The sequence below is a fragment of the Myotis yumanensis genome, unplaced genomic scaffold (genome assembly GCF_028538775.1).
Source record: "Myotis yumanensis isolate MYYU_CA2020_CCGP unplaced genomic scaffold, mMyoYum1.0.hap1 SCAF_16, whole genome shotgun sequence".
Lineage (NCBI taxonomy): Eukaryota > Metazoa > Chordata > Mammalia > Chiroptera > Vespertilionidae > Myotis > Myotis yumanensis.
In genome coordinates this window covers 35,699,083-35,956,360 of record NW_027223767.1, presented here as the reverse complement: position 1 = coordinate 35,956,360, position 257,278 = coordinate 35,699,083, and the positions used below count along the sequence as shown (strand labels likewise).

The 257,278-nt window shown below is 45.3% G+C and overlaps 3 protein-coding genes and 1 non-coding gene across 10 annotated transcripts; 2 read left to right on the top strand and 2 right to left on the bottom strand.

Moving 5' to 3' along the window:
• Positions 1-29,465: 29,465 nt before the first annotated feature.
• On the top strand, positions 29,466-81,967 carry CACNG4 (calcium voltage-gated channel auxiliary subunit gamma 4). Its single transcript, XM_070393178.1, has 4 exons — positions 29,466-29,685; positions 72,297-72,380; positions 76,257-76,397; positions 79,179-81,967. The coding sequence occupies exons 1-4, from the start codon at positions 29,466-29,468 to the stop codon at positions 79,715-79,717; spliced, it is 984 nt and encodes a 327-aa protein (XP_070249279.1). The 3' UTR covers positions 79,718-81,967.
• An 8,507-nt stretch (positions 81,968-90,474) lies between these two features.
• Positions 90,475-99,776, top strand: CACNG1 (calcium voltage-gated channel auxiliary subunit gamma 1). 2 transcript variants are annotated; one of them, XM_070393635.1, is made up of 4 exons: positions 90,475-90,829; positions 96,533-96,607; positions 98,446-98,583; positions 99,082-99,776. In XM_070393635.1, the coding sequence occupies exons 1-4, from the start codon at positions 90,595-90,597 to the stop codon at positions 99,285-99,287; spliced, it is 654 nt and encodes a 217-aa protein (XP_070249736.1). In that variant the 5' UTR covers positions 90,475-90,594; the 3' UTR covers positions 99,288-99,776. The 2 variants fall into 2 exon arrangements, with proteins under 2 accessions (XP_070249736.1, XP_070249735.1); XM_070393634.1 differs by having other exon boundaries at positions 99,061-99,776.
• Positions 99,777-107,566: 7,790 nt separating this feature from the next.
• HELZ (helicase with zinc finger) lies at positions 107,567-242,557 on the bottom strand. Of its 6 annotated transcripts, XM_070394938.1 has the most exons (34): positions 242,514-242,554; positions 241,184-241,239; positions 237,265-237,321; positions 222,137-222,364; positions 218,896-218,932; positions 213,672-213,796; positions 211,600-211,656; positions 207,687-207,738; positions 206,249-206,324; positions 204,070-204,268; positions 203,506-203,613; positions 202,160-202,457; positions 194,162-194,429; positions 191,350-191,683; positions 190,143-190,273; positions 182,345-182,524; positions 181,705-181,809; positions 176,713-176,891; positions 173,652-173,770; positions 172,196-172,341; positions 170,824-170,971; positions 164,832-165,015; positions 163,006-163,234; positions 154,141-154,345; positions 146,813-146,864; positions 145,639-145,829; positions 142,931-143,138; positions 137,539-137,618; positions 133,301-133,582; positions 133,015-133,177; positions 132,386-132,626; positions 131,024-131,540; positions 118,501-118,753; positions 107,567-115,064 (listed from the first exon to the last, which is right to left on the bottom strand). In XM_070394938.1, exons 4-34 carry the CDS (start codon positions 222,344-222,346, stop codon positions 114,730-114,732), a joined length of 5,712 nt encoding a protein of 1,903 aa, XP_070251039.1. In that variant the 5' UTR covers positions 222,347-222,364; positions 237,265-237,321; positions 241,184-241,239; positions 242,514-242,554; the 3' UTR covers positions 107,567-114,729. The 6 variants fall into 6 exon arrangements, with proteins under 6 accessions (XP_070251039.1, XP_070251033.1, XP_070251038.1 ...); XM_070394932.1 differs by having other exon boundaries at positions 133,015-133,582; XM_070394937.1 differs by having other exon boundaries at positions 133,015-133,582; positions 181,705-181,806.
• Positions 139,755-139,861, bottom strand: LOC138995303 (U6 spliceosomal RNA). The gene has a single exon (XR_011468612.1). It is a non-coding gene; the product is annotated as a U6 spliceosomal RNA (small nuclear RNA).
• Positions 242,558-257,278: the final 14,721 nt, after the last annotated feature.

The window sequence follows — 257,278 nt, the reverse complement described above, 5'->3', positions numbered from 1 at the left end:
GAAAATTATTATCAAGAGAATCTATGGAACATCGAATCGTGTCCTTGCCGTCCCGCTAGTTGCCGCTGTCGCCTGAGGGTTCTGGGCTGCAGGCCTTGCTCAGCTAAAGGTGGGACGCGGCCGTCAGAGACAGGAGCAGAGCTGGGGCTTGCCTTAGTCAGAAGGCACTGAGAGAACAGTTTCCGACGGGAGAGCGGCCCTGGCTGCGCTATGTGTATTTGCTGGTCCAGGACTGGAATCTTGATGACGACGTTGGAAAGGGCCCTGGTGACCACAAACCCAACTCCCACCCCACACAGGCCCCAGGAGGTTAGAGCAAGGTCACACAAGGTGCAGTGCGCCTGCCCCAGACACCAGGTCTCCTGCTCGCGATGCCTCTGCACCTGGGGAGGCCAGTGTCACCCATGACGTGTGACCTCCTCCTTTAATGACTGTCTGAGTTATCGAAATCTGCTTTAAAACAGATTGGAGTGAGAGGTCGGCTCCTCTGAGTGCTTTTTAGGAAGGTTTCTGCATTATGATGTAGTTAGTAGTCCAGGGAAAGTACAGAACAGATCGTTATCTCAATATAATTTTTTTGCATTTTAAAATGTTTTATTTTTTCATTGATAGGCTGTATTTTTTTAGAGCAGTTTTAGGAGTACAAACAAATGGTATACATTTTAAAGTAAAATTTTCAGAAAAGTCCTCAAGTGCAACTGTCCTTCCAGTTTTATTTCATGACCTCACTCCCGATCGGTCTGTAGAAGCAGGTATTTTTCTGACCTGCCTGGGGACCTGAGACAGGATTGCGGGGCGGGGCCTGGGAGCAGGGGAGGTCAGAGCAGGTGTCTGCAGTTCACCGACACGGGGCCGCGCTGTGCCAGATGTTCCTAATCAATCCCTTGCCAGTTCCCATTCGGGGCCCAGCCTGCGAGGTTGGGAAGCTGACTCTGCGATTCCGGAGGCTGAAGGAGGCCGGGCTGCGCGTCCGCCTCGGGGTCCCTTTTCTGAGCGTGGGGACCCCACAGGACCAGGAGGGACGCTTTCAGACCTTCCCTGGGCGCCCTGCACGGGAGACGGTGGGCCTCAGCGTGCTGGCAGCTTGGATAACAAGATTCCCACACCTCCCTGCCTCCGTCTGCCCCGGGCTGCCAGGCTCTGTGCTGGAAGCACGGGCTCTGCAAGGACCGGGGCCTGGAGGTCTGGGTGGAGGAGGAGAGCAGAGAGGCCTGGAAGGACTCCGTTCAGCAGCTTTTGGACCAGAGCTTCCTGGCTGGGGCGGTGCCGGCAATGTCTTCTCGGAGCCCACATACGTCCTGGCGGGTGCGTGGGTAGCGCCTGCTGGCGGAGAATGTACCAACCACCAAAAGTGGCTAGGGAGGCCGCAGCGCTTTGCAAGACGTCCATAGCTCATTTATCGCAGCAGCATTCACACAAGTTTGGAAACAGCCATCTCTATTCCCAGGAGACGTGGTATTGCCCGTGGGCGGAGCTGCCTCTCCACGTGGACTCTGACCTGACTAGCAGTCACTGTCCCTTCGGGGTCTGGGGTCGGCAGTTGGGAGCCTCTGCTTTAGGTCATGTACATTCTGGGGGACCCGGGAACAGGGGCTCTGCACCCCACCTTTACTTTGTCGTTAGATAGTCTCTGTTGAACCTCAGGGCTTGTGGCTCCAGAATTTTAGTCAAGCAATTGCTTTGGATTCATGGGACCTGAAGAGCTTCCCTCTGGTGACCTGGGACCCGGGGTCCATCCCTCTCCATCACCTCCGATGGAGCAAGTAGTTGAGGTGAGTGGGTCCGGGACACTGCTGTGGGCTAGGGGTATGCACCTCATGCCAAAGAGAGCGTGCCCTGGGTTGGCCCAGGGCCGGGCACAGTGAATGGTGACTTTGCCAGGTGAGACCTTTGCCTACATATTCTGATTTGAGTATTTAAGTGAATACTGTTTGTCCTTTTATTCTATCAAAAATACTGTCATTGCTTTTCTGCATAAACATTTTTCACTGTGTACATTCCGTGTATATCGGGGCAGAGGTGGGCGGGAATTTTGCACTTACTGAGCTCGGTCAATTATTTTCAAGGGTAATTTTTGCTTAAACTGTGTTTTCTCCTTAAGTGGTAACGTTAGAACCTGACCCCTAAGAAAGCGTGAGCTTTGCAGCGTGAGAGAGGGGGGTGCCTCGTGTCCTCCCGCCGAGGGTGACGGAAATGAAAGAGACAATCACTGTGCGGCCTTTCGGTGACACTGAGACGCTCTGTGGCGCTGGGTTCCATGGCAAACATCGCTCGCTCGTTCAGTGTGATGGAGACGACATGTTTATCCCTTCAAGGAGGGATTCTTCTTAACGTTTTCTATTCAAAACTGCTACAGGTGCAAGAGGTTCAAAAGCACCAGTGTGAGCTGTGACACTTTAAGGCCAGAAACCAGGTCATTCATTATTCATTCAGCAACCGCCGGTGACATTATTGCCCAGCTGCCGTGTGCCCGGCTCTTTGTTGGGGCTGGGACAGCCCACGGCACCCCTTTGCTAAATGTCAATGGCATGTTGTGCCAGATGCTTGGACCGGGCCTGGCACAAGCCAGCGGGCACAGGAGACTTCCCATCCCTCTCGGCCGGCAGTGGGCGCAGGACGGTCCTACTGGCCCAGACCTCAGTGAGGTGCCTGCCCTGGTCTCCTGCAAAGAAGTCGGGAGCCCTGGTTGCTCGTCTCAGCTCTGCCGGGAGCTCAGGGCCTTCCCCATCTTGGCACAGTTTAGAGTCCACGGTCCCGGCCTGGACTCCCTCCCGTGGGCCCACACGCTGCTTCCCTGTCGCCTCTCACTTCGCCACCCTGGCCTGGCAGAACTCAAACCCTGGTTCATCTCCCCTCACATTCATACCCAGGAGCCGCACTGGCCCTCAGCACAGCCGGCCATCGGACGGAGTGTCCTGAGCCTGGTCAGTCCCCACCCACCTGATGACTATGGCGGACTTGCCTCTCTGGCCTCAAATCCCAAGCACGCCCTCCATCCTCACCCTCAGTGCAGAGCCGTGCACAGTCCTGCCCCGAGGAGACCGAGCGGCCCTGTCTGAGCCGCCGGCATCTCCTGCCTGAGTCACTGCCGGAGCCTCCTGCTTCCCTGGTCTCATTTCCTGCTCCTCCCCACCCAGCAGCCGGGGACCTGGTCAGCCTGGAGCTTGCCACTCCTCTGCTCCGAGCCCCCACGGCTCTCATCTCACGCTGGGTCCTGGTGCCCTGTGACCTCAGGGCTGGTACCCCAGGCTGTCCCCAAGCACACGTCCAGGTCTAGATGCCCCCACCTGGAGGCAAAGACAAGGTCAGAGCCAGTCCTCAGTCTGCCCTGCACCTCCATGGTCTCCTGACCTCATCTCCTACTCCTTCCCCTCCTGCTCTTCCTCCATATCTCTGCCCCAGGCCCTTTGCTCCAGCTGCTTCCTCTCCCTGAAACTCCCTTCCTTCCCACCAACATCTGCCTGGCTTACCCTCTCCTCTCACCAGTCTTCCCTCAGCGCCTGGCCTGCCTTCTCTTATGGACCCATCGGGAACTGCATTTGCAGCCCCGACACTGCATACCTCTCCCACCTCGTCGCGTTTCCTCCGCCTCCTAGCACCCCACACACTTTGCTTTCTAATTTTCTATGTTGTGTGTTGCCCTGCACAATCTATAATAATAAAAGCATAATATGCAAATCGACCAAACGGCCGAACAGCAGAATGACCGTCCGGATGTCCTTCTGGAAGACCTTCCCGACGAAGCCGGGGCTGCGAAGGCCTACTCTTGCACGAATTTCGTGCATAGGGCCTCCAGTAGAATATAAGCTCACAAGGGTGGGGTCTTTGTCTGTTTTGCTCATTGACATATCCCCTGTCCTAGACCAGTGCCTGCCGGATAGTAAGCATTCATTCTGCGTGAATGAATGAAACCACAGGCAGGCTACCATGCCCCACTGTGCTTCCACTAGGCCTTCGGGAGCAGTGCTTTGTACCCTTAGCGAGAAACTCAATGTGCTCTGCATCTGTTGGCCACAGAGGACAGGACAGAACGGGGTCACCCCTGGGCGTCTCTCTGTATTCTGTGAGCGAGGGAGAGTCTGGCTTCTGGGGACACAGACTGTGACCACGCTTCTGAGGTCCTGCCGCCACGGGGGCACCTCCGAAAGCACAGGGCAGACAGGCGGGTGCCGCCGGCAGAGTCAGAAGCAGCACCTTCTCCCTGGAGGAGAAGTCACCAATTTTTTAAATAAATACAAAACCCAAAGCAAAGCCACATCCTCTGAGAGCAGCATCCTTGGAGGCAGTCTGTGTTCTGTTCTTAGAGATGAAAAGATCTGAAGCTCCTCGCCTCTCTCCCCCTCCCTCCCTCCTACCCTCCCTCCTTCACATTCCCTCCCGCCCCCCCTCACATGCACACTTTACCCAGCCTCCCCCTGCCCCCCCCCCCCCCCCACAGGCCGCCCCTCTCCCGAAAGCTTGTTAGTGAGCTCAGCCCAGCAAGGCCGTCTTCTAGAAGGTCCCTGCCTGTGTCAGTGGCAACATCAAAGAAATGTGTTCCTTTCATATGCCCGTCTGGTTGTGTCTAAACCCGGAGTAATGAATTTGTCCTAAATGCACGGATCTTCGCTTTCTTCTCTCCCCTCTAAAGTGGAGCAGCCGGCAGTTTGCTTGTACTGGATCAGGCTATGCCCCGTGACAAGGCAGCATCTTGTTTGTTCGTCTTAGAAGAAACCCTTCTTTGCTTTCACGTGAGTGGCGTCTGCACGATTTGCTGATGCCGGGTGGCCTATCACGCCGGGGAGTAACGGCGGAGCCTCTCCATGTGGTCGGTGGGAGGAGCTGGGGCTGTACCCGCTCTGCCCTCAGTCCACAGATAGTCCTTGGGCATCCACCCTGTGCTTGGTATTCAGGTGCGATGTATGTGTCTCTCCCCCTCTGAGAGCAGACAGTACCTAGCAGAGGACACGACCTAATTGTCCAGTAAACGGGCCCTCGGTATCACTGTGTCGTCAACGCAGGAAGCGTCGCAATACCCCGAAGTCTCATTCATAGGAAGTAGAGTCAAGTTCGCCACCCTTTGCACCCCGGCTGGCCTTGTCTGGCGCGGACCAATGGAACATAATGGGAGTAGCATGTGATTTCCAAACTTAAACTTCAGGAGGCCTGGCACCTTTACTCCTTCCACTCTTGCTGATCTCAGACGCCGAGCCACCGTGCGAAGGAACCCCAGAGCAGCCTGCTGGCTGAGAGACACGTCGCCCCGCTTCCCAGCCAACGGCCAGCTGGCTTCCCTCGGCAGCACGAACTGGCGGTCGCACATAGACACATGTCAGCCCAGCCGAGGCCTGACCCGGGCCCAGCAGAGATGGGCTGAGTTGGCCAGTGTGTCTGAGAACTGTTTATTTAGATCGGCCTAGTCCAGAAGGCCCACTCACAAAACTGTGGCCCAACGGAATCATTATGGCTTTTTAATCTTTAATAACACTTTCCCCAGCTTTTCAATTAAGAAGGCAATACGTGTTTTTATAGGACACTTTGAAAATACATAATACTACTGTTAATGTTCTATGCTCTTTGTTTTATGCCTATGTAGATAAACGACTTTTTTAAAAAAAAAATGGGGTCACCTCCTACTCACTGAATTGCACCCTATTTTTTTAACTTACTGAATTGTGAACGTTTTTTGTTAAAATGAAGTACTATTATTTACTATTGTTTTTTATTATCTGCATATACTCTATTGCATTGTGGTAACTTATTAAAACAATTCCCTATGGATGGACATTTGCATTGCTTTCACATTTTGCTGTCTTAAATAGTACGGAGATGAATCAACTTACAGAAACCTCTTGGGACGTATCACTGATATTTCCGAGGACAAGTTTACGTGAAAAGGGAAATTCTGGATTAAGGAAAAGCCCCATTTCCAAGGCTTTGGGTCACATTGTCACATTCTCCACAAAAGCACTTCTCAAACTTTCTGGTCTCAGGGCCCTTTTATGTTCTTGATGATGTCAAGGGCCCTAAAGAGCTTTTGTTGAAGAGGGGTTATTTTTATTAATATTAACCATTTCAGAAATTAAAGCAGAGAGACTTTTAAAACATTGATTCACTTAAATAATGAAAATAAACTCGTTACATGTTAACATAAATAATATATTTAATCAAAAATAGCTATTTTACAAACCAAAAAAAAAAAAAAAAACAGTGAGAAAACTGGCATTGTTTTACATTTTTGCAAATCTCATTCATAGCTGGCTTACTAAGAGATGCTGGGTCCTCCATCTGCTTCTGCGTCGGTATGTTGCAATAGTCCAGATCCTGGAAAACTCCATTGTATGCTAGTGGGAGAACAAGACTGAAAAGGGTGAGTAACATCTTAATATTATTATGAAAATAGCTGCAATTTTCCAGGTACTCTGAAAAAGCCCCAGGGAGCCCTAGAGATCCATGAAATATTATCTTTAAAAATAAGCAAACAAATAAAACAAAAAAATCAACCTTAGCTAAAAATGTTCATCAAAAAGCTAGATTTCTTTGTTGCTGTTTTTTTTTTTACACAAACACCTTCATTGAGATATAAATTACAATCTGTAAAGTTTACCCACTCGAAGTGTGTAAATCATTATTGTTTCAAGCCACTACGTTTTAGGGCTGTTTGTTACACAGCCAAAGCTAACTGATATAAATTACACATTCATATTGACAGTGGAAGAGAAGCCCTGAATAATGCATGAAATAAGCAGCTTCTGTACAGTCAAGACAGTTAAATCAATGCGCGGCATGACGACTGTTATTGTTACTATTTGTAACCGTCAAATAGTTATTGAGTTTCTGTTATGAGCATTTATTATTCTCTATCTCATTCAGATTGCTCAATAACCGACCTATAAAATGGGTTTTATGAGCTCAGTTTCTGTCCCCATAGATTTTAAGAAATTGTTATTGTCCATCACAGTGGTGCCGGGAGGACCCAAGGCGATTAGATGACACCACTTCTGCTCACAAAGACTTGATAAAATGTGCAAATGTCAAACATCTGAAGGACGCCGTCCGTCCCTTCTTTCACGCGTTTATTTCCTAAATATTGTTGGGTTCGCACTTTGCACAGCCTTCCTGAGGTTGGATCCTGGTTTCTCCACGTTCCAGGCCTGGGACCTGGTACAAGATATTTGCTCTCTCTTGCTCAGTTCCCGTGTCTGTAAAATAGGATCACTCGTGTTGCTAAGAGGCTTACACAGGATGACACAGTCAGAGCACTCAGAACAGCACCCAGCACATCACTGTTCTATCCAGTGCTCAGACTCTGGATTTCTTCATCTTTCTCCATCGTACAGTCAGCCAGGTCCCCCCTGGATTGAGATGAGAAAGTAGCGTTAGCAGAGGTGGGGGAGCGTGCGATGGTTAAAGCTTTGCTCTGTAGACAAGGACAGAGCCCATGACTACCTATGGTCTCTGGGGAGGAAAGGCCGTACAAACCATGGGGAGGAGGTAGCACCTTCCATCCCTGGCTCACAGTAGAGACACTCCTGCCACCAGCACATCTCGGCTCCTACACGCCCCCACCAGCACCCTGCTGCTGACAGCCCCGCCTCTCTCCACTGAGTGACAGGCGTCAGCAGTGCCTCTCAGTAGCCTTACTCATGCCCCAGGGTCACTGTGTCTGTCCCCCAGTCAGGCCCTGCTCCCAGGCCTCCTGGATTCCTGCTCAGTGTCCACACCAGAGCGGATTTAAGCCCGCAATGACTGGCACTTTCTTCCCTTCCCTTGTCATGGGAAACGTGTCACCACTGTTCCCGCAGCCCCCACTGCTCTCCGGCGAAAATAAATAGATAAGTAAATACTTTTTCACAAAACTAATTAGCAGAGAGGAAGATGCTAATGTGTTTTGCCAGCTGTGTCTCTCCCCAGCCCTGGCGTAGGGGAGGGGCTCGGGCTATTTGCTGCCGGTGCCTCCCGGGTGGCAGGGACTTCTCTCCACCCTCCGGCTGACCGGCCCCCCGCTAACCCCCCCACCCACCCATCCACTCCGCTATCCTTGTGTTGGTGGAAAGGCCTGTGATGAGACGGAGCCCGGGTTCAGACTCACACGGACCTGGGCTGGGTTTCTGCATCCACGGTTTCCCAGCCTCAGTGTTCGCATCTGCGAAAGGGGCTGCTGAAGATGCCCGTCTCCCGGGGTGGTTGTGAGGACTCAGGGAGGCGCTGCACGGAGGCACCTGGGAGCCAAGTGAAGGACCCTGAAGCCCCGGAGGTGAAGTGACCTGTCCCGGGTCACACCGTCTCCGTCTGCTAGTCCAGTTTTCACCACCGCACCTGTGCCGTCCTCCCGCTTGGCGGAGGCCAGAATGTCCTCTGGACCAGCTCTGGCCCTTGGGGCCATGACCGCGGACACCAGAGGAAAGGCCCATCCTCCGGAGAGCAGATCGCCGGCACCTAGAAGACAGCAGTGTCCCAGGTGCAGAGGGGCAAGATCAAGGCCCTCCAGGAGGGGGCGCCAGCGGCTGGTGAGGGCTTATTTCTAGGGAGAGGGGAGAGGCTCAGCTCTCACGGCTGGACTGGGGGGCGGGGGGGGGGGGGGGAGGCTCCCCCCTTCTCTCCTGGAATGGGGAAGAGGGGAGCTTCTCCAGGCATGTGGATTTGCAGGTGACAGAAAGGGAGTGAGGGGCTCCTTCCTCAGATGGTGAGGCAGTGAGAGCCGGGCTGAGGGCTTGGCAGTGAGGGGCCAGTGAGCAGGAGCCTCACAGAGGCCTCCGTGGGCGTGGGCGGCGAGTCCCTCCACTTGGGTAGAGCAGAGCCGGCACCAAGTGGTGGGTAAGCCTTCGCGGGGGCCTCCTCCGGGAACTGCTCTGTGGGACCTACCGATAGCACACCCCACAGGAGGGGCCGGACGCAGGGCGCCCCGAGGGCGAGGTCAGGGCCGCCCCCGGGCATCTTGTGGGGCTCTGTGAGGCGCCCAGGCCGGGATCCCCTGGGATGGGCACGATCTCCCGACCAGGATGGCAGGGAAGACACCCACACTCCGAGCGCTCAACCGGGTCCCAAGAAACAGCATTCCAGACAGAACCGTGGGGACCCCCGCCCCAGACCCGGAGGAAAAGGAAGGAAGGGAGGTGGGAAGGAAGGAACACAGAGGAGTCTTGTCGCCTGTCACCCATAGATTCAGTCGAGACCTGTGGCTGGAGCCTGTGCAGGCCCAGGAGCCCTGGGTTCCAGGCTGATATTGCCCCGGGGCGGGGGTGGGGGGGGCATGGTGGGAAGAAGAACACGTCTCGGGGCAGGGTGGGGGTTGGGGAGAGAGCTCAGGCTCAGACTGCCTGGACTCAGACGCCGGCCCGTCACTCCCAAGGCCCGTCACTCCCAAGCTGTGTGACTTGGGGAGCGTTGCTCAGGACTTTTGCGCTTGGCCGTCCTGTCTCTAACATGGGGTGCGAACCCTGGTCTGGGGCTGTTGAGTCCGGGGGGGGGGGGGGGGGGGGCGGGCGGGGAGAAGGGCTGAGGCACAGAAAGCATCGGCACTGCTGCTACGTGTCCACTCTCCAGACTGCAGTCTCCTCTTGGGCCCCGATTGTCTGCTCCAGGACGAACGGGCTGGATCGCAGGGCCGCCGAGCCGCCCTCCAGCTCTGGCATTAGTGACCGGCACGTCAGTGAGGTGATTCGGGTTGTCCAACTCGATGACTCGCAACTCAGGCTGAGCGTTGCAGAAAGGGGTTGATAGGGTGGGGAGGGGCGGTGCTCACAGGACTGGGGAGGGGACAAGAGCCGGGAGGGGTCCGAGGGCAGGGCAGCCCACACCCCAAACCCCTTCTCCAAAGAACCGGTGCCCGAGGGGTCACGGCCTTCACATCAGACTCTGGAGACCTCAAATCCTTGACCAGCAGAGGGCAGGGCGCCTGGGCCAGCAGGCCCACCAGGCTGCACTCAGGGGAGACCAGGTCCTCTGGGTTAGTGGGGTGCTGTGGTCCCCAGAAAGAGGAACCAATGCCCCAGGGGCAAAACCAGCTGCCACCACCACCCTGGGTCACGCGACAGAGGCCGGGAAGCCCTGACGTCTAAGGACGAGGAACTAGCCTGTGCTGGGGGGGCTCTGAGATGCTGTCTCTTCCTATTGCCACTCTCCTCGGGGTGGGGTTCCCTCATCGCCCAGAAGTTTGTCTTGGGGGACCCCACGTGCCCGGGCGTTCCTCCAGGGCCAAGGCCAGCTCCCACTCGGTGCCCTTGATGGAAGCCAACCGCGTGGGGACGGTCAAGTAACCCGCCCGCAGGTGACACTTGGCAGACTGAAGAAGGGAGGCAGCAGATCTGCCACCAGGGAGAGGAGAGGCGCGCCCAGACCTGGGGGCCGGTTTCTGAGTCCTGGTGTCCAGCTCTGGCGGCTCCACTTCTCTTTCTGGGCACCGTGGGCGCGATGGGTGCTGCATACGTTATAAACTCACTTTCCCAGCCTCCGGGTAGGGGTGGCCGTTGGCTTATAAAGGCAGGGGCCTCTGGGAAAGGTTTGTTTTTTCCTGGATTAACGGGGACAGACATGGCTGTGGCCCCCTCTTTCCCTTCCTTGCCTTGAACACCATGAAAATCTCTGGAGCTGCAGCAGCCATTTGCAACCATGAGGTTAAAAAAAAAAAAAAAAGCCAATACATGGGGAGAAGCAAGAAAGAAAAACCCTAAGTCTTTAATGACCCGATTGAGATGTCAAACCAGCCCTCCCTGGCTCACCTCCAGCCTTCTCAGAATGCGAGATAGTTAAATGCCTTCACTGATTACGTCCTGTTTCCATCCCTTGCTGCCAAAAGCATTCCTCTCCTGCTCCCAGAGCCAGGATCCCAGGAGTAAAACTCCCTCCCTCCTTCTCCCTCACCTTCAGTGTCTCTCTCCTAAGTCGCAAGTCCCGGAGATTTTATCTCCGTGGTGGCTCGCCTCCTCCTCCTCTGCTGGCCATGCCCACGGCCCACATCTTAGCTCAGGCTTCCAGGCTCCCGTCTCCCGCTCCAAAGCCTCTCTCCGCCGCAGCCCGAGGGATCTTTCCAAAATGCATACACTGCACATCGGGGAGTGTCTCTTTTTTGGCTTAAAATTTTGTGCTGGCTCCCCATTGCCTTCGGAATAAAACCGAAACTGCTTAGCAAGGCAGGCGTAGCCCTCGTGATTTGGCTCGACAAACCTCAGCCATGTCTCTCCTTGAACCTCTGCTAATAGTTCCCGAAGGTCGCCATCCCACAAGCCTTTGCAAACTCTGCCCACCCCATCCCCCCTCCCCCCAACTCCAGCTCCAGCTCCGAGAACGGCCCAGATTCAGGAGGGAGGGTTGCTCACACCCTCCTCTGTACCTGCTTCTTCCCTGGCTGGAACCACGATCCATTGGCTTGCTTTTCCCTTCCTCCCTGGCCAGAAAGTCCGTTTCTTGACAGCAGGGCCACGTGTGTGATTCATCTCCGTATCCCCAGTGCCTGCCACGCGGCCGGGACGTGATGAATGTGTGTGGAGTAAGGGAGTGAGTGAGTGAGTGAGTGAATGAGGCCGCGCATTCGGGACCCGTGCAGGCAGCTGCGGGAGGAGAGGACTGTGTATTTTTGCAGGAGGCGAGAACCGTCTTGGAAAACCTGCCTCATAACCTGGCTTCCTGGAGCCCTGCCCAGCCAGCTCTGGGGCGGGGAGCACCCTGCCCACGTGTAGACAGAGCTGGATCCTTTCTCCTTAAATAAATCTAGTCTCAGGCCACCTGCCATGGGGGAATCATCTTGAACCATGACTTCCCCCAGATGCTCCCATTATATTGGAATGCCGGGGGTGGGGGGCAGGGGGGCTGCGATTTCAGATGCATCTCTCAAAGTCCTTTGAGGTTTCCTGCTCCCTCCTTTCTCCTAGTTGGGGGGGGGGGGGGGTGGGGAGATGGCTTACTTAGCTCTGAGGCTGCCACACCTGTCGAATGGCAAGAGTGACGGGGTGAGAGCCGGGCATCCTCTTAATGACACAAAGCGCATTGGTCCCGCTGGTGAGTGAATGATGATCGTGTGATTACACAGCCACGCAGCGCCCAAGCCTCCCAAGTCACAAACGTGGGCGTCATCAAGAATTACGGGATCCAGCAAACGGAAAATTGGAATCAATTAGTTCCCTTCAGACGAGAGCTGCTCGTAGAACATTCATTAGCTCAGCCCCGCAGCGAGGGGCGGCCGGTACAGGGAACCTGTTTCCTTACAAGTGGCCGTTGTCACCCACGCAGCAAGCAGCTCATTGCGTTCTCTCGTGTCCGTGCCTCCCCCTGGGGCGGCACCAGAGAGACCAGATCTGAGGCGGGGTCACTCGCTCGGGCGACAGGCAGTGGTCCCTGGGGGCCTGGCGCCAGCCCAGGGCCTGCCTGTGGACTGAAGTCCCTCAGCTGCGCGGCAGTCAATGCAATTTCAGCTTTCATTCCGGAAGCAGCGGTTCCTCGGCTGATGTATTAAATCAATTAGACACCAGCGGCCTCGGAGGCCAGGCCAGCTCCCGAGCGCTGGTCCCAGGGTCCATGAATCACACAAGTGTCGGGGTGGTGACGTGTCCCAAAAGCGAGAGTCGGGGCATGAAGACAGACGCGGCAGCGTGTCCTGGGGACCAGGAGGGGTCAGGAGGGCGTCTGGCATTTAAATGGTTGTTGTACCTCTTCGGTTTCCCCCTGAGTTTAGTTTATGGAAATCTGCGTCTGAGAATTCCCAACACCATCTCCCATAAGCCCAAATCTCTCTCCATCCTGCGTCCCCACGGCCCCTGCCCAGCCCACGCCAGCACCTTCTCTTGCCCAGGTGCCCCCGTCCCATGGCCCCTGCCCAGCCCACGCCAGCACCTTCTCTTGCCCAGATGCCCCAGCCTCTGGCTCAGGGTCTCCCTCTGGGGCGATTCCTTCCCTGCAGACACTGCTTCCACCTCCCTGAAACGTTGGCCATGTTGCTCAGTCTCTTGATTCCACATTCCTTCATGACATCCGTGGCTTTCAAGACAAGGAGGCTCTGCTCCTCTCGTGATTTGGGGGGATTGTGTACGTGTCTGCTCCCCCAGCACCGTCCCCTGCTTCCCACACCTCTCAGTGAGCTCAGGAGAGAGCCCCTTCCCTGGAGCCCTCAGCCCCTGCCTTGCCCCTCCCAGCACTTGGCTTTAGTCCCCTGCTCGCTGGCCTGTCTCCCCTCCTGAGCTGGGGCTTCCTGGAGGCAGCCTGGGGTCTTGGACTTGCCTTTTTAGCTCCGCACCTCGTAAGTGGCAAATACCCAGTTGGGCCCGGGAGGAGGAGACTGTGTGTCTCCTGGGCCTGGTGCAGGTGAGAGGCATATGAGCCGGGAGGAGACGGGAGAGAAACCCAGGGTCGAGAGGGGCCAGGACCGGGAGCGATGCTGGTCCTTTCTTCTGCATTTTGCTGTTCACTTTAGCAGCCATGGGATGGCGTGGGAAGAGGGTCTGGTAGAGACATCCCGGCTCTGAGGACAGCCAGGAAGCGCTGCTCACGAAGGTGACCACACCAAACACCAGAAATCTCCACTCTCGCTGGAGCAATCCCAGCCCAGGGCGGTCTAAGGAGGACCCTCGGGGACCACGCCGCAGAGCTGGGACAGTGGCCAGCGGCACAGAGGGGACGCCGGCAGGACAGACCAGAGGTGGGGGTGTGACTCCCGCCCCTGCCACTAAGTCCACGTTGGTGGAAAATGGCTTCACCCTCTGAGCCTCAAACTTCTGATGCAAAAGGGGAACAACGCCCACCTGGTGGGATTGTTGAGGGGGTTAAATGCCATGTGTTTACCGAGCACGGGCCCGGAGGGCGAGGTGGGTTTTATGGCAAATGGTTCTGTCCTCATGAGGACCCAGGAACGAGGGGAACTGGGCAAGGAGTACAAGGCAGGACCCAGTCGCGAGGGCTGCACCGGACAGTAGGGGCTTATCCTAAGGACGAGAGCAAAAGTGGTCCCCGAGATCAGCCATGTCTGGCCTTGAACTTAGCCCCCCAGAGCCCAGATCCTGGCCCTCTCCAGACCTCCCACTGGCCCAACCAGCCCTTCTGGCTGCCATGCAGGTCCCGGCATGAATCAGAGCCCCCTGAGCGCCCAGCGCGGGCCCCCAGCCAGCACCAGGGCAGCTCCTTCCCTGTCTCGTGCTGCCCCCCGGGCCTCAGCCGCCAAGGAAGGGCCCACCCAGCCTGGCAGAGTTGGCTGCAGCTGGCGTGGCCTGAGGCAGCCCCCCGTGGAATTAATTACACGCCTCTCTTCATTCCGGCTCACAATCCATCACAGCCTTCATCCCTTTTTTTATTAGAAAATAATGGCAATTATGCCTTAAATAATCGATTTTTGCAGCTTACATTTAATTTTTGAAGGGATGGCAGACCCAGTGCTCCGTCTGTGACACGGCCTCGCTTCCATTTGCCTCTTCTCCTGGGTGCCCTGGCCAGTGGCGAGGAGGAAAGTGCTCGGAGGGAGGGCATGGCCTGTCTGCGGAGTTCTGGTCGTTTCTTTGCAGCAGATCGAGCAATACCGAGGGCTCCTGTCTCGGCTGGGATGGGAACTGAGGAAGCGGGTTGGATAGGGGAGGGGGGGGGAGGGGAGAAGAGGTGGAGCCCCAGAGAGAGGCTCGGTGTCTTTCCAGGAGGGAGACCCTTCTGGGCCCATGCCCTGCATTTCATCCACCTGATCCAGCTCCTGGCTGACTTCTCTCTGGGGAGGCTCACCCAGACACGTCCACCCCCTGCGCCTGACCCTTCGGAGGAGCTGTCCAGGCTGCTTGTCCCAGGGCACCCCCACCCCAGCTGGCCCCTCTCCTCCCTCTGTCCCGGATGTCTTTCCCCAGCCCCCTTTTCACTAACTTACCCTTCAAGTCCATCCCTCCAAAGTTGGCTCTGGAAAGCCAACTCTGAGCACAGCCCTCCAGCACCCCCAGCACCCTAAGTCCCCACGATCTACATCCTTGGGCCTCGACTGCTGATTTTCCTGGCTGCCCCGTCTCAGGGTGTTAACCAGGGCAGGGTAAGAGCCACACCTTCTATGACTCTGTCCCGCCCCGGAGTCTGGTGCAGGGCCCGGCACTTAGAGCGTATTAGTGTCCCAAGGCTGCTGTAACAAGTGAGCACAAGCTCAGGGGCTTCAAACAACACAGACGCATTACCCTCCAGGTCTGCAGGTCAGAGGTCTTCATGGTCTCGCGGAGTCACGTCCAGGTGGCGGCAGGAGGCTCCCGGGAGAGTCTGCTTCTTGTCCTTGCGGGCTCTGAAGGCCGCCTGCAGGCCCGGCTGGAGCCAGCGACAGCGGCCAAGCTGCTCTCCCCTCTGTCCCTCTGACCTCCTTGGGAGCCCCCCTTTTCCATTTTCAAGGCCCCTCGTGATTACATGGGGCCCCAGATTGTCCAACATAGCCTCCCTATCCCAAGGTCAGCTGATCAGCAACTTCAATTCCACCTGCGACCGTAATTGTCCCGTGATCAGGCAAGTAATTAATATAGTCACAGGTCCAAGGCTTAGGGGGGGGGCATCTTCGGGGATTCGATAAATGCAGGTTGAACAGAGATGAGTGAGTGAAATGAACCTACAAACTTCATGGCGGTGTACCTTCAACAGGAACAGTTCTGCACCTTCTTGCCACAATGGAACGCCTTAAAAGGGCATCCTTAGACTCACGTGCTCAACAGATAACCCGCTCAGAGAAAACCAGCGGAGGCCCGCCCTCCCACGGCCCTGCAGCTGGCATCCCACGGCTGCCCTTCTCCCCCACACGTGGGCTGTCCTTCCCCGTGGACCCCCAAGGCACCATCGAGCATCACCTGCGAGAGTTCACTCCCCGCTCTGATACCTTTGGTGAACTCCCTGGGCGCAGTGGGTGGATTCCACTCTCAAAATCTATATGTAGACTTTTTGTTTTTAATCTGAATTTCTAATAGAGACTTCTAGAAGGTGATGACTCATTACCGAAGGACCCAGCCCGGGGTCCTTTAAAGAGCAAGTTCCCGGGAGCCTTTCATACAGGAGCTGGTCGACAACCCTGAGAGGAGCAGGAGGCCTCGGTGGCGGTGGCGGTGGCGGGGTTCAAACATCTTGCCGCCCCAGGAGCCAGCCCGGAAGGCGTGGAAACGGGGAGTGAGTCTGGGGGGAAGGGAGCTCATTGCCCAAACCTGCAAAGGTCATGTTATGCTGGGAACATAAGACCTCTCACAACATGGACTGATAATTCTATTTGGACAGCTCCTCCTAACCAGAGTTAGCTGACTCCTCCCCCCACCCCCACCCCCCAATCCCTTTGTTTTTCTTCTGGGGGAGAACCAGGGCTGGTTGCTACAGCAACCAATTTATTTCTGCAAGTGCATTTTAACTTTTATCAGATCCTTCCTTTAGCAGGAAGTTTTTCCTTGGGGGGGGGAGGGCGGGGGCGGGGACGGGGACAGTCCTGACCTTTGCAAGCAGCTCTTTAAACACACCCTTCCCCTTCTGCTGTCCCTTTTATTTGGGGGGGGGGGGGGGGGGACGGGGACAGTCCTGACCTTTGCAAGCAGCTCTTTAAACACACCCTTCCCCTTTTGCTGTCCCTTTTACTGGTGGGGGGGGCGGGGAGAGCAAACTTTAGAAAATGAGGCTTTGGGAGGAGAGAGAAAAAACAAAGTGATTGCATGTCCAAGACTGTCGTCCTGCAAGAAGGAACATGTAGGATCTCGGGGTTTGCCACACCAGAGCCCCTTGACTCCCCTCCGCCCCCAAAGGCCTCGGGGAACCCACTCATCATCTTTTCACTCAACAAACACCGACTGAGCATCTCTGTGTCCTAGGCCCCACGTTAGGTGGTGGAGAGTTAGAACCGAATAAAGCAGAGGTGGCCGCTGCCCTGCTGGGGTTCGCCGTGTGTGGAGAAGACAGGCATGAAACATATCAACCCTCCGATCACCGTGTAACTGAGGGGACAGGAGCTGAGAAGAAAGGCACATACGGAAGAAGACAGAGGTACTCCATCCTAAATGGGCGGTGGGAAGGCCTCTCTGAGAAGGGGATGTTTAAGTTAAAACCAAGAGATTGAGACCAAGAGTTATAGGAAGAACTTTGTAGATAGCGAGCCATGTGTGTGTGGGTCCTGGGCTAGGAACGAGTGTGGGGAGGCTGAGGAAGGACGGTGGCCAGCGTGGCCAGCTCCTCAGGGGACAGAGTGGCAGGCAGGGGCCGGATCCCAGGGGCCAGCCACACTCGGGGGCTGGGGTTTGATCCTTGGGGCTTGGAACACTGACGTGGTTTCCAGGGTAGTGAAGTACAGATGTTGGTACAGACCCCTCAGCTGCCGAGGGCAGGATGCACTGGAGCAGACGTAGGTGGCGAGAGCCAATGAGGAGGGTAAATGAGTTAGAGGGGCTGACGCCATCCAGCGCAGGAGGATGGTGACTGGGTGGAGGAAGCCCTAAGACAAAGGAAGTGGGCAGAGTCCCAGGTGCTGTGGAGGCGAGAGCCGGGCAGACTCGGAGGTGGGTTGGCTGTGGGGTGGGGGGAAGGGTGGCTGGCAGCTTGTGGATGGAGCAAGGGGCCAATGGTGATACCATATGAAGATGAAGGCTCAGGTTTAGGAGAAAATAGGTCCCATGGCACCTGCAGTGTCCTCAGAACCCTCCCGTGTCCACTGTGTCGGTTCCCTAGGGCTGCCACAGGCAAGTACCACAGACCGAGTGGCCTCAAATATCACACATTTATTTTTCACACTCTGGAGGCTAGACATCTGCCAGGAAGGTGTCCACGGAGTTGGTTCCTTCTGGAAGCTCTGAGGGGGTGGTTATTCCATGCCTCTCCCCAGCTTCCCGTGGCTGCCAGAAAGCCTTAGCACCCCTGAGCTGTAGCGACATCACTCCATCCTCTGCCTCTGTCTTCACATCACCTGCCCTTCTGTGTGTCTCCCCATCTATATATATAAAAGGCTAAGCAACTGGCCGACTGGTCGACCCAGACAACCGACCAGTAGGTATGACGTGCAGTGACCACCAGGGGGCAGATGCTCAACACAGGAGCTGCCAAGCGACAGCAACTTTGCAGAGTGTCCTCTCGCACTCCAGGACCCCTCGGGAGATGTTGGACTGCTGGTTTCAGCCTGATCCCTGCAGTCCAGGCCGAGGGACCCCGCCTGCCAGAGGGACCCCAATCACTCTCCAGACGCCTTTCGAGCCCTGGTGCTGCCCCAGGTGCGCCGGCCAGGGAGGGACTGGGGGAGGTTGGCTCCATGGCGTGTCTAGCCCAGTCCCACCCCACAGGCCACCTTCTAATTAATTTCCTTTCAATGTGCACAAATCCGTGCACCAGGTCTCTAGTTCTCTTATAAAGACCCTTGTCATTGGACCTAGGGCCGACCCAGCTCAAGATGCTCTCATCTCAAGATCCATATCTTGATTACATCTGCAAAGGCCCTTTTCCCAACAAAGGTCACATTCTCAGGATCCAAGGGTTCAGACAAAGACATTTCTTTTGGGGACCACCGTTCAACCCACTACATCTGTCAGCTGAGTCAGTGGATGAGTGAATGGTATTTACTCTTCATAGTCACTCGTCAAAGAGAATGTGACCAGCCGGGGACCAGACAGGAGTAAGAACCTGACGAAAACTACCAGTTGATGCAGAATCAAGTGTAGCTCACACGTCTGTCAGGAAGCAAACTCTGCCTTTGAACTGGCGGACTATTTAGCCCAGCCTTAAAACGCCCTGTCTCCCTAGAGCCAGCCCCCCGGGTGAGGGGGGGGCGCCCCATCCGCTGGGCCTTCCAGCACCACTCTCTTCACGTGTGGGCCCCACTAACACTGCCCTGCAGCTCCTCGGCCCCCGGGGCCTCTTTACCCTTCTCCCCGGGACTCCCCTAAAAGCCATTTTAGCCTCTGCTCCGCTTGTAATAAAGTCCCAAGGCAGCTGAGTTTAAAGGCACAATTATGCATTATGGATAAAGGGCAGCCTGGCACCTGCGCAGGCGCCCTGGCTTCCGTCGAAGGCCGGGGCAGGGCCGTCCTCTCTCCCAGCCACGGGGCCAGCTCGGGGGCCCCTGGGTGCTGGCCGTGCCGGAGGAGGCCCAGCCCTGGGTGCTGTGCTGGGATTGCGCTGGCGATTGATGAACGTTAAAGACCTGCGCTCCCATCTGCTGGCAGTAATCATTAAGAACGCTGGGAGTTTGGGGGCAGTTCTTTTGTTCTTCTTCCTTTTGCCTTTTTTTCAAATATTTATGAAGAGACTTTCCATTTATCCTGACACATCTTCTCCACTGTGGGTGTCGGCTGGGAGGGCTCAGACAACAAACTCCAGAAGGTATTTCCCACAAAGCAGCATCTGGCTCCGTTGGCAAGTGCAGCGGGCGGCTTGCTGGGGATTGGCGGAGGCAGCCGGGGAAGGAGACAGCCGCTCGGCCCCCAGCCCGGGGACTCAGCCCTGGCGTGTCCCAGTGGGTAGGGCCCGGGCAGGGTGCATCCACCACTTGGCATCCTACAGCCCCAATTCCCGGTGTGAGCCAGGGCACAGGACCCGCCTCCCAGCCTTCAGGCCCTGTGGCCTGACGCCCAAGCTCCCTGACTGTCCCAGGGGAACCACCTGGGTGGTGACAGCTCCCCAGGGCAGGTTCCAACGATCAGTGGGCCAGGTGCTGGAGGGGAGATGCTGGCTCAGTCCAGGCCCCCAAGCTCTCCCATCCCAGGGGCCTGCTGGAGGCAGAGCCAGCCCTGCTGGGGGGGCCTTTCCCGCCTGCTCTGTTCGGTGGGGAGGCAGGCAAATGGCAAGGCGGCTGGGGCAGGGGAAGTCCGCCGGGTCGCAGGGCTACGGGTGACAAGGAGAGCCTCAGAGACTCCTCTCTGCTCCCCGGGAAGGGGTGGGGCACAGTCCAGCTGGGTTGACGCCAGGCACCCCCAGCCCACCATCCCGGTTAGGTACCACAGAGACTGGGCCAGGCGGAATGTGCTGTCGATGAATTCCGTTGGAAACCACTTTCCAGGAGAACAGGGATCCAAAGGCATCATGGACTTGTGCCCGGGTTCTTTCCCAGATTGCAAATTAGAAATCATTTGGGAGCTTTAAAAAATATCCATGCGCCCTGACCAGTTTGGCTCGGTGGATGGAGCGTTGGCCTGCGGACTGAAGGGTCCCAGGTTCGATTTCGGTCAAGGGCATGTGCCTTGGTTGCGGGCACATCCCCAGTGGGGGGTGTGCAGGAGGCAGCTGATCGATGTTTCTCTCTCATCGATGTTTCTGACTCTCTATCCCTCTCCCTTCCTCTCTGTAAAAAATTAATAAAATATATAAAAAAAATACCCCTGCCTTGGCCCCACTGCGGAGCGGTCAGAGCCTCCGGGAGGAGAGCATGCATCTCTCCAGTATCCCTGGGCTGTGGGCAAGGGCACTCCAGGGCTGGAATCGGTGGAGCTGTGGGAAGAATATGTTCTCAGGAGACAGGCCGAGCCTGGAATCTTAGCTCTTCTGTTCACTAGCTGCGGCCTTGAAAACGGTGCCCTCCCAACGCCTGTTTCATCCTCTAGAAAATGGGGATAATAACGTCCTCCTTGTTGTCAAGTGCCAGGCACATGGAGCTGCTGTTAGTCATGTTCCATCATGAACCCGTCTTCCGGGACAAGCCTGTTGAAGCCGGGCACACGGAGGAGCCAACAGGCAGCAGAGTCGGGAGCAGGGCCAGCAGCACCGGCTCCAGGAGGCACAGACCTGTGACCTGCAGGGCTGGCTGCCTCCGGGCCGCCCTCTGTACAGAGTCTGAGAGGGAGCAATTCAGGCACCCAGCCGGTGCCATCCTCCAGGTGACAACACTCTACAGAGACAGCATCAGCCGGGGCGTATTTTTCCTGGAATTTTAAAAGATCTAAAGCATTTAAAATATCTCCTCTAGGAAGTCAATTCATTTTCCATCCCCTGTTTATCTGGAAATGGTCTGTTATCAGATCCAGCTGAGCGTGAAGTCAGAGTGAGTGAGAATTTGCTCTGCCTGGTGCTGCCTCGGGCCAGGAAGGGGTGGGGTGAGGGTGGGAGTAGGGGTGGGGTGGGGTGGGGAAGGGGGTGGGGGCAGGCCCTGAGGTGTACAGTGCCCTTGCCAGGGAGCAGGTACTTCTGGGAAGACACCCCAGTGAGTCTGCAGACCACTTGAAGAGGGCCCTGGAATTCGGGGTACATCACTCATCCATATGATAAATATTATTTATGTCATACTAGAGGCCCGGTGCATGACATTCGTGCACTGGGGGTGGGGTCCCCTCAGCCCGGCCTGTGCCCTCTCCCAGTCAAGGACCACTTGGGGGATGTCTGCCTGCCGGCTTAGGACCGATCCCTGGCAGGCAGACACCTGGGGGGTCCTTAGCACTGCTGCAGAGGTGGGAGAGGCTCCTGCCCCCACCGCTGTGCTCACCAACCTCTCTGCTTCTGGCTGAGTGGTGCTCCCGCTGTGGGAGTGCACTGACCACCAGGGGGCAATTCCTGCATTGAGCATCTGCCCCCTGGTGGTCAGTGTGCATCATAGCGACCAGTCATTCCAGTTCAGTGGATTTGCATGTTAGCCTTTTATTATATAGGATTATGTGCCTCTTGCAGTGACATCTGCTGGTGCCAAACCACCTTGCCTGGGCCAGCTGGGGTCACACACACACACCCCTCACACATGGTTCTCAAATTTTGCAACAGCTCTGAGGGTGAGCTCTGCAAGGCCACATGGCAGCTGAGGAGGGGAGAGTCCCCTGCACCACTGGCTGCCACCAGCCCCCAGCTCTCCTGCCACGAGGATCTCAAAGGGCGTTTAGGCAATGGCAGCAATGGTTTCATTAAGGCTTTTCACCCAAACGATCCACATGTATAAGTTTCCAGGGGCCAAAATGCACCTACAGAGTGGGCCCCCCTGTGGTAGGCGGCAGGAACGGTACCAGGGTCAGACCAAACCTGGGTTCCGCTACCTTGGTACTCGAGTTCTCACTAGGAAAGAATCCAGAGCCAAGACCCAAACTGTAAGACAGTGGTTCTCAACCTTCCTAATGCCGCGACCCTTTAATATAGTTCCTCATGTTGTGGTGACCCCCAACCATAAAATTATTTTCGTTGCTACTTCATAACTGTAATTTTGCTACTGTTATGAATCGTAATGTAAATATCTGATATGCAGGATGTATTTTCATTGTTCACGACCCACAGGTTGAGAACCGCTGCTGTAAGAGGCTGTTTATTGAGTAAATTACAGAGGTAGGAAAAGTAATTCCTAGAAGAGAGGGGCTTAGGAAATGAGTTATGAAGGCAAAGAATGGGCCTTTGGAGCTTGGGAGGGAAGGGGAGAGAAAGGGGGAAGGAAAAGAGGAGGGAAAGGGAAGGGAAGGGAAGGGAAGGGAAGGGAAGGGAAGGGAAGGGAAGAGAAGGGAAGGACAAAGGCCTGCTCCCAGGAGGGAGAGCCCATTGGGTCGGAGATCTTAGGGGCGGTCCCAGGGGAAAATCTCAATAGAATATTCAGCAGTTTTCCAGGTGTGTCCTTTCAGGGTTGTGGTCTCCACTGATTGACTGACTGGTCAGCACCAGGCCAGGGGGTCATTATTCCATGCAGCTGTCCGGAGGTTTGCTGCTTACCTTGGCCTGGAACTGAAATACAACAGAGGCAGAGATGTTATCTCTAGGGAAGAGAGGTCAAGGGGTCGAAACCACAGGACAGCAATATGCCAGGGGAGGAGAAGTCCCCCTGGGGGGCAAGGCCCCGCCCTCCCATTGATTGTCCTTCCCACTTGGGGCTTTCCGACCTGGTGACCGGCACTGGCCCTGCTCTGCCCATGTCTGTCTAACTGCCTAGAGCACCATTGAGGAGAAGTTGATATTTCTGGTTTGGATAAGTTGATGGGTGGTGGTCTACGTTACAAAGGAAGCTTGGATCTGGTGGAGCTAGTGATTGTTGGTGGGTACAAAGTGAATTGTTAGGGAGCATTAATGAGCAAGATAATAGAAGCTACCATTTGTTTGGTGTGTATTTCAATCAAAATTATAAACATGGGTCTGCAGCCTGACCACTGAGGTTCAAAACCAGGTGTCCTACTCAGCAACCCTTGGCAAGTCCTTACCTTCTCCAGGCCTTCATGCCTCTTTGGCAAAATGAGACCCATTATAGTCCCTGGCTCAACGCATTTGGGCAAAATCAAGTGAGTTAATACATGGTAACGCATTTACAATGGACCCTGGCATTTATGAAGTGCTGAGTACACATCAGCTATGGGCAGCGTTGTGCCCATGCCTTGCCTGGGATTCTTCAACCTGGGGCACAACAGCCCCACGAGGCAGGTGCTTGGCTCCCCATTGTACCAGGGCCCAGAGAGGTGCAGCCACTAGTCCAAAGTCACACAGCTGTAAATGGCAAAGCAGGACTGGAAGCCTGGGGTCCACCTGACCCAATGACCTTCCTTTTCCTGTTCACAAGCAAAGAGCCAGCAGCTAGCTCTTCAGTAAAAAGCGAGCGACTAACAGAGGAGGCAGATGCAAACATTCAATTAATACCCCTGGTTCAAAAAGACACCTGCGGTATACAGCCCGTCCTCCCGCCCAGGAGCAAGCACAGCCCCAAGCAGGCCAGGCATAGCCACAGCCTCCAGCTAGCAGCAGGCAGCGGAGAGCCACGGGAGGCAGATGAATAGGAACGTGTATTTCAGACGTGGGAAGCAGCCAGACCTACCCTGAACCAAACCTTTCATTCAGCAGCCAGGCACTCTGCAGCAAAGTCCTGCCTGAAACGCTGCCTTTTTCTCCCAGCTCCTGCACAAGGCGGTTATATTTTAGGTATTAAAAGCTCCGCTTTGGTAATAGGCACCCGTTAGTTGCAGAATGCGTTGTCATGGACCGTCTTCCCCACCCCCATTTTCAAACGTCCCTGCCGGTGTCTCCCTTGGAGTGTTTTTCTCGGCCCTCTGAGCGTCGGCTCAGTTTTAGAGGCTGGCTGTGGACAAAGGAACACCGGGCCTATTTGTCCTGTTGAGTGTTTTGAAAAGAATGTTCTCAGAATAACCAGTTACCTATCCAGCGTGCTGGGCCGGAAGCTTTGGCCAAGCCAGGTCATTAATATCAGTACGCTCAACACCAGGCCGGTTCTAGAGCAAATTCTAGTGGGGAGCGTGCAGCCCGGCGCTGAGCGCAGCCCCTAATGCCGTGGTCGGCAAACTTCGGCTCACGAGCCACATGCGGCTCTTTGGCCCCTTGAGTGTGGCTCTTCCTAAGCCTTAGGAGTACCCTAATTAAGTTAATAACAATGTACCCACCTATATAGTTTAAGTTTAAAAAATTTGGCTCTCAAAAGAAATTTCAATCGTTGGACTGTTGATATTTGGCTCTGTTGGCTAATGAGTTTGCCGACCACTGCCCTAATGGGATCCATTTTGGAGACACACAGATCTTCCATAAGCCACACCGACTCCACACACAAGACAATGTGTGGTTCCCTGCTTGGAGGGCTGCGTTCTCCTCCGATCACCGTAAAACAGAAAAGGCCCAGAGAGGGTGGCAGCTGGAGGCCAGAGCTGTCTCCAAGAAGCCACCGGCCTGGGATCAGGGCTGGCCCTCTCTCTCCTCTCCCGCCAGCACCAGGACAGGCACTGAGGTGCCAGGAGGGAGAGGAAGATGACTCCTCAGGCTGATGGCTTCCAGCACCTGCCATCAGCCCGCCTCTCCCTACCTTCCCAGGAAACCTGCGTCACCCCACCTGGGTGGCAGGTGCAGCCTTTTGCTAACCTCTCCACCCCCGTGTGGCTTTGACAGTCATTTGAACCTGATTTCATCTGGGTAAGTACATGCAGGAGGACTGGGGGAGGAAGCAGATGTGGGAAGAGACTCGGAAGACCCTGAGCCTCTGCGCGCTCCAGGGAGTGAGGTGCAGCAGTGCAGCAGCTGACAGCGCCTGGGTTCAAACCCCAGCTCCTGCCCTTACTCTGTTCAGCTGCAGGTTTATCTCCTGCAGAGTGGGAGTAAAGGCGTCCACCTTGTATAGCTGTTGCCATGATTCAGAGACCCGGCACTCAGAAGACACTCATTAAATGCTGCCTCGTTTCCCTCTGCACTTCTAGGGCCTGGCCTGGCGTGGGGACCCCGGGAGAGCGCGCCACTGCTTTTTGGTGGCAGAGCTGAAAAAGAACGCTGCGTGTCCAGCTCCAATCACCTCGAATGGGAGTAAGTGATAAGCAAATGAGATGGAATAAACTTGGACACAGAAAGCTAAGCGGCATTTTCTGGTGTGCACGCTCCCTACGGAGATACTGGAGAGAGAGGCCGTCATTCCTGCAGTTCGAGGAATCCGATGGGGGAGGCAGTCAGCACCGGGTCCGAGGCATTCCTCTTGGACTCCGAGCAGCTCAGACGGGTCGCAGATAAGGCTCTACACTGAGCCGAGCCCTGGAACCATCTAAGACTCATCCCCAGCCCTTAGCTATCAAAACTCAAAATCACTCTTTATGTCTCTTCACACGCAATCTCTCCCAAGCTCCCCAAATCCCCCTACTAAGCTTCTGAAATCGGCAGAACCATCTGCCTCGGGCATGGAAATGAGAGATCACAGAAAGTGGCCACGCAGAGGCCATTGTTTCTGGAGGACAAAGGGGGGAACCGAGCTTTTCCTAAAGGCTTGCGGAGCCTCGGCAGAAAGCGAAGCGTTCCCTGGCTGGCGGAGGGGGGAGTGGGGAGGGCCTCTCCCTGCCTTCCCCCTGTGACTGCAAATGCAGCCTGCTCGCAGCATTGACATGCACGTTCCGCAGCGTGAGCAGCCTAATACTGTATTCCTCTCCCACCGCAGCTGCCTGGCCGCTTCACCCTGGAGTTGGGATGGTCGGAGGGTTTCTGAGCTCATTACAGCTCTGTCTTCACAGCCAAAGGAAAGGGAAGAATTGTGGTAATTACCCCAATGATCCCATGAGGGGGAAGAAACCACTTTGTGTTGGAAAAAAGACAGGCTTGGAGGACAGGTCCAAATATCCCCACCTCCTCAGCTGTCCAGAGAGGTAATAATATGTATGATGCCAACTCCCCCCCCCCCCCCAACAGTAAAACTTATACTGAGCAGATCCCTGGGGGAGGATGCCAAGTGTCCAGCCTCTCCAGAACAAGGCCAACCCAGAGCCGAGCCTCCCCCAGAGCAAGCAAAGGGCACATCCCTCACTCAGATCTGGAAATGTCACATGGGAGAAGCTCCAGGGACCTCAGGCAGCAGCTAAATACTGCCATTTAGAGTTCTCTAATCCGGCTGAGCAGAAATTTCCAGATTTAAATTGTGCTCACCCAGGCATGATGAATGGTCGCAGACAGTCCTGAGTTTGCTCCAGCTCCCTTCACCCGCGGTCAGGTCCTTATTTAACTCCACAGTCTGCACCCTCACAACCTCAGGACTCAGCATTGGTGCCAGTTGGGTGTCCACAGAAAGAAAGGCAAACCACCAAGCCCCCACGGGAGTCCCCACCCCCGGAATTAAGGGGTCATCATAACACTGCGGTCAACGCTACCAAGAGGCGGGTTCGTGTTTGGCCTTGAAGTCATCAAGCTGGGGTCTTGAGATGGAGGCATTGAATTGAGCAGGTTACTCGACTTCTCTGTGCCTTGGACTGTCCAGGTGTTGGAAGGGGGAGAATGGTGAGAATTAACAGAAAACTTAACAGCCATCCCCTATAACAGTGATGGCGAACCTTTTGAGCTCGGCTTGTCAGCATTTTGAAAAACCCTAACTCTGGTGCCGTGTCACATATAGAAATTTTTTGATATTTGCAACCATAGTAAAACAAAGATTTATATTTTTTATATTTATTTTATACATTTAAATGCCATTTAACAAAGAAAAATCAACCAAAAAAATGAATTCAAGTGTCACCTCTGACACGCGTGTCATAGGTTCGCCATCACTGCCCTATAAGGTGCCTGACGCATTGTCTCCAAGAGAAGGTAGAAAAAGGAGCATTTACTGCTCGTTCCACAACGGTCACTAAGTGTATGCACTGTGCAAAGCTACTTACTTATTTGACCCTCAGAACAACTCTGAATCGGGGACTGGGGAAGTGTCTTTCTCCTAAGCGGTTCTGGCTTGTCCAAGGTCACCCTGCTAGTTAGTCTTGGAGCCAGCATGACATGGCGACGGTCTTGGCTGCTAGTCCACTGCTCTCTCAACTCTCACACATGCTCCTTTGAGAGTGGCTAACAGGACTGATGCATGAGGATTTCTGGTGTCTCCCTGGGATTAACATGAGGATCTGTTGCTTGGAGGAGGGCCCTACCACCCCATGTCATCTCCAAGTGACCCAGGAGCTGTCTCAGAATGTCAGGGTTTTCACACCAAGTTTCATGGGACCCTGGGATCCACAGAGGTGCTTTGGGGCTGCCAGGGGTGATATGTGTGTGTGGGGGGGGGGGGGGCGGAGACAGGTACTCTGGGTTGCCCATTCGACCAGAGCAATGCCAGCTCTTACCTACAAGGCTAACTGTTGGGAGACCTGTTTAAGATTTAATATGAAGCAATGATTTGTTTCTTGAAGGAGGAGGAGGAGGAGGAGAGGAAGAAGGAAGGGGAGGGGAAGAGAAGGAAGAGGAGGAGAAAGAAAAAAACGAAAGAGAAAAGGAAAGAAGCTTGAGATGCACCCTCCTGGGAGCTTCTGAGAACAGATCCCAGAATCTACCCTGTGGATATCAGGGACAGAGGGGCAGCCTGCTCTGAGCCACTGCGAGCCCTCTCACGCCTGCTGCATGCCTGCAGGCACACACTGGGCGCCTGCTGTGTGCAGAACCCCGACCAGGCGGACCAGGCGATGGTGGGTGGAGGTACTTAGAGGTGATGACTCCTGCCCTTTGAGACTTTGAGGAAGCAGAACAGACATCCCAAAGGCAGAAGAAGGGGGCCAGCAAATGCTAATTAATGCGGCCAGTCTGGTCCTTGGGATTCCCCCCCCCCTTTTATTTATGTCCCCAAACCAGACTGTAATTTTCCAGGGGGCAAGAAACACGTCTCACTCATCAATAGTCCTTCTCATGTATGTCAGATATGAGAAAGGCTCACAATCTTGTGGCCGAGAGACCAGCAATTCCAGCTGGGGGGTCACTGATTTTCCTCCGGGTAGTGGGGCCCGGGAAGGTCCCACAAAGGATGAAATTTCAGCTGCATCTTGCAAGAAGAACCGCAGCGCTCCATATTCCTCTTCCACTTGCCTGGGGGTTCGCTGTCCAATCCCTCAGGAAAGCCATCAGGGATGCCAGCGTGAGCTTTGGGGGGGCGGGGGGGGAGTCCGATGGAAAGGCATGCTGGACTTCCAGGGGCTGGTCTCAGGGCCTCTGGAGGAGAGCTTGGAGCGAGCTTTCGAAGGAGGAGGAGCCTGAACTGGCTCCGAGGGGAAGGGAGCGCGTCCAGGTTGAGATCATGCCAGCAGCAAAGGCAATTAAGCGAAGCCAGCCGGGCTTGAGGCAGAGACTGGCAATAAAGGGGAGGCGGGGAGGGAGAGCCAGTTAAGCTCGAGTAGAGCGAAAGGCAAAAGGAAATAAAGGTGCTGAGAGTGAGCTGGGAAAGAAGAGGGAAACGGCTCAGGGCCAGTACCACCCAGGTGATCCTGGCTTCACAGTAACATGCCGTCAGAACTGTGGTCATGGGGGAGCACTCCGCCTCAATCACAGCGTCGCCAGCGCCCTACGAAGCAGGGAGCTCTTCCCAGGGGACCTCTGGCTGACCCCTCCCTTCTGCCTCAATCCCGAAGTCTGGGCGCTCCCAAGCCCCGCCAGGAGCCCCGGGAGGAGAGTGGCAGCGGCCTGGCTGGGCTGGCAATGCCTCCAGCTGTGACTGATGTCTGGGGTTTCTGGAAATCAGACCTGCACACTCCCACACGCGCTCCTCTACACTCATCGCCAGGTGAAGGCACTGATCCGTGCGCGAGGAAAGGAGGGACACACACACACTCACTCCGCACGTTAAAGGTCCCCAGGGCCGGCTAAGGACCGGCCGGCGTCCGGGGTTGGTGACCGAGGTAGCTGGAAACGTGGTTTGCGTCCGTGCTCCCAGGGAAGCGGCGCCGCGGCTTCCTGCGCGCAAATACTGTGAATGAACCCGCGGAGACGGAGCGAGGGAGAGAGAGCGCACGCGAGGGCGGGGCGGGGCGGGAAGGAGAGAAAACCCGGGCCGGCGCAGGTGGGGGAAGAGCAGGGAGCGCCAACCCAGGTGGGGGCCGAGGGGCGGCGCCGAGAGGAGCGGGGCGCGGGCCCGGAGCGTGGCGGCGGCGGGCGGAGGCGCGGAGGGCGCGGGAGGGCGGGCCGAGAGGGAGGAGCCCCCGGACGCCGCAGCCAGCGGGTCCGGCGGTCCGTGCAGCCCTCACTCGCCGCCGCGCCTCGGAGTTTGAGCCCCGCGCTGCGGAGCACAGGCACGCCCGGGGCGCGGGGTCGGAGCGCGGAGCGCGGCGCCGCCCCCCGGCCCGCGGCCCCCCAGCCCGGGCGCCCCCGGCGCGGCGCGCAGAGGAAAGAGGGCGGGCGGGCGCGGCGGGCCGGGCCGGCGGGCGGCGGACTATGAGGCGCCCACCATGGTGCGATGCGACCGCGGGCTGCAGTTGCTGCTGACCACGGCCGGAGCCTTCGCCGCCTTCTCGCTCATGGCCATCGCCATCGGCACCGACTACTGGCTCTACTCCAGCGCGCACATCTGCAACGGCAGCAACCTGACCATGGACGACGGGCCCCCGCCCCGCCGCGCCCGCGGGGACCTCACCCACTCGGGGCTGTGGCGGGTGTGCTGCATCGAAGGTAAGGCCGGCTCCGGCAACCCCCATCCCCAACACACACACAGACACACACACACACACACACACACCACCTCCTGTCCGGGGCGCCGGCCGGGAAGGGGGTGGGCGCGGCACTGGCTGGCTCCGCGCGAGACACAAAGGAGCCGGAGCTAGCGGGCGGGTCCCCTCGCGGCCAGCTGGGTACCAGCTCGGGGTCCCTCCCGGCTGGGGACCCCCCAACACACCGATCCCACAAACTCTCCACTAGCACACGCACACCCCCTCGCACACAGACAATGAAACACACCGAAACTCACGCGCGCGCGCAGCCGGACACCAAAACGATCCCAAGGGACCGCGCCGACGTCCCCGGGGGAGGGGAAGGCTAGCTGGGGGGGGGGCGGGAGGAGGCTGAGATGGGGGGAGCAGACACGAGAGGAGGGGAGGGCGGAGGGGGAGGGGTTGCTTGGCAACCAGTGTCTCTGCGATTGCTATGGGAACTGGTCATCCTGGGGCGGGGCCGGCCGGGGGTGGGGAGCGCCAGGACCGCTCAGATCCAGCTCCAGGCCCGGGTCCGAGGGGTGAGGGCTCCCAGCGGGTCTGGGGGAGCCCTGGTTGCCCGAACCTGACGCCGCCGAAACCTGCTCCATCCCCTATTCTTTCATGGGGCTACTCGTCCGCTCCTACCTGCTCGGTGGGAAGGGCAGGGGAGCGACACCCAGTCTCCCCTGACTGAGGCAGCGAGCCCTCCGTGGTGGTCCCCGGGCAAGGAGGCTGCGGGAGACCTCGATAGAGAACTGGGGCGCGCAGGGGCGACCCGCGGACCGGGAACGGCCTGGGAGGGGCGTGGCCGCCCATCAGAGGGCAGGAGAGGCGATGAGCCTCGACCTCCGAGGCACGAGAGGCCGAGTGGTGGTGTAAGGTGGGAATGCCTCTAGGGGCCGGAATTGGGTGCCCCGGGACTGTGGGGACCGCTCCCTCCGGGGGCGTCGGGGGCGGGGGGCGGAGAGGGGAGGCCCGGACGCCTCCAATGGCGAAGTGCGCCGGACCTCAGCGCCTCGGTGCCGCCCGCCCAGCTGCGGAGCTCGTGCCACAGGTGGTTGTGGAGGGGCCCTCGGCCCAGGCAGGTGGACGGTCTGCCTCTGGGGCTTGGCTTCCCCACTGGAGACGAGATGGGGGAAGTGGCAGAGCGTTCCTTCCAACCATCTTTCGATAGAGTTTCGTCGTCGTTTTTCTGTCACCTTTCCCGCGTGTGAACTCCGCCCCTTTGTTTTTCGGGGAAATTCTCCCCCACACCTAGCCTCCCCTGCAAACAGTGCGGCGTGGTTGGATCTCGGTGGAAGTTGGGGAGGAGCTCTTAAAAAGATGGCCCTTTTCCGGCCGCGTTTGGAGGCATCTATAAAGAGGCTCTGTGGAGCTGGGTAGCTCGGTGAGGCCCAACTTGTCCCCTTTCTCTCCTCCTAGAATCTCTAGGGCCTAGACCAAGCCTGTTCCTACCTGGAATCCTGCCCACCTCCGCCCCCCACATCCACTCCCAAACTAGGCTGCTTTGCCCTTTGCAGTTTGGAGCTTAATGCCAGGGGTGACTGTGCAATCAATAGTTTGGGAAACACAGCTGCACAAAGGAGGGGGGGGCGTGGGGGCCCACGATCACACCCTCCTCCTGCCTTTTGAAAAACGTCATTTTGGGTGTGCAGTTGCTCAGATCACAAACACCTACTCCTCTCATGTGGAGGACGTACCCACGTCACTCCCTGCCATGGCACCTGAGTTAGACACAGAGCAGGGGCTGGGGAGCCCGCCTCACAGGCTGCACGGGGCGCTGTCCACGTGGCACCGTAAGTCATGCTACTGTCACCACCCAGACAGAGCTTCCAGTTTCCCTGTGGAAATTGGAGCTGCTCCATGCCAGCAAGCCGGGTCTCTGCACAGCGGCTCCAATGCCTCCTTTATTAATTCCTCATCCTAATTAGGATGGATGTGTTCATCAAGAAAGCCCCAAGCTCCGGGCAGCTGGCAGAGGGAGGGTGGGGGACTGCCGTCGGGGGCCTTCACCAGCGCCTCAGCCATCCCCATGAGGCCTGGAGTTCCAAGGCCAAGCCAGGCCACCTCCCAGGGCCAGAGCTTCCTTGGACCAACCCAGGTCTGGGAAAGCTGGTTCCGAATTTCTTGTCTTGACTAGAATCCTCATGACAGTCCCCCAACCTGTGTGGAAACCACCAGCTTATCTCATCACAGCACATCACAGAGCCCAACAGGGGTGAATCTGACATCTACGATGCCACCACCTGCCAGCGAGTGTCTGGGCTGAGCTGCAGACAGCACATTAACCCCAGGCCACTCCCTGGGGGGGTGGGGGGGCGGGCTCAGGCACCTCAATATTGGTTTTTGTGTGTCAACTGCATTATCTCCACCTGTTCTCTAACAGAGTGCCCCAAAGCATTACGTGGGGAAAAAGAGAGAGAGATCCAAGCTCTGAGCGGAAACTGGAGAAATACTGCAGCAGGCAGCTAACAAAGCGCCGGTTGTGATGGCGGGACTCTGAAGGGTTCGCTGGCAACTCACAAACAGGGGATTCAGTTTCCTGGTGGTTCCCCATCAATGATGTTGCCAGCCCAGGAGAGCCCAGCTCTCAGTGTGTGTGAGGCAGCCATGCAGTTTGGCAGGGCTTCCTGCAAAAGGGCCCCTGGGTGCCGCCCTGAGCCCCCCTCCCCCCGCAGGGCTCGCATCCCACAGCCTCTTTCTGACACCTCCCCTCCCCCCCCCCCCCCGCCCCCAAAAAAGACCTGGTCTTCCCCTCTGCCCTTCTATTGGACAAGTGTCAGAATACTCCAGTGCCCAGAGCCTTGTGCAGGTTCCCGCATGGCATGATCACAGAGGCCCTGAGAGGGCGCTGTCTTCACCCCGTCTGCAGGCGGGAAGCAGGCTCAGAGAGGGCAAGGCACTTGCCCAGAGGCCCCCAGGAAGGAGGCTGCAGGGCCAGGTTTGACTCACTGTAGGGCTCTTCCCACCATGTCTTCCTGCCCCTTCCCGACAACTTCTGGGATGCGGTTAAAATGCAGCACATGGAACCAAGTACCTGACTATCCAGGAAGGCATTTAGAAGTGAGAAGGTACAAGTGATATACAGATATTGCATAATGCTCACGCTCTCTCGCTCTCTCTTTCTCTCTCTCACTCTCTCCCTCCCTCCCCCTCCCTTCCTCCCTCCCTCCCTCCCTCCTTCCACCATGTTCTGGACTAGCTTGTTCCAACCATAATCGGCCACCTGCGCCTTCCCTCCCCACGACCCCTATTTATTCTTTCTTTGTATCTTTGGTGACACTCAGCCCAAGTCTGGGGACATTGGAAAAGAGTAATAAATCTTTGCAGACTTTTCAATCACAGGAATCGCCAGCCGACATTCGTCCAATCTCTCCTGCATTTGGAATTAGGCGAGCTGTAGATAGAATGTCAACTAGCATTTCGGGGCCATTGCTGTGTGTGGGGACAGGAGACTTGTGAAAACAAGGAGAGGACCAGGAGACTCGGGGCCCAGACGACAGCAGCTCATGTCAAAGCCCACGTGCCCACTGTTAGCTCCGGAGCGGCCACGAGGGACCCAGTCCCTGTGCGGCCATCAGGAGAGCTCTGGCCCCTGAATAAACAGTCCTGGCAAAGTATAGCTTCGGCAGCACCCTGCCTCTCGCTCTGTCTGAGCCTTAAAATGGCAGCCTTGGTGCCAGGGGTGAGCCCTGTGCCTGCTGTGCCAGCTCCGGTCTGGGCACTAGCCTGGGAAGGTGTGGAAAGATTCTGGACCCCGAGAGTGACAGGGTCCTTTGCCCCAGTCACGCTCACCTTCCTACCTGGGCAGCATCTCTCACACCAGCGTCCCCACACTTTATTCACACCGTGGCACACAGAGAAAAAGAGAAGATTAACCCTGTTCCCTGGAGCCGGGGAGGAAGAGGACAGACATCCATGACTACCCAGGGCTCCAGCCCCTCTTCCCAGTCCTTCCAGGTGCTCGGAGGTGGAGGAGGGCTCACTGCTCCAGCACCAGGAAGCCTCTCACAGCAGGTCAGCTGGGAAGCTCTGCCTTAAGCCATGCTCCCCACATCACACCATTCAGAGAGGTTTAGATCCAAATGACATCCTTGCTCCACCTGCCCCAGGCCAGGCACTGGGCTGGGAACCATTCCTGTGTGTGTTTGCTTTCATTTTCTCTTGCAATAACACACGACAGCCTGTCAATCAGGCCCCAGGGCTTGACAGCAGCAGGCACAGGCCCCCTTCCCGCCAGCCCAGCCAGTCACCCCCCTCCGGTCCTCCTTTGCCCTCTGGCGTTAATACTAACAGCCTTCAGGCATTGAAGACCTCCTGCAGGACTTACATTAGCTGGTGTAATTGTCAACAACACCTCGAGGTAGATGTTAATTATCTGCCTTTTACAGGTGTAGACACTAGGCTCAGGGTGGCCAGCTGCGGAGAGCAGGATGCCTTCTGCTGTCCTGGTCTCTGGCTGCGGCTGCGCCTGAGCAGACAGGCCAGGCTTCCACCGGCCAGGGGGTGCCCTTTTTTCTTTTTTTTTTCAATCGCCCAGATTTGGGAAGGGTGTTGTAATAGTCAGCTCGGGCTGCCATAACAAAATATGATAGATTCAGTGGCTTAAACAGCAGACATTTCTTTTTTAAAAAAATATATTTTTATTGATTTCAGAGAGGATGGGAGAGGGAGAGAGAGAAACATCAATGATGAGAATCATTGATTGGCTGCCTCCTGCACGCCCCACCCTAAGGTGCGAGCCTGCAACCTGGCATGTGCCCTGACAGGGTTCAGGGAATTGAACCGTGACCTCCCAGTTCATAGGTCGATGCTCAACCACTGAGCCATGCCGGTTGGGCAGACACTTATTTCTCACAGTTCTGTAAGGATGGAAGTCCAAGATCAAGGTGCCAGCCATTTGGGTTCCTGGTGAGGGCTCTCTTCCTGGCTTGCAGACTACCACCTTCTCGCTATGTTCACGTGGTCTCTTCATATAAGGGCACTAAGCCCATCATGGGGACCCCACCCTTATGAGCTCATCCACACTGAGTCACCTCCCAAAAGCCCCACCTCCAAGCACTATTGGAATTAGAGTGTTCACCTATGGATTGTTCCTGCTTTATAACTGGTGCTCACGCTCCAGTCATCCGAGGAGGGGCCCTGGCAGTCCCCTCTTGTGTCTACCTTCCCTAATGCCCTGCACCGTCTCTTCACCTTCCTCTGTTCCTCACTCTTTTCTCCTGTCTCATGATAAAATACTAGCTCCCTTTAACTGGAGCCTCGTGACTGAGGAGAAGCTGGGGATCATGGTGGACCCCAGCCTGAGATCTGACTTAATGGCCCCACCACAGAGCTGGCTTTGGAGGAGCCCCGTGTCTAAGGCTTCAGAAAGTTTCAATAGGAAACTGGCAGTTCTTTAACAGAAGCATCCTGTGTGCGTCTCCTCAGAAGGCCAAGATCCTGGGTGTTTCAGGACAGAGTCATGGAAGTTCAGAGCAGGAGGGGCCTCGGGTCATCAGATCCAGGGTTCAAAGGTGAGGGGGGCAAGGAACAGGATAGCCCGAGTGGGGCTGTGGAAGAGAGCCTGGTGGGCCTCTCCAGTAGAACCAGGTTCACAGCGGCCTCGTGGCAGGCTCGTAGAAACAGGGAGCAGTTTCTCCAACTGGAAGAGCCTTTGAGGTTACTTAATTCAACGGCTCCCACCCTTTTTTCTGCTAAGACAGTCACCTGCCTGCCGGGCATGCTTCTGTTCATTCATTCACACATGCACGCATTCATTCATTCATTCATTCATTCAACGCATGCTCACTGAGCACCTGCTCTGTGTGGGACCTGGAGGCTCTGAGTCGCGGTGGTGGATGGGACAGAGCCGGTCCCTGCTCCCCTGGAGCTGGCATTCTAATGAGGTAGCTGGCACTTCCAGGTACTAATGAGCGCTGTGATGAAAACAGCAGGGGCTGTGCTGACGGAGGCTGGGAGGGATGCTGTCAGCAGAGGGGACAGGCAAGAGCTGTCAGAGAAGGGCTGGTGAAGACCTTCCAGGAAGGAAAGCCAAGGCCCCAGGAGGAAAGAAGCCGGTGAGGAGGGAGGAGAGTGATCAGGAGGAGGGCGGGGCAAGGCTCCTCCCTGCGTGGGGGTGGGGCAGAGGCTTGGAGGGCAGGGTCAGGAGCCTGCTTTATTTTATGTGGGATCCTGTAAAAAGCTTAAGGGGCCTTTAGGGCAGGGGAATGAAGGGATCTGATTTATGCTTTTGGAATATTGTGTGGCTGCATGTGGAGAAGATTCTGGGAAGCAAGGGAGGCCACCAGGAAATGAGTCTGGACACTGTTGCCAGATGGCTACTTGAAATATCAGGGGATCATTTTATAGAGTATATAGGTTTGTCTAAACACAGCGCTGTTCACCTGAAAGTAATATAAAATAATACCGAATGTCAACTGTAATTGGGGAAAATTATTCTTAAGTTAGAAAAAACAAAAAGAGTAAAGAGTTGCAGGTGACCCAGCTCCCCCTGCCTGTGACAGCCCAGCATGTGTCCACACTGGCATGCAAATTACTGATGTGGCCCAATCCTCACGCTCTGCAAGCAAAAGGGACTGAAGACCAGAGAGGTAGAGGGACTTACCCAAGGTCACGCAGCTCGTAGGTAAACGGAGCCGGTAGCAGAAGCGGGTGTGGGGGCTGCCTGGATAGGGCTCTGTCTGCACAGCCTCCCCTGGGGCCGGCACGTGGGTGAAGGTTGGGCCAGAAGCAGCCGCCATAGGGCAGGGTAAGAAGCAAGAAATGCAGAAAGGCAAGGAACTCACTCCCTGCGGGCCTTTCTGTGCCACAGCTCGGCACCTCCCTCACAGTTCACTGCAAACACACACTCTGCGAAGCAGCGCTGTCCTCCAACAAGGGCGGTCTCCCGTGAGTGTGTGCCTGTGCACGGGCTGGCTCTCCGGGGAACAGCTCCAGAAAGAGAACAGACCGGTTCTACCCCCCAGGGACGGGCCAGGCAGGACCTGCCTGGCTCTCCCCCGGAGCCCGCCTCCTGGCGCTCTGGGAAGTGCCATACAAGACCATCTCTTCTGAACTATAAGTCAGGACCTGGTACCAGACCAAGGGCCTTTTTTCCTAACGTGTCAATTTCTTCATATGAAAAAACTTTCCCAAGCTGTGAAAAGCACATCACATGGCTTTCCTCTGTTCTTTTTGTCTCCAACCAAAAACGGAAAGAAGGAAGGAAGGGACAAAGTAAGTACTGTAATAGGTGAGGGACTGGGACGGAAGTTAAAATAAAATTAGGCAGCTAAGACGGTTGAGTCCGGTTAGTGCACGAAAGGCTGGCTCAGTTGCCAGAGGTGGGCCACCGATGTGTCTCTGGGGTTCCCGGCGCGGGGACAGAGAGAGGAACATGGCCACAGGTCAGAGTTGCAGTGTACGCGTAGTAAAAGGAAACTGGAGCTCAAGAGAAGCCCGGCTCTTTCTGACACAGAAGCCTGGGAGAAATGTATTCGTGACTCCGTACACACCAGTCTCCTATCACATTAAAATAGACTTTATTGAAAGGCAGCAAGGGGTAGAAGAAAGAGGCCAAGTTCGTGGGAGAGAAGATCCCAGTTTTGCCAGGTCGCTGTGTGGCTTCAAGCAGGTTACTTAACCTCTCTGAGTTGTTGCTCACGTGTCTGAAAAATGGGATAATGAGGCTATAGATGTGAAAGTACCCAGCACACACCTTCAGAGTAGGTGCCCTGGCCTCTCTATCCCACCAGGCTCCTGGGTGTGGGCCGGCAGCCAGATGAGGAACTTAGCTGCCAACCTCCAGCGCACAGGGGCTGTGAGGGAGGCCCGGAAGGTCATCCATCACCCGGCAGCCATGGGGCAGGGGCTAGACATTCTTGCTCCTTTGTATTTCCAGGCATCCTGGATGTCTCTGCTGGGTCAGCACAGGGCTGGGGTCCAGAGGACACCCCGCCCCCCTCATTGAAGTTCCATGGTCTTTGCAAAGACCCCAGGCTCTCTGCTGGGTCAAGGAGGGCAGGGTGTGACTTCACACTGAGCCACGCTTGGCTTTGGCTTCGGGCCTCCTCCTCCGCCCCTCCCACTGCTAGAGCCAGGAAGGGGCCAGAGGGCCCCACTGTTGGGGTCCCGGAGCCAGAGCAGTGCTTGGGTCTGAAGGGTCCTCTGCTTGTTTTGGCTCCCCCTTCCATCCCTCCATCACGCCCACATCCACCAACCCCCTACACTTCCTTCAGGCCACCTCCTCCATAAAGTCAACCCCAGCTCCTTCCTCGGGCTCCTGGAGCACTGGTCCTCTAGCCACAGGGGGCTTCACAGAGCTGGAATTTGTAAGGGCTTTGGGTTTTAACTGGGCAGGGGGGGGGGGGGGGGGGCCTGACCCTTCTGTGCCTCCTACTTTGCCAAGCCCATCGGTGTTCAACAAATGCTGTTTGTGGCTCTCTCCTCCCCGCCATGGCCCCCTCTCTGAGTGTGGAAAGGCCCAGGGGAGTTTCTTGACTCCGGCCCAGCTCCAGAGCCTGGGAGAGAAGCGAGTCACTAAAAATGCTCAGACTCCCTGGCTAACGTGCCGTCAGCCTCTGTCACCTACTCTCCCCGAGGAGACAGACGGGGGCTGGACGCTGTCCCAGCTCGCGCTTTCCACCCCCCATTCGTCCACATGGAAGCAGCGGCCTCAGACACCAGCACTGAAGTCACACAGACCTGGGGTTGAGTCCAGACTCTGCCCCTTGTCAGCTGTGTGTCTTCGGAAAAATTACCTGCCCTCTCTGAACTCCAGTTACCCTCATTGTAAAACAGAAGCATCATCGAATCAACCCCTGGGATTGTTGTAAAGGTTCTAGGAGAAAACACACACAAATAACCCTTGCGGTGCCTGGCACCCTGTAGATATTCAGGTGTTCCCTCCTCCCCATTTCCATGTTTCCTGAAACTTGGAAGTTTTCCCGAAGAATTCAGTGGCCCAACCTTGGCAGCTGAGCTGAGTGAGGCCCCGGGTCAGCTCCTGGGTCCCCAGGGCCTGGGAATGGAGAAGCTGTGCCTCCCCGGGGATGTCGGGCCAGTGGGAGCACCTCTCAGAGGCCGCACCACTCCGAGTGGCTTCTGCGAACCATAAAACCAGAACCTGAGGGCTGTCAATTACAGGGTCCAGCACAGAGGCAGCGCCTGGGGCGGTGACGGCAGCCCCTCAGGATGCGCATGTCCCCTCATCCCGTTCCCTGGCAGGCACTGAGGCTGCAGCTGTGGACTCCAGGAACATGGGCTGTGATTAAAGGAGGTCAAGGGGCTGGGGTGGGAGTCAGGAGACTGTGGCCTGGTCCTGATTCTGCCACTAACCATCTGGACAATCACCTGTTTATCCCTGAACTGCTTAGAGCCTCTGTTTGCTCGGCTGTCAGGTTGGCAAACGATACCTGTCCGTCCCACCCCCCGAATCCGTCTCTCATCCCTCTCTCCATCCTCCCTCTCTCTCTGTCCTCCTTTTATCTCTGTGTCCTCCACCCCGCCCCCAGCCCATGGTGTGAAAATTCAATGAGATGATTCTTGGGAAAGTGCCGTGAAAGCACAGTGGCTCCCACAGAGGCACCGAGGAGGGGACAGGACTAGAGCCTCATTTTCTTGGACACACTGCTGGCTTGGTCTCTTTTCGCCCTGACACCGCACGCTGGCGGTAGCCTCAGATGTCCCTGCTCTCTCTTCTGTCCTCCAACCCCCATCTAGCCTTTCAGTCATAGCCAGGAGGATCTTATAAAAACGTAAGTCAGATCACGTCATCCCCCCCGCCCAGCACCCTTCAATAGGACCAGTCCCACTTGTGATAGTGTCAGGCTCATTCCTGGGTCTGCGAAGCCCCGCACGCACCTCCCTGACCTCTCCCACCAGGAGTCACTGTCCAGGAGCGAGTCAGGGGAGGTGATACCTGAACCAAGTCCGTGTGCTGGTCAGTAGGACAGGTGCTGGGGTGCAGGGTGGTCAGAGAGATCTGCACTTGAATCCTGCTGTATCCTGTATGAGCTCTGTGGCCTTGGGCAAAGTCCTCAGCTTCTCTGAGCCTCAGTTTTCTCATCTGTAAAATGGGCATAATGATAGACACCTACAGGTCTCACATCTTATTCCCCCCCACCCCCCACCCCAAGGCTCACTGCAAACACTCCACAGAGCCGGGGGCTGCCTGGAGAATGGTGTTCCTTACAACTCTGTCATTGTTAAGCATTTATGGGGCGCCTGCTGGGCACTGTTGGGTAGAGAGAGCCCTTGGGCAACTTATTCTCTGGGTCCCACAGGGGAAAGATGGGCAGCAGAATGCAGCCTAGGATGTGGAGGGCATCGGAACAGGCCTGGATGGCAGGGCCTCCTCCTGGGGGCTCCAACAAGGCCTGTCTCGGGGTCCTCAGGAGAGCTACATGGAAAACACTCCCAGGGCTCCATTTACCTCTGCCTCCCATGGACTCGAAATACACAGCGGCTATTGCGAGCAGCGTCTTGGAGAGGACGTGGTAGCAGAGGGTCCAGATCCCGGAGTGACTCGGGGTTTGAATCCAGCCTCTTCCTCCCACTAGCTGCGGCCCCTCAGCCAGTCATTTCATCTCCTTCGAGCCTCAGTTGCTTTCTCTGCAAAATGGGGATGTTAGCAACACCTGTGCTGACTGGCTGGCAGGAGCCGAGATGAGATAGGTCTGTGCTTAGCTTGGGGCTGGAATTGGGTGAGCTATTCTCATTTGCTAACAGGAATGCCCAGCACGCAGGCAACGGGAGGGAAGGGGGTCCCAGCATGAGGGTGGATCTCGGAGGAAGGGAGCCCTCAGCCAGCCCCCAGCCCCCAGCCCAACCCACAGCAAAGAAAAGACGATGGATCCCCAGACACCCGAGGACATTTCAGGACATCTAGGCTCCCTTCCAGGGGCCGGCCCGACTGGCCAAGGCCATGTCACCAGCTCATCTTGGCCCTGCGCTTTGGGGGAGGACGCCCCACACTCGCTTCCTGCTCCCGCTCTGAAAAGCCGATAACAAGCCCACATTGACGGCCCGGGTTCCCCAGGGCGAGCGCGCTGTTCCCGGCTCGCATCTGAGCCCTCGCCCGCCCGAGCCGTTTCCTCGCTTCAGCAGTTTGGCATGTCATACAAAGGGGCTCTGATTTTCCCTGGTGACCAGCTCCTCTCGCATGAAAAATAGCGTTTGTTGTCTTTCTGCCCACGGATTCATTCCTGCAAGGGCGGCAAGGCCAGATGCCTGGTGGGCGGAGAGTCCCCCGTTTGCCTGACCGTTAGGAAGGTCTCCCTTCTTCCACCGTGGTAGCCACTGATGGCCCGTGGCCACGGCCTTGGGGTTCAGTCTTTCGGGGAGTGGCCCGCTGGCCCCTCGCCTGTCCCCCACCTGCACACTCCTCAGATACTCTCCCCACTCAGTGGCTGTTTTGATGTGTCCCAAGGGTCCTTGTTTGGGTTGCTGCCACTCCCCCTGTCCCTACTGTCACCACACCCACCTGGCCAACTAGTGGGCCCCATTCCCAGCATCCTCTGGAAGCCAAATCCTTTCTTTCGCATCCCCCAACCTTGCTTCCCTCCCTCTCTTCCCTCCTTTCTTTCTAATTACTTCTCCTCTTGGCCTTTGTTATCTGCCATATTTAAGTCACACAAGCCCTGTCCTTCCTGTTCCAGGCAGTCTTTTGAAAGTTCTTGACGCATTGACTAGATAAAAATGTATTATTTTAACTCTGTGATTATTAGGAGGGTTATTAAACACAGGGAAAATTCTATTAAATAGCAAATGGAGTGCGTCAGAAGACCACAGATGTGGGACCTCCAATAGGTCGCCTGGCACAGAACAGATGGGGAAGTGGCGGGCTGGCCTGTGATGCTGAGGAAGGTATTGGAAGGAAATTCACCAAAATGTTCAAACGTGGTCATGGGAACTCACGGCTGAAAGCAGCATTCATGAGCACGTGGCAACAGGACCCAGGGAAGCTAAGACCTTGGCATCAACTGGCATTTGAAGGGTCAACAGACTCATCGACACAAAGAGCAAGGGATCCTCAGAGTGGCCCAGGCACAGTGGAAATTAGTGGTTTAGTGGATCTCCCTCTGTCTTTTTCAAATTTTCTATTATGTTGGGGAAGAAAAGATATAAGCCTGATGTTTAAACGTAAAAAGCACCAAGGCCAGTCTGTCCTCAGCCAGGTGAATGGGTGTATATATTCATTTAGCATTGATGGTGCTTCTTTTTATCCTTTTTTAAAAATGTCTTTATTGATTTTAGAGAGAGAAGAAGAGAGGGGAGAGAGAGAGAACTATCAAGGAGAGCATCTATCGACTGCTTTCTGCACGCCCCCTACTGGGGATCAAGCCCACAACCCAGGCATGTGCTCTGACCGGAATCGAACCATGACCTCTCCGTGCATGGGAAGGCGCTCAGCCAACTGAGCCACACTGGGCAGGGATCTTCTCTTTATTCTTAAACGCATCCAGGAACACGCTGCCTGGCATCAGGCCCAGCCACCTTTTGTCAGAGTTTTATTATCGGCCACCCTGACTTATAACCAAATTGATTCCTTCGCCAGCCATCCACAGTTGAGTCTTTATTTCCCGTAAGCACAGTTCACACACCGGATTTTCATTCCTGGAAATCCGTCTCATATAATAAAAGTGCCCCAACTGACCACGGAAGTGAGTATAAAGAAAAATAAGACCTAGATAGATGGCCTTACCAACTTTTATCACATATGTAAAACTAAGCACTTAACATAAAAGCTGCGTCAGGAAATGTCCCTTTGGGGGAATTTTTCTGCCGCAGCCAGACTGGCCCGGGTTTCTTAAAATATGAGCCCGATGAAGTATGAACAGAAGATGCTTGCTTTGTATTTTCCCTGAAAGATCTCCCTGTGGCTTGTTTAAGCATGCCTCGTTGCACCCCAAAAATCTTCAAACGCTTTGAAGAAAAGGGTTCTTCTGTCTTGAAATGTGTGCACTGCCAATTCCATCTGTGTAAATTCTGTAGAAAGAAATCTTTGCGTGGTGATACCGGAGGAAAGGCAATTTCCACTGTGCCTGGGCCACAAAGAGGATCCCTTGCTCTTTGTGTCGATGAGTGTTGACCCTTCAAATGCCAGTTGATGCCAAGGTCTTAGCTTCCCTGGGTCCTGTTGCCACGTGCTCATGAATGCTGCTTTCAGCCGTGAGCAGCCGTCTGAGTTAAGACTAAAGACTACAAGTCATATAGTTTTCGGATATTAAGCCCTTAGCAGGTATGCCACGTGCAAATAGCTTTTGGTCACTTTGTGAGGTTATATAAATGTGTCCTCACTATGTTGTAAGCCTGAAACTAATTAAAAACAAACTTAGAAAGAGATAAAAGCGCCAGGGGACGCGTAGAGAGGCCAGCAGTGAAGTCCCGAGCCCAGCAGCCCTGCGCTGAGATGTCCAAGACCCCGGGGGACCCAGAGAACTTGGACTAGAAAGCTGTTGTTTGGTTCTCGTTGAAATTGCTGTGTCTCTGATGGCAGCTCCTGTTCCTTCTTGTTCAGTCTTTCCTGGAGCCGAAAACAAAGCACTCCGCTCCAGCCCTTGAAAGCCCTTCATTTTCTTGGAAGTGGTGTTTGTATCCTCCCCCAGTCTCCCCATCTCCCGAGGATCAGAGAGGAAATTTACCTGGCCTGTGTGCGGATGTTTTTAAACCTGGTCGAGTTCTAGTTTTTGACCAACAAGCCTCGGTGGGGTGTCTGCTGGTGCAAAAAAAGAAGTCAGAGAGGTGCTGGGGCTCAGCGGCCCCAAGGAGACCCTCCCACTCATCAGAGGTGGGCAATGCTAGAGAGAGAGTAAGAGCCAACACCCACCTGGCTTTTGTTCTGTGCCAGGACCTGCCCCAGGCACTTTCTATGTTGATTTTGTTCCTTCTCAGCCACCCTATGAGATCGGTTGGCATTACTTCCATTGTGTGGATGAGGAAACTGAGGTACAGAGGGGCCAAGGATCAAGGGGTGATGTCAGGATTCAAACCCAGGCAGTCTAGCTCCGGATCCATCCTCCTCAGCACCGAGCTGTGCTGAAGCCTTAACCGCGGCAGCCGCAGCTTCTGAAAAATGGTTAAGAGCAGGCGCTTTGTGTAGTTCATAGCACGGTTACCCCGTGGGGGGTGGGGAGACGGAGGCCGGCTTATCGGCCTGGGGCACAGGCCAGCATTGCACCCGGGTCTCTGGCTGCTTAGCCCAGCCCCATGGGAAACACCGTCCTCTGCCTGCTGCACAGCAGGGAGGAGAGGCAGCCTCCGTTTCCCTGAGGAGAGGCAGTGGGGGGCTCAGTGTCCTGGAACTATGGCCCGGGGAACCCAGAGAACACAGTGCAGGCGGCTGGTGCTGGTCGGGGAGGGAGATCAGATGTGGCGAGAGAGCCAGGCCCACAGGTGCAGCCCAGTGGTGGCCAGGCACAGGAGGCGGGCCCCGCTGGCTCGGCAGGCTTCTCGGAGGAGGTGGGCACAGCGTCGTGACCAGAACCACGCAGGATGCAGGGCCCGGGTCTGGCTCATGCAGCCTGGAGAGGAAAGACTCGCTGTCGGACTGAGGGCAGCTCTGAAGATGGGATGCTCTCAGCAGAGACGGTGAAACGCGTTCTGCTCCAGACTGCTCCTTGAAGGAGGCATTAACTGCACTTCCAACCCCCGGGCCTCATGTTCGGCAGGGGTCCCACCTGCCAGCACGCTTTCACACCCGGGTTCCGACAGTTGGCTTTCACGGGGTGACTCCCAGCTCACAAAAGGCAGATGGGGAACCCAAGTCTGACCATCCTGCACGCCTCCATTCGCATCCAATTCACACGCAGGCAGAGCTCCTCTCGGGTCATGGAAGACAGCAGCGTGGCTTCCTTCCTGGAGAACTGCCCGGGAGGAGGGAGGGGCCTCTGGGGCGGTGAACGTGGTCTACACCTGATCTGGGTGGTGGTCACGTGGATGCAGACATGCACTCAGCAAGTGCTCTCTTAGGATGACTCATTGCATATTATCCTCAACAACAATTTAAAACAAATACACATCTGGAGTAACAAAGACACACACACACACACACCCCAGGTGGCTTGCCACCAGGTCCCACCTGCTGCCTGTGTGTTCTTCAGGTCTAGCCAACCCAGCAAATACTCATTGGGAATGTGTGTATCTAGCCTGTGCCAGGTTCTGAGGACTCAGGGATTCTCTCTCTCATTCATTCATTGACCTGCTGGAGGAAAAGACATTTCCATGTCAGTGAGTTCCGTGGTTCAGAGCTGTTTCCAATGACAAGACTTCTCACGTGTTCACGCCTTGAGGTCTGTCCTCTCTGGTGGCCGGGGTGGGCATCAGTGTGGTCACCGGAGTCTTTCTAGATGGCAAGTCACCCGAGCCAGTTTGGAAAGACGAACACGAGTTCAGTAAGAAAACGAGGAGGAGGAGCGGGTTCCGGGCAGAGTTACCTGCATGGGCGAAGGTGCGAGCTTGCGTGTGTGCACTCGGGCTCCACGTCATTGAGTGCCTGCCAAGTCCCAGGTCCTGAGTGAGCCCCTGAGGAGGTTCTGGAATGTGAAGAGATTCGGAGGAAGGTGTGGAGGGAGCAGGGATAGAGGCAGGGATACCAGGAACGGAAAACAGAGGAAGAGTCCAGACCAGGGCTGATGAGCCCTGAATTAGGACGATGGAATGGAGGAGGGGTGATTGTGTGAGCCATCTTGGAGAGACTGGATGTGGGAAGGAGGGAGGGGAACAACCCATCATGGGGTGACAGGGCGGGTGGTGTGAGGACCAGAGGACTTTGTGAGTGGGACTGAGGGGTCCGGCTGCATGTGTGTGGGAACAGCGGGCCCTTTCCAGTAGCTGGTCTGGTTGAACCAGACTGTACAAGGCTCTCGTGTCTTCACTAATCTTTTTTTTTTTAATCTTTATTGTTGAAAGTATTACATATGTCCCCTTTTTTCTCCACTGACCCCCTCTAGCCCGCCTCTCCCCCACCCCCCACCCCACCCCAGGCCTTCACCACCCTATTGTCTGTCTGTGTCCATGACACACCTTGTGTTATGAATATGTGCATACAAGTTCTTTGGTTGATCTCTTCCCACCCACCCCCACCTTCCCTCTGAGATTCCACAATCTGTTCCATGCTTCTATGTCTCTGGATCTGTTTTGTTTAACAGTGTATTTTGTTCACTAGATTCCACATATGAGTGAGATCATGTGATCATTGTCTTTCTCTGACTGGCTTATTTCACTTAGCATAATATTCTCCAGGTCCCTCCATGCTGTCTCAAAGGGTAAGATATTCTTTTTTTTTTTTTTCTGCTGCATAATATTCCATGGTATAAATGTACCACAGCTTTTTTATCCACTCATCTCCTGAGGGGCACTTGAGCTGTTTTCAGATCTTAGCTATAGTAAATTGTGCTGCTACAAACATAGGGGTGTATACATTCTTTCTGATTGGTGCTTTGGGTTTCTTAGGATATATTCCTAGAAGTGGGATCACTGGGTCAAATGGCAGTTCCATATTTAAATTTTTGAGGAAACTCCATACTGTTTTCCATATGGCTGTACCAGTCTGCATTCCCACCAGCAGTGTACTAGGGTTCCCTTTTCTCCACATCCTCGCTAGCACTTGTCATTTGTTGATTTGTTGATGGTAGCCATTCTGACAGATGTGAGATGATACCTCATTGTCATTTTAATTTGCATCTCTCCGATGATGAGTGACCCTGAGCATTTTTTCATTCCACTAATTTCTTCATTATTTATTCCCATTTCACAAGTGGGCAAAGTGAGGTATAGTGAGTTGCAGTAAGTGTCCCAAGTGGCCGCACTGACACTGGGATTTGAACCCAGGCAGTCTGGCTCTGGATGCCATGCTCCTGACCTCCACACCTCGAGGCAACGCTAGGGAAGCCCCTACCCCCTGGTCCCAGGGGAGAGCTGGGAACTTACAAGGGCGGGAGAGGAGCCATGCAGGCAGGTACCTGTTTCTCAGCAGGACATGGGATAGTCCTGCACCCCAGGACCCCACGGGTGTGACCATCAGGGGAGAAACAGAGCTTCCCAGCTGTGTCTTCTGGAAGGGCTGGACGTGCCAGTTAAGTGAGCCTCCACCTGCAGTGCTGGTGGGCAGAGCACCTCGCTCCGCTGACTACTGAGAGATGCCCAGCTCCAGAACTGAGCCCTAGACTGGAGGACAGAACCCAGTGATAAGACACGCAGACACAGGTGAGCCTAGAAAACATCATGTTAAGTGAAAAGCCAGGTGCAAAGGTGAGGGCTGCTGTAACCAAGTGTCACCCACCGGGTGGCTTAATGACAGGTGTGCATTGTCTCATGGTTCTAGAGGCCAGAAGTCCAAGATCAAGGCGTCCGCAGGGTGGTGAGAGGGCCCCTGTCCCGGCCTCTCCCCCCGCTTTGGGTGGTGTGCTGTTCCTCTTCCTCCACCCTCGCGTGGCGTTCTCCCTGAGTGCATGTCTGCATCCAGATTTTCCCCTTTTATGAAGTCGTCCGTCACACTGGACTAGGGCCCACGGAATGGCCTTCTTAACTATATCTGCAATGACTCCAGGTCCAAATAAGGTCACATTCTGAGGTTCTGGGGGTCAGGACTTCAACATAGGAATTTAAGGGGGAAGGGTGCAATTCATCCTTTAACAGCCACATATGGTATTATTTGTGCGAAATATTCAACATACTCGTAGAAACAGAAGGCAGATTAATGATTGCTAGGACTGTGGGGAGAGGGGAATGGGAGTAGCTCTGAGTGGGTACGGGGTGCTGTGATGGAGATTCCAGAACTAGGAAAAGGCATAGAAATGTTAGGTCCCTGGCCTGAGGTCAGACAGCTCAGGGGTCAAGATGAGAGTTGTCCCAAAGCTTGTGTTCTTTCCATGACAACTGAGTTCAAATGGAGGTTTCTCTGGACAAGTTATTTACATTCTCTGAACCTTATTTTTCTCACCTATGAAATGGAGTCCATATATCAACCCATCCGCTACTCATGTGAGAATTCAAGGAGATGACGTATGGAGAGGCGCTGGCACACTCTAAGTGTGTAATAAATGGTCATCATTACTCTGTCCGTCGGGGTCCATCTGGGAAACAGAAGCCACTCTATGTCTTTCAGACAGAGGACATTTAATCGAGGGAGTTGATGACGCGGGAGATGGAAGAGCTGAGGAGCCATCTGGGGGGACCATGAGGCACCTACAGTGGAGAGAAACCAAGAGGAGGTGGTTTTAGCAGAGGCCAGGCCATCCAGCAGGTGCTTGGGTGATGGAGGAAACTGAGAGCCCAGAGTGAGGGACCGTCCAGAAGGAACTAGGACTCCTCAAAGAGATGTGGCAGCTGCCACACTGTCCAAGGAAATATCCTGACTTCTCCCTTCCTCCCACCCTCTCATATTCTATCAGAGCCTCCTATTGGCCAAACCTACCGGGAGTCAAGAGCAAGGGAGCCTGGGAAATGTAGTTTGCTGGGACATGGGGGTACTCTTGGCTGCCCTGGTGAGTGGTGAACAGTGTCTACTGTTGGTCTGTATGTGTGGGTTTACATATGATACTGGTGTGCTAAGATTGGACGTGCCCCTGGTGTGTGCATGCCACAGGTGTGCAGCAAGGGGGGAGGCAGATTTGTAGCACAGGTGTGTGACTGCACACAGTAGGGCTTGACAAGACACAGCCTGGCCATCTGAGTCCCATGTGCCAACACCTGGAATCGTGTGAGGCCGTCACAGGGCATCTGGAGTTGCATCTGCCTGCAGCCCATCCTATACTGTTGCACAGGCGTCCAGGCTCAGAGCTCGCTCCTCCGTGGTGCCCTGTGACTCAGCCAGCCTGATCATTTGAGCCACTGTATGGCTGCATCTTCCTTCTGTAAACAGCCCCCAGTAGGAGACAGGGCAGAGGAGGCAGGAGAAGGCCCCTGGAATCTGCAGCACAAGCTTTTCTTTGGAGGGAGGAAGCAGCTTTTCTGTTTTTCTTAGAAATCCAGCTCCATCATCGATGCATCTGCCTATTGACTTCTCAGTCAGCCTGGCCTCCTGCAGGCCTGCCTCCCACCCGCCCTGTATTTCATTTGGCCCGCGCATCTCTCACCATCAGACGGCAGTGAGCAGCTCCTGGTCCCCACTGCTCCTCAGAGGGTTCCCAGGGATACGGGACACAGGAAGGATGGATTGCTCTTCACCTTTCCGAGCCCAAAAGGTTCCAGACCTTCCTTGATGGGTGGCTTCCCATTTCTGATTCTTTCATGTGTAAGGCATTGAAAAGGCAGGAGAGTTAAATGAGAAAAGGAGGGTGCTAAGGGCTTTTTACTCCCATCTTTAGCATTGGGAGGTGTGATGTGAATTGAATTGTGTCCCCCAAAGGAGATGTTGAAGCCCTAGCCCCGATACCTGTCAATGAGGTCATACTGGGAAATAGGGGCTTTTCAGATGTGATCAAGTTACGATGAGGTCGCATTCGATCTGGGTGGGCCTTAGTTCAATAGACAGGGTCCTGAGGAGAAGAAGTGGCAACCCAGGGAGCCGGCCAGGGGAGACGGGGCGGACTGATGCAGCCACGAGACAAGGATGCCGCAGGCACCAGGAGCTGAGAGGAAGGCAGAGACAGGTCCCGCCTCAGGTCCTCTCGAGGGGGCAAGGCCCACTGACGCTTTGGTTTTGGACATGAATCCTCCAGAATTATGAAAGAGTAGGTTTCATCCTGGTTTGCGGGGCCTTGTTACGGTGACCCTAGGAGAGGGATCCAGGGAATTAATTCAACCTTGCAAATAGCTACCAAGTTAACCAGCCCCCGAAATTATTCCCATGTCACTTTCCAAGGGTGGGTGACCTCAAGTCAGAGGAATGCCATTTCCGTAGGACCCGAGCGCTCGCTCTGTGAGCCGCGAACACATATGTGTTCTCTCGTTTAACTCTCCCACCAGCCACTGGTATGAACCCCGTGTACACTTGAGGAAACGGAGTCTCGGGTAAAATCCTTTCCCTGAGGTGACATGAACACTTTTATTTCTTTCTGAATCACTGGCTGCTTTCAAGGTCGTACTGAGCTACTGAAGGCTGAATGGACTTGTTGGATGAGAAAGGTATCTGTTTTCTATGCGTCTTAACAAATTGCACAGGCGTAGGGCTTAACACAACACAGACGCATTATCTCCCAGTCTCCCTGGACCCGCTGCCCAGGTCTCCAGGGCTCATGCTGTGGTGTCAGGAGGCCTTCGTTCCTTTCTGGAGCCTGGTGTTCTCTTCCCAGCTCGCCGGTTGGTGATAGGATTTGTTTCCTTGTGTCTGTATGACTGAGGCCCCGTTCTCTCTCGCTAGCCATCCCCCAGGGGCCTCTCAGCGCCTAGGGGGCCCACAGTTCCTTGCCAGGTGGCCCCAATGGTAGTTCACAGCATGGCGATATGCTTTCCTCCAGGCCAGCAGGGGCCTCTCTCTGACTACCCCGCTCCAGCGTGCCAGTGGAGTCTTATGTAACTCACCTGATCTTACTCACAGGTGTCGCCCACACTCAAGGGGAACACACCAGGGGGTGGGGATTTGGGGAACTATGTTAGGATTCCGCCTACCAAGTTCAGATGAACTTGACTTGGAGGCCAAGATGAACTTGCCTGAGTCCTGGCTCTGGCCGTGACCTGGGGGAGTGGCCTTGGAGAATTTTCTTCCACCCCCTTAAAATCCGAGTCTCCTTATTTATAAAGGAGACAGTGATACCAGGGCTGTTGTGAGGATTAGATCAGTTACACCGTCAAGCACTGCCAGTTGCTAGGAGCTCAGTCGGTGGCAGCCCCCTCCCTTCCCTTTGCCACCGTATCTCCTCCAGAGAGAGAACGTGGGATGGGTGGTGCATGTGGAAGGTGCCTGGCCCCGGAGCCAGAGGGCCTGGCCTGGCTCCAGCCTGCCCTCTGGCCAGGGCCCGGCTGCCCCTCCCCCTTCTCCCAAACGGTAGGAATCACTAACAGCTTTGCCTGGTAAAAGGTGAAGATGAAAGGAGATCCCTAAACAAACAAAAAATTCCTTGGAAAGGCCCGCCTCCCCCTCCCTATACAGTGAGAGCACATTTCTCTGGTTCTCTTCTGGAGGCCAGAGGCCATAGGAGGAGGGGCCCAGCCTCCTGGTGCTGAGCCTCCTGCGTGATCGACCGTTGGTCCATTTGGCACCTCTAGCGTGTTCTCTGTCGTGAATCTCAGAAGAGTCTCATACAGACTTGATCCTCCCAGCCAGACAGGGCATGGACCACCCTACGCAGCCCCACATATGATGGGGCCTGACCACTCCCTTCCGTGGTGAGCCTTGGGCAGGTGGACAACCAGGAGGTCGGCCGTCTCCGTGAATCAAGCTGTATGGGGACAGGGATACTGGGCTTCTGGCACTGAAACAGAGTCAGTCTCTAGGGGTGGAATTGGGGACCCCTCCTGGCTGAAGCCAACCTGCTGGTCCTGTAACCTCACTGCGCCTGGGCCAGGTAGCATACCCCCTACCCCCGCCCAGTAAGGGTTGTGAGTGCTTTTCCTTTTCTTGCTCTATTCCCCAGCTCCCCTGACAGTTAGAAAACACTGATCAGACTGACCTGTCACTGCAGCCAGCAAAGCCCTCCAACCTGGATTCCTGACGGAAATCCCAGGGGAACGCCCACCCCACCTCCAGCATTCCCACGTGGCAGGCAGCGTGGACTGGCTGTGCGAGATCTCATACCCCCACGTGTGGCTCTGCAGGCCGCCCGCCCGGCCTCACAGCCCAAGGCTGCCTGACTAGTTCGTGTGGGTCCAAGGCCCACGGCGGGGGCTCGACGTTTGCTGAGAGGTTTTCCATCATTTATTAATGAGCTTTGGCAGCAGCCTGTGAATTAGGGCTCAGCTGGACACACAGGCTCTGAGAGGCTGGGCAGGCAAGGCTGCTGGCTTCCAGGGGCTTGTCATCCACGGCTGGAAGATGCTCGGTGCTTCTCCCCCCCACGGTGCTTGTCTGCTCAGAGCCAAACGCACGCACTGCGGGCAAAAGGTGGCTTCTCACCACCGCTGGGGCAGGGGCAGGGGCTGGGCCAGGTACACCATGGTAGACCCGCCTTTGCTGCCATTGCAGTCGAAGCTGGAGCCGCCGTGCACTGGCTCACCCACGTGCCTGTCCGCACGCACCCGCTGTCATTCAGGGAGAAAAGCATTCCAAGATGGGAGCTAAAGTTACAAAGTGCCTCTCCCCTCAGGGCAGACACCGCGGGGAGAAAGCACATCAGGCCCCGTGCCAACGGCCTCTCCTGCTTGACCTGATCCTCACCCACGGGGCGGGTCCTGTGATTGTCCTGGCCAGGGGAGCAGGAAAACGAGGCACGGAGGGGCTGAGCAACTTGTCCAGTACCAACAGCTCATAACAAGGCTCAGCCGACTGCCCAACTGTCCCCCAGCTCCCGTGGCCCACTCCTGGCGGCCACTGAGCTGGGTGTCGTATGAGGAAAAAGCATGTGTTTGGGGGCCAGATCATGGAGTTCAAACCCTGCTCTCCACTTGCACTTTATATCACTTCCGGGAGCCTCAGTTTCCTCCGCCGTAAAATGGGCACATCAGTACCCACCCGCTGGGTCTTCAGGATTTGGTAGTAAACATAGTGGTGGCGTGACACGAGGCCCATGCAAATTCATCTCACAGGCCCCCTTCCTTCATTCTCAGAGGCTGACAGTGGGAAGAGGGTGAGTGACAGTTCCAGGATGGGGGGCGGGGGGTGGTGAGGAATCGGGGGTCATGGCATTGATATGAGGAGGGCTGGAGCCATTTGCCCCCCCCACAGGCTCATGAACGTGGGTGGAGAAAGCCACCTCGCCAAGCACCATAGATTCCATCTAACACCCTTATTTCTCTCACAGATTCCCCCAGTGCCCATTCAAATCAAGTTAATTCTGGTGTCCAAAGGTGGAAAGCCCATAACTCAGAGGCATTAGATGTAAAATATTCACGGCTTGCGCCGCTGACCTGGACGAGCTGCGTTTTCTGGCTGTTTCTTGAACAGGGGTGGGAATGGGGGGCATGGGCGTCGGGGGCTTCTGTCCGCAGTCAGGGAGCATGCTGCCGGAGTGGGACCGTGCGCTGTGAGGAACACAGCTTGCTGAATAAGGAAGGTTTTGTCCCCACTCTGCGGTGGCTTCTCACGGGGCCTGAGGACCTGCAGGTTTCAGCCCTGGCTAAGAAAGGAGGCCTGGTGGAGGGCCCCGGCCTCGCAGGGTCCACGCCTTGGCCTCCAGGTCGGCAGCATTCCCTCCGACACATCGAGGCTGTGGGAAGGTATGAGAGTGTGTGTGGAGTCGGACATGGGATCTAGGCAGACCTCTGGGTTTTCCTTGTTGCTCTCATTTCAGCCTATTTACACGGTGGCGATTTTTACTTGGCGTTTTGTGTTGCTGAACATGGAGCTTGTCTGACGGCGCCCACCCCGGATCCCAGCGATGGGCCGGAGTGCTGCCCGTGGGTTCAGCGCTGGTGCAGCCGCATTTATCGTGTTACACTTGGCTCGTGCTCCGGGAGTGATTTGTTGACTCAGGAGGGTTGATGACAAGCAGCATGTGGCATTGGCATCTTGTGAACAGAGAGGCACTGCGGGGCCGCCAGAGCCTTTCCGCTTTGCTGCTGGGCACCCTGGTAGCATATCTGGGGTATTTCACCTGCGGGGGGGGTGAGGCGGGGAGTGCAGGGTGGATGTACTTCCCATCGTGGACATGAAAATGGGGCCAAGAGAGAGCCGCGCCCCCAGCCCCACCGAAGCCCCTTCGGAGAAAGAGGTTCAGTGCAATTTGACCAGCATGAATGGAGACCCCCTGCTCAGGGGGAGATGATTTGAATACAGCGCCGGAAGTTGCAATGATGGGGGTGCGCACAGAGCATCAAGTGCCTGTGAAGGAAGAGGGGAGGCAGGTCCAGAAGTTTCTTGGGAGAGGTGGCTCCTGACCTGATGACTTTGGGGGAGTTCACACGGTGAGGGGGAGAAGGGAGCCTCCGGGCAAGGGAAGAGCTGGAACCAAGATATGGTCCAGAAGAACGGGCATGAATGAGGAACCCTGCACAGCTCTGTGTGTGTTTGTTTTTTAATGTATTTTTATTGATTTCAGAGAGGGAAAGAGAGAGAGAATCATTGATTGGCTGCCTCCTACACGCCCCTCACTGGGATTGAGCCCACAACCCAGGCATGGGCCCTGACCACTGAGCCACGCCGGCCAGGCATGCGCAGCTCCTTGTTGTTGGAGGATGGAGTCAGCCGTGAGACTCGGGCCAACAGGAAGCAGGCCATGATGGCTGACCTGCCCAAACTTTGTATTGTATCATTGATGGCAGTGTGGTCAGAGTCCCGTGTCACCAGATCACCCTGCAGGTGAATTTGAGGGAAGCAGTGACAAGGCATCTTTAGGAGATAACATCGCAAGATGAGCTGATGGATGAAATCTAGGCAGGGTGCAGGAGGAGGAGGAGATGAGACACCTACCAGTGAGGGTGGGGGCATAAGACAAGGAGGGGAGGTGGAGGATCACCAAGGCGGGCTGATCTTTAGTGTGAGCCATGCCAAATCTGATCCCTGCTGGGCACCCAGGTGGGGCAGTTGGATGCTGGGTCTGAAGTCGCAGAAGCTATGGACTGGGGACCAGAGCCTGAGAGTGGTGAGAACCACCAGAGTGCAAAGGTCGCAGGGAGTGTGAAGACAGGAGTGGGGCGTCAGAGGAGAAACTCTGAGAGATTGAAGAGGACAGTCAGGGAGAAATTGGGAGAGCACACGAGAGAAAGGCCACAGAAGCCAGAAAAGAAACCTTTGAGAAGAATTGCAAAGGTCCAGGATGTTGAGCTGATCCCTTGAAATGTCGGGGTGCGGGACACTTCAGGGCAGCTCTGGACAGAGAGTCACTGGGGGAAGACATCCATCTACGCTGAAAATTTGAGGGCCTCTAGCTGGGGGACCCCAGAGTGAGATCTCCAGGCTTTGTTTTTTTTTTAAATATATTTTATTGACTTTTTACAGAGAGGAAGGGAGAGAGATAGAGAGTTAGAAACATCGATGACAGAGAAACATCGATCAGCTGCCTCCTGCACATCTCCCACCGGGGATGTGCCCGCAACCCAGGTACATGCCCTTGACCGGAATCGAACCTGGGACCTTTCAGTCCGCAGGCCGACGCTCTATCCACTGAGCCAAACCGGTTTCGGCTCCAGGCTTTGTTTAATGTGTGTATGCCTGAGCCTAGGATTGAAGACTCTGGTCGAAGTCCCTGTCCTCCAGGACTCGTGCACCCACTGCCCTGAGTGGCTCCCCAACCCCCAGGCAGGAAGGAAGTTCCTTTCCAGCAAGCAGTGCATGGCTGAGCTCACCCAGGGTCAGGCGGGGGGCCTCAGCACCCTCCCCAGCCAGCCCATGCCATGCCGTCCAACCCCTGGTCACGTGCCCTGCGTCCAAGTCCACTTCATTTGCAGGTGATTGACACACCACCTTCTCCCTCACCCTGCCTGGCTCTGCCTTCCCACCTGAGCACACGTTTCCAAGGGGACACACCCATCATCTTGGTGCACTTGGGTGCCTAGTATGGTACAGAAGCTGGTGAGAGGGATGCTCCTGAGGTGGTCCAGGGAGCTCACCGAACAATCCATCGTAGGGGTTGGGCCCCCCAGGCCCTTGCATGGCCATCCGGTGCCTGTGTGTAGTACACACAGTGTGTGATGGTGGTAGAGCCGAGTAGCTTCAGGCCTCAGGCTCTGAAGGCTGACTGTCCTGGGTTCTAATCCCAGCTCTGCACTGAGGATCCGGGCGGCCCTGGGCAAGTCACTTAACCTCCCAGGGCCTCCCTTTTCTCATCGATATAATGGGATTAGTGATAACAGCAGCACGCTTGTGAGAGGGTTGTCGTGAGGACTAAATGGGTTAACATTGAAAGCACTTAGATCAGTGAGGTCCTCCATAAGTGTTAGCTGCTGGTGGTGGTAATGGTGGTTGCTGTAGTAACAGTGTTGGTTAGCATGGGGGCAGCTGCTTGACCCCAGAGGGGCTGCCCTCCACAGGCTTTGGCCCTGTGTCCCTTGCACACCTCCGGAGACTGGTGAGAAATCAGGACAACTGCAAACTATTAGGACAGAGGAGGCTTCGAGTTTGAGCTGTCGGACTGGGCCGCCTCCTGCGAGCACGGCTTATTTAGATGGATTAGGGAGAGGGCCCGCTCCTCCTCCCCAGCTGCCCTGGGAAGGAGTGATGGGTAATTGATGAAGAAGCCCTGAACAGGAGATTAAATGAGTGATGTCCAGACACTGATTGCCTCCTAATCAGGTGATGAATGCAGCTCCCCACACCTGTTTCCAGCAGGCTTCCACCCGGCCTCCCCCCAGGCTCCCAGTGAGCACAATCCTGCTCATTCCGGGCCTCTTTTTTTTGCTCTTCACCAGCATTTCTCTTGCTTAATGGTGAGGAGCTGGAGTATGGCTTCCCATTAACTTTTATCCTCCCCATAAACGGCCTGCTTGACTCACAGTGACAGTTGTTCCGCTCTGCTCCCGGGGGTTCCTCCATCCTCATCTGCTCACAGCCAGCCTGTCACGCCTCAGCCCCGCCCACCAACGCCCCACTTGTGGGCCCTGCTGTGTCCGTGGAGGTAGGGAAGCCAGCTTTTACATTTTATTTACTTTTTTCCTTTTCATACAAGCAAAAGCCTCAGGCCTTAGCTTCAAAGTCCCTGGAGGGAGCTGAGGCTGAGGGAGCTGGGCCTGGGAATTGAAGGGCCTGGAGACAGAAGGGCCATGGGGTGCCTGCCCTGGAACCCTGAGCCATCAGCAGAGTCTGAGGCCTCTGGAAAGGACTGGGAGGGGCATGGGGGGACAAGTGAGGGCCAGGGACCACGTCCCCCAGGAGGACAGGAGTGAAGCAGCCCTGAGAAGGCCACTTTGAGAGGTTCTAGTGTCCCTAAGCCAAGGTGGCTTTCCAAGGGGAGGGATGATTAGTCTGGGACTGAGATGGGGGCACAGATCAGCTTTGGGGAACCCTCCTTCTCTACCCCAAATCAGCTGGTGACTTGGAATGAGGCTTTTGTCCCAGAGCCCGGATTCCGCTTGGCCTTCCTGCCCCCACCCTGTCCCCCACCCCTCAGAAGGACAGATCTTTCTAAGAAACCAAGTCTGGAAAGAACCAACATGGGGGCGTAGGTAAAAGCCTGTACTCACCGCCTCCCACCACCACACCGGAAAGCTAATAAGAAGTCCTACAACTAGAGAAGTAAAGAAGAAAGCACACTGAGACTGTAGGAGGGGTGGAGGTGTGGAAAGGGCTGGACTAGCACCCACGTGGGCTGCTTTTTTTAATGGGGAGGGATATCGTCTCTACGGAGGCCACCCATGAGGAGCAAGGGGCCCCAGCATCACACCAGATCCCCAGCCCAGGCTCCCAGAGCTGGGAAAAGAAGTTCCTGTAACTATGGGCTGTATAAACCAGCGGGGATTGGGGCTCAGTGACACAGAGGCTGCTGGAGACCCAGGTATTTCATTTAAAGGGCCAGCACACAAACTGAACTTACAAGGCCCCACTTACTCTGAGCTCCAGCACCAGGGTGAGGCTCTGGGGGACCCAGACACATATAAGGAGGAACTGGATTGTCTGGCATTAGGTGGGGTGGGGGATTCCTCGCAGGGGTCTTGTTCCTATGCTGGGACCTCCCCTGTCGCCAGGCTGACTGACAGCCTTATCTGTGTCTCCATCAGCCCAAGCACACTGTTTGCTCCACTCTGGGGATTCCCTGAGACCTGCTCCATCCAATTTGCAACCCCACTCAAGCTGTTTGCAGCAGCTTTTCCATATAAATAGCCTGTCCTGGCTCAGGCTTCAGACTTTGCTAAAATCTCTCAAACAAGCTACAGCTGGTGACAGCTTGCCCCCAACATATCAATAAAGAGTCCAAGACCTGGCACTAGCACCAGCCTGCCTTGCTTCACAGCTGGGCCTCACCTGGGCACCTCCAACCCCAATACAAATAGCAAATAGCAGCCGTCTGCTGATCCCTCTGTAGCTCCTGCCAGGTGGCCCCTGGCAGTGGCTGACTTTGCACCTCCCTGGAGGCCCTAGAGCCAGTGAACAGCTTTAGACCATAGCAGATTACAACTCTACACATCCACAAGAGGCAGACTTAGTAAGCACCAAAGCCCCACTGAAGCAAGTCCTGCTCCATAGGGGTGTCTCCTGAACACAGCTCTCCTCACTGTAGTCGCAGCTGGTCCTCACAGCCAGTTGGGCTGGAGGTTAATTCCTTCCAGTGACACCAACAGCAATCAAGACTTAACTACAAGACTATGCACACAACCCACAAAGCGGCACACCTGGAGTGCCCAGCTCAGGTGACTGGGGAGGCTGAGCCACTGGGCCCTATAGGACACCTACTACACAAGGCCACTCTACTAATTCTAGGAGACATAGCAGCTCTACCTAATACATAGAAACAAACACGTCACAAATGGAACTACTGGATAGAGTTCAAAACCATGATTATAAGGTTCCTCAAGGACTTTAATGAGACTGTCAGGGATCTTAGTGAGAATGTCAAAGACATGAAAAAGGACAGTCAGAAATTAAGCAGACAGAAATTAAGTATACACTAACTGAAATAATTTACAGGGATTCAACAGTAGAGGATTCTGAGAATCAAATCAACGACTTGAAATATGCTCATTTTGAAAGCTGCTATGGCACGGGTATATGAGGAAAAGGAAGAGTCCATGTTAGTCCTGATAGGGGACAAACCTGGCCCTTACCCTTCAGATAGTGGGACCAGCTGCCTCTTTGTCATGAGAGCAGGGCTGATGATAACAGCTTATGCCCAGCTGGTGTGGCTCATTGCTTGAGCACCCACCTATGAACCAGGAGGTCACAGTTCAATTCCTGGTTAGGGCACATGCCCAGTTTTCAGGCTTGATCCCCAATAGGGGGCATGCAGGAGGCAGCCAATTTTTTCCCATCATTGATGTTTCTCTCTCTCCCTCTCCTTTCCTCTTTGAACTCAATAAAAATATACTTTAAAAAAATGACAGCTTATGTGTTTTAAGCACTTATGATGTCCCAGGCATAGTGGCATTCAAACACTTGTTTAATCCCTCAAGCAGCCTTTGGAAGGTTTTCCCATTTCTGAGCCCCATTTCACAGATGAGAAAAATGAGGCACAGAGCAGTTCATTAGGACCCCAAATCACAAAGCTAGTAGGTGATGACGGAGCCAGGACTCAAACCCGAGTAGAATGATTCAGAACCTGCCACCTCTATGGTATTCAGCCACAGGATGATCTAGGTATCACCTCGACTGGTAGCCCTTCATGGAATACTGCTTTGAGAAGCATTTAGACCAAGCATGTCAAACTCGAAGGCTAACATAGGCCAAATAAGCGAGGCATGCAGGCCACAAGTTTGACATGCTTGATTTAGACTGTGATCAGGGGAAAAAGTACTGTAATTGATTAGCAATGTCTGTCCTGGACTTGAGGAAGGAGGAGTCAGAGCTCTGCAGGCCACTCAGGCATCACAAACCTTTATTGATACCCTGGGCGGGATCCTTCTTTATTTTGGGGCTGCCCAGTGCATTGTAGGATGATTAGCAGCATCCCTGGTTCCCACCCACTAGCTACCAGTATCACTACCACCCCCAGTCCTGACAATTAAAACTGTTTCCAGACTTTGTCTCCTGGAGGCAAACTAGCCCGGTTGAGAACCCTTGCAATGGGGGATTGGCAAAAGAGCACTGAACTTGAAGTCAAGAGAACAGGGTTCTAGCTTGGCTCTGTCACCGTGGAAATGGCCCTACTCCTCCACAGGCATCAGGTTCTTAATGTGTCAGGTAAAGGGGATGAAGTGGATGGCCCCAGGAGCCCCTTCTAGAAGCCTGTGGTTGCACACCGTGGTTCCCTTCCCTCACTCAGGCCTTCAGTTAAAACTCTCGGGTTATTGGAACATAACTTTACAGAGATCTGCAGGGGAAACCAACAGAAAAGCCTGGAAGCTGCAGCGAGCTCTTTGACCCCTTGGAGCTTCATATTTGCTCCTCATTAAAGGAGAGAAAAAAACAAAGGGAAAAAGGCATTCAAATCTTGGTACTAAGATTTCCTCCAAGCTGCAGTTATCAAGCAGACACGAATAGAAAAATCACAGAGACAATAACCGAACACCCATTTCCCTGTGTTAGGAGAGAAAACCAACTATTGGTTGGGGAAATCTCCCCAGCTCCGTTCAATTATGAATCTCGGCAGGAAACCTGGAAAATCCCGGCTTCTCTGCAGCCAAGGGTTGGAGGAGGCGGAAGGCGGGCACTGTGGGTTCTTGAAGAACTCACGGTGAGAGATAAGGGATGGCGGGTGGTGAGAGCGAAGCCAGGATCCTGCCTCCTGTCGAGGGCCAGGATGGGTGGGGAGGATGGGGGCCTCTGGGACCCTAGAGCTGTATCTGAGGTCTTCACAGCAGGCATCCCTGGCGATGGCAGCACTGTGTGGGAGGAGACATGGTTCCAGGGCTTGGTTCATGGGCCACCCGCAGGTAGGAAGACTTTTTCTTATTGGAATGGAGGAGAAGTCGCCACTTCTGGGAGCTGTTTCCATGCTGACTCCAAATGGTCTCATTTCCTGTTCCTCCTGGGAACTGTGTGAAGTCCATTGACACCCCACATTGTCCATCAGGAAACAGATGCTGTACGGCTAACTGGTCAACCCGGTGCTTGCTTTCCCAGATGACTGACACCTCAAGAGGCTGAAACTCACAGGTCACACAGCTTCCACATGGTGCATGGGGACGGCGATCAGCACCCCCATCCCCCGATGCAACGCCCCTTCTCCACCATTGGCCCTGTAGCCTGTGCCCGTTTTTGTACCTTGTAAAAATGTTGCAGGCCTGCCCTGAGGAAGGAAGTATGACTTCGGAGCCTATGAGTGGGTTGGAATCTCCTTCCCCTAAGGAAGGTGTGGCTGGTTGGAGGTTAGGGTTCTCCTGGTTGCAGGCACTGAAATCAACTTCTTCTGGTCTGATCTCCGAAGAGGGCTTTATTGGTGTGGGGGGTCCCAAAGCATTGAAGGGTTTAACAGCCAAGACTGAGGGAGGGGAGAACCAGGAGCTTTGTAGCCAGCATCACAGACCACTGAGAATACCCCGTTGGTGAACTCCCCAACGTCCCTAGTCCCTGGGTCTCCTCTGATCCAAATCCATACTCCCAAGAGTGCATCTGATTGGTCAAGCTCAGGACAGATGTGGGCTAGGATCCCCGGGGGGGGGGGGGGGGGGGGGGAGCGGGACCACCTATGTGAGGGACCCATTCCCACAGGTACACCTCAGAGCCTCGATATGGGCTTAGCAGTGGGCAGATGGCCCACCCTTTCTCTCCCCATTTCCTGCCCCCTGAGTCACTGCCAAGCTGTCCAAGCACAGAATCCCTAGAGCCCAGGATCTAGAGCAGCGGTTCTCAACCTGTGGGTCGCGACCCCTTTGGCAGTCGAACGACCCTTTCACAGGGGTCGCCTAAGACCATCCTGCATATTAGATATTTACATTACGATTCATAACAGTAGCAACATTACAGTTATGAAGTAGCAACGAAAATAATTTTATGGTTGGGTCACAACATGAGGAACTGTATTTAAAGGGCCAGAAGGTTGAGAACCACTGATCTAGAGAGATGCCTCAGTTTACCAGACTAACTGATCTCCAGTTTCAGGTCTATAGAGATAAGAGTTTGGGGCAGAAGCACAATAATCAAACAAAAGATTCGACAAAAAACACCCAATTGGAAAAGCAAAATGAAAAAAGAATCCGAAAGTGTGAAGATAGTGTAAGGAGCCTCTGGGACAGCTTTAAGCGGTCTAATATCAGAATTATTGGAGTGCCAGAAGATGAGAGACAGCAAGATATTGAAAACCTATTTCAAGAAATAATGGCAGAAAACTTCCCCCACCTGGAGAAAGAAATGGACTTACAGGTCCAAGAAGCGCAGAGAACCCCAAACAAAAGGAATCCAAAGAGGACCACACCAAGACACATCATCATTAAAATGCCAAGAGCAAAAGACAAAGAGAAAATCTTAAAAGCAGCAAGAGAAAGAGGCTCAATTACCTACAAGGGAATACCCATACGACTGTCAGCTGATTTCTCAACAGAAACTTTGCAGGCCAGAAGGGAATGGCAAGAAATATTCAAAGTGCTGAATACCAAGAACCTACAACCAAGATTACTTTATCCAGCAAAGCTATCATTCAGAATTGAAGGTCAGATAAAGAGCTTCACAGATAAGGAAAAGCTAAAGGAGTTCATCACCGCCAAACCAGTATTATATGAAATGCTGAAAGGTATCCTTTAAGAAGAGGAAGAAGAAGAAAAAGGTAAAGATACAAATTATGAACAACAAACATGCATCTGTCAACAAATGAATCTAAGAATCAAGTGAATAAATAACCTGATGTACAGAATGAACTGGTGATTATAATAGAATCAGGGACATAGAAAGGGAATAGACTGACTATTCTTGGGGGGAAAAGGGGTGTGGGAGATGCGGGAAGTGACTGGACAAAAATCATGCACCTATGGATGAACACAGTGGGTGGGGAGTGAGGGTGGAGGGTGGGGTGGGAGCTAGAAGGAGGGGAGTTATGGGGGGAAAAAAGAGGAACAAATGTAATAATCTGAACAATAAAGATTTAATTAAAAAAAAAAAAGAGTTTGGGGCAGAAATAGAGTTGTCTCTGGGAAACCTACTGCCTGGGGAAGGGGCTTGAACCAGAACTGGTTCCGGACAGACCCCATCACCTAGTGGAAATTGAACCAGAGCCCAGCCCATTGCAACAGGTGCCGCCTTCCTGGTGCTGATGACAAGGGTGGCTTCTCCCCCAAATCTTCCACCGGCCTTCCTCTGGGTTGTCCCATTTGGGGGAAACAGCCTACTGGACCTAGTTGTCACCTGGACTGCTAGAAATAGGAAGTGGCTTGGAGATGGAGCCCTCTGCCTGCTGCCTGGTCACAGACTAGAACTGAGGGAGGAGACTTGGGGTCCAAGTTGCTGTAGAATTCATCCTTCTCTGTCAGGTCTGAAATGCTGCAAGCTGAGGCCCAGTGCTCCTCAACATGGCTCTCTCCTTGTGAGTGACAGGGAGCGAGGGGGCGGCAGTCTGAGTCCAAGGTCCCGCTGGCCTCCTCACCCTGCACTCCTGGCAGCAGCGGCTACTGGGGCTGCCATGGCCCGTCTGACAGCTGCAGGAAGCCGCCGACTGAGCCAGAGTTTAAATGTGTTCCTCCTCACAAGGAGCTCCAATGTGAGGGGAACAAATGAAGAGAGAGCTTGTTAATCCTGGGGGAGTGCATCCTGCAATCTCCCGGCAGCTGGGCTCCTCTGAGACTAAAATAAGATGCCCAAGAGGCCCCAGGGTGGGGCCCTACCACCTAACAGGTCAAGTGACACCCCGCCAGGCTGGGAATAAAATCGCAGACGTGCAGAGCCAAGAGGGACTAGAGCTCCCGGCACTAGCCATGAAGAGACTTTCCAGCTTAAGGAAAGCTCACGGAGGCACCTTGGAGCCGGTGGCATTAAATCCAGTCCTTTTGCAGGGCAATCCAGGCCACCTCCCTGACTGCAGCCCCACCTACATTTTCCAGCCTCAATCGCCACCCCCACACCTGCTATTTTCCTAACTCCCTAACGTGCCTCTGTGTCGGAACCATCACACATCTAATACTACTTCCCCCCGGCTCTGTGAGCCCAGCCCTTTCCCAGAACTGCCCAGATGACCCATCCAACACTCAGGCCCAATTCTTTGGAACTCTGTGAACCTGCCACCTCCCTGTAGCCTGTGCCAGTCACTGGCTGCCGTGTTCTAAGGCAATGTGTGCACTCACCTCCCTAAGGAGGCTGTAAGTTCTTGCTGGCAGGACCCATGTCTTTGGGCTCCTACAGCCTGGCGTCAATAAATGATTGCTGAATTAAAAGGAAGGATGAGCAAAGGGCTGAGTGGATGAACCGTGTTTACATCAAAACCCAAGCAAGATCCTATAAGGACAGTGAGGCACCTCAGTGACTCTCAGCAAGAAAAGAGCGTGTGTGACACCCTGGTTGTCGGTGCGGTCATTGCCCAGGGACACTTTAGTCAGAAAACAGGTCTGTTCAAAGGCATCTCCAAGAAACGAGGAGTTAAAAACTGTATTCTCACCATGACAACATCATCAGGATTTATCCTTCTCAAAACGCTTTGACCACCATGGGCCTCCTTGGGCCTCCCCTCGGCTCTGAAAGATGGTAAACTATTTCCCCACTTTCCAAGTGGGGAGAAGCTTTCCTGACCTCTGCCCTGCAGCTGAGGCCAGGTTCCTCAGCGGAGGCCATGCTCTCAAAGCGCTGGACCCCTCTTGCAGGCTTCTTCCCTCGGTCATCATTGAATGACTAGAAGCAGCAAGCTCCAGAATGGCAGAGACCATGTCTGTCTTGGTTTTTTTCTTGTATTATTGATTATGGCTGTAACTGAAACATGCTAAAACGTATAATGTCTTAAACGTAAAAGAAGTGGATTCATTGTTCATGGAACAGTGGGTGGTCCTCTTCATAGCAGGTTTCCTCCACAATGGGATTCAGGACCCAGGTCCTTTCCATCTTGTGGCTCCACCATTCCCTGTGGCTGGTGGGAAGGGTGGGGGGCAAATGGAGTTGGTGGGGGCACACCAACTTCTCCAGAGCCTTATCCAGAAAGGGCACACATCACCTCTGCTCACACTCCATTTGCCAACCCAGTCACACAGCCACATCGAGCTATAAAGGAAGCTGAGAAACAGTGCAGCCCTGTGTCCAGTAAGAGAGGATGCGAGTTCTTAGCGAGCAGACACTCTGCTGGATTCCCAGCATCTAGCACATAACAGGAGCTCCATGAATATAAGTTGGGTAAAGGAACTGAAGGTCATAGTGGCTTAAAGGGTTTCAGCCGGGAAAGTCCAGCTGAGTCCAGGCCGCCTCTCCAAGCCTGGAGTTTCTTTATCCGACAGCCTGCCTAGCTGCTGCTGGAGAGAGGCCAGCCCTAGGAGGACGCCAGCGGATGCCAATTGATAAATCACAGCTATTAGGAGTGTTCTTTGGAGATAGCATGGAAGTCAATGAATTATGAGGGAGAGCTCTGAGGGGGGAATTACGGGGAGCAAAGAGCTCGAGGGTTGGGAGAAGCATGAAGCCTGGGTTGACAGCAACTTGGAGCACTGGCCTGGATACCTAGCGGGCATCGGCTCCGAAACCTGTGTGATGAGCTGAATTGTGTCCCTTCAAATTCTTACATTGAATTTGCAGGGACACAATTGAAGTCTTACCCCAGTGCCTCCCAATGTGACCTTATCTGGAGTATGGGTCTTTAAAGAGATAACCAAGCTACAACGAGGTCATTAGGGTGGAGCCTAATCCAGTATGACCGGTGTCCTTGTGGGAAAAGGCAATTTTGGAGATGGACAGACATACACAGGGAAAACGCCATTTGAAGATGAAGACCAAAATCAAGGTGATGGTCCCACAAGCCAAGGAACGCCAATGATTGTCAGCAAACCCCCGGACGCTGAGAGGCCTGGAACGCATCCTTCCTCAGAGCCCTCGGAAGGAACCAACCCTGCCCACACCTTGAGCTTGGCCTGCTGGCCTCCAGAACGGTGAGACCAGGTATTTCTGTTAGGTAAGCCACCGGGTTTGTGGTACTTTGGTATGGCAGCCCTAGAAACGAATACTCGTGCCTCTTTGCACTGGGATGAACTTGGCCAAGTCATTTCCATCCTGGCCTCATCTGCAGGCACATCGAAGGACAAGAACTGGGTCTCCCCAAACCAGGCGCACCGATTGCCGCTGCCTTTTTTCTTTTCACACCTTGCTGCTCCTTTCAGGAGTGGCCCCTGCCCACTCAGGGTCTTCCACCCTCGGGTGACTCCATGGAGACTGTACCATCAAAGCCCATCTGAGCCTGTCATGTGAGACCCTCGGCCCAGCTACTGCACCCCATTGCTGCTCCCTACCCATGCCATACTGTCTGAGGTTCTAGAACACAAGGCCGGCCTACCGGCACACCCTCTGCCTGAGCATCTCCATCTTCCAGTGACAGGTTAATTCAGCCTCAAACATCAGCCAATGCCCTTAGCCCAAGAGTTTTCCCATCAATAAAGCGTGTCCGGCACCCACATTCCCCCATCATGCTCCAGCCAATCAGAACTACATGTAGCTCAGAGAGCACACTATGTCCTGCCTCCAGGGTAGGAGGGGTAAGGGCACACACTCTGAATTCCGGTGGCCTAGGTTCAAGTCCTGGCTAGGGCACCTAGTAGCAAATAGTGTAGGGTTGTGATGAAGGTGACGGGAGTTAATAAATGTCAGATGCTTAAAAGTAGTGTCTGGCACATAATAGGTGCTAAGTAAATCCTTGCCATCATTCTTTTTGTGAGATAACACTCTCCCCCCAAGTCCTCACCCACCAACCTGGCCAAAACCCTGCCACCCCTCAGTTCTCCACCTCCTTCATGAATGCCTGGGTCCTTTCTGGAGACATACAGCCCTCCAGTCCTGCTAGTCTGTTCCCACAGGAGGTTAGGGTCAGGACAGGGGCCAGGCTCACAGATAAGCAGCTCTGGGAAAACACCAGAGGGGAAGTCATCCTGGCAAGTGATTGGCCCCGAGATGGGGAGCTCCTCCCAGGTGCCCCACTTTGTGATAAGGACTTGGTCCATTTGGCCCTTGGACCAGGGCTGTGACCGTCATGCAATGACCCAATGTACAGTAGGACACAGCCACTTTAAACGATTACAAAGTTCAAATTGATAGCCATTTAGAAAAATATGTTGTTTTCCAACACAGATGATTCCCATGAAGCTGGTGGAATGTCTGGCCCCATGTGGTTCTCATTCTCCCTCCTCCTCCCATCTGAGCGGCCCTAATCAGCTGCTGGGCCTCTTCTGGGACTTTCCACTCCTCCAATTGACCGGGAGGATGGAAATGGTGAGGATATTTTGAAATCCCACAGGGGTATCTGTTCGAAGATGTGGGCCCACACCTGAGGCCCGAACCTCAGCTTTGAGCTCAGCCTTAAGTCCGGGATAGGAGCCCCGACCTAAAACACCTCCAACCCCTTCCCCTGCCTGCCTGCTCTTACCACCACCCGAAAAGAGACTGACAGTCACTCATTTCATCTTTCTGTCTTACCAGTCCCCCCAGAACGGGGGCTTAGGGCGATGCCTACCTCAGACCTGTAGCTCCAGCGCCGGGCACAGTAATGTGCTCAGTTCAGTGTTGTGGGAAGGACGGTGCGGGAAAGCCTCACTCAGCGCCCTCTCTCCTGGCCCCTTTGGCTGTGTATTCACATCCTGTCCCCCAGCTGGAAGGGGCGTTCCACGTGGGCCTCCTTCTCCAACAGCCCCGCCCACCCCCAGCTGCCTCTACCGAGGCCTGGAGACATCATTGGAGAGCATTTGAAAGTCCTGGTCAGTCCTGGGGAGAAAGACCAGCGGCCCAAGGGTTTCCTGAAAAGGCAGCGTCAGGGTGGGGCTGGAGGAAGCGATGAGATTTCGAGAAGCTGGACTCCAGGGGCCACGCTCTGCCACGTGCACCCAGGTGTCCCCTGAGCCGCGTCTTTAAAGTAGGCGAAGACTTTCCTTTGTAGCGTCAGGGAGATTGTCTGATCGTCCACAGCTGGGCCTCTGCAGCGAAGGTAGTGAAGTCAGGTTCTTCAACATCTCTAAGCCTCTGTCTTCCGGCTTCAAAAGAGCCTCATTACAAAGATGAAATGGGCTGATGCATCGAATATGCTCAGTGCATGAGCTTTCGTCGTAGCCTGGGCAGGGCTTGCATGCAGGCGGTGTTTATTGGGGGTCCTCCTAGGGACGGGCACGGGGGAGGGCTGGGAGGAGTGGAACTGAAAGAGAGGGAGCACCAGTGCAGGAGTGACCCTGAGTTGATCATCCCTTGACTCGATACTGCTGGACCTGCCTCCCTTAAGCAGGTGGAGTGGATCTAAGCCTGGAGGACGGGAACATTTATCCACCAGCTCCCATCCTCCTGCTCAAAGCTAATCCCTCGAGCTTTTAGCGTCCACACACACAGGTGCAAGGCAGCTCCCCTGGGCCATCCACCCAGAGCCATGGGGCAAAAAGCAAGAAATAACTGAATCATGGCTCCGGCAGGTGCTGCGAGGGCGGAGCTGGTGGCTGCATCAGTGAAGGCTGGAGTAAAAGGGGGGCAGAGAGGCACGAGGCGTGGCTCAGGGTATCCGTTCGCTCTCAGTAGGTGTCCGCAGCTGCCAGTTAGAGCAAGTGAGGAGCACGTGAACTCGTGCTTGTGAAAAGCAGTAAAGGGTGACGCAGATGATCACCATTATTAAGTCTCCCTCTAGCATTCTTTTCTCCACGGTTCCCTTCGTCACGACAAATCTCTGAGGTGGCCCATTGTGGGGGCACCCTGGGATGACTCACGGGGTGACCAACTCATCCCCGTTTGCCTGGGACTTTCCAGGTTTTACCTATGTCCTTGTTGCCTGAGGCCTGGTCATCCTAGCTCAGGGCATGTAAATAAGGGCATGACCTCAAGACACGACCAGCCCATCCCAGAGGCTCACATGCTGCCGGCACACCCTCCCGACACCACGGTTCACATTCCATTCACCTGCTTCCACGTCCAGGCGGATCTGTGCTCATTTCAGACACACCACCACCCTTTCCCTCAGAATCAAAGATTCGATTTCCTTTCCTAAAGCCATATTGGTTCATTTTCATACATCGTAGAAGACTCCAAAAATACAGGAAAAAAAATCTAAAGAGGATAATTTTAATTCGCTCATTACACTTTAAGATATTTCTTTCCAGATGTTTCCTTTAACAAAGGTGGTTCATGATGTAGGTGTACATTCCTACACTCTTAGGGCAGGGAGATCTCCCTCTGGCCCAATTCCTGAGTTTGGGGTGTTGTTGTTTTTTTTAATATTCTTTATTGATTTTTAGAGAGAGAGGAAGGGAGACAGGGAGAGACAGGAACATTGATGTAAGAGCGGATCAGTGGGCTGCCTCCTGTAGAGATGAGGTTAGCAAAATGCATTGGAAGAGATTTGGAACAGTCGTGTGTATACCCAGGCTAATGTTTCAAAACCTGAGTTTTATTTTCAGATCGAATGTATAAATATATGGTTTCCTCATGTCTGTCAAAGCGTATTTTCCTTTTAGCATTACCAGTGTTGGAGCAAGATTTATTCCACTGGTCCCTACACTATCCGTTTCCTTCTAGGATTTTCAGCACCTTTTGGATTAATATCAACTTATGGTTCTTAATATCCAAGATTGAAAGCACTCATACAACTCAACAAAAGGAAGACAAAATCCAATTGAAAAATGGGCAGAAGACCTGAATAGGCATTTCTCCAAAGAGGACATACAAATGGACAAGAGATAAATGAAAAAATGCTCAAAGTCACTGATCATCAGAGAGATGCAAATTAAAATCACAATGAGATATCACCTCACACCAATCAGAATGGCTATCATCAAAAAAATCACCAAACAACAAGTGCTGGCGAGGATGTGGGGGAAAAGGGAACCCTAGTACACTGCTGGTGGAAATGCAGACCGATGTAGCCACTATGGAAAACAGTACGGAGTCTCCTCAAAAAATTAAAAATGGAACTTCCGTTTGACTCAGCAATCCCACTTCTGGGAATATATCCTAAAAATCCCAAAACACCAATCAGAAATGACATTTGCACCCCTAAGTTCATAGCAGCACAATTTACAATAGCTAAGATTTGGCAACAGCCCAAGTGCCCATCAGTAGATGAATGGATACAAAAGTTGTGGGACATTGACACAATGGGACAGTGGTTCTCAACCTTCCTAATGCCAATGCCGCGACCCTTTAATACAGTTCCTCCTGTTGTGGTGACCCCCAATTTCATTGTTACAAATTGAACATAATTAAAGCATAGTGATTAATCACAGAAACAATATGTAATTATATATGTTTTCCGATGGTCTTAGGCGACCCCTGTGAAAGGGTCGTTCGACCCCCAAAGGGGTCGCAACCCACAGGTTGAGAACCGCTGCAATGGGATATTATGCAGCTAAAAAAAGGGGATCTCTTACCCTTTGGGACAGTGTGGATGGACCTAGAGAATATTATGCTAAATGAAATAAGCCCATCTGAGAAAGACAAATATCACATGATTTCACTTATTTGTGGAATCTAATGAACAAAATGAATTGACCAACAAAATAAGACCCAAGCCCATGGAACAGACTGACATACCTTGATGTGGGGTTGGGAGGATGAGAAGAGATAAACCAAAAAACTTACATATTTACATGCATAGCCCGTGGGCAATAAGGTGGTGAAAACCTGGGATGGGTGGATAGGGGCTGGGAGGATGGGAGTAAAGGGGGTGTAAACGGAAGACATCTGTCATACGATCAACAATAAAAAATATACATAAGTAATAAACGGGTTTTCTTAAAAGGAAGATCTATAGGTATTGACCTGGAGCAATGTTTGTACATATTGTTCAATGAAAAAAGCAGGTTTTAGAGTATAATTCCATTTTTAAAATAAGGGTATAGGCATTCTCGAAACCCGTTCATCAGACCCTTATAAAGCAAAACATGCAACTCTCGTATGAGCCAGCATTTGCACTCCTGGGCATTTATCCCAGAGAAATGAAAACTGAGGCTCCTCCCAAAACCTGTACCTGAAGGTTTATAGCAGCATTAGAAATAGCTGGAGTCCCGGCCAGAGTTGCTCAGTTGATTGGAGCATCGTCCCGTGCACCAGAAGGCCATGGGTTCAAACCCCGGTCAAGGCACATGTCCAGGTTGTAGGTTCCATCCCCAGCCAGGCCAGTGCGGACGGCCCACAGGGCCTGGAAAATGCTTGCTCTGAGTCGGGGGTATGGGAGCCAGGAAGGAGAGGAGGGTGTGGCTGGCCCATTCTGGCTTCCGAGTTCCCCACCCCGGCCATCCTGACCCAGCCTGCCCCGGTGCTCTCGCCTCTTGATCACAAACACTTGTGATTCTCTGCCAGCTCGCTCACTCACTCACGAAAGAGTAAGGACCCGCCGAGCAGAGGGTGTGTGATTTCTGGGTCCAATAGCAGCAAACCTGCTTGGAGGCATCACCAGGGGCCAAGAAACATCTAAGTGCCTTTTACGTATTATCTTGGGCCAAATCCCTAGGCGATAAGGCCTGTGGTTATCTCTGTTCTACCGAGGAGGAGACTGAGGCAGGTGGTAAGTTGTGTGTGTTTGACTTAGCAGGGGGAACACGGTCAAAGTGCATAGCACTCAAGGCACCACCTGAGACCCTCCTCTGTCCCTCACCGCCCCTCACCAAGCCCGCCCACCCACCAGTGACCCCCGAGGCCTGAGTCCCGTGGGCCTGCAGGAAGCAGGGACCTTACCCAGCACCCTAGCTCTCCAGAGGCAGCAGACGGCGGGGGGGAAGCTCAGGGAAGCAGCCAGGAGACAGGCTAATGGGTAAAGGATGGGAGAGCAGCGTGCCATGCCTATCAGCGGCTGCTCCTGGCTAGACGTGCGGAAAGACGGACGCTGGCCTGACGCAGGCCTGGCTTCCCACTCTGTGAGGTCAGGCTGAGCTGCGGGGGCCAGCAGGGCACTTGGCTGCAGCTGCAGGACATGAAGAGGGCCCAGCTGGAGACCCACCAGCCTGGCCCTGCAGGGCGGCAAGATGAGCTCCTGCAGGAGCCGGGAGGCTGCCCGGTGTGAGGGGTTGGCTGGCAGGGCCGGGCCGGACACCCTGTGTGCCCCCCTCTCCACCATGTCCAGTTCTGCCCTGGGCATTCCCAGCCTGGGGGGGAAGCAGGGGCTGGGAGAGCTGGACGGAAGGTTCTGGAAGGGAGGACTGCAGTCACTAAACTACCGACGGGTCCTGCCTCCCATCTAAGAAGGTGCTTCTCACAGTGGGGAGGGGAAACCAGGTGATCAGGAGATGCCCCGGCCTTTCTGGAAGTTTCTCCCACTCCGTGTTCTCTTCCTCCCATCACCCTGAATGAGGGGATTGCAATCTGTTGTGTGGATTCAGCGTGTACCTGGGGGAGGGACTGGTCATACCTGTGTGTTTGAGAGAGGGAAAGATACGGACAGACAGACAGGGCCTCTCTCCATACAGCCTCCAGCCCTCTCCTCAGTCCCCACCCCTCCCCCTACACAGGTTGGCCAAGCTCCAGCCTCACCGACCTCCCCTCCGCTCCCCAAACTCGCCAGCCCCGCCCGCACCCTGTCTCCTCACCGCCTCCTCTGCCCAGAAGGCTGCCTCCACCCAGTCCCCGGTGGCAGATTCTTGGCCATTTTTTCAGACGTGGCTCTGCTGTCCCCTTGGGCCGGGGACCGCAGGTCCTGCTTGCCCAGGTCGGCTCCGCTGGAGGTCTCGCATCCCCGAATAGTTATTGATGGTGTGTCCTTTCACTGTAAATGGACGGAAGGTTCTGGAATGGAGGACTGCAGTCACTAAACTACCCATGGGCACCTTCCCACTGCGACGCCTGAGCCTTTCCTCTCTCTCCGTGCCCAGGGCCTGCCCAGGGCCCGGCACACGTGCAGTGACCAGGTCCAGGGTGAGTGGGCGAATGAATGACCCCCTAGCACACCTACCACGTCCTTTCCCTCTTGTTCCCTCCAGGGATCTACAAAGGGCACTGCTTCCGGATCAATCACTTCCCAGAAGACAATGACTATGACCACGACAGCTCAGAGTACCTCCTCCGTGAGTGTCCACACTCCTTGCTTCCTGTGTGTGGGGGGAAGCCCGGTGGCAGGTGGGCGGCTGCAGGAAAGACGGGGTCTGTGGGGGGTGGAGAGGGTGCCATTCTCTGGATGTGCTTGCACTCCCGTTCTGAGTCAGAGGATGGAGTTTTTTTTGTCCTGCGTTGCCATGACGCGCTGGGGATCCCATGGAGTTACTTGGCTGATAGGCCCATGCCCGGGGAGACTGAGGCCTGGGGAGAGCAGGTGGGGGGGTGGGCATCCCCACTCCTCAGGGCTGCTGGGTGTGGCTAGCTCAGAGGAGCTGGCTGCTGCCGCTGGGCCTGGTTGGGGCCGGGAGGCTAGAGATGCAGGCTTGCCCAGGCCGAGCATCCCTGGGGACTGTGACACCCGAGCACATTCCCCTGCCAGCACTGAACCCGCCCACCCCGCCCCACACACCAGCATTCTACTCTCCAAAAGTCAGAGTAGGTGGCACACTAAGACAGCCTGCTGAGTGCCAGACAGCCTGTAGGCGAAGGCGAGGAAGGTGGCAAGAGCAGCCTCTGATACCTGGGCCTTAGGTGTCTTCAGCACAGACGGTGGAGCCCCATGAGCTGCCCCTTGAGCCCCTGCCCTCCCGTGTCCTGTGGCTAGGCTGGCCCCAGAATGGAGCAAGTCACAGCACATACTGAACCTGAAGGACCAGCCCAGCTCCACGTCTCATCCCTCGGCCTCCCTGGGAGGCAGCAGGGGCCGCAGCCAGGGAAGGAGCCTGGAATGGGAAAAGCAGCACCGCTTTGAAGTCATTTTCCCTTTCCCATCAGCCCAGACACACGTGGAGCTGCTCCCAGCGGCACCCCCAGGGCCTCGGGCCCGGCTTCCTTTATGGAGAATCGATACCAGTGTCCTCAGAGGAGGCACCAATCACTCAGCACCTGCTTGTGGATCTTTCTGTGTGTTATTTTCTAAGAGGAAGGATTTGAGTTCTGAGTCATCTGGCGAAATAGAACAGCGTGCTGTTCTATCCCGTGGAGCCTGGGGCCGTGTGGGGCTGTGCTGGCCAGGCCCAGAACCTGGAATAATTCGGCCAGATCTCCCTCCCAGCCACCCTCCCTCACCTTCTCCTCATCCTCGCCTGTCCCCTCTTTCTGCTTTCTGGGGGCCAACACTGAAGCAAGCGGATGATATTCCATGGGGCGGCCATGAATGGCTGTGCAGGTTGCCCAAGACTCGCTTAGACTATGGTATCAATGTCACCTTCGAGGTGCACAGTGCGTGGCCTGCACAGCCATCCGGGGCGGCCCCTGGTGCTTAGCCGGCTGAGATGGCTCAGCTCAAAACCCACCCTGACTCAGAAATTGCCCTTGGCTGCCCGACGCAGGGCCAGCAGGTGGTTCCTGGGGCTGTGAGTGCGGGTCTGCCCCCGTGGACCCACCCCGGGACTGCAGGAAGGAGGCACTGGAGAAACAGACCACACCCTCTCCACGTCCCTCTGGGACGTGCCTGGCACACTAAGGTTGTGGGCACTGGTGCTGGTTCTCCCTCTTCACCCCCTTGCGCCTGTCCCCTCATGGTCCCCAGGGCTCTGGGACCTCTTCCCGGACTGGCCTCCTGATACCTCAGCCGAGGGCAGATCACGTGGCTTCCTGAGGGCCCAGCACAGGGGGAATGAGGGCGTTAGTGCAGGGCTGTTGACAGAGGTGTGGGCACGGTTAAGGGATGGTGAGCCCACCAGGGCGAGCTGCAGAAGGAGCCTGTACACTCCGGGGCTGGACTGGTGGAGGCAGGCGGGGACCTGGAGGAGGGAGCCGTGAGGACAGGGCAGGAACTGGATGCAGCCACCTCCTGCGCAGCCTCAGGAGGAACCAGGAACGGGCTCTCGCCTGCACTTTCCTCCCAAACAGAGTCCAGAACAGGATGGAGACATGAAATGGGCATCCGAGGGGCAGACCAGGAGTGGGCCACAGACTCGCCACCCAGTCTAGGGCTCCTGCTGCCCTCAGACCCCCCGCCCCCCAGTGGTGCCCCTGGGTACGGCCCCAGGGCTGGGAGGGCCCAGCAGGGATTTTCCCAAATAGAAGGATGATGATGGCACAGCAGCAATGGAAGTTCTTTGGGAAGGAGGAGTTCTCCTCAAATGTACGCTCATGAGGACACCAGCCAGGTCATTAACAAGCCCAGAGACTCCCCAGGAAGAGAAGGGGTGACCAGTTTGGGGCAAAGGACAGTTGCTCACATGATTTACCTGGGCCGGATGGACGGCTCTGAGCCAGGCCTGACCTCAGCCACCTGAGAGGCGCCGGGCTCCCTCCTCTCCACCCCTCTGAGCCCTTTGCAGGATGAGGGCGTCCAGGGAACCCCGATCCTGGCTTCTCTGGCCGGCGCAGCTCACAGGCACGTCTCAGAAGCCCACAGGAAACCTCCTCCCAGAGCCTGCGGCTGCAAGAAAGCAGAGGGAGGAAGAGGAGGTGGCGGAGAGAAGAGCTTCATTTAATGCCCCGAACAGACCCCTGTCTGTGAAGCAGGGCACACAGTGGTGTGCTCACAGAGCAGGAGACAAACGCCGTCTTCAGAGGCTGGAACTCCGCAGACTGGCTCAGCTGGCTGAGGAGGCCGGCTCCTGCCAGCGCTCCCTGACGCCCTGGCCCTGCCAGGGCCACCAAGGGCCCACGTGGCGAGGTCTCTGCTGGGCTGGGAGACATGCAGGCCCACGGGCAAGGCCGAGCTGGGCTCCTCTTCACATCCTCCTTCCCCTCCTGCCCTTGCTTCTCCTGCCAGGTGCTAAGCATGGGGACCCACATCCCCAGCCCTTACTAAGTGCTTTATGACCCTTATTCCCTCAAATTCTCACAACAACCCTCAGGGGCAGGGTGTATCCTTTTCCTAGAGCTTCCGTAATAAATGACCACAAACTGGGTGTGAAGGATCCCACATGCAATCACACCTACAAGGACCTTTCTTCCAAATAGGCTCACAGTCACAGGTACCATGGTTAGGACTTGGGCATGTGGGGATTTTGCCACGATTCAGCCCCTGACCAGTAGGTGTTACTCGTCTCCCAGGTGATAAAGAGGGGACAGTGGCAGAGCAAGGGTGCAAACCTATCTCTGTTGGACACCACGGTCCACCTGTGTCCCTCTGTCCAGCCGCCTTCTTCTCCGTGAGCTCAGGAGGTCCTGCACTTCCCCATCCTCACCAGTTACTGGGGGTGGTAACAACGAGATTACGACAATAGAGATAAAGGCTGTCACTCGGGAAGTTCGTGCTCTGGCCAGGCCCTCGGCTAAGCTCCTTGTTGGTACAAAACCAACCGTAGAATGTAGGTATTAATTGTGAACTGCATCTCACACATGAAGAAACTCAGTTTTCTAGAGATGACGTGACTGGACCAAGGCCACACAGCCAGCAGCGAGCAGCCAGCAGCCAGCATGTCACAGGGCAGGGCCTGCACCCCGACCCACCCAGTGCCAAAGCCTGTGTCCTTAGCCACCCACCGGAGCTGCCTCGTGACGACACCGCTTCCCTGCCTCCCAGAGGCCTCAAGGAGCCTGTGTCCACGGCTCTCATGGTGGCCCCTGGTGCCACTGAGGGGCTTTCCTCACTTCTGGTGGCAGAAGTGTGACTCACACCCAGGGGATCCTAAGCAAGACCTGGGCGGATGTGACCTTGGCCCACTTGGTGTAACCAGCCAGGCAGGGCCATCACTTACATTGAGTCCAGCTGCCCCCAGCCTGCCCCAGCTCCCCACGCACCTCGGCACCCAGGGCCTGATGGGACTATTCCAAGTCAGGGGGCTGGGCCCTGGTCTTCAGGGCCCCTTGCCAGCATTGTGGCTGTGCCCAGGCGCAGGTGGCCAATCTCACCGCCCTCTCTGTTCTGTCTCCTGCCCGGCCAGGCATTGTGCGTGCCTCCAGTGTCTTCCCCATCCTCAGCACCATCCTGCTGCTGCTCGGCGGGCTCTGCATCGGTGCCGGGAGGTTCTACAGCCGCAAGAACAACATTGTCCTCAGCGCTGGCATCCTGTTCGTGGCTGCAGGTGAGCCGGCCATGCTGGTCCCCACTGCAGAGCACACCTGAGAGCCCGAGAGGCGGGGGGGGGGGGGGGGGGGGGGGGGGGGGGGCGGGGGGGCGGGGGTGGCAGCAGACCATACAGTCTGTGTGTAATTAACCTCAAAAGTCCATGTGTGTGTGGGCTGGGACAGTGTGTGGGGAGCAAACGGGTACAGGGTCTCCTTTTGGGGTGACAAAATCTTCTGGAACTAGATAGAGGTGGTAGTTGCACACATTGTGAATGTCCTAACTGCCACTGAATGTACTTTAAAGGGCTAGTTTTATGTTATGTGAATTTAACCTCCATAAATAAGTCCAGGTGTGCAAATACCACAAAGGGGCAGTACTATTGCCTCCCAAGCCCATAACAGGGGTGCCTGGCTACGCTGGGGGGTCAGGGAGGTGCCCAGGGGGACTCACAGACACCAAGACCTGAAGGAGTCGGCCAGGTAAAGACAGGGTGAGGGGCGTGGGGCTGGCCAGGCGCTGAAGGAGCAGAGAAGCCCGTACGCCTGGGCAGGGTGAGCGAGGGGCTCGGGATCATGAGAATTCCTGACTGCCCAGCTCTCCGGCTAAGAGACGACAGCCACCCCACTCTGGCCCCGTGACAACCCAGAGCTACGGTGACAGTGACACCCCCTGCCCAAGGCTGCTCTGGGGCCTCCATGGAGACAGTTCTCTGCCCAGCCCTGTCCCCACTCTGCCCCTGGGCTCCACATCCTACAGGTCAGGAGGCACCGGATGCTGGTAATGAGCATTCCAGCAACGGTGGTGGCCCTGCCTCCTTTGCGAGGGCAGGGAGGGGACTCGAGTGGTGCCCAGCCCATGCAGGTGCCACCCATCGGTCATCCCCCCACAGCTTGTCTTCTCCTCACCGTTGCTCTTGGAGAGGGAAGGCAGCTTCCACTTACATCATGGAACTGAGGGCCTAGACAAGTGAGGGACCTGCTCAAAGTCCCTGCCAGGCTGCGGGGCGGGGCCCCGGGTGCAGGTTCCGTGCGCTCTTCTACACCCTTCAGCTTTGCTTCCTTCTGGGCAGTAAACACGTGTGTGTGGGATGTGTGTGCGTATCTAAGGGGACAGGGGGATGTGTAAGTGTCAGGAGCATGGTGTGTGTGTATGTGTGTGTGTGTGAACTATGGGGTGTGTGTGTGAACTGTGGGGGTGTGTGAACTGTGGTGTGTATGTGTGAACTATGGGGTGTGTGTGTGAACTGTGGTGTGTATGTGTGTGTGTGTGAACTGTGGGGTGTGTGTGTGTGAACTGTGGTGTGTGTGTGTGTGAACTATGGGGTGTGTGTGTGTATGTGTGTGTGTGTGTGAACTATGGGGTGTGTGTGTGAACTGTGGGGGGGTGTGAACTGTGGTGTGTATGTGTGTGTGTGTGAACTGTGGGGTGTGTGTGAGAGTTTGTGTAAACTGTGATGTGTCTGTGTGTGTGTGTGTGAACTGTGGGGGGTGTATGTGAGTGTTTGTGTGAACTGTGGTGTGTGTGTGTGTGTGAACTGGCGTATGTGTGTGTGTGAACTATGGGGTGTGTGTGTATGAACTGTGGGGGGTTGTGTGTGTGAACTGTGGGGTGTGTGTGTGTGAACTGTGGTGTGTGTGTGTGTGAACTGTGGGGGGTTGTGTGTGTGAACTCTGGGGGTGTGTGTGTGAACTGTGGGGGGTTGTGTGTGAGAACTGTGGGGGGTGTGAACTGTGGAGTGTGTGTGTGTGAACTGTGGGGGGTGTGAACTATGGGGTGTGTGTGTGTGAACTGTGGGGGGTGTGAACTGTGATGTGTGTGTGAACTATGGGGTGTGTGAACTGTGGGGGGTTGTGTGTGTGAACTGTGGGGGTGTGTGAACTGTGGGGGGGTATGAACTGTGGGGTGTGTGTGTGTGAACTGTGGGGTGTGTGTGAACTATGGGGTGTGTGTGTGTGAACTGTGGCGTGTGTGTGTGAACTGTGGCGTGTGTGTGTGAACTGTGGGTGTGTGTGTATGTGAACTGTGGTGTGTGTGTGTATGTGTGTGTGTGTGTGTGTGAACTGTGGGGGGTGTGAACTGTGGTGTGTGTGTGAACTGTGGCGGGGGGTGAACTGTGGTGTGTGTGTGTGAACTATGGGGTGTGTGTGTGAACTGTGGGGTGTGTGTGAACTGTGGGGGGTGTGTGTGAACTGTGGGTGTGTGTGATGGGAGGGAGAGCCTGCATTTAGGGTCCACACCTACAGCTGGTTTGCTCAGGGCAGGGTCTCTGGTCCTCTAGCAGGAAACAGTGTAAACATCCACCCTGGGATCGGGCAGCAGGAGAACGGACAACGCGTGGCAGGGCCTCTCCACCTCCGTTCACGAGGCCATCGGGGGCCAGTTGTCCCAGCCTCCTCGCCTGCATGCATGACGCCCCACTTCCTCACCCCCTCTTCCTGGAACCACCACTCACTCACTCCCCTCTGCCCACCGCCCCCCTGAGAAGGAAGGAGGGGACCTGAGAGAGGCTGGATATGAGCACAACATAGGAAAGACCATAGCAGCAGCCACTCTCCGGCGGGGAGCTGGGGAGCCAAGAGCCCTTGCTTTATTGTGTATCTCATCTCAACCTTGTCCTTTGATACCCACTCAAAATTAGTTACTTAAAAGACAGGTTAGCAGCCAGAATTAAGCTGGTGGCCACTCCCACCAAAGCAGGGAGTGGCCACCAGCCCCTCCCCCTTCCCCCTGCCCCCTTCCCCCTGTGGGTCTAACCTCGGCCTCTCCCCTCCGGCCCCCTCTCCTCCTTCCCTTTCAGGCCTCAGTAACATCATAGGCATCATCGTCTACATTTCCAGCAACACGGGCGACCCGAGCGACAAGCGCGACGAGGACAAAAAGAACCACTACAACTACGGCTGGTCTTTCTACTTCGGGGCGCTGTCGTTCATCGTGGCCGAGACCGTGGGCGTCCTGGCCGTGAACATTTACATCGAGAAGAATAAGGAGCTGAGATTTAAGACCAAACGGGAGTTCCTCAAGGCTCCCTCCTCGTCCCCCTACGCCAGGATGCCCAGCTACAGGTACCGGCGACGGCGCTCCCGGTCCAGCTCCAGGTCCACGGAGGCCTCGCCCTCCAGGGACACGTCGCCGGTGGGCCTGAAGATCGCCGGGGCCATCCCCATGGGCGAGCTATCCATGTACACGCTGTCCCGGGAGCCGCTCAAGGTGACCACGGCGGCCAGCTACAGCCCGGGCCAGGAGGCCGGCTTCCTGCAGGTACACGATTTCTTCCAGCAGGACCTGAAGGAGGGCCTGCACGTCAGCATGCTGAACCGGCGGACCACCCCCGTGTGAGCGCCCCTGCCTGGCACCAGCCTCTCCCCAGAATGGCTGCTTGGATCCCACGTGAGGGCATCGAACCCTTAAGACGGACCCACCGTGGACTAAAGCCAAACCCACCCCTCCTGGTCTCCAGATGCGTGGCGGGCTGGCGTGGAGCGAAGCGCCAGGACACTGGCATCCGAAGGGAGAGGCTGACTTGATCCCCCCAAAGAGGGTGTGTGGACGGATGCCCTGGGTTCCGGAGTCTCCCGGGAGGCTTGAGTGCTGTCCTGAGACTGCCCAGCCTTCGCCCACCTGGGAAAACACAATCGAGCCATTCTCTCCTCTTGGAAACAAATATTTCTGCGAGAACGAGCTTTCGGGGCCTTCCCTCCCCGCCGGGGCGCTGGGCCACTGGGGGGCCACTGGCTGGGTACGTGGGGCCTAGGACGCTGGTCAGCTGCTTGTTAACCTGAGGTTCCTGGGCCTGGGAGCCGGAAACGCGGAAGCCGAAGCTCGCCCCTTCCTTCCCTCCATCCATCTGTCTGTCTGTCTGTCTGTCTGTCTCTCTCTGACAGTGGCCTGTTGTTGACATGGCTGTGATCCTAGGAGAAAGGCCTGCGGCCAATGGTGCTTTGGCCTCTGTGCTGTCCTGGGGCCGGCGCCCCTCGACCGGAGGAGACCGAGGCCTGGAGGGGAGGGAACCCACAGAGGGAGTCTTCGCTGGCCTGGCGTGAGCTAAAGGCCAGAGTCTGTGGCTGGCTTTCTTGTCTGCTTCTGGAAGTTTCTGCCTCACACAGAAAGGGCAAAACACACTGACTGTGCTTGCGAGGCCGGAAGGTCCCGGGGTGACAGGGGTCACAGGCGGCCCCGTGTCTCCTGCTGGATCCTCCTGGGGAGAGGACAGGTGGGCCTGCCACACACACCGATTCGGCATCAGCGTCCCAAACTGCTGGGCAAGAAAGGGAGACGGAGGGTGAACCGGGACCAGAACCTCAGAAAACACACATCCGTTTCCGAGTGGTTATTAATCGTGATTTATTGCAAATAGTAGCCAGGAGGGCAAGTTCCATTCACTTCCTCATCTTACAAAGTAGCAGGACGCCCCCCCCCCCCAACTCCCGTTCTTGTAACTTATTCTGTCGTCCCCCCTGCCCCCCCACAAGGGCTCAGCGAGGAAGAGGAGGGGGGCCAGGCCTCGGCTTTCTTCCTCCTCACCACCGAGGAGGCGGGTTCCCTGGGTGAGTTTTTCCAACCCCGCCCCCCAAAGCCAGCAGAGGCATGGAAGCATGTCAGGTTCAGGAGAAACACGTTGTGGAACACAGAGCTTACCCCCTTTTGTATAACAAAGTCCTTTCTTACTTTTTGAGACTTGGGGAGCCGGCCTGGAGCAGTCAGCTGGGATCCCGGGAGCCGTTGGACTTGGAAGTAACAAGCAAATTCTTACCTCAGCCCCCTGCTCACAGACCCCTGGGTGGACTTGGCCCCTAGGAGTTCAGATCCGGGCCAAGGTCACTGCCATCCTCCCTTTGCCCCCGAGAGGACATCTCCACGTGTCCCGCCTCCCACCTCCGTGGCTGGCGCTGCGTGCTGGAGCCCCCCTCCCGCTGACCTGGGCTCTGTGAGGTTTGTCCAGCATGTGCCGCCGTGAATGCTGGGGTGTCGGGGCGCGCGGCCGCCCCTGCCGAGGGCTGACCCCAGCTGTCCTGCCTCACCCCTACCACCCTCACCCCTCCACACCATGACACCATCTTTCCAGGCTGGAAGGAAGGGGTGAAACCTGGGGACCCATCACCCAGCGAGGCCCCAAGATTCCAAAGCCAGGCAGCCTGGCTGTTCCTTCCACAGAAGTCCCCACCCGCCCCGCTCCCCGGGAAGTCTGTCCTTTCATGGAGAAAGCTGTGTCCAACGAATCCTACCTCTTGCCCAGTCCCAGGCGGAGCTCGCACAGCCCACTCTAGGGACCGAGAAAGTAGAGAGAAGCCACCAAGTGCAGGGAGCAGAACAGCCTGAGACCCTGGTCTCCATAGCCTTTCTCCACACACTCTGCCCCAGGCTCCGGGAGGGACCCCGGCTCTGGTTCCCGTGCTCACGGCCTCTTACCTGGGGCCGCCCGGGGAGGGGCGGATGGAGCTGGCCCCCTGCCCCTGTCATTCTGAGACCTTGCGCTCCAACCAGCCCTGTGTGTTTTGCCAATTAAGCACCTGTGAATCCTGTACCTACTACTGGTTTGGGGTTGTTAGTTCGGTCTTTTTTTTTTTTTTTTAATTAAATAAAATGATTTTTAAAATGTTCTCTTCCTGATGTGGGGGGAGGGGAGAGCACCCCTCAAGCCTGTGGACACTTAGAGCCAAGAGTGTCCCTGAGTCTGGGGGGGTGCTGCAGAACCCCGAGAAGAGGGGGGTTCAGCGCGGGTCAAGGCCAGTTTCTCTGGCTTTCATCTGGTCGCTGACCACCTCCCGGCACCACCTGCTGGGTTCCGACCTCTGGGAGGTGCTGTGGAGGGGCCTTTGCACAGCAGGGCGAGATGGGCATCTGGGCAGCTGAGCAAGCCAGGCCTCAACCTGCCGGTGAGGCCACAGGAGGAGCCACAGCTCAGAGGCCGTGCGCTGCTCAGTGGGGTTCCTCAGTCCACCGACCAGCCTCCTTTCCCGTCCAAGTTCCGAACTGGCTACGAAGTAGAAGAGCCTGAATTCCAGACTGAGCTTTAGTACTGAGACAGCTGGACGGGGGAATGTGGCCCCGACCAGAGGCCAGAGGGGACAGAGCCACCCGATCCCAGGCCACCAGGAGGAGTGAGGAAGGGAGGGAGACGGGGTGATATGGACATACTGCGCAGCTCCCGCAGGACACGGTGTCACCCACCAGGTCCAGCCCAGCAGATGGTACTGGCTGGACGTCACCCCCACTCTCTCGGAGGCACAACGAGGCTAAGCAGTGCCCCCTAGTTCTCCCCAAGCTGCAGCCCAGGGGACCTTCCCATCCGATCACAGGCTCCATCGCCTTTAGGACTAAGGCCTGAGTTTTCCTGAGAGCCACCCCGGATCTGAGAGGCCCCAACTCTTGAGTGTCACGAAGTCCTTGCCAACCCTCGTCCCAGCAAAGAAGGCAGAGGGCCCAGTGTCCCCGTGTTCCCACCCTTGTGGCTGCAAGAACCACTCCCAACTTGTCCAAACTTTCAGCCCTGGCTTTTTTCTCTTTTTAATCTTCACCCAAGGAGTGAGGATATTTTCTCAATTGATTTTTACAGTGAGTGGAAGGGAGGGGAGAGGGGAGAGAGAGAGAGACATCCATGTGACAGAGACACATCAATTGATTGCCTCCCACATGTGCCCCAACCGGCGGGGGCGGGGGGGGGGGGGGGGGACTGGGGGGGAGGCAGAGATCAGACCTGCAACCCAGGTACGTGCCCTTGACTGGAAATCAAACCCGAGACCTTCTGGTGTGCAGACCAATGCTCTAACCACTGAGCATGCCAGCCAGGGCCAGCCCTGGCTTTTTAACCCTCTTACTGATGCCCCAAATGTGCTGAGCCACCAGGTCTCAGGGCCAGGGCAGCTTAGGACCCACCCCACCAACGAACCCCCTGCTTCACCAGCCTGGAGCCAGCACCACTCAGCATTGGCACCATGTGCCCGAATTTCTGTGCCTCCTGCTCATTCTCAGCCTGGAAGAAGCTGGCTCGGCACCCTGGTTCCCAGCCTGGTGGCCGCCCGTGGCAGTCTGCAGGTCGTGGCCTGGTGTGGCCTCCGGTATGGGGCTCATGGGGTCACGTGTTTCATTCATCTGAAAACTCTGCCTCCATCATTTGCAGAGGTAGGTCTACAGAACTGACACAGAAGTGGATGTTCTGGTTCCCCAACCAAAACGCCACTCAGAGCCCCCCTCCAGCCCTGCAGCCCCCATTCTGCCCTTCACTTATATTATTTAGACTAGGCCGGCGATGTAACCAACAACCCCCAAACGAGGAGTGGCTTCATACAATAGAAATCTATTTCCCACCCATCGAGTTCAATCAGCTGGGCAGGTGAGGGTGCTCTGCTCCACACAGTCACTCAGAGATTCAGGGACCCACTCTCTGGAAGCTCTGCCGTCTTCATCAGGGGCTTCTAATGTTGCCCCCCCGCATTGACACCCGGCAGGCAGATGGAGAAGAGAGAGGGAAGGTGTTCTAGTGAGTAGAGAGTCTTGTGGGAGGTTTTAATGGATCAGGAAGTTGTGACTCTCTCCCCTGCCCACATGCCATTGGCCAGAACTCAATATCACAGTCCCATTTAAGGGCCAGGGAAGATGGGAAATGTAGTTTAGCCCAGGAGGAAAGGAAAACAGTTTGGGGGAACAGCAGTCTGGGCTCCCTGGTCTATGTCTTTTCTGTATCTCCTTCTTGCCGCCCTGCCCCCAAGTCATTCTGGGAGTGCCTCCTTGACACTGATGCCTTTGTCTGGGATTGGTCCACCTCTGCGGCCTCAGCCCCTCCTTCAGCTCCAATGTGAGGTCTGGCCTCTTCTCGGCTCCAGATACCCATCTGTAAAATGGGTCTGTGCTACCTTCTTCCTAGGTTGGAGGAGCAGGCTTGAGCTCCTGCCTTGACCAAAACAAGAACCACAAAGTCACAGGACACCATGACCCAAGCAGCAGTGGCAGGAACCTTAGGAATCATCTCGTTCAACGTTCTCATCACAGAAGAATCAGCCCAAAAAGGAAATGGCCGGGGTGGGGGTGGGGGGGGGCGGGTTGGGGGAGGAGGAATAAAAGGAAGGAAGGAAATGTATAACAACCATGGAAGGGAGATACCACTGGCCCAGTGGTTCTCAAGTGGGGGCAGTTTTGCTCTCCAGGGGACATTCATCCACGTCTGGAGACATTTCTGATTGTCACAGCCTGGAAGGCGGGTGCTACTGGCATCTACCGGGTGGAGGACAAGTGTGTGGCTAATGCACGGGACAGCCCTCACCCCCATCCCCCAAGAATGATCGGGTCCAAAATGTCCGGCTGAGAAACCGTGCACAAGTCTGATTTTACACTGAGGGAAACTGAGGCATGGAAGGGTGAGGTCGCTTGTGCACGACCACACCGCGGCTTCTTGGGGCTTGCACCCAGGCTGTGGGCATATTAGGAAATCTCACTTACTCATTCCCCGGATTTCCTTTCCCTGCAACACATTCCAATTTCTGCCTCTTTTGAGCCAACAGCTTTGGAAACAGAAGTTGTGGGTTGAAGGAAATGGGAAAACAGCCACCTGTCCTGGGTTGGGGTTTGGGGGTGCCTTTGCCGCTGGGTTTGGGAACCAAATACGGATGGAATTGAAGCAGGCAGCTGGAGAAACCTGGCCCAGCCTGACACTGGACTCGGTGGCCTCCTGGCCCCGCTCACCCGCCTCCCCCCTCCCCCGAGGCCGCAATGAGTGGACAGTGAGGTGGCCGAGAGCCAGAAAGACAGGGATCCTATACTCCAGTCACCCGCGGGCAGCCCTGGGCGAGTCGCCCAGCCTCTCTCCGAGCCGGCGGTCAAATGAGGAAGGTTACAATTCCCTCCCGGGGTTGTTGGGAGATGAGTTCAGCTTTAACGTAAACAAGGAAACAGGAGCCTGGCCTTAGAGTGAGCTTCCAGAGGTGTTTGTTGACTGACAACACTCGAGAAGTTTGCCAACACGGATTGCTCTAGAGGAGTGCTCTGAGAGCCAGGCCCAGCTGCCCAGGTATTGTGCGGTGCTCCCCACTTCCCTGGAGAGGGGTCCTCCCCCAGCTGCTTCCCTGGCTGATGCCCATTCATTTCTGCCCTCAGTGGTCCCCAGCTGTGGATTGGTGGTCAGCGCAGCCACATGGCTGCAGCTGTCTTTGCAGGCCCTGCAACCCCCAAACCCCACTGGGGAGTTCCCGGTCCCACACAGGTGATCCAGGCTGCAAAACTAAGTCCCGAATGCCCTTAGATGCCCTGGGAGCAGGACTGCATGGGGAGGTTGTCCTGTTCTGGGTCCCTAGTGTGGAGCTCACAGAGAAGAGAGACCTGGGGGAGGGGAATGAGATGGAAGGGGAGGGGAGGCCTCCCTGCACTGGTTCCTGATATAGCACCCCTGGCTGCCCAGCCCAGAGATGAGGGGCAGGGGAGGGAAGAGGGGAGGAAGAGTTGCTCAGGGACCCTGGACTCCAGAGGAGGAGATGGGCAGATACACTTGAAACAGGTATTTTTAAACCTGCAGAGTCCAGGTTTAAAAGTCATTGCAACCTCAGAAACAGAAGCCTGTGTCAGAGAAGGTTACGAACCCGTGTCCTTAGACATTTTGCAGGAGCGGAGAATGGTGGGGGTGCTGATACCTCCAAACCATTACTCCTCCACCCTCCTGGGGAAAAGCTTTCTCCGAGGGCCTAAACCTGTTTTCATCACTATCACCTCCCCAACTCTTTCTTGGCCACTTCCTTCACCTTCATCAGAGACTTCGCCTCTGGCTCAAAGCCTTCCTCTGTACCCCAAGTCCTGCCACCATCAAACTGAGCCACACCCACGTCAGTAGGGCCAACCACTCCAATTCCCTGGCCTCATAGCTCTCCTGTCTTCTCAACTCCATTGGCCACCTCACCTTCTCGCCTCCATTGACTATCTGAGCTCACCTCCTTTGGCCATCCTGGTCTTCTCATCTTCATTGACCTTCATCTCCAACCTGGATCTTGCCATCACCCCCCTGACTGTCCCCTCCTATAATCTTCAGAGACGTCGTCCTCCTCTCAGACCACAGCTTCCAATGTTCCCAATTCCTTCATTCCCTGACCATCACTACACCTGTTTTCCAGCCTCAACAAGCCCTTCAGGGCCTTGGCCTCCCCATTTTCTCCCAATATATTGACCCTTCCTGACAGCAGGGCCATCCTAACCAGCCCAGACATGGCAAGTCATCATCTAAACCCACCCTTGCCGAGGCCCTCGGGTCCCTCGGCCCCTTCTCCTTCTCGCTTTTTCCTCCTGGAAGAGCCCCAGCTCTCTTTCAGTCTCACTTTCCATCTTCTCCGTCCCTGCACCTGAGCTACAGGCGATGCCAGAGAAGATCAAGCAAGTTGTACATCAATGCCTGTGGTAGGCAGAATAGCAGTTCCCCAAATGCCCAAGTTCTAATCCCTGGAACCTGTGAATATGTCACCTTCCACGGCCAAAGGGACTTTGCAGATGTGATTCAATTAAGGATGTTGAGATGGGGAGATTTTCCGGGGTTGTCAATAAAACCCCAAGGATTCATATAACAGAAAGGGAGGCAGGAGAGTCAGAGATGAAGATGCGATGATGGAAGCAGAGGTCAGAGTGATATGATGGCTGGCTTTGAGGATGGACGTGTTCTGGGTCCCCTGGGCAGAGGCACAGGGTGGAATTGGGGGCAGCGAGACAAATGCAACAGAGGGCCCCAGGTGAACGGTGCAGGGAGGCAGACGAAGTGGCTTAAAGAGGTTCGGACCCATTGGCTGGCACCCCGTTTTTTTATGGTACCTTAAGGTCACGCAGGGCCATTTCTTAGCCTCATTAAGCCCGAGCTCAAAATTCGATCAGCACATTGCCAAAGAGAGGTTATTTGCCCCCCACCCAGGCGTGCCCTGGTCCCAGCTCTGAATGAGGCCCCCCTGTGGAAGATGTTTTCTCTCAACCTAGTATGTCTGGTCCTTCTTGGGACAAATGAAAACTGGTTCATCTGGATGAGAAAAATACAGACATTGCCCGATCAGCTTAGTGGGGGGATCTACTTTGAAGACTGTAGAGAATGTCCTCTCAGGAGGCTGCTTCCTTTTGAACTTGATCACAGAGGTGACAACGGTGCCCTCCCGGGGTGTCCCTCAGTGCCTGGAGGCAAATCAGCCACTGGTCCACGCTGTCCCAGGGCTGCCCTGGCTGCCATGTCTTATGTCCCCGTGGCCTTGAGCCACAGAGAAATGTCCTTTGGATCATCTGGTGGAGTGAATTATTTGAGCTTCTGTCTCCTCCTTTCAGTCCATCTGTCCATCCTTCCGTCCATCAGTCATTTAACAGACATTTATGAAGATCCCAACCTGGGCTCAGATCGGGTGGGTTCTCTGAGGGACCCAGAATGAGTACATAATACAGTCTTGCCATCTCAACCCTCCAGAAGCTTATGGCCCATTAGAGAAAGATGACCCATCTGCAGTTTATAAATAATAATAACAACAGCCATCTTGGATTGGATGCTGACTGTACTAGTCAGCTCGGGCTCAAGACCATACCCTGGATGACCTTAACAACCAAAATTTATTTTCTCACGGCTCTGGGGGCTGGAAGTCCTAGATCAGCATGGTTGGGAGCTGCGAAGAGTCTTCTTCCTGGCTTTCTCCTCCTCACATGGCAGAGAAAGAGAGACAGCAAGCTTGCTGGTGTTCCTTCTTAAGGGCACTAATCCCATCATGAGGGCCCCACCCTCATGGCCTCATCTAAACCTAATTACCCCCCAAAGCCCCATCTCCAAATACCATTACACTGGGGTTTGGACTTCAACATATGAATTGGGGGAAGGAGGGCATTATTCAGTCCATGGCACCTACGCTGGGCGAAGCCGGTAAATGCATTATCTCTAATTCTACAGCAGCTCCCAGTCAGCGCCACTGCCCTCATTTTATAGCTGAGGGGAGGGCAGCTCAGAGAGGTTGATGACTGGCTGGAAGCCACACAGCTGGACGCCAGCAGAGCAGGGATCTGACCCTGGGGCTTCCGACTCCAGTGGGAACAGGTTGGTTCCCACTCCCTAAGGAGCTGTCCTTCCTGATGCCTGGACAGGGTAGGACCATGCGGAGCAAGCATGTCAAACTCAAGGCTAACACGGGCCAAGTGAACGAGGTTTGAGTTTACATGGGCCGCAAAAAAACAAAAGCTTCAATTTTCATAGAAACGTGAGTTTATTTCAAAAAGTATAGTATAAAAAAAAAAGGAACAAGAACAATGATAAAATTAATGTTTTCTTCCTGACACTTGGCATCTCTTCTCTGCTACTATCTTTCCTACTTCGGGGGAAATCTTGTTCGGAGTGAATACTTTCAAAACTGACCCAAGGTGAATGTCAGTAATTCTGGATCTGACAGGAGACTTATTTCCGTTCATAATTGTAAATAACTGCTCACACCGCTATATTGGCTGGGCCGCAAAAATACTCGTTGTGGCCTGTATGCAGCCCGCGGGCCGCGAGTTTGACATGCTTGATGTGGAGGGTGCTGATGGTATCCAGCCCCAGCTCCCAGCAAATGCCGGCATCCACAGGGCCCCTTCTTGGCCCAACAAGGCCCTGGAGCGGAGGGTTTAGGGGGGCGAGCAGGCAGCCTGGCAGTGGGAGGCTCTGTTTAAAGGACCTTTACTGAACGGGAAGAAGAACAGACTTGCCCGCAGTCCCCGGTGCTGCCAGCCTCGTGCTAGGTTTACTCACAGACTACTTGGAAAGGAAGAGCCATCCATCTTTAATGCATTTGCTGGCTGGGTTGGCGGACTCAGGACCCTGCTGGGCACAGACCTGCCCCCTCACCGAGGGAAGGTGTGAAAATTAGCTCAGCAGAGCGCCTGGGATATGGTAAGCTCTCACGGAGGACCCGCTCTTGTTACGACCGTCACTGTGATCAGTGGTCTGTGAGTCCAAGGCCGGGCCCCGCGTGTTTCTCCGCACACAGACCATCTTTCCGTTAAGCACGGTCACCCTGAGGCCAGGATCTCGAAGCTCAAAGCCCTGCCCAGCTCAGGGGTCTACTCCTGGCCGTGCATCAGCCTCGGCTACACCCAGAGCGAGCCACCTGGTGACCTGAGGACGAGGAGACAGACCCCAGGAGGTGTGTCGGGGCCTGGAGACTGGCTAGCGGGTGTGTGGGAGGGATGTGGGCAGGCAGGACTCTCAGAAGCTGGCCCCAAAGTTTCACAAGTTCTCTGCTCTATCCACCCACCATTAGCCTCTTAGTAGTCACCTGTAAATCAGCTTACTTCTGTTCTTTTTGACTTACATCGAGTTGTTTTGTGAATATAAGCATAACTGGAAAACCTGTGTCCCCTGCCATTCATAGAGGTCATACTAAACCATTACAACAAAAACAGCCGATGCTCTATCCTCTGAGGGCCTTTCTTCGACGTGTGAGGATCAGAAAGGTGCTACAGACTTGCCCCAGACGGTTGTTTTATGTTTTTTTGTTTTTTGTTTTTCTTCTGGACCCAGCTGGGAGGATGGGAGAATTGAATAGAAAACAATGTTCCCACGCTGGGCAGTGTCGGGTCTCCACTGGCCCAGGAGCCACTTTCGCTCCCTGTAGTTTGGGGATGTCGTGGGGCTTAGGGCTAAAGCTCTTGCCTGGGTCGTGGGCTCCGGAAGCCCCGGGCAGGGGATCCCCACGCTGTCTCTAGGCATGACCCTGGGTCCCCCAGACTTCCAGGACGAGGACCCACTCGCCCCACTCCGGTAACAGAGCTGCCCAGTGTGAGGATAGAAGGTTGAGCCCCCTGAGCCATAGGGTCTCTGCCCTTGCCCAGCCGTGACCTTCAGCTGCACAGTGCCTCTCGTCCTCACGTCAGGCATCCCGAGCAGGTGCTCCGACAGGTCTCCAGTCACCAGCTAGAGCCTCCCCGCCACCCCTCCCTGGGGTATTTCTGGCTCCAAGAGGGTAAGAAAGCCCTGAAACCTGAGACGAAGTCATCCTCGGTGACGGTGACACGCCTGTGCATGTGCATTAATAGAAGCCTCCCTCAGGCCCCTGTCACGTGTGGGCAGCTGCTCAGCCCTGTCAAGTGGCCCTCAGCCCCAAGGCCAGCCCCCTCTGGCTCGGCCAGCACACTAAACTTAGCCTCGCCCCTCTGCACCATAATTGCCGCCACCACCCCAGCCCGGCCGCCACCTGCCTGGGGAGACACGGCCACCCGACCCTGCCCAGAGCACCCACTCCTTCGCGACCACCATGTCCCAGACCACAACGCTGAAGGTCCGCCTGACGCTCTTCTGCATCCTGGTGGGCATCGTGCTGGCCACGGTGGCCGTGGTGACCGACCACTGGGCCGTGCTGAGCCCCCAGGTGGAGCACCACAGCGCCGTCTGCGAGGCAGCCCACTTCGGCCTCTGGCGGATTTGCACCAAGAGTATCATCGTGAGCGGCAGCAAGGACAAGAGCTGCGGACCCATCACCCTGCCTGGGGGTAACGTACCCACGCTGTCCCCCATCCCTGCCTCCTGTCCTTCTTTGTTCCTTCCGGAAAAGCGGCTCAGAACAGCCCTCTGTGCCCCGGAGGAGGGGGTCTGAATTGCATGAGGCTGTGCACCACAGCGAGGGGAGCTCCCTGTATAGAACCCCCGGGGCTGGGATGACTAGCCTCCCTGCAGTCGTACAGCCTCTGCGACCCTAGTTAATAGAGTACAAGCTCAGGAAAGAGCCCGCTCTAATCACACATTACCCGTGACCCCCAACATGACAATTGGCGGGGGGCGGGGGGGAGACAAAGCCCATCACAGCCTCTGCTTCCTCCCCTGGTGCTTGGGCTCAGCAACACAAAGTCCCTTCCAGTGCTGACCAATGTCACTCCAAGGCGGCGGTGGACCAGGCTGAGGGCGGCATCCCGCTTGGCGTTCAGAATTATCTGTTATCGGACTGGGTGTTCGTTGAAACCTCCCCTTCAAGGGAGCCAATGCCAAGTCCCCCAAAACCTTGCCGTGTGTGGGGGAGGACAGAGGAGCCCAAAGCTTGTTCCTCCCTCTCCCCTCTTTCTTCTTCCTTCCCCTCCCGCTGGCTCCCGCCTTGCTCATTCCCACTGGACACTCGGAAGATTCATAAATACCCAGCTGTCTTGGAAACACCGAGTCCCCGGGCCGAGGGCTTTAAATGGCATGAGCATGTGCTTCACGGGTATCGCATCACCCAGATGCCCATGCCCCTCGGCCACTGCTGAGCACGCCCGTAAACAGATGCATCATCCAGCCAACTCCCCTGGGCAGGGCAGGGCAGGGCAGGGCAGGGCAGCTTCTCCAGAAATGCACTGGGATGGTCCTGCCCACCTGTGCTGGGAGGCATCTGCCTTTTAAAGTCTGGTGAGTTCGCAGAGCAGAGGAGCAGGGCAGCGAGCTGACTCTATACAAGGGAGAGACAGGCTGGCAGCAGGTGGCTGAGCCAGCCACTGGTGACCAGCAGGCACGGCTTGGACTTGAACCTGGTCAGTCTGTCTCAGTGCCTTCTCACTCTGATCCTGAGTGAATCATACCTGTGAACACAGCCTTACCCGCAACAGGCTGCTGCTGGGTGTTCCTGACTTCCTCCCTCTCCTTTCTCTGTACATGAACATCTTTTCCTTCCCCCGACCCTGCCTGTGCATTACAGGACCACTTTCCTGGAGGGATGGACAGAGTTCATACATGTTCCTTTTTTTATATCCTCACCCAAGGATATTTTTTCATTGATTTTTTAGAGAGAGTAGAAGAGAGAGGGAAAGAGAGAGAAATATCGGTGTGAGAGAAACATATCGGTTGGTTGCCACCTGCACACGCCCCAACCAGGGCCCGAGCCGAGGAGGAGCCTGCAACCGAGGTACGTGCCCTTGACCGGAATCAAACCCAGGACCCTTCAGTCCTCAGGCCCACGCTCTATCCACTGAGCCAAACCGGCTAGGGCATACATGTCCTTATGTATTATTAATAACAGTAATAATAAGAACTGCAAACACAAACAGAGGACTACCTGCCAGACACTGTCTTAAGTGTTTTACATATTAACTTTGGATGACATCAGAGTAAGAACCTCCAAAAATCCTCCTCTCCATAAAAACAATGTGAACATTAGCGAAAATGATCAGAATAAACTTTTTCAGAACTCTGGAAATGTACACTGCTTAGTGGAGTGCTTCACACTCCGCTAAGCACAGAGCCCCTCAGTAAATACTGGGAGATGTATTCGTTCCAGTGATTTTAGGAAATCTCTGTGAACTGACCACCAAACTAACTGAGCAGAGATTTCAGTGGCCACACATGACAAAGAATATAGACTTTACAAAATTAATTCAGAAAGTCACTGAATAAACAACAATAACAAACAGCAACAGGAACAATCCTTGGGTAAGGTTAGAATCTGATTTCTAGAGTTGCTACATTATATTGTTTAAATTTTCCAGTTTTAAATTTAAATTTTAAAAAATTTCAAGACATGCAAAGAACTAAAAATGCATGACCTATACAATAGTAATGTCAATAATAGATTCTTAAGGAAGCCCAGATACTGGACTTACTAGACCAAGACTTTAAGTCACTTGTTTCAGATATATTCAAGGAATTAGAAGAAACCACTGGTCTTCCTCGTGTGCTAAGGTAAGAATGATGTCTCATGAAGTAGAGAATAAAGATATAAATTATTTTAAAAGGGTCTAATAGAAATTCTAGAGTTGAGAAGTACAATAACTGAAATGAAAAAATTCACCAGACGAGTTCCATAGCAGAGCTGAGCAGGTAGAAGAACAAATCCATGACATTAAAGATAGGTCAACTAAGATTAGCTAGTCTGAGAAACAGACAGGAGAAATAATGAAGAAAAATGAACAGAGCCTGTGGGACAGAATGAAATGTATCAATATACACCTAATGGTACTCCCAGAAGAAGGAGAGAGAGAGGAGTGGGAAGTCCATATGAAAAATAATGGTCAACATTTTTCCAAATCTGATGGAAAACATTAATCTAGAAACCCATGAAGCTTCATGAACTCCAAGTAGGATAGATCAAAATCTGGACACATCATAATCAAAAGGTAGATAAGTCGAAAAATAAAGACAGACTCTTGTGAGAGCAACAAGTGACTCATCACATACAAGAAATTCTAACTAAGAAAAACAGCTACTTTTCCCCTAAAACCATGAAGGCCAGAGGCAGTGGGATGACATATATATTAATTCATCTAATTCTCACAAAATCCTCTATGGGGTCCATACTATTATTATCCTCCCAGCTTACAGATAAGGAAAACGAGGCAGAGAGAAGTTGAGTCATTTGACTGAATTCACACAATGACCATGGCAGGATGCTGGGCAAGTCTTGAGCGACAGTGGCACAGGCCTGGCTTGATTGGTCCTAACTGAGCATCTTGTTGCTGCCGGAAGTGTCCAGACTGAGCACTGGGTCTGACATGCCCCACCCGTGCTGGGGCCATCAGGGCCCACAGAGGAGCCTGCGGTCGGTCTCCAGTGGGCAGCCACGGGGCCCCGAGCGGATGCCCCTCCCAGGCCTTCCTCACATGCTAAGTCCAAGAGAGGGGACAGGGTTGGCCTGTCCGTCCCCAAGCCCTAAGTTCAGCCACGTTAGAGAGAAGCTGAGACTTCCAGATGTCCTCAGTGGGAGCCCTGCCCACTGGGTGCCCCTCGCCATGTGTGAGAGCATATAACTGGGGAGGGGAGGGACAGGAACACTGCCCCTGGGCCACTGAGGGGAAAGTCCCCCCCACCCCCCAGAATCCACAGGCTGGCTTCCCAGACATGCTGTTCCCCCCGTGTCTGAGCTAAGAAAGCTTTTGAGCAAGTGCCTAGTGGCAACAGCGGTTTGTCCAGAATGGGGCCTGGTGTCTATCTCCTGGGGTTGACAACCCGAACACGCCCTGCGCGAGAGTAGCCTCAGCACCCCAGAACCGCCCATAGCTGGGCCTTCATCCCATGCCCCCTCCCCTCCCCCCGCCCCGCGCTCTCCCTGCTCCAAACGCCTTTAACTGGAGGATGGCGAGTAGTCACAGAAGCAGCTGACTGTGAAATACACTTGAATTCAATCAATTCTTTTCAGAGGGTTTTCAATGACGACTGAAATTGGCCCTTATAGAATGAAACAGAAATGTTCCTTTGTCGAGAGAGAGAGGCCTGTGGTAACTCAGGACACAGCACAGCCATTTTGAAGCAGTGACTGGAGACAATCTATAGCGAACAATCTAACAAGTATAAGAGGGCTGCGTTGTGTTCTAAAACAGCCCTGGAAGCTGTGAGAGAGAAAAGAGCAGCTCGACTCTGACATCACCACTTACCGGTGTCGGACACCCCAGGTAACTCGGATAAAAAGGAAAGCGATTTAAATATAGAAGCTCAAAGAGAGGGCGGTTTACCTCTCGGAACATTCACTGCTGCTCCCTGTGCCAGGCTTGGTCTCCAGGGGCCATTTCCTCCCTCCACCGTGGGAGCAGCGGTGACCCTGACGTGGGGGAGGAGGGAGGAGTGGGAGGCCACAGGCTTCGGGGGCGATGAGAGGATTTGGGCCAGATAGAAGGAAGCCTGCACCCACATGAAGGCAGCACCTCCGGCGCATCTCCATCAGTGGCCTTGTGAAAATGGAGGGACAGCCTGGCCTGTTTGGCTCAATGAATAAAGCTTCTGCCCACGGACTGAAGGGTCCCAGGTTCAATTCTGGTCAAGGGCATGTTCCTTGGTTGCAGGCTCAATCCCCGGCCCTGGTCGGGGCATGCGCAGGAGGAAGCAATAGACATGTCTCTCTCACACATTGATGTTTCTCTCTCTCTCTCTCTCTCTCTCTCTCTCTCTGTCTCCCCACTCCCACCCACTCTCTCCAAAAAAAAAAAAAAAGGAAAAATATCCTCCAGTGAGGACTCACAGGAAAAAAGAAAATGCAAAGACAACTTGAAGGTCAAGAAATGAATGAAAAACCAGAGGCTCTAAACAATCAATAAAGAAAAAGCAATCAATAAAGGGCCTCACACAAATAAAAAGCAACTTGATTTAGTTTTCTTCAAGAAACAAGATAGTATAAAATAACCCCATCATCGACTTCCTAAATCAAGAGTAAATAATATTAACCTGTATTCAATATGCAATAGGACTATCCTTTCATTTGATAGTATGTCTAGTTACAGGAGAGATGAAAAGGAAAAACGGAAGAGAAATTATGCCTGAAATTATATTTAACATCGGCATGAATTTCTTTGTTCTGAGACCTTCCTCTACTCCCCCATCACAGAACATCCTACTGTCCGCAGGTCTTCTTCCGCTTTCCTGATAGTTACCAGGTAGACCGAGCAGCCGGCCGGGGAAGGTCTGGTCTGGGCTGCCTCTGCAGCCACGGGTGTCGAGGGTCCGATGAAACAACCTGCTGGTCACATTTGGCCCCTGAATGGATTCTCTAGCCCTCACCCAAGTCCCTCCAGGTGGCCCACTCAGAAGAGCACTTTGCGGGGCATGTGAAGGGGCCTGGAGCAGGGCTTCCCAACGTGGCTGATCATCAGAATCTCCTGGGAAGCTTTTGAAAAGCCAGTGAGTCAGGGTGGGCCTGAGGCTGAGAAACACAGCTCTGGGCTTTGGTGGGATTCAGGGTTTCTTAACCTCAGCGCTACTGGCACTTTGGGGCTGGAGAATTCTATGATGCGAGGGGCTGTTCTGTGCATGGGGATGTTTAGCAGTATCCTGGCCTCTACCCACCAGATGCCACTAGCAGCCCTGCCTCGTTGTTACAGCAAAAATGTCTCCAGACATTGCCCAAGATCCCTGGCGGATATAATCGGACGAACCACTGTGTAGCCTTTTTGTTGACCATGTATCCTGTCCCCCCTGACAAATGACTTGAGCCCTGGGCCTCAGTTAGCCCATCTGCCTAATGGGCTCAGTCCCCACAGTGCTGTCTGTACCTTTGACTCAATCAGCCTTGGCACCCCGAGGATCTCCCAGCCTCTTATGCGACCCCCTTAACCTGGTGACATTTTGGTCTTAGGGTCAGAGAAGGTCTTTGTCTCAGCCCAGGGTGAGGGTTTGGGGAGAAGACACCAGCCCAGAGGTCCCTTCCGCCCACCCTGGTGGGATCACACCCACCCTCTCTCAGCCGACCCTCTGCCTCCGCTATGGGCCCTTTTTCCTCACCTCACAGGTTGTCTCCTCCTTTGCAGAGAAAAACTGTTCCTACTTCCGGCATTTCAACCCAGGCGAGAGCTCAGAGATCTTTGAATTCACCACTCAGAAAGGTGAGCCCAGGGCATCAAGCCGGGAGGGCGGGGAGAAGTGACTGCGGTCACACCTCTGAGGCAGGAAATCATCTGGCACAAAAGCCCAACTTCCCCCGTGCCTGGTGAAAAGAGCCCTGCCACCCTCGGTGTGTCCCAGCCTCCGTCCATGGGGCTGGCGGAGGCGGTGAAGGCGCGGTGCCTGTGACAGGAGCCAGGGCAATGGAACAAGCGCTCACCATCCCTGGGACGGGTTTCTGGCTGGCGGGTCAGAGCCTGCGGGGAACTGATTCCCTCCCGCCATCGATCACCCCCAAGAATCAGGAGGGCAGGGGGCAGGGGGAGATGCATCACAGTTAAGGAGCCCCGAGCACATGTGCCCTGGGGTCTTCCAGGAGCCATGGAGCTCGCATGCACCCCTCTGTCATGGGTACAGACCCACACCTGCACGTGTACGAACGGCGGCACACGGTGTGGGCATGCACACACATGCACACACACACATGCACACACACATGCACACACACGTGCGCACACACTCACTCTGGTAGATCCTTATATGCCAGTGCAACACTAACACACACACTCTGGCAAATCTTACACCTGTCACACACACACACACACACACACACACACACCATGCAAATCTTACACCTGTCTCACACACATACACACACACACACACACACACACCATGCAAATCTTACACCTGTCACAAACACACACACACACACACCATGCAAATCTTACACCTGTCACAAACACACACACACACCATGCAAATCTTACACCTGTCACAAACACACACACACACCATGCAAATCTTACACCTGTCACAAACACACACACACACACCCTGTGAAAATCTTACACCTGTCACACACACATACACACACACCATGCAAATATTACACCTGTCACAAACACACACACCATGCAAATCTTACACCTGTCTCACACACACACCATGAAAATCTTACACCTGTCACAAACACACACACCATCCAAATCTTACACCTGTCACAAACACACACACACACCATGCAAATCTTACACCTGCCACACACACACACACCGTGAAAATCTTACACCTGTCACACATACATACACACACACCATGCAAATCTTACACCTGTCACAAACACACACACCATGCAAATCTTACACCTGTCACACACACACACCATGAAAATCTTACACCTGTCACACACACACACCATGCAAATCTTACACCTGTCACACACACACCATGAAAATCTTACACCTGTCACAAACACACACCATGAAAATCTTACACCTGTCACACATACATACACACACACACCATGCAAATCTTACACCTGTCACAAACACACACACCATGCAAATCTTACACCTGTCACACACACACACCATGCAAATCTTATACCTGTCTCACACACACACCACACAAAGTTTACACCTCACACACACACACACACACACACACGCCCGTGCTCTGTAACAAGCCACCTTCCAGAGGCTGCTGTCAGTCCAGGACAGACCGCCCTCCCCTGCTGCTTTCTGCCCTGTCACTCGGAAAGTTTCTGCTCCAGAAAGGCCTCCAGCCACGTGTCTCCTGCCCCTTCCCAGTCCTCTGCCCGGTAGGGAGGTTGGGGGAGGGGTTGCAGTTCCGTGCAACCCGGGAGTTAGAATTGAGTCTCTACTCATGTGTGACTTGAGTGAGTGATTTCTTCTCGGGGCCTCAGTCTCCTCACATGTGCAATGGGGATCATAACCCGTGGTGGTGTCACTCACCTGGTTGGCGGCACAGCCAGCGGTGACCCGAGGCCAGGACGAGGCCACTGCTGAGGTGCCGTCGGCCCCTGTGTGTGTTGCAGAGTACAGCATCTCGGCCGCCGCCATCGCCATCTTCAGCCTCGTCTTCATCATCATGGGAACCATCTGCGTGCTCCTGTCCTTCACCAAGAAGCGGGACTACCTGCTGAGGCCGGCCTCCATGTTCTACGCCTTTGCAGGTAGGGGGGGGGGGGGCACTTGCCTGTAAGCCCGGGGCGGGGGTGGGGGGCGATGTCCGGGGTGAGGGCTGCTGCCACCCCATCCTCGCTCCAACCTTGAGATGTAGGTCTGGAGAAATTCCCGGGCTCCACGCAGGAGCAGACTCGGTCAGGACTCACCAACGCTCGGTGGGTCTGGGGAGATGTTGGCAATTTGTCCATTTAATCCACAAGCACTGAGAGCAATGCCCGTCACTAACACATTTTAAATTAATCCAAACAAATATTAACAAAAGAAGGAAAGAAACGCAGTTACCCTGAGGTTGAGCGAGTCGTGCGGCAGGCAGGCAGACGGTTCACTTTGCAGGTCCCCACGTGCACCTCCAGTCTCGAGACAGTCTCCCCCACGGCCAGGTCTCCCCCTTGTCCCTGCGGAAGCCCCGGCCGACGGTGGGCACAGGCCGGGTGGGGCCCTGAGTGTCCCCGCTCTGCCCTCAGGTCTCTGCATCTTCGTCTCAGTGGAGGTCCTGCGGCAGTCGGTGAAGCGCATGATCGACAGCGAGGACACGGTCTGGATCGAGTACTATTACTCCTGGTCCTTCGCCTGCGCCTGCTCCGCCTTCGTCCTCCTCTTCCTGGGCGGCCTGGCCCTGCTGCTCTTCTCCCTGCCTCGCATGCCCCAGAACCCCTGGGAGTCCTGCATGGACTCGGAGCCTGAGCACTAGCCCTCCTGGGTCCCAGTGACTCTCAGGGCTTTCCCCCAGGAAGCCCAGCCCAGAACATTCTAGAAAGGAGGTGGGAGCATCACACCTCTCCTGTTCCCACCTGACCCACACTGCTGCGGCGGCTTCCCCTCCCCTGGCGCCTCTCTGGGCTGCGACAGGCGCCTGGGGAATCCGGCAAGTGGACACGATCCAGACCTGCCCTCGGTGGGAAGGAGGCGGGCCCAGCAGGTGCACAGGTGTCTGCAAAGGCCCGACCTCCCGCTGGAGCTCATAGTCGTCCCCACGGCGCCAGCTGTCTGATAGGCTGGCGGCCGTTGTCCTGTGAGCCTTATCAGGGACGCCCTGTGCTCATTACCAGCTCGGGGTGTCCTCCGGGGCAAGCAGCCGGCCCCTCTGTCCTTGGCGACAAGGCGCACTGTGTTTGGTGAGCTGAACCCGACCTCGTCTTCTCTGAGGCCGGAGAAGCATCTTTAACTGGGTGTTTTCTGACTGTGGTTTGAAATAAAAGTTCTTTGAAAACTTGCTTTTTCCTGTGTCTTGCGTAGAAAACGCGAGGATCCCTGGCTGCAGCTCAGGGGCCGCAGGGACCCTGGAGGAGGAGGAAAAGGGGTCTCTGGGACGCACGTGGGGACACGTGGGGAGAGGGGTCCTGTTTACCAACGAGACGTACCGTTCTGAATTCCAGCGTGCATCTCGGGGCCCTGGGGTTTTCTCTGGCAGAAACCAGAGACCATCCGACTAGGCAAGGGTGTTAAAAATAGGAGGGCTTATTTCTAGAGCGCTGGCCTGCCAGGCGTCCAAGTGCTAACACAGCAGTCAAGCCGCACAGCCACAAGTGTCTGATTTCCGATGCTGGGTTGTCGTTGCAGAGAACATGAGGAAGCGGGGCTTAGCCGTTAGACATGGAGGGCCGTGACTCAGACGCTTCCACCTCCCAGAGCCCCGCGGTCCTCGCCCAGCCCGCAGGAGCCGGCCCAGGGAGGACAGGGAGCAGGGAGGGCGGGCGGGGGGCTCTGTGAGTCCCAGAAGAGGAAGATTGCAAAAAGCTGAGAGGAGGGCTGGTCCACGTGAAACCCATCTGGGTTTGCTAACTGGCACTCATCCAAGTGAGCTCCTCCCCTCCTGCGGACCGGGAGACAGGCCCCATTTTCAGGGGTTTTCCCAGGTGGGCACTGAAGGGGGGCTAGGTCATCCTACGGGTGGGGCCCTGAGCTGTTAGGAACGATGTCAGTGTCTGCTCAAGTCTTTACACAGCGGAATCGAGAGGAGGGCTCAGCGGAGCCTGGCTCGGGTCTGGTCAAGGAGGGCGTCGGTCAGAACACAGCCGCCCCGCTTCTGTGGCTGATTGCTGGCCAGGACGGCAGCAAGGAGCAGGTGAAACACAGGCCGGCTGGGGCTTTCATCACATCCTACTACACTGCTTTCCCTGCCAGTGTGACTTGTCCCATTTCGATCCAATGTTTCATTTACACATTCATTTCTAATTCATATCCTGCCTGCTTGCACAAAAGATCCGAAGTGGGGACCAGGTATAAATAAAGCCATGAGGTGGAACATTCCCATTAAACCCAGGACTGGTGTTCGGCCGGGCGCCGCTGCCCACAGCCTCTCGAGCCCTCATTCCCCATCTCACTCAAGCGCAGCCGCCGAGGCCTTAATTAATCCCCACACAAGGCATCGATCCTGCGGGTGAAGCAAGTTCATTAAGGTAATTGCCAAACGTTTCCAGGGGCGATACTGTCTTCTCCTTTTGCTCCTGACAAGAATGTCTGGCCTCAATGTGAGAGAGCCAACCTCCTGGAAATGCTTGTTGCTCTGGGATTAGACTTTGCCTCTCTATTCACCCACAGTGCGGTCCTGCTAACCCCCCAGAGAAATGGAGGACGGGGGGGTTTGTCACCACAACCTGAGAGTCCTGGGCTTGAGGAGTTCAAAACCAATTTCCAAGTCACTGATTTAAAGGCGAACACGCCTCCCGCCCCCAGCCCGCCAGGGGTTTCAAGCAAGATCTTCCGGTGACCAAGGGGGTGTTTTAAAGCACGAAGGAGCTTAATAAAACCAGGGATGCAGCTTTCCTGGAAACGCCCAAGAGGCAGGGAGGTGACCATGTATAACCTGCCTAACGGGGAGGAAAATGAGAAAAGGGAAATGCCACAGCCAAGACCGGCCCAGCCTGGGACAGAGGTGGCCAGGGAGGCAGGCGACAAATGAGAAAGCGGCCAGGCCACCGGCCGCAGCCGTTGTTCTGGAGAGATGATGGGTGTGGCTGAAGCTGAGAGGGACGCTCTGGGGCCACCACCGAGGGCCACCGTTATGCCGGTTTCACAGAAGTGAAGTTTACAGAGGACACTGAGAGAGCCTCTCCTCCTCCTAACTGTCTTCAAATGGTTAGACGATGTCTCCAGACCAGAAAGGGCCACCTGGGAAGTGTGCTAAGACCCTGCTCCATCCTGAGCCTGGGGAGCCCCCTCTGGCTTCTGTGCACACAACAGACTTCAACTTATTCCAGCATCACTCACTTCATACGTTACAGGCACCGAAAGGACCTCCACGGAGTTCAACCTTTGTGCTGGAACTTTCTTTGAAGGAGACCTTCCAACCACATTTCTCCAGCCCTTTCTCTGCATACATTTCGACTTCCTGCCTGTGTTTCAGGGGTCAGGAGTTTGTTCTGTATTCATCTTTGTGAAATTCAGGCCTGGGCCCATCTGCGCAGATAACATGGTACAAGCAAATATCCCTCTGTTTATCTTTCTGAATCACAACGTTTGCTCATATTGTCCAACCGAAAGAAAATAAACCAGGGCTAGATTTAGATATCAAATGGCATCTGCCTTTTATAAATTCCTTTTTCAAATGTTTGTGTGCTTCTGCATGCCACAATTGCTCTAACAAATGGATTTTACAAGAAGCTACCATAAATGTATTTACGAGAGTAAAGAAGTAAAACATATATTTCATGTATTATCTAGGTAGGCCTTACATTTTTGGGTTCTAACATAACACTGTGGGTCTTTTCTGAAGAAGGATTCTGTGGCTTAGATTTTGGGAAACCACTGACAATCCTCTGATCAGATGACCTTCGAGGTCCCTTCCAGCTACTTTCCATGAAGCAGATTTTGGTCAAAACTTATAAGAGTTCAAGAAAGAAGGAGCTCCTTGGAATACATTTCTCTTGCTTACCTGACGAGGGCCAAGGAAGGCTTTTGAGGAAGGAAGTGACACGATCCAGATACAGGAACAGAGAGGTGCAGGTGAGATGTGTCTAAAGGGCAGAGGTCACGGGCAGAGACAGAAGCTAGAAAGTATTGGGGAAGTAAGCGTCCCTTTTTCACGACCTCCACCCTTGCCTTTCATCTGTCAACCGACAAGTGTCTTGAAATAATTCTCTGCATCTCCTGTCACCACTGCTCTTGAGGGACCATTATTCTGTCCACCCCACTGAGTGACAACACCGAGTCCTAGGCATGTCCTAAACGAGGACATAACTGAGAGGTTAAAGTCGGCGGTGTGTGGGCCGGCTAAATCGCCATCTCACACGGTGATTAAAGAAAATTTGATTTATTTAAAGAAACTGGGATGGGGGATGGGGAAAGCCAAAGGGAAGGGCTACACAGCACTGCGCCAAAAAGTACTGGATCCATGATGGCAGCAAAAATACACTTAGGACAGTGAAACCAGGAAGGGCATAGAAGAAGCCACAGGAGAGCCTAGGCGGGGCTGCTCTGGCTCACTGAGAAGTCAGGGAAAAGGGGGCCTTGGAGACAGACTCGGGGGGTGAGCTCAGAATGAGCTGCTGCTGCCCATTGCTTCAATGGTTGCAAGTCTCGTGGAGCCCCTTAGAGGTTAGGGGTTAGGTGCCTGTGGGGGAAGGAGAGGGGAAGGGAATGGCAGGGGCATGCTCCTTGGAGAGAGAGTGCAACTGAGTCTTCTGTCCTGAGCATATTTCTCTCTCTCTTGCAGGTGGCAATCTTAGGGAGGTCTCAGGGGAGGGTCTAATAGAATATTCATCAGCTTCCCAGGTGTGCTCTTTCAGGGTCATGGTCTCCACTGATTGGTTGGCGCCAGGACAGAGGGTCATTAGTCATTGCAGCTGGTCCTGAGGCAGCCACGGCATCACTTGCCTGGTTTTGCTGCTTTTCTGGGCCTGGAGCTGAAATACAACCGAGGCCTAGATGTTATCTTTAGGGAGGAAAAGGTCAGGGGGTCTAAACCGCATGACCAGGGATATGAAAGATCCGGGGTCCAAGCCACAGGACCAGTGATATGCCAGGGAGGACAGGTTACCCTGGGGGAGAGGGCCCTGTTTTCCCAGTGTCGCCCCTTGCCAGGCACCCAGGGCTTTCTGCCCTGGTGAGTTTCTGTATCTGGCCCATCGTCCTTGCTCTGCGCATGTCTAACGACAATGAGGAATAATACCTTACGGTCTTGTCCTTCAGGAACTTAGCGTTCCATGGCAGATGGTTTAAAAATAAGTTGTAAGAGCCATGAGGGTGGGCGGGTTCCTCGGAAACACAAAGGGGCCTGTGGTCTGCCCCTCTCTGAACCTGCTGCAGTCCTGCTTATTCTGCAGGGCTCCGCTCAGACATCGCCAGGTGCTACGTTCTCCAACCCTCAGTGCAAACTGCATGCTTCCCTCCTCCTTGTGCCCTTGACACTGGGCTCCTGTTCCCGGTGCTGGGCGTCTGTATAGCTCTCGGCCTCTGCATGCCTTGCTCTTTGAAGGGTAGGGCCTTGCTTTCTTCCGATTCATGTTGGCAGTCAGAACCTCCCCCGCATCCTTTCCTCCAAACCTCTGCACAGCGGACAGTATACAGCCCTGGGGTCATGCTGGGACCTTGACCACGTGCATGCCCCAGAATGCTGCGAAGGAGGAGGCGGACAGATGGGGAGAGCGTGTGCAAAGACGCTCAAAGAGAAGAGGCGGAAAGTGCCGTCAGGAGGCCTCGAGGAGCAAGAGAGGAGCTTGAAGGAGCTGTTCTCCATGTGGCTGCCTGACCCCAGGTGTCTGCAGCCCGAGTGGCTTGTCCCCGCGCTCGGCCTGAGTGGGAGGAATGAGGCCGGGTTGGCTGTGTTCCCTACAGCACAGAACACGCCGCGTTTGTCCCCATGAGACGATTTTCTGAGCAACAGCACAGCAGCTGACAGACAGCCTTTAAGAACAGACAGATTTCCGGAAGTACTTTTTCCAGGAGGTTCAAAACCACCTTCAATTACCCCCGACCACATTTTTTTTTTCAAAACGTTTTTTCTACCCCGCTAATAGCAGAACCAGCCCGGTAGGAATTAGTTCAGTCCTAGAAAGCCTACAGGGTCACCCCGAGGAGATGGGACTCTCCAGGGAAAGCCGGTTTGTTTGCCCACCCACCTTCCAGCACTTCCTGCTGCTGTTGCCCCAGGTTAGGCAACTTACTTAGGCCTGGTCAGGAAGCGGAGGATTGCATCCACACAGCTCTCTCTTAGAAGAGCCTCTGCCTAGTTTTGTAAAACCACGGACAAGTCCGCATTCCAACTAGATGACAGACCTACCCAGCAGGTGGACACGGCCCCTCCCTGTTGGCTGCCAGCGTCTTTTGCACATAAAGGAAACACAACCCTGAGGACTGATTAGAGCATTTCTGAGTTTTCTTTGCAAGCTCTCCTCCACTTTCAGGCCCTCTGCTCACCTCAAGAGGACTTGCCATCTGATTACATTTCTATTCAGTTAGTGAGCAAACAGCCTCAAAGCACATTCTCTCCGGTTTCTTTGATCTTCTGTGTTTAGAGCCCAGAGCCTGGGAGCAGCAGCCAGCAGCCACACCCACCTTCCAGAGCCCTCTGCTGGCTCACCCCTTCACCTAACCAGGGCCACTTCCTGCTCAGAGATGATCAACAGTTTCCCGAAGCAATGATTCAAAGCAATTTGCAGAGCATTGGTTTTAATGAGCTAGAATAGGATAATACCCTAGACTTTTGCAAGCCGCAGCTTCTGTTCAATTTAATTACCTCCCTCTGAGAATTTAGCATCAGCTGGAGCTTCAGACAAAGGGGGATTTCATCACTTTCCCGAGCGCTGCGTGGTAGGTATGTGCCCACAGACCCCGATAAGCTCAAGTAGGCAGCATCCATCACGACCCAGGTAACCATGGCGAAGCTGTCAAACTAAGGGATCTAACAGTGATACCTGGCAAGTCACAAAATACTCATGAATGCTAATGCGTTGTCACTGCTGGGAGAGCTGAGTGGAGTGGGCGGGATGTCACTGCACAGCACAGCTTACTCCTCCTCCACCCCAAGCCAGCACCCTGCCATCTGGCCACACATCATTGCAAAGGATGTCAGGGGAAGGGGAGGGTGTCTTTTTTTTTTTTTTTAATGACTTTAGAGAGGGGGCGGGGAACAACATTGATTTGTGGTTTCGCTAATTTATGCATTCATTGATTGATTTTTGTATGTGCCCTGAGGGGGATCGAACCCACAAACTTGGTGTGCCAGGGTGATGCTCTAACCAACTGAGCTCCCCTGCCAGGGCCGGGGAGGGTGTCTTTAAGTTCTCTCAATCAAGCCTGCGATCCATCTCAGCAAGTGTGCAAGGGCTGGCTGGCACTGGAGAGGCCTGAGGACATAACCTCTGCCTTCCAGAAGCTCACAAACTCCTAACTACAATCCAAGAACTGTGATGACAGAGGTATAAGGCTTCATTGCAGGCAGAGGAGTTGGAATTCACAGCCTTGAATAGTAAGTGGAGCTCCTGGTAGTAGGTGGGGGTTGGAGGTCTGAGTGCTGAAGGGCATGCTCCAAGGGAAGCCCAGAGGCAAGAGAAGCAAGGGCTGGTCCCAGGAGGGAAGGGCGACTGTCTGCCTTAGTGCGCCGCGCAGTGCGCTCAGGAACAAGATTTGGGGTGCCTCCGAAGTCCAGCTTAGGGTGTGATGGGAACCCTCTGAGGGCTTCTCAGAACAGAGGGGCACGATCCCATCTGTTGCAGGGAGGTAACTGGAGAAGGGAACCAACCGAGGCAATGCCATCAGCAAGGGGCTTCGGAAGAAAAGGACTTGCATCCACAGGGACTGGTTTGTTAGGACAACGCTGTGTAAATGAAGCAGCACAGCCCATGTCAGACCGGGCTCTTCGGCTCCTCGAAATCAATGGCAGGGCTATGTGGATGTTTCTAATTCAACCAAGTTAAGCGCAAACAATTCTGCCTTCACTGAGCCAACGTCCCATCTTCACGCTTGGCCTGCACTCCACACACGGTGCTCCCACCTTGCAGTCTTGGTGAAATCACACTTTCCCACTAGCTCCCCACTAATACCTTCAAAGAGCACGGACAGAACATAGAATTAACACCCGAGAGGGTCTGAATTGCATTTTCCCACCGCGAATGGGGCCTTGGGTTACTTCATCTAGAGCAGGTAGCAGCTCAGGGAGTCCTCCACATCCAGTTGATTTATACATTGTTTTTCTTTCCCAAACCCAGAGAAGATTTATGTCGTTATCACGTCAACTCAAAGAAGCAAGCTACTTGGCTTTAAAAAATGACTCACCGTGATGAGTAAGAATTATAAGCCGTCCTTATGAAAGGCTGACTGTCCTACCTATTTCTATTTACTAACTTTGAGCACAGTATATTCAAGTTAGATTTATGATGCCACATTAATAAGATGTTAAAAATAAAATCGCCGGGGCACACAAAGCATTCTGTGACCTGCTAATGCTTCTCAGAGCCGCCTCCCGGCCGATGCAAAAGATGATTCCCCGACAAAAAACAAGACCCCGATTCGGGGCAACTTTCTGCACAGTCAGCATTGGGGGGAAGAGGTAAAAGAGGGCGTGAGGTGGCTAATTCATGCTTGTCACATGCCACCGTCAAGTGTATTCCTATATCCTCATAGTGAATTGCTCTAAACTAGGTTTACGCATTCTGAAAGAAATTCTGGGCAGCATAAGCCCGGCATTAACAAGAGTCATTCATGATAATTTTGTTAAATTCCTAAGATCTGCATTGAATGACAACTTGAAAAGGGCACGTTTTCTCGCTGACCACTGATGATTTTTAAACGTTCAGGTAACACTTTAAGCCTTTAGGCCTTTCCTACTGCTGATGTTCAGAGATTTAAGTCAAGTCACTGTTTTCTGGAAACTAGAGTTACAGTTTTACAAATGAACACTGAGTTCTGTTACATTAGCTACTTTTACCAAATTCATACTATGAATAAAAGCAAAGGGCTGTGTTTATGTTGATCTTAAACGTAAAAGGAGGCAGAGAATGGTGGTTCACACAGAATAAACAAATCTCCACATTATTAAAAAGGCATTTTATTATAAATACATTTTAGTTGTAGCAGTAAAATACATTTTGTGTTACCATGAATCTTTTAAAACAAAAGAACTTCACTGAGACAATGATCACAAGGGAGGAGCTGTAGACCCCTAAACTGAGAACTTGTCCTAAGGAATCCAAGTGGCTAAAGTAATTCCAAAACTAAGTTAAAAAAGAAAGAAAAAGACCAAAAGAGGAAGAAAATAAAAACCCCAGAGAGTGGCATTGGGTCTCTTCAGGTACTAGAACCTCTCAGACGAGGTATCATTAACATCAGAAAAAAAATTGTTATAATTTGGCCGTAAACTGGAAATGGCCACACGACTGAGACTTCTGGGAGGTGGAAGTTGACCACCTCCGTGTTACATCAGCCTCCCGTTGGAAGACTTGCCAAAATAAGGCCCAGTATGAACGTAAGTGATTTATCATAAGAAGTTAGTTGAACAAGTTTAGATAAGAACTATATTTTTGAAGCATTAAGAAAAAAACACTGTCACTAATAGCAGGGCCCTTTAATAAAATGCAAACCCTTTAACAAAACCCATTACCTTTATACTTTAGAGGAGAGGTACCTCCATCACCATGTTTACCTAGGATACAACTACGCATCACCAGTACCTCCAGGGGTTTCCATGAATCAGGCCAGATGACTGGCACAGAAAGCGGATACAGTACAATGTCATATACGTGGGTTCATAGGAAGCAGGCATGGTCTAGAGACATGAAAATCCAAGACCCTTCCTCTGGATGGCGGGGGGGGGGGCGGGGGGCGGGGGCTGAGAAACACTCAGGTGTGATTGACAGGTTAGGACTTCAATCCGGACAAGGGTGCCCTCGGAGCTACTGTAAGATAGAAGTTTCCGCATACAAGGTATCGTAACGAAGCTCCCTGTGAGGTGGAAGTGGATAAAGGAACCTGTGCTGAACAATAAACAATCCCCACTGAGGGCATGGAGCCTTGCGCGCAGGAGGTACTGGGTGAAGAATCCCAAAGCTGTGCAATCTGTGATGCTTATCATGTGGGCTTCTACAGCTAAGTCGTTCTACTATTTATTATCTTAAAAATATCTTTTCTCTTTCTAGCATCTCAGTAAATTCAAAGCCAAACTAAAAACCGGAGGCAGAGCCCAATACCCCTCAAGCTACAGTCCAGAGAAGAATAGTAACGACATTAACACAAAATTTAAAATATCCAAAGACTTGTCAGGTTTATTATCTCATAGTTTCCTTCTCAAAAAATAACTTGCTCATCCATATGCACCTATGGTTTCTGAATAATTCATGCTGTGTAGGTGGTAGATTCCCCTATACTATTTTGCAAACATATATAGGTGTTTTTAAGGTAACAAAGCAATCAGACAATTATCAGTTTTCTGCCATATATATGTCTATATATCACTGCAGCCTCCCCTAATACCTGCTGACAAGGCAGAGAATCCAAAATAATTCTGTTAACCTGAGAAATACATAATTTGAAAAGAAATCCCTTGCCCTCCCCCCCTCCACCCCAAATAATAAAAACTACAAATACATTATTTAGGGATTATCTATGGTTTTCTATGTCACTGGCATCTTAGGACAGGGCCTCCTGTGCCTCGTGCCAAGTGCATCCTCGTGACATTCTGATGGCTTCCTTCCACAAGTCTCATCTCCAACGGCACCGGTGACCGAGACAGACTCTATGCACGTCAAACAAATGCAGTTTCCAGACCAAAGCCCAGGCTGCAGTGAACACAAATTCAGACCCACCCTAGACATGAGCTTCTGCACCCTCATGAGGAGGAGGGGCACTGACCTCAGAGGGGGCCGGCAACGGGTCAGGGTGCCAGGCAGCCCGAAGGACTCCTCCCTCAGAGCGTTCTTCACGGATGTTCCACTCACGGCATCCGAATTATAAAAATGCCTTGAGAGCTCTGTTTTTATACAGAGTAAATAAATGCATGGTTGAAAAGACTGTCAGACTTTCTCTAGACCAGTGGTTCTCAAAGGGTGGTCCCTGGACCTGTTTCCATCACCTGGAAACATGTTGGAAATGATGGGGCTCCAGCCGGGAAGCAGAAACTCAGGGCGGAGCTCGGCAACCTGTATTTTAATAAGCCCCCTCCAGGCACTGCTGCTGCTGCCTTACGTTTGAAACCACTGCTCCATCCTGCTTGACATTCTCGAATCTTCAAACAGGACAGACTTTTAAACACACTTCTGAGTGGCTTCCGCTCTGCGTGGAAACCTTTATAATTTGCCACCCCTTACTTTCTCAAAGATCAAAAAAAGGATTAATGAAAAAACTTATTTCAAAAAAATAGATTTTTTAAAAGTAATACTGATTTCTCCTCATCCACATAATTCTAAGGTAGGCCGTCACATGCTATAATGCAAAATCAAACACAAAAGAGACCTCACATAAGAGGTGTAGAAATAGCTAAAACAACTCCCCAAGAACACAACGAAAATGCCATAGTATCGATTAATGAACCCATAGAATTATATAAAACTTACTTGATTATGCTTAATATTTGTATCAAAATAAAATCTGTTGAACAACTTGCGAATAAAGTCCAGTAATCTAATACTCAGATTACTGAAACTACAGGTATCTGAAGGTCTCCGGGTTTCTTTCCTTCACATTCCTGTTTTAGAAGCTTTAAGCTACTATTGCATAATTGGGCTTAGGATTTAACCACAACAGCTCACACTACTAAGTCTAGATTCTTCTGTTAGGTAATTCCCCTCAAAAAACATTTAGAAACTCCTGTGACTGTTTCCTTCAAGTTTATTCCAAAGTAGATATTTTTCAATCATTTCAAAAATTGTAAATGTTACATTAAAAATTTATTGTCAATCTGTTTAATCTGATATTCTTGTTTAAAGCAATAACAATGACATTTTCTGCATGTGTTTTATAAGAACGTTCAAGGTTAGTAACATTCATTTCTTGTAACAATGGTCTTGAAATGGCTAATTAAACAGGCATGAAAGAAGTGTGAATGTAGCAGCTTCACAGTAAAATCTCAGCAAATAGATATCCAACCTCAAGTAGATGGAGAATGTGAGAAGCCCAATATAATGAGCACGTTGAAGACTAACATGCCACTTACTCTTGGTATCTTTACACCACGTGATGGACATAACTGAAGTGACCATTTGGACAAGAAATCATGGTTAAGACATTATCCATTATTTCTATCTGCTAGGTCATTTGTGGATTAGATGGCAAAAAGAGGAAAGAAAAATCAGAACCATGAGAACATCTACTTGAGATTTAGGAAGACACACAGGGTGGTGTTAGAAATGAAGGGTTTTCATAAGCTAAGGGGATGGTTAGCAAGGAATAATGTCTGGTGAATCACAAAAGGCAAATTGCTACCTTTCTGGAGCTAGAAGAGAAAAAAAAAATGGTAGCCTAAATAACATTTTAAGGCAGCAATTTGTATCTTTTAAAATAGTTAAAGTTTAGACTCTTTCTGGAATTCCCTTTTTAAAAACAACTCCAATGGAAAAAAAATGCTATCTAACATAAGTATAACAGGTGTCTCTTTTTAAATGGCTTTTCCAGTAAATCTAATTTTCTTAATAACAGTGGTTGAAATCTAAAATTTATCTTGAAACTGTTTTTCACCCTGGCTCTTAGGCAAGGTGGCTCTCTCTAGCCAAGGTACATAGAGATACATTCTTATATGTTTATAGCTTTGCTCTTGAGATGTATATATACGAACAATATTAAACATGTAAAATCAACTACGCTAGAGCAAAATACTACTACATATTACCTCCAAGTTAGAAAATTCAGTTAGCTTTCTCAGCAATTTCAATGCCTCCATAAACAAGGAAGCTATTTTCACAAATTGGTCTTGGAGATTGCTATGTTTAATTAGGTAATGCTTATTCAGTGGGAATTCTGCTTATTTTACTTATTCTCCAACTCTTTGAACTGAAAAGACCAACTGACGTTTATACCAAACCTGAACTTATTCTAGACTCTCTGATGAAAAAACCCCACAAAGCAGTTTGTTATTTCATACATACAAAACGGCCTAGATAGAAAGCACATCTGCCTAAGGAAAGAAAAATTAAGGTCATGTTAGTTTAAATGGTCAATAATTAACTACCGATGAATCAAAAACAAAGTTCTGCTATAACAAGTTGGCAAGGCACATGCCAAAATGACAATCAAAACCCCCTTTAAAAACACACCAGAAAATATCCATGTTCCACTGAATGAGGCTCTTCAAAATCTTAATAAAAAGTTAATTTTCAGACCAGGAAAAAATTTTCAGCGTGAATTTTTTACAAATTCTATCACCCAAAAGAATTTCTTTAAGGGGAAAAAAATCTTAGTAGCTGAAGAAATTAAAAAGTGAAACGAATAAAAAAAAAATCGTTCTGGCAAGAAAGAGGAAGCTTCCTCCTGAGACAAAGGACAAAGAAGTAAACAATGAACCTCACTTAGAAGAAATCTGTTCTAGAAGAAAAGGAAGTTGGTAATACTGGGTGCTATTCAAAAGCTAACACAAAGTTTTCTTAACGCTAGGGTTGAAGCTAGTCTTTAAATTGTTTAAAAGTCTTATTTGTGGGTACTTGCTAATATTACCCAAACAACACCAAAACAGCATGACTGGTCCTCCGAAGCCAAGCCTTGTTTCCATGGAAACTTGTAAGGATTCCTGCAGTAAGACTTGCTCAGAACCATTCGAGAGATTATGCATAGACAACAGGTTTAATGACCAACGGGAAGGATGGTATTAGCTATTGCTGAGAAAGTAAACTTGCTGGGGGTGGGAACAATCAAAGCCAGACTCTCGAAGAGGACCAGACGGAAACAGCATCCGGCCCGATGGCTGCAGGAGACTGACACTCACGACAGAGCAAGGGACTAGTTAGTGGCTATTTTCAGTTTTGTTTGAGAAATAACCACTTAGAAGAGGAGTGTCACGACTTAACAGCTCCCTTCTCCAAAGCTCCCATCATCAATATATTTATATAAGGTGGCGGGGCGTGCACATGGCTTCTTTAAGTAAATATAAACATAAATAATTTTAAAACGGATAATTTTTAAAGGTTCAAGTATGGAAACCAGAAAATGAGGCTAGTATTTCATGACAAGGGGTCAACCTGACATGACAGTTCTGTCTTCATATTATCCAGATGCTTCTGAACATTTATCTGGCGTGTGTTACAGTCTGTAGATTTGGGGGAGGGGGGGACCCCCATCATTGACGAGAAAATGATTTTCACAGGCATCCTCACGTCAGGGAGACCTAGTTTTCATTTGGGCTATGTCTTCAGTTTTGTCACGGAGCTGGAAATACATAGCTAGATGGCCAATTTTTTTCTTCTTTCCTGGTGACTGAAGGATGCTGGGTTAACGTCTGGCATAGCTACACATGGAGACCTGACATCACATGGAGAAAATGTGGTGCTGTGACTTGCTGTGATTTATACTAACTATTCGCATGTCGGCACTCTGCACACCCAGGCCGCCAGACCCCACAGCCACAGATGAGCAGAAAGACAGCTCAGCGGGAGGCACTCTGCATCTGCCCTGCAGCTTGAGAACCTTCGGATAAAGGCACTCTCTCCTCCTAAGCTGTCGCGGGGGTCACAGGGGGCTGTGGCTGCCCACCATCAGAGATGTAAGTGTTCTTTACCCTTGCCACTTCACAACCCTGTTTTAAAAGTCTACTGCGAGTACAGGATGGCCTAGGCCTCCGATCGATCATCAGGACCCACTGGTTCATTTGCAATGTTCCCAACCTCCTCTTAGTTTTTAAAAAGTTATATTGTAGTTCCAAACTACTTCTCAAGTATAAGTGGTGGTACTAGATCAGGAAAACAACAAGGACATGCATCGCTCCAAAAGGGTTACGAAACCACAAGTTTCAAGAGGATAAATGTTTTCCCTTTGGATTTTTACAGAAGTTCATTCAAAACAGCGTTTAGACTGTAAAATATTTAAGATTGCTATTTAAAATTTATATTTTTGTACAAGTTCAGTGGGGTTATTTTAGAAGAATCAAAAGACATGAAAAACAAGGGTAGCTTTTTGCCTCAGATCTTGATGAATTTTGATGCATCTTTGACAAACACGTTTCTTCTTTAATGATGTTCCTCAAACCAAACAGTTAGTAAAATATTTGAATTGCCATGTATAATGTCACATTGTTATGTAAACATTAAATAAGGTACCAAAATTTTTACGGGAGGGGGAATAACCTTAAAGCGGCACAGTTTTTTATACCACTGGAGTGGGCAGGGGCGACGGGGAGCCAGATTACAAACGTTTACACATGCATAGTGAGGAAAAAAAGATTTTACTAAATCCACGCATTTTTAAAATAGTTATCAAGTCTACTAAGCACCAACAATCCTAAAAATTTTCAGCTTCATGATCTGTTTAAAAAAAACACACTATCAAATTAACATTAAAAACAAGCTTGAAGTGTAGCTTGTTCAAAAAAATAACTAAGTATGCCCATGTTTTTTCACGTTACAAAAAACAGTGGCATACAGATACACCTGCAAAGAATGCCTCTGACTCTATCCTGCAGTGGATGGAGATGACATCAGCACACCATACGTGGTCTAAAACTATAAAAGTTTTAGAATGCAGCATCTTGTCACCAAAAAAAAGCTGATAAAACTTAAAGTATTTATAAGATGCTGCCCTTTATTTTAAAAAATTTTAAATGAATTTAAGCAAAAATAACATACATTTTGTACATAACTGGCCATTTCTGGTACAGAAACCCAGCATATGGTAATATTATTGAATAAATGTAAATGCTACTTACAACTTTTTTTTTCTTTTTAAATACATTTTAGACAAACTTTTTTCTCTTTTTTTTATAGTTGCACAATTAACCTCTTAGCTGCTAGCTCGATGCAAACATATGTAACAATACACAAATTTAAAAATATTTTTATTCTACATAAAAGCTGTCAAAATTCTGACTCGTCAAAAATGCAAAATAATGGAATATACTTTTAAAAAATTAGTTGCAAGTCTAGCAGCGAAGCAATTAAGTGAGAACATATTTAATATTAAAACAAAGGGAACTGTGCATCTATAGATGAAGTCCAACTATCTTAATTCTATTGATAGAAACAGAAATTAAAACATTCTCCCTTGAGGCAAAAACAAAGTGATTATTTAAAATAGGAGTAAAAGCCGTTGCTGCCTGCGGAGCTCCCCAGGCTGAGTTCCTGGAACAGAGACAGAGGGTCGCTACTCTTCTTGGCCTGCTCAGGCGGGGGCCTGGGCTTGGGGGGCGCCCGCAGAGCGCTAGCGTAGGACATGGCGGGCTTGCTGCCCCCCGAGGTCTGCTGGCCGCTGCTGTTAGCTGACTCTGCAATCTGCTTGTTGGGCATGAGGGGAGGGAACTGGCCGAGATGCTGCAGCACATTATAGTTGAAGGAACTGGACACCTCGAGGCTTTCAGACTTCAGTTGATCCTCAGGGGGTTTGATGGTCTTGGGAGGAGCTAAAAGCAGGAAACAGTAACACGGATTAAGGGCGAGCCTGGTGATCCTCATACATCTCATTAACGCATGTCACAACTGGTTCTCATCTCCAGGAACTCAGGACAGGGCAGCCAGGAGGACAGGCAACTCTGCCACAGAATGTCAAAATCATAATACACCTAACCAAACTTCTCTCTCTTATTAACACTCAACAAGAGTTCACTACATGAACTGGAATAGCTGGCATATAAAAACTAAAGGTCAAGTCTGAAGGTTTGCTTTCAAAACTCTAATATGTACAAGTGGACATTTGAAATTTATTATTTTAACTGCTCATGGTTTGAAAATGGAAACAAACATGTTCTTTCTTAAATAAAAAATAAGCTGTATAGGCAGACTTCTGGTCAAAATAGCTTTGATTAGTAACCTACGTAATAGTAGCACTGAATTCCATTGCTTACAAACGCTACCTTTTCTTGCAATACTTAAGTAAATATGGCATAAAGAGAAACCGCTATAAACTTCAGTTCACATTTCCTATAATCTGCCTGACTTTCAAGGTCCTTTAAAATTTGACTTGACTCCTCCTAATTTTACTGCCCACTAAACCATAACTTGTTTCCAAACTGCTCTGGTTTTCAATCTTTTAAGATTTTAACTAATATTATATTGGCTTATAATCATATACATGTTCACTGAAGGTAACTTGGAAATTACACAAAAGGCCAAAGAAGAAAGTCAGTCATTCATATTCCCAAATACCAGAGGATAAGTCTTAATTTGTTGGTGTATTTTTTTCCTAAGGGCAATATATAATATAGATAAATTTTAAGTAACCTCTCATTTTTAGAAATTTGGATTATAAGCAATATTTCACTGCCATACACTGTGATACATGTTATTGGAAATAAACATTTATTAATATTCACAACTATTTCCTTAGGATAAATCCCTAGAAGTATAATGGCTGGGTCATATGGTATACACACAATGAAAGGTTTTTATAACTATGGTCAAACTTCCCTGCAAGAAGATACTCAACCAACAATGTTTACACATCTCCCTACTCAATCACCACATTGGTGTTATTACTTTTTTAACCTTAACCTATTGTATAAATAAATAATCTTGTGGTAATTCTGATTTGCATACCTGTGATTACTGGTGTTTATGGACATTTCCCGCATGTTTATTACCTATTTGTGGATTGGGAGGTTAAGGTGAAAATATTTCATTTTTTAGTCTTAATAATTCATTGACTTAATATGCTAATTTCATAGTGTACTTTAAAAATTCATAAAATTGTTCAAAATTATTTTAAACTACTTAACATCCTTCTAGAACATTTGTGTCTTTTCCATCTAAGTATCATTGACTTTGTAAGTGAAACAACTGCTTTTAAGAGCATCTGTCCAACATTTCAATATAAAAGTGACAGTACTGCCTACCACAGTACATAAAGCAAACATTTAATTGGCTGTTAAAGAACTTACTGTTTTTATTTACTAAGATTTATTTTTAACCATGTTCTCATTTTCATGACAATATAATCAGTTTATAATAATAAATACCTATAAAATAATATTTTAGAGGCTGTTTAACCTAAGGTCTATGCTGTTATATCTAAATGAATTCAAAACTTCTGTTAACTTACATATTTAACTCCAGATAGAGAAACTATCCTTTAAATGCCTGATAAAGTATGTCTCATTACCAAGGTAAGTGAATAGAACCCAAACACATCGTGTTAGAGAGGGACCTCCCCTGCCTGGGAACCACCATGCCCATGTGTAAAGGCCCTGCAGGGCCTGGGATCAGCCTCTCACTGCACAGGATCTATTTTCATTATCTCCTTATCAGCAGACATTGAAAGAGCCTGAAATGTGATCAGTGCCAAAGTGGAAAATCCAATTCAAAAAGGTCACAGATATGGTCTCTGCTCTTGGGCTTATAACTGTGGAGAAACTATTTTGCTATTGATTCACCACTGGCAACTGCTACCTTCCTCTGAAAATAAATACGTATGTATCTACATACATACCTGCTGATAGACCAGTTGTGCCAAGGATATTAGTGATTTTGAATTAATTTTTACATACTTAACTGTTACTTTCAACTAAAGAACAGTACAATTTGTCTCCTAGCAATGAAGAAAACAGTTTTATATTTGTGTAAAAGATACCAGGAATGACATGCACTTTGGGCATTTGTTCAGAAACTTTCTACCTTATCAGCTCACGTTAAATTTTTATTGATTTTGGCCAACAGCTATCCTAAAATTGAAGTGGAAAAAAGATTGAAATGATGTTGTCTTTAAAATAAATTATTATAAACAAATCAAGGAAAAAGTAACAAATTTCCATCACTGGTTTGTAATTTAGATGTTTCTCAGGAAATTCAAATGTGATCATAGGAGTGTATTTACGTTAGACCTTTAAAATGAAAAAGCAACCCCAGGCAAAATACAGCTTACACATGGTAGGTACTGATGAATGTTTAAAGATTAAAACGACAATGTCTTGCCAGGAAACAAAACCAAAATCTTCTTACTGCTTTTTGTCCTACCATGTCTATAGTTCTAAAAATATGCTTGCATGGCACACACTCGAAAATGGGTCAGTTACAGAAACAATGGGTTCACATTCTAAAGATGAACAAAATTAATTTCAAATACAAAGGTTGCTACCAAGCAGAAATTCACCAAACATCACAGACTTGTTCCCAAAGATCGATGTCGACAGCCTACAAACAGGCTAAATAGATTACAGAATGCAAATAGCAGCATTCATTTTTTTACATGCAAAATACACACACAAAGAAGGAACGAAAGAAAGATAAAAGCACATTCATGTTCAAGGCTAAAGAGGAAGACTGTAGACATCCCACCATACATTACAAGTTTAGAGCCTTACCCATTCCAATGCCTTTCTATGCTTTTGTTTTTAACTCTTTAGCCTTGGATTTCTCAGTTCATTCGAATACAAGAAATAAACAAAGGATTTCTAAATCTCAAAATGTTAGACTTCACTGATTTCTCTCATGGCCAAACTACCATGTCTCAAACTTTATTGAGAATAAATCCTTGAAAACTGTTATTGACCTAACCAATTCTACCATCCCCCACGCTGAAGAAACCCTCTCCAAAAACAACAACAGAAAACAAACATTTCCCAAGCAAAGGTGAGTCTATCTAGTATTTAGAAATACATTTTAAGTTTTACTACCTCTTTCATTTGTTCACAGGTCAAAATGATCAGTTCCCCATAAATATTGATCCACTTACCTTCCAGACCATAAATATGGAATCAATATGGTTCTAAATTAATGTATGCCTGAGGCTACCTATGAGCTATGACCACTAAATATTGTTCAAAGTTAATAATGCAAACGGGGGAGATGGAAAAAGAAAACTCCATAAACAACCACAGTTTTAGCAGCCCGCCAACTCTGTCTTACCTATCAATTCTCTGGGCTGGGCTGCCCGGCTGGATCCATTGCACGGAATGTTCTGATAGGGGGTAGATGAGGTGGTGTTTACCCAGGACTCCGGGGATAATAAGTTGAAAGAGGATTGGTTATTGTGGTCCTGAAGCTCTTTACACCGAGCAAGGCTATCTTGAGGAGTGCTTCCTTCTTCAGAACAAGGTTGGACTGAGCTAGAGGAGATTCTTCTTTGGTACAAGGGCCGGCCAGGTCCTCTGGGTTCATACTACACAAAGAAAAGGACATTTCATCCATCAGTAGAACTTATACCCTCCCCCTTCCTGAGGTGCACAGCAATCTCACGGTATTAAGCAGAAAATCTCAAAAATATTCTTCTAGCCAAAACCGGTTTGGCTCGGTGGATAGAGCGTCGGCCTGCGGACTGAAGGGTCCCAGGTTCGATACCGGTCAAGGGCATATACCTTCGTTGCAGGCACATCCCCAGTAGGAGGTGTGCAGGAGGCAGCTGGTCGATGTTTCTCTCTCATCGATGTTTCTAACTCTCTATTCCTCTCCCTTCCTCTCTGTAAAAAATCAATAAAAATATATTTAAAAAAAAAAAAAAAAAATATTCTTCTATGAGCAGTGTCACCCTGGGCAACCGACTTAACCTCTTGGGAACTTCATCTGTAAACGTGGCTTCATTATCCACAGTACCTACCTCTTAGGATTATTGTGAAAGTTAAAATGAGTTCAGCATGCATAGCATTTAGAACTGTTCCTGGCACACAGGATGGGCTTGCTGTTATATAATTGTTTTAATGTAACATGTAAAGATAAGATTCCATGTTAGATCTTAAATGACAGATTGGGATTAGTTTTTATTGCCCCCTCTTGCTCCCCAATAATAATAAAATTGCTGTTCAGTTTGTGGTCACTAGGATTCTGAGGAATCTTTCCTTCACCACTGTTGCTAGCAATAATTGGAAATCAGGCACTGGAGGTTAGATTACAAAGGAGAGAGCTGAATTGGTACAGTCATAGCAGGATGCTTTTTGGGAATCTAAGCAAAAGCAGGTATTGTTAGGCCAGTTAAGTGGGAAAACCGGTGGTGTAGGCACTATGAGGGTAAGGCCGCCACAGACAGAACCACCAGAATATAAACCGGGGAAGGGCATGGTCTGGACCGGCTGCCCGCGTGCAGAAAGGCAGGAAAGGGTGGAAGGAGAGCATTTCTCTGGCTATTAAGTGATGAATGCCCAGGTGGTTTCCGCATTTCTGAAGTCGTAGCTACTGGATGAGAAAGGTGAGAGATAATACTTCCATCTAGTTAATTCTTTCTCTCATATGTTTTTATTGTTGTTCTATATCTAAGAATAATATCTAAATTCATCTTTAAGTTTACTCTGCTTTAAAGGCAATTTTTCTTCCAATGGTCAAGTTCAGTCTGAATTTGATCCTGGTTTTCTAGAAGATGATCCATCCTAAATAATCAGCACATCTGAAATTTCTTTGCAAAGGTCATTACAGTCAGGTATTGAGTAGAATAACCAACCTTTCTAAACTGCTTTGTATTCTCTATGGCAAGGCAATCCCTGGATGACTGATCCTAATAGCTTGTGCACTATGTCTTTTCTTATCAATCTTTGTTATGAAGATGATATTAGCTCATTGAATCTGAATGAAGTGCTTCTTTTTATTACCAGGCCCTGAGTATTCAGCCCAGTCACAATCCACAGGGGATCACATTCTAAAGTCTTTGTGTGTGAATACTTAAGCATAAAACTAATGTCAGCTCTGGACTCAGAGGGAACAGGTTATAATAAATCAAATCCCCTGCTGATACACAACACTAAATACACTCATGTGAATTTCAGGCGTTAATTCTGTAAGCCCTTTTTCATTAAATACTTAACATATATACACCAGCAGCATAAACAAACACCTTTTGGCAATGAACAGGTCCACAAACCACAAAGCTTAAATAAGGAAAACTAAAAATCAGAAAACAATAGGAGGCTGATATAAAAAGAGACAATATTAAATTAAACTTTTTAGAAAATATGTTTCATTTGTGGCTTCCAAACTGAAATTAAAAGGAAAAAAATTCACACAGCTGACAGGCACAGCAGGACTTCACGTGTTTATAACAGCTCCTAAGCAGCCACTGACAAAGATGAATGTGTACATGAAATATGAAATTCAATTCCAAATCACATGATGAATATGACTGATCCTTTATGTTGGAAAAACAACCAAAACTTGAAATTATTTTATGTTCTTCCAATTAGATAGATAAAATTGAAGATTTTATGTATATATAAAAGTCTACTGTCACATCTATTTCATACAACATAGATGAAGTTAGATGCATGAAAATATGATTGCTACTCTGGAATCTGTCCTCCAAGGAAATTTGAGTATAGGCAGAGAAATCTTGGTGACAACTGAACAAAATGATTTATACACCAAATAAATTACATTTCAGCAATTTTGTAGTTTTCAGCATACAAAGCCTAAACAAGCTTTGATAGATTTAAACCTGAGTATTTAGTTTTTCTGAGTTATTGTAATGGTACTGACTTTCACATTTGGGTTTCTAATTGTACAATGCAAGTTATAGAAATGAGATTGATTTGTCTGTGTTGACCCTATATTCTGAAAGCTTGCTAAATTCACATAAATCATAGGGTTTTTGTTGGTTAGTTTTCTGGGTAGATTCCTTGGGTTTTTCTACATTGACAATCACGTTATCTGTAAACAGAGTCAGTTTTATTTCTTCCTCATCAATCTCTATGCCTTTTATTTCTTTTCTTTTTTTGCCATACTGCACTGGCTAAGACTCCAGTATAATGTTGAATATGAGTGTTGAGAGTGGACATCTTACCTTGCTTCTAATCTTAGAAAGAAAGCATTCAGTCTCCATCATTAAGTATGATAGTCGCTGTAAAATTTTTATAGGTAACCTTTAACAGGTTAGGGAATTTCCCTTCTATTTCTAATTTTCCAAGAGATTTTATGAGTGGATGTTGTGTTTTGTCAAACGTGTGTGGGCTTTTTGTTGCTGCTGTTGTTATCTATTGGTATAATCATGTGGTTTTTCTCTTTAGACTGTTATTATGGTGGATTACACTGACTTACTTTCAAATATTGACCTAGCCTTGCATTCAAGGACTAACCCTCGACATGATCATGGTGTATTGTTTGTATATACTGCTGAATTCAACTTGCTAATGTTTTGTTGAGGATATCTGTATCAATGTTCACAGATATCAGTCTGTAGTTTCTCATTTTGTGCTGTCTCTAATTTTGGTATCAGAGTAATGCTGAACATGTATAGTAAGCTAAGAAATTCTCTTTCCTTCCATTCTCTGGAAGAGACTGTTAAGTTGGTGGCATTTCTTCTTTACATGTTTGGAGGGGCAGGAGGACAGAGAAATAAAAAAGGGCAAAGAGGCCGATTTGGCTCAGTGGGTTGAGTGTTGGCCTACAGACTGAAGGGTCCCGGGTTCAATTCTGGTCAGGGGCACGCATCTCGTAGCAGGCTCGATCCCTGCCCAGGTTGGAGCACATGCGGGAGGGCAACCAATCGGATGTGTCTTTCTCACATCAATGTTTCTCTCTTTCTGTCTCTCCCATCCCTTCCACTCTCTAAATATCAATGAAAAAAAAATCCTCAGGTGAGGATTTTTAAAAAAGGCAAAGAGGCTTTGCCCACAGTTCCACCAAACAAAGATGGTCCCCCTCCTTTAGAGTTTTGGCTCATGCAGGATTTTGCTGTGACCAAGGCCACTGCAGTGGAATTTTCTATTTCATTTTGCAACTAATCTTCTACCAACTGCTGATTTTTGGTGTAGTATCAAAGAAGAATTATCTGAAAAAGTTTTAAAATTTCCTTTTAAGTACATACCTATATGTTGGAAATTTTCTTTATATACGTTAATGAAAATGACATACTGAAATATATTTGCAAAACTGTGAAAAATGGCACTCTTCTCCAGAGATATTTTTGTTTTGGAAAATATAGTTATTTTCATTAAAATAGTATGTTAATAAATATTAGATTTATTATTATAATGTTAAAATAAATTAATTATTTTTAAATTCTCAGTTTTAAATGTCAATAGCTTGTATACAAACTATTCATAGATTTTTAAATATCACATAAACAAAAACTCTTTGTTTTTGCCTAAGGCTATTCACTGAAGTATCTCACAAGCAAGAGTGCTTACAACTTGCAAATAGTGTTGACGCACCAAGCAATATTATTTTCCTACATCTAAACACAAGGTATTGAAGGAGATACTAGAATGAATGCAATATTACAACCAAGAGGAAATGTCAGATTCACTGCTGTGACATTTTGAACTACTTTGAATCTGACTCTTGTTTACTCTTCCTGAATATGAAACAGTCAAGTTATCAATTATAGACCACAACACCTCTTATAATGAGAAAATGCCAGTTTGAATAGAAAATAAAAGTTCATAGATGTTTCCCTTTAACTCATAATTATTTGTTTTCTCTCTGAGAATCATAATTATCACAAATCAATTTTCCAGCTTTAAAAAACATGGTAATACCTGAGAATTTTTGTATTATTCTTAAAAGACATTTATAAGTAAAGTATACTAACGCTAATTTTCTTGCATTTGAGGTCTCTATGTTAATCATCTGAGCAGTCAAATAATTTAGAAGCTAGAACTGGCTAGCTTTTAAGAATCAAGAATCCTAAAATGAACCATCTCCCTCTCTTCTCCATCACCATCTCCCAACCCCAAAACAGAGAACTTCATACAACTGAACATTTAATTCTTTGGTCCCAAGAACATAATTTGGCTTTTCCCACATCTGCTTTATGTAATGGCAATCATTTCTCATTTTCCAGCAGTGAACCTTACTCCTGGCATAAAGATCTGAACAACACAGGACTGGAAGTCAGGAGTCTCGGCTCCACTTAATCAGTACCTGTTTAAGCTACTAACATCCTTCTAACATCTTAGTGCCTCAGTTTCCTTTAACAAAGAGGACTTAGATAAATTATCCTCAAGGCCTAGCCTAGTTCCAAAGCTCTAGTTTGTAAAGTCTTCAATAAATGAAAACTTCTGCCAATGAGTATTTTAACTTTTTATCATTAAAATATCCATACAGCCCAGCTCAGTGGTTGAGCATCGACCTATGAACCAGGAGGTCACGGTTTGCTTCCCAGTTAGGGCACATGAGGTTCGATCTTCAGTGTGGGGCATGCAGGAAGCAGCCAATCAATGATCCTCTTTCATCACTGATGTTTCTATCTCTCTCTTCCTCTCCCTCTCTGAAGTCAATAAAAATATATTTAAAAAATATATATCCAAACATAAATTATAACCAACTTTAACGATCATCAACAATTTGATGTATTTGTTAAAATAATTCAAGTGTTATGACATACACAAGCCTATTTATTTAAATTCAAAAAACTACAAAGCATGCTAATTGACTATAATAAAATGCATTCTGGACTTATAATTTTTAAATTTCAGATTTTTTTTTCCCACAGAGGGAAATTTCTCTGAAGTACACTGAAAGGGCCCCAAAACAAAAATTTTAGAGGAAGATCCCTGTTCTGCAAATATATATATTTCTGGCTGAGAATACCCTTTATATTTCCACCTACACTTCAGTCTTATGGGCCCCTAGGCTGTTTAAATATATAAGCTATACTTTTTTCTTCTTCTTCCTTATTTCTTGGCCATTTTTTGTTTCCTGTTATTTTGCCCAGTTCTCAATTTTCTCCTAAAGAGATTATTCTTTCTACATATAGATGCCAACCCTATTAATGATGGCAACCTGAGGGTCTAATTTAGAGTCACTGGGTCTTAAATAATTTCATTATTTATTGCTTAAAGGCTTATTGTACTCAGTTAGAGATCCTTACTCTGGGTACAACTCCATATACATTTGTGTGTCTATAGATATTCTTATGTTAAACTGTGAAATCGCATGATCATTATTTTCTAAGTCTACTGCTAATATCTTTTTCTAAATATCAAAATATGCTAAAATTTCAAAAGCCATTTAAGAAGGAAAAACTAAATGACTAAATTCACGTATAAATTTCTAGTGTTGAAGATGGTTGTCAGTTGAAGTAAGAATTAATAATTTTCTTATCACTGCCTTATAAGGTATATCTCTAATATCTGAGGTTAGCAAGCTTATTTCACATGCGTATGCATAAATAAATAACTGGGCGAAAGGTTAGCAACCTAATGAATTAGGGCTCTCTTTACCATTACACTATCAAAACTCATCTAAGGAAGAGCTAAATACTCTAGTGAAAATTCCAAGTCTCATTAACTATGGTGCCGAAAACTTTAATTAAAACAGAACACCTCATTTAAATGATTAGCTTTGACAATTTAAGCATGAGTATAGGTCTAATTTATTAATTTGTTGATCACTGTCTCTGTTATGTGAATTAGATGCCGTACGTTAGCCATGTCTCTGAGAAGACACTTCTGAGAAGACAGCAATATTTCCACCTGGTTATACCACCCAAGTCATGAGTTGTCACCATCCACTTAAAAAGTCCCAACAGGAAGAATATGTCATCAGCCAAGAATACAAACTTCACGCTACCTTTGTACAATACTTTGCTGCATAAAATGGAATTGGGAACGGGGGTGATTAACTAACAATACTGAAATAAAAACTATCAACTAATTTCAAAACTAGACTTGTTTGAAGGAAAAAAATGAAAATGAATAGATGGGTCAAAATTGTCTTTTGTTCAAAAACCAACTTACAGGTAAGAAATATTTCAAAGAAGATACATCACAGAGACATACATGTCATCTCTGATGAGATAAGTAAATGCTGAGTTAATGAAAACTGATCAAAATGAATGACTTACGAGCATTCCATTTTCAATCCAAGGCTGTCACAATAGCATTACTGCAACACCCAACCCTGCAGCTTCATAAACAAATCCTAGACTTTTAGCCCTGACTGGTGTGGTTCAGTTGGTTAAGCATTGTCCTGGGCATCTAAAGATTGCTAGTTTGATTCCCGGTTAGGGCATGAGCCCGGGGTTTCGGGCTCCACGCAGGGCAGGGGGTGTGTAGGAGGCAGCAGATCGCTGCTCTCTCACATCAGTGTTTCTCTCTCTGTCTCCCTCTCCCTTCCTCTCTCTAAAAATTACTTTTATAGTGACGCTTTAAAAAATAATTTTCTGTTTATATTAGTTATAAGCACTTTTAATCTATTTCATGCAAAGCATGTCTTAAATGGCAAAAGCTTTGCTCTGCACCAGTATCAGTATTACTGGTTCTATGTTAAGTGAAAGTTTTTAACGTGGTAAAATTATGCCCACTTTCGAAGAATGAGGATTTGTCTCTCAAGATAAAAAAAAAATTAGAAAATATAATGGGGGAAAAAAGGTCCCATTCATAACCAAAAATAAGGAAAAATCAATCTAAGACTAAATTTAACCAGAAATGAAGACACTCCGGAATTTCACAGAGGAATATTAAAAAATAAAAAATTTAAAAAATGGAGGGAGGGAGAGAAAGAGAGGCAAGGAGGGAAAAATTTAAAATAATGAAGATTGCACAAATACCTAAATGAGAGGTTTAAAATATTTATAAGGACACAAGTACCTCAATTTAAGCTATACATTTAATGTAATTTAAATTAAAACCCAAGAAAGTGTGTATGTGTGTGGTTTTTGGTGGGGGAAGAGGAAGAGTTCAAAAAGGTATTCTAAACTTCAAGCAGAAAAATCATAGGATGACCCTCCCCCGACTCCAAACACACATACAGAAAAAGGGAAAAAAAATACAGTAATAAGGGAGACTTTACACTATCAAATTAGAATATTACAAAACCTCAAAAGTTAAGACAGTGTAATACTGGTATAGAAACATATAGATAGATGAGGAGAAAAATATAAAGTCCAGAAACAGATCTCAGTACATACTGAAGAACTGCATCTTATTCAGAGATTAGATTATAAAGTTATCACACAAAGTGAAAATTCTCATACAGGCAAAAATTACCCAAGAAAAGTCCTGGATCATGTCAAAATCAGTAGAAACTGAACCATAGAAAGCTCAGAAGTCAAGAACTAACTTTTATTGTTTCTCTTTACATTTCATCTCCCTCACCTCCACAGTCTTTAGTCAAAATGCAAGGATGATATACAGTGCTGGTACAAAGAATTAAGTATTTGATGAGAGCTGCTATCCTATTTAGTGAGACCACAATCCTATATAATAAAAGGCTAATATGCAAATAGACCAAACGGTGGAACAACCAAACAACCGGTCACTATGACGTGCGCTGACCACCAGGGGGCGGTGGGCCTGGCCGCGGCGGGATGGTGGTGCAGGTGAGTGGGGGTGCCAGACCAAGGCAGGACCAGCCTCTGGTGGTTACTGAAAATTCTTTGCTCCCACGCGCCGTGGTCCCACCCGGCGCTCACACCTGCTGCCGGCGCCAGTCCCACTCACACACACTGCCAGTGCCTGCCCTGCTCGCACCTGCTGCTGGTGCCTGGCACTGGTCCTGATCACTCAGCGCCATCAGCAGGTGCAAGCAGTGGCTGTCGGCCCCAATAACCCCTGAGGGTTTCTCTACCTCTCCCTGCTCCTGAGGGGCGATCGAAGCAGCAGCCACCGCTCGCACTCACTGACCGCATTGGCCCCACTCACTCTCGCTGCTGGTCCCAATCACTCCGTGCCATCAGTGGGTGTGAGTGGGGCCAACACTGTCAATGCGTGGAAGCAGCAGTGGCGGGAGCGGGGCTGCCAGCAGACAGGGATCAGGGGCTGCAGCAGGAGAGGCCAGGCGGGGGCATGGAGGATGGGCCGAGACCCGCCCCTGTGCCTACCACAGCCTCGCAGCCCACAGTTCAAGGTGCATGAATTATGAATTTGTGCACTGGGCCCCTAGTAATATAATAAAGAGTATGGAATAGTCTGCAACATGGCCCAGGTAAGGATAGCACCTTTGCCCTTATCCATCATACCAGGAAAGAAGCAGCTGTGGGAGAGGCTGCAGGCACTACTACCAGACACATGCCCAGCCTCATGCAGGCAGCTGAAGGTCAGCGCTTTTGCTGTATTTGAGGAAGGTAATGAAAACCTACAGATCAAGCCTTAAGCATCTAAATGAGAATACTCTAAAAATTTTAAGTAGCAAAAATGTTGTTCAATAGGATCAAGATCCCATTTAGGGAGCCTTGACCTAGGGAAAGAAAGATTTCATGGGGTGATGTCACTGAGCACCACAATTAGGAAAAAAATTGTTTCAACTTTTCTCAACACCCAATGCCCCTCCATTAATCAACCACACCTTCATATATATGAATGCTTTTGAAAAGTGAAATATTATAGTAGCAGACTTTGTATAGTAAAATTGGGAATAATTTCTCTAACTTTCACATTTTCCATACTGACCATGTACTTCATTTGTTAAAAGAAACTTGCAATATTATAAAAAAGAAAAAACATAATATGAAAGACCACCTCCATTCAAGTTAAATGTTAAGCTAACATCTACATGCTTTCATTTTATGTAAGATTAATCTACCAAAGTTTCTAGCAAGAAAAGAACTCACAGTAGGGAGGAAAATATGACTTTTCTGTATTGTTAATGTTAAAGAAATTATTTGAAAAGGCTAGAAGAAACAGCAAGCATATAAACCATTCATTCTGTAAGATGATTCATGCAAAATCACTTTGTACAACATAACAGTTACAAAAGTTATCCTAATGCACTGAAAACATCAAAACCTGAAATATGGTAAAAATTATATTTTCCTTGTCAAGGAATTTTTCAGTGTTGCTAGTTAGTCATGATTTGTGAATCTCATTGCATCAAAATAAAGGTGACCAAATGTTTTTGGAAAAGTAATTTCACTCTAAAAACCCATGATAATTGAAGGAATTTACTCATACACTCACAGCTAAACAGTAATATCAAATGTTAAGAGCTCGGGGGTACAAAGGACTGAATTCCAAAACTAAGGAACATTTAAATAGGTCAATGATTAAAGTACATTATTCAGTATTTTTTGTAAAGTACAAAACGTGGTAAGACCTTATAAAAACTCTGGCACGTGTTTCCCTCACATATTATGAACTCATTGGCAGGTTAAGTCAAAACATCATCACAGGTGAAATTAGTAAAAATGGTGGAGTAAAGAACTCCAAAGTGCAGCCCTCCATAAAAGCAACAAAAAAAATGGCTCACTGTCACAATCAGCTTTCTTGGGATTCGGGAAACTAAAGCTTGCCAAAGCCAGGAGAGCACTTTATGAGGAAAAACCAGGACATTTCAGTAAGAACAGAGAGTTTTGTGGTATATTACCTTACCTTAGTCCCATCCCCCAGCTCTCCAACTTAGCAGTAGCCTTGAAGTAAGACTGCATTTCAGCCACCAGTACCAGAGGAGCAGAACGGGGCCTCATTCTCAAATAATTTTAATTATTTGTTTTGACCTGTCTGGTGGCTTTTAAAAACAAAACAAGTCCAAAAAAAGTACTTGCCCTATTTTGTCCAACTCAGCATTCAACCAGTGCTAAAGGGACCATATGGAAGACATTTACCAGCGAATATGTTCGTTGCTGCTGCCTGAGTTCATGGGTAATAATTGGACTGAACAGTAGCCTAACTGACAGCTTTGAGGAAAGGGCGGGGAGGGAGTAAGGGCTTTAGGGAATAAGGGCTTTGAACAGCTCTGACATATTCCTGGGAATCCACAAGACCACACACATGCTGAAAGACCCAAAGAGAGCTGGGTGGCCATACAAATATCAGAAAAAAACACGCCTCAAGACAAAAATTGTTATGTGAGAGAAAGGACATTTTAAAATGACTAGAGGCCAATGCATGGGTTCGTGCACCGGTGGGGTCCCTCGGCCTGGCCTGGCCTGGCTGCCGTAATTGGCCGAAACTGGCTCTCTGACATCCCCCAGGGGTCCTGGATTGCGAGAGGGCAGTTCTCGGGTGACGCACCCAGGAATCGGGCTCCCTCCTCTCTGGTTCTGGGTGCATCACCCGAGAACCGCAGCTGCCAAGTCACCACAGCTCGGCAGCTCCTGCATTGAGCGGCGTCTGCCCCTTGGTGGTCAGTGCACATCATAGCTACCAGGCGGAGCCTCTGTCCCCTAGTGATCATTGCGTGTCATAGCTACAGGTCGGACGGTTGAAGGGTCACTTAGGCTTTTATATATATAGATTTTAAAGAAAGTCAATCCATCAAGAATATCAAGCAATTATAAATATATGTAAACCTAAGACAGAGTCCCAAAATACATTAAGCATAAATTGATAGAACTGAAAGAAGTAGGAAATTCAACAATAATAGTTGACTTCAATACACTACTTTCAATAATGGATATAAAACCTAACAGAAGGTCCAAAGGAAACTGAAAATCTGAACAACATAAACCAAATAGATCTAACGTATCTACAGAACATTCCACCCAACAAGAGCAAAATATACATTCTTCTTCAGGGCACCTGAACATTCTCTAGGACAGACCATATGTTGGGCCACAAAACAGGTCTCAATAAATTTTAAAAGATTAAAGTTATGCAAATATGTTCTCCAAACAAAATTAGAAATAAATAACAGAAGGAAATTTGGAAAATTCACCCTGGATATACTTGCTTTTCTCTAATTTTGCCAAGTATGTACCCTAAACATTATAATAGAGGTTTTGGCCAAGGCAATTAGGCAAGAAAAAGAAATAAAATGCATCCAGATTGGAAAGAACAAAACTATATTTATAAGATGGCATTATCTACTATATAAAACAAACAAACAAACAACAACTAAGGTATCCACAAAAATATCTATTAGAGTTAATAGAGTTCAGTAAGTTTTTTACTCTATACCGTTTTGGAAGCTTTATAACCTGGAATTACTGAGATTTTTCATATCAGTGATACTCTTTGCAAATACCTAAGTAGTTTAAGATAAAAATTCAATTTACCTTAAAATGCTTAGTTTAACAGAATCAATTCTATGTTAAACATGGCTAATTCTGACATTAGGGAATCAGAGTATCATTTTGTGTCAACTGCCTCTGTCTAAGAAACCACCAGATGAGTCACAGGAGAAAGAGCACAGAACTTGGAATTGGCCACTGGCAGAGAAAGCCAACCTCTATGGAACGCTCTAATTAACAAATTTGTAATTAACAAGTGTAACCTAGGCAAAAAGATAAATCACTAAAAACCATTTCCCCAGATTAGACAGGCCTAAGCAAGCCTCAAGTCAGTCAGATGTTTCAAAACAACAAGGAAAGACTCTAAGGGACTTCATATTTCAACAATAATGGACATTCTAAAAAGTCTGAAATATCCCAGTAAGGGGTGGGAATTAAAATAAGCTCCAGGAAAAGACTAGCTTTAATAAACCATTAAATTCAGTAAGATCTGTCCACTATTATCAAATCAATAAATATTGATATTTTTCACAATCAACTAATCCTCCCAAAACCCATACCTCCATCCCCGCCGCCCCCCCCCCCCCCAAAAAAAAGAAAATGGAAAAGAAAGGTATTTACCTCTTCTAAGCTAGGGAGCGAAGAAGAAGATACTGTTCGAGATGACAATGAGTGAAATGGCTCTTGACCAATAGCGTGTTGATGATTCTGTATTTGTACAAAAGGGTTTTGTGGTGGCCTGTGAGGCAATGGAGGTAGGCCATAGGGAAAACCTGGCCCCACTAGGTGATTCTGTTGTAAGTTAGCAAAAGTCCATGCTCCATCAGATGCCAGGTATTTCAAGGGAGGAGGGGCAAGGTGTTCAGATGGCAACGAGAAAGGCGAGCTGAATATCTGGGGTGGTAGTCGCTGCGGAAATGCTGGGTTGTTGGCTACTTCAACGTCTCTGCTGTTGTCGTTAAAGTTAGAAAAATGGCTACTGTGGTCTGCACTGGAAGGGGGAGAGGGGACTGCTGGTGGGCTCCTAGTCTGAATTTGTCTATACTGCAAAAGTCTTGATTGAGGTGGTGGCATCTCAGCTAGTTCCCGTGCTTCACTTTGATCACGATTGGACAGTTCTCTGAGTAAGTCCTGAAACCTACATGAAGACGATGAAATGTGAGGAGGAGAAAACAAAAGAAAGGCTCCATCATGTTAAGGAGAGCTTAGTCAACTACGTGTGCAATTTCTACAAACAAAATTATAACACATAACTTGAACTAACATTAATTAATCTCAAATATAAGCATTAATACTCGACAGATGTGGAATTAAAGACACTAAATATGTTCAAGTACCTGATTTCTTTCTTCTCCCTTTGTATTAAAAACAACTGTCCTAGTCTCTACATGCCCTTGATAACTGACAGTGATAAAAGGTCACCATAATGGTGGGCCTTAATCAGAAGGGATTAGGAAACACTTTGGTGCATTCACATGACACTAGCCCTAAAAACAAATTTAGAGTCAGTAATGAAAACTCATAAATACCTGTAGTTAAAAGAAGGTAGAATTCTGTGCTACTAGGAAAAAGTTAATAACAAATTTATAATTTTTAACCACTGATTTACTTCTGTCTTCATTCATTCTTTATAAGTATTATTACTGAGTAAGAAGAAAAAATAAATTACTGAGTAGGACAGTATGTTTCTCTTTTAGAAGAGACCCCACATCACTTCTCGGCCTTTCGGCTAAGACCAAGTGCAGAAGAGACCACGAAGCACAGAGCCATGTTAGCTTAGAGTTTACAGCAGGCTGTCCATACCCAGATTTGCAGAGTTAAATTGATTCTCTATATTTCAGGGTCTATCAATAGAACTGTGCCCAGAAGGCCAGTATCCAATTTCTTTGGGACAATATTCCAACTTAAGGCTAAAAGGATAGCATTCAAGAATGAAAAGAGTAGGTGGGTCATGTTTGAGGCTGGTTTTAGTTGCTAAAATACCTTGACTCTGTTGTTTCTGCTTCACCTTCGGCACTGCTGGGAGGCTTCCAGTCTGCCCTCACTGGCGGCGGATGTAATCCAATGGGCGGCTGAGGAAGATGCTGGAGGTGAGGATGAGGCTGTTGATGGTGTGAGTATGGAATACTGCCCTGACTCAGGTAGGCGTGATGCTCATTCCACTGCTGTAACCGCACCTGCTGCTGTCGTAATGTGTCCAGGGCTACACTCCCATGCATACGATCTGCAAAAACATTTGCGAAAAGTTTAAGTTTTCATGCATTCAGGGTTTCCAGTAACTTTTTTCAAGAGTTTTTACAACCAGATTTTCTCCACAAAGAACTGGCTACAGTTTGGGCTTTGGAGAAAGCAAATGTTTTTTAAATTTGCCAGTAACCAGAGTTATATCATAATGATGATGATGATAATCACATAACCTGCCTTCGACTGGATGCTTAATGTTATGTAGCATTTGGAACTAGATTCTGATTATTACACTAAGTGATTGATTTTTGCTGGCATTATTTAAAGAAATGAATCAAACCTGATCCACATTAATTCTGCAAAGTACATGTCATTTTAAGTAAATAAGCTCTGAATTTGTCACATTCGGCAGTGACAGGGGAACTTACCTAAAGCCTCTCCTATCGGCAATCCTGGGGGGTTCTCATCAGTGAAGTTATTCAGATGTGAAGGAAGAAGGGGGCCAGGCTGTGCAATGGCTCGCAAGGGACTGTGGCTTTCTTGCAGCATGGGAGGGGGCGGCTCAGGGATCACAGCCTCTGCAGGAGGGGACTGTGGTCGATTAGAAACTGCATTATTAAAAAAAGCATTGTTGGGCCCTGCCTGGTAGGCAGGAGAAAGCTGAGGAGGTGGCTGTGGAGGCAGCTGATTCAAAGGATTCTGCTGCTGGACTACCTGATTTGGTTGGGGTGGCATTTGGTTTGCTTGTTCAGGCAAATTATTCTGCTGCTGGTTTAACAAGGCATGCTGCTGTGGAACTGGAAACGGTGCTCTTGGTAACTGGGGGAGGGGGTGAAAATGGCGACCAGGGATGGCATACTGTGCAGGGGGAGCAGGAAGGGGAAGGTTTATGTGTCTTGGGTTGAGATTATCTTTGCGATGAAATTTGGTATTGGGATAAACAACACCAGGACGTGATTCAGGACTTCTGTTCTGTGGATTTGATTCCAAATCAATCTAGGAAAAAATGAGAAGTCTTTTTTAACAGCGGAAAATCCAAGTCTGGTGGCTCTCCTCCTTTCCCACCCCTAGCACATCTTAAGGATATTATACATTCTTATCAGTAATAGCAGGAGTACAGGGTACCCAATCAATCACTTTCTGACAATAAAATTAGGGAATAAGTATTTTTTAAATTAGGAAAGGTGAAACAGATAAACAGCATATTAAATCTGAGTCATAAGAAGAGATATTGCCATTTTATTAACATATCCACTTTAATTCCTTCAAAAAACATTATTTTTAATTTCACACTTTCTTCCTTAGAAGATAACCATTTCTTTCTTTAGGATATAAATCATTAAAATGTGTTCTTTCCTTCTGGTTTTATTATTTTTATATCTCTTTCTTCAAACATACCTCTATTAATTTAAAAAACGTGAAGTGAACAAATAATTTATATATCACCTTTGTATAATCAGTTTGGTTATCAATTTTTGCCATTAGTTACTGACATTTATTTATTCTTTCAAGAAACAATTTTTGAGGGCTTTCCAAGGGCATTGTACCTGGTGCTGGAGATTAGACAGCAATAAGAGGATTCAGTCTGTGCCCACGAGAGCTTAGAGCAGCAGGGGTTGACCAGCTATGGCCCCCAGGCCATTTCCAGCCCAACAGGCTTTTGTAAGTTTTGCTGGAACACAGCTCATTCATTTACATGCTGGCTATGGCTGCTTTCTCACTATAGTGGCAGAGTTGAGCAGTTGCAACAGAAAACATGACCCACGAAGCCTGAAGATTTACTATCTGGTCTTTGGCAGAAAGAGTTTGCTAAGCCCTGGCTGAGAGTCCAGTAGAGGACACCAACACGTAAATATAAAATGAGAAGTGCTGTAATGGAAATGATGAGATCCTAGTGCCTGGAAAAATTAAAAGTGGCTTTACACAGGCTATGGCAATTCTACTGAATTTTGCATAAAGAACTGGAATTTTCCAGGGAGGAAGGGCATTCTCGGTAAAGGTAATAGCTTATACAAAGGTGGAGAGAGGATAAAAAGTAGGCACATTTGAAGAGCATGAGAAGTTTTGTGTACAGAGAGGTGGAACTTCACTTGTTTATGTGTTAGTTTTCCCCTTCTTGACAAATGAAGATGCAAGAGTTCAATTACACATGACCTCTTAAATGATTCAATACTGGGCATAAACATTTTTTCAATCCTGTAAATTGTGGCAAGTTCCAAAGGCTTATAAATAAACTAGGGAATGCAGCCATCCTGAAACATGAGTCTGACTGTAAGTGGTGGCAACGTGAAAAATGAAATATAAGGCAGAAAGAAGCAATTTTTGTTTTCCATCTCTGACAAAGCACTCAATGAGCTCCTTTGGTACATCAATGTCCTTACAAGTTTCAATGTTGAAATAGTCACTGAAGATTACTTGCCTCACCAAAGGCTCTCAAGTTAGAAATGGAACTGGCCACTCCCAAGAACACAGAACAACTAGCTTGTTCCTGAACTGAAGCTGAGGTACACCTAGTGAGCAAGCTATGGAACTGATGGTTTCAATGTGCCAGTCCAATCCCAAGTGCACTCTCATCTCTAATCACTAGCTCTAATGGACTGCCATTACATTGGGCCAATAAGTTCCTTAAGATTACTAGGTGTATACAAATTGTCTAGAAAATGAAATGAGCAGGATGACCACTCTGTCCCAGTGGGCCCAAGCTGCTGCGATACCTGCTTTTCAAATGTCTCAGAGCCTGATTAAGGTTCTTTATAAACAAACATTTTGCCCCATAAATTTTTTTATTTTAATTACTGACACTACATTCAGCTGGGATGTACTTTATCAAAGACTGTTGATATGCACACTTTGATTGCACGAGAGAGACCATGATTAGATGTCAAGGTTGTTTGTGGATAAGAGCTGTTCTAATTGCCTCCTTCACTTCTAACTTTGACATAGACAGGAAGCTAGTCCAGTGCCAGAGAAATTTAGATCAAGACATGCTACTTTATGATAGTACAAAGAGCTAGGAGAATAGACAACTGTAAGGTCTGAAGGAGTCTGGGTCTACAATTATCAGAATTAAACAATCACTTTCCTCTTAATAGTGAGTTCCTGACTCAAGGAGAACTAGGAAGTCCTCCCCCTCCCCACCCACCCCTTTGCAGGACAAAGCATCAGGGTAGGAAAGAAAATAAAACATGTCCATTGGGTTGCCTAGTCTCCTAACAGGGAAGGATCATAACGGAAATTTTAAAACAAGGACCTAAAAGACGCTTAGCTATCCTGGCTTCAGTTGCTCTGACAGCACCTAAAACTCTTATCCTGGATTTTGACTACCGCTATACTGTCCCAACATGCCCTGTTCTCTCCCTGCTCCTCTCCCAAATACACATGACTTCCACTTTCACTGCCACAGCCCTCTTTCTCTATTGGGAACTTCCCTGGCTGCCTCATTCCCACTACAGCCCCTCCAGGGGCACTGAGTCCTCCCAGCTGTTGAAACTGAGTGAGAGCTACTTATGAGACATAAATAACTGACTATAGAGAGCAGTTGCTCAAAGCAAGGCTGGGGTTGGAGATCCAGATTTGGAAGTCATTATCATGGAAATGGACTAGTGTACAGTAAGAAACCATAGTATGCAAGGAGAGGTGTGGGGCAGTGACAGAACCCTGAAAACCCTCAACTTAAGGATTAGGAAAAGATGGGAAGGAGGTGGACAAGAACTTATAAAAGAGACAGAAGGTCATGTTAGAAATAACTGTGAAAAGTAAAAATGTGTGTCACAGAAACCGAAAGAAAATAAGATGGTCAAAATGAAAGAAGTAGAAAATAGTGCCAAATACCAAAATAAGTCAAATAAGACTACAACTGAAGCATGTGCATAGCATTTGGTCCCTTAGAACCCAACAGTTTTGATGAAATGTTGAGGCCTGCTACTAGACTGTGCTAGTTAAGAAACATAAAAATAAAAATGAGGTAGGAAGGAGAAATTAGGTAGTAGCTATAAGAAGATGAAGATAAAGAAAGTGTCTTTTTAAAAAACAGTCTATCAATCAATTTACTTATGGGCTGAGGAGGAAGAACCTGTAGCTAGAAAGAATCCAAAGATAAATGAGAAGAGGAAACAAGGTCGGTGAGGTGACCAAGAGAGAGATTAATTTTAATGAGAACTTCTTCTGTAAGCCTGGTGATAAGGAAGCAAAGATGTTCAAGGATGTAGAAAAGTGCTAAGTTTAAGGTTTTAAGTTAACAAGGTGAAATCCTGATGACCGAAGTCTAAGGCAAAATCGTCTCCTGATCAAAAGGATAACAGAAGTTGGAAGATAATCAGGCATGAGAAGAGCTGCTGAGAAAATCGGGCAAAAGAAGCTGGGTACATGTAAAAGAAATGTGGGAGAGCACCTCGGGTTCCCTGAGGTTAGACAACATAAATGTGTGATGGCACTAATTCAGTCAATAATTTGGTTTTCCCTAACTAGCTCACAAGCACAGAAGCAGATAAAATAGATGAACAAATGGATAAAGAGTTAAGGATTTATACAGTGGGTCTGAGGCGAGAACAAGGTGAGTGACTTGAGAAAGTTAAGTCTTCCTCTGAGGAAGTTAATTTTTCCTTCTTCACTATACAGCTTCTCATATTCTGAGAATTATTTTTTTAAGACAATTTTTAATGACACATCTATTAGCCGTGTCTTCGCTGACTACTTTATCATGGAAAGTCTCTAAGTTCAAGTCTATCACCAATATAACAATTTGAGAAAAGTATACTGATAAATTAATAATGTAGCCAAAAAAAAAAAAGATGGAAGGAGAGAGGGTAACATCACCCACCAGACCACTGTGAAACAATAACATTAAAAATACACATAAAAAGGTAAATTTTTTATAAAACATTAAGATTCCAAGATGACCAATCAGACTAACTCCATTAGAACAATGCAGTCACTAAATGTAAGCAGCATACCTGTTTTGATTCTGTAAGCTTTTTCTCTGGTGTTCGAATCTTATTAATTTCAGGTCCAGGATTATTTGTATCACTTTTACCTAAGAAGATATTTTAAAATTTTTATAAATAGTCTCCAGTAAGGATGTTATATTTCCAATGACTACCCAATATTAGACAAAAGAAAATACTTTAAACATTTTTCAGCCATTATTATCAATTTGTATTACTGCTTGAGTTTTGTTCTTAAATTTTCAGAGGCAGTTTCTCTGCAAGAAAGAAAATTTGTAAATATAGCAAACCACATTGACAAGGCAAAAGCTTTATAAAAGGACAATCTTAAAACATCAAATAATTCCAAAGATAACAGCCCAATCTCCAGGTATTTACAGCCTAATTTTTCTTAAACTAGACAAAGAAAAAAACCTGGCATTCTTGCTTATTTATAAAGGTGCAAAAATTTGATCATTTATAAATGCAATTAAGCAAAATCCAAATAACGTGTCAATCTAATTTAGTAAAGGAATCTAAACTGAGTAAAGATATTCTGAAATGTACGCATGCTGTTTAAAAGTAATAGATATTGAACTAAATATAAGTGAAGGAAGCAAAATTAAGGTTAAAAATATCACAATTATAACAGACAATGCCATTTCATGCATGTGAAAGGCTTTTACTATATAAGAATTAACTGATGGAAATTTTCAATTCCTGAAAGAATCCTTGATTTGGGTTCTTGTTCAAAAACATAGGGCCAAAACTTTAAAATGAATTACTACTAACCTTCAAGAAATAAGAACTACAATGTCTGAGATGAAACACACACTGGATGAAATTAGCAGCAGATTAGACAATGCAGAAGAAAAGATTAGGGAGGCTGAAGGCAAAATATGCAAAATAAAATACAAAAAGAAAATTGATTTTTTTTTTAAATGAAAAAGCACCTGTGAAGTGTGGGAAACTTTAAGCAGACTAATATACGGGTAGTTGGAATTCCTGAAGAAGAGAGAAGGTTAAGACAGAAAAAAAAATCTAAAGAAATAAAGAGTTAAAGCTTTCCAAACTTGATGAAAAATGTAAACTATCCAAGAAGCCCAGCAAACCCCAAACACAAGAAGCACGACGAAAACTATACCAAAAAGTGTTATAATCGAATTACTAAAACCAGTATAAAAGAAACTCTTAAAAGCAGGCAGGGGGAAAAAGACACATTTCATACAGAAAGCAAACATTAGGGTGATTTCAGATTTCTCGGAAAAACTTCACCACCAGCAGACCTGCACTACAAGGAATGTTAAAAGAACTTCGGGCAGAAGGAAAATTGTATCAGATGAAAACATGGATATAGAGAAAAAAAATAAAGATTACCAGAAATGCTAACTACATGGGTAATATAAAGTATTATTTTTCTTATTAAAAACTCTTTAAAAGTACACGGATATTTTAAGAAAAGTAACAATGCTTGGAGCTTATAACATATGTAAAAGTAAAATGCATTATAACAATATGATAAAGTCAAGAAGAGAAAAAAATGAAATGTTGTAAGGTTCTTTTACTGTACATGAAGTGGTAAATATAAATTGTAAACTAGACTGTGGTAAGTTTAAGATGTATACTATAAACCTAAAGAAAATACTAAAATAATAGTTATAGCTAATAAGCCAATGAAGGAGATAAAAGGGAATCATAAAAATATTCAAGCAATCCAAAAGAAGGCAGAGTAAAAGAAAAAAGGAAACAAAAAAACAGTTTGGACAAATTAAAAAAACCGATAGAGCAAGATGATAAAAATCAAGCCTAACTATATTAATAATCACCGTAAGTATAAGTGGTCTAAACAATCCAATTAAAAGAAAGAGATTATCATATTGGATTTTTTTAAAAATCAAGAGCCAACTATATCCTTTCTAAAAGAAATGCATTTGAAATATAAATACACTAATAGATTAAAGGGTCAATAAGTGATATACCGTAATAACAATAGTTAAAACAATTATTGATATTAAGCAAAGTAGATCTCAGAGCAAAGAATATTACCAGGGATAAAGAAGATCATTCTATAATGGTAAATTAGTTAATTAATTAAAAGCACAGTATTTTAAATGTACCTAACAACAGAATTTCAAAATTCATCAAGCAAAATTTAAAGAAAAATAGACAAATACTAATTATATTTGAAGATTTCTATTTTTATTTTAAATACATATATATATGTATGTATATGTATTTACATATATTTTAATATAGACTGCTTCACAAATTTGCGTGTCATCCTTGTGCAGGGGCCATGCTAATCTTCTCTGTATTGTTCCAATTATAGTATATGTGCTGCTGAAGCAAGCACTTAAAGATATCTTTTTTACTGATTTCAGAAAGGAAGAGAGAGGGAGAGATAGAAACATCAATGATGAAAGAGAATCACTGATAGGCTGCCTCCTGCACGCCCCCTACTGGGGATCAAGCCCACAACCCACGTATGTACCCTTGACCAGAATCGAACCTGGGACCCTTCAGTCCACAAGTCGAAGCTCTATCCACTGAGCCAAACCGGCTAGGGCATATTTGAAGATTTCAATATTCCTCTCTCAATATTTTTTTTTATTAAGTAGGTAGAAAATCAGCAAGGCTATAGCAGGCTTAAGCAATCCTATCAACCAATTTGACCTAATTAACATTTATAGAGCACTCCTTTCTTCTCAAGTGCACAGGGAAAATTTACAAAGATAGACCACACAGTGGGTCATAAAACAAAACTCAGTAAATTCAAAAGAATTCGATTCATATAAAATTTGTTCTCTTACCACAATGAAATTAAAGTAGAAGTCAATAATAGAAAAATTCTTAGAAAATCTCCAATGATTAAAAAATAAAACTCGCCTTCCTAAATAATCCATGGATCTAATTTGAAGAGAAATTATAAAGTGTACAGAATAAAATGAAATAAAATTATAACACTGTACTACTGAGGAGAAAAATTATAACACTAATTACCTGTATTAATCTTTCACCTTAAAAATATATATGCAAGAGCTGTATACTAAAAACTTTTTTAAAAAATGAAAAAGATTAAAGATCTTGAGAGAGACATGTCCTCTTCATATATCAGAATACTCAATATTGTTTAGATGTCAATTCCCCCCATATTGTCCTACAGATTCAACACAATCCCAATCAAAATCCCAGCAGGCTTTTCTGTTCTGAAACTCATGAGCTGATTCTAAAATGCATGTGGAAAAGCAAAGGACCTGGAATAGACAATTTTGAAAAAGAACAAAACTGGAAGATTTATACTACTTGATTTTAAGGCTTATAAAGCTATAGTAATCAAGACAGTGTATTTGGAATAAACACAAACATATGCATCAATAGAACAGAACAGACTTCACATATGTAGTCAACTGATTTCCAAAAGAGGCACCAAGTTAGTTTAATGGAAGGACAGTGTTTTCAAATGGTGCTGAAATCACTGAATATATTTACTAGTATATGCAAAAACAAAACAAAACCACTTCAATTCTTACCTCACACCATATACAAAAATTAACTCAAAATGAACCTACTGTAACAGCTAAAACTATGAAACTTATAGAAAAAAATAGATGATCTTTGTGATCTTGAATAAGGCAAAAAATTTTAGACTATTATGAAAATGAAAAGGCAAGCCATATCCTGGAAGAAAATATTTCAAAACATATGTTTAATTCAAGATTTGTATCCAGAATGTATAAAGAATTCTCATGATATAATAAGACAAACCAATAAAAATGCGGGCAAAAATTAAGAATACATGCTTCATTAAAGATATACAGATATCAAATAAGCCCAATAAAAAAATATTCAACATCATTAATTGTCAGGAACATGCAAATTAATACCACAATCAGATACTATCAGATAACCACTAGCAAGGGTAAAGTTAAAAAGACTGACAATATCAAGTGCTGACTAGAAATCTCATACATTACTAGTAGAAATGAAAAATGGTCCAGTCACATTTGAAAATAGTATGGCAACTTCTTATAACATTTCACTCCTGAATGTTCATACAAGAGAAATGAAAATACATGTTCACACATATGTTCATAGCAGCCTAGGAACCAAAAATTAGAAATAACTAGGGTGTCCATCAATTGACAAACAGATAAAAATACTGTAATGCATCCATGTAGTGGAATATTAATCAACAGTAAAAATGAACAAACAATTGACACAGGTAACATGAATGAATCTCAAATGCATTAAGCTAAGTCAGTGGTCAGCAAACTGCGGCTCGAGAGCCACATGCGGCTCTTTGACCCCTTGAGTACGACTCTTCCACCAAATACCAACTTCTGCGCATGGGCCACAAAGTTTCAATCGCACTGTACATGTGCGCCTGCACGTGGTATTTTGTGGAAGAGCCACACTCAAGGGGCCAAAGACCCGCATGTGGCTCGCCAGCTGCAGTTTGCCGACCACTGAGCTAAGTAAACAAAGCCAAACACAAAAAAATTACTTCCCCTATGACTCTATTTATGATATACTAAAGTAGAGACAAAAGTCAGATTAGCGGTTGCCCAGGGCTGGGAACTGGAGGAGACTTACTGCAAAGGGATATGAAGGAACTTTTTGAGGTCATGTGAATATCCTGTATCCTGATTAACAACTCTGTATATTTTGTTAGAACACATCAACATTTTAAGAGTGAATTTTACTGTATATAAATTATACCTCAATAAACCTGATGTTAAAAAATAGAGTAGGCCCTGGCCGGTGTGGCTGTTAGTTGGAGCATCGTCCTGTGCATGGAAAAGGGTTTGATTTCTGGTCAGGGCACATACTCAGGTTTCTGGTTCGATCCCCAGCTGGAAGGTATATGGGAGGCAATTGATCAATGTTTCTCTCTCACACTGATGTCTCTCTCTCTCCCTTCCTCTCTCTTAAATCAATTAAATAAATGTCCTCAGGTGAGGATTAAAAAAACAACAAACCACCAACATATATATATGGTGGCTAATTTTCCTTTATTTACAATTCTAGGAGACAAGAGACTATGACTTGCATAAGAAACAACTAGTTTAAATCAACTATTGCCACAGTAGTGTTAATATTTAGTATACAACAAAAATCTCTTGGACTAACAAATAAGGGTTTTCTGTCTCAATATTAAATGACTACCATTTGAAATACTTTCAATATTAAAATTTAATATTTTTTCAGGAAATTGGTAATGCCAATCATAGCTGTAGGTTACACACAAATTTTATATCTGCGTATCTTCGAGAGAGAATCCACAGTTTTTATGTCAGATTTTTCTCAAAGAGGTCTATGACCTATAAACAAGTTAACAATCATACTGTTAAAGGAGCTTTCTATGTTGATACAGGTTGGCATATCATCAGTTTAGGAACATGAGACCAGCAAAGCAACTCACCATTTCGATGTTGCTCATGCTGATCCTTCTCCTGATGTGGGTTCTGTGGCTGCCCTATGCTGACAGGGGGATGATGCCCAAGGCCATAAGGTAGAGGAGACCCCCGTCCATGCGTCTGTAAGAGGTTCATATTGTAGGCCATTGCTGCCTGATGTGTAATGATTCGAGGATCAACTGCAAACCTACCCTGGTATCCTGTCCATGGTACCTAGGTTATTACAAAAAACAAAATAACTTCATTATATACACTTTGGAAGGCAAGCTGCTATAGGAAAAAGCAAACTCACACAGAGAGGTGTTAATTTTATCAAAATGAATAACTACAGTCAATGCTAATGCTAACAATTGACAGAATTACTGCTACACCTCAACTAGCCTGAAATGGATCCCTGAATCTTTAGTGTGTAAGGGAAAATTTATCACTTAACAGGTTAGAAAGAAACTGAGAACTTAAAATTGTAATAATTTTTTGAAGCATTAAATCATCTTATAATCTTGAATCATTTCCCCTCAATCTGAATGTATACATGTCACAGATTATCCTGAAAATTATCTTTTAAAGTCCTAAGTGAATTGTTACAGTGTTTAATAGACTGAATAAGAGAACAGGGGGAAAAATTAAGAAAAAATTTAGTCTAAGGAGTCTCAACTCAAAAAATAGGTACTCCAACTTAGTATAAATAACCCAATCATTTAATGTTCGTGTATGATATAGGCAAAATTTTAAAAGGTCATTAATTTAATCAATGCTTTTGATTAGTTCAACTCTTCCTTTAAATACAGAAACAGAAAATTTCTTTAGGTGTGTGTGTATATATATATATAATCCCTGTATATTAACATAAAAGGGATAAATACAAATGACATCTGAGCTACCTCCCTATTATTTTATTATAACTGCTAAATGCAGACTCTGAGAAATCTTATATAATAAAAGCCTCTTTGACCTAGTAAAATGAAATATAAATCCTAAGGGACTTACTATTTAAAGCAGATGATGTATAATGTTGCCAGGCTGTCTGGGAAGAAATAACTCAGCTAAAATTGAAATCTGTGGGGAGTGGGCATGAATTGCGTATTTCTTACTGACAGTTCTTCTCATTGGCTGCTGTGATTGTGAACTATCATGATCAATATGGCTAGAAATGTTTGCAGCTTGACATTTTTCCACTTTGGGGGTGTGGGCAGGGGTGCCAAAGATCCTTGGCAATGATCACCTTTGCCTGAAATTACAGCACTTTCCTTAAATGAAAGAAAGGTTTTCTAGGCTAAAATTCCTGAATTTGGCCGAAACCGGTTTGGCTCAGTGGATAGAGCGTCAGCCTGCGGACTGAAGGGTCCCGGGTTCGATTCCGGTCAAGGGCATGTACCTGGGTTGCGGGCATATCCCCAGTGGGAGATGTGCAGGGGGCAGCTGATCGATGTTTCTCTCTCATCGATGTTTCTAACTCTCTATCTCTCTCCCTTCCTCTCTGTGAAAAATCAATGAAAATATATTTAAAAAAAAAAAAAAATTCCTGAATTTGGAAATATTAGTATATCAGCAAATTAACAAAATTATTAAAATATTCAGTATGTTAAAAGAAATAAAAATGGGGTTTTACACAAGATGGAAGCTCTCTAAAGATTACAGTCTTAGGAAGGAATTAATAATGTTTTTAAGTACTAATAAGATTTCATAAGGTGTGGAATTTCTCTGATAAATTTAGATTCAAGGGAGTTAGACTAATCTAACCTTCTTTGCCTCCTCCAAAGAACTGTATTTCTTAGGGAGAGTTAGTGAATTATCTATATATATAAAAGCCTAAGTGACCATAATGATCGAACGACCAGAATGACCAGTCGCTATGACATGCACTGACCACCAGGGGGCAGATGCTCAACGCAGGAGCTGCCCCATGGTAGTCAGTGCACTCCCACAGCCACCCTCCCCTGGCTGGCCAACCTCCCGTGGTCTCTCCCCCACGCCCCGGGCTGGGACGCGGAACTGGGAGTGGGCGGTGGTAGATGCGGCCCCTTTCCCAGGGGGGCCGAGGGCCAGCTCCCTCCTCAGGGCCGGTGGCCAACCTCCCATGCCCCATCCTTCCCCCAAATCGGCCTGCCGCCCACCTGCCTCGGTGTCAGCACAGTGGCAAGGGAAGGGGGGAGGGGGGGAATGGGGAACCACATGTTGGCGGTGTCAGTGGCAGGCGTCTGTTCCTTCCGTGCCCAAACCAGTGACCATCACCTCCTCTCCTGACCCTGCCGGGGCCTTGGGGCCCTGATCACCCCAGCCCTGATCGCAGGCCAGGCTTAGGGACCCCACCCATGCACAAATTTCGTGCACCAGGCTTCTAGTACAAGAATAAAATGCAAAAGATCCAAGAAAAACATCACTTTACAAAACAAGAGACCAATTTACTAGCTCTGTTAACTTTTGGCTCAATTTCCCAGTAAAAATATTTTAAAAGAATACAAAGGCTTCTCAATCAAAATACCCAATTTACAGATTTCTTCATAGCCACTGATAATCTAGTAAGCAAAAATTCACATTTCTTTGGTCATTTCAAAATTAGAAGGTTAAAGATAATAACTGCTTTAAAAGAAACTTACAGGCATTGAAAAGTTTTTATAAAAAGAAGTTGGTAGGACACTATATGGGACAGTCACTACTTTAGTGAAGCCTATTTTATTTTATTCAATAGAAAGTATCTCAAACATCCACTTACAGGTAAAGGCACCGACATAACTACATTCCCTCCATAGACAGCAGGTACATAAAGAATACTTGTCCCAGTGTGAGGATCTATTCTCTGCACAGGGCTTGGAGATTTTCCCAAATTTGGATGAGGTCCAAGAGGGGGTGGAGGAGTATATGCTCTAATAGGATTGCCAATAAGAACGGAAGGATTGGGTTGAACTGAAAAAAAAAAATAGAGAAAGGGTATACTCACTAGCTGTACATATTCACCTAGACAAAAATAATTCAAATCATCCAACAGCAAAATATATTTCCCAAGTTTGCCACGAGATATCTTATAATCAAAGAATTATTAGTGTGGAAGAGTAAAGCATATTAAAAAAACATAACCATTTTAAAATGTTCCCTAAAATTAGCTTGAGATATGCAAAGTATTTCTTTTATAAACTAGCATATTTTTAAATATCTTCTGAGGCTGGAGATGTGTCCTTCAAGAGAGAAAACCATGCGCACACCTACACTCTCAGTAAACATTCTTCCAAGACTAGGAAAATATATACAAGCCTTCAGAATAAAGTTTTGACTTGCAATTGTAATAAAGCCACATACAAAATGAAGGATAAACAATTATTATTTTAAAAGCATAATTCTGCAACATTTTAAATAACTGATATAAACTTTATCTTGAATTTTGTATGACCCAACATTTGTAGGATATAAATATGTTCCAAAAACTTAGGTTACATAGAAGGCTTAAATGTTTTTCCTGTTTCTGGATATGTACTTTGGTACCTACAAAATCACCCCTTGTGAGAAATGACATATGAGCCTTGGCCATGTGGCTCAGTTGGTTGGAGCGTCATCCTGTACACTAAAAGGTCAGGGCACATATCTGGGTTGTAGGTTTGATCACTGGTGGGGATGTGTACAAGAGACAACTGATCAATATTTCTCTCTCACACTGATGTTTCTCTCTCTTTCTAAAAATATTTCTCTCTCAATAAAAATATTTCCTTGGGTGAGGATTAAAAAAGAAGAAAGAAAGAAATAACATATGAAGAGTTAAATGAGTTCTAAAGTGTCCGTGTGTCCGTATGTGTGTGTGTGTGTTTCCCTCTTCCCACCTTTCTCTTTCGAATGATGAAATCTGTGGTAAATACCATATCATAAAAGTGAGTTTTCATAGGGCTGTTTCCACTTACCAATTCCATCATTCTGGAAATGATCATTCTGGGTATGTTGGAGGCTTTTCCCCTTTACAGAAAAAAAAACACAAAACACATTTAATATTAGAGAACAATACCATTGCCTATGCAAATCACATGTATACAGCAACAATTAAAATGTAAAGACTACAAGCTCGTAATTAATAACTATTAAACTGTTCTGAACTTTTTTTTTTTTTTAAATATTAAAGTCATGGTGTTACATGTCCTCAGCTCCAAGTTAAGGATATCTAAAATTCTTTTTTCATAGTAATCCTATATAATAAAAGGGTAATATGCAAATTGACCCTCACAGCAGAACGAATGGGAATAACTGGTCACTATGACACACACTGACCACCAGGGGGCAGATGCTCAATTCAGGAGCTGCCCCCTGGTGGTCAGTGTGCTCCCACAGGGAGAAGTTTGCTCAGCCACAAGCCAGGCTGATGGCTGCCAGTACAGCGGTGGTGGTGGGAGCCTCTCCTGCCTCCTCAGCAGCGCTAAGGAGGATGTCCGACTGCAGCTTAGGCCTGCTCCCCACTGGTAACTGGGCATCCCCTGAGGGCTCCCGGGCTGCCAGAGGGATATCTGACTGCCAGCTTGGGCCCAATCCCCCGGGGAGCGGGCCTAAGCCAGCAGGTAGTCATCCCCCGAGGGGTCCCAGACTGCAAGAGGGCACAGGCCGGGCTGAGGGGACCCCCCCCCCCCGAATGCACACATTTTTGTGCACCAAGCCTCTAGTCTATATATATAAAACCCTAATATGCAAATAGACCAAACGGCAGAACAACCAGTCACTATGACGTGCACTGACCACCAGGGGGTACGCACGGATTATGGCGGGTGTCGGCTGTGGTGGGATGATGGAGCAGGAGAGCGGGGGCGCCAGACCAAGGCGGGGGGCCGGTCTCTGTCATCAGGGCAAGCTTCTGGTGGTTACTAAAAATTCTTTGCTTCCAAGCACCATGGTCCTGCCTGGCACTTGTACCTGCTGCCGGCGCCAGCCCCACTCACACCTGCAGCCGATGCCAGAGCCACTGCTCATACCCGCTGCCAGAGCCTAGTGCTGGTCCCGATTGCTCGGCACCACCAGCGGGTGCGAGTGGTGGCTGCCGGCCCTGATCACCCCTGAGGGCTTCTCCACCTCCCCCTGTTCCTGAGGGGTGATCGGGACAGCAGCTACCACTCGCACCCTCTGACAGCGCCAGCCCTGCTCGCACCTGCTGCTGGCGCCGGCCCCAATCACTCCGCACTGTCAGCGGGTGCAAGCGAGGCCAACATTGTCAGCATGTGGGAGCGGCGCGGCGAGAGCAGGGCTGCCGGCAGAGAGGGGGCCAGGGGGCAGCGGCAGGAGGGGCCAGGCGGAGGCGCAGAGGATGGGCCGAGACCCGCCCCTATGCCCATCGCAGCCTCGTGGCCCACAGTTCCTTTCAAGGTACATGAATTTGGGCACAGGGCCCCTAGTTTTTTATAAAAAGAAACACGCAACCAATACAACTTAAACCTAAATTCTATTCCTTTGCAGTTTCTCTGTAAATTTTGTATGAAATAAATAACAAAGTGTAAAAGTTGTATTTCAAGGAGAAAATATTAGTCTTCAATTCTTGAGGATGAGAACCTTTAAAATATGGCCCTAGCTGGTTTGGCTCAGTGGGTAGAGCATCAGCCTGCGGACTGAAGGCTCCTGGGTTCAATTCCAGTCAAGGGCACATGCCTGGGTTGTGGGATCAATCCCCAGTAGGGGGCGTGCAGGAGGCAGCCTATCAATGACTCTCTCTCATCACTGATGTTTCTCTCTCTCTCTCTCTCTCTCCCTTCCTCTCTGAAATCAATAAAAATATATTTTTTTAAAAAAAACAGTAACATGCCGAAACCGGTTTGGCTCAGTGGATAGAGCGTCGGCCTGCGGACTGAAGGGTCCCGGGTTCGATTCCGGTCAAGGGCATGTACCTGGGTTGCGGGCACATCCCCACTAGCCCACTAGGAGGTGTGCAGGAGGCAGCTGATCGATGTTTCTCTCTCATCGATGTTTCTAACTCTCTATCCCTCTCCCTTCCTCTCTGTAAAAAATCAATAAAATATATTTAAAAAAAAAAAAAAAAAACAGTAACATGAATATAACTATAGTTTGGGATTGACAATAATTTGAGTATGATCCATGGCATCTTCAAGTGTAAAATTTACTGAAAAAAAACCAGAAAGACACACTGATATAATGTACTTAAGAGAATATACAAATTTTCCACAAAGCAATTTGGCAATACCTATTGAAAGCATCCAAAATGTACATACACTTTAACCAGTAATTGCACTTCCAGAGATGTCTCCAAATGGAATAATAATGGATTTGGCACAGATGTTCACCACAGCATTGTTTATACATGGAATGATATGTTAACAACCCAAATGTCCATCAATGAAGGATTTACTAAGTAAGCAATGGCAGATTCATATAATGGTATACTAGTCTACTGTTAAAAATGATGACTTTGGGGCAGAAACAATATTTGAAGAGACAATGGTTCTGAATTTGTGGACTTGGCTAAAAAAATTCTTTCTCTTTCCATTGGCTAAATGTAATACATAAAGCCTTTAAAAAACACAAGTAGCACATTATACAATTTACCCTTAGACACATACAAATTGCCATTTGTACATTATATCTGAAAACTAAAGGGGGAGATAATAATATCTATAGCAAGAAGAAAAATCCATTCTTGACTAGAGCAAAAGTACAGTGATGCTTCATTTATCTCTGTCAGCAACATTAAATATTCAGATCAGTACTAAACATCAAAGGTCAGTTGGTTAGTTATGAATGTGAAAGGACAGCTAAGTTCTAACTTTAAAAAGTAAAAAAAAAAGTCAAAATAGAATCATATTTGATTCATTAGCCAGAAGAGAGTCTTCTCAGTGATTGCCACTAGCTATAAAAAACAAAGTTCTGAGGAACAGAGAAGTGATGAGAAAGGAGGAAAGTGAAAGGAGAAGATGGCAGGCAGCAGAGCTGGCTGAGAAGGTGGGAAGATCAGAAGCAGAGCAATTAGAAGTGACAACAAGAGCAGTCAGGGGCACACACACTGACAGAGGAAACAAGAGCCGAGAGCCGAGGACACAGAAGATAAGATAGTTCTAAGAGGGTAATAAGCCATTTAGATTTCTTAGTCTCTAAGGACCCATCAATCAGGGGCAACTGTGTAGTATGTGAAGAAAACATAGTGATTTAGGCAGGGTGGGAGGCAGAATGGCCCCCCAAAGATGTCCACACCCTAGTCCCTAGGACCCTTGAATATGTCATGTTATGTGGCAAAAGAGACTTTGCAGATATAATTAAAGTTATGGACTTAATATAAGATTATCCTGGAGTATCTGGATGGACATAATCTATTCACATGAACCCTAAAAGTAGAGCAATTTCTCCAGCTGGAGTCAGAAGATGCAGCAGAAGGAAAGGAAAGATGAGGTGGAAGGGGAAGTCAGAGAGGTTCTAAGGGAGAGAAGGCTCTGAGATACGGGGTCCACATGTGAGAACTGGAAAATAGATAATATTCAGAAATGGAGCCTTTGAAAAGACCAAAGCATTATTTTATAGGTTTTAGTTTGTGAGTTGTTTTTCACCATCTATCCTCTTAATAGTTTTTATAGTGTATGAATCTGTTCGATTTTATCAAAGCTTCCAAACATTGCTCCCAGCAAGTGCCCTAGGAGGAAGCAGAATGAAGACAGGGATATTGGTTTTCTCCCTGCTAATTCTGCAGGTGCCCATGAAACAGACATTGTTATAAATGATTCCTGGAGGGAGTGAGGCAATGAGGATTGGCTAGATTACTCACTCCTGGATCTCCTAACATTTTGTACCTTTGCTAAACCTTATCACAGAACTGATATCTTAGTGAGGAGAATAAAGTTATTTGCTAAGCAGCAAAAGGTATGTTTTGTTGACAAACACAGCCCTGAGGTAGCAGTTCCTGGAACATTTTTAACCATGATCCAGCCTTCTGATTATTTTACCTATATGAAATCTTACTTGGATTTTAAAACTTAGTCTAACATTGACAATACTAATTTTTAAGATTTCTTATGCCCAGAACTGTGTTGAAAGTTAAACATTAAGGAAATCTAGGGGGAAATCGTATGGCTTAGCATCATGTTTTCAGAAATAGCACCTTTTTCTAACAATGAAGTAAGTTTTCCTTTATCAAAAGACTCCAGCACGTAAAATAAATTATCTAGGATTTGTTTCAAAATTTTCTAGTGGGTGTATGTGGTGGTGGTGGAGTGGAGGAAGTAGAATATAGATGAAACAAGATTAAGTTAATAATTAATGAAGCTGGATGATAAGAAATTTGTTATACTATTCTCTCTATTTAAGTAAATGTTTGAAATTTTCTATAATAGAAAATTAAATAAAAAGGGACACCACTGCAAATTCAAACCTCAAAACAATTTCATGGAAATAAAAAAGAAGACGGGGAGAGGAAGGAGGTAAGGTGATAGAAATAACCTTTGGTTCACAATACCTCAGTTATTTATATTATTGATTATTGCATATGACATAAATAATAATTTACAATAACCAGGTAGATAGATGATTTGGTGAACCACTGTGCTATTGATATAAAAATAACAGATACTATCTACTGATTCAGTGAACATTCTCTAAAAAGTTTTTAAAATTGGGAAGGTGGCTGCTTTGGACTTTAATTACACAATTTTCTCATTGAAAGAAAAAAGCCACACTACTGGCTGTATCATACCCATTATTCACTTATCAGATACTTACTGAGCACCCACTATGTGCAGAAAGTGGGGCTAGACTTCAGGGAGTTTATGGTTTTGGAAGAGCAAGTGGATTCAACATATATTTTCTTCACCTTTCAAATAAAACCAGCCCAGAGGTTTGGCTCAGTGATTAAGCATTGACCTATGAACCAAGAGGTTACTGGTTCGATTTCTGGTCAGGACACATGCCCAGTTTGCTGGGTTTCAGGCTCAACCCCGAGTAGGGAGCGTTCAGGAGGCAGCCGATCAATAGATGTGTTTCTCATCAATGTTTCTATCTCTCTACCAGTCTCCCTTCCTCTCTCTAAAATCAATAAAAACATATTTAAAAAAAGCAAATTGCAGGATCTTGCTTAGGATCAGCAGACATTTGCTATGATGGCTTGAATCTAGCTGAATCTAAAGTACATTAATTGATGCTCACTTTGCTCAATTAAAGGAAGAGTTTATTGTACTTAAGAATGTGCAAAGGGTAAAATGACTTTGCAACATTTTAAATAAAAATAAAATGTAAACATTTCTACCTGGGGTCCTTACTCCTCACATACCCAAAGCTTAAAGCCTTTTGCATAAACTCTTTCTTGAGCTTCACTCACTCATCTAAAAAATACTTCAAAGGACCTAAGATGAGCCACATGTTGTACTAGGCACAGAGGCTAGAGAGCGGTAACTAATACAGGCAAAAATCTCTGCCCTAATGGAGCACATATTCTAGTTTTTGACATGTCTCCCCACTACCTCCACCCACTCAGTAGACCCCTAAACAAGATCTGGCCATTACCCTCCAACATCTGCCACTGAAGGCTAATTTGCTTATCTCTGCTTCTCTAGCACCTACCATAACGGCTGGCATGTAGAAGAAACTTAACTGTTTGATTAAAAAAATATATTATTTATTAATTGTTTAAGCTTTAGAAATCTAGAAGGTTCATTTAAGTAATATTCTTAATCCCCTAGTAACCCCAAGTCACTAACGCATTATTGTACACTAGAGGCCCGGTGCACGAATTCATGCACCAGTGGGTCCCTCGGCCTGGCCTGCAGGATTGGGCAGAAACCGGCTCTCTGACATTCCCCAAGGGGTCCCGGATTGTGAGAGGGTGCAGACCAGGCCGAGGGACCCCACCAGTGCACAATCAGGGCCAGGGAGGGATGTGGGAAGTTGGCCAGCCAGGGAGGGACTGCAGGAGGGCTCTAGGGCATGTCCGGCCCATCTCATTCAGTCCCGATCAGCTGGACCCCAGCAGCAAGCTAACCTATCGGTCAGAGCGTCTACCCCCTGGTTGGCAGTGCACGTCATAGCAACTGGTCGACCGGTTGACTGTCTGCCCCATGGTGGTCAGTGCACATCATAGTAAGTGGTTGAGCAGCCTTAGCATATCATTAGCATATTACGCTTTGATTGGTTGAACAGCCGACCGGTGGACTGGACACTTGGCATATTAGGTTTTTATTATATAGGATTAGGTTCATTTTTATTAAACTAAGAATATACAACAGTATATTAACATAGAAAGTAGTTCTATTTTTGGCTTAATACCTATTTAGCTAAAAAACTTTCCAGATAATAAACCATTAATTATTGCTTACACATTAGGTTTTACGTTTTTTAAATGAAGCCCAAAACTGACATACTCTATTAAATTTAAAACCATGCTGATAGCTATAAATACACCAAAACACTGGAACAAATACTAAACATGTCATTCTCACAACTTTCTGTTCTAGATGATAAGTGACTTTTTTTTTTTCAGGCAGTATAGTAAATAAACCAGCTGTCTCTGCCCAAAATAACTATGGTTCAAAAGTAGAAATGGCTTTGACTTTCCCACCTCCACTTCCTCTGACTGGATTACTTCTTATACAACAAATATAGGTCAAAATCAACTAAAGTAACCTTTAAGAAGTTGGCCAAATTTTCTCACTGTGGCAAATACCACTTGAAATGAACTAGTATTGAAATGAACATGTCTAGTATTGTAGAACATACAAAGTGTGCTCTCAATTAATTTTGGCTGATCAATTGCAAGTAACATGGCCAATGCTCAACTATCCACATGGACCTAGAATGATGGTTTTTGTTATCCACATAATAAATAAGGATTTCAAAACAGATAACTCATTTTATAGAAGATTTGTACTTCTAGGCATACTTAATCAAGAAAGGATTAGACCTATTTTCTTCACAGATATCGTTATAATGTTATTCCTTACAAAAATATGTTTTTAATAAGTGTGCTAGTTTAGTCTTTTAAATTTGCTTTGTATTATTCACATCTTGCTAAAATAGTCTATCAGTAGAGAGGACTAGGATATTATATTATTCAAAGGACACAAGAAGACATCAGGTAATTGAAAACTTTTTGAGGATGACCATGACATTAACCATGGCTAAACACCACACTGTATTTCCACACTAGACAACTTCTTTTCAGAAACTACTTGCTGAATATCTAAAGTAACTAGCAGCTCAATAAACCTTTGACACCTCTGCACTTTTCTCTCACTTTAGCCTCTTGAATTTCATTAACAGGTTTTACCTTGGGGGGTGATTGCTGCAGCTTGTTGGCACTTCCTGAATGCTGCAGTCTTAGGGCCCGGGGGATAAATTCGGGTGCCAGTGGATTCAACACATATGTCTTCTTTAGTTCTAAAGCCTCTAGTTGAGCTTTGATCTGTTCAAAAGTGATTCCGTGTAGGCTATTATTTTCATGACACAGGGCAATAAACCGCTCCCAAAATTTCCTACAGAAAAGATTGAGAAGATCAGTTTACTATTTCAGTGGGTGAGAGCACAGAAATAAACATAAGCTACTGAAGATCATTTCAAATTTCCTTCCCCCACCCTAACTCCTCAGGTTCGATATTCATCTATGATTCAGATATAATCTTCCCACTAAATCATAAAACTTCAGAGGTTGATTCTGAAATGAGAGCCATGTCTAGTATGCTCTCAATTAATTTTGGCTGATCAATCGCAAGCTGATCAATGACCAATGCTCAACTATCCCCATGGACCTAGAATGATGGTTTTTGTTATCCACATAATAAATAAGGATTTCAAAAAAGATAACTCATTTTATAGAAGATTTGTACTTCTAGGCATACTTATATATACATATATGTACACAGATACATTATATACACATACACATATCATATATATCACACACATACACATGCACACGCAAATTAAACTAGTTTAAATTATAGAGCCAACGTAGCCTGGTGCTGGATAACAAAGAAAAGCCAACTCAGGACATAAATCTGATACACAAAGTAGATAAAACCCTCATAAGGATTCTTAAGAAATAGCTAGCTACTCCTGTATTTTTCTCTTACTTAACAAATGCTTGTCACAAGCACAAGTTATCACATTGAATAAGTTGAGTTAAATTAATTATGAAAAATACAGGAAGTTGGAACACTAATTTTAATGCTGATTATTCATTTCCTAATCACATTAATAAATATTAAAGGAGAAAAATACATTCAAAACTTGTTGCAGTTGTATATTGTTGCTCCTAGAGGTGTGAAAATTGATCTCTAATGTAAATAAAATATTAAAAACAGATTATAAAAGACAACATATAAAATGTTTAAAAATTTTAAATGACTATTGTAAATACGCATGCCTATCTTTAATATGAGGTTCAAATAATGTTTTATTATGCTATAAAAGATATGTGAAATGGATTCCCAGGTTGGTATCCTTGTGTCCATGTAGATAGCAGGTAATCAAGATGGCTTCAAGAAGCATAAGTGAAAAGGTTTATATTATAAAAGTTAGCATATGAATGAAAATTAGGTTATTAACATATTCATAAAACTTTGCAGTTTGATTTCAAAGTATGTTTCTCTCAACTATGTCTTCTACCATCTTTTCTAATTTCTTAAAGATGAGTTTAAAAGATGGGTCCTGAAAAATTTTCAGGCCCAAATGCCAACAATAGGAAAAGTAAAAAATGCTACAAAATATTATTATGTATTCTTAACAATAAGTCATAAAGGCTAATAATTTAGTCATTCAGTTACAGGATGTGTGTGTTTTTAACACACACACACACTAAAATCTGCTCTTTGTTTTTTATTCTTAAGCACTCTTCTGAAGGAATCAAGAATTTTTTTCCTCATAGTCTAATAGCTAAGGAAGGACTACCTTTAATTAGCACTCAGGATCTAAAAACCCATAAACTTTCCCACCCTTTTGATTTAAAAAGCCACAATATTCAACTGTATGAATATTTATCAACACAATTCTACTACATGCTGTATTTAAAAGGAAGTTTTTTGGTCTAATTGATAAAATATCAGTTTTATAAGAGTGTCATTTCATATTTGTATGAAACCTCAAGACACTAAAACAACAAGGAGAGAATGGATTGGCTTTTATTCTAGCTCAGTTGTTATTATCAATTTCTTACAATATATTTTCAACTTAGTTGGCCAAAATACTAGAATTTTGCTCTATTTTCAAGCTACCTTTTTAAACTCCATACTTTCTTCCTATACTGCCCTCACTGACCTCAAATGCAAGGAACAGGAGTCGAAGTCCCCTTCAAACAACCTCAGACTCAACAAGAAGCTAGTAGCTCCCTGACAGTCTTTGTCTGCAAAAACTCAGGAATCTCAAAGCAGCAGCCTTTACACTGAAAGTCTCCAATTCAGAAGTAATACTAAACACTGTAAGTTAATCAAGTTAAACTAGTTCTGAAAGTAACCTGAAATTTCCATTTGAAATCTCACTTCTATTTTAATTGCCCCATTGATATAGCAAAATTGGTCAAGAGCCTGGATTCCAGAACTAGACTGCTTGGATTCAGGGTGGCTGTCATTCATTCAGTAGCTGTGTGACTTCAGGCAAATTACTTCTCTTTGTACCTCAGTTTCTTCATGTGTAAAATAGGGCACCAACAGTATTATTATTAAGCTTTTTATTATTGAAATATTTTATTATCAACAGTATTATATTTTATTATTGAGAAGACTTCTCACTTTTAAACTTCTCAGAAAAAGATTTTTATTCCTTTAAATATTATTTGTTTTAAAGCTAAAATTTTTCATTTTTTCTCTCTTTGTAAAGGCTCAAGACTATTTGCACTGACCTTGAATTCCTTAATACTTTAATGAAGCACTATGCATGGCATCATAAGACATTTCTGAACACTTAACTGCAAGATCAATTGAGAATTTCATCTACACTCAAAATGAGAATAAGAATTCATCACTAAGACTTCACCAAGTCTTAGACCCTCCCTAAACCTATTTTTTATGTTAACAATTTTTTCAAGTGTGTCTCTACAACTTTAAGTATTTCAAAAGACATAACAATGGTTTTAATCACTACATGGACGCAAAATTTGGTTTTATTTTTTATGCTTCTAGGATCACTGATAAAACATTGAAAAATCACTTGATGTCCTTAGGTGACAGAGAGTGTGTGTTTGTGTGTGTGTGTATGCAGACACACATACACACACCTCTACACATATGTGAAATACATTTATATCTCACAGAGTAAATGGAACTTGCAAATAAAGAAATGCAGCTAAATGGAAGACCTTCCCCAAACACATTGGTTTGGAGACATGTATGACTCCCCTCCTTGCCTCTCTCCATTTACATATTTATCCTGGGAAAGGCAGGGTAAACCAGTGAGAAGAGCTTGGGTTTTCAAGTCAATCTTACATCTGTGTGAGTGAACCACTTAACAGCTATGTGACCCTGGCAGTAATTTCAACTCTCTGAATCAGGCAGCCCATCTAAAATGAAAATAAAACACCCACATTGAAGGGCTGTTGGGATGACTGAACATGGCAAAGTGTGCAAAACACTTAACCTAGCACCTGGCACAGAGAAAGCTATCAATAAACAGCAGCTATCCTACATAATAAAAGAGTAATATGCAAATTGACCCTAACAAAACTACCAGGAACAACGGGTCGCTATGATGCATACTGACCACCAGGGGGCAGATGATCAATGCAGGAGCTGCCCGCTGGTGGTCAGTGCATTTCCGCAGGGGGAGCTTCGCTCAGCCACAAGCAGGGCTGATGGCTGCGAGCACAACAGTGGTGGCGGGAGCCTCTCCCACCTCTTTGGCAGCGCTAAGGATGTTGGGCCTAAGCCATCAGTCGGACATCTCCTGAGGGCCTAAGTTGGCAGGTGGACATCCCCCGAGGGGTCCCAGTCTGCGAGAGGGCACAGGCTGGGCTGAGGAACCCCCCACCCCCAAGCGCACGAATTTTCATGCACTGGGCCTCTAGTAAATAAATAAAAGTACAACAAAAAAGATTATATAGTCAGTTGCCTTCTAAAGTGATAGTATATACACAGTAATTATTCCTTGAAAACTTGATCACTATTTGGAAATAACATATTAGTGTTTTTTTAAATATCAAATGGGCGAGAGGGTGAATGATTAACTCAAATTACAAAAAAATGTATGCCTCCATTTTTATAGTACCTAAGAATCATATTATGATCTCCAGGTTTACTTGTATTGTGAAATTAAATTTCTAACAAATTTAGAAAGATTAAAGCATAAATATCCATAGTCCTCAACCTTCTGGCCCTTTAAATACAGTTCCTCATGTTGTGACCCAACCATAAAATTATTTTTGTTGCTATTTCATAACTGTAATGTTGCTACTGTTATGAATCGTAATGTAAATATCTGATATGCAGGATGGTCTTAGGCGACCCCTGTGAAAGGGTCGTTCAACCGCCAAAGGGGTCGAGACCCACAGGTTCAGAACCACTGGATTAGAGCCATGATTAAACAGTCCAAATAGCATAGATAATCAACATTCCCATTTAGCTATTGGTCACATGACCTTTTTCTCCCTACACAATATATTTACTTCTCTGAAAATATTTTGCTTAGCTGACAAATTAATTTGTAGTCATCTCTCGCGTACCCCAGCTTAGCAGTAAGAAATAAGCAACCAGTAGAACTGGCTTCAAGTTAAAAATTAGCCCTGGATAAATCTGACAGCATGGCCTCAGAAAGAATCATTCACCCATTTGCTCTGAGAAAGTAACGGTTTATATCAGAGATGGGGTGAAAATGCTGATCTCATACAATTCACAGTCCTCTACTCTATAGGAAGGGGTAAAGATTTTTAAAAAGTGTTCATGTTGGTAAATATTTGGGGTTATTTATAAGGAGAATCCAAAACACATGCGGCTCAACACTATTATTTTACCTATTCATTCACCCAACAGTTTTTAGTTAGTTTTAATACATGCCATCCCATTTTACACATGTGTTTTAATCTATTAAATTCGAATCAAACTATATGTATTCTCACATTTATCAAATAGTAAACAGAAGAAAAATGATAAAATATCACAGCAATATTCTACCTACATACACTTTCAATAAACAATAAAGTAACTAAAGTAAAATTCTCGGGAGGAAGGCCAAATTAATATGCTTAATTTTATTAATTTGTAACTTGAAATTAATATATTTCCTTCCCCAATTCTTTGTCATTGCCAGCTAAAAATAAATGGACATCTATATTTTAAATATGAAATTAAACGTATTTTATAGCAGAATTGTTTAGCTATACATTCATAAACCATTCAAGTTGTGTGTTTTTTGTAGTTGTTAATCCTCACGAGTATATTTTTCCACTGATTTTTAGGGAAAGTGGAAGAGAGAGGGAAAGACAGAGAGAAACATCTATGTGAGAGAAACACACTAGCCTCCTGCACTAGCCCTGACTAGAGGAAGAGCCTGCAACCAAGGTACGTGCTCTTGACTGGAATCAAACCCAGGACCCTTTGGTCTGCAGGCTGATGCTCTATCCACTGAGTCAAACTGGCTAGGGCCATTCAAGTTTTAAAAGGTTATTTTTCATAATGTAACCATAAATTAAAGCTCCTCTTGATCCCTTTGTTAATGGTTTTCCCTATAAAGAATATTAACTTCTTTTGGAGTCCTACACTTTAATACTTGCAGCTTATTCTTAATGGTCTCAAATGGTTACCCTTTCCATAGAATGCTTTTTTGCTGCTGAAATAGAAAAAAATATTGCCATATCTATATTGCAACAGAAAGCCTAGTTTAAAGAGGGCTACTTCCTACTTTAATTCTAACATATCAAAAAGGCCTATTTAGAACTGTCTATATCACTTTCTACTATTCTGAACTCATTTTGACAGGTACTACAATACTTAAAAAATTTTAAGTAGACCTGGTCAGTTTGGCTCAGTGGATAGAGTCGGCCTGCAGACTGAAGGGTCCCAGGTTCGATTCCAGTCAGGGGCATGTACCTTGGTTGCAGGCACATCCCCACTAGGGGGTGTGCAGGAGGCAGCTGATCGATGTTTCTCTCTCATCGATGTTTCTAACTCTCTATCCCTCTCCCTTCCTCTCTGTAAAAAAATCAATAAAATATATATATTTTTTAAAAATTTTAAGTAGGAAAAAAAAAAAAAAAAAAAAAAAAAAAAAAAATTTTAAGTAATCCCTAGCATTTTTTTTCATAAAATATTATAAATTTCTATTCTAATGATTTTTGTTAATGTTAACATAGTTTTTAAATACTGCAAAGGCCAAGTCTTATATTGCTGGCTTCATGCAGTTAAAATCCCTGTTAACTGGTATAAATCAAAAGTGTATAGAGAAATTTTTTTTTTTTTTTTTTTTTTTCATCTTTATTTATTTATTTTTTTAATTAAATCTTTATTGTTCAGATTATTACATTTGTTCCTCTTTTTTCCCCCCATAACTCCCCTCCTTCCAGCTCCCACCCCACCCTCCACCCTCACTCCCCACCCACTGTGTTCATCCATAGGTGCATGATTTTTGTCCAGTCACTTCCCGCATCTCCCACACCCCTTTTCCCCCCAAGAATAGTCAGTCTATTCCCTTTCTATGTCCCTGATTCTATTATAATCACCAGTTCATTCTGTACATCAGGTTATTTATTCACTTGATTCTTAGATTCATTTGTTGATAGATGCATGTTTGTTGTTCATAATTTGTATCTTTACCTTTTTCTTCTTCTTCCTCTTCTTAAAGGATACCTTTCAGCATTTCATATAATACTGGTTTGGCGGTGATGAACTCCTTTAGCTTTTCCTTATCTGTGAAGCTCTTTATCTGACCTTCAATTCTGAATGATAGCTTTGCTGGATAAAGTAATCTTGGTTGTAGGTTCTTGGTATTCAGCACTTTGAATATTTCTTGCCATTCCCTTCTGGCCTGCAAAGTTTCTGTTGAGAAATCAGCTGACAGTCGTATGGGTATTCCCTTGTAGGTAATTGAGCCTCTTTCTCTTGCTGCTTTTAAGATTTTCTCTTTGTCTTTTGCTCTTGGCATTTTAATGATGATGTGTCTTGGTGTGGTCCTCTTTGGATTCCTTTTGTTTGGGGTTCTCTGCGCTTCTTGGACCTGTAAGTCCATTTCTTTCTCCAGATGGGGGAAGTTTTCTGCCATTATTTCTTGAAATAGGTTTTCAATATCTTGCTGTCTCTCATCTTCTGGCACTCCAATAATTCTGATATTAGACCGCTTAAAGCTGTCCCAGAGGCTCCTTACACTATCTTCACACTTTCGAATTCTTTTTTCATTTTGCTTTTCCAATTGGGTGTTTTTTGTCGAATCTTTGGTTTGATTATTGTGCTCCTCTGGTCTGCTATTGGGTATAATATTCTTTATTTCAGTCCGTGTATGCTTACTTTCTAATTTCTTTATCGTAGCATCGAGGGTCTCATTAGTTTTCGTGAGGTTCTGCACAAATTTATGGCAAGCCCTCAAAATTGCGATTCTTAGCTCCATATCCTCCATTTCTGTCATGTTTTTTTGTCTCCGCATCTTTTATGCTTTCTTGGTGCACCCCCTTGTGGTCTCTGTGCGCAGTCTTGTTCTAGCCAAGCCTTAATTGTTGTAGTTAACACTAGAGGGGTTTGACCACCAGGCCGACTGGCTATAGGAATCAGCTGTATGGAAAACGTCTGCCTTCTGGGGAGGCGCTAATCCAGCCTTTGCCTGAGGCGATCGGCAAATGGCTGTGCGCAGGGTTTGGGCGGGGCGGGATCAACTGGGCGGGCGGAGGGAGCAGTTATGGCCACGCTCAGTCCCGTTCCCAGAGGCTCTGCTTCTCAGAACCCCGGCAGCCGCTGCAAACTTCGGAGAGAAAGCTGCCCTCAGGTTCCAACTGATGCCGGATAATCCCGCTTCTCCCGTTTGAGTCTGGGTCCCTAGAGACTCGCCCGGATCTGGAGCCCAGAGTCTGAGACTCACTCCCGACAGAAAACGACAACCGCGCCCTCAGCCACCAGCCCGCTTTGCGCGCGCACCTCGGTACCTTTGTATTTTCCACACTGCGCCGCCTCTGAGCCTCGATTTGCTGTTCTCTTTCCTTCTAGTTGTAGAGTCTCTCTTCAGCCAGCCTTCCTGTGGTTCTGGGTGATGTCCGTTCAGTCTTTTAGTTGTATTTTTGAAATGGTTGTTTGCGGCAGCGGTCTCCGGTGTTTACCTACGCCGCCATCTTGGTCTCTCCAATATCTCAAATACTTTTCGAAATTTTTTATGTTAACATTTTAACAGCACTTTAGTAGAAGTAGTTACTATGACTACAATCTAAGGAATACCAACAATGATATCCAAAGACAAGTAACAAACAACTTTTAACCACCCTGATTTTCAGAACCTTTGGATTAACCAGACAGGAAAAATTATTTACATTAGGAAGCCTTGAGAGAAAAATGAGTGGAGAAGGAAATTCATCAAAAACGAGCTGAAACAATAATGAAGGGAAAAAACAAAGCATCGATATAAAATGTCATTTCCATCAGAGACACACGCACAAAACACCCACGCAGGATCCTTGTATTAGCTGTTCCCTCTTCCTGGAGCACTTTTACCCCAGGTCTGCACAGCGCACTCCCTCACCACCAGTGTTAGCTTCTCAGCAAGGCCTCCTCTGACCACACTATGACAATCACAAGCCAGCCCACCCCACCAGACCCGTCATTCTTCATTCCCCTTAATGTGCTATTTTTCTTCCACTGAACTTCCCACGTAAAATACAACACTATCTTATTTTGTTTATTGTCAGTCTTCTTTTCCTCCCCAATAATATGTAAGCCCCTCAAAGGCAGAGATTTTTGTCTATTTCATTCACTGACCTGTCTTCAGTGGCTAGAAGAGTGTTTAGAACATAATAAGCACTTGAGAAACATCTGTTGACTGATGACTGAATGAATGAATACACAATTAAGTATAAAATAGACTCAAAGCAATATATTTTTGTGTTCCTTCTGTTTATCAGGTAAAGTTAAACTTGATTTTAATTAGCCAAGAGGTCATATAAATAAATGTACACATAGATATACAAATTACTCTACATTTTCCCCTTTAATTTCTCAAATCAGGAACACATAATTACCTGCATCTTCCAATGGAGCACAGAGCAATGGGATCACCTACCACAGCAACCAGGGACTGTGCTCTTGTGATGGCAGTGTTGAGAAGTTTGTAGTTAGATAAAAAACCATAATCTAAGTCCTCTGTGGAATCTTCCAGCAGTTGTTCTTTCTTTTTAATTGGTGTCTGTTTATGTTTACAAGTATGCCTTGTCCGTACTGTGCTAAGAAACAAAACTCTGAATTGCTTTCCTATTAAAAATAAATTAAAAAAAGACTTAAGATTGTTATTCTGAAGCACTGATAAAATAAAAGCATTTCTTTCTGCCTTTTTTAATGTTATTGCTAAATGACAGGTATTGGCAAGGATGTGGAGTAACTTGAACTCATGCACGGCAGGCGAGAATGTAAAATGGTATATAAAACACTATGGAAAATAGTATGGTGGTTCCTCAAAAAATTAAACATAGAATTAACATGATCCTGCAATTCCACTTCTGGGAATCAATCCAAAATTAAAAGCAGGGACTCACACAGATATTTGTACACCCATGTTCACAGCAGCACTATTCAAAATAGCCAAAAGGTGAAAGCAACCCAAGTATCCAACAACAGATGAACACATAAATGTGTACATACACATATACATATATAAAATATTATTCAGCCTTAAAAAGGAAAGAAATTCTGACACAGGTTACAACCTGATGAACCTTGAAGACATTATGCTAAATGAAATAAGCCAGTCACAAAAGGACAAATAGTGTATTACTGCACTCAAATGAAGTACCTAGAGTAGTCAAATTTATAGATAGACAGTACAATGGTGGTTGCCAGGGGCTGGGAGGAAAAGGGAAGTGGAATGAACACATAAAAATGGTTAAATGGTAAATTTTTTTAAATTTTAGTATTGCTGGAACCAGCCTTAGTGATTCAGAAGTCCCACTCAATACAAGGAACCTTCATTAAAGCAGGGTCATCTAACCTCTTGCTGATTCCATAAGGAACCCTTATTGAATATAGTTCGTACAATAAATTTCTAATGCTCTTTCTTATAGTAACACGTATATTCCCTCTTTCTATGACAGACCTCCAAATATTTGAACACAGTTTTCACATTAGTCTTTTCTTCTGTAGGCCAAACAATCCTACTTCTTTCGACCATTCCTGACTCCCATGTGGCAGTTTCTATAGCCAGATTCCCGTTGGGTGCTTCTTAGTTTACTAGTACTATTCCTTCTAAAATGCACCCAAATTCTATGTGATCTGGACAACACGTGGTACAAGGGAGTTATTTTTCCCCATGATTTAGAAATTTTATTATTCTTACTATTGTATATTACCATGAAACCTGAGATTGTACTAAGCTTTTTCAGCATTCACATCATAGTGTTGTTTCATTATTTAAAAGCACAAATTTTATAGCAACTAGTTGCTGGTAACCATTCACTGAGGAAAGTCTGTAGATGGAAAACAAGCTGTGCCTTTAAAAATGCATTTAAGCAGAACTTGCTTGCCAGGTACAAGTTTGTAAAAATCTTTATGAACAAATTAGTCCTCAGAATGTAACAACAGTAGGCGTATGCTACAGATAGCGTGTGTAATTTATACAATTACAGTCATAGAAGAAGTTAATTTGTTCATGCTTCTTTTATTTGGATATAAAAATCTAACAAACATATAAATGAGCTCAATCTTTAATTGCCAAATTTGGCATTAAAGAACTTGATATGAAATGAAGACATAATTACTTCTCCAGGAAAGAGATCTTGAGAATTAAAAATCCAATGTGCACACACTTTAAGATTTAATCATCTGAATAACTTAGTTTGTTTCAATTAATACTCACCTTGAACATTTAGCACCCTTTCTACATTAACATCAGATAATCTCTTTTTTCGAAGTTCAGCACGTATCCTAAACACTTGATCAGCATATGGAGTCACCACACCGATACTGCCATCATCTAACTTCCCCCATGCTACTGGCCATTTCCTTCTTAACTCTTCCACACGTTCCACCACTTCAAATACCTTTAAACAAACATACATACACATAATAAGTTACGCAAGTGTTTAGAGAAAAGAATATGGTATCAGAAATAGATGTATAAAGGATTCCATTTTATCATTTTAAAATTACCTCTAAATAAGAATAATGCTTTGCTTTTATAAACACATTGAGAATTAAAACATTTTATTTACATTTCAAACAGTAAATTCTATAATGCACCCAGTGAAAACATGAAAATGAGACAATGTAATGGCAACTGGCCCCTCCCTTTACCCAGTCTCCTCCATTCTTAAATAAGGACAGGAGGTTCAAGTTCCTGTGTAGGAAGAAGGACAAGGATATGGCCATAAAACTGACAACCCCATTTAGGGAAACAGAGAAGCAAGTCCTGACAGTCTCAGTAGTTCTCAGTCCACTCTCTCCAGATCAGGCAAAAGAACCTAACCACCAACTAGAGATGCCTAGAGTAAGTGCCACCATTCAGTCTCAGCAGTGCAAGGTCTAGCACTGCCCTTCCTCCACTGATATAACTAAGCAGAGCAGCCAGCAGCTGGTACCTAACCACTGCTGGGACTAGGACAAATTTGGATCAGAGACAGACCTTCAGAATTCACTGTTATCTAACAGTACAACTTTGCCCAAGCCATTTCATGAACCTTGCAATAAAGTAATGGCATATTTTACCCAAATGAATATTTTAGATGCCATTTATTGGGCTCTTAATGTAGGTCAATCTATTTTAATTCAATGAATTGATCAAACCGTTTCAATGCTTAGCACAGTGGGACATACAGTAATTAAGAAAACATGTTCCTTGCCTAAGAGATTACTGTGTATTTAGAAAACAAATTCCCAATTAAAAAATATATATATAACACAAGCTCAATAGAGGATCAGACAAGAGTCTAGAGAGGAAGGAGAAATATTTTTAATGTCTTTTAAATATATTATTTATTTATTTACTACTAGAGGCCCAATGCATAAATTCATGCACTGGAGGGCGAGGAGGGTCCCTCAGCCCGGCCTTCCCCCTCTCAGTCTAGGAGCCCTCAGGAATGGGAGGCGACCCAGCGATCAGGGGAAGGTGACTCCCCCATCACACCTCTGCTGCTGCCACTGCCTGCAGCGCAAGCCTTGACCGGCCCTGTTTACCTGCGCCTCGGGCCGGCCGGGCAGCCGCCATCGGTGGTTTGCCTGTGCCTTGGGCCGTGCTTGCTTGCCTGAGCCTCAGTCAGTGGGGGGTGCAGGAGGACCCAAGGTCCCCAGCGGGGCTGAAGGAACCAGGCGCCGCCATCTTGTGAGGGTGTGATGGTCAATTAGCATATTCCCTCTCTGTTATATAGGATTTACTAATAGTATATAAACTGACAGCATTAAATATAGTGAGTAAAATTTGACACTTTTTATTCCTTTCAAGAACTTGAAGATTATTAAATAGAATGTAGTTCCCACTTCCAGATACAAATTCAATGGATGATAGTCACCCTACTGTTATGATGATATAACAGCAAGGGCATCAAATACACAGACTGTCCAAGGATTCTGAAGAGCAAACTGGGCTGAAGACATGGTGATCTCATTGTAAGGAATAAGACAGGTGGGTCTGAGTACAAAGGAAGTGAGTGAAAATTGACAGATGGTAACTCAAATCTACAGAAAGAAGTTAAAAGAACCAGAAATAGTAAATAAGAAGGTTAATATAGCAAACTCTCAGAGCCCTTAAAGGCATAAAATTATATAATTGTAACAATGTATTGTTGAGTTGTAATATACATAAGTATAACATAAAAAACAATAATAGCACAAAAAAGGGAATAGAGAAATGTAGGAGTAAAGTTTCCATATCTCATTAGAATTAAGTTAGTTTAAATCTGAAGTTGATTCTGATAAGATATATACTGTAAGACATAGAGAAACCACTAAGAAAACAAATAAAAAATCATTAATGAATAATTAAAGGAATTAAAATATGACAAAAGAAAAATGCACTTAATGCAAACAGTGGTAGTAAAAGAGAAAAGAAGGGTCAAAAAACACGATATAGAAAACAAAAAGCAAAAGGCAGAGGTTAAGTCCATATCAATAATAACATTATTAGTAAATTAGTGGCCCGGTGCACAAAACTCGTGCACATTAAAAGGGAATTAATTAGCCGAACCGGTTTGGCTCAGTGGAAAAGGGAATTAATTAGAGGAAACATTTTAATATTGCTATTTGCCCTTTCTCTATAATAGAAGTGTCAGAGATGAGAGAAAATTAGTAAAATGTATTTGAAAATCTCCCTCCTGTCAGAGTCTGGGGTGTGCCGCGGGACCCAGAGTCAAGTCCCCACCCACCCGCGAACGCCTCGAAATCATGCGAGACCCAGACCCGGCCAGCCCCACTCCGGTCAAGCCCCGCAGGGTGGGGGGGCACAGCCTCAGGTCACCCATCAAGCCACCTGGGCAGGGGGTGCGGCCTCAGGTCCCCTGGCCCTGGTGCCAGGGTGGGGGGCATGGCCTCAGGTCCTCCGGCCCTGGTGCTGGGGCGGGGGGCACAGCCTCTGGTCCCCTGGCCCAGCCTCTGGTCCCCCGGCTCTGGCGTGAGGGCACGACAACCATTTGCATATTAGCTCTTTATTATATAGGATGTAAGCGATTTAGACAATTTGATCAAAAGGAAATTCTTTTTAGACTAGAATTAAAATAAAAAACATAAAAACACGATGCAATGATTTGGTCTATAGGAGACATACTTTAGATTCAAAGGTAAAGATAAAAGGATAAGAGTGAAAGGGTGGGAAAACATGCCATGCAAACAGCAACCATGAGTTAGCTGGAGTAACTATGCTAATATTAGACACGTTGACTTTAAAACCAAAAACAAAATGTTACCAGAGATATAGATGGACATTTTAAAATAATAAAAAGGTCAATCCACAAGGAAGATATAACAATTACAAATATATGTAACAACTAACTACAGAGTCCCAGTATATATCAGGCAAAAATCATGTCCCCTCTTTGCCATAAGTTCTATCATACCTGGTGGATTTGTTTTTTAATAACTGTACAAGTCTTTCTACCTCTCACTTATCCCATCTTAATTGTTTCCATAGCTCCTCTCTTCACACTGAATTTCTCAAGGTTAAGAATCATGTATTGGTGCTTAGTGTTTAAATTCTGCTTCCCTCCATCCACCAACTTGGCATTATATTGAGACCATTTCATTATTGTAGGATATGAGTTCAGTCAGAATCAAGAAAAAAAAAGGGATGACCTTTCTCACTCTTTTATTCTGCCATGTTAAGCGTGTGAAAGACACAAATTCATATAATAGACAAACACATGATATAAAACAAAAAAACATGTTCCCCAAACAAAGGACAATTATACACAACAAAAATGCTGTAAATATTCAGCTCCAGATTCTTTACTTTTCATTTCATCCTCTGTTCTAAGATCCTTATGACTGTAAGTCTGTGTGAGTCAAAAATATTTTTATAATGATGAAATCTAAACCATTCTCAAATCTCACAATGTCCTCCTAAACTTTAGTCAGAACCTCTATACAAGAAAAAAATCTCATGTTTCCCCTATTGATGTAACTGGTACCACTTGCTTTAGAACATTTGCCTCTCTCTGTCAGCACTCACCCTACCATGGTTGGTTTCCTAGATCTGAGTTTCACCTATACATACTCTACCCTCAAAAAAAGTCCAAGCATGCCTACACTGGTATTCAAAACTTGAAAATCTTGCCTATAAACCAATGAGCTTCTACTCCCAGCCCAAGCAATATCTATCCCACTCTATCAGCCCAGTGAACAAGGATTAGTTTTTGCCCCTTGAAGAAAAAGCCTCCAGGCTCTTTTCACTGGAGTAACTCACTGGGCTGAAGAAAGTGACTAAACAACCATGATCTAGTGGTGAAGTTCAAGGTGGCTTCACATTTCTCTAAAGTTACATAGTTAATATTTAAAGTTCACACAAATCTTTGTGTTTAAAATATGAAAAATATTTCTTTATCCACCCCCCAAAATTTTTTTAGTATATTGACAGTCTAGGGCAGTGGTTGGCAAACTGCGGCTCGTGAGCCACATGCGGCTCTTTGGCCCCTTGAGTGTGGCTCTTCCTAAGCCTTAGGAGTACCCTAATTAAGTTAATAACAATGTACCCACCTATATAGTTTAAGTTTAAAAAATTTGGCTCTCAAAAGAAATATCAATTGTTGTACTGTTGATATTTGGCTCTGTTGACTAATGAGTTTGCTGACCACTGATCTAGGGTGATGCACCTTATTTACTCTATAGCTTGCAGGTTTCTTGGGAAACACACATGTATGTCCCATGGAGGAACAAGTGGCCCTGGTTGAGAAGCTGAGCCTCTGGCAAACACCAACCCTGCCTCAAGATTACAGTTAGGGCTCAGCTCTGACCCCTGGTGGCAAGGCAGGACCACCAAGCCTGCTAGAGTTCAAGCTTTCCTCTCCCTGTCAGCACTCACCCCACCATGGCTAGTTTCCTAGTTTCTAGGCCAGTGGTTTGCAACCTGAGAGTAAAAGTAATAAAGAAAAACCTAGAGTTATTTGTCAATATTTCAAACATTTAAAGAAAAGTTTACCTTTTCTTAAAATTAAATAGCACAGACTAACTGAAATGTCAAGTTTCTTCGCTTTCAGCTAGGATTTTATCAAGTGGGTGCTATTGATTTTCTTGTACTAACTTCTAACTACAGGCCCCTGATCAATTTTTTAAAGAAAAATGAATTACTATTACATCATAAAAGCCATGTCTTTGAAAATAAAATGAGTAAAGAATGGGACTTAAGGAACAAAGCAAGATGGATATCGTAGATCAAGAGCAATTCCCCAAATGATTAACCAGGAGCCTCCCCCCCAGCCCTCCTCTGGGTTTTCTGAAGTCCAAAACTCCATGCACTGTGATGACCAGAACTTATCTAAAGGGTCTCTGGCTTGCTGGCCCCTAAAGACTTCACCAACTTTTTGTCTGCTGCCTGATCTGACCCTCATACTACTCACACTCTTCCGAAATTAAAGTCACATTGTAAGAGGACCATACAAGTTGTAGCACATAATGGGTTAGCAACATCATCACCTCAGTCTGTGTGATCTCTCTGGAGCACAGAATTCTGCAATTCAAGTCTTACTCACTTAAAATGATATGTCATTTGAGTATGCACTATAAAATATAATCATAGTCTATTTTAGATGGCTAACAATAATCCTATATAATAAAAGGGTAATATGCAAATCGACTGAATGGCCAAACAGCAGAACAACCATCCGGACGACCATCCAGGACCACACTATGACACCCACTGGTGCCAGGCCAGCCAAGGCAGGTGCCATGCAATTGGTCGGGGGCCCGGCCATCACCCCATGATCACCCCGTAGAGGGAGGCCCAGGCCACCGGCCAGTGGGCGGGTGGACAGGGCCTCCCTCTGTGTAGGAAGCTCGGGTCCCGAGTGCCAGAGACCAGAGGGAAGCCAATGTCGGCAGCCGGAGGAAGGAAGGCCTACTCTTGCACAAATTTCGTGCATCGGGCCTCTAGTAATAGATATAAAATAACACCAACTTTTCTTTTCAATGAAGTCATGTATTTTGTATTTTATCATAAGACAACATGTAAATCAAAGGTTTTGTTTCCTACAGGAGATTCATCTTAACCAATCAGTTACACAAGAAAGAATGAACTTTACATACTATTTTCCATGTAAATGAAGTCAACACCCAATAAGATGTCAACCCAAATTTTTAAATAAATGCTCTCAACAAGACCAGGCTATGTGACTGTGAAATATTAACAATTTTCAAAAGAACTAAGGTACCTCTGCATTATTATAATAAGCTGTGCTATTTTTTTCTTGTACATCTTCCCCTCGAGCTGTAAAGAAAGTGAGTGGGTAGAAATCCTTGTGTGCTGGTTGCTTTCCACTGGCCATCAGTTTGCCCTCGTAGAAGAGCTCAGAGGTGTAACTGCAGAAAAAGACCAAAATAAATAAGTAAAGAGCAATCTATTATCAAAATTCAATTCACCCATAAGAAAATAAATATATCAGTCAATCCTAAAAATGTTGCTTTATGTCCATGATTAATTTTAATGCAAGCATCTAATACCAATGAGGCCAAGATTTTCTCCAAAATCACAGCAATGACATCAGAATAGGCTCCGAATTGCTAAATGAATTGATTTGGGTAAGGTACAAAGCCAGAATACAGAAAGAAAAGGAATAAATGACGACAGTTCAATACCAGATGAGAATCTTGCTCTGTGAGGAAATGTGCTAGCTAGTATATTTTCCTGGTTAATAGATTTAGATCATATATATGCAAACAAAGATATTCAGATATTGAAACAATACACACAACTGAAGGATATTCAAGTCTTTAACAATAAAATGAATACATTTTGCAGAAGAAGATACCAGCTAGTACTTGATTCATCAAGGACTGCAGCAAATGACTGGCAACAATCAAAAAGGAAGCACATACTGAGATATTAACAAAGCCACAGTTAAATCCAAATTTTTATATTTATTCTATTGCTTTCAGAGAAACCTAAAAATGGTTTTCACATGACTGACATAATCAACATTATTAAATCATACTAAACTTTAAAACATTTTAAGTTTTTGGTTGAAGGAGGGGCTTTCCAGAGTGCTGGGATTGTTCTGTTTAATGATCTGGGTGCCAGTTACATGGGTGTACTCAGTTTATGACTATTCCCTGAGCTGTCACTTATGATATTTTTATTTTTATGGATGTGGATGTGTGCTATATTTAATAGAATCCTTTAAAAAGTTTATTACTAAGTTTCATGGTTTTCCTTCCTCCCTTCCTTCCTTTCAAACAGATTCTTTGTATAAGACGGACACAATAAGCAAACCATTATGTAGTTTATCAACATATTTATTTATTACATCATGTAGTTTTACATGTATGCTATATATTCAGTCACAGAAAAATATATCATAGCTAGTAGAGCCTAAAGTGTTAGTTTCCAGAATTGCCCTATTCTGTGAAAAATTACAGCTCTGACTTCTGAAGTTTCTTTTACAAACATAAAAGTAAACATAATCTGCAACTCAGGAGACCATGTAACACTGATGGGAATAATTGGTCCCTAGAAACAGTGCTGTTTTGAGTCCCCTCCAGCCAGATCACAGGAAGTGTGATACAGAAAGGGCAGTTCACACCTACTTGATGATAGCTTCATGGGACCGGTAGTTCTCACAGAGGAGGATCCTGCATGGGAACTCAGCGGGGTAATGCTCATAGAGTCGATCAAGTAATGAAACATGAAGGTTTCTCTCCCTGGCAAACTCGCTGTAAACAAAAGGACTGAGCTGTAACAGACAAACATACAGAGAAAACTTAATTAAATATATAAGTAGTATTTTTTAACCTACTCATTAAAAAATCCACTATGCTAGCCCAGCCATTGTGGCTCAGTGGTTGAGCATCAACCTATGAACCAGAAGGTCACGGTTCAATTCACAGTCGGGACACATGCCCTGGTTGCAGGCTCGATCCCCAGTGTGGGGCATGCAGGAGGCAGCCAATCAATGATTCTCTATTATCATTGATGTTTCTCTCTCTCTCTCCCTCTACCCTCCTCTCTAAAAATCAGTAAAAATATATTTTTTTTAAAAAATCCACCATGCTGAAGCTTCTGATGTACTAAACTTCAACATGCTGAATGTTAGAACAAGCAAAAGAAAATATATTTTCTATGAACAATTTTACTACTATGAAGAATGAGGCTAAAATTTCTAACTTTTCATTTCACTGACCTAGAGTTCCTACACATAGGTTAATAAAGGGCTCCTCCAACATAATAAATAGCTACTACTCAATAATTTCAAGAATGCAACCCATTGCATCATTGGGGGAGTCAGTCAGTCAGTTATTTCACTAAAATTGATGAACTATTCATAATGGTGAGCTGGTAGGACATTTTGCATATGAATATAATTTTTTTAATAATTTGTAAAATAATCTTTTTCTCATGACAAAGTATAAAAGGAGCCATTCTTGATTATACCTCTGGCAGCTAAAAAACAAAATTAAATTACTTTTGGCAAAGAAACAAAAACAGAATTTGTTCCTCTACACATTCAACTCTTTGCTGGATGTCTTGACAGCTACAGCACTATATAGGTTCAATCTTATCTGTGGCAGAAGATATTGTAAAACAGATTTTAATAGAAAAATTATATTTCTCCTTTATGTATAGTATGCAAATACATAAAATCAGACCTCGTTTTGAGACTTTGACCATTATTTTTAATTAAGCACTTTGTTATGATAGCAAAAAATTAACCCTACAGAAAAACAAATGTAGGAACAGGACTTGGGGAATTGTAAAAAAAATAATTTGGATTTAAATTTGCTTTATAAAAAAAAAAGACTCAAATATTCATACTACAGAGAACTGAACTTCAAATTAACAAACATGAAAATGTTGTTATACATTGTAGTGGGATTATAATTTTCCTTCAAAAATACCAGTCTGTTTCACTATTAGTGCAGAAATATTTAAAGTACTTAAAGTATAATACATGGCACAATTTCACTGGGTATTTTAGAAAATAATATTAAACATCAACATATAATTCAAAGTTCCTTTGAATATGATGAGGCAGAGGGCAATTACCTGCATGTGGTCACCAGCCAAGACAATCCGAGTGCTTTTAGTTGCTAATGCTAGAGGCATAATGGTTTCACACTCCATGGCCTGGGCAGCTTCATCTAACAGAATGTGCGTAAAAAACCCTACAAAGTACACAGTAAACACAGTAAAGCATATTAAAGCAGCAATAGAGGCCAGAGCAGTTTTGTGTGGTTTTTTTTTTCATTTCTGCTAAAGAAAGAGTTTAGTGTGCCAATTTAAGAGTTGTGAATCCTCAATTTAGAAAATCATCCATTTAAATTATTATTTAAAAACCAGAGATTAAAAGGAGTAATTATCTTGCTCAATAATAGATACATAAATGGCATCTGGTGCTAAAGCCCCCAATACTAACAGCTGAATCGCTATACTTAAAGACATTTTAAAAGTACCAGGTAGCAGCTCTTCACCAAAAAGAAGGGCTGGCAACTAAACACTAAGGGCCAAAGTCCTTTCACTATGTATTCGATGAAACATCAAAAATAAAACAATGGTAGTTCATAAGTAACTTTAACCTAGATATGCGTATTAGACATTAAAATAAAGAAAATCACACTCAAAATCTAATATAAAGAAGAGTTACAATTTAATTTTAAAATCTAAGATTATCTATTAGCTTATTCACTAATTTGATTAGATTTAGTGTGGAGGCAAAAGTAGGTTTACAGTTGTGAATATGCAGTTTATTCTTGTATTATTAATTATTGTATTATTTTCCATACAAACAACTGTAAGCCTACTTTTGCCCACTCTGTATATACATATAAGATATAGATATAGATATAGATATAGATATAGATATAGATATGTTTTTTAATCTAAGACCCTACAATGAAAATATCATGCCTGGGGGAAAAAAGACCAATAACAAATGTCAAAAGTACATTATCACAAGTCCCCCAGATGCAAACACCTACAGTAGGAGGCATCCTACATCTTGGTTGCTACTGCCATTCCTACTGGGGCACAGAAATCTGTGTACAGAAAGGAGGAAAAGCCCCTTTTCCTCTAAAAGGGGGGGAAGAGGCAAAAATCTCCTTGCTGTCTCAATGTAGAGAAGGAAAAAGTTGTCCCCTACTGCCAACTCAATGAGGTCGGAGGGGACCCTCTTTTTACTAACATAGCAAAGAACAGGAAGTAGTTTCTCAACAGAATGATGACATAAAACTCTGAGTTAATCAGCCCACTGTGAGTTGGCCCAAGAACCTAGCCTCTATTTCCATCCCTATTTCTATAAATATCAACAAATTCCAAACAATCTGTTCATACAACTTTCTAATGCAGTAATAACTCTCAAAATCATCCATTTAAACAAATAGCTATGGTTGACAATACAAATATTAATAACTGTTGTCTATTTACCCACAGTGGCCCAAGCAAGATATGGACACATGCATTTTTCTCCCTGTTGAAAGAATTGTGCTTCTTGTTCCACAAGACTAATTAAGGATGGTGATTACATAAACACAGAATTAAATTAGAGGGAAACACTGAGGCCAGTGAAAAATACCTACTGTTTTCATTATTATAATTAAATAGAGCTAGGTTTGAATCAGGAACTAGATAAATCATTAAATTATTATACCTATTGCTTAAGCTAATAAAGGAACTTGAATTACTCAAACTGAGCCTTGGTTTTCTTATCTGTAAAATAACCCTCCACAGGGTTAATATGAGAATTAAACACCCAGAACAATGCATAGTTGACTTCTACTAAGTATTCTTCTATACGCTCACTCTTCAAAGCCATTCTTTACTCCTTCACACAAACCTATACTGTTTAGGAGGTTTGGGTATTTAATCTGTATGGCAAATATGCAGAGTATAACCATAAAGTAATGAGACTGATTGTTAAATAAACATACCAAAATTTACATTTCAAATAAGTGTTGTTCCATTCAAAGAAGTCAGTTGGGAAGAAATATAACTCATTCCAATGATGCAGTCACTGTTCAAAACATTTTTGAAACTCTGCTTTTGTAACTGCCCTCACCAGCCAGCTATGAGCTGCATGCACAAGAAAATAAGTCTCATTACTGAGAGGCACGTCTTTTTTTTTTTTTTCTTTTTTACCCCTAATGGAATTGCTCAGTTTGATCACCTACCTACCTTATTTACCAGTCTCAGAAAGACTTACATGTCTCAGAAATATTTGAAGCTTTTCTAAAATTAAATCTACCTTCAAAAAAGAAAGTTGGCCACCATTCATTATTTAAGATAAAAAGAGGTTTATCAAGGGCCTCCAGGTTTCTATATCCTGGGCCAGGTGCCAGGAATACCAGATGAACAGAATAGTCTCTACCTTCCAGGATGTTCAAAAGAATTTGTCACTGGCTCTGAAAGCAATTCCAAAAGGAGAGAACAAAAAAGTGTTGAGCCACGCCAACAATTATAATATGGCAGCAATAAATGAATATTCTTCCAAAGCAACTAATTTAAAGTGATACATTTTTTGATGGTTAAGTTCTGCCATATTTATCAGAATTTCTTGTCATTTTATATCTGTACTTTGTATAACATCAGTTTAACTTTATTTAGCTCCTGTCTTATAACAATCGCAATAGTATGTAAAAAAAAAACAACAATCGTGATTGTTGTGTCTTCACTATACAAAAGTATTTTAAAGCAAAAACTTGAGAAACTGTAAAAAACACCAACATTGTCCAAATTTGAATTTTTCATATAATCAATAGAAAATAAATACCATCTGATCAATTAGAGAATAAATAGAATAGCCGTCATTAAAATGTCTAAAATGTCTAAACTAGGGGTTGACAATTTTCGTTTTTTTGTAAAGGACCAAACAATATATATTTTAGGTTTTCTTGGCCGGACAATTTCTTTTACAACTATTCAACTAAGCTGTTGTAGCACAAAAGCATCTATAGGTAATAAATAGGTAAATAATTAGGCATGGCTATGTTCCATCCAATAAAATTTTATTTACAATAGACAACAGGCCACAGTTTGCCAACCCCTGGTCTAGACTGAATGCAGAAGCCCTAGGCATTCAGAAACCCCCTATCTGTGTCTTGAGTCAGCATACCAGGTTCAAGGTCCAACTGACAGAGGTACTGGGAAGTATTCAATGTAACAACCACCACTCGGTGCTTAAGAATATCTTCTTTCTGTGGCATCTGAAAGGTGGAATGTGCGCTTGAGATCAAACAGTACTGATGCACAACTGGGTGAACAGTCTTTACCCAGCGATTTCTGAAATATACCCTATAAAAGAAGATAATATTTCCTATTTGTATTTATTAAGTTCTTACCAGTGTTTGATTATCAAAATAATGACATTATTATTTAAGACTACAATATCTGGAAATTAGCAAATAAATTTGATAATCATTAACACTCTACTGGATTAGAATTGCACGTACAACTGTGACTTCCCCCTACCAAAAAAGACTCAAACAGAAAGAATATGCACTACTATAAAATAAACATCTAATAATTTTTGTGTTCAGATTTTCTTACAAACAGAATGACACGAAAACAATTTCATAAGCATCAAATTTAAGTTCAAAGCACTGCCATTTAGGAATTACTTTTTCCTAGAAAATTCTTATTAAAAAAATACTTATTGTATTTTAATTATCTATGCTAACTTACAACAGAATTACATACATACAACAGAAATTAAAAAGTTAACTGCATTTCACTTCAGAATATATTCTTATAGCTATACTTAAATCAACCTCTAATGTTCTAGAAATTTAAAAATCAAAATAAATTTTGGACAACCAGAAAATCTTAAAAAATAGGATCTCTCCCATTAATTGCAAAAGAAAAATATTAGTAGGCCGCATGCAATAGGTTACTAAGATGGCACGAAAACAACCTTTCCACCTATCCACCCACTCACCCTCATTGAAACACTGTCTTCCCTCAGCTTCTATGACTCAACCTTCCGCTGCTTTCTTTCTCCCTCTCCAGGGTCGGTCGGCATCCTCAAGTCTTAGTCTTGGCTCTCTCCTCTTCTCAAGCTCTGTTCTCTACCCCGACAATCTCATCCAGGCCCTTGGCTTCAATACCCTAATGACTCACACATCCTTCTCTCTCCAACCAAGACCTCTCCTCTGACCTCCAGGATGCACATCTAACTCTTTATTCAATACTAGAGGCCCGGTGCATGAATTCGTGCACCAGTAGGGTCCCTTGGCATGGCCTGCGGGATCAGGTCAAAACCGGCTTTCCGACATCCCCTGAGGGGTCCCAGATTGCGAGAGGGCACAGGCCAGGCCGAGGGACCCCACCAGTGCACGATCAGGGACGGGGAGGGATGCGGGAGGTTGGCCAGCCGGGGAGATACCACAGGAGGGCTCCAGACTGTGTCCAGCTCATCTTACTCAGTCCCAATGGGCCAGACCCCAGCAGCAAGCTAACCTACCAGTCAAAGCGTCTGACCCCTGGTGGTCAGTGCACATCATAGCAAACAGTTGAGTGGCCTTAGCATATCATTAGCATATTATGCTTTGATTGGTTGAACAGATGACCGGACATTTAGCATATTGGGCTTTTATTATATAGGATCTGTCTCCTCTAAGATATTTCACAGGCAGCTCAAATATAAAATGCACAAAAACTAATCTCATGATCTTCTAAAATGGATTGTAACCCTCTATGAAACACTTAAAACTGGCTGTCTTATTTTAAGCAAAGTAAAAAAAAAAGTATTTAACAAATGTCCCTAAATAACCAATATCATTTCTTAAAGATGCAAAAATTTTAAACATGTTTTAAGTGTTAGTTTAAAAAATGTTAATCAGATCAGCAAAGCAGAATTTACTTTAAAATGTATAAAAAATCTCATTTTACCAGCTACCTAAAAAATCACTAATAAATTGATTACATTAATTTAATTAAAGTATATGTATGTAAATACATAAATTACTAGAAACTAAACTCTAAAATGTTAGTAGTATTTATCTACAGCTGATGAAATTATAGTTTTTATTTTCCTCTTTGTTCTTTTCTATATTTTCCATATTTTCTTAAACATTTCATGTAAAAGCGAAGTGATTTTTCAAATTATTCATTAAATCTAACTCCAAGCACTGCTTCTTTTTCAAAGAAAAGACAGAAATTGAAATTCTAAGTCTCACTAGTAACTTTTTGGTCATCACCATAGAAAGCTACCTCATGTTGAAGCTAGTAAGAATACAAAGTTTGATCATTAGGTCTATCTTGCCTTAAAAGTACAATATTCTAGTGCTGGCTTCAAAAAGATTTAAATATTTTCTTGGTACTTCCATTTTGTGCAACATTTAAGGGAGACACTGTCTATAAGATTATTTAAAACACATCAAGAACATTTTCCAAAATTAGAGAATTGATAGTTGCAAGTGACACTTTCAGGTTCATAGTATAAAATGAACCAAGTAATTTACTTATCTCTAGAAACAAACCATTCACATATCCCACAAAAAGTATAATGATACTTAATATAGGAACCTGCCTGGTAATATAAAATTTTAATTCACTGAAATTTTATTCATATATTGAATTCATATTAATAGCTTCCCCCCAAAAGTTATCACTTTAAGATACTACAGAATCAGAAAGACCTGATCCGAGAAGAAAATCTGCTTCTTTAAAAATCTATATAAAACAAATAGCTTCTATTTGCCCCAAAGCAGTAAATGCACACTTTATCCATAATCTCTATCCACTAAGTGATAACTATTCCAGTGCCAGATACCGATCTTCAGAAGTATACATAGAACAGAACTGTGCTTTCCTCTCTACCCCACTTTAAAATCTAATTCTAAGGAAGTAAGAAGTAAAACTGAAACTAAACGTAATCTAAAATGGTTTCTACAAATATTTTAACAATGACTCCTGGCAACTAATAGAATTCTATGCATTTTAACTGTAAGGATGCATATTTAAACATTTTTACTGCATTAACTATTTAATGTTTATGAGTATTTTCACACTTAATCACATTTACCAAGCCTGCTCTAAACTATACTGTGAAAAAAGCAAACTCCTCGTCAGTCCTACTCCTTAGAGACACCACATCTTCAAGGTCATATGCAGACGCTTTGTGCATTCTTGTGTTCTTTCCCCTGCATTTTGGGACAATTCAGATAAAGCTCATCTCCCCAGAGTGCTCAGCCATTCTACTTTTCTCTATCACATCTCCCAGACCTTTCAAGTTTATTGTCCATTAGGAAAATTATAAATAAAACTGAGTTAATACAGTGATAGTGCTAATAAATCCTAACATTTCAATGCATTAATCCTCATAGGAAATACATTCATGAGTTAATACCTTTCCCCAAGAGAAAAACTATTGTAAAAATGTAGGGCCACATAAAAAATAAAAATAAAAAATAAAAAACCTAGAGAATTCAAGCCTTTTCTTTTTTTTATTCCATTATTAAAATGAAATAACATAAAATTTATATTTAAGTATACTTAAATATTTTTCCTTCTTAACTGAACCACTCCTGAGATTTGTGGGGCGGTGATAATTTTCTGCTTAGATGGCAAATTTCTGAATTGGGGCCATTACAACTACACATGTACCCTATTGAAACATAACTTGTGCATATTTAGATGCACTATATTTTGAATCATAACTACCAACACATAATAATTTTACAAGGGAAAGCTAAGCATAATGACAGTCAAATGATGGATTTTAATGTTTATCAACAACAGTTCTACTGCCTCACATGTCAAATGACCTATGCTAGGCTGACCAACATTTGAGAAGCTTTTACTCCATTATTTCCAAGCCAAGTAGACCATGATAATTGAGATTGCCATGGTTCCCACATAACACAAAAATAAACACACATGCACACACTCTACCAACAATAAAGCAAACAAACATCTCCATTAAATAAGAACACTCATAGCAAAAATGCTGTTAGCTACCCAATTGTCACTTATAAGCTAAAAAAGATCAGAATCTGAAGCAAACTAGCTATTGACAAATTTTAACCACCGGCAAATACCACATTTTCATTTATAGTGATTGTATACATGTGATGTTTTCTTATTAAACACAACTGAATTATACTGAAAATAATTCTTTCTGCTCTAATTTCCAAGGGTGAAAACAAAGTATGACATAAAAACCTGTGTTCACAGGCCATGCCACTTTTTTGTCATTTGTTCTTTTTAATGCAACTGCAAAATCATTCAAATGGCTTGGGTTATAAATAGTAAAGAATTAAATAGCAAAATTTCATTTTTCATGCCTAGGTTCAACAAATAAAAAGTTAGTAAATTATGATTCAAAAGAGTGGTTAGAAATTAATTTTTAAACAATAATTGTACTCAAACAACATAGGGCATGATATATTAGTTTATAAAATGGCAAACTAAACATTAATTCATATAACAATGAAAGCAAATGGTATAATAAACAACCATTTAATGATTCTTTATTGTTTTCTGAAGAAAAGGATTTTATTCCCCCACAACCCTATATTTAAGTACTTCCATCTCCATATACACTGGAAGGACCTTTCTATATGAATCTAAAATTTTCTTGGGCACTTTGTCTCGTAAACGATAAAAGTTGTAAATACCGGTCAATTACATTTTGTTGCAGAAATCACTTCAGTATTTCATGCTTCTCTAATGTGCAGCTTTTATGAAATTACCTGCATGATCACAGTCAAAATCTTATTTCCATAAAGAACTATCATGCATGACTACTCTGCCACACAAAATATGTTAAGATTTTAATTACATTTTATGTAAATCATATTTATGATACTTCATCATAGTAGCTTTTAGAGGTACACATCAAAATCAGCTCAGACTATAACAATATTTTTACATACAAAACTTAAAAAAGGATGTCTTTTTCTTTACTTAATGTTTAAGATGTGAACAGTCAAATATTTTTCAATTTTTCTTTAATTTTAAATCATTTCTTCAAAAGGCATTACCTCCAAATGCCAATGCAGAGTTAAAGATTTTGGTATTCTCAAAGTTACTAAAATCTTTACAGACACCTTTTCTTAAGAATAATAAAGTGTGATACAGATACATAATAAGCCTTAAAAAATACCTGAGAGGTCTTGCCTGGGGATTGCCTGCTTCTACATAGGGATGTAAATAATCCTTTATGTAGAGATCAGCAGCACTATTAGAATGGGTGCAAATGAGAATCCTGCTGAAATAAATGGTGCAAATAAAAAGAATGATAAAACACAAAACTATACAAGCAGTATAATACCAAAAAAATAAAAATAAAAAAGCAGTGGCCATCTTAACATTATACATTTCCCTCAACCTACTCAGTAACCTCTATCATATTATTGAATAATATTCTTAAGCAAACTGATTACTCTTTATGCTATAACAGAAATAAGTCCCCTAAAATTACAAAATCTAACATATGAAATTACTTTTTAAAAATCCAATTCTTTGGCTCTAACATATAATCAAATTCTTTAGCAGACTTGGGGTTTTGCTGGCTATTTAAAAGCTATCATTCTCTATGTTGTCAATTTTTAAAACAGTATGTTTTAGGAGAATTCAAATTTTAGTGCTTTGGGGTTTGAATGTAGGTCTTTTTCTCTTTTGTATTTTTTAAAACGTTTACAAACTGGATGAAAATTTTCTTGTTAGCCCTCACTTTGGATTCTGAACAAGGACAAAGGCTGTGCCCTAGTAATGAGATCGGAGCACACCCCTCACCATCTCACCTTGTCTCCTGTTGCTGGAGTATGTGCTTTACAGCCTGAGCTAGCGTAAAGGTTTTGCCTGTCCCATAGGGTCCGATGATGAGAACAGGAGGCAGCTGTATTGAAAGTGGGGTTGTAATGGCTAGAACAGCTTCTTTCTGTTTTGCATTTAGTCGAGGATCCAACTGTTCATCCCACTGTCTGTAGAAAATAAAATTTTAAATTACTTTAAACAAGCACACCTTATTAATAAACAGAACACAACATACAAGTATCCTGAATTTCACTGAACCATTAAAAATACTGAAATAAAAAAATACTGAAATAACATAGCGTCTATAAAAATCAATGCTTAATTCTAAAATTACTTCTTAGAAAATTACCCAATTTTACTATTTTGTTATGTTGTCCTATTCCAAGTGCAAAAAGATAAGTAACTTAAAGACATCACACACTATGAGTCTAGTTTCTGCCAAGTCTCTATAGTAATGACAATGTTAAAATGTAGATACCCTCTGTGACATAAAAGCATCAAATAACCTTTTTTTCTGGTAATAATGAAGTCGTAGTTTCTTTGCATAGCAAATAAAATGCAAAAGGGAAACTAACTGATTTCCAAATTCCAATCCATTCAAAGATCTCTTAGTAACGTTTAAAATAAGGGGGAAAGAAAAAACCTGGATGTCTCTACTTAAGAGATATCAAACTTTTCCGAAGTTCTTAATTCAGAAAACAGCAGTTTTTTTAAAGGCTGAACATGAAATGTTCTCTAGTATTTTCACACGCACAAATATTATACATATGTCCTATTTTTCAGAGTAGAGAACACCTGTTATGGCAGCACAAATGGCTGCTGTAATGAGATCCAGCTTCCTAGTGTCCCTTCTATGACTTGGCTAAGTTTCGAAGATTTAAATGGACAGCAGATGCTGAAAGGGATCAAACTGAGTGGAGAACCAACAGCATTCTTTCCCATAACTAAAATTAAAATACTAAATATCGCAACAAGTATGGTAAAAATGATAGGGATGTGAACCAAAATAGGAAGGGTGTGTAAAGAGACTTAGAAGATGTGCAAAGTGCCTACAAAATAAGCCTGAAATGGGAGGACATTGTGTAGTGAAAATTCCCCCGCTGTGAGGCTGTACTCTACTTAAATCTGAAGCTAGTTATTTATGGGAAATCTTCTTAACACTTTCAGTTTTTAAAAATTATTATGATAGATCATTTCAAACAAAATTCTCCTAAAAATGTAAAACTTTACATTGGCCATCTAAGCATTCCATTACTTATTTTTCTGAAATTTAAACCTTCCTAAGTAAAAAACAAAAGGACTCTGACCAGTGGCACTCAATTTCCTATAAGCCAGTCACTAAAGCTCAAGCATTTTACTCCACGGAATTAAGCATTAACCAACTTGTTTCCTCGTAATTCTGCTGGTCCCCAGCAATGTTTCATCTTCTACAAAGGAGAAGTTGCTTTAGATGATTGCTAAGTATAGATCTAGTACACGTGGCAGACACTGTGGAATCGTTATCCCCACGCCATCCACAGCAGCCTTTCTGCCTTTCCTCTATTGAACCTAGATAGCTAAATACTCCATTTCCCAGCCTCCTCTGCAGGAGACCCAATTCTGGTCAATGAGATGTAGGAGGAAGTTCTTCAGAAGAGCTTCTATACCCAATAAAACAAAAACAAAGCCTCACTAGAAGAAAGCTCTTTCTGCTACTTTGCCTTCCTCCTTCACCTGGCTGAAATGAGCTCGTGGCAAATAAAACTGCAGCAGCCATCTCCTATTCATGAGGCAATGGGCATCAAGAAGAAAACCAGTATGTTGTGTATGGCAGAGAGGAAAGGAGAACCGTGGTCCTTGGTGGCACTCCAGCTCCTGCACTAGCTTTGGGCCACCTACCTCTGGCCTCTATCTCTACATGTTGATGCCACAGTTAGGTCAATACCTGAGTGACTATGATTCTATGATACCTGGCCCCATGGTTCCTTTGTCTTTACATGGAGATAGCATACTTGCATCAGATGGTTATTGTAAAGATCAAATGAAATAACGCATACAACCTGATTAGGAAAGTAATTGAGCAACAAGCGCTCAATTAATGTTTGTTTCCATTATTATAATATTTTCTAAGGATTTCAAAAAAATGATGTATAAGTTGACCAGTACACTTTCAAAAAACAAGAAAAAGTTCTAAAATCAACCTCTAATCTTTCAAATTCAGGGATTTTAATGATTTTATTAATGAAGAGATATTAGGGGAGAAACCAAGATAAACACCGGAAATTGCTGCCTCCGACAACAACTTCAAAAATACAATGAAAAGACAAAACGGACATCATCCAGAACTACAGAAAGGCTGGCTGAGTGGAAATTCTACAACTAGAAGGAAAGAGAAAAGCACAGTGAGACTCAGAGGAGCTGCGGAAGTAAAGAGCAGAGGTATGGAGGCTCCAGCGCACGCGGAAAGGGGCTGGCACCTGAGGACGCGGCTGTCTTTTTGAATCGGGAGGGAATCACAAGCTCCCGACTGTTCTGAACTCCGGTTCCGGGAAGTCTCTGGGGACCCAGGACTCATACGGGGAAAAACTGGACTGTCTGGAAGCAGGCAGAACTCGGAACTCGAGGGCGGCTTTCCCTCAGAGGTGCTTGCAGCAATTACTGGGACACTGGGATGCGGGGCCCCTTAGGGCAGGGCTGAGGATCAGCCATAGCTGCTTGCTCCACCCTGTTGATTCCGAGACCCACCCCACCCAGGCTGCAGCAGCAGCTTTTGCATATGAATTCCCTGGCCCTTTGCAACTGAAAATTACCTAACAAAATGCAGCTGGGCCAGACAGACCCAGAACTTCCAAGAGAAGGCCCAAAGCCCCACAGCAGCTTGCATTGCTTGCTTCACAGCTGGGCCTCATCTGGGCACCTCCAAACCCCCAATAAAGGAAGGGGAACCTGCAGATCTCTTTGTAACTCCTGCTGGGTAGCCTCAGGCAGAGGCTAGATTAGCACCTCCTTAGATCCAAGAGCCAGTGTACCCAGTGGTCAGAGTGGGACCATCCAGATTACAACTCCTCAGATCCATAAAGAACACACTCAGGGGGCAGATTCAGTGAGCACCAAAGCCCAACTGAAGCAAGTCTTGCCCCAGAAGGGTGTCTTCAGCACTGCAGTTCTCCCACTGCAGACACTGCTGATTCTCACAGCCAATTGGCCTGGAGGTCAATTCCTCCCAGTGATACCTACAACAATCCAAGTTTAACTACAAGACTGTGCACAAAGCCCACAAGGGGGTGTACCAAGAGTGTCCACCTCAGGTAACTGGGGAGGCTGAGCCACTGGGCCCTATAGGACACCTAGCACACAAAGCCACTCTACCAACACAGGGAAGCAGCCAAAATGCGGAGACAAAGAAACAGGTCACAAATGACAGAAATGGAGGAAAGCAAACGACTGGATATAGAGTTCAAAACCACGGTTATAAGGTTTTTCAAGAATTTTCTGGAAACCGCCGATAAATTGAGTGAGACCCTGGAGGATATGAAAAAAGACCAACTAAAAATTAAGCTGACTGAAATAAAGAATAATATACAGAAATCCAACAGCAGACAAGAGGATCCCAAGAATCAAGTCAAAGATTTGAAATACGAAGAAACAAAAAATACCCAACTGGAAAAGAAAAAAGAATCCAAAAATATGAATATAGTGTAAGGAGCCTCTGGGACAACTTCAAGCATACCAACATCAGAATTATAGGGGTGCCGAAAGAAGAGAGAGGGCAAGATATTGAAAACCTATTTGAAGAAATAATGACAGAAAACTTTCCTTACCTGGTGAAAGAAATAGACTTATAAGTCCAGGAAGCGCAGAGAACCCCAAACAAAAGGAATCCAAAGAGGACCACACCAAGACACATCATAATTAAAATGCCAAGAGCAAAAGACAAAGAGAGAATCTTAAAAGCAGCAAGAGAAAGAAAGTCAGTTACCTACAAGGGAGTACCGATATGACTGTCAGCTGATTTCTCAACAGAAACCATGCAGGCCAGAAGGGAGTGGCAAGAAATATTCAAAGTGATGAATACCAAGAACCTACAACCAAGATTACTTTATCCAGCAAAGCTATCATTCAGAATTGAAGGTCAGATAAAGAGCTTCACAGATAAGAAAAAGCTATAGGAGTTCATCACCACCAAACTAGTATTATATGAAATGCTGAAAGGTATTCTTTAAGAAGAGAAAGAAAAAAAGGTAAAGATAAAAATTATGAATAGCAAATACTTATCTATCAACAAGTGAATCTAAAAATCAAGTGAATAAAAAATCTGATGAACAGAGTAAACTGGTGAACATAATAGAACCAGGGGTACGGAAAGGGAGTGGACTGACAATTCTTGGGGGGAAAGGTGTGTGGGGGTTCAGGAAGAGACTAGACAAAAATCGTACACCTATGGATGAGGACAGTGGGAGGGGTAAGGGCAGAGGGTGGGGTGGGAACTGGGTGGAGGAAAGCTATGGGGGGGGGAGGAACACCTGTAATAATCTGAACAATAAAGGTTTAATTAAAAAAAAATAAGAATAAATGGAATAGTGCATAAGGGAGTCTTTATAGGGTATCATAAATGTCTATATCTTCCATCTGGATGGCAATTACATATGTAACAATTCATGGATCTGTACACTTAAGATTTGTGTAATATACTGCACATAAAGGATACCTGAATAAAAAAGAAAATCTTGTACTTCCAAAAAATGAAGAGATATTAGGTTTATATATATATATATATGAGATTAAATGACAGATTTATGAGTATAATTCTAAAATATGTCAATATTTATTTATTTATATAATCCATTCTTCTTATCAATTGTTTCAGTGTACATAAATGCTTCAAGGCAGATCAGAAACTTTAACAATGTTGGTCAACTCTGAATAAAACAAATTGTCTTTATTGTGTCACCTACTAAATAAAGGGAAGATTTACAATATATATGCTGATAAGAGTCATCTCTAATTTTCACAATTTAAAACAATATAAAGACTCCTCGAGTTTATTCTGAATAAAATAAGTGTTATTTTATTCCCTGAACCAAATTAATTCAAAGTTCTTTTTTTAATCCTTGTCTAATACACTGTTATAATTAATTTTTTTGTTATAATTAATTTATATGCCACATGCCCAAGAATAATTTAACTTCTATCTTACTCTAGGAAAAATTTTAAATGGATAGTGATTTCTCAGTATGTCCCCAGACCCAGATATATTTCAATTACTATTTGTAATAATAGTGTTATGGACTCTCTTCCTACTTAAAAGTTTTCTGCCACTTGACATTTTCTTAGTTAACTTTTACAGTTAATACTTGCCGTCAGGGGTATTGAATACATTGTCATATATTATATAATTTTCAGAACTGAGCATATACAGTAAATGCCTAATAACACTGGCAGGACCTCACATTTGAAACCCTAATATTTCTTTAAACTTGAAATTCTTATTAATTTAAATGTGTCATATATTAACAATGTGCAAGGCCCTACTGGAGATTCAAAAATAAATAAGATGTAGTCTCTTCCTTTAAAAAACTTAGTGGGTACTAGACTTTGGGGGTGGGGGAGATCACTTCATGAGTTATACAAATGTGTAACAACGGTACACCTGAAATATAATAATGAATTTCAACTATAATTGAAAATTTTTAATTTTTTTAAAAGTTCAAAATCTAAAGAGAACTGTAGACATGTAAAAAATTAATGAAAATTAATGTGAGAGAAATTATGCTTAAACACACAAAGTTAACTGAACGTAGCACATAGTAGGCACTCAATAAATATTTGTTCAAATAATGAAATGAAAGGATAAGATTTATCTACTTGAAGGAGAGAGCATTTGAGATGGACTAAATCTTGAAAAAAAAGACAAATATTCAATAGATCAACATTTAGCACAGATTACTTCAGGGAGAGAAGATCACTTACAGATGAGAAGACAGGACTGGGGAAGGGAAAATGTGGAGTTAAATGGGTATTAAGTTTCAGTTCTGCAAGATGAAAAAGTTCTGCAGATTGCACAACAATGTGAGTATACTTAACACCACTGAACTATACACTTAAAAATGATTAAGGCCCGGCCGGTGTTGCTCAGTGGTTGGGCATCAACATATGAACCAGGAGGTCATGGTTTGATTCCCAGTCAGGACATATGCCTGGGCTGCAGGCTTGATCCCCAGTTGGGGTGTGCAGGAGGCAGTCGATCAATGTTTCTCTCTCATTGATGTTTCTATCTCTCTATCCCTCCTTCCTCTCTCTCTCAAACCAATAAAAACATAGTTAAAAAAGAAAGATAAGGCAAATAAGTGGAGGACAAATTAGGGGATTTAGAAGGAAAAAAAAGGGTTTCAAGTAGAAAAAAGGAAAAGAAACTGAGAAGATACTGTTCGAAAGCACTGTTAATGAGACCACATAACAGAGTTTAGTATCAGCTGCTCAGACTCTATATACATATCAAGAGAAGCCTTCAAAGATATATAAGGAGGGAAATAAAATTATTGTTTTAGTAAACTCACTCTAAAAGAAATCTGAGATCTGGCCCAGAGAACAGAGACACAGACAGCAGGACAGAAGACAAACCAGAAAGGACTGAAATAGTCCAGCTCTAAATAAAACATGGGCTATAAGGATAGGAAGAAAGGGAAGGATGCAGAGACGCTGAATCAAATGAGACCTGGGAAGCTGTCACTGAATTTCTACAATTAGTAGATCAATGGTTACTTTCAGGAGAGTGAGGAAGTAAAAAACAGAAATTACAGAATGAATAAATAAAGGATATTGGAAATATGTAGACTATTCCTGCTTAAGAAATGTGGCAATAAAAAGGAAAATGGGGATAGAATAGTTAGGGCAAGTAAACAAGGGACAAATTATTTAGTTTTTGTATTGAAAGGCAAGTTTTGTTTTGTTCTGTTTTTAGGACCAGAAGAAATAAAATGTGAAAATATATGCCACCTCTAGGCCTGGCACATAGAATTTCCTATATGATGTTCTGTGCTCCGTCTTCCCCCGTCTGCCAGCTGGATGCCAATACCCAGGGTGACGTTGGAAACCACTTACTGAAGATACCAGAGCCTCCATCAGAGATGGGAGAACCACCCTACCATGATTGGATTGACAAATGATAAATAAACTTCTATTGTGTAGAGCAACTGAGATTTAAAAAAGAAAAAAAGCTGGAGTGAGCTGAGAGGAGGAGGGGCCACGAGGATAAAACCCAGTGAAAAGGACGAAAAGAAAGATGTAGTTATGCAGGCGTCACCGCTGTTATTCTGGAAACAAAATAGAAGTATCATATTTAATTACACTATGTAAAAAAGTGACAAATAGAATTTAAGCAGAAAAATATTTACACAACCATTAACTTGAGAATGGTTTCTGAAGTGATATCTTCTATGACACTGTTTCCATTTTGCTAAATTACAAAAATGTCTTCAATATTCAAAATGTGTTTGAAATTAGTTAAACAGTATAGGAAGGCCCTAATTTTCCCATTCAACTACTCAGACATATGTATTTCTAAATTGCTTGTTACCCTATAAAGGCTGTTGAGAAAAGCAATAGAATTCATTTAGATGCTGAGGAAAAGTAAATAGATGATGGACTTCAAATGCTGCATTCTTTTACTCTCATTTTTCAACTAATAAAGTGTCTTCTGAATAATACAGAGAAACTTTCTTACAAAGGTATGCCTGAGTTATCCGGCACAGACATTGAGTTTAACGTTAGCAGAACGTCCTTTAATGAGATACCACCTCTTTGTACCTGTTGGGACTCCAAGGTATGGTTGGAGTCATAGTGATGTCTGGAAATAAAACCCCATTGTCCTTGATCCTGTCTAGCGCATAATGCATTTCACAGAGGGGTAATCGATTTAATTGAAACTGAAGTTCAACCTGAAACATAAGATTAAAAATAATTTTTTTAAGCATGAAAGTAAACATCAGCACTTACAGCTTACTAGAATACTTTGTGAAGATAATCTTTTAGGGGAACCAAGTTTAGAGATTCTTTTAAAGTACAATTATATTCTAACTAGAGGCCCGATGCACAAAATTTGCACAGAGTCCCTAGGCCTGGCCGGCGATCAGGGCTGATCTGCAGGGCAACCAGCAGGGCGATCAGTGGGGGGTGAGGGGGGCCAGGGGGCACCCGCCTTGGCAGGCCTGGGGCCTGTGGGCAGCTCCTGTGTTGAGTGCCTGTCCGCTGGTGGTCAGTGTGCATCATAGCAACCGGTCATTTCACCGGTTGTTCCACCATTTGGTCGATTTGCAATTAGGCTTTTATTATATAGGATAATAATTATCATGGCTAATATTTGCTTAGTTTATTTAGTGCCAGGTACTATAATAAACACTTTACATATATTATCTCATTTAATAGTACCAATAATGTATATACTATCATTAACCACATTCTACACCTAAAGAAACCGAGGCACTTGAAAATTACTTAAGCTCTAAAGGTTATTTGATTACACCATTCCTATCAAGAACACATTTGCTACAATCAGTAGAACATCTGTGAAATATCATCTCTCAAGTGATAAAACAGCCCTTAAGACACTATCAACTTCTATTAATAAACAATATTCACTGTCTTATGGTTAAAAAGAAAAAATATTAGCTTTCCAGTTAAATATGGAACCTGAACACACAATTCAGCAAAGAATCCAAAGATAAAGAGAACAGGAGCGGATACAACTTCAGATGAGAACTGTCCCAGGGTGTAACTTGGTTTCTATCTGTTCCTCCATCGCTGATTTTAAACTCTAATCAGAAAACTTGACCTTGTATAAAACTGGAACATTTCAGATGTTACTTAGATTAAAGAGAATTGCTTTTCTCTGAGAGTTACCAGAGGTTCAATTCTCCACCCATTAGTATAATATTTCGGGTTACGGCAGAAGAAAGAAAACCAAACCAGAAGAGTATCAGCTGATAAGGAGACTGTTGCCACACTTGGAACATACCTGTGTGTCACAGTCAGGCCGAAGATTAAGTTCTTCACAGCATTCCCTGGATATCCTTAAAAATATATATTCTTTTGTTTTTTCTTCAATAGTAGCTTCATAAACCTTCTCTTTGGTTCCCTGGGTCTGTACTAACTTCTCTTTAGGGACTGGTAATAAATAAACAGCATTGACTTTGGTCATCACAAGCCGTCCTGCCAAAGTATCTTCAGAAAGTGTTTCAGTAAGCTTAAAACGACCAAAAAGTTGTCCATTCTGAGCATACTTTGCACCTCCAGAAACTCCAGTGAGCATGAAGCTTGCCAGAATCTGCAATTGCACTTTAAGATTGAACCTAAATCAGAAGTGGAAAACAAGTTTGAATATTCTACATCAAAAACTTAAAAAATAGAAGAGTAATAGAAAATAAATCAAATATAAACATACAAAAAATTAAAACTTCATGATCAATTCCACTCTCTTGGGCTACAAACTACATACTGTCCAACTTTAATCCAAGCTGGAAACAAAGAAAACTTTTTTTTTTAGTCAACTCTCATTCAGTAACCAGACACACATTAAATTGTGTTGAATACACACAATTTTTAAAGTATGAACATTTAAATGAAGCTAAGTATGATTTTTTTAATAAAATGAAATATTACGTAAGTGTCTGACCACACCATTGGGACAAATAAGGCTTTAAAATCACCTAGAACCAGAAGGAAAGGCACTGCATGAAAACTCAATGGACTTTCATTATACTGATGTTCTCCAAGTGGATTTTACCAAAAAATTCTAATCATAAATTTTTCTTTTTCTTTTTTTAATATAAATTTCTCTTTCAATGATTAACATTTCTCTGTTAATAACATCCAAAATAAATTCCCATTCATGGCTACATAGAGGCAAGGTTCAACCTTTCTAAAGACCCTTATTACAAACTGCCAAACAGCCCTCTAGAAATAGACCAACGTTGTTTGCCACCAGCGCTCATTTTGTATTGCAGATACTTTTAGCCCCCTCTTAAAGTGGCTTGAAGCTATTCCAAGGTGCTCTTGCAGTAAATTTTCATCTACTTAATTTCTTGATCAGAATCTGACCTCCACAAATTTGTAGGGTTCATTCTTTTTTCATTCAGATAAATTTCTACTTAAAAACAATAATCCATAAGCTTATTGATATTTAGTTATAAGTTCTAAAGTAATGTATATGGAATAATTTGTAAACTTTAATAAAATATTAAACAAACATAAGTTAATTTATAATATCTTCTAAATTTCTGGTATGGTATTCCAAAATGATCTCTTAAGATTCCTGTCACCCAGCCAGTAGGGCTCTGTGGTTGAGCGTCAACCCATGAACCAGCAGGTCATGGTTCGATTTCTGGTCAGAACACAAGCCCAGATTGCCGGCTCGTTCCCCAGTGGGGGCGTGTAGGAGGCAGCTGATCTCATTATTGGTGTTTCTCTTTGTCTGTCTGTCTGTCTCTCTCTCTCTCTCTCTCTCTCTCTCTCTCCCTCCCTCCCTCCCTCTCCCTTCCTCTCTCTGAACTCAATAAAAATATTTAAAAAAACAAAAAGATTCCTGTAAGCTTGTAAGCTCTGTCTCATCCCAATATTTATGACTTACCATAGTGTTCCTTTCTCAAGGAAAAAGAAACTACAATAATATAAATAAAATACATGAATATTAATAATGTGAATAATGAATATGATACAAGCCACTGCCCTTGCTATTTGATAACTGATCATTTCATTAGAACTGTCTATAGAAACAACTGATGTCTTTTAAGAGACCATCAATAGACCACAACTGAAAGTCTTAGAGTAATGAAAACGATATTCTGATTTTGTAAATCTTACATGTATTTAATTTGAATAAAATACTTTCCAAAAGTTAGACCATATTTAATCTATAAATAGAGTAACACAAGGTATCTTTTAAGTTTTCACTTTTCCTTTTCTGAATATATCCCTCAGTGAGTATTCAATATCTATTAATAATATTAATGATAAGGTATTGATAAGGCGCCTTGGAACTCATGTAATTTTATTAACCATTGTCACACCAATACATTCCATAAAAAGAGAGGGAGGGGAATAAGGCAGCTTGGGAAAGAAAGATGTGTTGGTTAGGGTATATTTAAAGGGAAAACTACTTATAAAAATGTGTTTGTGCCTCATAACTGTGGTTCAATTTTTAAGGTTCGTTTCATTTTATTAAAAAGCAGAATGCTACTACCAAATACAACAACTATTTCATTAACATCTTCCTTCACTCAAACTTTAATTTTTCAGATTATCTTTTCTATAATGATTCAAATAAGTTTTCATTTAAACACTTGGTCTTAATCTATGGAATATGGATAAAATGTAAAATATGTTAAAGCATTTATAAACTGCTATAAAGGTATTTTATTATTATCAATTAGTTTTCCTGAAGATTTAAATCATTTCATACTTAAAATTCCTTTTCAAAATAGAAGTCTCTTTCAGCTTTTGTACATTTACTAAACAAATATTCACTGAGTGCTTGCCCTGGCTACCATGAACAGAAACCTCCTAAAGAGCTGGGACCACATGTTTAGACTCCCAGCACCTGGCAGAGTCTTGTGGAAATGAACTATGTACAAAACGCTAGGACTACCAGGATGGGCAAGACACAGTTCTTGCCTCAAGAAGCTCATGTACAGCTACTAAATAACAGCCACTGAATAACAACCATTTTACTATCTGTCTTCACATAGGAACACCTCCATTTTCAAAATGAAAAATAACATCCAAAGGGGAGATAACCAAAAATTAAGAAAAGTGTTTCTAATGTAACTTACTTGCTTACTTCTTTATACTGAGCTATCTCCTCAATATAAAGAAGGTCATGCAACCGTGACTGATAGTTGGTCTTGGTCAATGACTTGTCTAAAACGGACTGGGTAAATAGCTGGTCAGCAGAGAGAGGAATTTGGTATCTGATAAGAAGGCTCTTCTCCAAATCAGTAGTTTCATTAGGTTCAAACTCTATAATAGTCTTAGAAGAAGAATCCCAACGCTTAGCTGTGGATACTAGCTGTTGTTTTGCGTGCATCAGGTACTCAAGATCTAGATGGAAACAAAACACACATTTATAAAAGAGCACAACATTAAAATTACCAAATAATGCCCTGTATATTTGGTAAGAGAATTTTATATGCTAAAGCTCTAATTCTTAAAAACAGAACAATATATAAACCCATTGGACAGAGTATTTTTCCCCACATCAGAAATATTTTTTGTCTAGCTTAACAAAATAACATAAATAGGAATCCATACAGAAACATCTTTTTTAACACCAGACTAGGCCATTCTAGAAAGTGTTATTAACCGCTTAAAAATACAGATTAACATTTAGAACTTAACTCTCCAGTCAAGAGAAATCTGATCTAGGAAGAAGATATGATAAATTCCTCATAAGACAATAATCTATCAGGTGACAATCACTTTTCTCCTCCTCCAACCAATACCTGTCCCATGATAGAAAGAGAAGATCAGAAAACTGTGAAAGGTTAAATCTCTTCTCGTGTAGTAAAACACAGTGAAACTCTGAAAGTCAACTTACAACAAACAAAACCCTTTTAGGAAATATTCATGAGAAACACCAATAATTCCACATTAAAATGAAATATGATATACCATTCAAATGCCATTTTTTAAAAAAAATTCAGTTTAGCCTAAGTTAAATTATATTGCAAGTAGGGCACAATATCAAAATGAATGACTGTTCAACTCTGCAGAATACCGGCACAGGGTGAAATACGTTGTAACATAGATTCTGAGCCCTGGGTAGCCTCCGTCTGTCTGCAGAGCAAGCACATTACTTTTTTATTGGGTGGAACATACATACACCTATAAATATGAAACTTAACCAAAAGAAAAAAGGTTCCTTAACTGACTTATCAGGCCGAGATTCAGTTTTCATCTAACGTAATTGGAAAGATGATTTCACAACTCAAGTTAAAGTTTTAGGGAAAAAATAACAAAAAATTTAAACAGAGATTAGTTAGCCTCCGAAGTACAAAGAAAAGTTATCGTGTGCTATCTTTGACATGAGAGCCTAAGGCATAATTGCCATGTTTTGCTTAATAAGAGATTTTGCTACATTAAATGTTACATATAAATTATAAACACGTAGTCATCCACCAAGAGAAATTTCTCAATATTAGAAAGTAGCTTATGCTAGTATCTTAAGAACGATTACAATGTAAAGGCCCAAATTTAAAAATAAAAATGTAATAAAAAGAAAAACAGTAATTGCTCTAATCTCTAATCTTTGTTCCCTGAAAAAGCATTTTATTACTATATACCAGTTTTATTATTTCTCAAATGGCAACATAAATACAACTATAATCATCAAGCTCTAAAGATGGTCTGCTCATTAAACATTTGTATTTTAAAATACTCTGGATGAAACGATGATGGTCTATTTTGCAATAGCGTCACAAATACAGCTGACCCTGAACAACAAGGGTTTGAACGGTGCAGATGCACTTATACATAGATTTTTTCCAATAAGTACCATATATTTCTTTTTTCTTAATAACATTTTCTTTTTTTTTTTTTTTTATATATTTTATTGATTTTTTACAGAGAGGAAGGGAGAGAGATAGAGAGTTGGAAACATCGATGAGAGAGAAACATCGACCAGCCGCCTCCTGCACATCTCCCACTGGGGATGTGCCCGCAACCCAGGCACATGCCCTCGACCAGAATCGAACCCGGGACCCTTCAGTCCGCAGGCCGACGCTCTATCCACTGAGCCAAACCGGTCTCGGCAATAACATTTTCTTTTCTCTAACTTACTTTAAGAATACAGTATAGCCCTAGGAGGTTTTGTTCAGTGGTTAGAGTGTCGGCCCACAAACTGAAGGGTCATGGGTTTGATTCCCAGTCAAGGGCATGTACCTCGTTTGCAAACTCGATCCCTGGTCCTGGTCAGGGCATGTGTGAGAGGCAACCAATTGATGTGTCTCTCTCACATCAATGTTTCTCTCTCTCCGTCTCTCCCCCTCCCTTCCACTCTCTCTAAAAATCAATGAAAAAAATATCCTTGGGTGAGATTAACAACAACAGAAATAGAATTCAAGATTGGAATTGCCAAAACCGGTTTGGCTCAGTGGATAGAGCGTCAGCCTGTGGACTGAAAGGTCCCGGGTTCGATTCCGGTCAAGGGCATGTACCTTGGTTACGGCCACATCCCCAGTGGGGAGTGTGCAGGAGGCAGCTGATCGATGTTTCTCTCTCATGGATGTTTCTAACTCTCTCTCTCTCTCCCTTCCTCTCTGTAAAAAATCAATAAAATATATTTTAAAAAAAGATTGGAATAACTAGTCTGGCACAAGATATGCTTCCCAACGTCCCTTGCCCTCTGATTACTGACAACAGCTCTCATTTCAGCCACATAATTACTATTCTAATAAAGCATCCAAAGGGTTGGTTTGTTTTGTCTTTCAGTAAGTAGTACAGAGCAGACTTGAAAATATCCTTAACAGGACCTGGAGAGTGGATAAGAAGAAAGTAAGGAGAGAAAAACCCAGTGTTCTACATACTCAGCACAAGAGCCGGCACAAAAACGGCATGCAATAAATGCATGTTAAATATGGAATTTGCTCAAAACAGCTATATTTATCTAGGACTTTAAAAGAATGAGATGAAATGTTTCCTAATTCCAAAATTAGATAACACACTCTTATCCTTAGAAAACATTCTTGTCTGGCTTTATAAGTCTTGACTGCCCAAATTAACAATAAACTAAAATCCAAAAAATCCCAAACTACCATTTCTGGGATCCATTTATACATCACTCTTTTCACCAAAACTGCTACATAGAAGATAAACACTTCTGAGCTTTTCCATGTTGTCTGTCCCTATTTTCAATCTCTTTGCAAAGCTAATAATTTTAAAAAGTTAAAACACGAAAGTAATAGCATAGGAGTATTTTTATACATTTTACATGCTTCCACTCAGTTACATTTATCTTTTGACAAATATACAATTTTTAAATATATTTTTCTATTACTTTCTGATCACATCATATTAAATATTACATAATATGTTCTTAATTTAGCAATTAAATTTGACAGCTGAAGATCATTTTTAGGTCATACTAAATTGTAATGTTAGTGTTAACATACACTGCTAGACACAAAGTAGAAAAATGTGTGATACCAAATTTCCAAATTTAAATATAAGAGTTAATCTTCAACATGTAACTTTCAGAGACAGTCAAAGCAGAATTCCAAATCAATTTTGCCCAGCAAAAATTTTCCATTACACAATTGTGGTAGAAGGCATAAACGCAGTTTTCTAAGTAAGGGGAAAACTCACTAACTTCCTTCTTTTGTAGATGTTTTTTACCACACATTTTTGAGAGGCACATCTTTAATCCAAAAAAGTTTTTTTGAGAACACATTGTATCCTTTTCTGAACCCAAACTGTACCAACAAGGGGAAAACACTGAAAAAAGCAAAGTTAAAGTTATATATGTTTCCCACTTTGCAGAATTGTCAAATGACCAGAGGGGGGAAAATTCATTCATGACCTGCAAACAAAAAAGGTTTGGATGCTTTGTGTAAAAGACAAACAAAAAAAACTGTGGAGTATTTTCCCAATTCAAATTTGAATCACCTAAAGTAGGCAGGCTTTTTTTAGTTCAATAATGAGCAATAAATTAGAAAGGTGGCCAGCATGGCTCAGTGGTTGAGAGTTGACCTATGAACCAGGAGATCACAGTTCCATTCCCTGTCAGGGCACATACCCAGGTTGTGGGCTCGATCCCCGGTGTGGGGGGTGCAGGAGGCAGCCAACCATTGATTCTCTCTCATTATTGATGTTTCTATCTCTCTCTCCCTCTCCCTTCCTCTCTGAAATCAATAAAAATATATTTTTTAAAAAAAAAGAAATGTCTGCTATGTAACTTGATTTTAAGTTTCAAGGAGTAATAAATGAATATAACTAAGTTCCATGATCAAATCAGTTTGACAGACACTGAGCCCTTAATTACTGAGGTGCACTGGGAAATAAAGCATGCACCATTTCCAAACGTATTTGGACATGAAACTCTTTACCTATTATTAATGTGTATAACAACCCCTATTAATTTCTGTGGAACAGTTTTAGAAACATCAAGCTAATAAATAGATGACCCACAATGGCCCAAATTTATAACTTTATGGAAGAGAAATATATGTTCCCAACATTAATTTAAGGACAAAAACTTACTTAAACAATGAATAGCCAATCAAGTGTAAGAAGTGACAGAGATATTTCCTATTGAAATTCTAGTTTCACACCATCACTGCATTTTTGTGTGCGTAAAAACCAAATTATATTGTGATATAATTTATCATGTTATGAAAACATGATAAAGCTCAGACCTAATTTAATTCCCCAATTCCCAACTGCCTTTTGGCCAGTTTGTACATGGAATAACACTTTTCTCAGAATTCTAGGCCAAGGAAAATCAAATAATGAACTGGCTGAGGCTAGAGGTGAAATCAGCCCGACTGTCAGTTACATTGTCACCAATTTAACAAAGAACTTCTCTTGCTTTCAATGTCTCTGAATGTTATCCACACAAATATTCCAGGAAATGATAAAAATGGGAGACTCCCATTTTACATTTTAACTATTTCAGAATGTTTTATAAAATTGTGATTACACATAAACAAATCTTTTGCCCTCAATTTTTTTGCTGACAAGCATTCTGCTATAATAATCAAAAAACACTAACTAGTACTAAGATAGACGCAGGAAACAAATATTGTTGTTTATGTCCTTCTTTCATTTCTCCAAAATTCTGTTGGGACTCTGTACACAGTCACACTGAAACAAATATAGTCACACAATAAAAAATTTAAGAACTTAACAAAAAACATCAAGATATTCAATGACATCAATTTTAACAGTATAAAAGTGAGGGGGAAAGGTGACATATGTAAAACTTTCAACAATGAAGATTTTTTTAAAACGAATTTTAAAAGTATCTGACAAAGAAACATTAGTACAACCAGGTCAGCTAATTTAAGCAATGACAAAATAATCAACCAAATGTCACCCCGCTTGCCTAAACCTAGACTTGTTTTCCTTTTTATAATGTTAAAATCTCATATCATAAAATATATTTTGCACATTTTGCATTGTTCTCCTGTAATTTTATTTTTCCGGTCCTTGAAAAACAAATTTCATTATGTGAAACTGTTTCAATGTACCCAAATTAGTGCACGAAAATGTTTAACTTTTCTCAACTATTTTCCTTAACTATGTAGAAGTAAAGTCTTGTTTAAAAGAAAATAGGCAGCCTGGCTGGTGTGGCTCAGTGACTGAATGTCTACCCATGAACCAGGAGGTCACAGTTCAAAGCCCAGATTGTGGGCTCAATCCCCAGCAGGGGAAGTGCAGGAAGTAGCTGATCAATGATTCTCTCTCATCATTGTTGTTTCTACCCCTCTTTCCTCTCCCTTCCTCTCTCTGAAATCAATAAAAACATATTTTTAAGTACTCATTAAAAACAATAGGCAAAGATATCAAACTGCAAAGAGGTCACTTTACAGTATTATTTTTAAAAAGGTGGGCTAGCCCTGACCGGTTTGGCTCAGTGGATAGAGCGTCGACCTGCGGACTGAAAGGTCCCAGGTTCGATTCCAGTCAAGGGCATGTACCTTGGTTGCGGGCACATCCCCAGTAGGAGGTGTGCAGGAGGCAGCTGGTCGATGTTTCTCTCTCATTGATGTTTCTAACTCTCTATCCCTCTCCCTTCCTCTCTGTAAAAAAACCAATAAAATATTAAAAAAAAAAAAAAAAAAAAGGTGGGCTATAGTATTGTTAAGTACTCTGCCCAGGGTCACACAGGTAATAAATAGAAAATCAGGATTCAAATCCAATTTTATTTGACTGTGAAGTCTATTCCACTGCTCTTTTTCTCCAACTAGAAAAGTAGAACATATCTGAGAACAAGTAGCCAAAGTAACCTTAATCTCTCAAGTCCATGAGGGTGCCCGAAATCCTCTTCAGACATTTAACACTTTATATTATTAAACAAGCTTTTATTAGCTAGTACAGATTCTTGACAACACAAACTATTTCTATGAGAAATGAGTCATGCGTTACAATCCACCAATCTAAAAGCAAACTTTTAAAATACAACCAACATGTAAGCCAAGACATCTTTTCAGAGTTCTATTTGAGGAAGGGATGCATGTTGCTCTCTCTTGATTTAAATCTCCTTATGATTAAAAAAGGGTGCTTCCTAGTTATCTCAAGTTCTAGTCTCTAAAAGCAACTTACTAGTACAGGAATAGGCAAACCATAGAATGCAAGACAAATCCAGCCTGCTGCTGTTACTGAAAATAGTTTTATTGTAATATAGTCACGCCATTCACTTACATATTATCTGGCCCTTTACAGAAAAAGAATTTATATTAGTAAATATAAACCAAATATTTTCATTTTGTCAATGATCACAGCTATTTGACTATGGGAAATAACATTTTGATTTCAAAGATTACTAAGATGACAAAAACAAAATACAACAGAATAAACACAAGTAAAATAAAAGTAAGTGGGAAATCAAGGTGGAATGAGTCTGGGGAATAATATTAGCATACATACAAGGGAGTAATGCCTAATTGTTCAATTTGGACACAAATGTTGCTTTAACCTTACCAGCAGCTCAAGTAAAAGAGACAGAACCAATTCCACCTGTTTGCTATGTCCAAAAAGTTAAATCCTAGCATTTGCTCATGAAAAAAACAAATTTTAGTTCTTATAAAAGGGACGGGGGTACAAAGGAAAAAATATCCTCCCCAATATGGTGAGTTAGTCAATACCAAAGCAAGTTTCATACAGTTCTGCTACATGAAGTGTTTGCTAATACTTAGTATTTAGTAAATAAAATAAAGCACCTATATATCCAACCAAGCGCCAAAGAAATGTAGGCTAATGTGCCCTTTTCTTTTGGATTCTGGCATAATATTTAGGTGTATGCAGCAATATGGTAACATACAAGGAAATTCATCGTCTTCTACAGGTGCTACATGTTGAAGCCATGGACTTCTTCCTAAGGGCACCTGGGTGCAAAGGCACTTGGGTCTCCTTTACACTAGTGAATGTACAAAACCAACCTATAAAAGCTTATATTTAGGACTTTTCATTCAGAGATAATGCACTAACATCATCAAAGTTAATTGGACAGTCAGTCAAACATGGAAATAGACTGTAAGTGTACTCACGATTACTATTAAAATTATACTCTATCCAAAGCAATATTAAAAGCTTTTATTGAGCCCTGGCCGGCTTGGCTCAGTGGATAGAGCGTCGGCCTGCGGACTGAAGGGTCCTGGGTTTGATTCCAGTCAAGGGCACATGCCTGGGCTGCGGGCTCGATCCCCAGTGGGGGGCATGCAGGAGGCAGCCGATCAGTGATTCTCTCTCATCATTGATGTTTCTCTCTCTCCCCTCACCCTTCCTCTCTGAAATCAATAAAGAAATATATTTTTTTAAAAAAAGCTTTTATTGTGCTAAGGTCATCCTACTTTAAAAATGAAGTTGGGAGACCAAGACAGACCTGATCATCTACTCATACGAGCTTTGCCTGATGACTGTATAAAGAGAAAGGGCATAATGTGAACCATTCTAATCCTATTACATAGTAAATGAGCCAATTAATTTGAGATTTTTTTCCCCTAATTATTCCCTCCCTATTCATGGAACACAGAGGAGCCAATACATATCTTTCAATGTTGTTATGAGCGTCTCTTTTAATACATCGTAACAGGGGAAAAAAGTCTAAATATTACCTTCTGTAGAAGCTGCATCAATCATTACTCTTTGCATGAGTACTGGTTCCAATCCAAAGTCGAAAACTATGGTTTGGCGAAAAGTTCCAAATATTTCTGTGTTAAATGCTATCCCGACTTTATACACGTAATGATCTAATCCATTTTGGGCCATCTTTCCTCCTATCCATTCTTGACAGTTTTCTGGGACTTCTTGTGATACCTGGGTAGTACTATCTCCGGCAGATATGGCAATGATACTAAAATGAGGACGATGAGCATCATAAAGCAATGCTACACGATACAGCATTCTTGCAGGCTACAAGGAAGTTAAAATAATTCATTGAGTACAAGGGGGTGAAAAATCCAATTGTAATTGGGCTCTTCAACAAAAATATTTCCATAAGGGAATTTTACTTTCCCATGCTCCTAAGATAATATTTTAAAAATACAAATTGTGCTCATAAGCCATTTAAGAAAAAAAATCATGACTTTAAAAAATATGTTGTTAAAAAATAATATATTTATGTCAATTATACTTCAATAAAACTGAAATTTTTAAAAAATGATATATTTATGCTACATCACTAGCTCCCCTGCTCTTTTCTGTGATATGTTCACCTTTCACTGTGGCAAAGGCTATCACTCTATATGACCATCGACCTCCAACTTTCCATGCCCTTGGCCTAAAAAAGTTTTACCTATCCTCAAGTAGGAAGTCTTCACAGGCGGGCAATTACCCCTGAAAGTACTGGATTGGGTTCAAGGCTGAAGCTAAATGTTCCCAGATTTTTCATCCCAAGATGCACATGGTACAGTGGAAGAAATGCCACCAAAAAGTACACAAACTTTTCCACTGCATACACTTACAGAAATTTTTACTTTGCTTCATTCTTAAAATCTGAATATTTTACTTCAAGATGGGATGTACTGTGAAATGTCTCATTTTAAAACCCCATTACTATAGAATTTGTGATTTCATCAAATCAAATGTAAAAATAAGTTGCCATTATTTTAAGATCTTAGAACTGCCAGATTAAACAACTTGATTTTTAAATAGTTAATTATAAGCCATGAACCCCATCCCATGTTCCAAGTTTGGAAGACAACAAATCGAAGACCTCTTTACCAAATCAATAAATAAATGAGCAAGCATCAAACATCTAGAAAGATTTTATCTCAAAATCTAAAACAAAAATTGTACCTTTAACGATCAAAATACAGAAATACACGTTAGAATAACATAGAACCTACATTAAAATGTACTTTAGATTAAAACATTTTCAATGCTCTTTTAACACAGAGATTTAAAGGTTTTAAGAAAATTGGAAAAAATTTACATTATTTGAGTAGCACAAAATTCATACCTTACAGGTGAGAGCAAAAGTCCATGTCTGGTGAGACTTTTTGGTGTTGACAGTAACCGTCAGATCAGGATTATGCTCTACCTTTACTCCTTCAACACATTCACTAAGCTGAAAACAGAGAGCAACTAATGTTACATTTCCATTCCTAAAAGCTCATAAAAAACTGCTGGCATACTAAATACATTAAATGTCAATAGTAAGATGTGATGGAACTGTTTACAAAGCAAAGTGTCTTATACATTAATTTTCAGTTTTTTTGTTCTTACAAAATATAATAAAGCTAAAATAAGAGACATAGAAAACAAACAAAAAAATGGCAGTAAAAACTCCCTGAATGAAAATAAATTAATATAATACCTACAAAATCTCCAAACGGCTTAGTTTTTACTCTTTATTTTTTAGCAAACAGCTCTACTTTTACTACTAAAAATGCTTTATCAAGAATCAAGCTCTTCATATAGAGGATAATGAAATAAACCAAAATATAGCACAAAATAAAGTCAAGACTCAAACAAAATCATTATTTAAAACAAACAAACAAAAAATGCAGTTTATTTTCCTCACCACTTTCTCAGGAGATAATGAATTCATCCACTTTTCTATCAAGGTTTCCATGTAACTGCCTGAGAACTGTTTATTCTCATTTTGCTGTTTCAATTTTATCAACCGTGAAGCATATCTTTTCTGCCATTCTGCTAGTTCTTCCTGGGAATGTGCTGAAGTACACTGGGCACCATACCTACAGATTCCTTGCTCTAAAAATCTAAGTAGAATAGGAAAGACTGTTTTATCATATACTTTGTTGGACCATTTAAAAGATAAACTTTCAGCATTTTCCCTCCAACTCTTCAATAACAAAAACAAAACTTAGTCTCCTGAAAGGCCATATTTATCACAGTGTCTTGCACAGAGGAGGAAGGAGAGGTTTAGAGAACATTTACAATAGTTCGTCAAAACAGCAACTCCCCATATTAACTGACCTTCTCCTTGAGAGTAAGGGGTGCTAAAGCAGAGCATAATCATAAGCACCCCACCCACAAAAACCACCACCAAAAAGGTAGCTTCCTTCGTGATGTAACAACTCTATCAGTTCCTCTTAGAGCAGCATTTGTTACAGCAACACTGACATCAAGTGGATTAGCTCGTCAAACACAGGTATGCCCTACTCCCCAAAATGATATGACCTAAAGAAAAGGTTCTAAAAAGAATTTCATTCTGGAAAAACTTTATTATATCAGTAACTTATCATTTTAAGGCTTCTACTTTTTACTTTTACTCTTTTCTCTATTACTATTACCAATATTTCACTGAAAATATTGGACTATATTAATTTGCTTGAAGTTTTAAAGATTAAAAGTTTTATATTAGAATCACAATTCAAGAGATTAAATTCTGTAATAGCTAAATTCATAAATGTTCATTTTAAAGGTTATAGAACTAATAGTCGCTCAGTGTTTATAACTCAGAAAATTAAATTGACAATTCAGTCAAAAACTGATAAAAATGCAAGATGTTGATCAATCATTTTTTTTAAGTTTTAAATACCTTGCAGAATTATGGGTCCACCCAATTTTTAAATGATTGAAGCATAATAAAGCATCTTACTTATGATAAGAAAATTAAACTATAAATAGCAAAATGAAGACAAGAGTGATATTATATCATAGTTTTTCAACTGGTAAAATATGGATAGTAAGAAATACAAAATGAAACACAGCACAATTTAAATTACCAAATGGCTCACTTTATTTGAAAAGACAAGTATATATAAAGCTTTTCTTGATGATATACAAAGCACTTGAACTTAAATTGTACTACTTATGAAGTTCTCTTATGCATCATGAAACATCTTTAAAACCATGCATTTATTTCTCTTAAGTATGTCTTACTGAGCCAAATATTTCAACTTTCTATTGTTGTATTTTAAATTATTTCCCTAGAAACTGAAGATTGGATATTCTCATTTGGACTATAAATTTTCTTACATTTCCTTTGCATAACTGGATTGTTATCTAACTCTCCTACAACAGGATGCCACCAGGATTTTCAAAATTCACTACTTAGTTTATTTCTACTATAAAATCAAATCTGATGTCTTAACTATTCAATCATCAACATTACATATCAAATTTTCTTCATTATCAAAAGCAATCTAGAGTAATGAGATTTTATATCTAAAATCCCACTAGTTACTAGTTCTTATAAAAAGAACTGAAGGGTTCACCTTTCTAAATGTGACTAATAATTCTTTCTACTCAGTACATAATTATTAAGTTCTGAAAGGTTAGCCCTTCAAATATAAATTACTCAAATTCTTTATAAGGATTACATGAAGATAGTATATTTTTAAAAAGGTTATTAAAATAATTTAACAATTCTTCATCTATTTTATCTTCTATTTCAGTTTATGTAATTTCAATGACCATAACAGATAAATTTCACATAAGCAAGAGACCAGCAATTAAATTCAGTCATATTAATCCAACTGGCATTATAAGAGACTTCTAAACAATCTCCATTTATATCATTGTTTTTGTAATTAACAGAAGACTCATCAATATGGCTTTGATTTTTATTTTTTAATGATAATGACCATTATGGCTTCTGTTTCAAACTGAAAATAAACCATTTTACTCAATCATTATACTTCTTCCTTCACATATTTTCTTTAAAAAAGTGAAGGAAAATTAACTATCCTTTGAATAAAAACATGTCATGGGTTTAAAAAAAAAATTCACGTTACCTTTTACACAAAGTATATTCCTCGCTGCTTGTGATTCCCCTAGGTGGTGGGCGGAAATGCCAACCATTACAAGATCCTAGAGAGTAATCAGGATATAGTCTTATCATTTGAGGCTTGCTAATAATTCTGATATTTTAATGTGTAAAAAATTCTATAAACCCTCCACACACATCATCCCAGATGATGTAAAAAGAACATGATATACTTGCCTCTACCAAAAAAGTAATTGACCAATCAAGTGAGTTAAATCAACCATATGAAACTTAAAAATCACTGAAGAAGCAGTTACCAAGCAGCTAAGTCAAATCTATGACCCTGACTCTATCCTAGCAACTGGTGGGCATATTTCCAGTGCAGTCTCTTTCAAACAACTAACGGGGGGAATGTTGGCATGTTTATCATTTTTCAAGTATGAGATGTATCTCTATTAGGAATACTTCAGGAATGAGAAAATTATGTATCCTGGGAGGAAATTTTAGAAAACAAATTCCAGTACTGCATACTGAGTGAGAAGTTCCACGTCACTACCCATGTTCCTCAGGATCTGTCTGACATGTCATTGCATAAAGTAATCCTTTTTCACAACTGAAATAAAGTTCAAAAAGTTGAATTCTAAGGTAGGAGCTAAAAAAAATAACATGTTTACTTCTAAATACAATGAGCTTTTATTTGTTTAGAATATACTAAGCCAGGGAAAACAGGGCTTCAGCGAGAAAAAACTAGAGTTACAGAGGCTGAGCAGGACAAGTTTCCAAGGACCTCAGAGCCATGACCTATACCTTATCCCTCATGAGTCACTGTGCCTCCCTGCCCCATCAAAAAATATTCAGCCAGGTTGAATTTAAAGCTGGGTTTCATCCCTTACTAGCTGTGTGACTGAGGAAATTGCTGGACCTTGGTAAATATCAGTTTCATCACCTCTCAAAAAAATGGGGAAGGGCTCTAAGAAGTCATTACACATTTGGCGAAAGCCACTACAGCAGTCCACAGTATCCAGCAAGCACTCAGTGAAGGCTGGTCTCTCTTCCCCTTCCTCTGGCAAGAGGAGATTTTAGTGGTGGCAGGAACAACTCAGTTTACAGATTAGAACTTCCAAAAAGTAGTAATTGTACTGGCCTGAGAGAGAGAGAGGAGAAAAGACTCCCTCCTCTAAGGACTGCTAAGAATGAGTTTTAAACTATGCGGAGGCAAGAAAATGAAATAGATAACCTTTAGAGCTACCTGGTACCACCATTACTTCATTATTCTAAGGAAAGGGGCCAGTGAAAAGAACTGCTTTCATACACACATTTTTTAGAATTAAATTTTTTTATTTTTATATTCTCTCCTACAACTCCACTTCCATGTATTGTAACTCAATAAATTTCCTCCCAATAATCAATTAAAAAGCAATGTCCAGATCACAGTTACTAGAAGTTATGCAGAGTTTGGTACTTACCCTCTTCTAAATCTTCCACGTGATATCCAGAGAGGACATTACTAGTTGCTGTCTGCAATTTTTGAAATGAAAGATATTTTTATAATAAGAAATATCCAATTGATGTCGAATTAAACTTGGACATTTTCAATATTTTTTAAAGCCTGAGTCTGAATACTTAGAAAAATTTAACATTAATATCTCAGACATGTTTTGCTCTATGTTAAACTATATTTAAACACAGAAAAGAGTAATTGTGTGGCCCTCATTAAGAACACTGATAATGCCAGAACTGGTTTGGCTCAGTGGATGGAGCGTCAGCCTGCGGACTGAAGGGTCCCAGGTTCGATTCTGGTCAAGGGCATGTATCTGGGTTGCGGGCACATCCCCAGTGGGAGGTGTGCAGGAGGCAGCTGATCGATGTTTCTCTCTCATCGATGTTTCTAACTCTCTATCTCTCTCCCTTCCTCTCTGTGAAAAATCAATAAAATATATTTAAAAAAAAAAAAGAACACTGATAAGATTTCCTACATAAAAATTACCTGGTAGCAAAAGAACAAAGGTCTAAGTCCCCAATCCGGAACCCACAGAGTAGCACCTTCCATCCACTTACTCTTTTCGCTCTCCTCTTCCAAACACCCAGAGAATGACCAACTAGCCTTTTCTCCTCTATCAAGCGGAGCGCCACTTGGGGGCCTCGGAGCACATCCCACTAAGTCCTCCTCACTAGGGGATGAGCCCTTCTCCACAATGGAGACCACAGAGGGGACCCACTCACTCTGATCTGCTGATTTTCTTGACTTCCTTGGTGCAGATAAATCCTCAATCTGTCCCTTTGACTCTAAGTTTACTCTAAGCTCCACACCCACAATTCCAACTGAGTGCCACCCATAGCACTTTCTATTAACTATTCTACAACATTTTACATGCTGATCACTGCCAGCCATGTACAGATCATTGTCAAAAGCCTGCAACTGCCCCTTTACGTTCCTGCCGCTCACAGGGGATCTGGCACATACTGGGTACTCAGAAAATGCTGGATGAATGGCTGGATGCACTTCGAACACAGTATGTCCAAAACAAAATTCATCAACTTTACTGCAAATCTCATCCTCTTTCTCTGCTCCTTATTTCAAGTTCATACACTCAAATTCCCCAAAGAGAGGACTGAAATTAAGAAAACCATCTTGAACTCTTCCTCTTCTGTCCTGCTCTAAGTATTCTCCAAATCCTGCCCAACCAGGTGTAGAATGTCTCTTATACTCTCTACTCCCACTGCCACGTCCTAGGTAAGGCCCTCGTTACTACCCGTCTCATCTATCCTTGAACCAACTGATTGCCAATCTTACCCTGCGCCAAGTCACCTCTGGGTCTTCACTTAGCTACCTCCGTCCTTTGACCTCAGTTCCCACATTCCTGCCTCCCTGGTTTCCCCAGAGTGTTCACCTCTTCTTTCCCTGCCTGTACTTCCATTATTCAGCACTTACTACCCACAAGCTGCCCTCTGGGTACAGTAGCTTATGCATCTTAGACTGGTCCATCAGATTGTTTTTCATTAATACCTCAGCTTTCAAAACCCACAGAACCTTGAACAGCATAGGCACACAGTAAATGCTGAACTGAATCAGGAGGAGGAAATGATATCCCAAGGTGAAATTTGGAATGTCTTGTACCATAGAAAGAATGTCATAAATGCTAATTGGGTATAACTGAAACAATAATATCACTATAATTCACATGTTGTTAATTAAATTGGACTTTCTAGGTTGGGCTGGAACTGAATCACTATAATAACTCTACTGGAAAATGCCTTCTTATTCTCAACACTGCTTACTAGTAAGTTTTTAAAGACAACCCATTCTTTTTGTAAAATGAGGACTGCATATAAGAATGCATAAGCTAACAAATCAGTTGTAATTGCTCACATTATAAGGATTCTATTCTCACAAGAAAAGATACATTAAAAGATCTCTTCAAATTTTATGAGCAAGTTCTAAATGCCATAGTCCCACACCTGCCCTTAAAAAAATTATTCCATCTACACAGAATCTATAATAATAAAAGCATAATATGCTAATTAGACCAGATGTCCTTCTGGACGACCTTCCAGACAAAGCTGGGACTGCAAGGGAAGCCCGGGTCCCAGGTGCCTGCTAGCGAATGCAGGGAAGCCCGGGTCCCGGGTGCCTGCCAGCAAGGAAGCCCAGGGTACTGGAGGGAAGCCCGGGTCCCGGGTGCCAGAGGGAAGCCAGTGCCGGCAGCCGGGGAAAGGAAGGCCTACTCTTGCATGAATTTCATGCATCGGGCCTCTAGTGTATAAATATAAAAACTAAAACTTGCCTTCAAGTATGAATTTAAAGGATCCCCTCTAAAATATTTATCAAAATAAATTTATCAAATATGCAAAAAAGATGGGCATAAAATGTTTTGGTCATAAAATGAAGGCTAAAACATTTATGACTGTTAATTGTTAGAAGGGAAAAACACACGGTGTGTTTCCCGCATCAGCATCTGCAATGGTCTGCGAAGGGGCAGAGGAAGCCTGAGCTGACACTACAACTTGCAGGCTGGGAGGGTCTCAAACACACAACCTCAGAGCTGGTTAAAAGAGAGAAAGAGAGAGAGAGAGAGAGAGAGAGAGAGAGAGGGGGGGGGGGGGGGGGGGGGGGCTTGGCCTTGATGAGTATTTGGTCACCATGGCTTTTAGGTTCCAAAGTACTGTGTTTGGTTGTGTGTGTTTTTTTATGTGCTCGGATCCCAAGACAGAAGGGCAATATGAATTAGCTTATGATCTTCAGTCTTCATTGATGCCTTCAGGGAAAGCAGCCAAATTTCATATTGCTAGAATTCCTATAAATTCACCATCAAATCTATTGATTTAATATTTTAAATTGTACTAATATGTATTGTTTTTGTTCCCATTAGCTAGCCCTCAGTTCCATGTCTTTATCCTCATCCACTAGCATTTACAAGTTAAATACCAGCTCAGCCCAATCCTATATAATAAAGATGTAATATGCAAATGGTCCTTACGCCATGAAGCCTAACAGCCTAACCGACCGCATCACAACCAGATCAGCAGGAGGGTGGGGCAGCGAGCTACAAGTGGGCTGCAGAGAGCTACAGGAGGGGGCAGGGCAGCAAGCTATGAGGGGTGGTGGTGGGGGGGGAGCTACAGGAGGGCATGGCAGGGAGCGGAGAGCTACAGGAGGGCAGCAGCAAGCTACTGGCGGACAGATTCATGTGCAGGGCTACTAGTCTTTAAATAAAAATTGTAGCTATTTTTAAATGTCATGTGCAATAAGTAAGGGAAGCATTGTTTATTAACTTTTTCTAGATGGATTTTTAAAAATAATTTCAGTTCACTAACCAAAAGAATACTACTTTGGTTACATAAAAAAGAAATTATAAACAAAACTGCCCTAGCCGGTTTGGCTAAGGGAATAGAGCGTCGGCCAACGGACTGAAGGGTCCCAGGTTCAATTCCTGGTCAAGGGCACATGCTTGGATTGTGGGCTTGGTCCCCAGTGGGGAGCATGCAGCAGGCAACCGATCAATGATTCTCTCTCATCATTGATGGTCCTATCTCTCTCTCCCTCTCCCTTCCTCTCTGAAATCAATATATATTTTTTAAAAAAGAAATTATATACAAAACTAAATCATTTCCAAAAGTACAGTCACAAAATAAGAGTCAAGTGATATTTGTGACCTTAAATGTCACAGTATTATAAATATTAAAAATAAAATTTTACTAATATCTACATTTGCATATGACTCGCAAGCTGGGTTATAAAGGGTCAGAAGGTTCCACCACCCCACCTTTACAGCCTTGCTGTCTTAGCCAATGCCCAATGATTTTCCAAAATTTAATACAAAACACTTACTAGCCAGACTGAGTTAAACTTTCCAAAGAAATCCACCGAAATAGTCTTACCTCTGTTTCTGTGAGAAGTGTTTTTAGTCTTGATAAATCTTTTGTTACCATCCCATTCTGAAAAGGTAAATAAAAAAGGGGAAAACCGATTAGTATATTAGTTCTTGACTATGGGGACTTAATTACTCAACTGTTTCTAAGTTTTATTTGTAAAGAAAACAATGCTACTCCTCACCTCCCATCCCCTGTCATTAATCATGATAATCAAGTTAACCATCTATAAGGAAAGTTAAAAAGGTTAATTTAACAGAATAAAATATATAGTGTACCCTAAAACACTGTATTCACCTTCCATAAGAGCTTAAAATCAATTCAATAAAATATTCACAATGGGTATCACCAAAGAGCAAGATAGGATAAATGAAAAGAAAAATAAGCCTACACTTTTTAAAAACTTTTTTCCCTAAAACTAATGAGCTTATTTTTGCAAAGTGGTGAATTCAATCAGTTACCCATGAATCAGATTCACATAAAATAATGATGGCACTTTAAAGTAGACTCATTAACAAACCTGATAAAGGAAAATATACAAAATATTCTCTCATCTGAAATTCAAATTTCACTTGAGATTTAAAGGCAAATTACTTCTTCCTAGTTTAAAAACTTAATAGGTAAAACTGTGCAATATGCTAAACTTATATTAAAAGGTTCCTTAAAGATAGAATTTTCTTAGTAACAGAGGTATATTGTCACCTACTTAGAACTAAAGAGCTGTAACATTTTGCTATATTAATACATTTAACCTTTAATGTGAATTTGGTGAAATCAAAAAACAATGGTAAATCAATTAACAATATACTACACAATAATTCCTTAGAAATAAACTGTTCTCTGAGATGAGTCATTACATTACACTCAGCAGTATACCAAGCACTCTCCTAAATTCTTTTTTGTCACCAAATATATTTATTTCCATTAAAAACACAACTTTATGCCTGATTTTCATAATTTCTATCAATTCAAAATAAGGGATTCATGCTATATAGCACAGTATACATATACTTTCTTGCTTTCCCTGTTTTTCATTATGATTCCTGAAAAATATCAGAGAATTTTATAGCAGTTACCAACTGGTGAGAGAAAGAGTTATACTAGCTTCTTATCTTGCAATTCCTACAGATTGCCAACTCTCAAGTTCCAAAAAATAGTTTTTCAATTATGTCAACCAAAAACAAACTCTAGAAAATTAAATCCTACATAAAAAAAATTAATCCCAAAGTCTGAATAGAATTAAATAGCTCCATCAGAGTAGTCATGAATATCAACTTACACCCATACCTTCTTCAAATATAAAAGTAATTATTATATAGTTTAGATAAATGTAAACATTTTATGAAATAAGTGGCCGAATTTAAGGACCCCATAAAATCATATATCCACAGGAGAATTTTAAAACATAACAGAACCAAAAATATTTTCAAGTTCTGAATTATTTAGCTATCCTACACTTTCAAAGTTTCAAAAAGCACCTGCAATTCTTATATATATATATCTTATATATATATATCTTATATATATATATCTTATATATATATATATATATATATATATATATATAATCACAAACTACAAGAATCCAATGGTTAAATATCAGTTTGTTGAGGAGAAATGTACCTATGAACCTCATTTCTGGTAGGAGAAAATAAGAAAGAAAATGCACACTAACTGTTTTTCCCCACAATATTCCTAAGGAGTCAAATACATGAATCTCTTTTCAGACACTCAAAATTAGAATTTATTACCATATGATTTCACTCACACGTGGAATATAAAACTGAAAGCAACAAATGAACAAATGGGATGATCAAACAAACAAAAACTCATAGACACAAACAGTATGATGGTTACCAGAGGGAAAGGGTGTGGAGGGGGTAGTGTAGTAAAGGGTAAAGGGGGTCAAATATATGGCGACGAAGGAGATTTGACTTTGGGTGGTAAACACACGATGCAATATATAGATGACAAATCATAGAATTATACACTTGAAAACTATAGAATTTTGTTAACCAGCCACCCCAATAAATTTATTTCTTTTTAAAGCACTGAAAAAAAATTAGAGTTCATCAACGTACCAGGGACTCTCCTGTTAGTGACTTGGCAAGAATGTTGGATACAAGTTGAAGCTTTCCTTTCAGCTGCATGCAGCAAAGCACTGCCTGAAAAGCACCATCTCCCTTGGCCAGTCCTTCTCCCAGCACTGTCAGAAAAGAACAGCCATGGTTAATCACATGACATGTAATACAAATTTTCCCTGATTTTAATATTGGCGCACTATCACAAGCATGACTTCTTATACACTAAAAGAAAAACTTCAAGTACTAGTGGAAGGGTGATGTTTCAGTTCTGTCCAAGACATGCATAAAGACAAGAAAATAAAACTCTGGCCAGTGTGGCTCAGTTGGTTGGGTGTCATATGGTATACCAAAAAGGTGCTGGTTTGATTTCTGGTCAGGGCACATGCAGGAGTTATGGGCTTGATCCCCAGTAGTAGGCGTACATGAGGCAACCGATCAATCAAAGTTGCGCTTTCTCATCAATGTTTCTCTCTCTCTCTCTCTCTCTCTCTCTTCCTCCCTCCTCCCCTCCCTCCCGTCTCTCTCTCTCTTTTTCTTTCTCCCTTGCCCCCCATAGCCCAAAGTATTTTTCCCAAATTTTTCAAAAGGAAAATTTTAATGACCATAAAAACTAAACCTTTGGTCATTAATAAAGTAAAATCATTCACTGCTTGGATATAATTACATTCTCTGAACCAACACTTCAAAAATAAAAAATAAAAAAAGATTATTTTTAAGAGAATATAAATTTATAATTTATAAATTCCTGTCCTAAATATCAGCCATTTAATGTTTGGCAATATACCTCATTTTCCAAAAATATATTTGGGGGTGGGAGTAGTAGTATATATAAGCAGACTCCAAACATTGGAAGGCCTACCAGGTGTACCAGTTAATAATTCAGATTTTTTCAATGGATGGAGTTACACATATGTTGATATATATGCGATTTGATATGTATGCTATTTTGTTGTATTGACAGCAAGCTTCAAAACCTCATATGTCAAATTTTCTGAAGGTGTTAACATCATAGATATTTTTACACTTAAAAATGTCGAATTTCGCCCTAACTGGTTTAGCTCAGTGGATAGAGCGTCGACCTGCGGACTGAAAGGTCCCAGGTTCGATTCTGATCAAGGGCATGTATCTTGGTTGCGGGCACATCCCCAGTAAGAGGTATGCAGGAGGCAGCTGATCGATGTTTCTCTCTCATGGATGCTTCTAACTCTATCCCTCTCCCTTCATCTCTGTAAAAAATCAATAAAATATATTTTTTTTAAAAATGTCGAATTTCGTGCCAAAAAAGAGCATTTGTGGGAAGTTTTAATTCATTACTTTATTTTGAAGAAAAGTGTTGGTGAAAGTTATCGTATACTTCGGGAAGCATATGCTCCATCCCAAGATACTTGTGAACGCTGGTTTAAATGCTTTAAAAGTGATGATTTTGATGTGAAAGAGAAAGAACATCCAGGTCAACTGAAAAAGTTTGAAGACCAACAATTACAAGCATTATTGGATGAAGATGCGTGTCAAACTAAAAAACAACTTGCAGGAAGATTAAACGTTGCTCAGCAAGCAATTTCCGATCGTTTACAAGCAATGGGAAAGATTTTAAAGGAAGGAAAATGGGTGCCACATCAACTGAACGAAAGACAAATGGAAAACCAAAAAGTCATCAGTAAAATGTTGCTTCAACAGCACAAAAGAAAGTCTTTTTTTGCACTGAATTGTGACTGGCAATGAAAAGTGGATTTATTTTGAGAATCCCAAATGCTCAAAATCATGGGTTGATCCAGGTCAACCATCAACAACTGCAAGGCCAAATCGCTTCAGAAAGAAGACAATGCTCTGCGTTGGGTGGGATCAGGAAGGTGTGGTGTATTATGAGCTATTAAAAACAGGTGAAACCATTAATACTGATCGTTATTAACAACAAATAATCAATTTGAACCGTTCTGATCGTGAAACGACCAGAATGGGCCAGAAGACACGGCAAAGTAATTTTGCTTCATGATGACGCACCATCACACACTTCAAAACCAGTTAAAGACACATTAAAAGATCTTGCCTGGGAAGTATTAACCCACCCGCCGTATTCACCAGACCTTGCTCCTCCAGATTACCACTTGTTCCAATCGATGGCACACGCACTTTCTGAGCAGCACTGCAAAAACGTACGAAGAAGTGGAAAACTGGGTCTCTGAATGGTTTGCCTCAAAACAAGAAGGGTTCTATTGGGACAGTATCCACAAATTACCTGAAGGATGGGGGAAATGTGTAGCTAGCAATGTTTTGAGGCAACCCATTCAGAGACCCAATTTTCCACTTCTTCGTATGTTTTACTTTGAATAAAGCACTTTTGATGTTTATCTTGAAATTATCGTGTTTTCTTTGATTACAAAATCCGCATTATTAACCGGTACACCTGGTAAATCTAAGTATTAACTAGAGAGTAAAATGTCCATATCTTATAAGTATCAAAAAGTATATCATCAGCCAGAGTAAGCACACTGTGGGCAAATCTCTGACCAGTATCCCTTTGGCCAAATCTGGGTTTTCCCCCAATATTCTTCTTCTCTGCCTCGATCCTTTTCCCTTGCCCTCACTTTTCTTCCAATTATTTATATATATAAAAAGCCAATGTCCAGGATGACCAAACAACCGGTCACCATAAGGTGGCACTGACCACCTCTTGGTCCCTCCCACCCCCCCGCCCGCAAGCGGGGTGGGACGGGACTGGGGACTGGCGAGCGGGCTGAATGGCTGACCTCTTGGTCCCTGCCCCTGGCCCGCAGGCTCCGATGGATCAGCGATGGTGAACGGGGGAATAGGGGTGGGTGGTGGGAGGACCGGACTTGGCTATCAGGCCGTTGGGATCACCAGCTCATCCCTGGCTGCTTGGGGGCTCAGGCCTGTGGGAAAGCAGGCGCCAGTAACTTCACCTCCATACGCGTGCACCGGGCCGGCCACTGATGGAACAAGTTGCCCGCTCGGGGCCGCTCACGCCGGGGCGGGTAGGTTGCGGGTGCATCACGCAGCATCCATCAGCACCTCAAGCCCCAACAGCAGTGGCAGCAGTGGTGGCGCCCGCATGAGTGGCTCCATCAGCAGCCGGCCCAGCGCACAAGCATGGAGGTGAAGTCACTGGCATCTGCTTTCCCGCAGGCCTGAGCCCCCGAGCAGCTGGGGATGAGCTGGTGATCCCAACGGCCTGACAGCCCTGCAGCAGAGGCAGCAGAGGACTGGGGACTGGCAAACGGGCAGAAGATGGCCCTGATGGCAGGAGGCTATGCCTAAGGACCCTATCCGCACAATTTCATGCGCTGGGCCTCTAGTAATAAATAAACACTTTGGACATGTGGGCTGCAGCTGTTGTGGCATATTGTGTCCTTCCTACCAAAGACTTTTATAGATAAAATGTTTCCTTTATAAAATGCTTTTGGAAAATGAAAAGCCTTAACACTACTCCATGCTATCTATACCTAGAACCTTCTGAATATTTCAGCTTTAAATACTGTAATACGCTTGTCTTTTTAATCCCTGCTACCTTGCTCCTTTCATTATTAGGTCCTTAATCCGGTCACACAAATCACTGTGATCTCCTTAGGTTTGCAATGAGCATTAAAGTTAAGCTCTTATTGCATACTAGAGGCCCGATGCACGAATTCGTGTACTCATGGGGGGCGGGGGGGTTCCCTCAGTCCGGATTGCAAGAGGGCGCAGACCAGGTCAAGGGACCCCACTTGTGCATGATCGGGGCTGAGGAGGGATGTGGGAGGGCTGCAGGCCATGTCCAGCCCATCTTGTTCAGTCCTGATTGGCCAGACCCCAGCAGCAAGCTAATCTACCGGTCAGAGCATCTGCCCCATGGTGGTCAGTACGCGTCATAGTAAGGGGTTGAGCAGTCTTAGCATATCATTAGCATATTATGCTTTTATTGGTTGAAAGGCCAACCGGATGACCGGACACTTAGCATATTAGGCTTTTATTATATAGGATTTTTGGAAGGACTCTTTCCTTCAACTGCAGTTTATTGTAAAGAGGCTTGGACTCCTTCCTTCTCAATATTTTCATATTTCAGATACATAGGTCATTTCTCCTGGTTTATTCTCAATACTCCAGTTTAAATTTGAGAGATAATTCATTTATGTCCCTCAACTTCCTCATTACTATACAAATCCTATATAATAAAACCCTAATATGCAAATTGACCAAATGGCAGAACGGCCAGTGGAACCACGAGTCACTCTGATGCACACTGACAACTGGGGGACAGATGCTTAACTCAGGAGTTGCCCCTGACTGGGGGCAGCTCCTGAGTTAGTTGTCTGCCCCCAAGAGGGAGGCGACTGGTGGCGGTGATCAGGGGACAGAGCCAGCCAGCAGGCAGCACCAAGCCGCCAGCCAAGGTGGGTGCCAGCAGCCCCCCCCCCTCCCATCACCCCACCCGCCGGTCGCTCCACAGATGGCCCTGATTGCCGGCCAGGTCTAGGGACCCTACCCTATATATTGGGAACAGTCTCTTAAATTTAAAAATTAAAACCTGGCAAGGCTACTCTAACACTGAAAAAACAGGATGATGCAGCGATGACATGCATGGACTCTGGCTTGCACATTTTGTGGTCAGCCCTGATTCTGACACTTATAACTGTGTGACAAAGCCATTTACTTAACTTCTCTCTGCTTCAGTTTTTCCACCCATAAGATGGGGAAAATGGTACTACTGCCTCAGAAGGATCATGTTATGTACTACTTTTTATAATCAGGGCAAAAAAATGTAGCTGCCCATACAACGGAAAAAGCATCAAAAAGCTAGAATTCTAGTCAGTCTCTTCTCTCTAAGGGATATCTTCTAATGAAGGGGAAAAACCTTTTAGAAGGGATAGGCCCAGCCTTTCAATTTATCCAAGCTTAACATTTTAATCAATGTTTGTTACAGTTCTTAAAATTTGGCTCCTATTGCCTGAAAATACTCACACAAACTTTAAAGGACACTATCAATGTTCCCAAGGGCAAGACCAGAATGTCAACACTCATGAGTGACTAGGAACAATGTTCGTGTGTACACACTTCACAGCAGAAAAGTTGTCATCCATGTCAGTCACTAGTCACCACAGTAAGGTGGGTTTTTTAAATTGTATAATCACTTTTGAAATTAGCATAGGGAAAAAAATATATCTTAAACACTGCTCAAATTATTCAAAATCTTCAAATCAAAGAAGAGTCCCATTTTCACACATACCATGCCTACAATCTTCATCAGCTTGTCCATACTTTTTCTGCAAAATAAAAGATATGAGATGAATATCATTAAGTAGTTCAAGGGCTGCTTACAATAGAGATTTTATCCAAAAATAAAAAAAAAATAAAAAAAAAAGCTTGGCTTTGTTTCAAAGTTTAAGCATTAATGTTGCAAATTTAATATTCACAGAGCAAAGCTAACTCATGTGCTCTCTGAGGATTACACAATACTCTACAAATAAATACCACAATATACTTCCCTAGTCCATTTACTTACACTCCTGCTTCTTACTTTCTCTAACCTCAAATCACCAGAACCTCCTGAGCCCCTCATTCTTATTCTCAGCTAATGACTTTACTGAGAAAACCATAGGAACGAGAAGAAAATTTCCGCAGACTATCACTACCACACCTACCCATGTCCTAGCACACTCCATCTCCCACCTGTTACCAGACGAACCCCCCCCCCATGCTCCTTTCTAGAGGCCATCCTACCACCCATGGAGATGTGATCTCTGGCCCAGTGAAGAACATCACTCCAGCAAGCCTCCTCTATTTCTCCTATGTCACTAATTTTTTGCTTTCTACTGATTCAGTCCTATAAACAAACATACTGTTATTTCTTCCATCTAAAAAGAAAAATCATTCTCTTGACTTCACTTCTCCCACCAGCTACCATTCCATTTTTGTGTGCCTCTCTGGGGCAAAATGCCTCAAAAATTGTCTATAATTATGTATTTAAATTCCTTCCCTCTGACTCTCTCATAAATGCTCTTTAATCAGACACTAATCCACTGCTCTATGGAATAGCAATGGACCCTGATGAACATTCCCTTGTTTGGATACACTTTCTTTACTTAGCTACCAGGACACCATACTTCTCCTAGTTTTCATTTACCTCAACGTTGCCCTTCAAGCTGCTTTGCTTGTTCCTCTTCTTCTCAACCTCTCAACACTGTGGAGCCACAAGACTAAGTCCTTGGTATTCTCCTCTTCTCTATCAATACTCATTCCCTTGGTGATGTGACCCAGGCTCAAGACTTTATATATCATGCATAGGCCACAACTCTTCAATTACTATCTTTAGCCCAGACTTCCTTCCCAAACTCCCTACCTGCATATTTGGCTACTTGTTCAACATCTCCAGCTGGATATCTAAACAACATCTCAAACTCAGTATGTTCACAATGAATTCTTCCCTCACAGAACCTGCTCCCCACCTAGAGCCTTTTCATCTCAGTTGAAGGAAAATCCATTCTTCCAATTGCTCAGACAAAAAATGTCATGGTAAGTAATCTGTGACTGTTCTGTATGCCTGACATTCAATATATTAGGAAATTTTATTGGTTCTAGCTTCAAATTGTAACCAGAACAAAATCACTTCTATCTCCACTGCTACCATTTTGGTCTGAGCTATTGTAATCTCTGGCCTGGATTATTCCAATACCCTCCAAACTAGTATCCCTGCATCTACTCTTCCCCCTTTATAGTCTACTAGAGGCCCAGGGCACGACATTCACGCACTGGTGGGGTCCCTCAGCCCGGCCTGCGCCCTCTTGCAGTCCGAGACCCTTCAGGGAATGTCCGCCTAAGCCAGGAGTCAGACATCCCTCTCCCAGTCCAGGGCTCTCACAGTCCGGGACCCCTAGCTCCTTACTGCCCACCTGCAGCGGAGGCAGGAGAGGCTCCGGCCACCAACACTGCGCTCACCAGCTGTGAGCCCAGCTTCTGGCTGAGCAGTGCTCCTGCTGTGGGAACACACTAACCACCAGGGGGCAGCTCCTGCATTGAGAGTCTACCCCCTGGTGGTCAGTGCACATCATAGCAACTGGTCGTTCTGCCGTTTGGTTGATTTGCATATTAGTGTTTTATTATATAGGCCTCGAGGCCCGGTGCACAAATTCATGCATGGTTGGGGTCCCTCGACCTGGCTGGGGAAAGAGGCCTATTGGGGGGCCAGCCAGCTGTGCGGAGAGACCCCAGGGGGTTGGCCGTCCAGCCCCCCAATCAAGGTCTAGGGGGGGGGGGGTGGGGTAGGGGGGAGGGACCGTGGGAGGTTGGCTGTGGGAGCACAATGACGCTCCTGTGTTGAGTATCTGCCCCCTGGTGGTCAGTGCACATTATAGCGACTAGTCAACCGGTCATTAGGTCATAACGGTCGCTTAGGCTTTTATATATATAGACTCTCAACACAAAAGCCAGATAATTCCTGTTAAATCAGATCATGCCACCCCTCTGATCAAAATCCCACAATAGCTTCCCATCTCAAATATAATACAAACTAGTCCTAGAGGGTCCCAGAGGATCTAGCCCTCTTACCCCCTTCCCCCAATGTACTTTACTCCAGCACAATGGCCTCCTAGCTGTTCCTCAAAGATGGCAGGCATGCTTATGCCTCAGGGTCTCTGTGCTGACTGTCCCTCTGCCTATAATGATCTTCATCCAGATTCCAATATGGCTCACTCCCTTACCTCCTTCATATCACCTTATTAATGAGCACTACTTGACCACCCAATTTAAAACTTCAACCTTAGCCCTGACCGGTGTGGCTCAATTGGTTGGAGAGTCTTCCCATACACTGAAAGGTCAGTACAATTCCTGGTCAGGGCACAAACCCAGGTTGCAGGTTCAATCCCCAGTCGGGGTGTGTGAGGGAGGCAATCAATTGGTGTTTCTCTTTCACATCGATGTTTCTCTCTCTCTCCCTCTTTCCCTCTCTAAAATCAGTGAGAGCATGTCCTCAGGTGAGGATTACAAAATGATAATAAATATAAAAACTGCATCCTTATCCCTAACCCTAGTGGCCCCAATATTCCTTGCCCTGTTCTACTATTTTTCATGCAGACTGTTGCTTTCTAACAATCTAAAGTGTTTACTTAGTTATAATGTCTCTAGCATTTATTGTCTGTCCCCCTACTAGAAAAAGTACCATGAAGAAGGGATCTTTCTTTATATTTTTTACCAATGTATACCAAGCACTTAGAACAGTGTCTGACACATAGTATGTCCTCAATAAATATTTGTTAAATGAATGAATACTCGAAAGTGCTAAGTACAAGTTTCAAGATTTAAAAATACAGTTGCTTGCCATCAAAGATATCCAGCAATCACTAGGTACTTCAATCACCTCCTCAGGCTACATTTAAGTGACTTGTAGAGGGAGTGACCAGCAATAGTGCCCACTCAATGAAAAGGGCCATTTTACATGGTTTGGCACTGACTTATCAACACTGTTTACTTACCAGTTGCAAAAATGAGGCAATTCTGTAAAGAAGACTTTCAATTTTGATGCTTTCTATTTCCAGTGAACACGGCCCTATGAAGTCAGCCATGGAGTACTGGCCAAGAGAAAGAAGGGCCTCTGTGCAGTGCTTGAGGGCCATTTCATAGTCCTGCCTCTTGAGTGATTCACACGCTTGTTCACATGACTTCTCAGCTCTTCTGTCTTCCATGACTCAGGGACAAAAATCCTAAAGACGGGGAAAAAACAAGTAAGAGAAGGTTTTAAAAACTTATTAATTATAGCCCTAACCGGTTTGGCTCAGTGGATAGAGCGTCAGCCTGCGGACTCAAGGGTCCCAGGTTAGATTCCAGTCAAGGGCATGTACCTTGGGTGCGGGCACATCCCCAGTAAGGAGTGTGTAGGAGGCAGCTGATCGATGTTTCTCTCTCATCAATGTTTCTAACTCTCTATCCCTCTCCCTTCCTCTCTGTAAAAAAATCAATAAAATATATTTAAAAAAACAAAAACAAAAAACTTATTAATTATAAATTCTAATACCATTCCTGGCTCAGCTGGTTTAATTATCTATCTGAATAGTTATTCTCAACCAGCCTTTTGCTCAAGGTCACAGCTGAGCAGCTGTTAATGCTACAAAATCTATACTTCTCTTTTATATTTTATGAAGTCTTTAATAAGATCCAAGCAAAATATCAACCATAAATCAGGATCATACCAACAATACATCCAATTTATAAATGAGACAAATTTATAAATGAAACATGACTTTGAATATTGCAAAGTGCAACAAACCATAAAGGCTTTCCTCTTTTTAATCAGAAGGTGCAGGAATGTTTCATATCCAAACCTCCCAATTTCAGTTTTGTAATTCTGTGACTGTGTTTACAGAGAATAAAAATCTACACCATGTAGAATTTTTCCCACCAATATTAAAAAACTGGGTAAAATGCAAATCTGAACTGCCTATTCAATTCAGCAAACATTTCCTGAGGCTAGGCCCTGTGCTAGCAGCACTGAATTCAAAGACAGAGCATGTCATCACTACTTTTAAGAAACTCAGATTCAAAACAGACATATAGATCAATGGAACATAATAGAGAGCCCAGAAAAAAACCTACGCCTTTTATGGTCAATTAATATTTGACAATGGAGGCAAGGACATACAATGGGGTAAAGACAGTCTATTCAAAAAATGATGTTGGGAAAATTGGACAGAAAAATGAAACTAGATCACCTTCTTACACCATACACAAGAATAAACTAAAAATGGATTAATGACTTACTTTCAGACTCAAAACTATAAAAATCCTAGAAGAAAACACAGGCAGTAAAATCTCTAACATTTCTGGCAGCAGTATTTCTTCTGATATACTGCTTCAGGCAAGAGAAATGAAAGAAAAAATAAACAAGTAGGACTACACCAAACTAAAAAGTTTTTGTACAGCAAAGGAGACCATCAACAAAATGAAAAGACAACCCACTATATGGGAGAATATATTCACCAATGATACATCTGATAAGGAGTTAATATCCAAATTTTACAAGGAACTTATAAAACTCAACACCAAAAAAAAAATCCAATTTGAAAATGGGCAAAGGACCTAAATACACATTTCTCCAAAGAGAACCAACAGGCATATGAAAGTTGCTCAATGTCACTAATCATCAGAGAAATGCAAATTAAAACCACCTCACACCTGTCAGAATGGCTACCATCAATAAATCAACAAATAGCAACTCTGGCCAGTGTGGCTCCCCTACACAGAAGGGTAGCTGGTTTGATTCCCATTCAGGGTACATATCTAGGTTTCAGGTTCAAACCCCAGTCAGGGTGCATACCAGACACAATCCATCAATCCAATCGATGTTTCTCTCTCACATCGATGTTTCTCTCTCTCTCTCTCCAGTCCTCTTTCTCTAAAATCAATATATATATATATATATATATATATATATATATATATATATCTCCATCCATCCTCAGATGAGGATTTTTTTAAGTCAACTTTATGAGAACATTCCTATCACTAACTTACTTCTCACTACTTTTATAAAATAGAAACCTGTTTTAAAATCTATCCATCTTAGTACAATCCAAAAACAAAAATTGAAAAATTTGACTTAAACATTTTCACTCTTTGAAAGATACTGTTACAAGAATGAAAAGACAAGTTCAAGACAGAGGAAACTATTTGCAAATCGCATACCTGAAAAAAAGATTTGTATCTGAATATATAACAAAATCTCAGAACCCAACAAAACGAAAACCCAACTGAAAGCTGGGCAATAGACACCGAACAAAGAGGATGTAATGATGGCCAACTATGCACACGAAAAGATGTTTAATAGCATTAGTCAGCAGAGAAATTCACTTTAAAACCATGATTAGCCATTACTACATACCTATTAGAATAGCTACATTTAAAATACAGTGGGGCCTTGACTTACGAGTGTCCCGACTAACGAGTTTTTTGAGATACGAGCCGTCTCTCAGCCGATTTTTTGCTTTGAGTTGTGAGCTAAAATTCGGGTTACGAGCCAGCTTCAGATACCCCACCGCTAGTTGGCGCAGCGAACGTCACAGTGAACGCCACAACATCAGCCCAGCATCACCTGTCTCAGTCGTTCACTTCTTGATTTGACATATGAGTAATTTGAGTTACGAGCTCCATCACGGAATGAATTAAACTCGTAAGTCAAGGCCCCACTGAATTGATAATATCAGAGTTGTGGAATAACTGGAACTCATATAGGTTGCTATTGGAAATATAGATTATATAGCCACTCTGAAAGAAAAGTTGACAGTTTCTAATAAAGTTAAAAATATACTTACTAAATATTTTTAACTTTATTAGAAACTGCCAACCTTAATCAATAAAGAAAAAAATAATAAAAAATGTAAATCATCGCCGAAACCAGTTTGGCTCAGTGGATAGAGCGTCAGCCTGCGGACTGAAAGGTCCCCGGTTCGATTCCAGTCAAGGGCATGTACCTGGGTTGTGGGCACATCCCCAGTAGGAGATGTGCAGGAGGCAGCTGATCGATGTTTCTCTCTCATCGATGTTTCTAACTCTCTATCTCTCTCCCTTCCTCTCTGTAAAAAATCAATAAAATATATATTTAAAAAAATGTAAATCATTAATTGATGATAGCCATTCTGACAGCTGTTGGGAGGTATCTCATTGTGGTTTTAATTTGCACTTCTCTGATAATTAGGGATGTTGAGCATCTTTTCATGTGTCTATTGGCCATACTACTTGGGTATAAAAAAGAAAGAAATCTTACTTTTTTCCACAGCATGGATAGACTTGGAGAGTATTATGCTAAATGAAATAAGCCAGTCAGAGAAAGACAAATACCACAGGATTTCACTTGTGTGTATAATCTAATGAATAAAATAAATGAACAAACAAAATAGAAACAGACTCATAGATACAGAGAACAGACTGATAGCTGTCAGAGAAAAAGGTGAAGGGATTAAGGAAAAAAAATTTTTTTTAAATACTCATAGTCTCAGGCAACAGTACGGTGATTATCAGAAAGAAAGGGGGGTGATGGGAGGTAGAAGAGGGTAAAGGGGAGATAAATGGTGACGAAGTTTTAACTTTGGGTGGTGAGCACACAATACAATAAACTGATGGTGTATTATAGAATTGTACACTTGAAACAAATTATATATACTAATATATAATTTTATTAACCAAAGTCACCTCAATAAGTTCAATAAAAATTTTAAAACAATGTAAAGAAAAAAAAAATATATATATATATATACTTACTATATGACCCAGCAATGCCCTCCCCCCACAGACAACTACCCTAGAGAAATGAAAACATGTTCACACAAATGTTTTTATTTTTAGCAGCTCTATTCATAACTGCTAAAAACTGGAAACAACCAAAATGTCTTTTAATGAATGACAATGGAAAAGTACTCAATAATAAAAAGGAATAAACTTTCAATACATGCAATAACTTAGATGAATCTCAAAGACAAAGTAAAAGAACTCAGTCTCAAAAGCTTAAATACTGCATGATTCCATTTATATGATATTCTGAAAAACGACAAAGCCATAGGAATGAAGAAACGCTCAGTGGTTGCAGGGGTTGTGGGATTGAGATGGGTAACTATAAAAGGACAGCATGAAGGGGTTTTAGGGTGATGATACTATTCTGGATCCTTATTGTGGTGATGGATACACACACTACACATATGTTCAATTAATAGAACTGTATACCAAAAATTTTAAAGTCAGTTTTACTGTATGATAATTTTTAAAATAAAAAATTTTCAATTATTTTAAAAATATGAATCTCAGTGTCACAATGGACATGTGTTTTAAAAAGTGAAAAGAAACAGATTCAGGAGGATAAGTTTGCTGTTAATAAATGGAAAATCTATACATTTCCCTTCCCACACATGTAGGTTTTAGAGGCAAGAATGGAGACTCAGAAAAAAATGTCTCCAAATAGAACAATCATTGAGTTCACTTGGCACAAAATGTAAAATACATTTGAAAATTCTGTTGTAGCTAGATAATTGGTTCAGGAGCAAAAGTAAATATTGGAAGAAAAATTAAATCAATAGTACACCAAAGAGCCCTAACCAGTTTGGCTCAGTGGATAGAGCGCCAGCCTGCGGACTCAAGGGTCCCAGGTTCGATTCCGGTCAATGGCCTGTACCTTGGTTGGGGGCACATCCCCAGTAGGGAGTGTGCAGGAGGCAGCTGATCGATGTTTCTCTCTCATCGATGTTTCTAACTATCTCTCTCCCTTTCTCTCTGTAAAAAACCAATAAAATATATTTTTTTAAAAATAGTACACCAAAGAGACTTGACTTGGGGTGGCAAACACACAATATAATATACAGATGATGTATTATAGAATTGTACACCTGAAACCTATATAACTTTATTAACCAATGTCACCCCAATAAATTCAATTTAAATTTTTTTAAATAAATAAAAATGTTTACAAAAATGGTACACTACAGAGGGGGTAGGCAGACTGGCCTGGACTAAGACAGTTTCAATAACAGATTGTAAGAAAAGAGCATCATTCTCCTCCCACTATGACTTCTTTCTATAACAACATGAAAATAACCACCAGACCACCTTGAAATCAAGTCATGAGATGCACTTTTATTTTTTAAAAATCAGTTATCTTCCTTAACTTTTCTTGTTAATGTAGTCATGGTCCTCTTTTATTTCAAAAGACCTAAACCTTATTTCATTAAGACAGACTTCAAAGAACAAAAATAAATTGTGAGCAAACAGCAGGAGCAAATAGTAGCAACTAAAATTTCAATCCAAAATGACAATGATTTCTGTATCTCTGTCTTGTACATCTGTCTCCACTTAAAATAAATATTATCTATCTCAGAATTAACTTGGGTGGAATGAATCTGTCAAGGTTTCAGAAGACAGGTAAGTTATACTAAAAACATTACCACTATATACATTAACAGAAATTACATCCATAATCAGTTTTTTATTAGATCCCAAGTTATCTTTAATTATTAAACTATATAAACAATAAAACCATAGGAAAACTTAAAAGACACATACAATAAAATACCTGAGTTTCTTTACAAGACTAACAATATTTAACAAAAAAACTGGAGATTCACATTTTGTATTATTTTTATCCTTCACAGATTGAGTTCTTTGAAGCCAGGGATTAAAAATTATTCATCTGATTTTTTTTTTAATCCTCCCCAATGACATGTTTTTACTGATTTTAGAGAGAAAGGAAGGGAGAGGAACAGAGAGAGAGAAAAACATCAATGGGAAAGAGAAACATGGATTGGTTGCCTCCCATATGCCCTGGCTGGGGGACTGAACTCACAACCTGAATACGTACACTGACTGGGAATCAAACCCGTGATCCTTCTTCAGTGCACGGGAGGATGCTCCAACCAGCTGAGCCACACTGGCCAGGGCTCATCTTTGACTTTAGTAACACATTTCCTTTTATTTTCTCTCGTCTCCCAGATTCCCAGCTAGGCGATACTTGTCCCATAGACACTCAACATTGAATAATAATGATTTTTTTTTTTTTTTTTTTTTTAAATATATTTTATTGATTTTTTACAGAGAGGAAGGGAGAGAGATAGAGAGTTAGAAACATCGATGAGAGAGAAACATCGACCAGCTGCCTCCTGCACATCTCCTACTGGGGATGTGCCCGCAACCCAGGTACATGCCCTTGACCGGAATCGAACCTGGGACCTTTCAGTCCGCAGGCCGACGCTCTATCCACTGAGCCAAACCGGTTTCGGCATGAATAATAATGATTTTTTGAAGGTGTGGTTAATATATCCAGTGGATTCAACATTGCTCTAGTTTGACTTCTAAAATTGAAAGCTTTGTTTTTGTAATGCTCAGATTTGGTTGTAAAGCTCTTCTCAGAGATGCCCAGCATTTTGTGTCTTTTGTCTGTAATAGCACTGAATGATGCTTTCATGGAATGATATGCAATGATTCCAAGATCCCTTTCCCAGGCAATATTTGGCATCATCAAATTTTACATTTTACTAAGTTTTTTTTTACGCTCACCCATTTGCAAGTTTACCTGCCTCTTTTTAGTTCACTCATTCCTTTCCCACATTTTTTAAAAATCAGTAATTTGACTATAATCTGCCTCACACATTACTTTCCCTGTGAAAACTCCATTATTCTCTTGAAAACAAGACTATATTAGGAGGTAGTAAATGCATTGTGACAGCAGAAAGAAAAGCCAGATTGATACATTATGAAAATGACCAACATGACCCAGTGCAGTGGAGAAAGCACAGCAGAACCTGTCCCTTTCCCCACTGGGCAGCATGGCCTTGGTGGGACAGTGCAGCTAGTAAAAGTGTGTCAAGCTTCCTTGGGGATGAAAAAAGTTAAGAATCATTACTCTAAAGATGTCACATTCTTTGAACCATAAAGGTGGTTCCAAAGTGCCTATAAAATAACTTCCCAAGCTCATGACTTGATATCCAGGCTACCCAATCTGGCTACAACCTAACTTTCCCACCACTCCCCCAACAGGCCCCAAGCACAGGCCAGATGCGGAGTCTGTCTCTGACAATGCCATTCCCTTGCCCCAATGTCTTTTCCTTCCTCTCTCTGGACCTAAATTCTACACAGTCTTAAATTAATACTTCAAGGCCTGCTTCTCTAAAATGCTCTCCTCCCAGGACCTGGGGAGTATTATGCTAAGCCAGTGGTCGGCAAACTGCGGCTCTCGAGCCACACGCGGCTCTTTGGCCCCTTGAGTGTGGCTCTTCCACAAAATACTGACTTCTGCACATGGGCCACGAAGTTTCAATCGCACTGTACGTGCGCGCCCACACGTGGTATTTTGTGGAAGAGCCACACTCAAGGGGGCAAAGAGCAGCATGTGGCTCTCGAGCCACAGTTTGCCGACCACTGTGCTAAGCGAAATAAGCCAGTCAGAGAAAGACAAGTATCACATGATCTCACCCATATATGGAATCTAATGAACAAAATAAACGGATGAACAAAATAGATCCAGAGACACAGAAGCATAGAACAGACTGTGGCATCTCAGAGAGAAGGTAGGGAGGGAGACTGGGTGGGAAGTGATCAACCAAAGAACATGTATGCATATATGCATAACCCATGGACACAGATCTGGGGTGGAGGGCAGGGGTGGACTAGAGGGAGTCAATGGGGCAAAGAGGGGGCAAATGCAATACTTTCAACAATACAGATTTTTTAAAAATAAAAATGCTCTCCTCCCAAAACCAGCATTACTTCGTACAGACTAATCTAGCCTCGTAATCATCTATTATCTTGCATTAAATATATCATGTCAGATGCCTTAACTGCTCAACATAACTACCTTATAAATAAGTCACATTTTATAGCATTTATGTCCCCATGACAAGCATTCAATTCACTACAACCACTTAATAAATACTTTAATTGAATTTCCCACAGAGGATCTAAAATAACCTAAATTCCAACCATTCCAAGAACTATCCTATACCAAATTCAGTTCTCACTAGAATGCCATAAAGAGGAATGTTGTATTATCTTTAAATTTATCTGTTTTTATCAAAAACTGGAACCTGTGATGTGGTTGTATGAGATACACAGACAAAATATTCTGCAAAGTAATAAAATTTTATTTATTGTACTATGTTAATATTTAGCCAGACTTGCATTTTTCTCTAAAACTCATAAAGTCACTGAGTATGCAAGAAGCATTAGAAGAGAGGCTACCCATACTAAGAAAACTAGAAACTAAGATCATCAATCATATTCTATTTTAAATAATCTCTTTCATAAAGAAGCAAACTCTCCTAATGAAAATGAATAAAATTCCAAAATGAATAAAATTCAATATAGCAAAGTAAAGTTTTTAAATACATAAAAGAAATATCCCAATGGACCTGCTACCATCTGTTTTAGTGACTAAAATGATAAAAAACAAGAACTACATTTTTTTAAAAGTTATATCAGTAGCTAAATTTGAGATTTTCCCCCATCTATTACTTTGATTTTCCCTGACCCATTTTAGAACTGCCAAAAATTCTGGAGATAGCTTTCTTGGTTTCAATTATTCCAAATTATTTCCTGAAGAGTTTGAGCCCCCTCCCAAATCATTTAATATGCTGAAAAAACAAAAATCCATATTTATAAAGCAGGCAAATTATAGTAAAAGATGATTTCTAGAAAAGGTTGTTGTTTGCCAAAATATTTTATTATAAAACATTTTCTATTCTTTGTATTTCATTTTCTCTTCCATGTTATCTGCTTAGACTTACAAATACATTATCATACTAGAGGCCTAATGCATGAAATGTGTGCAAGAGTAGGCTTTCCTTCCCCCCGCTGCCAGTACCGGCTTCCCTCTGGCACCTGGGACTCGGGCTTCCCTCACAGCCCTGGCTTTTGTCCAGAAGGTCGTCCGGAAGGACATTCAGTCTAATTAGCATATTACACTTTTATTATTATAGCTAAAACAGGTGACCTTTATAAATAAAACATAAATCAATATAAAAGAGCCAATGGCATAATTAAAACAAAAGGGTACCACTGGCACTACCACCACCATCATTATCATCATCCCTATTTTCTAAAACTACATTTTCAAATCAATGTTTGAAACTCAAAAGAGTTTCTACAGGAACAGTGTTAAGAATAGGGATTATTGGAAAATGAATTGACCACAAAATAAGACCCAAAACAGGGAGGCATGGAACAGACTGACATACCTCGATGTGGAGATGGGGGGGAAGAGAAGAGATAAACCAAAGAACTTAAATACTTATATGCATAGCCCATGGACTTGGGCAACAGGGTGTTGAAGACCTAGGAGGAGGGTTAGGGGCAGGGAGGAGGAGGGTAAAGGGGGGAAATGGGAGACCTCAATAATACTATCAACAATAAAAATATATATATCAAAAAAAAGAACAGGGGTTATTGGAAAGATGTAAAGTAACAAAGCACGTTACAAAATACTATTTATAGGGTAATCTGACTTCTAAATAACAAACTACAAAATAATATGATGTATAATCCCATTTGTATAAAATGTGTATTTGTGTGTACTGAATAGTTTACATAAAAAGCTGAGACATATGAAACAAAATACTACAAGTGAGTATAGCCCTGGCCGGCTTGGCTCAGTGGATAGAATGTCGGCCTGCGGACTGAAGGGTCCTGGGTTCGATTCTGGTCAAGGGCACATGCCTGGGTTGTGGGCTCTATCCCCAGTACGGGGCGTGCAGGAGGCAGCCAATCAATGATTCTCTCTCATCATTGATGTTTCTATCTCTCTCTCCCTTTCTGAAATCAATATATACCCATTTCCCAATATACCCTGCCCATGAAGGAGGACTGAGCTGAGGTGGAAAATTAGTCCCAATATTAGCCCCATTTAATCAACTTAGAAAAGTCAAAGCACAGCGTAAGTTGAGAAAGGCTGGCAGAGGCAGGCGAGGGACAAGAAGGCAAAAAGCTGGGACTGAAAAGGCAGAGCACAGCTATGAGAAAAAGGAAGAACAGAGAATAGGAGAGATCAGAAAAGGGAATTACCTCAAGGTAAGGAAAGGGGGGAGTGGAAGGAAGAAGAAAAGAGAATTATAAGCAAGCAGGGAATTCATTCAAGAAGAGATCCTGCTCAAGGGCCAGCAGAAAGATAACTTAATTGCCTCCCACTGAAGTGACCATTTGTATCTAAAGAAAGAAACTGGCGAAGCCTATAGAAAGTTAAGAAAAAAAAATATTGTTCTATAAAAGAATATTATCCACAAAGAACTACTGCCTTTTTTTTTCATTTTATTTTGTCTTTTACAAGAAGAGAATGTTTATTTGTTTTGATCTGGACCTAACGTTTTTACTAGTATCAAACACTAGTATGCCATTACTGAGTTAAAGATGTTCTATGTCATAGGAGTTAAGCGTACAGGCTTGAAGCCAGATCTGCCTGAATTTGAATCCTGGCATTGCGACCTGAGGCAATCTGCATACAAATGTGTCTCATCTCCAAACCTCACAGGATTGTTGCAAGAATTAAGTAGGTTAAAAAATGAAATCACTTAGAACAGTGCCTGGCCTCCACTAATCACTATAAAAGTATTAGCTATAACAACTATTAATCACTATAAAACTATTATCCTCTGGATCTGGAACATAACTCCATGAGAGCTGGGATTTTGTTTTGTTCACTGTTGAAGCCCCAGAGGCCTGACATAACAAGTATGTGTTGAATAATAAAAATTTGTTGAATAATATAAACTTCATGCCAGCAACACAGAAGCTCAAAGGAGCAGCACTAAAATCTCTCTACTTTAGCCTCAAAGTTTAGAGTTCATGGAGGGTTTTTACCTACGTTAGTTCAAGTGATTCACTGAAGATGATATCTCCACCTCACAGACAAACTAAGACTCAGAGGACTTATGTGATTTGCCCGAAAACAAAGTCTGAGGCAACACAGGAATTCTGGAAGTAAATCCTACTTCTCTGTTCACTCTGGTCCCTACCCCAGAAAGCTTGAAATATACCCTACCAAACGGTTCAATTCTCCTTACCTGCAAATACACAAAGGTTAAAGTCACCAGAACACCTTCTCCCATTTGCTTCAATATAATTGATGGGGAGGAGAAATAGATGAAACAACATTAATAAATGTTGAAATTGGACAATGGGTCAGTGGGATTGATTATAGTCTTCTTTCCACTTATATATGTCTGAAAGTTTCCATAAGAAAAATTTAATTAAAAATAAAGACCTTACTCCCCAACATAAACTCTCCCACTTCCAACTTTGTACTGAGCACACCTAGGTGTGAGGAAAACACCACAGCTGAGAACCTACAGCACTTCTCAGTCTGAAGCAGTGAAGAGAACTGGACTGGGAATCAGGAAGCTTGCCTAGGCTATGCTTTAACTGGTGTGAGACCTCACCCACCCATCTAACGCCTCTGGGCCCCAAACTTCCTCATCAGTTCCCTACAGCAGCAGTTGCCAACCTTTTGGAACTCACGGACCACCAGTGGTCCGCGGGACCACCAGTTGGTGACCGCTGCCCTAAAGGATTAAATTTTTTATTTCGACTTTCTACTAGGTCCTTAATCTCAACACAAAACCCAATTCATCTTTCTCTATTCTCAACCTCTGAGACCTGTTCTTCCTCCTGACTTCCCTATTCCTGATGCCCCATTCTGCCAGCCACCCAACCATAAAAACTTCAACCATCTCTGACTTGAGACAGAACTGACTGTTCCCTTACCTTTCTAATCAGTGACCAAATCTTTCTGTTCAGCCTCCAAAACATCTCTTCAATCCATCTCCTGCTTTCCATTCCCAAGGCCATCAATTCACTTCAGGCCCTCATCATCCCTCACTTGGAGTATTACTATGAACCAAAGTCCCTGTTTCTAATTTCTCCACACTACCAATCCAACATACTGATCCTCAGTCTGACATTTAAGATCCTCGCAAACCCAGTCCTGATCACTTGGCAGCCTCACCTTCCACTATGTTCCTTTATGTATCCCAGGATCTAGGTAATTTGGATATGCGGTTTCCTGCCTCATTTTCAACACCACCCCACAGCCTTTGCTCAAGCTATCCTTCCCTCCGAATGCCCTCTTCTTTCTGTTGCTTCTGACTGGCCCAGTAGTACAATGTAAATGCCAAGTGTTTCTCCACATCCCCAAAGGGGCAGTATCACTCCCTCCACTTACTGCCTAAGCACTTTGTCTGAACTCCTTTTATAGCACCTACCGAATGCTTATTGGTCCTTTCATTTTTTTGGTGCTCCTATTCTCCCTACTAGATGACTCCTCCTTGTCTGTAGGAATGATGTTTTATTCATCTTTGTATCCCTCAGAACAGAGCTGCTTAAGGAGAGTGCCATGGCATAGCGGAATTTGCCATGAATGAGTTAAAGATGGTCTAGACGAGCCGTGGGCAAACTACGGCCCGCGGGCCGGATCCGGCCCGTTTGAGTACACTTTTATGTAATGATGTTTACTTTGAATTTATATTAGTTCACACAAACACTCCATCCATGCTTTTGTTCCAGCCCTCCGGTCCAGTTTAAGAACCCATTATGGCCCTCGAGTCAAAAAGTTCGCCCACTCCTGGTCTAGACAGTGATCCCCTCAGCCCTCCAAACAGCCACAAAGGGTCTTCAGCAGCCAGAGTCCCCATAGGTCAAACCTTAAGCATTATCAAGCAGCCTCCTCCTTCAACAAGGTAGAAGCCATGATGATAACTTGAGAAGCATTCAGAGGAGGCAACAACACCTGGTACACAGTGGACGCCCAATAAATATCTGCAAAATTGCACCTATTCCCCTTTCAAACACTATTCCCAAGATCACTTACCATCTAAACCAGACTCTCTTTGAACATTTTCACTGAACGTGTTCTAGTAATCTTTTTAATAATCACCTGTTTATTACCTGGTTATACTTGCTTTATCATCCAAAGCCCACATCAATAATTTATTGAATAAAATAGCCAAGAATATGAACAAACAATTCAATATGAAGAGGTTCAAAGACAAAATTCAACATTGTAGAAAAAAGAAATGTAAGTGCCACTTTACACTATTAAATGAGCAAAAACTTTTAAGGAAAAATGTATTTCTGTCCAGTTTTCGTGAAACAGAAATATCCATGTATCTGTTAGTAATACAAACTGGTAAAATATTCTTGAAAAACAGTATGGCAAGCCATAAAAACATTCTTACCATGTCAACAATAACGTACTCAAAACTTTATCCTAGAGATATAATTAGTCAGAAAAAAGTACAATAATATCTACAGTAATGTAGATTAAAGTATTAACTGAAAACCAGCCAGCAGCATAAGTACCTAACATAAAAAGATTTAGGTAAACTATGAGAGTATGACTTGATGAAATATTTTGCAGCTTTTCAAAATGTAATCATATAAATTAAAATAGTGACACCTTTAACATGGAAATGTTTCATGATCTAATAAATAGAAAAAAATCAAATTATATGCATCATAATTTAAAAACAGTAAAATGTATTTTAATGGAATGCCAAAAAGAAAATCAACTATTTGAGTAATAACCCAAATTTTAACTATTTAATATCAATTCTTAAATTATCTCATAATTTAAGAAAGAAAGTTACACCATACTGAGGAGAGAGAGGGGTTCCAGGATACAAGCTTAAAATAGTCTCAAGAAGAGGTCCGCCCCTCCCTTGTACAGCTCACTCTGGCCTTAACTGGAAGCTCTCCTACTCTCCCTCCTTATCATGATAACTATGACAACCTCAGATCCCAGCTTTCCAAGGACCAACAAGCCACCTCAACCGGTCTTCAGATCACCCCCAGGAACCCGTGGGGGCTGCATCGTGCAAAACAAGTATATATTCAAGAATCCCTACAACCAGATATATTTGAGCAATAAGCAAGTAGCCAAGCCCAAATCCAATTATAAATCCCAAAAGTATAGAATAGGGTCACATTAAAGTCTCTAGGATTCTCAAAGAACTTGCTGGCTCAGTGGTGGACTGTCACAGTTAAAAAACAGTATGGACTGGTGGACAAATGAAAGCACTAGGGGCCAGGAGACACTGGTATAGTTAAAAAAGGGAAAAATGTTTAAAAAAAAAAATAAGCCTGGCTGGCATGGCTCAGTGGTCGAGCATCGACCTAAAACGGGAAAAATGTTATTTGAACTATAAGGAACAGAAAACTAAAAACTCCAGCTTAAAAGAGATGGGTAAAAAGTAGCTGGCAATGTCTTATAAATCTTACCCAGCCAGATTCCAAAAGGCAGGATGGCAAGTCATTTTATTAACACATGAAGTTTTCTGGAGCTGGTCATGTTTAAAGACTAGTACTGAAAATATATCAAAAAATAATTTTAGCACTGATGCCCCACAAGGGCAATATGAAAACAGTCTTCTCATTGTTTTTCTATAGTATTACCATTTTCTAAGTCTAATAATGAATGATCAAAGTACTATCAGGAATCAAGAAGATAACTTACTGTGAAATAATATGTATTCCTTTACTTACTAGTAGCAGAGCATTTCAGCAAAAGATAAATAATTTGAAGGACTATTACAACCATTGTGTGGAGGGAACACAACCATTAGGGGAAAAGTTTAAACTTTTGTTCCTATTGATGTATTCTCGGTATCTAGATCCTCTAAGATGCAAATATATAGTCACTCATGACAATATATGCATGGCAGATAACAGAAAAAACAAACAATTTAATAGTTAACCAAGTTCATCAGAGCATAGGGTGATTACCACTCAAGAATGTTGACATAAAAACTGAAGGACCTCTCCAGTTCCAATCACGCTGATAGGTTGAGTCCCTGTGCAGTTACTCATTCAGAACAGAGTGGAAGATTAACCTACCCTCACTTCTCTTCATACAGACTGACAAACGGCAGGCGGTCTCTGCAGAGGCTGCTCGGCATCATCCAGTCTGTTCCAGAAGCAGCCACTGCAGTCAGGACCCGCACCTCAGGTCACCACTCTTCCACCCTGTCCCACCTCATACTTTCTGGCCAGATATTCTCATCTAGTCTCAGATATTCTCATCCTGTCTCTTTCTCGCACATTACCAAGTTCTTGTTTTCTAAACAAGGCTCTCATATATTTTACTCACCTGCAGTTCACTGCACTGGGTATCACCCAAATAGCCCATCAGAGCTCTTTATAATTTCTGAAAGAGAGAGACGGGAGCTTTTAAACACGGGGTAGAAAATACCATTGCTGACACAGTGCTGAAGCCTTTGTATCCAATATTCACAGCATATGGTCTTTTGGTCCACAATATTTCAAAAATATGTAGCATAACCAGCCAGGACCAAGAGTTCTGAGATAAGAGTCCAGAGATATAAGTTTGGTTTAAAGTTGCTACTACTCAGTTGTGTGACCTTGGACAAATCATCTGACCTCTCCAGGCCTAAAAGTCCTTGTCTGGAGAATAAAGACAGACGGGACAGAAGCAGGAGAGCACAATGGAAAGAGCACGGGCTCTCCAAGCCAGAACACCAGCACCACTCCTTACCAGCACTGTGCTGTTATGTTAGCTCACATTTAATCTGCATTTCCTCCTTTGCAAAATGTAAATAACAACAACTATTTGGAGTTGTTATGAGAATTAAAGGAGAGATAATAAGTTATAAAAAGCCAACAGGAGATACAATCCCACAGATGGTAATTATCACCATTCACTCAGCCCTATAGTTATATGATTTCTATTCATATTTACTTCTTTAAAATATATCCACAAATCAAAAACTTTACGAATCTGACAATGGAATTAACCGTTGGAGTGTTTCAATCACCATTATCTTCAACTGCTGGTAGTTTAAGATTATCAATATTACTTAAAATCACAGGAAATGAGTGGAATAGCCCCTGCATGACACCTGAACAGTTCAGTGGCCAGGCCTTCCCTATTTCTCCCTCTGCTCTCACTGCTACCAATACACCTCAGCACCAGAGAGCTCTCCCAAAAGCCAAATGACACCAACTGTTTTCTATGGTCAGCTCAGGAGAACACGACTAAAGATGGAGGAAGGAGAACAGAGACTTTCCCTTTTATTCTATTTTTACTTCAGACACTTAAGTACTGCTCATATTTGCTTCCTATAGCATGCATGTTTTGCATAAAATAAGTGAGTAAAAATAAAAATCTTAAAACAATTGTTACACATAATGCCTACTGATAGGAAGCTCGCCTTATAGGACTATTTTTCACAAGAATTTCCACAAAAGAAAGCAAAAAGGCAAATTCAGATGTGGCAAGAACACCTCAAATGTGGCACAGAAATAACAAAAATCACAAACATTCACATTTCAGAATGGTTCAGTCAAAAAATATGCTATGTACTCTTTGAAGAACCTTGTGGATGAATCAATTAGTTTTGGTTTTCTGTTTATTTGTTTTTGTTCAAAAGCAAGATGAATATACAAATTCTGGTTTTACCAGACAATTTTCTGCTCTTGGAAAAAGTAACCCGGTACAATTGACACAAGTAAACAAATTGGTATGACTGTTTGGTAGTATGTTGAAAAACTTTCAATGTTTTAAACAGATGGTAGCTTTTTAAAAATTATTATATGTAAATTAAAAGTCTTCATGCTACATCTATAATATTATTTTTTAAAGAATTATTAACTCTATTAAATTCAGGATTACTCAAAAGTATTACTCAGCCACCACTGAAGTGACAGACCACTGTATTTTATGCTCCTTCTAGCCAATGCTACAGAAATAATCCTGACTACACCCATCAATTTAAGTGAACTGTAAGCTGGTGTGGCCACACTCTCCACACATATCATAGTTCTCTCCTAGAAGACATTTCAAAATATTACTTAGAAATCAAATTATATTGGCATGTACACTTATCTAAGTTTACGAAAATAAACAACCAGAACAACTTGCTTATAATTTTTAAGTAGCCCCTCCCCCTCCCATGTGAGTTGATAAACTTGGCCCTAAAATCTTCTATGCATTTGAAACAACAGCCAAAGGACCTTTTATGTCTTATGCTGGGCCTATATTTGGCTCTTAAATATAGTCTGACGGACAATTATAGACTAATTTGTGTTTAATACCAATACCAAGCCTAGTTCTTAAAGAGAAAACAAAAATGCATGTATAAGATCTGGGCTACTTATTTGTAGTCCCTCTGCAATATATTCTTAGCCATTCATGAACATGCTGTATATTTTTAAACTGCACAAGGCCCTTTGCAAGTAGGAATGGTTTCTCCTGTTGTTTGCATCAGTCCTCTCTTTCTCTGGTAAAACACTGGACACTCCATAAATGTATATGGACTTTAAAACAATGCAGATTAAATATTTATGGTGTCAGAAAATGAAACTTCTTGCTAACAACTGCAAAAGTTTACCAGCTGATAGAGAGGTACTTACTTACTGGCTCCCAAAAACTACAGCCTTACCTAAAAATAGTGTCCTAGCTTCCCAGCCAAAAGGACAGACTAAAAAAGCTATGTCTTTATTGAGCTCAAAGACACAGACTTCTACTTCACCACAACCTTCAATACTATGGTATTTCCCATTTTAGAAGAATTTGTGTAACAACTTGTTTGGTGGCCAACCACTAACTTCACTTTGAAGTGAATACTAGCACTTCACATGGTCCACATGTGTGAAAACTGTGGAAAACGTCTTGACACAATACAGGCCAAACAACACTAGCCACACAAGATTACTTATTTCTAAATATTAAATTGTAGACTGCAAATGAACATCACCAGAGGCCAAAAAGCAGGTCACTGGTTCCTTTCCACAAAGCAATCTGTAAATTTTTTTAAAAAAGATCAAAGTTTCAGATTGGGAAGCCTATGGCAAGAATATGCCTCCATCTATACGCTGAAAATAAATTTTAAAATCCACATTTGCTCTTCAAAGAATAAAAATAAATGTAATACACACAAGCACTGCTGAGTTTCAAATGCAAGCAAATGTGATGCGTGCACTCACAAAAGTATCTTAGTTTATGTCCACTTTTCTCTCCTGAGTTTTGTTTTTTTAAGGTAAAATGTCAATTGTATGCTTCAATCTGCAAAAAAAATAAAGCACAGCTTACTCTTCTTAAACAGATGTTGTGATAGATATGAATTTCAAAACCCAAATGCTACCCAGATGTGTTAAAAAAAAAAACACACACACACACAAAAACCTGCGGTAACCAACCTACCATAACTTTAATTTTCTCAGTAAATCATAGTAAAATACGTTTAAAGTTCAGAAGATTGCTTGTGGAAAATGTAAAATTAGCAAACTTTTCTCCTTTTCCTCATGTGCTAAATGCCAACTGTTTACTAACACGATGATCAATGTCCTTTAAATCCAAAGCATTAGAAGTTACATTAAATAAAGCAACGCTTTGAATTCACACACCAAGTGTGACCAGAAAATAATGACAAACCAGACTTATCCTTAGTAAGCGAAACAAAACTCGACGCTATCCTTTCTATTTCAAAATAACTATGAGAGAGACCAGTACTATTCCATTTTTCAGAAAATAAAAGCAGGAGTGACCAATCTGCCTGACAGGATTCTTTGCAATGGAAATGGTGTCCGTCCGTCACCAGAGTCCCACCGTCTGTGGGCACACCAGACCCACAGACACAATCCCCGACCGTCCACGGAGAGTAAGCGGACTTACACATGGACACCGAAACATGGGTAAAATGAAGACATCCAACTAAAATTACACAAGGAAATTTAAATAGGCAAACTATAAGCACCCCTGGTGAAGATCCTGATCAAAGACAGCTGCTAACAGTATGCGGCTCTGGGTCAGCTCCACCAGGGCAGTAGATGTTGGAGCCACTGAGAAAGTTTGGTACGTTTGTTTTTGTGTTTTTGTGTTTTTCTTTCTAAAATCTAGCCTCGCCTCTACGCCCACCTGACAGAATGAATGATTTGGAAAATAAAGGTGGACCCCATCAAATTACTTAGTCCCGGCCTTACCCTCACCAGTTGATTAAAATAAAGAAGGAAAAAAAAAAAAGGTCGATCCTTTTTAACTGCCGGCTCACCTGACACATCTCACCAGCACGGTAGTTCTTTAGTGATCAATTACTTCATCCAAGGCCTGAGGTAAACAGAAAAAGTAAAATGTGTCTACACACCAACCAGTCACGGTCACCATCAGCAGCAAACATTTCATATCAGCCTGGAGGGAGAGGGCATCGGAATTTCAAATGGAAAAAGTTACCAAGATGGTCCAGGGGATGAAGCTTGTAAACAAGCCTTACTTCAAAACAAAAAAATTCCAGTGTGATAAAGAGATTACCAAACGTTCTGAAAATCCACAACTTAAGAAGTCATCTCTTTCAGCACTGACTGACCTTACTTCCAAAAAAACAAGAAGAAATGGAGGAGGAAAACCCATGAATGTGAGTTTGAGAGGGTAAAATGAGCCACAAAACTAGCCAGGGCCACTCCCCCGGCCCCCACCGCGCCCAGGAGTTACACATATTCCATCAATGATTGGCCTGAAAAGTGTAAGTTGTGAAGGAGAAGGAACAACAATCTTTTGAGTTCCAAACAAAACCCAAGGAGCCCAATCAATCCAAAAAGCATCCTCAGACCCCGGCTCCCAGCTCTACCTGAGGCCCCTCGGCCCGGGGGGCGGGGGGAGAGGCTCAAACAACTCGGGGGGGAGAGGCACCAGAGCCCCCAGACAGAACTGCACCCCTGAGCCCCAGGGCAGGGCGTCCCGAAGGACCCTCCGGGGAGGGGAAGTGTGTTTCCATGTTTGTTGATGTGCCGGTGGCCCAAAGAGAATTTCCGAAGAGGGGGCGGAGGAAGGGGGGAAGAAAGTGAAGCGGAGGCCCCAGCTCTGGGCGGAGGAGGGCGGGGGCGCCCCCCTGACCCACTTAACCCGGCGCCCACCCGCCGGCCCCCGCCCCGCCCCGCCCGCGCGGGAGTCCGGGCCCTGCGGGGGCGAACGAGCGGGGCGTGGGAGGCCCGCACGCTCCCCACCCCCAGCCGCGACCCGGAGGGCAGCGTGCAGGGGGCTGACTCCCCCTCGCGGGGAGCCGGGGCCCGGGAGCCCTCCCGCCGACTCGCGGCCCGGGACGGCAGGGCCCCCCCCTCCGCCGCCGGGGGCCCGGGGCGCCGCGGCCCCCAGCGGAGAAGGGGACCGAGGAGGGAAAAAGCTGTAAACAGCCCCAGCGTCCGGGCCTCGCCTTGAAGCGCCCCGCTTCGGAGGCCCCGCCGCGGGCCGCCGGGGCCCTCAGTCCGCCGCGGGGCCGCCGCGGCCGGGGCCCGGGGGACCGGAGGGGAGTCCGGCCCGCTCCCCGGAGGGCTCCGGCACCGCGCGGAACGGTCCCGGCAGCAGAGAAGGGGGAAGTCAGGACTTACCTGTCATTACTTTCTACGCCATCTTGGATCCACTTGTCAACGTCCCCACAAAGCATTATGGGTAAGAAAGAGCCTTTAAAGTGACTCCCCCCTTGGCCCCCGACTCCCGCCTCCGCCGCCGGCGCCGCCCCTCGGGCCGCACCTCCCGCCCGGAAAGTTGCTCCCCGTGGCTGGCCGGCCCGGGCGCCCTCGGCCCGGCCCCTTTCCCTCCTCTGGGTCCTTTGCCTTTAAAAGTCACCCTCGTGTTTTTAAAGGTGGCTTTGGGTTTTTCGCTCGGCTCCAGCCCCGGACTCCCTCCGTGCCCTCCCGCCCCCCACCCCTCGCCTCCACGGGTTCCCTGTGCCCCGCCACCCTCCTGCTCTGGCAGACACCCCACGTCTGCATTTAATCAGCCCGAGGTTTCCCTGCTGCCGGCAGCGAAGAGTCGCTCATGGGTTTATTTATGCGCATGATGTGTCTGTTATTGCTCCAGATCTCGGGTGCGCGGCGGCGGGCTCCGGCGACCCGCTTCTCGCTCCGGGCAGCCGGGGGTCGCCTTCAGGGCCCGGCCACCCGGCCGAGCAGCCGGCGCTCTGACTCCCGCATCCCTGGACCGAAAGGTGCCTCTGCCCTGACAAACCGTTCCGGGGCCGTCGGACTCCGGGATCCGGCGACTCGGTGTCCCCGAGTCAACCAGCGTCGAAGCGCGTTTGCGGGGGGATGGGGAGAAATAATCAACAAAACGCAACTTTTGCGCTGTTTACTCTCCCTCCCGCCTTCTCCTCCCCCTCGGCCGGTAACGTGATGCAAGACCCTCTAGCTAGGAACCCCTCCCCTAGGAATGCGGGCTCTCCCGAATCCACACTTTGGCTGCCCGGGGTGCGTGCAGATCGTGACTTCCCGGGGCAGGTAACGCGGAGCGCGGCTGCAGGCTCGGGCTCGGGCTCAGAGGCGCGCCCGGACTCGCAGGAGGGACCCGAGAGGGTCGGGGGCTGCAGGGAGGGTGTGCCCGCCGGGGTCCACCCGGCGAGTCCCTGCGGGGTGACGAGTCCAAGCTGCGGGGCGAGGGAAAGACTGCGGGCACCACCCCCGCCCAGGGCGGGTGGAAGGACGCACGTAGTCGCCCGGCTGCGAGCGGGAGCGATGGAAATAGGGGGCGCCACGATGCCGGCGGGTGACCCGGGCGTGCGACCCCGCCGCCGGGGCCTCCACTGGGCCAGCGGGCTCTGCGGGGGAGCCGAGCTCTCTCGGCGATCCTCGCCGCCGTCTTTCGGCTGCGCCGGGCGCCCTGGCGCCGGTCGGTCTGTCCCCTCGCGCTCATTTCCCTGAGCTGCTGGGCGGCCCTGCAGACTTTGGGGGCCTGCTCTGGTTGCTTCTTCCTCCCCAAGCAAATTTTTAAAGAGGTGTCCAAGGGGGAAAATGCTCCAGGACATCAAGACTTGCGAAACTGCACTCAGTACAAAATGCTGTTGGAGGACTGAAATTGGAGGAATGCACGGGCATTCACACGCCGCCTGCTTCGGTGCGTGGGGAGGGCCTCGGGCGGTGGGGCTACCCCAAGGGGTTCTATGCTCCTCCGGACCCTTCGAGAAGCCTCTCTCGAGGAACCTGGTCGGCTGCTGACACGAGCCCTGCCCCCGGGGAGCTAAAAACTCCACCAGGCAATTGTCCCTGCCAGATGGGTAGAGTGAGGTGTAGGCTCATTAAGGCATTGGCCCCGGGTCAGCCGCGAGGGAGGGAGCGAGGTAATGAGTCACTCCCAGCCGAGAAGGCGGCGAGCCGCGGAGGGACCTCCCCTTCGTCACCCGCTTTGTCAGCGCTCGCTAGAAGTTGGGAAACTGGAGCCTGGAGCCACGGTCTGAGACCTTCCAGCGCAGGCAGCCACGCGGGGCCGTGGGCCCGGAGCCGGGACCCAGCCGAGCCGGCGGTGGACCGGAGTCTGCCGCCGCCCGGTTTAAAGGCTCCAAAGTCTCTTCGCGGGGTGCCCCGGTCGCTCCCTTTCCAGTTCCCCTTCAGCCACAACTGTGCACTGATTTAATGGTTGCTTTGTGTTTACACGACACCTCTAGGTGTGTGGTCTGTTTCCTGTAATTAAACACTAAATGCGCTGAGGGCAAGGACTGTGCCTCCCAAGCGTTCTTTAAGTAGGTCCCTTGCTTTGCCCACAGGCCTTGATCCAAAGAAGCGCTTAATTTGCGTGCCTGCCTGACCCATTCATCCACTCAAGGGTGCATCCCGGTCCTTCCTCGTCCCAACACCACGTGTTGCCAGGGCTGGAAAGCCTCCTCTCCTCCCTGCCTCCACTCTGCCCCCTACAGTCCTTCCTCCATCTGACCTGGATCTCCTTACTCCTCTGCTTAACCTCACCGGAGTGTCCCCATCACACTCAGAATAAAACCCAAGTTCTTAACCACTGCCACAAGCTCCTGTGTAAAGTGGCTCCTGCCTCCCCTTCCTCACCATGATTCTGTACTGGCCTTCTCTCCTCCCCTGCAGCACCCCAGACTTCCTTCCAGAGGTTCCCTTCCTTGTTCCCCAGCTCTGATGATCATCTTTTCAGCACTCAGGTCTCAGCTCAAATGTCACCTTCTCAAAGACCACTTTCGTGATCCCCTTAACCAAAGCAGGTCACCCTCTATTCCCTTAACCCTGGGTTAGAAATTTTCTTGTTTACCACTTTGTTGACTGTTTATTATCTGCGCCACCCACATTGGAGTTTAAGCTCCATAAGGGCCCGACCCATGTGGTTCAGTTGGTCGGAGCATTCTCCCTTGCACCAGAAAGTTGTGGGTTCAATTCCTAGTCTGGGCACATATAGGAGGCAACAATGTTTTCTCTTTCTCTCTCTCTCTCTCTCTCTCTCTCTCTCTCTCTCAAAACACTCCATAAGGACACAGGCCTTGTCTGGCTTGTTCATTCAGAGCCTGGACCAGGGCCTGGCACATATATAGATGCTCAGCAAATGTTTGTTGAATGAATGACCAAACTTATCAGAGCTAGGGGTAGGGATGAAAGAGGATGCTGAAGAATCATGGAATGAGCTGCTAAGGGCCCTGTCCTTCATCTCTTCAGATCACTCCAACTATGCACAGCCAGACATGGGCAGATAAGAATGGAGTTGGGGGAAATAGAGCCTTGGCCAACATTAATGCCACCCTCATTCTGCTTCTGATCTGATGAACACACAGCACCAGATAATTCCTCAATCACTCCCCTTGCTGTTCCTCGTTTTCCCTTCTCCATTCCCTTCATGGCCACGAGTCTCAGTCCTAGGTCTCTTCTTCAAATGCACACTCGTCATTCCTTCAGTCTCAAGGCATTTAAATACCATCATTACCATGAGTGAGGAAGGACTTCAGACCTAAAGCTCTAGCCAATAGCTTTCTCCTGAGCTTCACTCTTATCCAACAGCATCTCCATGTGGCTCTCTCCTACACATCCCAAACTCAGCATTCCAGGAGTGAATTCTTTTATATATATATTTTTTTTAATTGATTTCAGAGAGGAAGGGTGGGGGGAGAGAGATAGAAACATCGATGATGAAAGAGAATCACTGATAGGCTGTCTCATGCCCACCCCCAACTGGGGATCAAGCCCACAGCCCCGGCATGATCGGGAATCCAATCGTGACCTCCTGGTTCATAGGTCCACGCTCATCCACTGAGCCACACCGGCAGGGCCAGGAGTGAATTCTTGATCTCCCCTACAGACATGCTCCACCATGGTCTTCCTCAGCTTTGTTATTAGAAACTCCATCCTTAAAATTACTCAGGCTACATTCCCTTCTGTCTTTTTCTCAAACTCCACCTCCAATTCATCTGCAAATCCTGGTTTGCCTATAAAATATTCGGTATCAGGGGGGGGAAAAGGACACTTATGTAATACCCTTTGTAATACTTTAAGCGAAAAATAAAAAAAATAAAAATAAATAAAAATAAAAAAATATTCGGTATCTGACCATTTCCCATCACCTCCATTGTGGCCACTCTGGTCCAATTCACTACAGTCTCCACTTGGCTCCCATCTGGTATATTCTCAACGTAGCTGCCAACACTGGTATTGATACAGCTAAATCAAGTCCTGTTCCCACCTCTGCATATATGACTCTCTGATTTCCACTCATTGAAAGGAGAAACTGGAGTCCCATACATTTTGTCTCTTCTTTTTTTTTTTTTTAAATATATTTTATTGAATTTTTACAGAGAGGAAGGGAGAGAGATAGAGAGTTAGAAACATCGATGAGAGAGAAACATCAATCAACTGCCTCCTGCACATCTCCCACTGGGGATGTGCCGGCAACTCAGGTACATGCCCTTGACCGGAATCGAACCTGGGACCCTTGAGTCCGCAGGCCGACGCTCTATCCACTGAGCCAAACCGGTTTCGGCTATTTTGTCTCTTCTCATCTCTTTGATTGACTTCATCTGCCACCTCTCTACCTCTGGCTCAGTTCAGCCATAATATCCAAGTGGCTCACTCCTTCACATCCTTAAAGCCTTTGCTCACCTCAATGAGTCCCTTTCTCATCATTCGATATAAAATTTAATATTCTTCAACACCATTCTATATTCCCCTGCTTTTATGTTTCCCATAGCATTCATCGCCTTCTAACATAATAAGTTACTTGTTCAGCTATTGGGTTTCTTGTCTATCTCTCTCCATGTGAAATGTTAGCTTGCTGATCACCAAAGACTTGTGCTTGTTGCTGAAAATTAGGTTTCCTAGCTGCCCTTGCATCTAATCTAGCTGGGCCATGTGACTAGTTCTTGCAAATGGACTTAGAGTGTGACTCTAAATGAGCACGTGGAAGTCTGCCTAATCAAATACACGTGCATTGGACTCCAAGCTGATCAGACAACAGACCTTTAGTATGCTAACCCCCTGAGAACTTACGATCTATTTGTTATAGCATTTTGCATCTTAATTACTATGCCTTACCTACTAAAGCCCACTAGAACTGGAAGCTCAGTGAAGGCAAGGACTTCTGAATATTTTGTTTATTATTGTGTCTATCTTCAGTGTCCAGAACAGAGTTTGGCAAAAAAATACATACTTAATAAGTATTTGTTGAGTGAATGAATGAATTGCCTTTTCCACAACCAATCATGAAAATTAGTGAATGGTTGGTAAGGAAGGAACGATGAAGGATTTCTTGTTGTTATTGTTAAGACGTAGAAACTGTGAGTTTCTAGAAAATCATTGGCTGCAAGACTTTGGTGAAAGTGAATAGAGTTCCCTTGAATTTTGTTCTTCCCTGTTTTTACCTTTTTCTTTTCTTCTACCTCTTTCCAAGTCTGATTCCCCTCAAATCCTTCTTCACTCTTCCTTTCTACTTTCCCCCTCCTTTTTCCTTCCTGGATTTCCTTTTTTCTTCCCATTTAATCTAACAAGAATTCACTGCTCATTAATTTGAGCCACTGTAAGTGCTCCATCAAGTTATCTGTTCTCAGTCACTTAAAATATAGTAGTGGGAGATAGCATGAGTTAAAAATATATATATATATTAAATCCTTGGAATTTTACCACTCCCCTTCTACTTTTTAGCTCAATTTCATTTCTATGTGAGATATAGAAAAGAAGTAATGGTAGACCAGGTGATTCAGACTTAAAACGGACAATATATTTTTCAAAACCTATGCTTGAGCACATCTGGAAGGTTTAACAAAAGTGAAAAACTACCAAAGGTAGACAGAACAAGGAGGTGATTCTGAAATTCTTGTGCCCTAGGTCCCTGGGCTTTGGTCAACAACTCGAGCCAAGAGTAAGTATCACCTCACACCCATGAGGATAGCTATTATCAAAAATTAAAAAACAACACAGGAAATAAGTTTTGGCAAGGATGTGGAGAAATCAGAACCCTGCGCATTGCTAGTGGAAACATAAAATGGTGCAGCCACTATGGGAAACACTGTGGCTGTTCCTCACAAAATTAAACAGAATTGCTCTGGCTGGTGTGGCTCAGTGGATAGAGCATCAGCCTGTGGACTGAAGGGTCCCAGGTTCAATTCTGGTCAAGGGCACATAACCTCACTGTGTGGCAGGCAACCAATCACATCAATACTTTTGTCTCTGTCTCTCCCCCTCCCTTCCACTCTCTCTAGAAATCAATGGAAAATATCCTCTGGTGAGGATTAATAAAAAAAAAAAAAAAAAAGAGCCCTAGCCAGTCTGGCTCAGTGTACAGAGCGTCGGCCTGCAAACTAAAGGATCTCCAGTTCGATTCCAGTCAAGGGCACAAGCCTGAGGGCCTGCTAGAAGCAGCCTATCAATGATTCTCTCTCATCATTGATGTTTCTATCTCTCTCTCCCTCTCCCTTCCTCTCTGAAGTCAATAAAAATATTTTTTTAAAAAATTAAACAGAATTACCATATGACCCAGCAATCCCACTTCTGGGTATACACCCAAAAGAATTGAAAGGAAGGATTCAGACAGATATTGTACATGCATGTTCATAGCAGCCTTATTCAGAATAGCCAAAAGGTGGAAGAAATCCAAGTGTCCGTCAACGAATGAATGGATTAAAAAACATGGTATATCCATATGTTTACAGTTGTTTGCATGGAAAAATAATAAAATAATAGTACAAAAACTCTGAGTTTCCTATACTCACAACTGTAGACCTACTTTTGCCCTCTGCAAAGAGTACTGTACCCACTACTGCACATCACAAGTTCTTGTTAGGTGTGCATGGAATGTTTATGACAATACTAGACAATATAGCAAGTCTCGGCAAATTTCGAGTGATGTAAATCATACAGGGTACATTCTCAGACAATGATGCAATTAAGCTAGAAAATAAGAAAAAAGGTAGTTTTCAACCAGGTAGGGAAGTAGTTGTTTCTTGTTAATTTTTTCTGGGTTGTACAAAGTGATATTTTAAGGTGTACAACATGATCATTTAATATATGTATATACTGTAAAATGATTACCACAATCAAGTTAATTAATATATCCATCAAATTACATAGTTACCTCTTTCGGGGATTGAGCTGGGGTGAAAACACTTAAAATCTACTCTCTTAACAATTTCAAGTGTACAATACAGTATTGTTAACTATAGTCACCATGTCATATAGTAGATCCCCAGAACTTGTCACCTTATAAATGAAAGTTGTGCCCTTTAACATCTTCCCATTCCCCCCACCTCTCATCCCCTGGCAGCCAAAGTTCTACTTTCTGGTTCTAAAAGTTTGACTATTTTCAGATCCCACATATATAAGTGAGACCACACAGTATTTGTCTTTCTGGGTCTGGCTTATTTCATGTAGCATAATGTCCCCCAAGCTCATCCATGTTGTTTTTGGTTTTCAGTTCTTTCTTATGATTCACCCCCTTCCATCTCCCTCCCAGTCAGATAGCTTCCCTGTGTGAGCTGGCACAGGCACCTCTGTGGGGCTGCCTTTGCCTCAGGCTCTCTGACCTTTTGCAGGCTCCACTTTGCTGAGTGTGCATCTCTGCAGGCAGTCCTCACACTGATCATGACAGGAAGCTAGGCTTCCTGGGGTCCTGAATCAGCAGAGCAGGAAGGAAATAAAGGCCACAGAGCTGTTGAAGAGGAAGGAGCCAACTTGAAGGCAGAATCCATACCTCTAAAGATAGGTCTAGAGAAGAATAACATATGTTGTGCCTGGAGTCCCATTGTCTGTGAAGCACAAACTCTGCCCCAAGGCCCAGCTACTTCCTATAACCAGATAACCCTGGGAAGTCCCCGGCCTCTCTCTACTCTAGTTTCCCCATCTGTAAAATGGGAATGATAAAATAGCCTTTCCATTGGTTGCTGTGATGATTACAGGCATCTCAAACCGTTGCTTGGATAGAGCATCATGTAGCATAATCATGTAGCCTGCAATGAGGTTAGCTCTTACTACTTTCAAAGGCTTTGGTTAACACTCATTTATTTTCTTCCTGCCTTTCCTCTCCCATATTCCAGTTAATAACATATCAAACAAGCAAACAAAACAAACCAGAAACACAAGCATTTGCAATTGAACCAAGATTTCTTCTGCAGGAAAATGGCACTCAGAATAATGTGTCTGAAGAGTTTTTCATCCCAGATTCTATTGCAACTGGAAGTAGCATTTAGGGCCCACAAGCCCAACTCCCATATTTCTGGGAAGTTGTAAGTTGAGTGGAGCTTTGCATTCAGTAGAGCCAGCAAGAGGCATGCGGTTCAGTGATGAATCCTCACATGGAAGCCTGCTCTCTGGAGGTGTTGGACGTGCTGGGAAAAGCCCAGACTCAAAGATGAGTGACTTGGCCCCACCGGTGTGGCTCAGTGGTTGAGCATTGACCTATGGACCAGGAGGTCATGGTTCAATTCCCGGTCGGGGCACATGCCAGGGTTGCAGGTTCAGTCCTCAGTGTGGGGAGTGCAGGAGGCAGCCAATCAATGATTCTCTCTCATCACTAATGTTTCTATCTCTCTCTCCCTTCTGAAATCAATAAAAATATATTTAGGCGGGCGGGGGGGAAACGGGTGAGTGACTTGGCCTTGGTTTACCATGAGATCTTGGGCTAATTCATTTCCTTGGGTCTTCCTGCCCACCAAATTGGGGTGTTGAACCAAATGGTCTTTAAATTCCCTTCGATTTAGTGATTAAGGATTTTGCTCTTCTAATATCACACACACACACACAAAAATGGAGTCACGAGGATTTTGGCTAAGAACCAGCTAGGAAGAAAAAAAAAGGCCCCTGAGGTCTTTCTTTCTAAAAAACAAAGTATGTCTTAATTATAAGTCAAATTTCAGTTTAAGGGGAAAAACAACCCTTAGGCATTTTCTGTTCTATTTAGCTTAACTTGAATCTTTCTCTTCAGTAGAAAGGTTCAGGAAGGTTTTCCACACACTTTCTACCTACAGGCCAGTTACATACATAAGAGGGCTCCCTGAAGCCATATGCCATTTTTACCTAAAGTCACTGCAGAGAAAGAAAACTCCCTGTTCAAGTGACCAGAGTGCATCTCTCGGCCATTTCTGATGCCATAGGGTTAATCCAGTCTGAAGAGAGTGACAAAGTGCAAAGGCTTTTTTTTCTTCTTTCATGGATTCCACATTCATAACCAAGTACTTGGCAGCCTGCCCTCTCACATGTTACGACACAGAAATGTGTTGCCTTCAATGTGTTTTTAATAGGCCGAGCAGTTTGTTTGATCGCTTGGGTCTAGACTCAGAGACATCAGAACTTTCCCACTGCCTGGTCACTGCTTCGGTTAGCATCTTGGTTTCCCTCCTTCTTTCCAAAGAACAGTTTGGGGACACGGGGTAATGATTTCCTGAGATCAGCTACAGGCCCTCGATCTCGATCTCGCAGCCTAAACTCATCAAAGGGATGTGCATCCAGATTTGCAAACTGTTTTTGCAAAACCTGCAAAAATTCACCAGCGTTAGATTTTGAAATTATTTGGCACAGGCCAGGGTCTACAATCGTGAAATTCTCATGAGTCGGGTGGAGCCGATTGCTATAAACAAAGCAAACTCTAATCTCTGCAGCCCTCTGTAGAAATATTTATACCCAGAGAGAAAGGTCTCTTCCAGTTCTAGGATGCGATAATGTAAACATTTTACCAGAGATGAAGTGCTTGTGAACAAACTTGCCCATCCCCTCCGAAACTTCAAGTGTGTAATTTTACCTAAACACATCTTTTTACTCCAAAGACTTGGCTGAAAGGAAAATATCCCTTATGATTGTCCTCACAAGAAAAGGTTTTGCTATAAAGGGCCTAAAAAAATAAATCTATTGACTCCAAAGCCTTATGACCAGCTTTACAGTATTCAGGTCTCCTCAGAGCCACAACAATGGGCCCTCCAATCATATCAGCCATTGTGTCGCAGAAGACAGCAGCAAAGCCATGGGTTGATTTGTCAGGAGTTACTAAAATCCCTCCTTGCACACAGTTGGGTTTCTTTTCAGTGTAGCCTTTTTTTTTTTTTCTGGCCATCTTACCCGTGTTCACTCACCTGATTTATTTACAGAAAGGCTTTATTTGAAGTCAAGAGAGTCTTCAACACTACAAATGACAATTGCAAGAGGATGATGGATGGATCCTTACATCAGATCAAGCTGTCCCTCCCAGAACTCTCCTTACAGATAAGTAAGAGGCCACAGCCCCAGGGACAGAAGAGCCAGCCTCAGGCAGGCTGGAGCTGCTGAACTTGACCATCCTGTTATTCCTGATCTCTCCCTAGCTTGGCCCCTCTCACCCCTTCCTTCCCTGCCTCTTGCCTTCCTTCTCTTCCCTTTCTCCCGGTTCAGTTGGAGTCTTACTCACTTATACCACAGCTCTTAAACTGAGATCTTAACTGTATCTCATCCTACTTTCTAAGAGCATTCTCAGGGTTGTGTCTCCATTTCCATGTGCTAGGCCACCCATCCCCAAACCTGATATTCTCTATGCCACCAGGCAGTCCCAGTATTGTCACTTACATCGTAATTGCAAGGTTTTCCTTATTGATTATTTTTCTCTTGCTTTGGCATATAGCTTGTGATACATCCAAATATCCATTCTCTTCCCTCCTTGATTTTTTGATGGAATGAGGCTGCCCAGACTGCAATTTATAGTTTCTCTTGCAGCCAGAAGTTGTCCTGGAGCAAAGAGATGTAACCAGAACTGTTGTGTGCAGTGTCCAGAAAATGTCCTTAAAGGTGGTACCCTTCTTTGCTCCTTCCTAGTTCCTACTGACAAGAAAGATGCCGATGTGCTGTCCGGAGCTTGAGTGGCCAGCTTGGATCATGAGGCTGCAATCACATTTTAAGCCACTATTATTTTTGAAATATATGTAACCAAACATACATTCTAATATATAGAATTTATAAAGTCATATAAATCAAATTTACCTAGACCATTGCAAAAGGATGGGCCTTGTAGAGAGAATGGATATAAAGGTAAGAGATTCTAATGACTCAAAATCCTTTTGACCTGTTTTCACCTGTTTACTAGACTGCCTGGGTGCCACAAATGGCATCCAGTAATAGCTTTAATATCCAGAGGCAGAAGACAGTTGAACGTTTTGTAACATTTCTGGCATAGTTGCAGACTTACCAACAAATTACAGGAATAGTACAAAGAGGTCCTATACTGCCTTCACCCACATTCCCCAAATGCTAACATGTTACCACATTCGCTTTATCATTTTCTGTATATCGGAGATTTTCCCTGAAACATTTGAGAATAAGTTGCTGACACATCGCCCCTTTACCGATGAACACTTTTAAGGGTGTGTGTCCTAAAAACGAGGGCTCGTGGCAACATAACCACAGTGAGATTATCTAAATCAGAAGATGTAACCTTCATACAATACTATATTAGCTACCCTACACGGCGCTTTCAGGTTTTGCCAGTTGTTCCCAATGATGTCTTTTTATAACAAAAGGAACCCCCAGATCATGTGGTGCACTGTTGTCGTTCATGTCTTCCTAGTCCTCTTCCATCTGGAAAAATTTTCTGTCTTGCCCTGTCTTTCATAACTTTGACAGTTTTGAGGAGTCAGTTATTTTGTAAAATGTCCCTCGCAGTCTGGGTACATCTGATGCTTTTCTCATGATTAGATTCAGTTTGTGCATTTGTTCTTAGTACATCATATCAGAAGGCATATGGTGGCCATTTGTCCCATTACTGGTGATGGTAACTTTTTTCTAAGTCGTTTCTTTTTTTTTATTATTGACTTTGAAGAGAGAGAAAGAGAGAGAGTTAAGGAGAGAGAGAGAAAGAGAGAGAGAGAGAGAGAGAGATTTGTTGTTCCACTTACTTATGCACTCATTGGTTGATTCTTGTATGAGCCCTGACCAGGAATGGAACCCACAACCTTGGCATATCAGGACAATGCTCTAACCAACTGAGCTACCTGGCCAGGGCTGGTGATGTTAACTTTGACCATTGGTCAGGATGGTGTCTGCCAGATTTCTCCACTCAAAGTTATTATTTGCTCTTTGTACAATTAATAAGTATTTTGTGGAAAGATATTTTGAGACTGTGTATTATGCTCTTGATCCTTCAGCTTTCACCCACCAATTTTAGCATCTGTTGATGGTTATTGCATGAATGAATTACTACTATGATGGTTGCACAATAGTGATATTATAACACTTTCTCTTTTATGTTCTCTTCCAAAGAGGGCTGAAATTTATTATTTTTATTATTTACTTACTTTTTTTAAAGAATAGTTTATTGATTTTTAGACAGAGAGGAATGGAGAGTGAGAGAAGCATCTATGTGATTTGCTGCCCCCTACCAGGGATGGAGCCCTGGACCCAGACATGTGTCCTTGACTGGGAATTGAACCAGTAACCATCCTAGTACATGCTATGACACCCAACCAACTGAGCCATACCAGGCAGGGGTATTTATGTTTAAACCACTTTATTGACATATGAGGACTGAAATTTAGAACATGAAAGCAAAAACCCAGGCATGTGGGGTTGTCTCCATGAACACTGTAAATAAAAATAATCACCCTAAGCCGGTTTGGCTCAGTGGATAGAGCGTCTCCCTTTCCCTCCTTCTCTCTAAAATCAACTAAAAAGCCCCACACAGTTTAATGAGCTATAATTTACATACCATAAAATCCACCCATTTTAAGTACAATTTAATGGTCTTCAGTACACTTACAGAGTTGTGCAACCATCACCACTATCTAATTTTAGAATATTTCATCACTTCAAAAAGAAACCTTGTACCCACAAAAGTCACTTCCCATCCTTCCTCCAGGCCCCGGCAACCACTAAACTACCCTGTCTCTATAGATTTGCCTTTTTCCTTCATTTTTATTAATGATTAATATTACATATATGGATAGGACACACTTTATATATCCATTCACCAGTTGATGGGCAGTTGTGTTGTTTCCACTTTTTGTCTGTGATGAGCAATGCTGCTGTGAACATTTTGTGCAAATCTTCGCATGGACACATATTTTCATTTCTCTAGGAGTGGAATTGCTGAGTCATATGGGAACATTTTGAGAAATTGCCAAACTGTTTTCCACAGTGATTGCACCATTTTACATTCCCAACAGCAGTGAACGAAGGTTGCACTTTCTCTACAGCCTTATCAGTACTTGTTATTCTTTTTTATTCTAGCCATCCTAGTAGGTACATTTTGGTGTTAATTTGCATTTCCCTAATGACTGAGTGATGTTGAACATCTTTTTATGTGCTTATTGGCATTTGTATATCTTCTTTGAGAAATGTTTATTCAAATTCTTTGCCCATTTTCCATTAGATTATATGTCATTATTATTAAGTTTTAAGAGTTCTTTCTTTATATATACTGGATGCAAGTCCCTTATCCGTTATGTAATATACTAATTTCTTCCCAATCTGTGGGTTGTCTTTTTACTTTCTTTATTATGTAATATGAAGTATAAAAGTTTTAAATTTTAATAAAGTCCCATTTATAAACGCTTCCTTCTATTATTCGTGCTTGTGGTGTCGTATCTAAGAAATCATTGCCTCACCCAAGATCTTAAAGATTTACTCCTATGTTTTCTTCTAAGAGTTTTATAATTTTTAGCTCTCATGTTTAGCTCTGTAATCCATTTTTAGTTAATTTTTATATATGGTGTAAGATAAGGGTTTAGCATAATTCATTTACATGTAGATATTCCATTGTCCCAGCACCATTTGTTGAAAAGACTTGTCTTAGCATCTGAATTTTGCAATGGTTCTGAAAGTTAGATCCAGTAAAAGGGTCTGAGAATTAGAACTTATTTATTTTCAGATGCGCTGTGATTGCATTAGGTTTTCAACATATGTAAGGGGCTGGGGAGGACAGTAACATTCAGACTATCACAAAAGGGCTCTCCCAAAAGTTATTTTCTCTTTTGGGAAGAATGTCATTAATGGCCACACTGTGTGGTGTTTAAATCAATAAAACCATCTGCCCATATCAGTCTGCCCAGTGTCACATTCAAGGAGGAGCCTAACTATTTGGGCAAGTTCAACTATTCATTCTGCAGAGTTCTTCTCACCATTTCTCTGAGGGCATTTCTGGGGTTTGTACTGAACCAATATTTCTGATGTTTGCTAGAGGATGTAAGATTATATCCAAGCTGTATACTGATTGTCAGTCCTTCCGTATACCGCCAGCCCCTAACCACAAACACCCAGCTGTTTCTGCATGTAAGAGATACTAAGTCTACTAAAATCCTGAATACAATTCAATCTTTTTTCTTTTGATAATTTAGAAACAGCGTCTAGAGCAGTGGTTCTCAACCTTGGCTGCACATTAGAATCACCTGGGGATCTTTTTAAAATCCTGATTTCTGGGCCTCATCCTCCGGAAATTCTGTTTCTTTGTTACTAATGTTGTGACCTCACTCCATAACAAAGAAACAGAATTTCCGGAGGATGAGGCCCAGAAATCAGGATTTTAAAAAGATCCCCAGGTGATTCTAATGTGCAGCCAAGGTTGAGAACCACTGATCTAGCGTATTCTTTGATATAGTAGAAAGAGAATTCTTTTTTTTTTTTTTTAAATATATTTTATTGATTCTTTACAGAGAGGAAGGGAGAGGGTTAGTTGAGTTAGAAACATCGATGAGAGAGAAACATCGATCAGCTGCCTCCTGCACACTCCCCACTGGGGATGTGCCCGCAACCAAGGCACATGCCCCTGACGGAATCGAACCCGGGAACCCTGAGTCCGCAGGCCGACGCTCCATCCACTGAGCCAAACCGGCCAGGGCAAGAGAATTCTTTTCTTGCAAAGCAATCCCTTGTCCTTAAACCCCCTTCTCTAATAAGACCCTTCCCCCACCCATCACCTTCCTTACATAAATGTTCAAGCC

What these genes read in the sequence shown, in the direction of transcription:
- CACNG4 (XM_070393178.1), top strand. Translation starts at nt 29,466, where the DNA reads ATGGTGCGATGCGACCGCGGGCTGCAGTTGCTGCTGACCACGGCCGGA. An exon ending in GCGGGTGTGCTGCATCGAAG is followed by an intron (nt 29,686 to 72,296) that starts GTAAGGCCGGCT and finishes TGTTCCCTCCAG; the next exon opens with GGATCTACAAAGGGCACTGC. An exon ending in CAGCTCAGAGTACCTCCTCC is followed by an intron (nt 72,381 to 76,256) that starts GTGAGTGTCCAC and finishes CTGCCCGGCCAG; the next exon opens with GCATTGTGCGTGCCTCCAGT.
- CACNG1 (XM_070393634.1), top strand. Translation starts at nt 90,595, where the DNA reads ATGTCCCAGACCACAACGCTGAAGGTCCGCCTGACGCTCTTCTGCATC. An exon ending in ACCCATCACCCTGCCTGGGG is followed by an intron (nt 90,830 to 96,532) that starts GTAACGTACCCA and finishes CCTCCTTTGCAG; the next exon opens with AGAAAAACTGTTCCTACTTC. An exon ending in TGAATTCACCACTCAGAAAG is followed by an intron (nt 96,608 to 98,445) that starts GTGAGCCCAGGG and finishes TGTGTGTTGCAG; the next exon opens with AGTACAGCATCTCGGCCGCC.
- HELZ (XM_070394936.1), bottom strand. Translation starts at nt 222,346, where the DNA reads ATGGAAGACAGAAGAGCTGAGAAGTCATGTGAACAAGCGTGTGAATCA. An exon ending in TTTCCAGAATGATGGAATTG is followed by an intron (nt 145,830 to 146,812) that starts GTAAGTGGAAAC and finishes TTTTTTTTTCAG; the next exon opens with TTCAACCCAATCCTTCCGTT. An exon ending in GCCGATAGGAGAGGCTTTAG is followed by an intron (nt 132,627 to 133,014) that starts GTAAGTTCCCCT and finishes ATGTTTTTGCAG; the next exon opens with ATCGTATGCATGGGAGTGTA.